Source organism: Pantherophis guttatus, chromosome 2 (assembly GCF_059756535.1).
Source record: "Pantherophis guttatus breed Tessera chromosome 2, ASM5975653v1, whole genome shotgun sequence".
NCBI classification, from domain to species: Eukaryota; Metazoa; Chordata; class Lepidosauria; order Squamata; family Colubridae; genus Pantherophis; species Pantherophis guttatus.
Genome location: NC_142064.1, coordinates 222,076,177 through 222,334,673, shown reverse-complemented (window position 1 = coordinate 222,334,673; position 258,497 = coordinate 222,076,177). Strand labels below are relative to the sequence as shown.

The 258,497-nt window shown below is 40.6% G+C and overlaps 2 protein-coding genes across 5 annotated transcripts; both read right to left on the bottom strand.

Moving 5' to 3' along the window:
• Positions 1–15,269: 15,269 nt before the first annotated feature.
• Positions 15,270–140,008, bottom strand: NCKIPSD (NCK interacting protein with SH3 domain). Of its 2 annotated transcripts, none has more exons than XM_060688316.2 (13): positions 139,700–140,008; positions 76,227–76,339; positions 74,495–74,690; positions 67,955–68,042; positions 62,320–62,918; positions 41,212–41,382; positions 40,465–40,551; positions 37,721–37,859; positions 29,470–29,550; positions 27,496–27,624; positions 23,062–23,154; positions 19,644–19,816; positions 15,270–17,040 (listed from the first exon to the last, which is right to left on the bottom strand). In XM_060688316.2, the coding sequence occupies exons 1-13, from the start codon at positions 139,868–139,870 to the stop codon at positions 16,837–16,839; spliced, it is 2,244 nt and encodes a 747-aa protein (XP_060544299.2). In that variant the 5' UTR covers positions 139,871–140,008; the 3' UTR covers positions 15,270–16,836. The 2 variants fall into 2 exon arrangements, with proteins under 2 accessions (XP_060544299.2, XP_087739850.1); XM_087883724.1 differs by lacking the exon at positions 139,700–140,008 and adding an exon at positions 114,805–114,851.
• An 83,888-nt stretch (positions 140,009–223,896) lies between these two features.
• On the bottom strand, positions 223,897–243,396 carry IP6K2 (inositol hexakisphosphate kinase 2). Of its 3 annotated transcripts, none has more exons than XM_034436302.3 (6): positions 243,252–243,371; positions 230,103–230,400; positions 227,771–227,993; positions 226,981–227,156; positions 226,102–226,277; positions 223,897–224,690 (listed from the first exon to the last, which is right to left on the bottom strand). In XM_034436302.3, the coding sequence occupies exons 2-6, from the start codon at positions 230,302–230,304 to the stop codon at positions 224,193–224,195; spliced, it is 1,275 nt and encodes a 424-aa protein (XP_034292193.1). In that variant the 5' UTR covers positions 230,305–230,400; positions 243,252–243,371; the 3' UTR covers positions 223,897–224,192. The 3 variants fall into 3 exon arrangements, with proteins under 3 accessions (XP_034292193.1, XP_087739849.1, XP_034292231.1); XM_087883723.1 differs by lacking the exon at positions 243,252–243,371 and adding an exon at positions 240,068–240,127; XM_034436340.3 differs by lacking the exon at positions 230,103–230,400 and having other exon boundaries at positions 243,252–243,396.
• Between the last annotated feature and the right edge of the window lie 15,101 nt (positions 243,397–258,497).

The following is a 258,497-nucleotide window of genomic DNA, read 5'->3' as shown; positions in this document are numbered from 1 at the left end:
TAGAAAAAACTTCAGTTACAAAACAGAAATGGGATATCAACCAAGGGAATTATATTGGTCTATAGTCATCTAAGATCCTCCTATCCATACCGGCAACTGAATCTTCCTTTAGTTTTTATAATACCTTCATTGCTTTGGTGGGCATCAGATAACCAAGAAAACAAGAGGGAAACTAGATGTTTCTGTCCGGTATTTTGGAACTTCTTTTTGTCCTTAGCAAAGATCACCTCTTTCTGTTTCCCCACATCTGACAACTCCCTGATATAGGATCATTTTTTAAAAAATATCAATAACAATTATGGGGGAGCTCTATCTTGGTCAAGACGTGGTGAAGGGGGAAAAAGTTAACTGTTTGGAATCTCAGTACTAATAAACCTCCAGCTACTTTTGACTCTCTCTCTCTCTCTCTCTCCCTCCCTCTCTCTCTCTCTCTCTCTCTCTCTCACACACACACACACACACACACACACAAAGACTATGAAGATCACTGGTAACTGCTGTCTCATTCAGCTACAATAGCATTACTCTCATTCTCATGTGCATTTTTGTTAGGCATAAAAAAATTAGTCATAAATGCATGCATGCATTTATAAATGCATGCATGTATTTATAAATAATAAATGATTTTTATTACCCATTGTATTTGCAGATCTAGGGGAGATGGGTGACATACAAGTCTAATAAAGAAACAAACAAATAAATAAAAGCTGGAATCACATCTATATCTTATTAGCTACAACACCAACCTAGGTTCTTTCATATCCGTATCGCACTATGAAGAGCTCTCTTCCTTTTAATTTTCAAGGAGCACTATTCGCTTGTTACAAGAATTAAATTTCAACTTTAAAAATTGGGAGCTTGTTCTGGAAGAATTGCCAACTCCCTCAAGGCCAGTGGAGACCAGTTTCATTTACTTTCACCCATCTTCTCCCCTTGCTCCGAACAGGAGCTGATCTTGGTTAATCACTACATCTGCTGACTCCTGCACAAGGGGGCTAATTTATGTATTATTCTGAGCTCAGGATTCAGTGACATCAGATATTTCTTGGAAAAGGCCTGCTTTTATTTTCCAGACAAATTGCAGCATGAACACACCTCCTTCTTTCACTCTTGTTCCTAATACGGAATTTCACTGCTCTTTTGCAACAGCGCTAACAGCTCATTTGCTAGGTGCCAGCAACAAAACTACAACAAAAAAAAGCACTGAAGAAAAATTCAATTGAATAAAAGACACTACATTTCCTGAACCATTGTTAAATGAATCAAGTGTTTGGGAAATCTCTTTCATTTATGAAATGTTTCACTTCTGAACAGTGATTCTGGTTTCATGAGACCTGTGCAGCATTTTTAAATTACTAGTTTAAATTACTAGGGGATTCTGTTTTCGAAGATAGTTGGGTACTTCAAATTTAAGAATCCTCAAATATCTACTCAACATAAAACAGGTTTTGAAGAGACCTCTTCAAAAACATTCCTGGTGATGTGACTGACAAAATCTTTGAGTTTTAGATTTCCCATTCAGATCCTTGTGGGGAGGTTGTTGGGTTGGGGCAATCCAGAGAGAAACCAGAAGGTGTTCTTCACCGTATATGCTCATCCAATCGTTAGAAACAATGTATAATATTGCTGTAAATGCCTCCAACCTGCAGTTGAGTTGCAGAACTGCACAACTTGGATTTTTAATCAATTTAATTAAGAGAAAAAAGTGATCATTAGAAACCAAGAGATTTTTCCTTCCCTTCTGACTTAACAGAATTGAACTTCATTCAATTAAATAGACTATTTGGAAATATATTAAGAATAGGTATAACTGATTCACTTTTTTCTCCCCCAATGTTTTGTCACAAGTGCAAGATGTGTCTACCCATTCTCACCCACAGATCAACAGAGTGTTGACCCATTGGTTGAAACAGGAATTGGCTGACCAGTTTGTTGCTGAGTGTTGTGGGTTGAGAGAGAGAAATTGACTGGCCCAAAGTCACCCAGTCAGCTTTCATGTCTAAGGAGGGACTAGAACTTACAGTCTCCTAGTTTCTAGCCTGGTGCCTTAAAAACTAGGCCACATTAGCTCTCCTCTCACTGCATATTTTTTTAAAAAAACTTATTTGCGTATAGGCTTCAAACATTGATCTCCTCCAAGTCTGTATTCAATGGAACATGGTTTAGATCAGGGATGTCGAACTTGCGGTGTCACACTGTCATCATATGACGTATCACGACTTCCCCCCCTTTGCTAAAATGGGGGTGGGGATGGCCAACATGTGACACATCTGGCCCGTGGGCTGCAAGTTTGACACCCCTGGTTTAGATGGTCACAGAATCACCATCTTATATACAGTAAGGAATCTAAGGCTTAGAAGAACATAAAACTGTAGATCAAAGAATGATTTCTTCCTTTTGACTAAGAAGTCTCCCTTATTTGAACAGAACCAGTCAAAATTTTCCTTTCCTATCTGGCCCCTCCAGATATGCTAAGTTACAAATCTGATCATCTTTCTTGTTGATGGTGAGGAAAGCTACAACTATTTAAAGGGCACCAGAATGGGAAACACTACACCTGCAGCTGAATCACAGAAAATCAGAAGAGAGTTTAGACATTCTAAGTCTTAGGCACTGATTCCTGGATCTTTTTATAACCTCAACGTTCCTGTCCCTTCCCGGCTAAGGCAGCTGATGAAATTGGATTCTGCTGCACATGAGAGGGTTAATATTCCATTGCCAGTTCCAATGATGGCTTCCAGTGGTACAGCCCTGACCACCCCTGGTTATGGCATGTGGATGGCATGAGCCAGTGCTCAGCTGGCTAATCAGATGCTGCTACAATGATTTAATAGAAGCTGAGCTTATAAGAGAATTCCAAGCAAAGGTTTATTGTCCCCATTACGACTGTGGAAGGGCAACTCTGAGATGCTCATTGTCTGCAAAACCGGGATTGTTCAGTTTAAGGCTGGCTATTATTGCAGACACCCAATCTTGTGAAAAGTTAATTCTCTATCATGGTCACAGACGGGGAGAAAACAAGCCTTCTTCTGAGTGGCATGTGAACACTACAAAACCAGGCAAGCTTTCAACTTTGCCGCAGTGGCAGTAAAACCTAATTATTTGCTCAAGTGAGATAATATTTAACAGGTCTCCAGCCTATTTAATCCTAGTTGTCACTATTACTTTGCATTTAGATTCCCATGTTTGAATAATGGGGCGATCTTGCCAACTTACGAAAATCCAATTATAGGACCCCGATAGAGATTGCTCTGCCAAAGGCCAGCCAATTAACACCACACAAAGTTTAGCACCTGTTTAAACAGCGGGTCATTCAGAAGAGCAGAAGTCTACTGGAACTTTTCAAATGAGGGACAGGAGCTGCTTTCATTATTTCAAACAAGAGGAGAGAAAAACTAATCCGCAGAAGCGACTTCCCAAGTAGAACGTGATGGAAATACGTTTTGGCACCAGTCTGACTGAATGGAAATAAGGTTAAAGATGTCCAAAAATTACCCCTAACCTCAGCAGCTGATAATAAAACAAATGTTAACTAGTTTATTTAGCTTGCAGTGCCTTGTGCCTTGCTTACGGCTAGCTGCTTGCAGAAGTGAAGCAATTACATGATGATAGACAAGGAACAGACCTTACTGCTAAGTGATGATCAGAAAAGCAGGACAGAATAGATAATTAGGAGTTGGGAAGAATTAGCTAGGAAAAACCTGAAATGGGAATTCAGAAACTATGCCATAGGCTGCTACTAAGGAAGAGCTAACCCAAATAGAAGGCAGACTGGTGCTCATATATGTGAGAGAGGAGAAATGGTGAACGTAGGAAATGAAGATCAAAATCATCTGGGATGGGATTGGAGAGTGGACATATAGGGTGAGGGAGCTGTGGCTTTCCAGAACTTCAACTTTCATTCCTTTCAGCCCATGTACCCAATAATGAGAAATAGCAGGCACTTACAAAACCATACCAGATGGCTTTGTAATCCAATAGCAGAAGGTTACAGTTTCCCCATCTCAATCATTACTCTCACTAGTCATTTCAATGACAAAATGTTGCTGTTGAAACCACCCAGTCACTTAGATGAGATGGGCAGTGTAGAACAAACAAACAAAGAAACAAAAATAGCAAGCAGTAGTTGAATTAATGCAATAGTTTTATCTACATGTATGGAGAATCAGTTTGGTTAGAATCAGAAGTGGTTAAGGCATCAAGCTAGAAACTGGGAGACCTAGTCTTGCCTTAGGCACAAAGGCCATCTAGATTAGCGGTCACCAACTGGTGGTCTGTGGACCACTGGTTGTCCGTGAGAAAATTTTGATGGTCCGCAGAAAAATTATTTGCATTTTTTATATTGCACTAAATCAGAGGTCCTCAAACTACGGCCCCTGGCCCGGATACATACAATGAACATTTGTGTTGCTGCAGAGAGTCTCCCCCTTCTGGGTCTTTTGTGCGGGTTGGAGGGGGGGCAGAAATTCTGACTTAGGGTCTGCTTCAGCCTCCTGGTGCGGGGCTTTGGGCGAAGGCTGGTGGCGAAGAGCCGGAGGGCCTTGTTCCAGTGGGATTGCATCATGGCCTGGAACTGGCTGACCATCTCAGCCCGCTGAGCCTCCAGGCACCAATACTTGGCCTTGCACTCCTGCAGGTCTTCCCTCTGCTTGGAAAGCCTATGCTCGTAGTCCTCAGTGAGGTGCTTCTACTGAGCCTCCTTCTTGGTCAGATCCAATTTGAACTGAGCCAGCTGTTTTGCCAACTCTTTCTCATGGTGGCTGCTTAGCTCCAGCAACTGCTTCCTATTGGGGCCCTAAGGAGCCCAGGCGGGCAGGCGATGAGTAACGAGTAGAGGCTGGTAAGGCACCTGTTGATGTGAGTGACATTGAGTTGGCCATGCCTACCCAGTCACATGACCACCTTGCCACACCCACCCAGCCGGTCATTAGGCAGAGCATATTAGTAGTGGGCGGGAATTAAAATTATGATGTCAGGTTTCGAGCACTTCAAGCTGCATTTACCCTAGTGCTGACATATTTATTTATTTAATTAATTAATTAATTAATTTTTATATGCCGCCCTTCTCCGGAGACTCAGGGCGGCTTACAATGCGTTAAGCAATAGCCTTCATACTTTTGTATATTTATACAAAGTCAGCTTATTGCCCCCACAAACCGGGTCCTCATTTTACCCACTTTAGAAAGGATGGAAGGCTGAGTCGACCTTGAGCCTGGTGAGAATTGAACTCGCAGTAATTGGATGTTAAATGCTGCCTTAGTAGGAGGCATTAGCCTCCTACACCACTCAGGCTCCTAATATGAATTTAGTTGTCCCTGAGATCTGAAAGGTTGGTGACCCCTGATCTAGGTGACCTTGGACTAGTCACTCTCTCAGTCCTGAGGAGGCGGCATGGTAAACCACTTCTGAAATCTTTCCAAGAAAAATGCAGGGTTAGGGTTAGGTCCAGATAGTTGCCAGATGTCAACATTGGCTTCAAAGCGCTAATTAACCAACTAAAAATCTCTACATTTAAAAGTCAGTTGTTTTCAATATGAGATATTCTTCATCACCACCTGCTTGAAACAATTATTTAACATATAGTTCTCTACTCTTGAAAGGTATAGATATTTCTTAAATTTCGTAAAATTTCAAGTTTCAACTAGGTCTTGGCTATTACTTTAAAACTAAATGTAACTTTCAACTTCTTGGCGGTAGCATGGCATCAACAATACTATGGTCTACTTATATAGGGAACATTTTGATTTGCAGATTGAGTTTTATGCTATTAGACAGCTGATGGTAAAGACAAGAATATCTGTTTGCTGTCAGTCACATGTAGCAACGTATGATCAGCAGAAGCCTTGTTCTCTTGAGAAAGGAAAAAGATGCCAAATCTCAAGGATCTGTCAACCTTCTCTGCCACTGGCAATTGTTGTTCCGTTTTAAACAGTGAGATGGGTATGTGCACATTCATATAATTGGCTTTAGAACTTTACAAATTTGATGGAACATCAATTGTAGAAGCACTTAATAGCATATCTCTTTAGGTTTATCCATGTTTTCTTTTAGATGGATTTTATCTCACTTGTAATTGCTGCTCTAGCCATTTTTGTAGCAGGTTATATTTGCAGATAATAGTTGTGTTTGTGCTATTACTTACATTTCTTAATTGTGCTTTTTCAATTAATGAAATATTCTAGTTTCACATAACCTAACTACATGAACTAAATATGGCAAGAAGACTGGAGTAAAATGTCATTGCCTGGTATAGTGTGATCAGAGCCAAAATATTAAAAACTGTAGATATATAAAGTCCCCGGAATATCAGTCTCTCTCAAAAGCTCATGGAAAGAATAAAACATTCAAAATACAACTAAATTGGTACAGACATGGATTGAATACTATGTACTTGTTTCTTCTCCTACCATTTATTTTCTGTTTTATCATGCCTGGTGAATACTTCTTGGAAGTTCAGTAAAAAAAAAAAAAGAATCTGCTTTCAGGTGGCTACAAAAGATACTGCCTTAATTTGAATTCTGGAAAGGATGTAATGCAGCATTTCTTAAGATGACAAAAATTACCAATTTGCATCATTTAGTTTAAAAAAGCAAGCCAGCTGACAGCCTTATATGAAGATTTTTTCCCACTGTCCAGCAAACTTTTGTCATTAGAGATATATTATTTGGCTTCCCATTATATCAGGTTAGAGTGTTAGAGAAAATGACTGCTTTTTATGGAACAAATGGGACTGTGAAGTTATGCATGATCAACCCCAGCCTATCAAACCACTTGAATGGGAAAAAAATGAATTTAAATTTAAATTAAAAAATTCAAATATTTATATTAAGATGCATGTTCAGTCCACTAGTGTCCTTTTGTTCAACTCTATTTGTCCTCTGAACTGTAAACATCAGCAATTATGACAAAAATGTTTCTATTTTTTAAAAAAATGCTAGAATATTATGGTGATGTTGTAGAAAAGAAGAAACCATTTGATTAATCACACAGTTTTATAAATAATGCTGCTGTTTGCACATGGATAACGTGTGTGTTTGTGTGTGTGTAGGTATGTGTGTGTCTCATTTAAGACACACATTAACCAGGCTCACATTACAATATTTTGGCCTTATTTCCATGATGATGGAAAAAGTGAGAGCAAAAGAAGATGACAACCAGCAGCAAGGTGAATGGCCTAAATTGGAGAAGCACTGGCTCTCCCATTGGAAGAATCAAAGGACTAGGTTGGGGTCAAAGAAAATGTATCTATGTGGTTGCTAAGAGCTGACACTGATTTGATGGCACCTAATAGCAATAGCACTTAGACTTATATATCGCTTCACTGTGCTTTACAGCCCTCTGTAAAGCATATTGCCCCCAACAGTCTGGGTCCTCATTTTACCGACTTCAGAAGAATGGAAGGCTGAGTCAACCTGGTAAGGATCGAACTGCTGGCAGTCGGCAGAATTAGCCTGCAATACTACATTCTACCTAAGCGCTGCGCCATGGCTCCAGTCAATCAATCAATCCATCAATCAATCAAGGCTAGAGGAAGCAATTTTTGTTTTGTTTGTTTGTTTGTTTCTGTTGTGAGCAGAAACCATTAAAACCCAGAATGGCTTTTCAATGTTCAAAGGGTCCCTTTACAACGTATTCCTGTTATCCATTCTGTTGGCCAACTAGCAGCATTTCATTCTGCTTCATCTATCTATATCCGGGGTCCCCAACCTTCAGTCTGTGGACCAGCAGAGGTCCGTGGCCAGTCAGAAACCGGTATGCGCAAACAGGTGAAGCCCCATCCGCAGGATGCAGGCAGGACACGAAACCAGGCTCTCTCCGTTCCGCAGAAAAACCTCTCTCCACAGAACCAGTATCTGATGCCCCAAAAGTTGGGGGCCGCTGATCTATACCCTTGACCACTTTGACATTACCCAGTGAAAATGAGAAAAGGGCCCTTGCTGTTCGAGTAAACAGATGGCATTTCATCAAGGTAAAACACTCGGGATAGCACACTAGCTCCAAACTTCATTCTCAAGGAGGGATTATATAGCTGTATTCAGCTCTCTGAAGTTGAATGGTGCGCTAGTGCAAAATCTTTACATTTCCCTTACATTCATATGACTTTAAAGAAAACACTCCACTTGGATTCAAATCAATGCACATCTCTGCATTGTGGTCCCTACAGTGTCAGGGCATGTTGGCTGAGACTAGGGGGAATCGTAGATCCATTCTATTTGAAAGGTATAGATTCTTTATACTTTTCCAAGAACTATGGATTTGGGGATATTTTCTATAAACCTGCTTCCTGACTGCAGTTTTGAAAGACAACCACATGATTTCTACAAGCCTTAAAACTGTAGGGACTAGATACAGAAGCTCACAGATTATAAATACAGTATAAATACAGGAAGAGTGATGGAAAATGATTATGTGTTTGGTTGTGCTGTATCCTTAGGGACAAGTGTGGGTAAAACTTTTTTTTAATGAACCGACATGTTTGGCAATAGTCTCTACTGGCCTATTCCAATTTACTTCTCTTCCCTGTATTTCCCCCTACCTCCCCCCAAGTTCTGGACAGATCAATAACTTTCCATTGTAGTTGCTTCAGTTTAATTCTATTTTAGGATTAAGTTGGATACATCCTAGAAAGATGCAGGAATATTTACTTCCAGCAGCTCAGAGTCTATACTTGCAAGGTAATTATAAGTTCTGCATCGTATCAGCTGCCTTGAAACTGATGTTTATTGCCATCAGGAGCTGGTGTTGGGCAAAACTTGTGCATTGTCTCTTCTTCCAGCTGTTGTGAAGAAGCACCTGGTATTTAGCAGCCTAATCTCAGGAGAATACTTCTTTAAAAAGATAAGTTGGTTCTTGCTGCTCTCACCTCCACACCATTCAGAATATTTCCATGTGAAGAAATGCGGATCCAAAGTCCTTCTCTGATAAATCCAAAACAAGATTAACTGAAGAAGAGGAATGCTAATACAGACTCTTGGTGTCCTTGCCATGCATGGGTTGGCTTATATGAATGCAGAGCCTTGATTTTTAATTTGATTTATCCTCTCCAGGGAAAATAACAGCCACATACAGTATATTACAACAGTATCTTCAACTATCCTAGATCTTAGGGAAGAGTGAAATAGCACAAATGTTTCCAATTCTTAATTTGCGGGTTGGAAAGGAGACAGCAATATTTTTCAGTAGTTGAGGTGAATGACAGTGTTCTCATGACATAAAGCTAGTTCAGTATCTTTCTACAATAGGGTTAAGAAAAACAGGAGCTTACAGCCTTATCAAGATTTATCCAAGTCCTTAATAAAATTAATAATAAGAACAGGACAATTGGCTAATCTGTGAAGCAATACTGACAGAAAATCTAGGAAAAGCTATGAGGTGAGAAACATGGAGGAAAGCTAACTATGTAGGAACGGGAAGGTATCACAAAGAAAGCATTTTGTCGTTGTAGCACTGTGAAACAAAGGCATGTTAGAGGAAAGTAACCAAGCTGGTGTGAGGCTTTTAAGTGGATGGGAGTCTAAGTTCCTGGTTGCTTCTTGCTTTCCTTTCTAAAAGGCAGGACATTTGGAACTGCCAGCTGGGATAATAGCGATAGCTCTGATTACCCCTTCTATTCCCATCTTTTTGCAGTCAGCACTCGCTTTTTCCTAATAACAGGCAAGCTTTGCCTTTGTCTGAAATGCTGGGCGATGGGTGAGCTTCAGCAAAAAAAACCCACCAGTTTCAAAATATGCAGCAATTTCAGTGAGAAAAAAGAACCACCAAGGGATTGTGACCAACTTTTTTTTTCTCCCAGAGCCTGATTGTATCGTATGGTCTATTAATTAGTTTAACGATTTTCAGACTCAGAGGGAAGATGGATATATAGTAGAAGATCTTCTAGCAGAAATAGTTCTTGAAAACAAGATATTTTGGGGGGGGGGGAAATCAGATTTGATATATTACATTAAAAAGGTAAGCTGCTACAAAGATGAAAATGTAAATATATTATGTTAAAAACAATTATTTAAAATTCTGCCATGTAGCGTCGTAGAAATCAAAGGCCCTTCATTAAAGAATATTAATGAATCTGAACACAGTTCTGCATTGAAGAGATTTTACAAATGTAACAGAGAAAAATGCACTAGTTACTAATTCTACCTCAGAAGCAATTTGGATCCTGATAATTGCTTTTTTTTTAAAAAAAGGCCACTATACAATTTGGGGAGGAAAAATACAAATTGGTGTCAATGATTTACACTGGAACCAGGACTAGAGATGATGATAGTACAGCAATTGGGTTCAGAATTCCCATCACTAAGTGATGAGGTTGTTATCCAAGGACCCACATCTATCCAAGCCATTCTATACTCGGTTCCCCCCAGCCCCGAGCTTCAGTTCTTCCAAAGTAAGGAATTGCCTCCCCTCAATTCCCCTCAACTGCCTATTCTCCCTCCTCCATCTCCATCCATTTGGCCACCCAGGACCATGCCTTGTGGGATGGCAAGCAGCCCCACAACTGGGGCTCTGGGACTGCTTGCCACACTGTAGCTCAGGGGCTTTTTGGTGCACTGTAGCTCAGGGGCTACAAGAAGCTCCTAAGCCACAGCACAAATCTATGGCTGCTCTTGGAAGCCTCAGCTGCCCCAGGCTGGCCTAGAAACATGGTGCAAAGGAGCTTCTTGGAATACCATGGCTTTGGGCTTCAGAAGCTCCTAAATTGCAGCACAAAGCCCTTCACAGTATAAAATGCAGTGTAGCGCAAAGCCACAGCTGCCCCACTTCAGTTTCAGTCAAAGTTGCCATCAAACATCATACTCCGAGGCCCCTGCCACCCTGTGCTCTGCTGCCCCAGCTGACCTTTACTGTCTTTTGCTCCTGAGGTATACCTGGCTTGGCACTTTATGAGGCAGCTGCTGGCTTTGGGTGGCCATTTTTCTCAGGTCTCAGGAGGAAACCACCATGCGTGATCTGGGGAAGAAAGCCTCATGTGACCAGCAACTGCCTCACAAAGAGGCAGGCATACCAGCAAAAGGAGCAAGAAGGCAAAGGGCAGATAGGGCAGAAGGCGCTGGAGAGTGCAGGGGGCTAAAAAGGCAGAGATGAGGGGAGGGGAGGGAAGTTGAAATGCCCATGTGATTGTTAAGTGCCAAGCACCCAAACTCTGAATACAAACTGTGAGAACCGCAATGGCTGTAACACTGGGGAGTAGTTGTAAGTCCCTTCATTCAGTACTGTCATAATTTTGAATGATTGCCGAAACAAATGATTGTAAGTTGAGGACTACCCATATACAGGACATCCTTGAGAAAAGGTATCCAACTCATCTATAAATGTCAATCCAAGTACAAATTGTTCTGGAGACATAGAGCCGACTTCGTCCGTTTACTACTAATGTATTAAAAGCTTCACCGTGATAAATTCCTTTCAGACAAAATCCCTTCATTTTGTACCTTTCAACAAATGTTGTCCGTGCTCGTTTAGCACTTCAAGAAATACCCAACGTATAAAAGGTACAAATTTTGCAATGACAAAAAGGAAATCCAGGTGTAATGGTATGTGTGTGAATGACCTTGGGAGACAGGAGGAAGAGCTGCAGACTGGACAACCAGCACGTAAAAGGTATCTCTGTCCACAGGAGGGAAGGTGTAGGAAGCATTTCAGAAGGGCCTTCCCGTAGTTTCCCAGAAAGGAAAAGGGGAGAGAAATGCTTCAATCTCGCATTGCTATTGTTGATTTTGTTAATATAATCTTACAATAGAGGTAGAGTTGGTACTCATTGTTCTGCTTGTTTGAACATCCCCAAAGAGCAAATATCAAATGACATAAAATGGCTAAATTGCACATTTGTAGGCTCAATGGTAGCTGAAAAACACTCAATCTATGTATACAGAAATATATAAAGCCCCTTTATGTGGAGAGCATTTAGGTTTCCTGTAGGAAATTCATTGATCCAGTTCAAGAGTTAACAGCATCTCATGAAATGCTGGGCCTGCTCTATTCCGATCAAATTGTTTGGCAAGTTGTCACCTTTGCTTTCTAACAGTTACAAAGCATTTATCAATATATAAGCACTTGCTAAACCTTTTTGTTCTCCAGTACAATATCCTGGAGGAGCCTTATCAGGCACTTCTACAATATTAGTTCTTTCTCAACTTGTTGAAAATATTTCGCAGACATAGAGGAACCATAGTCGGCAGACAAGCACTGCAGGACTTAGCCAATTTTAAGTGCTAAAAGAGAATAAAGGTAGAGAAAGGAAAGATAGTAGTTGCTAGCTATTCAGTATTTTATTTATTCAACAAATGTATACTGTCGCCAAACACATACAGTGATTCTGGGTGGCATAGACCAATGAAAAGTTTAAAACCCCAATGCCTCATCTTCTCCCCTTCCCATGATGTCAAACACAATCAAACAAGCCATTTGATTGGCTCTGTTTCAGTCCAGGGTCCCCAAGCCCACTGACACAACATATCTTCGGGACCATTTGAAAAAGTAACAAAGTAGGGACCAATCTTATGTCTGGGAGAATGTTTCATAGGGAGAGAACTACTAGAGAAGCCTTTCTTCTTGGACTCAGAAATGTATTTCATTAATAGATGGGATCCACAACATGTCCTGTACTCTGGTGGGCTGGGCAGATGCAACTGGGGAAAGGCTGTCCTTCAAATAACCTGGTCCCAAGACATGCAGGGCTTTAAAGATGATAACCAGCAGCTTGAATTGCACCCAGAAGCAAAATGGCAATCAGCGCAGCTCCTGCAAGAGGCCACACATGCACAGATTTGGGCTTTTGGCAAAACTATATGAGCCACTGCATTTTAAGCCAAAATTTGAGCCATCTGGATACTCTTCAAAGGCAGTCCCATGTAGCCACAGTGTGAGTGACTGTGGGAAGAAATGTGCACACTACACAGTTGTGCAAAAGCCCTCCTGGCCATGACTGTCACCTGCTCCTCGAACACGAGTTGAAGTCCAGGAGAACCCCGATGATGCACATCTGTCTGAGGCAGTGCAACCCCATCCATGACCAAAGATAATTCTCCATGAGCCAAAGAGCCTCAGCACTAAAGCCACTCTGTCTTGCTAGGTTGAGTTTTAACCTTTGCTCCCCATCCATACCTCAACAGCCTTCAGGCACAGAGAGAGGGCTACTGTAGTATTGCTTAACTTACCATGGATAGAGATGTACAATTGAGTATCGTCAGTGATATATATATAAAATGATGTATCTCACCCCAGGATGATGGAAGATCTCAACCAGCGGTTTCATGTAGGAGTAGATAAAGCACTGATCCCTGTGAGTCTTTTGCTTCTGATCAATACCTACTGGAAACAGCCTTGGAGGAAGGAACTCAACTGGGAAAAGACTATGCCTTCACACTCTGGGCCCCTGAAGCTGAAGTTGTTCCAGAACGATACCATAGTTGACAGTATCAAAAACCGGTGAGCAGTCAAGTAGACCAATGACGGATGCACTACTCCCATCTTGCTCCCACCAGAGATCATCATACTCAGTAGTAGCTGCTAACATTGTGAACCAATTTCTTAAATGGAAGAACTGGTACAACAGCAATGGAAGAATTGGCCTGGAAGGCAAATGCCTGAAATATTATCTTTTGAGCAACCAAAATTCAAAGGCAACAGGTGTACTTATAGCTTTATTTCAGCAGGTTGAGATTGATTGTTGTCTGTCTAAATAAATTTGGGAGGAAAGGCAAGGAATGGAGTACTTCATTAGTATAGTAACCTCTTGCAGATCTAAGCAGTTCCACAAGGATCTAGATTAATTTCTGCCAGGCAAAACACTGGATAGGTCATTAGTTTGATTCATGGCCATTCCTTCCTTGCACACATTAAATCTGTGCAAAGGAAATGAGGAATTCTTTGGACTGGAACAAAATAGTATTCAGGATACATTATGCTATTCATACAATATTGGTATTATGCTGTCCTAAAAATGTAAAAGTGAACAAGTTCATTCATTTTTTCACTTGAAGAACCACTTAACAAGTGGTTAAGGCATTAGGATAGACACTGGGAAACTGTGAGAAAGCACAAAGCCAGTTGGATGACTTTAGGCCAGTTACTCTCTTTCAGCCCAAGGAAGCAGGCAATGGCAAACTGCTTACAAAAATCTTGTCATAAAATTGCAAGGACTAGTCGAGGCTGTTGCCAGGAGTCAATAACTTGACTCAATGATACACAAACTCACATTCAGTAACTGATCTTTTCTGAATTGATTGCTATACACCGTCCAAAATCAGTTTGGATGGCCTAGAAATCTATTATATAAATAAATAAGCTGTCATCTTTAGCTATATATGATGTATCAAATATAACTCATCAATTTCGAAGAGTGGGTGGTTTTCTTGCTGCATTCCCACATTTTATACCTGCCAAACTGCTCGGTGTTTTCAAGAGTAAATTTAGAAAGATGGAAAACCACATGGAAATCAGCCTTATCTTCCAGACTCAAAAATTATTCCTTTCCTTTCACCAATTACATAGCCACACAACACGAGGCAAATCTATTTCACCTTCTACACTGATAATATGTTTTGAAGTGCAAATTCAAAACACATCACATTTTTGCCTGGATATGCAATGTTTAAAAAAACCCCACACAACATTTTCATGAGTTTTTGCATTCGGTTTTCTAACCAGGTTGGATGGTCCGGTAGGGCATTGCTATTCCACACTCATTTTTGCCCAGGCCATGCTGAATGAATCTTCATATTGTTATTTCTGGATCGGAAGAATTCTAACCGAATTAACAAACTGGCCCTTCGCTATTTCGCTCCTCTTTGTACAAACATTGCTGGGGATGGGAAGAAGAGAACAAAGAGTGGATTTACCACAAGAGTGCTTCTTTTCCTAGGATGAAATAAGTCTAGGCTGCAGTCTCCATTCACAAAGACAGCTGCCCTGTGCTTGTGTGAAACTTGTTACAAGGCCGGCTCTTCTTAAATTTTGCCATCCCACATTTCTGTTTAAAAAGAATTCTATGTCATGAACTCCCATTTTTAGGTGGCTTAAAAATATAGCTAACATACTTTTAAACAGGATAGACATGAAAGGGAGAGTAAGGGGATGGCATGCCTCTAAATAAGTAGCACTTCTGTTTTTCTCTTGCTACCTGAAGGTTCAGATAAAAGTCTAAATCCACAATGCTGATGCATTTAGGCTAGCCAGACGGTAGCATTGTAGTGGAATGTAGCCATTCATAATGCACTCACAACACTCTGCAACACAGAAACGCTCTTGAATGAGACAAGAACGAGAAAATGTTTTTCTCCATGGACTACATTTATTTGATTCTATGAAAATACAAGTCCCTTTCAACATTCACAAGGAATTTGATTCTATGAAAATACAAGTCCCTTTCAACATTCACAAGGGAGATATATATATATATATATATATATATATATATATATATATATATATATATATATATATACAGCCTATATATAGATATATATATAGGCTGTTAGTTTATTTTGGATGGCACATGTACGATTCTCTACTTGAAAGACAGAAAATGGCAGAAGCTCCCTAGATGGACATTGTTGTCAAATAGATGCCCTGTCCTAAGAAACTGTTGCAAATTTCTTTCTGCATCCATTAGATTTATAGAGGTTATCCAAATGTTTCCAGTTTAAATTCAGGCTACTGTTACAGCAACGGTTGCAAAGCTCTTATTTACCCACTACGAAGAGCTGTGGCAGCATGCATGTTTATTGAGATATTACAGCCCCAGTCCATCAAAGGCTCTCAATGGGAAAGGGAGCAAATAATCCACTTTGCAGCAGATCTGGAGGAATTAGATAAAGAGGACTTCTCCCAACTTGTGCATATTAAAGAGCAGCAGTAGCAGACATCAGGCTCAGGTAGCTTTTCGAACATAAAACAAGGTAAAGCTAGGCAGAACCAATCACTACTAAGCTCAAGGCAAAAAACACCCGCAGGCTGATCGCGCACTGTGCGTTGCCACTTACACACAGTGCTCATACGTGCAGTGCCACAGGCAAAAATAGTAGCACATACCAGGAAAGAAGCAGTGTTTTTCGAAGAGGGTACGCCTTAACGGGGAGTCTAAGTAGCAGGCTGTTTGAAGGATCTCTTGTTGCAGTGCCTGGACAATCAGTCTTCTTGTCCTTGTTTGGCGTGCCAGAAACTCAAACGTAAACACAACTGCATTAAGCATTTAAGACGAGCGGGTGCTTGCTCGGATCGGGGTCATGAATGGAGCTTGGCATGTTGAACCCACATAGGTACACATGGATCAGAAAACTCACTGGGCATGTTAGGAGAAGCAAGTAATTTCCCCCTCACTAGCACTGTAGCAACTTTGCACTAGATGTTGTGGACACAAAACTACAGAAGCATGTTGTTCAGATCATTGGCCTGCTGCATTTTGTAGCTAGCTGCAGGACAACAAATGTGAGGAGAGACAAGTAATTATGATGGAGACTTCTTGCTTTGCGATCCTAAGGACAGCATAAAGTTATTTAGATCACCCTTGGCCTTTTTTTTTAGTGCAAAGATCACCGGGGAGATAATAATAATAATAGTATTCTCCTGCTTTCAGTCAAATCATGCCGATGGCGCTAAAAGCCAAATCTCCCTCTAATCTGTGAGGTCTCCCCCAACCCCAGTCACAGAGCTAGAAAGGCCATTTTTAATGCACTTCACACTGGTGGGCATCTATGTGGAAACTTCCTTTTAATACTCCCTTGAAACTCCAGGGCTCATCTGCAGGTCTAATAAGGCAGGAGCTCTAGTGGAAAGGGTGAGAAAGACATAGCCACAAGAGGTATTTTTTATTCCACACTATTTCTTTCCTTCGATCAATTAGCTGGCTCCGGGAGCTATCTCTGGAAACTCTTTATAAATCTCTTGGATTATCATTTTGTCCATTTGGCACTGCTGACTGTCCTCTGCTTCCACCATGATGCGTTGCAAGGTCCCCTGCAGGTCAGTTAAACGGTGCTTATGCTGTAGGTATGGGGTAGTCCGCATGATGGCGTGCATCAGAGACAGGTACTCCATCCGCAGCTGTAAGAGCAGAAGACAGTGAGGAAAAAATTGAGAAAGAATAGAAACCGAGGTGGAGGGAGGGGGGCAGCCTTTTGGAAAGAAAAATACTTTGGAAAGAGTCAATCCTTGTGAAGTGCAGGAACTCCCTCAGAAGCCATTAGAATAGACTTGAAAGAGTTATTGAGCTGTTCTTGTTTTCCTGTTCTTCTAGATAAGTGGATTTTTCCCTCAAAGTTCCGTATTTTTTGGACTATAAAACACACCGGAGTATAAGACGCACCAAGATTTTGAAGAGGAAAACAAAATTAAAGTTTTTGCCCTCCCTGGCCCCCAGGAGCATTCTGCAGGCCTCCCAAACCCTCTGCGCGTCCTGTTTTTGTGAAAAACGGGCCCATTTTTTGCAAAAATGGGATGTGCAGAGGATTTGGGAGGCCTGCAGAGTGGTCCTGGGGACTGGGGAGGGCAAAAACGCGATGCATGGGGGGGGGGGGGTTGGGAGGCCAAAAATGCCTGTATTCAGTGTATAAGACACACCAACATCTCCACCTTCTTTTGGGGAGGGGGAGTGGATCTTATACTCTGAAAAGTACGGTAGTTTATCCAGCTGTTTGGCTGGATAGTTTTTCATAATACTTACTTAAGCTGTATGTAAAAAAGGAATCTAAAAGTTATATTAAGATTTCCCTTTCAAGTCCTTCTCTCTCTTTGAAGGAAAAATACGTGGGCTCAAAGTCAATTCCCCACTCCCACCCAAGTCCAGTTTTTGGGGCCAGCTGCAATCCTCATGATTCTCCTGTCATCATTGCAGCGTGAACTCGCAAAACATAGCAATTAGTTGCTTGCATGTATTAGATTAGAAATGTAGACTTTAAAACATTTGAGCTGAATCTGTCAGTTAGAATGTACATTCTTCAAACACATTTTTTTTTAAAAAAATTCCAAATAATTTTATGTATGATGCACTCTCTACCATGGAGAGACTGTACACCAAACACATCTGTACCTGTTCAAGATTTGTTTTGCATGTGCTATGAAAATTTTGGGTGATTTCAAATGCAGCATTCTGAGCTTTAATCCATCTTTAAATCCATCATGACTTCATATTTCAGTGGTGACATCTTGAATTGGCTTTTGGAGGCAATGCAGAATTTATTGTATTAACATAATGTGCTTCTACATGCCATTTCTACCAGAAAAGGTATTTCTGATACCCAGAAAATGGAACCTTAGAGTAAAATTGTTTGTAGGCAGCAATTTCAAGATATAAATAAAAAAATGTTACTGGTTATTTCATGTAAGTTAAACATGGCATTGCAATCGTCCTTGATTTTTACTCTGAAGTAAGAACTGAGTACAACAGTGTTCAGAGGTATTTCACGAGAAGAGTACTCCACTCTACTACTCACAATAGATTTCCCTATGCCACCAGGCTTAAAATTTTGGCTTGGACAATCTGGAATTGCCCCCCTGTGGTCCGATTTAAGCATAGTACACAAAATTGTCTGCTACAATGTCTTGCCTGTCAACGATTTCTTCAGTTACAACCACAATAGTACACGGGCAAACAATCGATACAAACTCAAGGTAAACCGCTTCAAACTCGATTGCAGGAAATACGATTTCAGCAAGAGTGGTCGATGCCTGAATGCAATGACTCCATTGTTACAGCTTCAAATCCTCACAGCTTCAATCTCAAACTGTTTACCGTGGACCTCACACCCTTCTTAAGAGGTCCGTAAAGGGGGCGTGCATAAGCGCACCAGCATGCCTACCGTCCCTGTCTTACTACCTCCACTTATTTGTATTTACTTCCTTTGTTTATGTTTATGTTCATACCTATACTTGTTATCTTGTACATGTTTGACAAACAAATAAACAAACAAACAAATAAATAAACGATATATAAGCATTGGCTAAATTCCCTTAAAGTTGCTTTACTATATAAATTTGCATTTTCTTTAAATAATGTTTTGAAAAGGGAAGAAAAAAAAGAAAGAACAATTTCCTTATAAGTATGACTTGTATCCCAACAATGCTTTCATTGAGAAAAGAAAAATCTTCTACTGGCAATGAAGGAAGTCTCCCCTCCTTGTTCTTTTTAATTCCTCTATCTTGGCTGCGTGGGAAAAGTTCAAGAACGGGAGCAAGCAATTTAAACTTCCTCTCCATGTGCAAAGTGGTCTTAATTTGAATCAAAATCCTGTGCATGTCACTTTAGGTAATTAGGTACATAATTAATGCAATTTGTAGCTTGACTATTACCTACCATAGACACCTAATTTAATTTAAATCTAAATGAGATCTTATTAATCTACTCAACTCTGTAAATATGAGACTATTGTACATGCTTTAGAAGAGCCTCTGGCTCTCCAGATGTTCCTAAACCACAATCCCCCTCTCTTTTCTTCATCACTGATTGTGTTGACAAGGGGACCTGGAGTTGTCGTTTAGTGATATGGGAGACCATTGATTCCTTTCCTCGTTCTATAGCAATAAGACCAGAGAAGAGAGAGAAGCTTCTTCTACCGTTCTAGTTCATATATGCCTCAAATATTCATCTCGTAATGTTTCCCCTCTTGAGGAGTAAAATCTAGAACTATCTTTCCTCCTGTAGCTTTTACCTTTTCTCCAGGGGAGAGATCCGAAATCTGTCGCACAATTATGTCGATCATTACCATCATGTCTGTGTGGTAGAAGATGCTCGCAGTGTCCTTGCAAGCAAAGATGTCTTGAAGAAATTTCAACACAGAATGTGGAGGCTGGGGCTGATGTTTAAAGATGCACACAGGATCATCTGGTAAAAAAAAAAGATAGAAAGGGGGATATTTTGTCATGCACTGCCATTTCTCATTTAGGTAAAAGGCAGTCATTTACTCCATATAACACGGTACAGGCATTACGGTAGCGTTTGTTCAGACCAAACCAGCAAGGATTTTGGAAGGAAGTGTGTGCATGAATGAGCAATGCAGGCAGATCAAATACTTCCAAGCCACAGCTTACGTTCCTTTATTAAAGAAAATTATTCCAGAGAGGAAACATTAGATAGAGTGAACTGACTCCAGCTACAATGACAGCAGATGTATCAATAAAGCATAAAATTTTGTGTGCTTTTTAATTATCCAGGTTAATTGTCTGAAAGAGAATATTTCGGCTCATGAAACTCTTCTGATATTAAAATATTCTGGTGGAAGAAGCTACGTTTACTCAAGTTTTTTCTTGTGCAACATCTCCTTTTCCCATCAGAATCTCTTTGAGATCTTTGACAATTTCTGGGGTCTTTACTGATAGCCAAATGGTGGCCTGAAAAGGGAGGGTTTTGTTGTTTGTAGGGCTAAGTTTTGGAGCAACTAAAGAAAATGTATTTGGTGTTCTCTTTGCTGCTTGTATTAAGCTATAATATGAACAATAAATAAATTTAATACATATTTAATAAGTAAAGTAAATAAACTATCGTTTGATGTGGTTGGAGAATCAAATTTTGGGCTATGAAACCTGCCTTTGCTTCCTATACTTCCTAGCACATAGATCAGGGGCAGAATACAAGTGCAGTGAGAATAAGCCCAGGGTTTTCATTTTTCCTGGTTTTGTTTTCATAGGGTTTTGTTTTCATAGGCAGACATGGAAATCCTTTTATAATTTGTATTTTCTTTTTCTTCAAAATTAAACCATAATCCAATTAATTCAAGATTGTCTCTAAAGGATCTACCGGTTTTGTGTCACTATCAAAGCCTTTCTTGATTTCAAAATTATTTGGCTTTCTTCTCTTATTTCTTTATATAGGTCTTTGGTAACATGACTTGGTGAGATGTGGAGAAGGTACAGAACAGCACGAATGCTTTGTATACACTTAGGCGAAGAATTGAAGAGCCAGTTTAGTGCTTAAGCCATCAGGATAGAAAACTGGGAGACTGTGAATTCTAGACCCATGATAGGCATGAAGTCACCTTGGGCCAGTCACTCTCTCTCAGCCCTAAGAAGGTGGCAATGGCAAATCATCTTTGAAATCTTGCCAAGGCCTTGTCCAGGGAGTCACCAGGAATCAACCCTGATTCTAAAGTATACACACTTGAAATAATTTCTTTTAAATAATTTTAAATAGGTCATGGGATCCCTTAATTCAAACTTATAGTAATACGACGTATTTATAGGCTGTCAATCCTTGCCTTCCCTGTCACTAAAACTATATTCATTAATATAGTTAATATTAATTTATTAAGAGAGTTACTATTAACTCTCTCTGATACATAATTTTCTACAGCCAGGGCCCTGAGCTTCCCCTCAAACCTGTCCTTTAATTCACACTTCTGAAACACTTTTCTCCTCGGTTCCCTTTTCCATTTGAAGTATAAACCGGAGATGCCCTGAGTTTTCAATGTCAGTTCTAGAGTATGATAATCATGTAGGGTGCTTGGGTGTTTCACAGAACCTGCTTTAGAACTATGGTATCTTTTTTTTCCCTACCTAAAATGATGGAAATCCACAGTACTGGTTTGGTGTAATTTTGGCCACTGAAATCTAATGTCAAAATTTCATTGAACAATATATTTTTTTTTATTTAATTTATATGCTGCCCTTCTCCGGAGACTCAGGGTGGCTTACAATGCGTTAAGCAATAGCCTTCATACTTTTGTATATTTTTATACAAAGTCAGCTTATTACCCCCACAATCTGGGTCCTCATTTTACCTACCTTAGAAAGGATGGAAGGTTGAGTCAACCTTGAGCCTGGTGAGATTTGAACTTGTAGACTGGTGCAAGTGGACTACTAAGATGTGTAAATGGGCAAAAACTGGCTACCTGGCCCTTGACTGCAGTAAACCAGTGTATGTTTTAATATATGAACAGCTGTAACATTTTATTTGACTAGGAATTGTTTTTCAAAAATAGTTTTTTTGCTTTCTATATGAAGAAATACGGTATGAAACCAATGTATATATTCCATGATGTTAAAAAACACGAATTCTTTTCTACTGGGGAAGCAGCACATATCTCTAAAGAGGCTTCTATAGAAAATTTTAATTTGCTACTCAATATTCAGTGGATTCTTCAAAGAATGGACATTTTGGCAATGGAATAAGTTAAAACTCTATTGAGTAATATAAAACTAAAACCAGCTCCTGGCTGGCAATATGAAAAGAACACAATTTTAATATGGGGGGGAAAAAAAACTTAAACCAGAAATAAAAGAACCTATTAATCTTCAAACAAAATAATTTTTCTTTTGTTTCAAAACGAATACACACTTATCTCTTCGCACACAAACAAATATAACCTTTCTGCTCCTAAAGGCATTAAACTGCACAAAGCTTTGTGAGGAACGCATGGATACAATGGTATTAGGCTGTCTAGAAATAAGGCTTTCCAGATTTTAAACAAAGTGCTTTTCTATAGGCTCTGTAGATTCAGGAGATTTAACACAGGGGCTCACTGCTGGAAAAAGTAATCCATGGTTAAACTAATTGAAAGATGGAAGAGGAAGATTTTTTGGGGTGGGGGGAGAAAAGGATTCTCTAAGACTGTAGCCTTCTTGTGGCATACAAAGCAGATATAGGGAAATAAATTAAGCTATCCTCCTGCTCATATCCTGGACTGGGAAATTTCACTGGGTGTGGAGCATTATCTTCATTGGAAGTCAATGACCAAACTTGTCTGATAAAACTTATGAAGGAAGAAAGCAGAATGTGGCTGATTTTCACAACTATTAGGGATGGATGTTCATGAAGACAAGATGGTCCTCTTTTTGGTTATATTAGGAACCATGATCCCAGTGTTGCTGGGTTGGACTCTACACGGACAAACGATTTAGGAAGCCGTTTAATAGCAGGCCATTTGAATGGAAACCAAGCCAGCATTTCAGCAGGTCAATGTCTCGAATGCAGATGCTGGACACGTTTTCCTAACCCAGACCTTTTAAAAAGCAGAAACCTCCTGGAATTGAGAAGCTGTTTACCAATCTTTCTCTGCTTCTGGTTTCCTAGATCAACTCTCCCATTAGTTCTGTCTCAAATTGGATAAATAATAAAACAGCAAGAGACCTCACCTCCACGATTCAGAAGCAGTAGCAGCTTCTCTGTAAATATTTTGATGTTAGAGTGCTTCTTCACAGTAACCATGATCACATTATGCTCTGGAACTAAGAAACAAGAAGAGGGTTTATTAGAGATATCTACCCGTATGTCTTCATTACTTCAGATCCCATCTGTTGACTGAAGCACATCCTGGGCTGAGTTTGAGCCTAAGGTTGTTATTCTGAAGGAAGTGGACAGGTTTCTTGGGTCATCTCAATATCAGATCCTTATCACTCCAGGATAGCCAAGGTGGCCTGGTGCCTGATAAGACCTGTGATTTGGTTTAGTTGGCGGTCTTTGAGATCTACCAACTAATCTTTGAAAAGGATCAGTTTTGCTATCCCTTAAGGAGTCAGCAGTCTGCTCTGTCCTCAAGAGGCCATTCCTAGAGTCAACCATTTTGGACAATTTGCACCCTGTTTATAACCATTCCTTTTTAGAAAAGGTGATTGATTGCCTTGTAGCTTCAGAAGGCTCTGTTTCAAATTACCCGGACTCTTTCCAGTAAGGTAGAACTGAAACTCATTATTTGTACTTGTAGATGACGTCTGAAGGGAGCAGAATGGGAGTAGTGGCCTTGGTCAGGTCAGCTTCAGTGTTGACACATTCATTCTTGCTCTCTTTGATCTCCTATCATGATTTCCCATCATGAACCATGGTATAATTGTGGACTGACTCAGGATGGGGGGGGTAGGATTTGGGAACACGGAATTATGCTAGTTCTCCTCTTTCCTCCAAGATCTGCCCCTAAAAATCATCTTGTGTGCGATGCTTCATGACTTGATGTTCTCCTCATTCTTATTTAATGTCTACATGAAGTCACCAGGTGAAGTCATTCAACAACATTGAGTGAAATATCACCAATAGGCCAATGATACTCAGCTATGTATGTCCATCCCTGGCCAGCCAAGAGATGCTGCTGAGTGTCTGTTTCAGAGCTTGGAAGTTGTGAATGAGAAGAACAGGCTTCATTTCAACCCTAACAGGAAGGTGAAGTGTTTTGGGGGTTAGGGTCTCCTGGATCAATGATTTTCCATCTTTAGTTCTGGATGGGGTTGCATTATTCCAAACAGAACTGTTACACATTTTGGAGTTCCTTCTTGACTCCTGTTTGAAGAGCAGATGGCAGCCATGGCCAGGGGTCCTTTATAGTACTTTGTGTTGTGTACCAATTGCACTCTTTCTTGGATCAGTTGGTTGTTCATGCTTCGGTCACCTCCCAAGTGGACTGTACTGTATATGGTTCTTTAAAAAACAACCAACATAATTATGACTATGTTTGCAGATATCTCTTTATGGAACTTCCTCCTGAATCTTTTATCAGCCTGGAACACATAACTGCACCTACTCTTTATTTGTACAATAATCAGCGCTACTTTTAAAATGTGCATTTTTGTCATTATTGATTCCATACTGATTTTGTTTATTGATACATAGAACCTGAGCATTATTCATTCTCAAAAAAAACAGAAGTAGGTAAAGTTGGAAATGAGATGAAATATAATATTATAAAATAAATTTTATAATAAATAAATAAAAAATAAACCCTAACTCTCATTTTAAGAGTCATAGAACAAAGCACAGAAATCTAAACTACAGAAGCTTTGATAAATTAATGCAAAGTACTTGGGTTTCATTACTGTTTTAATTTCAGAACAGGCTGGTTGTACAATGTTGATCAGGACTTACTCCACACTTGTCCAATCTGAATATGCTACAGTCTATTTAGAAATTATGGGAATTTTGCACTAATATATCCTTTAAAAATGCTGTTTTGGCAAAGATTGGCTTATGTTATGGAATTGTACTCGAAGACTTAACACATATTATGACAAATAAGCTGAACTTTCTCAAACTTTCCAATCAGCAAATGGCATCTAATTAATGAAAGAGTCAAAGTTATTCCCACAAATATTTTTAAAAACTAAGCTCACCTACTCTTTTTTATTGCAGCTGGTATGAAGTAGTATCTAGTACGAGCTCAACCAATGCCCCACAGTGGTGACCAACTGGTATTGCTTTTCTCTCTGGAATCTATGTTATTATGTCATACATCTTGGTTTTCTACTGTATCCCAAACAGAAAAGAATATTTCCCAAAGCTGGGTAGTCCTGCAGATGTGATTGGCTAATTTCTAATTAAGGCACATAATGAAGGTAGGCAAAGAAAGTGGACTTGAGCAGGTCACATGATTAATTCTGTGTCTCAGGAAAAAAAAAAACCTACATCACTATCCAAATACTAATGAATGTTTTTCCTTATCTATATGACAAGCTGCTGATTATAATAAGTGTTCTTTTTTATTCCTTCCTCCATCAAAATGATGCAATGTGGGATGGCATCATTTATAAATGCATTAAGCAATTAAGACATGACAGCTACCATGTTACAGTATAAGAACTTGCCAAATTGCTTGGGATTAAGAGGCAAGACGACATCACAGCGTATTGTGTGTCTTGCTTTATTTTGTTTTTTTTAAAGCTTGCAATCACTACCAGCCAGGATAAATTAAGCTGCCTCCCAAAAGATTTTCAGCCTGGCCAGAATATGAAAGAGCAGGCATTCCAGTAGAAAGTACTATCCAATAGAGTATCTTTGTAAAAGAGACTCCAATGCTTCTACAGTTAATGAGATTCACAGGGCACAGCAAGGGATAAGCAGAAAATCTGCCACTCGCTAAAAGGAGGAAGATGCCTGGTTAACTGCAGAATTACACTGACAAGAGTCCTGTGAAGTGCTCTCTCCTTTAAAGCAGAGGGTTACTGAAGTTTTAACCCATGCAACCCAGGCTTTTTACACACCAGCAGGACTGTGAAGTGGTATTATAAAATGGAAGGCGGTCCCGTTATAAGCAAAGCTGAAATCTTATCTCGCTATTACAACTCTTGAATTTCTAGCTGCAAAATGAATGATTATGGGACCCACACTCTTCCACGCGTGCTTTAGTCACAGGGGAAAGCAGCAGAAGCAAGGAGACATCTGATTCAAGATGAATCATTCCTACGGGTTGAGAATGAAATGAATGCACTGTAATACATTAATGAGGTTACAGTAGTACACGATAGCCTGTCAAAAGGCTAATTAAGAGGTGACATGAGGCTTATAAATAATCATGTGTGCAATTAAAATAGAAAATGCTTCTTCACCCTGCCCTCAAAATATTAGAATATAAATTTATTTCATGAGTGTTGGAGAGATTCAAACTAAAGATATGGTTCTTAATTTACAATATAGTTAACTGTAGGATGCGGTGGCTGCCATAGACTTTTAACAGATGCAGGAGAAGTCATGAGGAATGCAGCTCCCTAGTTATGAGAGTTATGTAATCAAATGCCAGGATTAAAGGCAGTGTGCTTCTTGGGCTCCTTTTACTCCATAAATTTTGTTTTAATTCTGAAGCCTGAGGTAAGCTATATATGTACATCCTTTGCATGAGGAGAAAATTTTAATGAGAAATTCCCTTAAGAAACAATTTTATGTCTCTGGATAAAAATATTTATCTTTGGTAGAAAAGAGATATTTGGGAATAGGAGAGGATGGCAACAATACTGTGTGGACTTTGTTTGAGTCTGAGTTGGGGGAAGGAACAGACTCGGGCTCAATCCTGTCAAGACTGAGTACTGTGGCTGTTTGGACCCCTTGGATCTGGGATTTTTTCACTTTTTGTCTTGGATGGTGTGGGGATTCCCCCAGGAATGGGATTCAGCCGGTTCAGGCGTACCAGTGGCTCCGACGATCAGCTGAGAGAGAACCAGTTTTTTCCGACAGAAGCAGAGCCCGCCCATCCGCCCCTGTGCTATAACCTTCCTATATTTCTTTTGTTTTAAGCCCAGCTGATAGGCGCGGCAGAGCGGATTGCCATGCTTCATGTGTTTTACTCACTCTGAATTCAGTAGAAGGTAATTTTTTATTGTATTGAGCATGTGCGGAAGCGTGCGCACACAGCGAACCAATTGTTACAACCGGTGAATCCCACCACTGGATTCCCCCTTCAAGTCTAGCATGCAACTTGAGGGTCTTCCTGAAGTCACAGCTATTGTTTCAATAGCATTACAGAGGTGCAGTTTTACCTTTGTAGAAATAGGATTACATGGGAGGGGGTCTTTTAGGAAACAATCACAACCTTGCTCAACATTGGAACAATTTATCAGATGTTCTTGGGGCACTGTGCTGCCATATCAAAGTTAGCTGTTTAAGGATTGGCTGGTAAATTCAGGAGAAAATATTAGCCTTCCTTAAGAATATTTGCCCTCTTACTTTCAGAATTCTGAGGCATAGAATATACTTTATTCTACAACATGTGCAAATTGAGGCTGTTTTCAAGTTAGCATAAGAAAATGAAAAGAAGTTCTACATTAATTGAAACCCCAATATAATCTCAGTTGGGAAAAACCTCCAGCACTGACCTGGAATATGAAGATTAAAAGCCAGAAGAACATTAATGAACAGATCAGGCAGCTGGTCTGTACTATCTGAGGGCAATCCATCTTCAATCACATGTAATAGGAACTGAATAAATTGGGAATTGAGATGCTCTGTGGAAAAAAAATAAAGGACAGAGACATTGCATTTTTACACGGAAAGGATTAACTCTAACATGACATGGGTTACTGGTTAAAACCAGCCAAACTTGAAGCTAGTTGGCACTTGATTAAGGTGGTGAGATATGTAGGAGAGAAATTCCACTTTATTTGTAGACCTATACCATGAACTCAGGAAGATTTCTAAAGTAGCGGGTGGGGAGAGCATAGTTTGGAGTGGAGAATGATATGCTCTAGAGCAGGGGTCCTCAACCTGTGGGCCAGGGTCCACTACAGGTCATGGTCTATTCACAACTGGGCCGAGTGAGTGATGGGCTGGCTTATGTGCGTAACCCCACTTGTACAAGCGGTAGACCGCCATGCGTGCGCAACCCCAGTCATGCAAGTGGCAGGCACCAGCACTCACAGCCCCACTTGCACAAGCAGCAGGCATGCATACTCACCACTCACACAAATGAAGCTGTGTGTGTGCCTGCCCCTCACACAAAACCATCCTCCCCCCCTCCCCAGGCCGCCATCCCGGAAAGGTTGGGGAATGCTGCTCTAGAGAGAAGATTAAACAGATACCACTATTGCTTTTCTTGTATCCCCCATGCACAGTTGCAATTCCCAGTATCTGGTTTTTCAGTTTGAGAGGAAAAGGATTTGGGGAGATTGAAGGCTAAGTGAGTTTTCCCACTGGTCTGCCTGAAGGCCATATTCTAATCTTGTTACTGAAGATTCAGCTAAGACCCCCACTCCAAAAACAAACCCTTCACCACCAAGGAACAGACTTCTTGAAAGCTATCTCTATGCCAGGGATAACTCCCTTTACCTACGACATCACAAACACATTTGGACTTATTTACCTGTCCCACAATAGTTTGTCTAGTTACAATTAAGCCTAAACATTAGCGACCCATCTTTGTTTGCTATATCTATTATGAAAGCTCTATAGTTTATGGGAATAAGCTGATCTTTACAAAAACAATTGTAGGATCACACCAAGATGATGCAGCAAAGTCAATAAAATCAGAGGTCTTTGTTTGCTCTCTTATATTGTCCAGCTTGGCACATGTTGCTCCCAAAATTCCAAGGCAACTGAGATCTTCTTTAATACTTTCCTGTTGCCCTAAACCTGGTATCTATTCTCCTAGACAAACAATAGTTTGAAGAAACAGGGTTATCTGAATCAGTGCTTGGAAGATAAATTGGTGATTTATTGCTTTTTACTTGTTGGATGAAAAAACAAAAAGAAATGCAATCCAGATATTGCATCAGTTTCTAGTTTGGCCTTTAAAAAAAACCAAAACCCTCTTATTTCTTTTAGCAAGTTGCCCTACTACACTATAAGCTACCCTTTGCTCTTTCTAAAGTCTCCCCCAAATCTACCAGGGTCTTTTTATATCTATTCAATACAGTAAAAAAAAAAAACCTTTTAGTTCTAATAGAACATTAGACATTTATTTTGTTTAAAGTTCTTCTGCGCTGCTTGATAGCCTAGATTTTCTTGATGTTGTAAATCAATATGTTTATTATGTTGATAGATTAAAAATAACATATATTTGACATCCAATGCAAAAAGTTTGAAGAACATTGGGATCTAGTCTATGGCTTGTTCTAGAATCCCTGAAGCCTACCAGTTAACTAATTGCTATCACAAATTTGCATGCTTTCTGTTAAGGACAGATTCTGTTAATTAGTAATTAGTAAAAAGTACTTTGGGTACTTTCCCAATTAGTTAAGAGATCTGGAAATACAAGAGAATTAAGAGTAAGAGGGATCTAGAAGTACATAAATTCAGTCCTATTAAGTGGCTGCTTGCCATCTAGTTCTCCCTATGTTCAAAATCATTCTCACCATAGTGATGGTATGGTAGAGGTTCTCCCATACAAAATATCATCGTCAGCACCAGTGCAGAGTAACACATCTTCTGATGGTCTAGGGGGGAAAAAATCATTAGCTCTAACAATATTGCCATGGCAGAGTATCATGCATTTATAGTCTCAGAATTCACCATATTTTTCTGTACAGAATTATCTTCTCTGCTGGACATCTGTACAGCCACAACTGAAAAGTATATGTAACAAACCCATTAAAAAACCAAACCACATACGGACATTTTAGATTAGTACATATCTTAGTATGAGGAGATAGTGTATACTAGCCCTCAACAACCACAAAGAAGCCTTGAGTGTAAATGTTCTACAACAAGTATCATTTTAAAGTTAGTGTACATCATCTTTTCCTAATTTGGTTGAAGCTCCTAATTTGGTTGAAGCTTCAAAGACATTTACTCTGCTTGTTGAACCACAGGTGTAGCTCACTTCTGATATATTAGGAAACACTACTCATTCTAGGAACTAGCAACGTTTCTGAGGGCTTGACACTAGCTTATGCTATAATAAAACCAATTATTGTGTGTCTTTTTCTGACACTCATTCAGATGGCATATTTCTGTTTTCAGAAAATCTGAAAATCCAAAAACTGACAAGGTTGGTTAATCTGTAAAATAAGTAGACAGATTTATGACATGACTAAGCAACTAGGTCATATTCTGCAAATACAGAATAATTAACTTCTTAGCTACTTGTTGGCTGGGCAGAAATTATGTTTCCAGGTATATCTTAAAGCTTAAACCCTTATGAATTGATGCACAATCCCATTATAAAATAAGATAGGATAGGTGGGGGAAGTTAATGCTCTAGACTGCACTCCTGGGGAGAGTATGTTTTATGGCACCAGGTGAACACCTGGCCCTTTAAGAGGCGATTCTGAGCATAGGTTATGGGGTTTTATTTCACTCCTTCTGACAACCCCCCCCCCATGTTAGTGCCCACTAACATGGACTGTTGTTGTAGGACATGGACTGTTGTTGCCTATTTTCAAACTTAACTTCCAACAGGAAGAAAAGCACAATATTTAAAAATAAATAAAAGTTTAAAATAGATCTCCATATAAAGTACATTTAATATAATACAAACGTATCCTCTAGCTGTAACTTAAATGCCTTCCCTAAAACAAGGGAAAGATTTTCTCTAGGAAAGACCAGTCTAAGCAAATGTGAGTGGAAACCTTCTGAGATTCAGTAACATTCCAGGTGTGCAGTTTTGCTTCCCTTCCAAAGCACATACGGATCTCATGCATCAACCTGTCCCAGAGTCTCCTACTGCAGCATAATTTTCACTTGCAGCGTCTATACATGAATGCTCCACAGAATCCCAGCCGCTGCCTTTCCTGAATCTTAATTAGTTGGCATGTTCCAACAGGGGTTTATGTGAGAAATGCTGCATAAGAGGCACATGGCCAGCACGAAACACACTTTGTCCTATTTATAATAGATCATCAAGCCATGCAGAAATGTACAAAGTTGTGGTATTATATGCAATAATAAATAATCCAATGGAAGTCATTTAAAAGAGGACTGATGCTTAGGTTATCCAATCTGCAAGACGGCTAGCATAAATTTATTTGGTACTAGAATAAATTTGTTCCTTTCCTATCCACTGTGTGGATTTTATTTCACTCTGAGATGGCATGACTATCACTCTCCATCAGTTGGCACTACCAGTCACACAAGCATATATTAATTGGAAATTAATTGGACTTTGGGAAAAATGCAAAGAAGAACAACTGAGATAATTAAAGGACACAAAAACGTATCAAGAACGGCTGCATGAATTGGTCTAGACAAAGGAAGGACTAGGGGTGACATGATAGCAGTATTCCAGACAAGGCAAGACAAGGAACAATGGATGGAAATAAATCAAGGAGAGAAGCAACCGGAAATTAAGGAGAAACTTCCTAACAGTGAGAACAATTAACCAGTGGAACAGCTGTTGTCAGAAGTTATAGGTGTTTCTTCATTGGAAGTTTTAAAGAAAAGACTGGACAGTCACCTGTCTGAAATGGTATAGGGCAGTGATGATGAACTTTTCGGCACCAAGTGCCCAAACCGGAACACACGTGCATGCCTGTGCATGGGTGTGCGCTGGAGTACCAGAAACCTGAAGACCAGCTGGCTGGCACGTGCATGCCTGTTTTTTGGCTGGTTTTGGCCATTTTTTGGACCGTTTTCAGGCCATTTTTGGCCAGAAAAATGCCCCCCAAAATGGCCTGAAAATGGTTCAAAAAACAGTCCGGAAAACAGCCTGGAAAATGGTTTTTTGGGCATTTTTGGGGCATTTTCAGGCCGTTTTCCAGCACTCTGGTGCCCGCGAAGATTAAGAGCAGGTGGCAATGGCACACATGCCCACAGAGAGGGCTCTGCGTGCCACCTCTGGCTCATGTGCCATAGGTTTGCCATCACGGGTATAGGGTCTCCTGCTTGAGCAGGAGGTTCTAGCAGGTTGGACTAGAAGACCTCCAAGCTCCATTCCAGCTTGATTCTGATAGATTGAATCAGGATTTGCAGGATTGACTTACGTTTCTTGAAAATGTGAAAAGAGGGCAAAGAGGTCCATGCTTTGGATGCGTTCCCTGTGCTTTTATATAAAGCAGAATAAGGAAACATGTTCTATAGCAGCATTTTTCAAGCTAGACAATTTTAGGATGTGTGGACCAATTCCCAGAACACCCCAGCCAGCATGTTGCCTTGGGAACTCTGGATGTTGAAGTCCACACATTTTGAAGTTGCCAAGCTTGAAAATCACTGCATATCATTCACCCACTCAGCACAAGGTATGCAAACCGTTTTTTAATTGTGACTCACAGGCTGAGAGAAGGATTGGCCCAAAGTCACCCCGCCTGCTTTTAAGCCTAAAGTTGGACTAGAACTCACTGCCTCCTGGTTTCTAGCCTGGTGCCTTAACCACTAGATGAAACTGGCAACCAACTTTCTGGAAGACTGCATCATTCTCCCCCCCCCCTTTGTGCTGAATTTGTTTTCCAGCTTTAGACCTACAGACGTATCACTGTAGCAGCTGTAACTGTTTTTCAAAGAGAATGGATGACAACTGGCAGCTGACAGACCACATCTGGTTCTTCCTGACATCTTCTTTGAGTCCTTCACCTTATGTTCATCTCTACAGGCAAATTACCTGTAGAGATGAAAAACCAGGAGTAACTTTGAATTCTACTCAATTACTCTCCTGGCAGAGGAATGAATGTAGGAGCCTTTGGGCAGTTAACAAAACACTGCCAGGATTTTTAACCTATGGAGTTCATGCTTTGTTTGGAACAAGCCAGGCCTCTATGAACAAATATCCCATGCTAGAAAAAGGCTAATCTTCTCCAATGTAGAGCTTCAAGCTTACTGCTTCCAGTGTAAGGCAATTCAAGTATAAAATATATCATTATATTTTGCTACTATTTTACAAAGGCCAGTAGCTGTTACTTGCTGAAGAGGGAAAGACCAGGAATAATTAAAGATCTGCAAGAATTACAGCAAATCACTAGAACTTCAAAAGATAAAGACAGCAGATAAATCAAGCAGATATGAAATTACAAGATTTGTTTTAGTTACTTCAACTAAAGGAAATAGAGTGTCCCAAGCAAACCATTCTACAAAAAAGGCCATTGTTGCACCACAGGTGTATTAAAAAAAAAAAAGAGTGGGTTACAAACAATTTTAGGGAGAAAACAACAATCAACTGTATTCCCCTCTGAAGTTATAATATTGCAAATCACCACGGGACTCTGCAGCCGATGGCAACACATACATAGTAAGCCAGTTTTCAGAAGTGTCTGAAAAAATGCTTTCCCTACAGTTTTGGGTCAACATCAACATTTTCTGAAGTTGACATTAAGGTACATCTTATTTTACTTTAAATACTGCAAAAGAAAGCCGCAAAGAGGGGGAAAGGTGATGTTCAACAAAGCAAGATTAACCTTAAAGCTCTGTGTGTAACTTGGGCCTGTTGATGTAGAGACCAGATTACAACTGTTCTAGTTAACTGGGCCTTGCTGTATCTTATAGAAAGCTTTCCAGAAGGATACTTAAAGCACTACAGCCAGATGTGTGACAGCAAAGAAACACTGTGGGACAAATTAACTCACAAAGAAAAACCGGGCAGCAGCCATAATGCCAGTGTCAGCGGTGGTGTTGTATTATTTCATCAAACTTATTTAGAATCTAGTGTTTTAGCATCCTATGTTTCTCTTTAAAATTGGGAAGCTAAAATTGGGACGCTATGGAAGAGCTACTGCAGGCTTGGCACCAATCTGAGTTGCTTGAGAGTCAGCAAGGATTACCCTGATCTCTGCCAGCCACAAAAAAGGATTAGATACTCTGCAATCTATCAGAAGATGGATCAGCCTCAATTCCCAAGTTGCTAGCCCCAAAATAAGCTTCCATCACTATACCATGCAAAGTCATTTTTCATGAGAAATCCTGTTTACAGTTCTTTGACAGCAACAGGGAAAAAATATCATCCAAGCGCTGAGTTACAAAATAGCGCTCAGAAAGGAATGAAAGCAGTGCAAAGTGCACACCATCTTTTGCTGCTTATTCATTACTTTAGTGTCCTCCTTTGCCAATTGTTATTTTAAATAAACTGCCATTTGAACATCAATGAAAAAGGCATGATAGTTTGGCCAACAAAGAGTATATGTCAATCAATGAAGAGTCTCTAACACATTAGCAGTGACATGCATGCAAGATAGATGTAACTCTTAGCCATGAAAAAGACAAGCTTTGGTTAGAAAACATGGCAAGGAGCAAGCAGATAAGACACATTTTTCTGAAATTGATACCTCATTAGCTGGACATGTACACGGTTCCTATTCTAACCTCAAGTGCCCCTCTGGTGATAGACTTGACTTGTTGGATATTGAAAAGTGGAATTAAGTGTAAGAGTAGTAGCAATAGTAAGAAGGTGGAGGTGCTTACAGTGCTGCTCTAAGTTCATGCCATTTAGGAAAGAAATACCAACCACAAAGCCAGAGTCTGACACCAAATAGATGGAAAGTCCTACCAACAAGGAAGTATCAAGAGACAACACAAATGGAAAAAACAACACAACATGCATATTTTTGTGTGAGTTTAACTGGATATGCAAGTGGACTTGGAAAGAGCGGTAAAGGGTGAAGATAAAGACACAATGAGACTCCCTACTCATCTGGCTGGCAACAAATACAATGATAAAAGAATATGAACACTGAATGAATGACAGCAGGAATTTCTTAGAGGAAATGACTGAATATAGCAGAATGTAACAGACTGACATTAGTGAGGAACGGAACTGAATCCTGCTGTTTAGATGGCAGCATGCCAACACCCCTCTTATAGCAGAGGCAAACATCCTGCTAACATAAAGTGTCAGCATCATTTTTAATCTCCACTACCAAGCTGCAGAGAGAAATAGCCTCCCAAAAGTTCTACAAACAAATGTAGAAATATTTTGGTCTTCTGACATGGCAGGCAATCAATAAACTCCTATGATAAAAAGAAAGCTAGCGAGTGAGTATGTGTACACAGCCAAATCTCAAAAGAACAGGCATAAAAAGTTTCATATCCAGTACTTGGATCAGAATGTATCCTACAGCAATTGCATAGTTATGTGTAAAGGTGGTTATTACAGCTGCATAGAATTTCGTATTCAAAGGATGCATCACATTTGGCTGAGAATTCTTCAACCAAACAAATCTTCCCACAGAGGAAGGTATGGCTATTTTAAACAATTGTAGGAAGGTCCTACATTCGTATCTATACCCCAAAAGCACCTGTATGTCTTTGAGCAGGATGCACTGCATATCCCTACTAATGATTTCCAACATGACTTTGACACTTATTCAGGATTTCCCTTTTCATTTTGTTAAGGTTGCCCGCTGGTTGTAGGGAAGAACAGTTTTGATGGTCAGATTCAGACCCAGATAGACTGACTGACAGCAGGGTATTGATCAAATGTAAAATGTTCTTTAGCTCAGCCTCCGTTTCTATCTTATTTTTTCTGATTGCAATGGAGAAAGACCATTTTAGTGTCTTATGAACTCTCTCTGATATTTAGGGCAAATGCACTCTAACATATTCTCTTAGAAATTTTTCATCTTAAAGCTTTTTCTTAAAAGGAAAATATACTAAAGCAGTTGATCATGTTTGTTGATCTATTTAAATCCTAGATAGAAGTGTTGTTCCTACTAAATCAGATTTTTTTTAGTTATATGTCATTTAAAATAAAGGTAACATACTGTATCTAATTATAAGGTTGAGTGCTTTTTTTTTTGTCCTGACAATAAGACAATGTTGGCAACTCCATGCATAAAGTTTTCTTGGCAATCCTATGAAGTGGCTTGTCCCTGTCTTCTTCCAACCTTGTCATGTATCCACCAACCGTTGAGTTCCAAGGGCTTTCCTATTTAAGTACTATGTAGAGTGGAGCATGCTTAGCTTCTGCTGATACCTGTTGATGCTGGAGCCAATGTATTAACAAAACAAATTTTCCATGTTTTTTGTTAACAGCCAATAAATGTTCACCAATGTTATATGAAAGTTTCTTCAAGTGCTGGTTAGCTATGATCTCTCTATCAAGTGCCAATGATGGTTCTTGCTTTCAAAGCTGAAGTCCAACATAAAACTTATTCAAGAGTATCAGAATCCCAACTTAAAACAACTCTTATGGCAGACTTCCAGGGGAAGCAATGGCAGACTAAGATGATTTCACTTTTAGTGGGAGAGAGAGAGAGAGGGAGGGAGGGAGGGAGAGAGAGAATTGTGTTCTTGCCACATCCATGCCTTCATCTTCATTTCTCCATAATAGTACATAATTGTCATATACCATGAGGAAAATAGAGATTCCCTTTGAAAATTGCTGCTAAAACTGATTACTACCAAAAAATTCATAGAACCATAGAGTTGGAAAGAGTCATTTAAGGGATCAAGTCAAATCTGCTGTCTAGCATTTCCAACAGATGTCTCTTGAACAAATTCAGCGAGTCTGGGTCATTGGTTTCATTGTCAAGTTGCTCTTAATATTAAGATTTTTTTTTCTAACATTCTACCAGAATCTATGTTCTTTTAATGTAACTTAATTCAGTCTCCTGCACCCTCAAATGTTAGATCTTGACTTTCTATGAGATATATTTCAAGATATTTGGACAGTGACTTCATTTCCTTCCTCTCTCTCTCTCTTTTAAAATATTAAACATATTATCAATAGATCTGCTCTTTGAGAGAGATAGGCAGTTTAGAAATATGAAATATAAATAAATAGTCTTAGTTTGTAGTTGCCAGTTATCCTCATTGCTTTTTTCCAAATCTATGCAAGTTTTTCTGTATCATGGTATCCAAAATGAGACATGGTCTTCAAGGTAGGATCTGACCAAAGCAGAATAAAGTGGAAACATTACTTCTTATAATTTTTATAAGTTTTATAAGTTATAATAATCTTATAACTTTTGCCATGTAATAGTACTCTTAGGTATTCCCAATCCTATATCTATACATTTGGTTTTTATTTCTTAAGTGAACTCTGCATTTGTCTTCGTTAAATTTTGTTGTTATTTTCTGTTCATTTCTCTAACTCATCAATATTATTTTGATTTTATTACTGTCTTCTAGGATACTAGCCCGTTTGCTCAAATTTATATAATCCACAAATCCAATATATATTCCACCCACTTCTTTACCAATTCATTAACGGAACCTTGAAGAATAGAAGACCCAGAACTGAACCTTAGGATACCCCAGTCAATACTTCTCCCCAAATTGATGAGAAACCATTGAGTAAATAGCCTTGTCTTTGGGAATGAATTTCAAACCAGCTGTATATCTTTTACATTTTCATTCTCCAGTTTAACCTTTACACAGTTTGCCATCAACATGTTATGGGGTAACTTGTCAAATACTTCAAGGTATATTATGTCTACAGCATTATATTAAAGAAGTTACCATTGTAGTCTTTAATGTAATTTTTCCCCTTACTACCTGTATCAGGGATTCTCAATGAAAAGGAAGATGTTATGATCCGTAACTTTATTACTACATATTAATTAAATCTATATTCAGATTTTCCACAACATCATGTTCAACACAGATCATCACTTCAATTACTGCAATACAGCTTTGGAATATATTCCTTAAGAGCCTCATAAGGTAGTGACATATCATCAGGAGAAGAAAAATTTGTATTCAGTCTGAGCTATAGGAAGATTTACTGTATAAAATATTCCTCACCTTGGGTATGAGTTTGCATATCTCGGGCTAGCTCCATTGGCAGAACAGAATTAACCAGAGCAGAAATAATAGCAGCATCCAAATTGCACATTGCTCCAAAACATTTCAGAAGCAGCAGGCGTAATGGAACTCTGTGCTCCTTAAGAAGAAAATTGTTTTTAATTAACAAAATACCCAACTATAAATAATGCATACTTCTTTTACTTGCTATTCAGAAAGTGAAGTATTCCAGGTACACCTCAGAAAATCATTATTCTACGCTGACCGCAATAATTTCAGTAAGCAAATTATTTTATTTATTTAAAACATTTATACTGTATGGCCGCTCATCTTATACCAGATGACTTCCAATCAACAATTAAAACAACATAAAAATCATATTAAACGATTAAAACTGCAAACATAATAACTGCTGTCATTAAGTCAGGCTCCTAACAGTCTCCTGATGCTATCCCAGTGCTTTGGGGATAAAGTCAGATCTTTGATACTTTTCAGAAGGCTAGAAGGAGAGAGGCCTACCAACTTCAGGGGGAATAATGTTCTGTAGGACTGTGGCTGCCACCAGAAAAGGCCTGCTTCCTTGCTCTGGTTAAGGGAAGGGATTAGGGGCGTGCCCACCCTATCTAACCTGGTAGGATGGGGAGATGTCTTTAGGGCACGGGTGTCAAACTCACCGCGTCACATTGCTGTCATGTGACACATTGCGACATTTTTTCCCTTCGTGGAACTGGGGTGGACATGGCCTGCGAGTGACACATCTGGCCCGCAGGACGCCAGTTTGATGTCCCTGCCTTAGGGAAATGCACTCCTGCAGATAACCTACCAATATAGGGCTTTAAAAGTGATAACACTTTGAACTGGACTCTGAAGTAAATTGTAAGCCAGTGCATCACACACAATAGAGGTATTACATGGGTAAACCTAGGGACACTCATCACTATGCATGCTGCCTCATTCTGGACCGGATGAAGATTCTGGATGGTCTTCAAAGGCAGCCCCACGTAGAACCCTCTGCAGTAATCTACATGGGAGATGATCAAGCCTTGAGTGACCCTGAGTCAAGTCTCCCAGTCCAGGAAAGGGTGCAACTGGCATGCTAGACAAATCTGTACAAATCCATATGGGGTGGCTATTCAGAACATCAGAAATTGTAAAGATGCCATCATTTTATTACTGCATGTTTGATCCTATTTTTTGTGCTCCCTAGATAAAGATTCTAAGCTTCTAAGAATCATGTCACAGTTAACCTGCCTTACACTGGTTTTCATGAGTATTCTAGTATTACTCTAATATTCCTTCTAGTATTACTCTAGTATTCCTTCTAGTATTACTCTAGTATTCCTTACAGTTACAGCTTAGTCTATATTCCAGTCTGTTACCCAAAACAGCCCAAGTCACAATTGTCAATCATTCCTAAATGTTGCTCTTTCTTATGCAAACTCAGTGGAGAAGCCAGGAGGGAAGATTGCAAGCAGAGGGGATGAAGGATTTGATGGGCTTGGTGGGCTTCAGGAACAAACCTCAAACCTTCTGGATTTCTGAAGGCAAGGAAGATTTTCTAGACTAGGAAGCTGGAGAACGGCATCATTTTCACGATCGCTTGGAAGGGCTCTTCTCCAAATTGTGTGATTTTTGAGAAGGACCCTTCCAGTGATTGTGAGAATAGGCCAGCTTGCAGAAGGATGTGAAGTGGCCTTGATAGAAAGCTGCAGAAAAAGGGCAAAGACAAGTGGACCTAGGTGTGATGGAGTGAGGAGACAGAGCCCTCTCTCCAGTGCTCTGCTAAATGACCTGCACAATCACTTAACTACCCCAACTGGTTTATGATTGATGAGCAAAGCGGTCATATCGCCATCTCACTTAATGATGGCTTCCCTCAATGACCAAGATTCCAGCCCCAATTGTAGTTGCAAGCTGAGGACTACCTGTAGCCTAATTTCCAACTTAATACACAGATGTATCTCAATTAACCAAGAAATGGTTAATTGAGATACATGTTTCAAGGCACCCGTGGAAATCCTTCCAATGACAGTAAGGCTGCTACTTCTCTTCCTTAATGCTGCTTTTTAAAAGTAGGAAAGGGAAAACTACATTTGGCTTTCAAATTGCTAGGAAGGACTCTGGTAGTCATTATTTCTACTTTTTTGGGGAAAACAAAGCTGTCAAGCATAGGAAAATCAGGAGGTCCAGGCAGTTTAAAATGAATATAAAGGCTTATTGCAAACTCATGCTCTCTACAAGAATCTGAACTGCTAAAAGTCAAAGCAAACTGGTAGAATTCAAGGTGGGCTGGACTTGGATCTCTTGTGGGCATGAAGGGACGTAAGTCCGATGATGTGTTTGACCCCTCCCTCGGGCTCAGCCTGGTCATCTCCTACAAAAATGAATATTACCCCAAATGTTATTGTTATTTCCATACACTCTTTTCCCAATATAGAGAATCCAAAGCAAACTTTGAGAATATTCTATTGTTTTAGTGTGCTGACATCAGACTTCCTAATTCAGCCACTGCTCTTATACTTGGCCCACTGGTTGATAGTTTAGCGTAGGGCTGCCTTGCCTGCTATTTTTACTAATCAGTCTGATTGGAGATATACCTAAAATAAGGGAACCTAGAGATTGAGGGTGGAGGTGGAAGAAGAGCATCATTATAGCAATGCTGAGTTACTGCTATGTTTAAATTTATTAATATACAAGGAAGAATTAAATTATTCAAGAGTTATGCCCTAAATGCAATGTCATACCATCTGATAATATGTCACAAGAGATAATACTGATTCAAACTCATTCCTCCTGCACATCTTCTTGCATACTTCTGGATCTGCATCTGTCTGTAAAATGAATGGGAAAAAAAAATCAACGTTCAGAATAGAGCAACAAAGGCATAGTCTATGGCAAAATCTAGTCTATTTTCAATGTTGGTAGTACTAAAACTGTATGTACATTAAAACAGACTTTGCCCACAAGAATGTTTCTTTCCCTCCCTCTGTTTGTCTCTTGGGTAACACTTCTATTTTATATACATTCTTACAGGAAGAAATACCTAAGAGCCTTTGCAATAAACTCATAAACAACTTACTTGAAAAAGAACCAAACCCAGATGAAAGATGAATGTTATTATTCACTTGGAGAGGATTAAAAATTATCTAATGAGCTCGACAATTACTGGAACATTTACTCTGACTACACCTGAGATGAGTTAGCCCAAGAGGCAAGCACATAATATGTAAGATCTCATCTAACTTGACTATAGCATTAGGAATGTTATTATTATCTTAGCTAGAAGGTAACATTTATTGTTCCATTTGAGAATTTTAATCACTTGGTCGGCACCAAAAATTTGAGCTTCTCTTGATTCCAAGGGCCTCTATTTTGTGAACTGCCCATCCAGGCATTAAGCTATCTTATCACTCACTTTCCATTTATAATAATCAAAATGCTGAGCAAATAAACTTTATAAAGAGCCTGTCTCTGCCAAAGCAACGGATTACCAGAATCTGAAGCAGTTCTTCCAAATAACAACAAATGACATTTTCATCTTCATAGAGGGCCCAACTGCGCTGTTGGGCATCATCTTTGTGCCGAGCCAGGTCTGTAAATATCACCTTCAGTCTCTCTTCATCATGGCAAATCTGTCCAGAAGGCAAACCTGAACAGAGATCCTGCAAGAAAAAGAAATAATGCACCATCTTAACAGGAAGTACTACTGCAGATGCGCCAGTTTTCAAATACTTTTCAAATAGTTGTTAATATCTGACGTATGATCTATCTATACTATCTTGCAATAAGGTACATCATTTTTTTTCTTTATGGAAGCAAATTTCTTTCAAGTAATATGTAGATTTCTACACTTACAGATTTTCTGAAATACTTAGGTGAATAACTTTATATGGAAACCCTAAATTTGCCTCTTTGAAATAAGGCCCATTTCTACAGTTGCTAGGAGAAACAACAGTTTATGAATTTCTATCCCTGCAATACAGGTAGTCTTCGTGTTATGACCATTTGTTCAGTGATTGTTTAAAGTTACAATGGTACTGAATGGACTTACGACTGGTCCTTGAAGTTCTGGCATTTACAGCACCTCCCACCTTCCCCCTTTGCTCACTCTCAGCCAAAAGCATCCTCCTTCCCTGGGGCCTCTGTGTGATCATATGCACGCACCCCGAACCTTCTTTTCTTGGCCACACCATGCCCTCTTTCCCAGCCCCTTCTCTTTCCCTGGCCTCCCCAATCTTGCATTCGTGCACCCCGCATTCTTTCCCCAGCCTTCCTGTTCACATGCTTCTAAAACAATTATCTATGATATTTGTTAGGGTATAGGACAATCTATGAGAATTGTGAGAATAGACTGCTGGATCTGAAGGGCCAGGGGTTCAATGCAGCACGACACTGCTTTTTTTCTTATGGCCTTAATCACCAGGAGAGATTAATGTATCTTTTAACAGAAGTTTGCTAGCTCCTTAAGCAAAGGAAGATATTTTTAAAACATAATTTCATTTCATTTTTCATTTCATTTTATTAAATTTGTATACCGCCCTACTCCCGAAGGACTCAGGGCGGTGAACAGCCATAAAATAAAACATATAAATACAAAATTTAAAATAGAGATAAAACAAATTAAATAAATTTGGCTGAACCATTTTAAAACCCCAATAATTTAAAACCAAATTTAAAATTCCCATTTAAAAGAGGAAAAGTTTAGGTCAGACCGGCTTGCTGGAATAGGAACGTCTTAAGCGTGCGACGGAAGGTACGTAGATCCGGAATCCTCCGTATCTCGGGGGGGAGCTCGTTCCAGATAGTAGGTGCCCCCACAGAGAAGGCTCTCCCCCTGGGGGCCGCCAGTCGACATTGTTTGGCCGACGGCACCCGGAGGAGCCCCTCTCTATGGGAGCGTACTGGTCGGTGGGAGGCTATTGGTGGTAGCAGGCGGTCCCGTAGATAACCAGGTCCTAAGCCATGGAGCGCTCTGAAGGTGATGACCAAAACCTTGAAGCGCACTTGGAAGACCACCGGGAGCCAGTGCAGCTCGCGCAGGAGAGGCGTTACATGGGAGCGCCATGGCGCTCCCATCACCACCCGCACGGCTGCACTCTGTGCCAGTTGGAGCCTCCAAGTGCTCCTCAAGGAGAGCCCCATGTAGAGAGCGTTACAATAGTCCAGACGGGAGGTGACGAGGGCATGAGTGACCGTGCGTAACGAGTCCCGATCCAGAAAGGGACGCAACTGGCGGATCAGGCGAACCTGATGAAAAATCCTCCCGGTCACGGCCGTCAAGTGCTCTTCTAAAGACAGCCGTGAATCCAGGAGGACACCCAAGTTGCGAGCCCTCTCCGTGGGGGCCAATGCTTCGCCCCCAATAGTCAGCGATGGCACCAGCTGACTATATCGGGATGTCGGAAACCACAGCCACTCGGTCTTGGATGGGTTGAGTCTGAGCCTGTTTCTCCCCATCCAGATCCGTACGGCCTCCAGGCACCAGGACATCACTTCAAGGGCATCGTTGGGGTGGTCTGGGGTGGAGATGTACAGCTGGGTGTCGTCAGCGTACTGATGGTACTCCACCCCGAAACCACGGATGATCTCGCCCAACGGCTTCACATAAATGTTGAACAAAAGGGGCGAGAGGACCGATCCTTGTGGCACCCCACATATAAGGGGCCTCGGGGTCGACCTCTGCCCCCCTGTCAACACAGACTGCGACCGGTCGGAGAGAAAGGAGGAGAACCACCGTAATACGGTGCCTCCCATCCCCAACCCTTCCAACCGGTGCAGCATGATACCATGGTCGATGGTATCAAAAGCCACTGAGAGGTCTAATAGGACCAGGATAGAGAAACAACCTCTGTCCCGAGCCCTGCAGAGATCATCCACCAACGCAACCAATGCCGTTTCCGTGCTGTACCCAGGCCTGAAACCCGACTGGAACGGATCTAGATACGTCGTTTCATCCAGGTACTGGGGAAACTGTCGTGCCACCACACTCTCAACAACCTTCACCACAAAGCGAAGATTGGAGACTGGACAATAATTAGCCAATATTGCCGGGTCCAGGGAAGGCTTCTTGAGGAGAGGTCTCACCACCGCCTCTTTCAAGGCGGCGGGAAAGACACCCTCACTCAATGAAGCATTTATAATCCCCTGGAGCCAGCCTCGCGTCACCTCCCAGGAAGCCAGCACTAACCAGGAGGGGCACGGGTCCAACAAACATGTGGTCGCATTCAGTCTACCCAGAATCCTGTCTACGTCCTCAAGGGTCACAGAATCAAACTCATCCCAGATAACATTCTCAGCACCTGCCTCCGTCATCCCCGCTGGATCTACCCAGTCGGAGTCCAGATCTTCCCGAATCTGAGTGATTTTGTCATACAGATACTGAACAAAATCCTCGGCTCTTCCCTCCAAGGGGTCCTCCCTCGCTTCCTGATGGAGCAGGAAGCGGGTCACCCTAAACAGGGCGGCCGGGCAGTTCTCTGATGACGCAATAAGAGCAGCAAGATGAGTGCATTTCGCTGCTTTTATCGCCACTAGGTAATTCTTAATATGAGATCTTACCAGTGTCCAGTCAGATTCAGTGCGACTGGCCCTCCAACTACTCTCTAGGCGTCTTTTCCGGCGCTTCATCTCCCTCAGCTCCTCAGTAAACCAAGGAGCCAGGTGAGATCGGCGCCGGGTCAGAGGCCGCAAAGTCACGACTCGATCCAGAGCTCCAGCGGCCGCCCTGTCCCAGGCGGCCACTAAGTCTCCAGTCGAGGCGTGAGCCAGGACCTCAGGCATTGGCCCAAGCTCCGTCTGGAACCTATCAGGTTCCATCAGGCGCCTGGGGCGGTACCATCTTATCGGTTCTGCCTCTCTGCGGCGGGGTGCAGCGGTTCGAAGGTCAAGGCGAAGGAGAGAGTGATCCGACCATGACAAGAGCTCGATGACTATGTCCCCTATCTCGAGATCACTCAGCCACTGTCCAGAGACAAAAATCAAGTCCAGTGTGTTTCCCCCCATGTGCATAGGGATATGAATTAGCTGGGTCAGATCCATAGCCGTCATGGAAGCCATGAACTCCCGAGCCACCTCAGACGTCTCACCCATGGACGGCAGGTTGAAATCCCCCATGACCATAAGTCTGGGGGTATCAACCGCCACTGCGGTGATAACGTTGAGTAGCTCGGGCAGGGCTGCTGCCATGTGGCAGGGAGCCAGGTACATGATCAGCAAACCCATCTGAACCCCATGACCCCACTTCACAAGGAGGGTCTCACAACCGGCCATCTGAGGAACAGTGGCCTCCCTCGGCCTAAAACCTTCTCTAATAATAACCGCTACTCCCCCGCCCCTCCCCTGAGACCTTAGTTGATGGAATGCGTGGAAGCCTGGTGGGCACATTTCTACCAGAGGGACCCCTCCCTCCAGGCCCAACCAGGTCTCCGTAATACTTGCCAGGTCCACTCCCCCCTCCTGAACAAGATTACAAATGAGGGGGGCTTTATTTACTATGGACCTGGCATTGCACAGCATCAGCCGAAGGCCCGGGCCCTGAGGGTCTGTGCAACCTGGAGAACGAGTGGAGCCTTGGGGGCCGAAGCATGCTACCGCTTGAAGACAGCGGATGCGTGCTCCCTTAACATGATATGGCCCCCTGCTCCCGCCATATCTACCCCTCCCCCTCACAGTTTTTACACAGATTGTAAAAACACAATCTGGACAAGCTCGACCCCCCCCATTTCCTCCGGAACTCCCGCCCCCCCGCTGCGTATAGTGGCCAGGCCTGACCTTCCCCTTGGTGGGTTATCCCCCGAACCCACTACCCTAGTTCCAATTTTACCTCCCCCCCCCGGGACCCCTTAAAAATTTTTCCAAAAATTTACATAAAAAACCCCTCAACCCCCTCTTCGCCGCATGCCACCTCTCTGGGTTCCAAGACCCGTCACTGAGGTAGGACCTCGATAACGTGGAGGGCCAGGCTTGCGAGAGGGGGGAGTCTCGCAATGCAAGAAGCTGTGCCTTTAAGTACATCTAAGTTCTGAGGTAGTGATAAGGTATGGCCCAGGGCTCCATGATAGTCCAAATTGTCCTGAAAAAAGGCAGGTTAACCATAAACGGGAGAGTCTCCACTGTCCTCTCACGGCAGTGGGGGAGTCCAATGTTCCAACCAATTCGAGGGTAATTGTCCAACCAGCCTCTCACGATGGTTGGCCAACTAGCCATGGGCGAGATGGTACATCCCATCGATGGTGAAACAATGATAGAAACCGGCTCCGTTCGTCCTCCCGTAAGCTGCCTTTTTCCATACAGCCAGCGTGCTAGATAACAAACAGAGCCAGGTCCAAAGTCTCCAGAAGAAAGTAAGCTGTCCACAATATTCATACAGGTAGCGTATAGATGGGATAGTACAGGCAAGCGGATAGAGGAAAATAAGTGGGAGCCACCTCCATCGAGCAGAAACCGGCAGGGCAAGCAATGTTAATCATAGGGCCTGATAATGGCCCAACTAGGACGGGGGGGGGGGGAAGAGAGTTAACCAGGGCTGCGCAGTAACTCCAACAGCCCCTCCACCCTCATTAACCCCCCCCCTCGAGTCTTCCAGATCTTCCAACCATCCTATATGCCCAGTCCTAGCCCCCCGAGATGGTTATAAAGGAGGCCTCGCCATGGGAGCTAAAATTAGGGAATTTGATTTTATTATTCCGTAGAAATTCAGCAAAGCAATAATAATTATACAATTATGAATTCAACAGATCGCAAATTCCTTCTGAACTGCATGTGATTTCTAGAACTAGAGAAGAAAAAAAGGCAATTCTCTACCACAGAGCACATTTGGTAGCATCAATTGTGCCACTGAGAAGCTTTTTGCCATAGTCATTACCTCTGACAGAAAAAGACAGAGGCAGGCTTTTAGAGAAGAACCTAACAGATACATAGCAAGATTTATGAATAAACGTGCAGGGAATTAAAGATTTTGTACTTTTAATTTTCAGGTGCAATTATAATCTCTATCTTGATTTGTCTTGCCAGTAATTTACCAGCGAGGGAAATTACTGAGGGAAACCTGTGACTTTTCCATCTTTGGCAACTCTTAGGTTTTATCAGTCTCAAAAATAGGGAAAGCCAAGAAAAATGATCCTAACAATTAACTTTAATTTTAAATTTGTTTTAAAATAATAGGGGTGTTTTAATTTGTTTGGGCCAAATTATTTAATATGTTTTTATATTGTTTTTAAAGTTTGCATTATGTGTATTTTATCTTTTGGCTGTTCACCGCCCTGAGTCCTTCGGGAGTAGGGTGGTATATAAATCCAATTATAAAATAAAATAAAATAAAAAATAAACTAAGCCTTCCTTGGTATTAACTATAGTTTTTTTCATTTGCATGACACCACTGAAATTAATTTAGAAGATCTTGCAAAATAGTCTTCAAGCAGTTTGTTTGCGCAGAAGCTCATTTAGTGACTGCTTCACTTAGCAACCATTCACAGTTATGAGTGATGAAAAAGTAACTTTATGTCCAATTCTCACGTTCATGACCTTCACAGGTTTGTAAAACAAAGGAAACCTGAAGCAAGATTATATGGAAAGTCACAGTTTCACTTAGTGACTGCTTTGTTGAACAACTGAGTTGTCAGTCACAATTGTGGTTGCTAAATTGTCACGTGTAAAAGATCAAGCACACATGAAGATTCAATTAAATTGATTTATTGCTAAAGCCTATAGACAGGAATCTCCTCATCTAATGCAGAGGTGGGTTGCCCCCGGTTCTATAGAACTGGTAGTAAAAACGGCGGGAGGCTCCGCCCACCGACCCCGACATCACCAAAGCGCACATGTGGCCCCACTGTGAACCGGTAGTAAAGGTAAGTAGAACCCACCCCTGATCTAATGATAAGCACCTGGTTAGAGTTACCATAGATAAGGGACAATGGCACTTAAGAGGGGTTGGACTTAATTCGTTTGTGGCTACGCAAGGATTCTAGGCTGATCCCTCTTTTCACTCCATCCTCAGGTTCTGCCATTCTTTCTCCTACATAAACAAATATTATCTCTACTGTAATCAGTGTTCTGCTTTGGAGTTTCTTCATATGAAAGTTATTACTGTATTAGAGAAGCAATAACCTTATATTGTGATTTGGCATTATATTTCGCACAGCAGCTATTATCTTTTTCTCCTTATGTTTGGTTTTCAATAAGTTTAATATTTGGAGGTGCGGGGGGGGGAATAACGTTTTGCATTCCAATTAATTCACCTTGCGAAAATACTTGCATTTGCCTTCTGAGAATGCTTATGATCAACTAAATCTTTTCTGGAATTACCTGTAGTTGGTATGATATTTCAGGCAGAACCAACTCAAATGAAAAAAATAAATGTCTGCTTCACAATACCTGCTTTACAAACATACCCCCCTCTCCCTCTCCCTCCTAGCCACCCCTTTCCTATTTTTTTTCTTATTTGTATCCCACATTTATTATTTTTACAACTAGGTGGCAAACATATCCAACCATCTTTCTCCTACTATTTTTTTGTTTTACAAAGATTTCAAATAGTTTCTTTAAATATATATATATATCTGCAAATATGCTAATTTAGAACACAGGAGATCAGAACTGCATCTTGAGCTGTAAAAAGCTGTGCCAAATCCACTTGGATTACTGTATGATGATGATGATTACCACTGTATGTACCTTGCCTTTCTGCACAATATAACTATCAAAGTAGTTGATCTTTTTTCTCATCGCTCACAGTTATCACTGGAGGCTGAATGAGGTTAATATCACTTACATAAATACAACAAGAAATATCATTTACGTATCCTGAAAACAAAAATGCCTATTCTATTCAGATTCCTGGAAACAAAAGGCAAATAGGTTTAACAATTAGTTATTACAGGGGTGTCAAACTCAAGGCCAGGGGGCCGGATCCGGCATGCAGGGTGCTTAGATCTGGCCCGCGGGGCTGCCTTGGAAACAGTGAAGGACCAGCTCGCGATGCCTTTGCCAGCAAAAATGGAGCTTGTGAGGACTGCCCACAGCCCTCCTGAGCTCCATTTTCGCTGGCAGAGGGTTGCAGTCACAGCCAAAAACGGAGCTTGGGAGCCCGTTTTCACTGGCAGAGCTCTCGGGCCACCACAGGCACCCCCAACACGAGTGAGGTCAAACTGGCCACACCTACCCTGGCCACACACACCCCAGCCCCCCAAGGTCAAACACAACCCTGGTGTGGCCCTCAATAAAATGGAGTTTGACACCCCTGAGTTATTAAATACAAAAGCACTTTCCTTGAAAATCTGTACACCCAAAGTAGTGAAAATATCAGCATAAAATACCTTTTGGCACAGTAATTCCTGTAAGAAAGATGGCAATTCAAAAACCTTAAAACTGATAGGGTTTTGCACTTACAGCTATATTTATAACATGACTGATTGAATGAATTCACAATTACAGAAGAATTGTGAACCCATTGTTAAATTCTTGTGATTAGGTCACCCTGGAATCTCTTTTTCCCAAGTTTGGATACTTCCTGTTTTCCCATAAAGCTTTAAACACCATACTGATTTTTCTCAGCTTACACAATGTGATAACAAAGTGCCTGAAAATCTAACTAGAAAAAGGTACAAACATTTTGCTAGGTTTTTTTTTTTTTAAGGTTTAAAGATAATAAGAACCCTTTCCTCCCATTACTCCAGTTATTTTAATATGCAAAGTAAACAAGACACTGTTATCTCTATATTTTCTTCCTACCTCTTCCATTTGTTAGGAAAGAGACATTATACTTGAGATGCTGAACTGGAACAGCACTGACATTACTTAAGAGAAGATAATAGTTTTGCTTCTTGATGACAAATAATGCCTCCTATTTGGGGTGTGTGGGAGAGGGGGAAGGAAGTGCTATGTGTGCCACCTTGAGTTCCTTATAGAAATCTGGGATAAAAACAGATAAATAGCTATCTACTATGCATAAAAGCATAGTAGATAGCAGAAAGAGGAACACATTCTTGCTGTTTTCCATAAATGTCTTGGAAACCATCACCTGAGAATGAACCCTGTACTCTAATAAGGAACAAGTCATCGGTTATGGTTCTTAATGGCTCTGTTTACGATGGGCAGAAGGAACCGTATTTTTCGGAGTATAAAATGCACCTTAGTTTTTGGGGAGGAAAATAAGAAAAAGCTGATTGGCGGGTGGATCGGCCTCCCGGAATACCCCCAATCAGTTGTTCCCAGAGGTGAATTTTAGCAACAGGTTTGTTGGTTGTGAGCTCTGTGCCTTGTTTTTTTTTTTTCCAGCCTCTGAAAGCTTCCGAAACAGAGCTTCAGAGCTTTTTTTTCTGAAGCTGTTTCGGAGGCTTTTTTACTGAAGCTTTCTTTCAGAGGCTTTTTTTTTTTTCCCCTGAAGCTCTGTTTGAAGGCTTTTTTTTCTGAAGCTTCATTTCTGAGGCTCTTTTCAGCCTCTGAAACCTCCATTTGAGTATAAGACGTACCCAGATTTTCACCCTCTTTTCTTGGGGGGAAAATCTCTCAAAAATATGGTATATCTCTGATGACTTGTAGTCAATCCTGCTAGCCTTTTTGACTCTCTTTTTTGAGAATCAGAATAATAAAGGTGAGTTTGACTTCTGGTGATTTCATGGAAGCATCCTGGTAACTTTCTTGAAAATAACATGGAGGTTGTCACCTTCTGAGGTGTTTCCCAATCTCGCACACAGATCTGGGATTTGCTGTTGTTCTGCGATTTGCTGTTAGTTCTGCCATCCTATTAAGTCCAAGCCTGGTTAGTTTTTACGCATCTGTTAACATTACAGTATTCCGATAGCAGCAATGGAAGGAGTCAGCCCATTATCCTAAACTATATTGCTGAAATGGGAAAAAAAATTGTATTCAATATAACCAATTTAGGGATGTTTTTGCACAGAAAGGCAGTGAGTTCCATTTACTTCCAATCCTCAAATATTGCTGGCTTAATAATTATTTTCTAAAAATCAGAATTTTCTGCCAATTGTCACACTATACTTTGAATAATGGATTCCAAAACACAAGATATTCTGCAACCTTGAAATCAGCCTACTTTTGATTTACTAGGAAAAAACCCTGCTGCTTTCAGTCTTTATAATAATATTGGCTTATTTCCTTTAACATTCCCTTCCTCATTTGCTATTATTCCAAGTATTAAATTAAACCTAATTTATAAATAAAAATATATGCCAAGTACTTGGACTTTGTCAAAACCTTGATTTTTATAATCAACCTTCATGGCTTGCTGAAAGAGACTGAAATAGAATTTTACAACATGAAGATTCAATCTGATAGCATTTAAAGTATCCATATTCATTTTTTAACCTAGGATGATGTTTTATTTATACATTCATCTATATAAAACACTTACATATAGCTGAGGAGTGATGGCCAGATGTTAGTTTTACAAACTGCCATGTAGCAATTTTTCAGCCAAAGCAATTTACCATACTTTTAAATAACAGTCGATCACTGACATATTTGCTACAGGAATTGAATTTATTTCTCCAGCTCCATCAATTTATATGCATTAGGAAAAATGAATGATAAGCTAACTGCAGGATTCATTGTGAAGGACTGCTAGATGAGTCTGCTTCTCCATTTCTTCAAATGTTTGGAATGAATGATTATTTGGGCACTGCCACCAAATAATAATAATGTGTCAATTTGTTTATAACCTCATTAACACTATCACAAAAAGTTTTGATTTCATGTAAGGGAAGTTTTGTGGAAGAGAGTGCTCAGGATTATCTTCATGGCCAATTTCTGATGATTTGCTGTGACAGGTTTTCAAAATAATTATGTGCCATATAAAATACATTTGATTCAATCCCAACTCATCGTCCCAGAGTTGTTTTGGGATTTTTTAAAAAAAAGATTTTCAGGAGCTCTCTTAATAGAGAGCTGGCCGCCTCTTTTGCCATCTCTCACCTCAATGACTATCTTTAAATATCGCTGATATCCAAGGTTCCCCTTTTCCATCTCATCATACTTGTATGGCTTATACCTCGGCAGATTTGCTCGCGCTGCGAGATGCCCCCCTCTCGCGGTGATGGCCTTCCACTCTATCGAAGGCCTACCTTAAGGACGGGCTTTGGAGCCCCGAGAGGTGGCATGTTTTAAAGCGGGGATTGAGGGGTTTTTTAATTAGGGTTTTTAATAATCTTTTAAGGGGAACTGGGAGGGCGACCAAAGGGGATGGGGGGGGTAATCCACCTAGGTCAGGGCCCAGCCCGGCACAGGGTAACGGTTTGGAGGGCACAGGACGAGGGATTGGGGATATCATCAGCACGGTGGATGGGAGGGGCAGATATGGCGGGAGCAGAGGACCTTATCTTGTGCCGGGGGTGCGCACTCGCTACTTGAAAGCGATTGCGCGCCCCGGTCCTCAAGGCTCCCCTCGGATACTAGGCGGCTCAGATACTCAGGACCTGGGCCTCCGGCTGATGCTGTGCAACGCCAGGTCCGTGGTAAATAAGGCCCCCCTCATTTACGATCTTATTCAAGAGGGGGGAGCGGACCTGGCGGGTATTACGGAGACCTGGTTGGGCCTGGAGGGAGGGGTCCCTCTGGTTGAGATGTGCCCACCAGAGCATTCCATCAGCCGAGGGCCCAGGGGAGGGGCGGGGGGGTGGCGGTTATTATTAACGAAGGTCTGGGTCCGAGGGAGACCACTGTGCCACAGATTGCCGGATGTGAGTCCCTCTTTGTGAGATGGGGTCATGGGGTTCAGATGGGCTTGCTGCTTACGTACCTGGCTCCCTGCCGCGTGGCAACAGCCCTGCCCGAGCTACTCAACGTGATAGCCACGGTGGCAGTTGATACACCCAGGCTTATGGTCATGGGTGATTTCAATCTGCCGTCCGTTGGTGAAACGTCGGAGATGGCTCGGGAGTTCATGGCTTCCATGACGGCCATGGACCTGACCCAGTTAGTTCATGGCCCCACTCACAGGGGGGGGGACACACGCTGGACCTGATTTTTGTCTCTGGCCATTGGTTGAGTGGTCTTATTATAGGGGATATAGACATGAAACCCTTGTCATGGTCAGATCACTCACTGATCACTCACTGATCGTCTGGACCTTCGAACCGCTACACCCCGCCGCAGGGAGGCGGACCCAATTAGATGGATCCGCCCCAGGCGCCTGATGGATCCTGATAGGTTCCAGACGGAGCTTGGGCCAATTCCTGAAGATCTGGCACACGACTCGGCTGAGGACCTCGTAGCTGCCTGGGATCGGGCGGCTGGTGGGGCCTTGGATCGAGTCGTGCCTTTGCGGCCTCTGACCCAGTGTCGATCCCTCGCGGCTCCTTAGTTCACCAAGGAGCTGAGGGAGATGAAACGCCGGAAAAGATGCCTAGAGAGTGGTTGGAGGCCAGTCTCGCTGAATCTGACCGAACACTGGTAAGGTCGCATATTAAGACCTACCTAGTGGCGATAAAGACGGCAAAGTTTAACTACTTTTCCGCCTCTATTGTGTCATCAGGGAATCGTCCGGCTGCCCTGTTCAGGGTAACCCGCTCCCTGCTCCATCCGGGAGTGCGGGAGGATCCCTTGGAAGGCAGGGCGGAGGATTTCGGACAATACCTCTATGACAAAATCGCTCAGATCCGGGGGGATTTGGACTCTGACTGGGTAGATCAGGGCAGGGTGACGAGGAATAGTCTTGAGAATGTTACCTGGGAGGAGTTTGATGCTGTGACTCCGGATGATGTGGACAGGATTTTGGGGAGACTTAGTGCGGCCACATGTTTACTGGACCCGTGTCCCTCCTGGTTGGTACTGGCTTCCCGGGAGGTTACACGAGGCTGGCTCCAGGGTGTTATCAATGCTTCATTGAGTGAGGGTCACCTCCCCGCCGCCTTGAAAGAAGCGGTGGTGAGGCCTCTCCTCAAGAAGCCGTCCCTGGATCCGGCAATATTGGCCAACTATCGTCCTGTCTCCAACCTTCGCTTCCTGGCGAAGGTTGTTGAGAGTGTGGTTGCGCGACAGTTTCCACAATTCTTGGAGGAAACATCCTATCTAGATCCGTTCCAGTCGGGTTTCAGGCCTGGACACAGCACGGAAACGGCATTGGTTGCGTTGGTTGATGATCTCTGGAGGGCTCGGGACAGGGGTTGCTCCTCTATTCTGGTCCTGTTAGACCTCTCAGCGGCTTTTGATACCATCGACCATGGTATCATGCTGCACCGGTTGGAAGAGTTGGGGATGGGGGGCACCGTATTACGGTGGTTCTCCTCCTTTCTCTCCGACCGGTCGCAGTTAGTGTTGGCAGGGGGGCAGAGGTCGACCTCAAGGCCTCTTATATGTGGAGTGCCTCAGGGGTCGGTCCTCTCGCCCCTCCTGTTCAACATTTATGTGAAGCCGTTGGGCGAGATCATCCGTGGCTTTGGGGTGAGATACCACCAGTACACTGATGACACCCAGCTGTACATCTCCACCCCAGGCCACCCCAACGATGCCCTTGAAGTGATGTCCCAGTGCCTGGAGGCTGTGGGGATCTGGATGGGGAGGAACAGGCTCAGGCTCAACCCTTCCAAGACTGAGTGGCTGTGGCTCCCGGCATCCCAATATAGTCAGTTGACTCCATCACTGACTATTGGGGGCGAGTCGTTGGCCCCCACTGAGAGGGCTCGCAATCTGGGAGTCCTCCTGGATACGCAGCTGTCCTTGGAGGAACATCTGACGGCTGTAACCAGGGGGACCTTTTGTCAGGTCCGCCTGATCTGCCAGTTGCGGCCCTTTCTTGATCGGGATTCCCTGTGCACAGTCACTCATGCCCTCGTCACCTCTCGCCTTGACTACTGCAACGCTCTCTACATGGGGCTCCCCTTGAGGAGCACCCGGAGGCTCCAACTGGTCCAGAACGCAGCAGCGCGGGTAGTGACAGGAGCAGCATGGCGCTCCCATGTAACACCGCTCCTGCGTGAGCTGCACTGGCTCCCAGTGGTCTTCCGGGTGCGCTTCAAGATGTTGGTTATCACCTTTAAAGTGGTCCATGGCATAGAGCCTAGCTATCTTCGAGACCGCCTGCTGCCACCGACGACCTCCCATCGACCCGTGCGCTCCCACAGAGAGGGCCTCCTCGGGGTGCCATCAGCCAAACAGTGCAGGCTGGTGACCCCCAGGGGGAGGGCCTTCTCTGTGGGGGCACCCACCCTCTGGAATCAGCTGCCCCCAGAGATAAGGAGAATCCAAGACCTTAGTGCCTTCCGTCGTGCCCTTAAAACCTTCCTTTTCCAGCAAGCCGGGCTGGCCTAATTTTTTAAGTGTTTTTAAGTGTTTTGTTTATTATTTTTAATTAATGGAGCCAAATTTATATATATATATATTTTAACTGTATTTTAATATTTGTACTTGATGTTTTTACTTGGCTGTTCACCGCCCTGAGTCCTCAGGGAGAAGGGCAGTACACAAATTCAAAATAAAATAAAATAAAAAATAAAAATAAATAGAAGAGTTTTATATATTACCAGAGAGATTCTTTCGCTTTTAGCCTTATATATTAATAGCTTCCCACAAGATCTGGAGGGCTCTTCCCTCAGGCATTGGGTCAGGATGAGAATTGAGACATGCCCACTTACAGTAGTACTCTTAAAGCGCCTTGCACAGGGGTGGGTTCTCCTTACCTTTACTACCGTTTCGCAACAGGATTGTGCACGCGTGCTCACTTTGCTTTCACGTGCAGATTGCCAATGATGTCATCTGGGGCAGTGGGCGGGGCCTCCTGCTGGTTTTACTACCAGTTCTTGCGAAGCAGTCCGTACCAGGGGCAACCCACCACTGGCCTTGCAGTAGGGTTTTTTTTTTGTTTGGTTTTTTTTTTTTTTTTTTTTTTGCATTTTTGCCTGTTGGTATTATGAGTTTATGCTAAGGTTATGTTATATAATGGGTCAGCCATACAAATCTTTAATTTAACTTCTATCCTGCTACAATGTAAGCAGATTCCCAGTGATCATGTGATAAAATAGCAACCATCAAAAGTACAGAAACTTCCAATCAAACACAAAACCTGATATCCCAGGTAGCATTTAGCATCAGATCCCAAATGTCCTCCAGAAAAGCTCCATTTTCATCTCCTTCTGTAAGGAGACTAAAATTGGAGCCCAAAGTGCTTTCCACAGGGGGCAATTGCAGAGTCTGCCTGACCACAGAGAAACAATACTTGCGAGTTTCAGCCCCTGGACCTCCCCCAAATGGGTCACGACCATCATTCTTCACATACTTTTTAGCTTTTCAAGACATCCTGTGGTATTTAATATAAGAACCTTGTGTTGTGTTTGCAGATATTCCTCCCATTTTAAATTAAGCAAATATCTACCACTTTTAAACCCCAATCATAAAAATGAAAGAGTCAGTTGTGGACTCACATAGTAGATTATGTAATTGGAATGTTTTAATTTCTCACTATCAGTTAGCTTCAGAGGTGAAATCCAATTTTTTTCCCTACCGGTTCTGTGGGCGTGGCTTGGTGGGCGTGGCAGGGGAAGGATATTGCAAAATCTCCATTCCCACCCCACACCAGGGGAAGGATACTGCAAAATCTCCATTCCCTCCCCTCCTGGGGAAGGATATTGCAAAATCTCCATTCGCACCCCATTCTGGGGCCAGCCAGAGGAGGTATTTGCCGGTTCTGCGAACTACTCAAAATTTCCGATACCGGTTCTCCAGAACCTGTTAGAACCTGCTGGATTTCATTCCTGGTTAGCTTCCTTTGATGACATTTCTAGGGGGGAAAATTATAGTATCTTTCTGTGCCACTTCTACATTGCTGGAATTCCTGGGGAACAGAATACATATGCCAGAACAGGAAAAACATAAAATATGGTTTAAAGATGCACTGAAAATGCTTTGTTTCTATATTGAAGCCCAAGAGATTATATAAGCCAATATTCTCCAGGAGTATGGCAGAAAGTACAATCTTACACATCCCTGCAAGTAATTTTAGGAATCTAAGAAAGGATATTTGAAAACTGTCTGCCAGCAGCAATAGTTAAAAAGTAGGAAAACTAGGATATTTTAAAAGAAACATGTTGGGCTTTTAAAATCAACCTTAAATCTTTTATTAATATGTATGAACCTTAAGTGGTCATCAAACATTCAGCATCAAAATTAGTTAGCATACGGTTCTGATGATAATTATTTAGAGGGAATTAAAGACGAATTTGAATGTAATAACTGCATTTATAATTAATTAATTAATTAATAAATTTGTTAGTTTTGGGATGACCATTCTCATTCAAATCTATTTTCTTGTTATCCCTCATCCACCAGTTTTCTAAAACAAACTCACCCAGAAACAGTCTTAAACAATATCATTCTATTGGCAAGCTTTCTTTTCTGTCTAACTGCTGGCATATTATGCCTTAGAGGAGTGGTTCTCAATCTGTGGTCTGTGGACCCCTGGGGGGGGACACACGATGTCATCACAGGGGGTCCGTAAAGGCTTGAAAAAAGAAGAAGGTACTTGGCTGATACCTAGGACACTGGCAGCAACTTGTATCAACCATTAGCACCAATCAATGGTATTTGTGATGCATTTTTGAATATTCAGTTGACTGAGTTTCATGTTTAATGAATAAAGTAAATACTAATAACAACAACAGTAACAACAACAACAACTTGAATGTAGCATGAATTGATTACAGGAAGGCATTTTACTGTTCCCATATGATTGGATAATCACGTGCCTAGAAGAAACAGAAATCAGTAGATATGGAGTCAGAACTCAGAATCAACACCTGGGCAATTCCAGTCATTCAATACACAGCTGGAATAGTGGGCTGGATTCAAGCTGAACTGAAGGCCATGGATAGGAAGACCAGAAAAATAATGACAATGAATCATGCCCTTCATCCACACAGCAAGGTTGACAGGCTCTACTTACCCAGGAAAATGGGTGCATGTGGAATGTTGCAAGTATATCAGATGGTTGAAGAAGAAAAAAAGGGTATTGGAAAAATATCTGAAGGATAGTGAAGAAGATGTACTGAAACTAGTATACCAGGAAAGCCTCCTGAGTATTGGAAAGACCACACTGGCCTACAACAAAGACCAAATGAAGAACAGAAAGAAAGCATGGGAAGACAAAGCATTATATGGCTAATATATTAAAAAAAAAAATAGCAGGAGAAGCAAATGATAACAAGACTAAGTAATGGCTAATAGCAGGAAAGTTGAAGAAAGAGACAGCAGGGCTAATTCTGGCTGCACAAGACCAAGCCATAAGAACAAATGCATACAAAGCCAGAATTGAGAAGTCAGCAACAGATGGCAACTGCTGCCTACACCAAGATTGCACAGACTTACAAACAACTGCAGGACAAAGTAGCAACAATGGTGCATTGAAAGATCTGCAAGAATCACCATTTGCATGCAAGCAAGAACTGGTGGGACCATACAATAGATAAAAGTAATAGAAAAGGAAAAGCTAAATTGCTCTGGGACTTTAGACTTCAAACAAACACACACCTGCCACACAAGACTTAACAACTGTCTATAAGAATGACCAAAAAAAAGTCTGGATAGAGGACTGGAGAAGATAACAAAATACAACAACGTGCAAACAGAAATAGAACAACCGTGGCAAAACAAAGCAAAGGTAGTACCAATAGTAATAGGTAGATTGCCTTGGGTGCAATCCCAAAACAACTTGAACACCACTGGCATTGACAAATTCACCATCAATCAATTACAAAAGGTAGCTTTACTGGAAACAGTTTACATTCTGTGATGATGCCTCTAACACCATCAAACATTCACATCTGCCTGTCCCATGTGCTTGGGAAGGACACAATAGGTGGACAAAAATGCCAAATCCAGTGTGAACATCTGGCTGACTGTGTGACAAACATAATAACAGGTAAAACCAAGATCTGTCTTCAGCAATTTTGACTATGACATTTTTCATTTGGAAGGGAACACAATATGCTGGAAACAATCCATCTTATTTCCCCCGCCCTGAAAACATGATTATTTAGGGAACATTCTCTCTTTTCATTTTCAGTACTAACAGATGGAATGCTTCTTCCATTGTGCCAAGTTGGCTGTATTCCTGCAGAAGTTTTTCTACATGGTTTTCTCGATCTTCTTCCTCATTACTCCAGAAGGCAAAGGACCATTTTAAACACGAGCATCCTTTTACAACTCTTTAGGAAGGTACGTACAACAACTGGAGTCACTTCCAACCAGAGGAATTAAGAATGGGCAGCATATGATTTCCTTCTTTCTCCCTCTCTGCTGACACCCACATCACCAATGTGTATGATTAAAGTAAGAAAAAGTGTCTTCATCTCATTCCAACCTCAAGCCTGTAGCACAGTTTAACAGTGCCAAGACAGACACTGAATTCAATTTACTGAGCTTCTCTCTAAGGTCATTTCTTTGAAAATTTTATGCAAACAGGATGGAGTAATTACAGGATGTTTTTCTCTTCTACTCTGGAATTATAACTATTACTGAGTATCAGACATGCTATACAGAACAATGCCGCAAATGCTTACAGAAAACAGCAGAATTTGAAAAGAATGAGACCCTCCTTGCCTGCCACTATTTTGCTACCTTACTATGCTTTCTTGATTTTCAAGCATTTCTACCATCTTTGGGGATAGCAATCAAACTTTTCCCCAGGTTTATTGGGCAATAATCACTCTTGGTTTATTGCAATCCTATATCAATGATTTACAAATACATGCAGTTTTTTTTCCTTTCCTTGAATGACAAAGTATCTGCAGGTAAGAGAAGTTCAATTGGGTATTAATGATTACTAAGCCCAAATGTTTATTGCTTCTGTTTCAAATGTGGCAGCCCTGACAACCATCCTTATTTAGAGTGGCAACCTGTAACAGGTACTTCTTAACATGTTACTTGTTCAGTTCCAGGTCTGTTTGTTTTCCTTCCATGCAAGCAGTGATGCTCAAAAGCATTCTAGCAGGAATATTTCATATGCACAGAATAGTGCATGAGCTATAATAAGGAAGGTCTGCCACACTGTATTATTATGACTTTCCATTCAGCTCCACACAGAACTCATAAATCTAAATATTGCATAGAAATAGAACATTAAAGACTTTCTCAAAAGAAAGTTTTGATGCAACTTCTGCATAATTTATTCCCCAACTGAGATCATAGCAAGTGAATTCCAAATTTTAAAGGAAAGCAAAGTCTACTGGGTTTAAGACAAATCTTGGCTCTGCCTTCCATGTCAGTCTGGATAGAAACCAATTTTTCTGAGATGAAGAAGGCAACAGACATTGCAACCAAAGGGACTGTTGGAATTATACAGAGGAACAATGACCAAACTTAGAAAATAGGAAAGAGGAGGCAAAAGGATTAACATGAAATTGGAGAGGTGAACATTTCAAACTCCATTCAAACATTCAATAAATACTAGTTTCTGTAGATATATTTCCATCCTACTTCCATATATATATATTAGATACAGTATACACCAAATGCTAAGCATTGCATGCAGCTGTAAAAGGGATTAATTAAAAGTGTATTGATTAAATGAGGGATGGATGCACGCCTAGCATGTTTAGCTATTGGTTAATGGGAGATGCCTGCTTACCTATCTGCCACATTTCTATGTTAATATGAAATGTTAACATGTTTATGTTAACATGCACACAATGAAACCTGTTCCATGGCTTTACGATTCCAAGAATTTATTCCATGTTTATTAGGGCTTTAGCTCCTGGTCATAATGTGGAGTGCTATTCTCCTTACATCGGCCACTTGAACTAAAATGTTACTGTAAAAATCAATGAAGGAGATAAATAGAAGCCCAAAACACTGGGGAAAGCTGGTGTGCTGGAATTTTGTTCCTATATTCTTGCCGTACATTAAGAATGATCCCGAACTATCTTGGCTAGTTCATTTCCATCCCTGCTGCATTTAAAGCGATGTATGTAAATTAGAGAAGGAGAAGTAATAATTCCACTACAGAATGTATGTTAGGGTACTCTAGCAGGCTACACACAGCATTAGAGATTGGAATGTATTTTGTCCCCTTTTATCTTTCTAATGCATGCACAGAACCTTACCAGGCAAATCTCAAGCAATTCATCCTTCAAAAGAGCACACTGGGAATTAAGTCTGTAGTAATGGATTTTAAAATTGATTTCGTAAAGTAGTGCTTTGACTTTTAATTTAAAGTAGGAGGACAGAATAAAGGGATACAAGTAATTAAAGAATATAATATGATTCTCCAACATAAGGTGAGAGATTTAGTTCAGAGCAGAGAAAAGCTTTAATCAATGATGATCTCTTATTTCACTTGGAAAAAAAAGAGATTAGATACATTTTGGCTTCCATTCTGCCCAGGGGCAGATTTAACTTACCTGTAAGGAAAAAGTATTCCAGGATGACTATCCACACGTTGCATGAATTTGTAAATATATATATATATAAAAATCATCTGGCCAATCTCAGAAATTTGCTTCATTCAAATTTGCTATTTAAAAATCGGAGGATCTTCATGACAACAAACTGGCACCACTGTAGCCTTTGTGATCATACAACACTGCTAAGCCCTGATCAATGATGCAATTCTGAGAGATATCTCATAGTATGGTAACTACTGTGCTTCTATAGGTAACCTAGGAACAGCACCATATACCATATTCGCCACTATTGCAAACCATGTACATAATCCAGGATTGAGCCTGAATTAAATGTAAAGTAGAGCAACATTTTTCTCCCAAATGAAAACCATAACAACTAAAGGCATGAAGGCCCTGCCGTTATTATTGAGTTGATCAGATCGGAGGCAGAGTGTTGGCTAAAGAAAGGAGTGTCTCCATTTTTGATACAGACTTGACATATAAAGCTTCACAGAGATTATAGGCACTATATAATGTCTTACACTGAATTAACAGCCTCCACAATCCCCTTAAGCACTGAAGAGTTTATTCTATTATCACTTCCTTTTCCTCTTCCTGCAAAACAAAAACCAGAGCACCCCAAACCATTAAGTGACAATCTTTTTCAGCTCATTTCATATCAGTTGAGGAAAGCAAAATAAAACAGAAACTTTCTCCAGACTATAATGTGGAATTACATATTAAGGTCACTCAAATATTCCTTATGCTAGGAAAAATGTCTCTTTTCTTTCTTTAGGATAATAGTAAGCATACAAAAAAAGCAGAAAACAACATATTAGGAGCCATATTTTCTAGGTCAACAATATCATATATTCCAGTTTTTTTCCTAAGCAACACATTTGTTTCTCTTTCCAAGTTGCAGAGCAATTCCTAAACCATCCAAAATGGTACTGCTTTATTTATTTATACATTTATACATACATACATTCATTCATTCATTCATACATTCATTCATTCATTCATTCATTTTCTATAGCCACCCATCTTAGTTACTGACTTGGCTTACAATTCAAAATTGTAATTGGGCCGTGGAAGCGGCAGGTGAGCACACGCACATGCACAGCTCCATTTGTGTGAGTGGTATGTATGTTGTGCATGTGCACACACTCACCCGCTGCTCACTTGGAACCATCTCCTCTATCCCCCTGGAAAGGTTGGGCAACATTGCTTTAACATATATTCTATGGAGGCAAAAAGAAGCATGTCCCCTACCTTGCTTTCCACCAGTGAGATGAGAATCTGCTCCATGATGCTATTAAGGGCTGGAACAGAAGTCTGGATATGCCCAATTACTACTCCTATGGCAACTCTGGAGAGCTCATAGCTGAGATTTGTGTTCCTGCGGATCAACTCAATCAACTCAGCTCCTATCGTTGTTGGCACGGTGGTTACTAGGCCAGATGATTCTTGCTCCACCTCCTTTGTATTGGCTGCCTTCTCATCTTCCAGGCAAAGAGAATCAAAGTTTTCTATCCCTGTAGATGTGGCTGGTGTGGTCTTCTTTGCTTCTAAGAGCTTTTCACCACCTGCATCTGAAACCTCCATTTGGGCAGGAGGTTGTGGAGCAGCCCTTTTGGTCTGGGGGGATCTGCTGGCACTCCCATGCTTTCTTTGCACTACAGGACTAATCTCTAAACTGGAGGATGCCATGGTGAGGGCACCTCTGCTAGGAACAGGGGGAGGAGTGTTGTTTGGGCTGGGTGTAGCAGTAGGGAGACCTGACTCTGTTGAACCTGTGTACAAGGTATCCAGTGAAGTTGTGCTTTCAGTAGAAGCGCTAGAAACTGATCCAGAAGTGAGTCCAACTGCATCTGAAAGGAAACAATTGACATATCTTAGCAACAAAAACAAAGGAAAAGAGAGTGGTAAAAAAAAAAAATACAACTGCAAGAGAAGAGTTCATTAAGAATCTTATTGCGGCAGCTTTCAGAGTAGTTAAACTATTTTTCTTGGTTCATTTATCTCAAAGCAAAATTGTATTAACTGTCTCTTTAGTATTCCTGATCGCCAATCTTTTTGTAGCAAGGGAGAAGTCTGTTCTACTGAAAGGTGTTTTCGTGTTTTTATAGGAAAGTATCCATGCAGGAATGGAGTTTTTTAGGCAATACTTTTTATTCTATGCATACAGATGTTGTTTTTGAATAATGCATCATTTATTTGACACTAAAAGAGAGAAAAGAAGCCTATTGCTAAAAAAAAAATAACTTGATTCTTTATGCAACTGCTTTCATGGAGCACAGAAGAAAATAGTACGCAGCTTGCCTAAAAGCAGAGGTTCCCATCTGGCTGAAAACAATTGGCTCCTCTTCCTCACTCACATGTCCTTAAGACTTGAAATCCACATATTCCCTGACAACTGTGGCTCAGATGTTGATGGCCCATTTACTCCCAGGAGAGAGAAATAGTAACTCCAAATTCTTCAGCATTAGGGGATCAAGTACAGATGAGATGTCTTGTGAATATAACTGAAATATAAACTCATGTTGACTTGCTGCATTGTTTTAATTACATAGTCCAGTTAGCCAACCAATGCATTTTCAACAAGTTCTGCAGAAAAGTGAACTTTGGCTACAGCAATGACTGCTGCAAAGACTAACCACAGAATACATCTGGGAAGAGCTTCGTTGAAATCTGGTTGTCCAGATGAGGTAGACCAGACAGGAAACACAGCCGGACAAGCTAACTCTACTGTATCATAAAATTACATTATCAGAATCTTGCAGGTGTGACCTTTCCTTGGCTGGGAAGAGGAGTCAGTCTCCTAAGGCCATTTCTCCTCACCATTAAATAGGAGGGAATGATATTTTCCAGGCTTCCCAGATCCTTCTCCATTATTACCGAGCCACAACTGCCAATACTACACCGAATCCATTCTTTTCTTTCCTTGAGCTCTAAATGTTTACATTTACATGGCCAGCATTGTTAAGGGATGGAAATAATCAGTGAGGACTTTTGCAGTGCATGGACAGTGTGCCTAATAAATCAAATTTATTTAGTTTAATGAATTAAACTTGTACAATCTAATTCTCTCAGCCAACCTGAAGAATATAGTTTTCTTATTTAATTTTGTAATAATAAATTGCCATACTTGCCAAACTCTAAGTAAGCAATGCTTATTTGTGAAAACAATCTAAATGCTGAACTGCCTTATTTAAGATTCTGTGTGTGTTTCCTGTGTTTTATTCCTTATCTTCCCATCCCACCAAATACTCAGTTCATCTCAGCCAGTCTTTCATAGTTATGACAAGGGAGATTATTTGAGGCAGCAAAAAAGATAGTTTGTTTATCTGCAGGGGGAAAAAAACCCTCTGCATTCAAATGTCAACAATACTGATTCTAACCCTGGACTCATTCTCACGTCCTCCTGCCTGCAACATAAATGTCCCCCTGTACAATAACTGTTTACATGACATATCCTGAAGATTGAATCTCATCCTAAACCAAAGGCTGCTTATATTAAACTGATCCAACATTAGTTTTCTCCATCTTCCCCCAATTCAGTTTTTATTGTGAATGTGATGCAGGACAGCTTGTCAATAAGGTGGATGATGTGGACAAGAACTGCTCAGTTTCTATGGTCTACTTTTGGCAGATGCAGGAATATCCCCTGCTTGCCAGATGTAGGCACTATACTCTATTCTATGGCCTTTGTAGCCGGGCTATAGGAGAGACCTAACATCTGGCTTCTGCAGAAGAATCTGTTCAAAAACAAATTTACTAGTCTGTTCTGAAGCACATGCCAGATTTTACAGTTATCTAATATACATGGATTTAGCAAGCTTTTGAAAAAGCACTCAACGTGTTTTTTTTAAAAAAGGAATAGAACTCTGAGCATGTATTATTCCTGAGCTTCACAGATCAATTTAAGATGAAAACAGAGAAAGATTCTCCCACCAGTGAGTGTATTCCAAGTGTGCCATTGCTTCTGTCAAAAATGGGTTTCACATGACAATCTACTATTTTGCCAACTGTGTCATTGAGAGAGAACAAGTCTTGGTAATCAGGGCAGCATAACTTATATACCAGCATCCTTTTCTGCCAGTTCATGGACCGAAGGGAAGCATTTTAACATATGCAGTGAGGCCTTTAGGGCACAAATGAATAGCAATCCCTGGAGATTTTCCTTGTCTCTTTCCTGGGCTCCCTGTCCACATAATTTTTATTTTTAATAAGAACGAAAAATTAAATGGGAAATTGGCTTCTGCAAATCAAAATACCAGCCCCTAGCATCATCTTTATTTATTCAAATTACCCCAGGATCTTAATAGTCCAAAATAAACCCCCTCACCACCAGTCCAAAACTTAGCTGGATATAGATTATGAGGAAGGAAAGATCTTACAGGGAAAGAGGTGGCTGGAAGCATTTTACCTATTGGTAAAAAGATGTTTCATTTTCCCATCTATTTTAAAGGGAGCACTGGAAATCTCTACTTGTAATCTGGGTTTCTGCATGGAAGGACTAAAGAAATAAATAGTATTATGGAACCTTCTTTTCCTACTTTGTTCAGCCCCAAAATACAGTGGTTAAACAGACAATTTTGAATGCTCTCTACCCAGAACAAAATATTGTATTTTTCAGACTATAAGATGCACTGGTGTATAAGACGCACTAAGATTTCGAAGAGGTAAGTAAAAAAAAAAAGTTTTTGCCCTCCCTGGCCCTCAGGAGCACTCTGCAGGCCTCCCAAACCCTCTGTGCACTGTTTTTTTGCAAAAATGGGGGTGTTTTTGCCCTCCCCCAGCCCCAGGAGCACTCTGCAGGCCTCCCAAACCCTCTGTGCACTGTTTTTTTGCAAAAATGGGGGTGTTTTTGCCCTCCCCCAGCCCCAGGAGCACTCTGCAGGCCTCCCAAACCCTCTGTACACTGTTTTTTGCAAAAATGGGGGTGTTTTTGCCCTCCCCCAGCCCCAGGAGCACTCTGCAGGCCTCCCAAACCCTCTGTGCGCCCCTTTTTTGCAAAAACGGGTGAAAATGGGCCATTTTTTGCCCATTTTTGTGAAAAACAAGGCATGTAGAGGGTTCGGGAGGCCTGCAGAGTGCTCCTGGGGGCTGGGGGAGGGCAAAAACGCCCCCATTTTTGCAAAAAATGGGCAAAAAAAGAGCCTGTTTTTCATAAAAATGGAACGAGTGGGGCGGGCCTTCGGGAGGCCAAAAATGGCTGTATTCGGTGTATAAGATGCACCAATATTTCCATGCTCTTCTGGGGTGGGGGGGAAAGGTGCATCTTATACTCCAAAAAATACGGTAGATGTGGTTTTTCCAGACATGGACCAAACCATGTATATTTGGCAGAGATGTCCTATGGAGTGGAACATAAGGGAAGATTAGCAGAAAGAATGCCCAGGGAAAAACTGGGTGGGTAGGGGGATTTGGGTATACAAGTAGTCCTCGACTTATGACCACAATTGAGCCCCAAAATTTGGTTGCTTAGCAAGACAGTTGTTAAGTTAATTTTGCCCCGTTTTATGACTTTTCTTGCCATAGTTGTTAAGTGAATCACTGCAGTTAAGTTAGTAACATGATTGTTAAGTAAATCTGGCTTCCCCATTGACTTTCTTGTCAGAAGGTGACAAAAAGTGATCACATGACCCCTGGATACTTCAACTGTCATAAATATGAGTCAGTTACTAAGTGTTCGAATTTTGATCACATAACAGCGGTCATAAGTGTGAAAAACGATCATAAGTCGCTTTTTTCAGTGAAGCTGCAACTTTGAACAGTCACTAAATGAGTGGTTGCAAGAATTCAGGTGTGACAAAGGAGAGGCAAGAGGAAGAAAGATGGTGGGCATGTGACTGCATAGGAGCTGGGAGAGAGTGTATTAAGATCTGTCACCTTTGTCTCACTGTCCCTGCAAGATTGTTCTGGACTCTCCTTGACGGAAATCCAGAATAATCAAAAAGTTCTGAGTTTCAGTCCAGTTGAACCATGACCTGCCTGCAATGGTTTGGCCAAATTTGCAAGCTATTGTGTGTTCCTAATCCTGTACTTTTTATTTCATACAAGAATATGGATGTTTCACCTCAGATGAAACCATACAAGCATCTGTATCAAGTTCCTCAACTGTGGTAGTTTGATGCTGTGGGCTTTTTTTTCTATTTGCTTTCTCCTGTGTGCCAGAAGGCCACATTAATTGAAAAGTTGGAACAGCAGCAGTTTCTTCTATCATTTATCTTTAAAGAGGAAATAGAAAAATGTGTTTTTTAATGACATTTTCTCTCAGAAACTTGCTCCTAGATATGCTGTGACCAGTTTTAGATCATGAAAACAAATTTCAGGAGTGCATTATCAGGTTGTGCATGTAAAGAGGAATTTCTATTTCCAGAAGAAAAGTTTCACCATCAGATGTTTCATCTGATGAGCAAATGTGCAAAAAGCTTCAGCCTGACAGCCTGAGTTTATTTGGAAACAAGCTGGACTAAATTCAAGAAAATATATATATATGCCTAAATACATATTACTGATCAGACTGCAATTAATTTAATTTTAAAAATTGTAATTCCAAAAAACTCCACTCTGCATGTGCTATTTTTGAAATGAACAAATTTTATGAATTGTGAATTGAGTTCAGTAACCTCTGCAAGACCACAGAAGGCCAATCTTTGGTGAAGTTCCATTTCCTGTCAATTCACTAGTATTTTCTTTTTCGTACTCAAGAGCAGCGGTCTCCAACCTTGGCAACTTTAAGACTTGTGGACTTCAACTCCCAGAATTCCTCAGCCAGTAAAGGAATCCGCTAAGGTTGGAGACCCCTGCTCAAGAGGAACCATTTACTGCCAAGCCAGTAAAGCTGATATTTAGCATTCTTTCATCCTCAATAGCACCAACTTGCAGGACAATTTCTTACTTTTAATGGGCGCAGTTGTCTGAACATTCTTGCGTTTCTCTGGTGGTGGAGGAATAAGAGGAGTGGCACGGCATGGCTGTGCAGAAATCTAGAAGAAAGCATTTTAGAAACAATCCATGTCATCAGCGAGAGCAATGGTAATCTGTCAAAAACATTTCTTTTCTAGGCAACAGCAAACGTGTCCTAATAGTGCTCTTTTCATTTCTTAAAAGATGCCTCTAGAGGACAGCGTTAATAATCAGCCTCCTGTATGAGCCTAGCAGAACCTCGGAATGTGTGCTGCCTCCCTCCCTCCTTTAAGACAGAAAAAGCTGCATATTTAATTGCTATGTTCAGCAAAGCGCCAGACTCCTGTTGCACCGACCTGTCAAACACATACACTCTCTATCGCTCTCAGCCCCTTTGCAGAGGCAGCAAGCCGTGTGCACATTAGAGGCATTGGGAGTGATCCATGCAACAAATTATCCTTGTGAAAGGATAAAGACAAAAGCTTAAGCCATGCAGGCTTCCTTTATTTTAATACAGCCAGAGCTATTTTTTTTTACTTAAGACTAGGAAAAGCATCTCAGGGTAGGAAAGGGCCATTTACGATGGCATCATTCCTCGCAGAGGCTCGTGACAAGAAAAGCATCGAGTGGTGTGCAGGGCTTCCTCTAGTAACTCCACTTCTCAAATCTTGCACTTTTTTCTGGAAGCAAAGAGGGTTGGGAATACTGACGGTAAGGCTTTCTCTCTTATTTGGAGGGATGGGCTAGATCAGGGCTGTCAAACTCGCGGCCCGTGTGCGTCACACACTGGCCGCGCCCACGCCCGGTTTAGCGAAGGGGAAAGAAGTTGTGATATGTCATGTGATGACGCCGTGACAACACAAGTTTGACACCCCTGGGCTAGATGTTTCCCTTTGGCACTACACCAACATCTTAACACTTGATTTCCTTTGTCTCAGCAGCACTGAATCAACACAATACTGACCCTAACCCTATAGTGATATAAGTTCTTGTCTGTTTCTCAGACAACATATTGGGATGCATTTAAAATCTCAGTCTGCTAAGCTTACTAAGAGTGCTCTAAATGAGGTGAACTTACAACTGGTCCTCAGTGTTCCAAGTGTTGCAGCACTTCCCCCATGGTCACATAATTGGAACCCAGGCTCCCAGCACTGCGGCAAGCTGGGGGTCACATGATTGCGATTTCTGACATTCCCTGCCTGTTTCCCACAAGCGAAGTCGATGGGGAAAGCCAGCAGGAAGTCGGAAGTCACGGTCATGCAAGTTTCCTGCTTAAGAATCCATGCAGTTCTCACTTAACGACTACAACCAGGATTGCTGGAACTGTTGTTGCTAAATGGCATGGTCAAGTGATGCAGGGGTGAAATGCTCCTGGTTCGGTAGCGATGGAGGCGGGTGGTTCAGAGAACCGGTAGCCAAAATCCCTGCCCCCCACCCCCATTGCCCAGCTGAGCCGTGCAATCATCAGAGGCTTTTTTTTTTATTTTAAAAAAGCATTTTTCTACCTCTTTGGCCAAAAAAATGCTTTTAAAAATAAAAATAAAAAAGCCTCTGATGATCACGCGGCTCAGCTGGGATCATTAGAGGCTTTTAAAAGCATTTTTTCTACAACCTCTTCAGCCGACACTGATAGTATTTGACACTGATAGCATTTTGCTATAAACCTCTGCTGGGATACAGGAGTAATTAAGATAATCTAACCCAAGTGGGTTGATGGATCTAGATGCTTTTCTGAATGTAACTTCACAAATTTCCAGCCTAGTTTGTCATCAGTACTGATAAATCTAGCCAATTTGTGACCCATGAAGCTCACCCAGATGGTTCCTAAATGCCCTCTTCTCTTCAACAGACATCAGATGACATCTTGGAGCCACCAGACTGTTGAAAGGGAGGAAGCAGACTAATAGTAGACTGGAGTACTGTTGCAGAAAATCTGGGTACAATTTGATTTTAACATGAATTTGAGTTCTCAAGGCCTGCTTGCAATCCTATTTTGTGGCAGTGGATGTAGCAGAGAGGGTTTATTTCTCCTCTACCTCTGTTGCATTTGCATCAAAGAGTTCTGCAAAAGCTTTTCAATGCTGCACAATATTTCTTCCATTAGGATATTGAAGGAACGGGATCAGAACATCCCGTGGAGCCTGGATAGCTCAGCAGACTAATGTATTGTAATTTAACTCCAGCTGTCTGCAATTAATAAGTTTGAATCTCACCAGGCTCAAGGTTGACTCAGCCTTCCATCCTTTCTAAGGTAGGTAAATTGAGGACCCAGTTTGTAGGGGCAATAAGCTGACTTTGTATAAAATATACAAAAGGATGAAGGCTATTGCTTAACGCATTGTAAGCCGCCCTGAGTCTCCGGAGAAGGGCGGCATATAAATCAAAAAAAAAAAAAAAGAACAGCTGGAAGCTGGCTGAGAGCAATTTTCTATCATTTGCCGCATATTCTAGTATTGGGGCAGATTATAGTTCCTGTTCATATGGATTTTTTAAAATTGCATATACATATTGAGGATGTGGAAAAGTTAAGGCCCACCATCTGTTTGCTCAACTCTTTCCCCACCTGGCTAACTAATTAGTCACACTGGAATCACACATGGTTACCAGAAATGATTAATGACTTCTTCAGCAAGGAAAGTCTTGCCACTTACTTTAAAAAGAAAGTTATGTGACCTTTATCGAAAACTCCTCTTTGCACCTCAAAGAGTTTTGTAATTATAAGCCGAGATCTAATATTCCATTTCTGAGTAAGATGGTTAACAAAACTATAACCTCGCTGTTCAAGGTGGATAATGAAAATGATTATCCAGCAAATGAGGTACACTGGTAATCAGGTGAGGAGAAATACAACACTGGTATGGAGGAATATAGCGAGAGCCCTGAGGAAGATATGCAGCTGCCATTAGGAAAAAATGAGCTTGGCCAAAAAAACAGGACGTGATGAACACTCAAAATTACCCACTTTGAATCTCTTGGGTATAAGAGAGAATGAAATCAAAATTCTATCAGGCTTTCTGTCACCTTATATAAAAATAAAGCAGACTTCCAATAGTTCCTATTTCCTGACCTGGCTTATTTTGAAGGGCTGCTATTTGCTATCCCTCCTGCATTTCTTGGCACCTTTCAAAACCAGTGATGGAGTTGGACATCTGGAGAATTTGGGCCTTAGGAAAATTGTTTTGCAGAGATTCCAAATCTTTCTTGCCAGAACTCACTAAAATGGTTGTGCTATTGTGTCCCATAAAGCTGACGGGGTGTCAAACTCAATTTCATTGAGGGCCACATCAGGGTTGTGTTTGACCTTTGCGGGGCGGGATGGGTGTGGTCAAGGTGGGTTTGGCCAGCATCACATCATGATGTGATACTGTGAATTTATGTTGGGGGGCACTTGTGGTGGCCCAAGTGCTCTGCTAGCGAAAATGGGCTCCCGAGCTCCATTTTCGGCTGCGACGGCCTCCTGCAACCCTCTGCCAGCGAAAACGGATCTCAAGGAAGCCACGTGCAGCCCTCACGAGCTCTGTTTTTGCTGGCAGAGGCACCAAGGGCTGCTCCTTCGCTATTTCCAGGGTGGCCCCACGGGCCAGATCCGGTCCCTGGGCCTTGAGTTTGACACCCCTGCTCTATCATATCCTTTTGTTCATCTACTGGAAACCATTGGGGAGATTATTTGGAATTTATTTAGAACTTTGGAATGGAGTGCCATCACTATGCTTGTGCTACCCAGTTCTATTACTTCTTTTATTTAATTCCACAGGAGAAATCAGCACCCTTCAACACCTGAGCTTGATAATGGGCAAGATGAAGGAGAACAAAATAAAATTAAATTCAGATTAAGAGTGGTGCTTTTGGTAAGGAGAAAACTGGATTCAGGGATGGATGTGAGGCTTACTTTGGGTGGAACAGCATATCCCCCATAAGAGATCCATATGGTTGTCACCCTGCTGATATTCTGAATGTCCTTGAAAACCTGGCTGTTCTCCTAGTTCTTGAGGTAAAATGGTTCAACTGGGTCCATGTTGGTTATTTTTTGCTTGCTTTTATGTTTTTTTTCCTGATTCTTATTTTTTCTACATTTTTTTTTTTTTTTGCTTTTTTGAAAGTTTAAGTTGTCCATAAACATCTGGAGTCTAAATTTAAATTTAATAGAATAAATTAATAAAAAGAGGAGCACTAGAATAGGACAGTGTTTCCTCCTGTCCATTTTCCTCTCTTTTTATCAACTCAGTCTAAAATCCTTCATCTATGAGACCAGATCAGCAGCCATATTCTCAAATGGTTGCAATCCTAAGAATGTTTTAGAAAGCCAGAAAGATCTTTTGGGGAGAAAGTGTGTGTGTGTGTGGGGGGGGGAAATGCTCAAACACACCCAGATATCCAAATTGTATTTTGCTGAAGCCTGAATGCATACTGGTCAAAAGTATATGCATTTTAAGCCTAGTTCCACGGCAGCTCTCTCTTACCTAAGAAAGTGTTATCAAAACGTCTGGAAACAAGCATTTGCTTCAAAGGCTACACATTCTCTAAGCATACAAAATTCTTCAAATCCCACTACCCTGTCTCAATGATTTGAACAGAAAGAGGGGATTTGTTGTCCTTCATATTCTTTTCCCAGAAGCAAACAGCACTTAATCAATTTAATCAGAAACAGGCTATTTAGACAACAAAGATTAAACCTAAAGCTAGGAAATCACTTTTCAAATTAGAAGGAAGAGATTGAAGTTTAAAAATTATATCATCAACAAACACACCACCCACCCACACCAAATACAAATACAGGTATATTTCATCCTGATTCTGAGTACATCATCTATTTATCAAAGTGCAAAGCACATTCTATTTGGAATACACTGAAAAGAGATTGGCCATAAATCCTTCACAAACTGGATTATAGGAAATTGTCTTCCCATTATTTGTCAATGCACTTATGCTTTGCTAGAGCTTCACTGATACAAAAGGATCATGACAGGGAATAGAAATGGGCAGAGGCGTTCTGCCTTTCATTTTTCTCCCTATGAAGAAAATCTATCTAGCTTTTATCTTCTTTTCCCAAAAAAAATGCCCAAAGGCTAAAGGAGTTTATTTCTCTTGGGTGCAGATGTCAACACTCAAAAAGAAGTTATTTTGGAAGGCGACAGGTCCTGTTCTATCAATTTCCATCAACATTAATTTCCCCATTCTCCTGTGCCTCCAATCATAAGGCCTTGCCTTCATTTAACTAAGACATAAGCTTGTCCCTTGGAGAGATTTATTTCCCTGCTATATCATTAACTTCAGAACTAACAAATACATGTATGGAAAATAATGTTCACATAAAGTTCTGTCACTTATTTATCAATCAAATTTATACAACCACCCATCTTATCAAAGGCAACTGGACGGGACACAACAATACATAAAACAACCAATGTAAACAGATAAAAATCTTTAAAAAAAATCATAGTTGTAAATAATAATAAAAACAAAAATAGTAACCCTGAGTAAAGGGAGGATAGAAATGGCCCCCTCAGTAGTGGAGCTGACAAGACAAACCTCTCGTTCCCTGGGAACCCCAGGCCTCGCAGCGTAACCAGGTCTTGAGGGCCTTTTGAAAAATCAAAAGAGATGGGGCCAATCTAATTTCAGTGGGAAGGATGTTTCATGAGACAGGAGCTACAGCAGAGAAAGCACGTCTCCTGGAATCTATCAGGAACAGATCCCTAGCCAATGGTACTCTCACCATGCCTTCTCTTGAGATCTAATGGGACCAGCTGATGTAACTGGGGAGAGATGGTCTCTGTCTCACCTTTTTTGCATTTAGTTTTTAGTTTAAGTTTAGCTTACTTTAACATTAGTAACAAAATGTATGTAAAGACAGCCTTTCCCAATCAGGTGCTCTCAGATGGGTTGAAATTATTGCATTCAGAATTCCCACTCAGTCAGCTATACAGTTATCCCAATGAAGATTTGATAATCAGTTAAATTTTTCACATTTAACTAAGGCTCGGAGAGTACTGGCAGAAGAGAATGAGATAATAAGCAGTAGCACATTAAAATATTTATTCCTGCAACACAGTCAGCTCTTTAAAAGTGTGTTGTGATACTGCTGGATATCTTGACAAATTCCACTCCTAGACATATTTAAAAAGCAGTAAACAAAATTCTAGATCACCCCAGCCTAATTTAACATAAAACAGACATTTTGCAAAGCTCATCTTCTTCAATAATCAAAACATAAGAAGACATCATTGCTGCCATTCATTTTTGACTGGTCTATTAGACTGCAAGACTAATGAAAACATTGTTCTCCATTAACTCGCAAAACAGGTAGTCAGCAGGTGAACTTGTATACCCCAAAAGAATCCAATGGAGTTCAAGATATACAAAATGTATTAACAGATGTTAACTCTAGTAGGTAAAATGCAGCTTTTTACTCATTCCTTTTCCCTATTCAGGAGTCAACAAGAAAAGAATACATCTTAACACCAGCCAAGTCATTGGTTCTGCATGCCTAGAGCATGTTGGAGAAGACTTACTAATATGGCAAAGGCCCTACCTGGTAAAGGTCACCTTCTTCCTCTTGGATGTCTTTGTTAGGCAAACTGTGGTGTCGTTCATATCCAGTTCTGCAGACACCATTGGGTTGCCTGGCTAGGTCCAGATGGTGATCACTGGTGGATGGGGTCATTCCTTGAGAGGACGGTGAATGTCCTTTGCGGGAAACTGTTTCCTTTCGATGATGGATCAATTTTCTGATAACATAGCAAAGAATCACACTGAGAAGGTAGGTTTCAAGAATGTCCAACATATCAGCAATACAACGAACTGAAATCTGTATATATAACGAGCATCTTTTTAAAAAAATCAAGGAATAAATCAAGATTTTTCCTTTACCTATATGAAGTAAGGTATAGGAAACTAAGAAGCTCCTTATTACGCCTATGAGGAAATTCAACTACAAAAGATTCCTGCTACAGGGATGGAGACAATCTGATCATTTTTCAAATGTTACTGGATTCAGTCTCAATCAGCATGGCTAATGGTGAGGATTGATGGAAACTGGACTTTAAAAGCATTTATGGATCAAGATTCTTTTAGCTTTTAGAGTACCACTTTTAGTTTAGATTACAGAGCATCTAGCTCCACTGTAAGTATCTGTTGTCAGTTAAGAGGATTTTTGAATTAGTGATATCATAATTTGAAGTCATCAGAGAAATCTGTTTACATCAAATGTGATTCTCAAAAAGCTTCACATTCTTCCGCTCTATTAATACATCCTTTAACTTGACTTTTCCTGCAGTACATTTTTCTTTTCTTCTATACCAGGGGTCAGCAACCTGTGGCTCCGGAGCCACATGCAGCTTTTTGGGTCCTCTGCTGTGGCTCCCTGTCAGATGATCCCACCACTGGCTGGCCCCGCCTCTTGCCCTCCCCTCCCAGTCACTCCTCGCTTGGCCTGAGAAGGTAAAGGCGACGGCAGGGGATGAAGAAGCAGCCAGGGCAGAGACAGAGAGGTAGAGAGAGAGGGGGAGAGAGAGAGACATAGACAGATACAGAGAGATGGGGGGGAGAGGGAGGGTGGGAGGGTGGGAAGAGAGAGATATGTCAAAAGGATTTTGTGGTTCCCAGTGCCTTTTACAACTGGTTCTCTGCCATAATGGGTAGAGAATGCTGGGTAGGCATGGCTAGGGGGTCATGTGATTTGTGGAAGTGAGTGACATCGAGTTGGCCATGCCCACCCAGGTTTTGTGGCTCCCTGTGTTTTCTTTTCTCTGGGAAACGGGTCCAAATGGCAAGTATTTAAGGTTCCAGACCCCTGTTCTATACCTAGCCTTTAATCTCATTTATCTGTAACTTTCTCTGGTTTATTTCCAGTGTACTACTGTTTTCTCTCTTAGATTCATTCATTCATTCATTCATTCATTCATTCATTCATTCATTCATTCATCTTGATGTTCAATCATTCTCTTCTGCTTTCAAATGACTCTTTCAAATGATGCTATGCCTTCAGAAACTTTGATACTAGTCTGCAAATCAATATTCAATTCTTTGGAAACAAAGACACTCCAAGGGGGAAACCAGATGTTAAAAAATAGAGACATCACCATACCACGTGGCTTAAATAAAGTGCTACATGGAGAAAAGATGAATAAAAGAAAGAGAGAGCCATCTTAGTAGTTCTTATATTACCTATCATTCTAATTATGACAATGTAAGGTTTAATTGTGTTTTCTTTCAGATAACCATATTTTCATACTGTGCTGAGTGTTCTTGTTTGTTTTACTTACTGAAGGACATCCCTTTGCTCCAAATTGTATTTTCCTCCATTCTTCATTGCCTCATTATGAATGGCTTCAATAGCTCTATCAATAGATTGCAGAACCACATCTTGTTCTAGCACCTAAGAAACACAACATATGCCACATTAAGCATATTCATCTTCCCATTAAGTTTTATAAATAACAATATGGAATTGACAAATGTAGCCATCTTTAAATCTGTCGCACAGGTAGCCTCTGAAATATGCTCAATCCTTTTGTAGTTATAACCCACACTATTCATTTATAACAAAATCCATTTCCATTTACTATTGATGAAGGTATTTATTAGAAATTCTTTTGAAATAAACCGAATGAACCAGGTGGGTTTTTTTCCCTGGTATACAAAATGGCTTTTCTCTGTGTAAGATTTATTGGTAGAATAGAAAAAACATTTGTTCTGACAGCAGTGGAATATACATCACAGTACTACTCACACATCCTTGGCCCTGGAGTTCCTGCAATTCATTACATGAAGATCAATACCAACACTTCAGAGGTACAAAGCAGCTCTTCAGATCAATTTCACATTCAAATTGCCATAGTGACTCTTCTACATTCATTGTAAGATAGGTGATAATTTTATATTTATCTCTTTTTGCTATCACTGCTCATTTTTGAAAAAACCAAAGGGCTAGATTCCATCCATATCCTAGCAATGAAAAAAAATCTAGCAGCTAGAATTGTACATACTGTATTTACTTTCAGGCACTGGAGAGTGTAATAACTATTCTCCAAAGTAAACCATTCAGTTTATGCAACACATGTTGTATAAAATTATTATTTACACTCCAAATTTATATTGAAATAATGAACAGTAATTATTCTTTGTATTGTCTTCAAGTAATATTGCAAATCTTAATCGCTGAACTTCCTGAGGTCACTCAGCCATGCCTATCATCAGCCATCCCTAGTTTGGTTTCACCTAGATAGGTTCAATCCCCACAATTTCTAGACAGTAGGTTTTATGAGAGTTACAGTTCAGTAAATCTTGAACTGAATTAATGTCAGTCCTGTATACTCTTTCTTAGGCTAACTATAAATGTTACTGCTTTGAATTTGAAGATAAGGTTGAAAGGAAACAATGTACAGAAAGCAATATTTGGAATATTTGAAAGAAATGATCTAAAACAACTTTCATGGAAAATATACAAATAAAATATTATTGATATATCATTTTACCTTAAAAAAACCTTCTCACACTGCTTATAAATCATCTTTCAACACTATAATGAGAGACCCTAATTGTTCCGTGAAGACCAAGATCATTTTATATGCATCATTCTCCAGAACAATATGTATATCAGCTAAAATAAACAATTAATATTCAAAATATCTGTGTTAGTGATCGCTTCATCTAGGTTTCCCTTGTTCTCCTACAATCTCACCTGTATTTAATTCATTCATTAAATACTTCAACTGAAATTTCCTTGAGCTGTGTTTCTGTGACACATTGCAAAACAATATGCACACAAAATACTTCCAAAGCTACTATTATCAGATTAACACAGTGCATCTTTTTAAAAAGATATTATCCTTTCTCTTAAAATTTAATTAACATTAGACAACCCTGCAACCTGTTGGGTTATCCTTTGACAGAAAAGTAGTACAGTCTGATATGACCAGAATCTTCTATCTCTATATTATTAAATTCTCATTGTGTTTATTAGTTTGTACCCTCACGTTAATCCAAATGGTGCATTATATGGCAATAATTTTTGAATCAAGATACCTAAAATCCATTAACTTAAAGAATGTATAAACATGTGGTAGCCGTCACTCCATTGGCATTGAAATTTTTATAATGTTCTGGCAAGTTGTATTTGCAAAATTGTGGCAAATGCAATGTCTCTGTAGTCCCATATCAAGATTTCCAATGCTCCCTGCAGCTTCCTACAAGCAAAGTCAATAAGGAAGCCAGCAGGAAGTCAGAAGTCACTCCCACTCCCACTGCTTTTTTGCCTGCCCCTGGTCGTTCAGTTGATCTGCTTAGGTAAGTAAATATTGTCCTATTATTAAAGTTTGCCACTACAATTATTTTTTTTATTTATGATAGATAGTCTTCTTAGATGATCACAGGATCATCCAGCTTTGGGGTAAAAACAGTATGGTCACTCTAAAATTTAATGTTTATTCTGGTCACATCAGATTGTACTATGTTTCTCTCAAATGATGATCCAACAGGTCACAGGGTTATCTAGTACAACTTAATACTGGAATATTGGAAATTGCGAAGGTGGTCAGCAGTTGATAATATGAGTTGACATGACTTTCACTGAATTCAGAAATATCTTCACGTGTACTTATCATCAGTTAATGGTAAATATATTCACGTGTACTTATCATCAGTTAATGGTTTTTTACAGGCCAGCATAGATGAAATTGCAGAAATTAATCAATTTTGAACTTCCCTGACAAAACATAATAAGAGCAAACAAAATTATTTTGTCCCTAAATCTCCACATTTAGACTTTTGCTTTAGACTATCAGTAAGAAGATGAGGTTCATTTTCTGCCACCCAGTTTGTCTTTATAATATTGATACCTTTTCAATAAAATCCACAGAAAGGTGCTCCTCAATGTTTCTGAACAAGCTACCGTATCTTCATCCTTTCTAAATAAAACCCTCCTTCCTCTTGCAGTCATTGCTCACAGTCTTCAGACTACAGATGATTCAGATTTTGACACCATTCAGGAAAATACTGTATTTTCTTGAAGGGAAGATTCCCCCCCTCCCCATTATCTTTTAAATGGGAAAAAATTGTCCCAGATTTTCTGACAATATAGTAAGGAATGCAGGAGCAACTCAACCTAAATTAGGGCTGTCTTGCTTCAACACACATATGCTATTTATCAATAGCAAAATCTTTTCTACAACCCAGCCCCCAACCATTTTTCTTTTTTATTCCCGCCCTCCTGTCAATACACATTTAAAAAAAAATCACTCCTGCAGAGTACTTCTCTAAATGTCATTCTTCAAAACACCATGGTTTTTTAAATGCCAATCAGATCAAAGAATTTGTTCAGCAGTCTAGAATAATCATATCTTTCAGAAAAGCATTCTTCTAGACAAATGGGATCTTATGGGCTGTGCTGACAGAACCAAAGATGGATGCAGGCATGCGCTCTGCATGTAATTTACATATTTAAAGCAATGGGCCTATTACAGATATGAGAAATCCCTGAAAAAATTTACCTTTCAAACCAAGCTTTTCCTTTCCTTTGGGAAGGCCAGATACAATACAATAATATTCCACTTCTTCCTTGTCTCTCCCAATTTAGAGGAAATAGCCCAGACCCAAAACCATTTCATTTCAAAGGTCACGTAATGAATTAAAAGCAAGATGCTTCTTATATTGAGGAAAAAGCTTTGCAATAATGTGCCACACATGTCAAGAACAATTTGAATGTTTTCCCTGGCTAGCTAAGAAACAAAAACAGCAAGCAAATATCTGGATGGGGTTTTTTTACCATGTCATCCTGTGCAGACATAATATTTAACCATTATCTGCTCTAAACTTGCTTTGCTGTCTTAACCCCAATTAAAATTTAAATCAAAGTGGCAACTGTTAAATGAAACATCCCATTTATTGCACATCACCACAAAAAATAGTGCTTTATCCTATTAAATGCCACTTCCTCCAGTGCTTCCAGTTAAAAGGTTCCAGGATTAGGTCATCACCACAGCAGATCAAAAGACGAGAACTTTGCCAAAATCACATTGGCCTGATGGAAGTTTCACCCTTTTTATTTTTAATGCAAAATATGGTCCCTTGAACTCATGATTTCATATCCTTTTTGTTTTGATGTGCAACATTGAAGAGTACTATGGCCCAGTACTCTTCAATATCTTCATAAACGACTTTAGATGAGGGAATAGAAGGGGAACTCATCAAATTTGGGCCTGGTGGCTCAGTAGACTAAAAGCATTGTGATTAACATCAGCTGTCTGCAATTACTGTAAGTTCGAATCTCACCAGGCTCAAGGTTGACTCAGCCTTCCATCCTTTCTAAGGTAGGTAAAATGAGGACCCAGTTTGTGGGGGCAATAAGCTGACTTTGTATAAATATACAAAAGTATGAAGGCTATTGCTTAACGCATTGTAAGCCGCCCTGAGTCTCCAGAGAAGGGCGGCATATAAATCAAATTAAAAAGAAAAAAAATTGCAAATGATACTAAGCTGGCAGGAATAGCTAACACTCTGGAAGATAGATTCAAGATCCAGATGGATCTTGACAGACTTGAACACTGGGCCCTATCTAACAAAATGAAATTCAATGTAGAGAAAAGTAAAGTCCTACACTTAGGTAAGAAAAACCAAAAGCACACATATAAACTGGGGGAAACCAGGCTTAATAGCAGTGACAATGAGAGGGATCTCGGTGGAGTCTTAGTGGACAATCAGCTAAATATGAGCCAGCAGTGTGCAGCAGCAGCTAAAAAAGCCAATGCAATCCTAAATTGCATTAACAGAGGATACAATCAAGATCAAGTGAGGTACTAATACCACTCTATAAAGCCCTAGTAAGACCACACCTAGAGTACTGCATCCAGTTTTGGTCACCACACTAAAAAAAAGATGTTGAGACTCTAGAAAAAGTGCAGAGGAGAGCAACCAGGATGATTAGGGGACTGGAGACTAAAACATATGAAGAACGGTTACATGAACAAGGCATGGCTAGTGAAGAGAAGGACCAGGGGAGACATGATAGCAGTGTTCCAATATTTGAGGGGCTGCCACAGAAAAGAGGGAGTCAAGCTGTTTTCCAAAGCACCTGAAGGCCAGACAAGGAATAATGGATGGAAACTGACCAAGGAGAGATTCAACCTAGAAATGAGAAACTTTCTGACAGTGAGAACAATCAACCAATGGAACAGCTTACCTTCGGAAGTGGTGAGAGCTTCATCATTTGAGACTTTCACGAAAAGATTGGGCTGCCATTTGTCAAAAATGGTATAGACAGGGGTGAAATGTTACCGGATCAGACCAGATCGGCCGATCCGGTAGCGATGATGGCCGGTAGTTCGGAGAACCGATAGCAATGGCAGCTGGAGGCTCCGCCCACCCGCCCCATTCCACAGAGTCCTTGCCGCGGAGCTGCTGCCTGCTCGCCCTTCGCCACGCGGTGTATCCTACTGCTCACCTTTCTCCCGTGGCTGGCTGTCAGGGAAGGCAAGTGCCCGAAAGTTACCGTAGTCGCTCACTCTCCTTCTTGAATGAGCCGCCAGCATCGCTGCTCTAGTCCATGCGCCAGCTGCGCAAGCACACACCGTTTATTTAATTCACTCATCAGTGGCAGGTTGGGTGTGCGCTTGCACAGCCGGTGCATGAACCAGGGCAGTGATGGTGGCAGCTCATTCAAGAAGGAGAGTGAGCGACTCCAGTAACTTTCGGGCACTTGCCTTCCCTGACAGCCAGCCACGGGAAAAAGGTAAGGACACGCCGCTTGGTGATGAGAGAGCGGGCAGCAGCTCCGGGGCAAGGCTGGTATCGGGGAATGGTGCATTCCCCAACCTGGTTGAGGCAGGCAGCGAGCAGGCGGCGGCTCCAGGGCCCCAGGGAATGGCGCATCCCTGGGCCCTGGCCCCCGACCCAAAGCGAAGAGAGAGCAGGTGGTGAGTTGGTGGTAGAATAGAAATTTAAAAAGTTTTCCTATCGGATTTTGTGGGCGTGGCTTGGTGGGAGGGGGTCTTGTGACTGAGTGGGCATGGCTGTGAGTGACATCAAGTTGGCCACGCCCACTCAGTCACAGGACACTCTCCTACCAAGCCACGTCCACAGAACCGGTAGGGAAAAATTTTAGATTTCACCTCTGGGTATAGGGTCTCCTGCTTGAGCAGGGGTGGGTGGGTTGGGGTTTGGACTAGTTGACCTATAAGGTCCCTTCCAACTCTGTTAATCTGTTAAATTTGTTAAACATTAAAATGAGAAAGATAGTATATAGTAATAGTCAAACAAGCAAATAGAATCCTTTTTTTAATGGCTAATTCTTAAGCATGTTACCGGTATTCAGAGACAACATTTAAAACTAAGAAAAACTAAGGAAAGTTAAAATATCACGATTTGTTTACCGAAACAAAAAGGATTTCCATTCTCCTAACTTGTCTGAGAAAAAAGTTGATAGGAAATTAGTAGTACACAGAGGGAGCCAGCACTTATCTTCATGCATGAAATTCTACTTTTTTCCTGTAGCCATCACCTCAACAGACAGGGCAGTCAATTCACGTTGGCCAATGTGAATGTGTATTCAAAGAGAGAGTAAGAGTAATACACTCAAGCGTCTTCTCTTGTGGGGAAATAGATCATTGCAGTGAACAATTATTAAACATTAATTAAAATTAATCGGAATATGTTAGATTAAAATACCAAGTTGTCCCTACTCACTGTTATGATAAACTGGAGGCAGAAAGCGCACTGTGCTAACTTACAAAAGACAACAGAACTTTTCCAATAAACTGGATTAAATATATTTTACTTTTCCTTTGATAGGTTGATGGTTCATTTATGTAGTTTACATTATTGGGTCTTATGAGAGCCATACACAGCATAACCTCTCAGTTATGGTAGTGAGGTCAGGTAGATATTTTACCCTGCTAATCCTGACTGATAGTAAACATTTTTTAAAAAAACTCTGCCTTGAAATAAATATAAATAAATGGTAACATTCTGCCTTAGTGAGCTTTTTTTTTTCTGTGACCATCTGGGTAAAACCAGGTAGAACCATATTGTCAATAGCAAGGATGACATTTTAGTTGAAAATTCACTTTTCAACTGATTATACATAAACAGAAGCTGAAAGAAATGAGTAATACGACCTCCATTCAAACACAGAAATGCTTTTAAATCAAGATGGTATAAATCAAAATCCCAACATGATTTCCATCAGCCCTTCTAAAAAAATGGATGCCCTAGATACTTCTCAAACAGCATATTTAACCAGGGTACAGAAAAGCAATTTAAATATTATTTCAACACACACACCCCAACTCCCGGAAGAATTAATCTTAATAAATGGTAAATAGTAATAGCAAACCTGTTATTTAACTAAAACATCTATATTGTCTTCTACTCATGTTAATTAAAAGAGAAAATTATTCATTTGTTAGATTTACATTCCTCCTTTCCTTCAGGACAACTTCAATGCAGTTTACCATTTCATATAATGGAACAGCTTCTATGAAACACCCCAACTATGAAACCTATTAAAAACTAGTAGTCTGCACTGAGATTAAATCAGATGATTTATATAAAGCCTCTTACAGCTTCCTTATAAAGCCACACCTTCTTTTTCTACTCCATCATTGCATGCAAATTAAGACTATGGATGGATACACAGTAAGCAGAAGCGTATATTATTTTTCATTTTTAGCAGAAAGAGGAAGGATGCAAAAGGCCATACTTGCAGAAAAGATTTCTTTGCAGAACTGTGGTATTTGCCCTAGATACATGCATGGACTTGACAGGAAAGGAAATGAGAGGAAGAATAAAATGACCTCACTCCCAAGCTGAAACTTGGTTCATTGCTTGATCGATAGCCAACATCAACACATAGTTATGAAAGAAAAGCTGTCTGCCATCACACAATCCCCTGTCAGCAACCAAAATGACCAGCTGCAAAGAGGCAGGCATTGGAGAGAAAGGGATCAATGAAACCAGCAGCGAGGCTGGGAATTTATGAAGACTCCCACATGAAGAAAGCAGCAAAATATCATTTGCAAGTTATGAGGTACATAGGTAAATCTATGTGTATTTTAATAAAGCACTAATGATGGAAAGGCACTTCTCTGTCACTCAGGGGACAAACACAAAAGAAAGCGCCACTAGTAAAAATTTTCTTCTTAGCTAGATGTGAGAAAAATGTACAAAGAGAATGGTAAACTAGAGATCCAAATCCCAAGGATTCTCTTAGCAGCAAGCGGAAGAGAATTGAAAGGCTCAACAGAGCAGTCTGCACGTCTCCCTACAAAGCTGTCATTGTAAAACGCAAAGATATCAGCACAAACTTTAAAGAAACCTTGAGATGTTCTCTGAATGCATTTCATTCTGATCTAAAGGGCACGGCTTTGCCTTCTCCTATAAGACATGACTATGTTAACTACAGAAATTTGTGGGGTTATTCCCTAAAATGGATATTATTCCGGGACTATCGCTTTCTGATCAAAATGGATGCAAACGAATTATTCTTGAAAGTAATTTCAAAATGCATTTAGAAGTAAATCTTAAATCACAATCACCATGGGTCTGTAGCAAGAGATTTGGGGTATCCTTTTTTTTTTTTTTTGCCCTAAGTGTGCACAGAAACAGAAAAGCTATTTGGGGGGGGGAGAGAGGGGTATTTGCAAAAAATATGCATATTGGGGATGTTTTATACCAGACATAAGCCAAAATGGACTGTTTTATTTCAGGTGCAGATGGAAAAATAGTTGTTCTGCATAATTCAAAATGTTCTTGTGTAGTTGTTTTGATCAGAAATTGTCTTTTATTACAGGAGGAATTTTATCTTTTGAATCTTCCTATTTGCTTGTCTGACTGTCTGTTAACCTATCTACCTATCTATCTCTTCTGAATATCAACAGATCAGCTCCAAAATTTTGACAGTTTGCAATAACATTTATAAATAAAACACCCATCATATTGCAGTCATAACACAGAAGGTGATCTCCAGGATATTAATAAGTGGCATTGCGTAAAAAAAATATATTTTCTCCCCTAATAAACCAATCCTATGCATTTATTTATCTTTCTCTCAATACTGCATATGCACATGGGTATAAGCCTATATTAGAGAACTAGAGATAAAATGGTTACAGTGCAGAGATGGTATTCAGCAGGTTCTGACCAATTCTGGAGAACTGGTAGCGGAAATTTTGAGTAGTTCAGAGAACCGGTAAATACCACCTCTGACTGGCCCCGCCCCCATCTATTCTCTGTCTCCCGAGTCCTAGTTGATTGGGAAAGAATGGAGAGTTTACAGTATCCTTCCCCTGCCTCGCCCAAACCACGCCCACCAAGCCTCGCCCACAGAACCGGTAGTAAAAATTTTTGAATCCCACCACTGTTACAGTGATATGGCATAACTGCTCATTTTAAATGTCTTTATCTCTGAAGCACATGAATTAACCTCAAAAAGAAGATATGTCCTTTTACAGAAAAATAAGACACAGAAGCCACTTCCATAACTCAGCATAAGACAGAAGCACTTCTTTTTATTAAATACCAAGCTAGCATATTTCTGTGTTTTTTTTTTAAAGCTTGAAAAGTAATTTTCTACTCATCCATTTTCCCATCCCATTTATTACATTATTGATTTCTTTAATCTATTCTCCTGAGCCCCATATTTCTCAAACAGGTTACTTATTCTTCTTTTGCAGTTAGTCCCTATTTGAAAATACATATGATTTGACTTCCGGAGAAGAAAAGCGAAATTGAAGAAGCGTAGCTGATGACCGTGCTGAATGAAGAACCAGAGATTAGGTTGGCTCTTCATAATTCTTCTCCAGACAAGAATTCAGAAATTGCCCACAAGGCAGTGGTGTAATCTGAACCAGTTTGCTACCAGTTTGCTGGCTGTGCATGCGCGCTGTACATCAAATAAGCGATGTATGCGCATATGCAGTGCACACCAAATGTGCACTGCACATGCACGTGTGCAGTACGCACCAAAAGGAGGCTTGGGAAGGTAAGCAGAACAGCAAGGGAGGGGATCAGCTGTGCTGCGTAATTTAGCTTTGCTAGAAAGCAGGAAATCTTGCTTTCTAGCAAAGTTAAACTGCGCAGCACAGCTGATCGTTGGAAATACCAGTTCGGAAGAACCGGTAACTATTTTTAACTACTGGGTCACCTGAACCGGTAGCTAATTTCCGGTTCGCCCTAACCAGTAGGTTTTTAAACTGCCAGTTCAACTGAACTCGTAGCTCACTACTGGTTCGCCCGAACCAGCAGTTTTTAACACTACAGGTTCGCCTGAACCTGAGCGAACTGGTAGCATTTCACCACTGCCACAAGGGATTTATACAATTTGCTCCTGGCAAGGAACAACAATGCAAAACAACATGCTCTGCACTCTCCCTTTTCCAATCACGTTTAGATATTGCTTGTTAATGACTTTTCAACTATGAGGAAACTTTGGATCCAGAGGTTTTACAACATGGGGGTGCAGATCTTTCAATTCTTAGCAAAAAAAAACCAAAAAAAACCCCCCGCACCTTTTAAATACTGTATAAGTTTAAAGACTTTTTAAAAATTGGAATAAATAACAAAAGGATGATTAGAATGCTGATTCTGGAAAGGTACAAGTAGACTAAGGGTCCAGATGGATTTGAAGTAAGAGTTTGGAATTTGTAAGAATTCTTCCTATGGGAAAATGCTTTTATTTTGAAATGACAGGATGAGACTTGGAAGATTGGGCACTAGAACTAGAAAGTGTTTTTACCCAACTCCCCAAACATGACAAACCCTCTGATGTGAACTCAAAAGATTCCTTTATTAGGAATGCCGGCAGCCCCAGAAGAAAGTTTCTCTCACAGGCTAACAAGTCTGGCCGGCCAGAAGATGAATAGTTGTCACATCTATTCATCTCCACCCCCTGCCTTTTATCCCCAGAGCTAGGGCGGGGCCTTGATAGCAGCAGTGGCTCTTCCTTCCCTAGGATCACTTTCCACTGCTCTCCTTTTCTCTGCCTTCTGAGCAGCCGTGCATCAGGCACTGGACCCAGCTGTTCCTCCTCTTCTTCATCAACCACCTCCAGACCTGGGAGCTGTTGACTCTCCATCTGAGGGCTGACAGATGACCCAGGCTCCACCTCTCTCTCTCTCTCTGCCATCTCTATTCCCTCTTCTGCCTCGGAGCTCCCAGGTTGCCCTGATGCTGACCCTGACTCCCACACCGCTGCCTCCTCTGAGTTGGCTGCTGGAGGGGACAGCAGCCAACAGGCCACAACAGAAAGAACTACAGATTACAATTAAAGATTTAGTAAATTAAAAGACTTTAACTTACTATAGGCAGTCCTCCACTTATGGCCACAATTGGGGCAAGAATCTCAGTTGTTGGAAGTCGTTAAGTGCGATATTGTATGGCTGCTTCTTTCTATGACTGTAATCCTATGGTAGCTCTCCCAATTGTGGTCATTAACTAACTGTGCAGGTTGTTAAACTGTGCACTGGGAGAGGGTCCAGGCCTCCCAGGCATGATGGGGTGAGGGAAGCACCTGAACCTCCCACCAGAGGCCCAGGACCTCTCCCCACCTCATTTACACCCAGATCCACTTACCTTTGTATTGTTCTACAGCTGCTGATTGCAAAAGACCACCTGGTCCACCCTGCAGGTGGCCCAATTCTCATGATGGCTCGGAAAGTTCCTTCTTCAAATCATGCAATTTGGGGAAGGGGCCTTCCAAACGATTGCAAGAACAATTGGAGTTCGCTAGCATTTTCACCAAATTTGAGGTCCTTTCCTTCAGCACAAGGGATTTCCCCTCTGGAGAAATTTGAAAAATCTAAGCTTTTCACAAGGCTGGCATTTGCCTTCATTCTCTAGCTTTTGGGGAGGGAAAAACAGTAGTGAATGCCAAACTTATGAAAGAGTCAGAAGGCTGGCATTTGCTAGCATTTTCACCAGATTTGAGATCTGTTCCTCCAGCGCGTGGAAGGATTTCTCCTCCCTGCACAGAGAGAAGGGGAAACCTTATAGCACTGGGGGAATAGATCTCAAATCCTCCATCTCCTCCACTTGCAACCTTCCCTGCCATTGACTTTCCAGGGAAGGTGGCAGAGAAGACTGCAAGTATTGATTGCATGATTGCAAAGCATGTGGTAACTGGTCATAAATGTGAATAGTTTGCCAAGAGCCCAAAATACAATCACAAAATTGTAGGGGGCAAATATGTGCAGCCATTTACATATATCATTAAGCTATTTCTCAATGTCTACTAGCATGTAAGGCAAAAATTGATACCCCTATGGCTGAAATGCTATAGAGCTCTAGAATTCCACATATGGGAATTAAATTGCGCTTGCATTACTCTGAAAGCAATCAAAGAAAGATCTACAGTAACACACATGCAAACTATTGTATGGGCTATCTGTTGAATAGCTTATAGATCTTCACAGTACTAACACAGATTTTGGGATACTGTAGATTAATATAATATAGGATTCCTCCTGTAAATGTCTTTGGGTGATTTAATTTTCTCAAGTTTACAACTGCCATTTAAAGTTGAGGTGACATTGACTTCCTTCATAGCTAAGGACCCAGATAAAGTCAGGGTGGACTCTACAGATCTGTTGAATAGTACATATTTCTTTGGGATCCTAATTTATTCTGGATCTGTTTTATGAAATGCTCCTTTTTCCCCTAACAAGTGCTGTGTGTTAATTTTTCTGTCTATTCCCAGTAAATGTGATATATTTCTACTAATTTTTAAACCATATTGTTAATCTTGATAATGATTCAACTCTTCCATCTCATTTCTCATCAAACAATATAAAGACATGTGACGTATTGGAAGGAAAAAGTGAGACTGGGATAGAAATTACAAAATGCAGTGATTACCACTGAGCTGATCTACTTGAGAAGGGGCAGGTACTACATCTATTCTGCTTCCAAACTGTTAATGAGCTTTCTGTAGCCTTCCCTCCCAGGTGACCAACAAATGTGTAAAGATTCAATCAGGCCCTGTGATTTCCGGCTAGCACAGCCTTTGGTATTAGTTTAGGGAAGGTCAGTTTAGAGAAGATAAAAGATACTTGCTTCATTTGAAACTTGACAGCAATTATTATTGCTGTTCTTTGTACTGTTGATTAAGCTGCCTCACCAGATATATGTTGAATGGAAGGACGCAAGTCCTACAATTGTAAAGCTACAGTCCTCTTTATAATTATTCCAAACTCCTATATTTCTTTTCCTTTTAGTGGTAAAAGACCTTTGCCTTATACAAAGGGTTGCAGTAATAGAAATAAACATGGAAGAAAAACTTGAGATGAGTAATATATGAGAAATTATTATGTGTCATATGTATTAAATGGCTTTCCCACGTGGAATGATTCACAGTGAATTTATTCATAAAACGTGTGAGAAGTTATGTATGAACAACCAAAATATAATTGTGCAACCTCACAATTAAATCCACCAAATTCAATGGAGGAAATGCCTTTTAAAATTCTTGTTTTAGGCTTATAAAATCAGCAATAGAGTGACTATCACCTAGCAATTAATTAGAGGAATTATTTAAATGTACATAAATGTTTCTTCATTTATGATCTCAACTCATAATTGTGATTAACTTAATGATTATGTTCTACTGATAGCAATATATAGCAAGCAGTAACTTCAAAACTTTTGAAGTATTAACTTCAAAATATTAACTTCAGTAATATTCAAAACATAGATGTTTGACCAACCGAAACATTGCATCAGTCTTTTACAGCATCTAGGCACATTTGTTTATGCAAATATTTCACAAAAACTAAACATCTGCAGTTCAATTGTATAGCATACTTTAGGTTCTATACCTGCAGACTTTGGCTCTAAAGAAATAAAATAAGCAATCAGATACATATTCACAATAAATTAATACAAATCCTCAGACCACTGAGCCATTATTCCAGCCCCTCTTATTTTTAGCAATCCACATTTGTGTGAAGACTGCATCCTAACATGTCCTATCTGCTCTGGCAGAGAAGGAGACAGAAAAAGGCAAGGATACAGGTAATTGAGAGAAGAGATAAATGTAGTCTAGCCAACCACATCTAATTTCTCTGTGATAATCTCCATAAAAGCCACATAATAGAGAGAGAGCAAAGACTGTTTACTTCAATGACAGATAAAGAAAAATGTATGGGGGAAAAAGAAACTTTTCACAAAGAACACAGCCAAAAGGATAAATGTAATATGTTCCAGTCACTGAAAAGAGGTATCAAACATAACATTGCTCTTGTCTCTTCCCTGATAATCATTTCACACCATTTGTTTAAAACAGGGAGGAAAAAGGAATGTCTGCATCATGAACAATGCCACCTTCCATTCTCTCAGAAACCTGTTGACCTCACCCCATTCCTAAGAAGTCTGTAAGGGGCGTGCATAAGTGCACCAGCGTGTCTACCATCCCTGTCCTAATATTCCTTTTTATTCTTACTCTTTTCATGTATTTAAATTATGTTTATACTTTTACCTGTTATCTTATATATGCTAGACAAACAAACAAACAAACAAATAAACAAATAAATAAATAAATAAACAAATAAACAAATAAATAAATAAATCTACAGTTCCACCTTCAACACAAACAAAAGGGGAGGGGGGGAAGAAACATAAAGAAATTGTAACTATTTAGGCAAAAGAAAAAGAAAACCCAACATTTCTTAACCATGCTCAAGTCTTCCTCAATGCTACATGAAATACTCGATTTTACTTAATTGATTTTGCTTCCTCGCAAATCAACTTTCCCGCTTAAACAATGCAAAGGACTTTCTTGCACCTATTTGGCTGCAGAGCCCATTAAAACATAGAAGCAAGTCAAAAGATGTTTAGCACATTGTTATATAAAAGGAAGCCCTCTTTCACAGCTGTATAATAAGTGGTAGTAGCAAGTCTGGTGTGAACATAATTCACCAATATAATCTGATGATGCCTGAAAAGAAAAAGGGAGTCACATGGACTCAGAAAGTAAGAATATGTGTCAAGGGCGATTTAATTAAACTATGTCAGATACAGAAGGGAACAAGAGATGAGTGAACATATTGGGTAAGTTTGAGAAATAGGAGATGATTAGAGTTGAAAGATATACGACTTGACATTTTGGGTGGCTATTTATGGTATGATAAAGTAAAGATTAATGTAAATTTTAATAATCACTTCTTTAGGCAGCAATACTGAGTTTGAAATAGGTCTAAAACAAGATTGACTCCCTAGATTCCTTTATGGTTGTCACCCTAAAAAGCTTTTTTAGAAAATAAATGATAGTTATAGAAACTTGGTTGACCTATGCTGACTTACAGTATTGACCATTTTTGAAGGAAAACCTAAATTAAAATCAATAAAAATCAAGAGAACAAGTGGAAATGGAAGGAAATGGACTTGTCAATGATTTGGTCATGTTCAGGTGACAGAAAAGTTTAAATTGGACAAGAATTGTGATTTTACAAATGAGAAAACTGACTTTGAATTTGATTTGTGTACTAATTATAAACATGTTATTGATAATATGCAGCAGCCACCTGTTGTTAGTGAGATGGGTGGAATATAAATGTAATAAATAAAAAGATTATATACTTTTATTGAAAATGAATACAGAAGACAAACAAATTAAAAACAGCATGGTCAAATGGGCCCAAATTTTGGGATACAATATAGTGCTAGTGCTAGTGCTTTATCGATGGGAGATATAATCCTCAACCAACCTTTAATGGAGGGATAGGCAATTAATTTTTCTAAGGAGTCACATGAGAAACAGGGACTGTGGTGGAAGGTCAAACCAACAGGCTGTGAAGGCACGTAGGCAGGCATGCACACAAATACATAAATTGAAAAAAAAAAATAGCAGTCACCTTCAAAATAAAAGCTATGCAGCGGTATGGCATACACTTATTTATGTTTGATTTCTAATTTCTGATTGACTTCATGAGGGCTGGAAAGGGCTGGATGTGGCCCAGGGGCCTTAAAATGCTTTAATGGAATTTGCTTTTTCAAGTGCCATATTTTTAAATAAAATATTGACAGTGTAGTTTTATTTTCATTTTACTCTTATATCGTAGGATGTCCTTGAGACATGACCGTAATGGAGCCTGCCCATCAGTAGTGGGTTTCAATTTCAGCCACTACCGTTTTGCTCGTGGGCGTGCACGTGCTCATGCACGTGATGCTTCTGCGCATGCGCAGAGACATCTGGGCGGATGGGCAAAGCCTCCCGCCGCCACCGCTACCGGTTCGCCCAATCCGGGGCAAACCGATAGCAACCCACCACTGCCATTATGGTTATGTTGTGATGGTTGTTACGGGATTCATCTGACCTAATGACTCCCCCCATCCTTGGTCTCCTGAATCAATTGTTAAACAAATTCTCGGATCATTAAGTGGAGTAGAGGGAGCCTCGGGATGGAGGAAGCCCTTGAAGGCCTAGTACAGGCCCAGGCCCACCTGCTCTGGCCCTCCCACCCCACCCTGAGATACCCTAATCTCTGCTTTCTGCCACTTGGGTCTCCCCCACAAGCCTTTTACCATTTCCACCAGGTCCCAACAGGCTTTTTCCAACATCCACCAGGCCTAAGGTCCGATTCCCAACCACCATGTCAAATACAGCCTCCTCCTCACATTTTGAAGAGCTCCAAGGCCTTTCAGAGCACTGGAATGGATTACTTTTTTGTGCGCTCACATGGTGCGGTTCTGGAAGTGGCTACCATTTTGTCCTACCCACAAAATGGTGCCTGCATTGGGGTTGGAATGAAATGGCAGCTCCCAGACAAACTACTGTCTTAACAGGGCCTACACAGCACTGTAAAAGTTTTCTGCAGCATTCAGAAGCTTCTGCAGCACTTGCAGACCTCATTAAGGCAGTAAAATGAAGCAGTTTGTCTGGAGGATGCCATTTTGTCCCTGCCCACAAGGAGGTGGGACAAAATGGCAGCTGCATTTGGGTTGCCTCTGCTCAGCCCAGGGACACATGGCCTGTCCTCCTTCCCCAATATGAAGTCCAGAGAGCTCCAAAAGATAAGTGCAATGGGTGATGCACATGGCATGTGGGGCATGTGGGAAGAAGGACCAAGTACTACGGGTCCCAAGGAGTGGGATGGGGGATAGACGCAGTATCCCTGTGGTTGGTCATAAGGGAAAAGACTACAGGGTGCTGCATATATCGTAATTTTGAAACAGAGTCATATGCAATTTTGGTGTGTCTGTTGTAACTTTGAACATTTGTTAAGTGACCTTTTGTATCTCGAAAGCTAGCTGCAATTACATCTGCAATACCAAGCACGGTGCCCACAATTTGGCAACACCTGTGTCTCAAAAGTAGTGTTTAAAACACAAATTGCTATGAAGCCCCTCTAAACACATATGCCACATTTTTAGCTTTAAACCAAAGGAAAGATATATACATGTATTTCCCTTATGGAATCGTTGCTAAATATGCTTGTTCACTGCTACAATGTTTTTGGAGACACTGCTGTGCAATGTAATGGCTGGATCTGATGACCCATAGGAGCATCCTTCTTGCAAAGAGCATTCAAGGTTGTGATTGGGCCAAATTGACAGCAGCAGCTGCTCTATGACTTAATTTAGGTTTTAAGAGATTATGGTGGGAACCAGCACCCAGCACTTTCTCCTAAGAAGAACAGGGCAGGTAAACACAAGCTCCATCTGCTGTCTTCAGGAAGGCTGGTGCCTCAAGATACTGGATAACAGCTTTTCTTACTACTCTTTGTATGAAAATTGTGCATAGATCCTGTGCCGGGGTAGGGAAAATACGTATCAGCATCAACCCTCATTCTGACAATGTAGGAACCTCCCTCCAGAACAGCTTTATTACTTCTCCTGGAAGACCACATTTCAATAAATGCTAACCATTTCAACAATCTGAGGCAATCACATTCCTTTGAATGCCTTTTGTTTCAACTGAGCACAGGGAAGTTTTGCAATTCCCAATGTCATGCTAGAATTGAAACATTTGTAAAGTTTTTGTAAAACAATGAAACTGAGATACAAGTATTTAACTAACTTGCAAATCTTCATTCAAAAAATTTTAGGACAGGACCCAAGGGAGCCAGAATTTAACTTAGATGTATTAAACTTCATGAATATTAGTCAAGTTTACAGTAATTCAGGCAGATGAAAAGTACTCAAGTTCTGAATGATCTGCACTGTCTTTGCAATATGAAATAAATTATTCTGACATTGGCTCTTCCCCAGGCTGCATTAACGAGCTCTTCTTTCTATCTTTGAATCAGGAGGAAAATAAAACAACATTAATAAAACAACCACCACCATCACAGCCTACATTTAATACACCTCAGCATTAAGGTTGGACACTGTTGCTGTCCTCACAAAATTTACTGTAAGGCAGGAGTGTCCTTCCTGAGTAATACTGGGAGTTGAAGTCCACATGTCTTAAAGTTGCCAAGGTTGGACATGCCTGCTGTAAGATATGTATGCATTTGAATTTTATCTCACCTTTATTATTTTTAATAAATAACTCAAGATGGCAAACATATATAATAATCCTTCTTTCTCCTATTGTCTTAAACAATAGGAGAGGCTGGTGGCTCAGCAGACTGATAGCATTGTGATTAACACCAGCTGTCTGCAATTACTGTAAGTTCGAATCTCACCAGGCTCAAGGTTGACTCAGCCTTCCATCCTTTCTAAGGTAGGTAAATTGAGGACCCGGTTTGTGGAGGCAATAAGCTGACTTTGTATAAATATACAAAAGTATGAAGGCTATTGCTTAATGCATTGTAAGCCGCCCTGAGTCTCTGGAGAAGGGCAGCATATAAATCAAATTAAAAAAACAAAACAAAACACAACAATCCTGTGAGGTGGGATGGTCTCAGATCACCCAACTGTCTTTCATGCCTAAGGCAAGAGTATCACTCACAGTACAGGTAGTCCTCGACCACAATTGAGCCCAAAATTTCTATTGTTAAGTGAGACATTTTTTAAGTGAATTCTACCTCATTTTGCAACTTTTCTTGCCTCAGTTGTTAAGTGAATCACTGTAGTTTCTAAGTTAGTAATACGGTTGCTAAGTGAATCTGGCTTCCCCATTGACTTTGCTTGTCAGAAAGTCACAAAGCATGATCACATGATCTTGGGACATAGCAACAGTCATAAATATGAACCAGTTGCCTAGCATCTGAATTTTGTTCACATGATCATGGGGATGCTGCAAAGGTTGTAACTGTGAAAAACGGTCACTTTTTTCAGTTCTGTTGTAACTTTGAACGGTCACTAAATGAACTGTTGTAAGTAGAGGACTACCTGTAGTCTTCTGGTTTCCAGGCTAACACCTTAATCACTACACCAAATTAGCTATCAAGGCAACAGTTGGTTGATTCCCTGTCTTTCTTTTCCTTCCCATCTAGAGTTACTTTCTGTGATGGGATATCTACTGTTTCCTAAGAAAATGGAAGAGGAAACAGAACTGTGGCAAAAGAGGCACATCTGCTCTAGGAAAGGGGAAAGTGTGAGAAAGAGACTCAGAGCAACTCTGCCTTAACTATGCCAAGTATAAGTATAGTGGGGAAATTTCATTGACAAACTTTCAAGATGCTGTAGCATTACCCTACTACTGTAGCAAGGGAGAACTTTCCAGAAATCCAAGTGGTTCTTGTTTTCCGAATCTGAGAACCTTAAAATCTGCCTAAGTGATTGGCAGAATTGATCTGAATACAAAGCAGAGAAGGCCAGACAAGAAGCTCTCAGAATCCTTGTGCTGAGGTATCTTTTTTTTCTCTTTTTCCTCTTGCAGCCAGCACACATTCACATTAAACAGCAGAACTCCTGCCTGACAACTCCTTTGAGTTCAATATTCCAGGATAAAGAGAAAAACAGCAGGTGTCCAGTCGACAGCCGAAGCCAAAATAGCCACAGAAATGATGGTCCAAGTAGGTCTCAGCAGATTATTGCTCTTCACGGCCTTACCATGGTTCATTCCTCCACTGATCATAACGGAAGTCTCAGTTCCAAATTAGAATGTCTAAATATGACTCTAGATTGGGGGATGAGAAGGAAGCAACATCCTGAGGATTTGTCATTCAAAAACTACTACTACATTGTTTAGAAGCTATAGTAAACAAAATATAAATCCGCCAGTTGCTTTATTAACATAATCAAGACGAGAGTCAGAGTTATCCCATGTTTCTTGTACCAAAATTAAAGTGTATGAATATTTATAAAGTCTAAGTCATAAAATGAATAACAAATAAAGAAAAATCGTAAGTACTTAAGAGTTACCCTACACCATTTCAGTACAACACTGTTTTTACAGTAGTTAAAGAGCAGCAACCCTGGAATTAAGGAGAAATTCCCTAACAGTGAGAACAATTAACCCAGTGGAACAGTTTGCCCAATAGCGGAAATTTTGAGCAGTTCAGAGAACCGGTAGCGGAAATTTTGAGTAGTTCAGAGAACCAGCAAATACCACCTCTGGCTGGCCCCAGAGTGGGGTAGGAATGGAGATTTTGCAATATCCTTCCCCCAGGAGTAGAGAAGGAATGAGGATTTTGCAGTATCTTTCCCCTGGAGTGGGGTGGAAATGGAGATTTTGCAGTATCCTTCCCCTGCCACGCCCACCAAGCCACACCACGCTCACCAAGCCACGCCCACAGAACCGGTAGTAAAAAAAAATTGGATTTCACTACTGGCTATGACCATAATAGTACTTTCTTAGTAATACTCTCCAAACTAATATTTAGAAACATATTACTTTTGATAACAGCTGAAATACAACCATCAAGATTAAATTAATCCAGGCCTCATTTATAACTGTCCAAATTGATGGTTATCATTACATTCTAGTAGCAAATGCAATTGCCTATAGCCCGCAGCTGCAAAAAATGGTGGCACGTGCAACCACTAGCTGCCCCATAAACTTTCTAAAGCTCAGTTGGCTAGCAGGGAACACATCACTCATCCGTCTGCTAACAGCAGGAAGAAGTCAGTAATACTCGGCAAGGTCAGGGAAGGGAAGAAAAGTCTCATTTCTCTCCCTCTTAGCAATTTCCTTTGATTCTTGCAGTGTGGTTTCCCCTACTGATGTATTTATTGACATAGATTTTAAGAACATCCAATAACTGAGTGCTTTACATTTCAGAAAGTTAATAAAATAAAGGCAAGAGGGAGGAAGGGAGAGAAAAAGAAATGGATATGCATTAAAAAGAACCATGTAAAAAAAGCAAACCAAATCTTACAGGGGCTCACCATCACTCTGGTCCAAACCTGGGAAAATAATCAGATTTCCAATGCCTATCAGAGTAGGAACCATACAGATCATTTTGTTTGCAGCTATGTGTAACTTATAGGCGCCAATATCTAGCAATTTTTCTTTACTTTAGGACACAATAACCGGTTCAGTCTTTGAGATTGGAGAGTTCATCTACTCCTGAGTTGAAAAGTTGGAGATTTTCACAATTTCTTCCCTGGGTTTTATTCCAGTACTTGAACATTATAATTTCCATTTTCTACCAAAGGCACAATATAATTTCTGCAATACAATGGGTTAAATTCCAAGCATGGTTGCAACCCAGATTTCTGAAACTATTTTCTAAATCAGGATATATACAATGGGTTTCCTTACTGCAGTAATCTACTGCCTTCAGCTGATGCTTGAAACTACTGCTTGGATCTTCTTGCAATAATTAAGAATCAAGCATCTGCCCCCACCCTCCCCATCTGTAATTGGATGATAACATTTGCAGGTATCAATTTCACGCTCACTCACAAACACACACACATAAATAAATTTTATAAATAATTCAAGCTACTGCTACTAATTATGGCATTTCAAAATGCACAAGCATGTTTATATTACTCTGGTTGAAAAAGACATTAAAAAGGCCATGTCTTATTCTATTCAATGAGTACAACAGAGAGAGAGAGAGAGAGAGAGAGAGAGAGAGAGAGGGAGGGAGGGAGGGAGGGAGGGAAGGAGAGAGGGAGGGAGGGAAGGAGAGGGAGAGAAGAGGGGGAGAGAGAGAATAAATCAGGGGTGAAATGCTCCTGGTTCGGACCAGATCACTTGATCCGGTAGCGATGGAGGCGGATGGTTCGGAGAACCGGTAGCAAAAATCCTTGCCCTCCCCCCCATGCCCAGCTGAGCCGCACAATCATCAGAGGCTTTTTTTTACTTTTAAAAGCATTTTTTCTACAACCTCTTTGGCAGAAAAAATGCTTTTAAAAGTAAAAAAAAGCCTCTGATGATCACGCGGCTCAGCTGGGATCATCAAAGGCTTTTAAAAGAAAAAAACCCTTTCTTTCTTTTAAATGCCTCTGACAATTGTATGTCAGCTGAGTTGCCTGATCATCAGAGGCATTTAAAAGAAAAAAAAGTCTCTGCCGATCAGGCAACTCAGCTGGGATCGTCAGAGCCTTTTGAAAGCATTTTTTTACAACCTCTTCGCCAAAGAGGTTGTAGAAAAAATGGTTTTAAAAGTTAAAAAAATAGTTAAATTGGCCACACCCACCCAGTCACATTACCCCCCCACCAAGCCACGCCCACAGAACTGGTAATAACAAATTTTAGATTTCACCCCTGGAATAAACATTATATATAAATAGAAGTTGCATTTTTTTACCCTTTTCCTTTTTTATATATTTATATAAAATATATTTTATATAATATAATATATAATATAAAAATATATAAAATAACTACTACCGTAAGTATAGATGAAATATACATAAAAATACTATGGAACACATTCTCCCCTTTTGTTTATTTCCCCAACTGCTAACTGCAACCTAAATATTTATACTTTACAGTAGTCCTTGACTTATGATCACAATAAAGCCCACAATTTCCACTGCTAAGTGAGACAGTTGTTAAATGAGTTTTTCCACATTTTACGACCTTTCTTGCCACAGTTGTTAAGTGAATCACTGCAGTTGTTAAGTAACTAACACAGTCGTTAAGTGAATCTGGCTTTCCCATTGATTTTGCTTGTCAGAAGGCTGCAAAAGGTGATCACATGACCCTCGGATACTGCAACCATCATAAATATAGGCCAGTTGCCAAGCATCCAAATACTGATTATGCGACCATGGGAATGCTGCAACAGTTGTACATTAAGTGTGAAAAACAGTCATAAGTCATAACCCTTGAAAAGTGTTCAGAGACTACAGTTGGTCCAAAACGCAGCCGCGCGAGCTGTCGTGGGTGCACCTAGGTACACCACCATTATACCAATTCTCCGCGAGCTGCACTGGCTCCCTGTTGGTCTCCGGTCACAATTCAAGATATTGGTTATTACCTTTAAAGCCCTACATGGCTCAGGGCCAGGTTATCTTCGAGACCGCCTTCTACTGCATAGCTCCCAGCAACTAGTAAGATCCCACAGAGTTGGTCTCCTCCGGGTCCCGTCAGCTAAACAATGCCGGCTGGCGGGCCCACGGGGGAGGGCCTTTTCTGTGGCTGCCCCAGCTCTCTGGAACCACTTACCTCCTGAGGTCCAGACCATCCCCACCCTATTGGCCTTCCGAAAAGCAGTGAAGACCTGGCTTTTCTGGCAGGCCTGGGGCCGTTGATCTCGCTTTGCGATCTGATGAGATCCGGCCATGAATGGTGGGAATGGGTTTTAATGTCTTTAATGTTTTTAATTTTTAAGTGTTTTTATAGTAATTTTTTGAGTGTATTGTGAGCCGCCCTGGGTCTTCGGAGAGGGGCAGCAGATAAATTGAATGAATGAATGAATGAATGAATGAATGAATGAATGAATGAATAAATAAATAAGTCACTTTTTTCAGTGCCGTTGCAACTTTGAACGGTCACTAAATGAATGTGTCAAGTTTCGAGGTCTCTCATTCTAGGGTAGGCTGTGGTACTGTGGTTTCTCGTCTAATGGGTGGCCCCTGGTCCGGTTGGTCTCTCTGCTTGCCATCCGGTTGCTTTGACATGTCGTTGGCCCGCAACCCTCTGTCGACTTTTATCGCTACTCGGAACCATTTGGAGAGTCGGTTCAGGATGTTCCGATAAGCGGTCACTTGGGCGATTTGCTTGTCTAGGCTTGTTCTAAAGAAATACACCAGTAGTCGCTCAGGTAAGGGAGGTAAGGTCCCAATGACTCTTCTGAATTCACGGATATGCTCTCTGATGGGCCTCCCCTTCTGCATTAGGTTCCTGAGCTCGTCCTCCACATAGGGGTCCTCCTCTGCCTCCTCGAATCGGGCTCGTAGTAGTTGTAAGAATCCATCTGTGTCTTGCAGTTGGGGGGCCCTGTTCTTGTAGAGGGCTGCTGACCACCTCCTTGCTTCTCCCTCCAACCCTTCTGAAATGGCACTCACTAGGGCTCTGGGAAATGGGTAGAGGTGTCCATAGCGCTCAATGTAGATCTCAGCTGTGTCGAGGAATTGCGCTAGCTGGTTTGGATCATCATCGAACTTCCCTCTGAACCGGGGTGGGTCCTCCCTTGCTGCCCTCTCCTCCCACTGCGGGACTCTGTAAGCCTGCCCTCGGTGCCGCTGATCCTCTTCCTCATCTTTCATTCTAGGGTAGGGAGGTGATGTCCTATCCAGGCTGCCCTGCTTGCTGTGTAAGGGAGGAACCCATGGATGCATCTCTGGGTTCCTTCTCCTTCTGCTGGGGGGGAGGGGCTGTGCTTCAGTCTACGGCCTCTCGGTTCAGCGGCCCAAACTGGCTCCCTCTTCTCCTTTGGCCTCCTCCTCTGCAGGAGGAGTAAATGCAGGTTGAAGTGCTGACAGAATGGTTATAAGTCATGGACTACCTGTATAAAGAACTATAAAAATATTGCTAGTACCTATTAAATCCTTATCTATAAATTATAATTGGTCTCATCACTTTCTTTCAAAAAAACTATACTTCAAATATATAATTTTTTTCTACTATGTAACATTTTATATCTACAATACCTATACGTATTTACAAGATAGGCTTACTTTTAGGCATACATTTTTGAAGCAAAGAGAATGAAGAAGAATGAAATATTCTAAATTCCATGGTGCTCTACAGTAATCAGAAAAACACTGAACAAGTTGGATCATGCCAACCTATATTTAGGATTGCTTGGTAACTGCTTATCAACTTTAATTTCATGAATTATGAAACACTACAATTTATAGTTAAGCTATGTTCATTTAGTACTGCAGTTATGGAGAGTTAATTATACCAACTGAACAATGCATGCCCCATTGGTTTTATTTTTTTAGATACTTTTAATTTAAAAAAAAATGAGACATGAGCATGCTGCAAAAGAAAGCAACAGCCTCAAGTACAATCTTTATTTCTAAGGATGCTTCCTGATTCTCTACATGCCCCAAAGATACGTTTAGGAATTAAAATGCTTTCTTTGTCAGAGATCCAATAGGTAAATTGAAGTTTTGGGACAGGTCAAATTTACTAGGGCAGCCATTTTGTGAACATTCCCACAACAACATGTCAACATCCTATTTGTATCCATTTGGCCCCAAAATGATCTTTGCTTCATTAAATGATGTCTATGGAAATTTTCAATCATCCAGGTCATGGCTGTCAAACTCGATTGCGTCACATGATGTATCAAGACATATTGTGACTTTTTTTTTTGCAGAGCAGGGGTGGGCATGGGCTGTGCATGACGTATCTGGTCTGTGAGCCATCAGTTTGACAGCCCTGATCCAGGTCATAGTTTTCCCAAAGGGGCTTTTTCCAAAAGGCAACTGGACTTTCTTGGTATTGTAAAATTAATCTGTTTTACTCTTTCGTTGCTTTTTATAAAAAGCCCCTTTGGGTTTACTAAATGATACATTCTTCTAATATAACAGATCTCTCATCTTCTTATTTAGCACAATTTCTTTATGTTTACCCCTATATTTTTCTCACGACTGCACATCCCTGCAACTTTCTCTTGCTTGATTCTACTTTCCATCATTCTGCCATTCTCTTAGATGATTCTTTCCTTGCTGTCTGGCATGATTAAAGAGGAAAACTCTGAAGGACTAACAGCACAATTTTTAAAAATTACCCAATTCACATCTACATATCTCACACTACGCTAAAATATTGCTTTAATTATGGTTTATTGAACAAACCATAATCAGTTTGTAAATGAACAGAAGAATCATGATTTGTCTGGTTAATTCCTGGTTTGTTTACTTCTTAACAAGTCAATATCTAGGGAAGAAAATTTTCCTAATTTTCAACAAAGAAAGCACTCTGGAAATTACAAATATTTCAAGCTTAATGTGTATATATGAGTAAAGTCCAAGTCCTTGAGTTCATTGTTGAACAACTCGTTTGTCACCCACAAGTAAAACCAGACTAACCTTTACTTCATTTTTTCAGAGTTTACTCAGTTTAATAGATTGGGGAAATAATATGGCAATGGTATACATTAACTTCAGCAAAGCACTTGACAAAGTCTGTCATAATATTAATAAAACACTAGCATATTAGCTCAATGATACCATTTGTCAAAGGGTTTAATAACTGGCTGAATGGCTGCACCCAGGGAATACTAAATGTTTCTACATCAATTTGTAGAATAGTATCAAGTAGAGTACCATACAGCTCTGAACTGGGCCCTGTGATGTTAATCATGAAGGAAAAGGGGATGATAAAGTGATTTATCTATTTGCAGATAACACAATATTCTGAAATTCTCTTTTAGAAGAGAAGCATGAGATTTTTAAAGATCTAGAAAAAGACAACTGAAAAAGTTCTCCATGTGAGTAGGAAAAACCAAAGTATAGGATAGGGGAGACTTGGTTTGATAGCATTACAAGTGAAAAGGATCTAGGCATTCTAGTAGATCACAAATTGAACATGAGCCAAAAATGTGATACAGCTGCTAAAAAGGCAAATGTTGCTTTGTAACCTATTAATAGAAGCATAAAATCCAGATCATGATAAATAATTCTCCCATTCTATTCTGTCTTGGGCATGCCCCACTTATGGTATTCCAAATATTGTGCTGGCATTGCAATCTAAAAGGGGACTCAAAAACTAAAGCAAATTCTAGGTGGGATTCTAGGTGAGGTGACTGGAAACCAAGTCCTATGAGTTAAAGGAACTGGGAATGTTTAGCTTGAAAAGACTGAGGAGAAATATATTAACAGTCTTCAAAGATCAAAAGTCTAGAGTTATTCTCTGTTGTTCCAAAAATCAAGATTAGAACCAGTAGGTTGAAACTATGAAAAGTAGATTTAGGTTAGATAGTAATGACAAATTCCCAGACAGCTGTCAAGCAGTGGAAGTGATATGCTTCCACTGGAGGTCTTCAAACAGGGATAGAATCCTACTATTGTATGTTCAAGCATAATCATCATCACAAATGGGGTTTAGTAGGTTTCGTAAGAGGCAACTGATGGAACACAGAACTACAACAAATGGTGATATCCAGTTTTAATGAGTTTCAGAATCATAGAGATGGAAAGGGCCATTTAGACTAGTACAGGGGTGTCAAACTGGATTTCTTCGAAGGCTGGATTAGCATTTTAGTTCTCCTCTGCAGGCTGGCAGCAGCAGGGGTGCGTGTGTGGAGGGGAGATGGGACGGACACCTCCTGCAGCACTCTGCAGCACCCGCCTCAGCTTGCTTACCTTACTTAGCTGCTGATTGCAACGCTGAAATACCTGCAATCTATTGCATCAGCAAACAACTGAATCTCCCTGCCTGCAATCAAGCTCATCGGTGAGCAGCTCTATCTGCAACTTTAAGACTTGTGGACGTCAACTCCCAGCAAAGGTGGCTGAGGAATTCTGGGAGTTGAAGTCCACAAGTCTTAAAGTTGCCAAGGTTGGAGACCCCTGTTCTATTGGGTAAGTTTTTTTCCCCTTTGGGAGCTTTAAAAAAAATAGTTAATTGGGGTTTTTTTTAATTGTTCTTTTTTTAGACCTAGCCATTTAAAGTTTAGGAAGTTTTAAATTTAGCTGCTTTTATATAAAAATAAAAATAAATAAAAATAAAATAATATTTGTGCAGCTTTCTGAGATTTAGTGTGTTTCTGTAGTGTTTCACTCTAACTACACAAACACACAAAATCTCACAAAGCTGTATGTGGAATTTTGTGTGTGTAAAGTGTGAAAGTTGGTTTTTTGGCTTTTTGTGGCTGTGTGAGGTTCCTGCTTGTTGCAGGGGCCATTTTGGGTCTAGCACAGCTGCTTTTACATTGTGGGTGAGCCAGTTGTGTTGTGTTGTGTTTTGTAGGTTAAAAAAGGGCAAAGAAGTGACATTGACTTGGCCATGCCCACCCAGTCACCTTACCAAGCCCCACCCACTAATTAAGCCACGCCCACAGAACCGGTAGCAAAAAAATTTAGATTTCACTCCTGGTGCCAACTACATATCTACCAAAATATCTCGTCTACAACAGTCCTTTCTACAGTTCCAAGAAGGCTCTACACCCATTTGCACCACTCAGGTGACCCTGATGACACAGATAAATCTCCAGGTGGCCTTAATGACTCACTAAAAGAATGGTCGTTGCTTACCTGAACGACCCTTTTGTACTCGACGTTCAGCCACTCCTCAGTCTGGGTTACGATCACTCCTATTTGCACAGCTGAGTGTCAATCAAATCCCTCTGGAGCTGCATCCTCCTCTCTTCCTGCTTCCTCCTCAGACTTTTCACGAAGACAACTTGGCTCAATAGCAGCAGGATCGACCATTAGAAACTCCATCCGGTAGACACACAGGAAGCAGACAGCTACAGAGGGAGAAAAAGCAGACCTCCACCAAAGCCAGGCACGGCCAAGAAAGGGAGGGACGGAGTGGCTGAACGTCGAGTACAAAAGGGTCGTTCAGGTAAGCAACGACCATTTTCCTACTCGACGTTCAGCCACTCCTCAGTCTGGGACATACCCAAGTTAGAAAGAAAAGGGAGGGAATTAAGCCGTAGACTGGCCCTGTGGAGAGATTACAGCTTGTAATACCCTTCTGCCAACGGCAGCATCTGCAGAAGCAAACTTATCCAGCCTATAGTGACTTACAAAGGATGAAAGGGAAGACCATGTGGCCGCCCGGCAAATATCATCTACCGAAGCCTGGGTAGCCCAAGCCGCAGAGGTTGCGGCGCTACGGGTAGAATGGGGCAATATACCACCCGGGACAGGGGCCTCTCTTAAGTCATATGCCTTAGAAATACAGGCTTTGAGCCACCTCCCCACTGTGGTTGAAGAAACCTTCTGGCCCAGGGAAGAGGGAAGGAAGGACACCAACAGAGCCTCAGTCTTTCGAAAAGGGGCAATCCTTTTAAGATATGTTCTCAATGCCCGTCTCACATCTAGAGTATGCCACCGCTTCTCAGCAGGATGACGCGGGTTCGGGCAAAGGTTAGGCAAGACGAGTTCTTGGGCTCGATGAAAACGAGTATTCACTTTGGGAACGAAAGCCGGGTCGAGGCGTAGAACAACCCGGGCAGGATAGAAGATGCAGAGATCACTTCTCATGGACAAGGCAGCAATTTCGGATACTCTGCGCGCCGAAGTTATTGCTAACAAAAAGGCCATTTTTAAAGACAAGTAGCGTAGACTGGACGAAGCGATGGGTTCGAACGGTGGACCCGTTAAGGCCTGTAACACCAAGGTAAGGTCCCAAGTGGGGTAGCGATGAATCGGTGGAGGCCGCAAGTTTGAGACCCCTTGGAGGAAGGAACGGATCCTGGGGTCCTGAGACAAAGGAACACGAGATTCTCCTGACAGGACAGTGGCTAGAGCCGCCACCTGTTGGCGTAGAGTCGCGGGGGCCAAGCCCTTGGAGAAACCCGCATGCAGAAAACACAGAATGTCCGGAACAGAAGCAGTTGTGGGGTCTACGTGATGATCCCCGCACCATCTCGTGAAGGCAGTCCATGAGGCGTTATAAATACGAATCGTTGATGGCCTTCGAGCTGCCTGAATGATGGAGATAACATCGTCAGACAAATTGTCCTTGATGAGCGTTATGCGCTCAAATGCCACACGGCTAATCGAAGCCATTCTGGTTCCGGATGACGGATGGCTCCTTGAGTCAGTATTATCTTGTCTGGTGGAATCCTCCACGGTGGTTCGACTCATAAGTTCTTGAGGTCGGCGAACCACTCTCGACGGGGCCAATACGGTGCTACTAGTAGAAGGTTCGCCCGTTCGTGAATGACCTTCCGCACTACCTTGAAGATGACAGGAAGGGGAGGGAAGGCATAAGGAAGGCCCCGGGGCCACTGACTCCGAAGAGCATCCAGCCCCTCCGCTGCTGGACATGGATAGCGGGAGAAGAATCTCGGCAATTGGGTGTTCTGAGCCGTCGCAAACAGGTCCACTAGGGGTAGGCCGAACCCCCTGGACAGGTCCTGGAACAAGCTGGGGTCTAACGTCCACTCGGCGTGATCTATTTGGTCTCTGCTGAGCCAATCTGCTTCTTGATTGAGAGTCCCCGAGATGTGTTCGGCTTTTATCGACGAGAGGTGGAGCTCCGCCCATGACAGAAGACGCTCCGTCTCCTGCATCAGTGTCCAGGAGCGGGTCCCCCCTTGTTTGTTGATATGGGCCTTGGTGGCCACATTGTCCGTTAGAATCAGAAGGTCCTGGCGATATACAAGGCGTTTGAAGTGTATCAGGGCGAGACGGACCGCTCTGAGCTCTAGCCAATTTATATTGTGCAGCTTTTCCGCCGATGACCAGGCACCTTGGGCTAGCTGACGGTCGAGGTGAGCCCCCCAGCCTCGCAGACTTGCGTCCGTGGTCAACACCATCCGAGCTGGTTCGAGAAAGGGAGAACCCTTGTTGAGGGCCGGAGACAGCCACCACCTCAGGGAAAGGCGAACTGGAGCTGGAACCTTTACCTTGAGAAGAGACTCCGCTCGACCTTGTCTCTGGTAAGGGAGCAGGAACCATTGGAGGCGACGAAGATGGAAACGCGCCCTCGGAACAATGTCTATGCAAGATATCAACTTCCCCAGAAGCTGGGAGAGAGACAGTAAGGTCACAGTCCGGTGTAGTAAGACTAGAGATGTCAGTTCCCGAATGCTGGCTTGTCTGTCGGGAGATAGGGAGACCACACACAGTGCTGAATCTATTGTAGCTCCGAGATGTAGGATACTCGATGTGGGAATAAGATGGCTTTTGGCAAGATTCAAAGTGAACCCGTGGTTTTGGAGGGACTGAAGTACTAGCTCCCGGTCCTGGGTCACCTGTTCGGGAGAAGACGAGAGGATCAAAATGTCGTCGAGGTAGCATGCCAGACGAACAGGAACCTTTCTGAGCGACGCCGCTACTGCCGCTAGCAACTTTGTAAACGTCCTCGGAGCGGACGAAAGGCCGAAAGGCATCGCCCGATATTGAAAATGGTGGTCTCCAAACGCAAACCGGAGGAACTTCCTGTGCGACTGATGAATAGGGACGTGCAGGTACGCTTCCTTTAGATCTACAGATTGCATCAGATCTCCCCGACGAATGCCGCCCAGCAGAGACTTGAGGGAATGCATTTTGAACCGACGGTACAAAATGTGTTGATTGAGACGTCGAAGGTTCAAAATACCTCTCCAATCGCCCGAGGATTTCGGTACCAGGAATAGTGTTGAATAAAAGCCGGTTTTGAGTTGATCCAATGGAACCTGTTCTATGGCCTGGATTTGCAACAGATGGTGAATTTCGAGTAATAGAAGAGATCGCTTCTCCGGCTGAAGTGGCCAAGGGCATTGAAGGTAAAAGTCCTGTGGCATGTTGGTGAATTCCAAACGGAACCCTTCGGTGACAGTTTGGACAATCCAGGCATCCGAGGTGATAGATGACCACAGGTGAGAGAATGCCTGGAGCCTGCCCCCGATTGGGACCAGAGGCGGTGAGTCACGTACCGCGCCTGGAAAAGCGGCCCGCCGACTGTCTGAAAGGCCGCCTGAAGTTGGATTGTCGGCGACCGCGGCTACAAAAGGGCGCCCTGTCCGAAGTTGACTGGTACTGAGACTGCGAAGATCTGTAGTAAGAGGCGCCCCCGGCGCCTTGGTCTTGTCGAAAGGACTGTCGATTATAAGGTACATAGCGCCTGTCCTGACGTCGGAAGACGTGGGTAACACCTTCTTCTTATCCCTATTCTCTACCAACACAGAGTCCAGGGATAAGCCAAATAAGGCAGAGCCCTTGTAAGGGCAGCAGTCAAGCGCCATTTGGACTTGGCGTCAGCTCTCCAGTTACGGAGCCACAAGAGACGTCTCGAAGATACTGTCGAAGCTAATGCCCTGGAAGCGAACTTGGCTGCGTCCAAGGACGCATCGGCCGAATATTCCGCAGCTGCGACCCGTTTGGCCAGGTCCTGCTGTAATCGTGCATCCTCCGGGGGAAGTCTTTCCTTCAATTGACGCAACCACACCAGTGATGGCCGATTAAAGAATGATGAGGAGGTTGCAGCACGAATGGCCCAAGCTGCCGCTTGATGTGTTTTACGAAATCCCATTTCGGCTCGTTTGTCCTCAAACTTGAGGCCATCCCCAGCCTCACCTACCAGGACTGAAGACGATGTGAGACTCGCCACCGGATCATCAATTGTAGGAAACTGCAGTAGGGCATCCAACACAGGAGCCGAAGCATAGAGCTTTCGATCAAATGAATTCGGACCCGACCACGAGGCGGGGCGGTCCCAAGGCTTTGAACAACCTGGCAGAAAAGATCCGGACAGGGAACAAAGTCCTCATCAGGTTGAGGAAGATTGAACAAATTACTATTGGGGCCAGATGGAATAGATGAAGAGGAACCCTGAAGAGGCGAGGAATCCATATTAGTGGCAGCTTTTGCCTTGCGTAGGAGAGAGCGAAACAAAGAAGGCTTAAATAGACCTGGAAAGGCCGGCTTGTCTTGAATCTCTTCCTCATCCTCTGACATCTCAAAGTCATCTAGGAAATCGTCCTCCCGGGCTGATTTAGGCACAAGACTACAGGCAACAGATTGCTGTTGAAGTTGTGCACCAGGGGGATGCATGGAAAAGGCAGAAGTAGTAGGGCACGTAGGAGCAGGAAAGGCCCCAGTGGCTTGTTGCAATCCCATGTGATACATATGGGACATGGCCTGAGAAAAAAGGGACTGAAAATCCACAGGCTGAGGGACCCCTGGGCCCGCTTCAGGACGGAGGCCGGCTGCAGTGGGTGTAAAGGTAGCTTCAGGGCCTGACCTAGAAGCTTGAGAAAAATGGCTTGCAAAACTCGAAGAGCGGGACCTGACACTAGCCCTTGACTGATTAGTCGCCGAAACTGGAACCTCCTGAGAGGTCGATGGTCCATCCTCCCTGAGACCACTGGCCAACAAATCTACAGTATGAGAGGCCGAGGGCTCACAGGTCACCTCGTGGCTCAAGCCTTCAGGAATTGGTCCTTGACCAGGGTCCTGGGCCCGTTGCCTAGCCTTAGCAAACTGCTTTTCCAAAGCCTTATGCCTCCTTTGGGCATCTTTATCTGCTGTGGCAGATTTGGAGGCCTTCACCTGCCTGGAAGCCTTAGATTTCTGCCCCCTGAGCTGTTTAGGGGAAGGTACTAGGGAGGGAGAGGGACTCCTGTCCATATCAGAAGAAAGAGCAACTTCCTCCTTGTCAGCCATAATCAATCACCCCAATGAATTAATATTTATTGATTAATTAATTGTAAATAGAAACTTATCAATTCTATATATATAATTAAATATTAGTAATATGAATTTTAATATATGTATATCTGATATTGGTTTTTTTTTTTTTTTTTTTTATAAATTCAAATAACTATTCACAAGAAAAAACAGGGCTATCAAATATAACAAGGCAACGGCCTTTTCTTTTTTTCTTTTTTCTTTTTTTTAAATAATAATAAATGTAAATAAAATTAAGCAATATGTACTTCCCTGGATACTTTCAGGCACCCTTCTGCAGATAGTTGTAAATTGCAGGTACGATCAGGACAGCGTCCCCGCCTGCCGGCAATCTAGCGACCCTGGAAACCAAAGCCCAGGTCGCTATGCCCTCGGAGCAGCCAAAAACAGCGGCGATGGTCAGGGCCCAAAATGGCGGCCCGCGAGGCGAATTTCCACGAGTCCTAAGCCAGGCGAAACACAGCGCCTACGGCCGGACTGAGGCTGCAGCTGAACGGAGCAGTCACAATCTCCCAAAACGGCTAATGAGTATGCCAGCCGGCAGGGACTCAAGCCGATATATTCGATGGCCGCTAAATCAATCCACAGCCTCGCACAGTGACTGTTAACAAAATGGCTGCAAATGGCGGCAAATGGCGGTAACAATGAATTAGAAATAAACCGCCAGTCAAACCAAGCCGCTAGCGGCGGCTGGAGCCCCGAACCGCCGATATGCGCTTTAAACCTCACCAGGTGAAGGCAGTCGAAGCGCAGCACTTTCCAGTAATAAATGAAGGATATTAAACCAAATTACTAAAGGGAAAAGTAAAATAAAGAATAAATTTAAACTGAAAGACAGACACTCGATGCTATTGCAATGGCTGAGTGAAAAAGTCTGAGGAGGAAGCAGGAAGAGAGGAGGATGCAGCTCCAGAGGGATTTGATTGACACTCAGCTGTGCAAATAGGAGTGATCGTAACCCAGACTGAGGAGTGGCTGAACGTCGAGTAGGAAAATGCAAATGACTAGTTGTCTGCAAGGGGTATAAATCCTTCCATTCCCCACCATCCAGTCAGAGTTGAAGAAGCTTCTTGGATGAGAAGTGAATGTCTTCAAAGAAAAACCAGAAAATCCAGTTGCCTCTTGAAAAAGCACCTTTCGGACAACCATGGCTTGGATGACTGAGAATCTCCATAGACATATTTCTATGAAAAGGCCCTTTAAAACTTAAAAGGCTTCCTATAAATTCATGATCTCATGATTAGTGAACAAAATCTCCAGACTAAAAGCTCCAAAATACCAATTACTGAAAGCGACGGTGCTCCTTATAAACCTCCAAAGCAACACAGGGGTGGATTATTTTTATGAACCAGTTTAGATGAATCCTTGGCCTGATCCAGCAAGGTGTTTGGGAACATATAGGGATGCACATATTTAAATGTGCATCTTCCTGAGATTGTGCTGCAGCTGGGAAGGCAGAGCTGCTGTAAGGAGTGGCAGAGAATATTATGCGAGTACTATGTATTCCAAAGCAGCCTTTCGCAGTTGAATACAAAGCACTGCAAGCCCTATCCAGATGATGATCGTTCTATTTTTGGTTAAGATGTGTCCAATAACAGCAAAATAGTGGCATTTTAGAGTAGCTCCATTTTAAAGAAAAGTTGCAACAGGCACACAAGCCGAAAATGATCACTTTATCTTCGCAATCTCACTGGAACAAGAGTTATTCCTATATATATCCACAACAGTATGCTGTGGGTGTGAATTTCACAGATTGCTTGTTGGCAGACTATTTACTCTCAATTCATTGCATGCCAGGTTATTCTTATGTGAACAAGCAGGCTGGGAAAGAGAGCTTCAGCTATTCTGGCATAGAATATTTTAGCTCCTCCGTTCAGATCTCCTTCCCTGCTATGCCTTCCCAACTGTTCAAATTTATGTCAACATCTTTTCTACATCTGTGCCTTCATTTTTATGTTACTACTCTTACTAATCAGCCAGGTCATCACATTTTCAGCTATGATTCTCCAGGTCTTCGGGCTGCCTTAGGAACTATTTATCCAAGATAAAATAGGATATATTGGGTTACTTTGAGGAATGCCCCCTCCTCGTCTTCAACCCCCTAAACTCCTATTTTAGTAATAGGAGACTTATGCTACGAATAACGATATTTCATCTATATATAATACGGCATGAACATTAAGACATTAATGTTCATTACTAAATTAATAATAAATTTAAAAATAAATTAATAAAACGTTAAGGCAAGGAGGAGTGGGCTCTTGGGGGCAACAACTCTGCAGAGCTACAAGAAGGGAAATGGCAACTTTGTACTTTAAACACAAAGTCAGGTCCAAAGTAGGTGAGATAAACTGATTCACAACTGAACTTCCCTTCTGCTACACATTTTGGCAAATAGCAGCCATTTTGGGGCATTTATTCTGGGTTTTGGCCATGACAAATAATCAGAGGAAGAAAATAAAAACTCAGCAACAACAAAAAGTGCTTCTCATCAATGCCAGTTGTTAAGTCGCCACAATATTGTTTTGTATTATATTGCATTGTACTGTATTGCATTGCATTCAAAGCTAAAAGATTTGGGAGATGACATTTGGCAACATTTTGGAAAATTGCACATTACCCTATTCCTGACCTAGAAATCATTATTCCTTTGAAATTAAGGCAAGAACTTTAATTTATCCCTGACATCCTTTTGTATGTGTATCTACAACTGACTGTAAAAGCCCTCTGCTAAACTCAAGTGCTTACTTTAATCCTAGAATTTATTTTCTGAAGATACACTCAAATAAGCCTTTTTGGGTAGTACTACTTATCTTAATCTCTATTGATAATTACCATTTCTATATTGCACTTTCATGTATTGAAATTTCTTTATACCAGTCCTGTAAAAGCTAGATTATTTTTATTAGCTCAATACTAACTCTTTTTTTATTATCTCCTTAGATTGTCAATAGTTCAAGAAGTGTATTAGCCAGTAATGCAATGCTGCCAATTATCCCCACAAAAGGAGAAAGGGACTTATCTGCAAAACAGTTTTTTTTTTTTAGAACAGTCTTAAAATGCAACCCACTTTTATCACAGACTGCATATCACGTGAAATCATGGGAAAGGGTAGAGTTGGTATAATGGCTTAGGACATGGCTTAGGACCTGGGTACTTGCGGGACCGCCTACTACCACCAATAGCCTCCCACCAGCCGGTACGCTCCCATAGAGAGGGGCTCCTCCGGGTGCCATCAGCCAAAAAATGCCGACTGGCGGCCCCCAGGGGGAGAGCCTTCTCTGTGGGGGCACCTACTATCTGGAACGAGCTCCCCCCAGAGATACGGAGGATCCTGGATCTGCGCACCTTCCGCCGTGCCTTAAAGACCTTACTATTTCACCAGGCCGGCCTGTCCTAATTTTCCCCCTCTTTTATAAGAGATTTTTAAAATTTTAAATATCTTTTAGTATTTTATATATTCAATTTTAAATTGGTTTTAAAAGTTTGGGGTTTTAAATTTGTCGGGGCCAAAATTATTTAATTTGATTTTATTCTATTTTAAATTTTGTATGTATGTGTTTTTTATTGTTTGGCTGTGCACCGCCCTGAGTCCTTCGGGAGTAGGGCGGTATAGAAATCTAATAAAATAAATAAAAAAATAAAAATAATAATGAATCGAGGTGATAGCAGGTCACAATACAGTTTTTTTAATAAAAATAAACCAAAAACACATGGAAAATACTATGGAGATTCTCAGCCATCCAGGTCATGGTTGTCCCAAATGTGCTTTTTCAAGAGGCAACTGGACTTTCTGAAGATGCTTCTTGGATGAGAAGCGAAACACCTTCAAAGAAAAACCAGAAAGTCCAGTTGCCTCTTGAAAAAAATATCTTTGTGACATGGAAAATATGTTTATGAATGAGGGAGGAAGTTTACTGACCCACAGTGGGAATATTCCCATATCCATAGAGGGTACACAGAAGCAGCAGCAGCAAATACCCCCCTCACTTGCCCCACCATATACATCAAAGTGATAGCATAGCACTCACATAATCTCATCTCCCATGATCCCTTCTACACCCATCTACAACTATACCAGAAGGTGCCTCCAAAAAAATGGGGAGAAAAGTTCCCACACTCTCTTGACATTTTACATGGCAGATAGAAAAACTCTGCACTGCTGCTGCAGATTCAACTTGAGCTGTTCTCTGTGAGTGTACATTTTGGGGGTGGTTTTTCCTTGCTTTTCTTTTTGTGTGCCCCTTATATCTGTCACAATTCTTGGCAGTCTCTAATCCCTGCAGTTTTCTTGGCAACATTTTTGGAAGTGGTTTGCCCTTGCTTTCTTTCTAGGGTTGAGAAAGTGACTAACCCAAAGTCACCCAGCTGGATTCATGCCTAAGGCAGGATTAGACCTTACAGTTTCCCAGTTTCTAATCCAATGCCTTTAATTACAACACCAATCTGGCTCTTCTTTTTTCTTATGAGGATTCTTCTTTTAAGATTTTCTGTTTTACTCTGTTGTATTGTTGGAAGAAATGTCCATCTGGGTTCAGTTCCAAGTGGGGAGAAAGGCACTGGAAACATGGAGACTGCTTGGAAAGATGGTTTTTAATGGTGGACAGGACCACATGGTTTGAGGTCCTGGGCAAAAAAGGCACATGGGTGAGAGACATACCCTCTGTTGGGCTTTGAATTTGAACTTGTATTCTGATTGGTGGTCAGACTCCCATGGGGCCATGCAGGGGTAACTTTGTAGGTTGTCTGTGTCCCAGGCTTGGTTGAACCTTGCTGGGTGATGATGTAATGAAAGGGCTTTGGGCAATTTCTACTATGGCTCTGCCTGAAGGAGGTAGATCTTTGTTATGTAGAATAGACTAGCCCAGGCCTTAATGGCCCATTGACAAAGGTGGGGGGGGAGTTTGAATTTGTGCCTCCCTTTTAGGAGAAATATTCTGTCCTTTTAATATTTCCTAAAATATCTCATTTTCCTAGAGAGGGGTGGGTGCTAACTTCCTAGTATACTATCCAGAGTTGCAAAATCCAGAGTTACAAAAACAAGCTGCGACTACTTCCTGGTGATTAAAGAAAAAATCCATACTGCAATATGGAAGCAGCATGCCCCTACCTTCTTCTGGGATACAACATGACAAGGCACACAAAATAGCTTAACAATAAAGAACATTTTATAGCTTTGTAATTTAAAAAAAGCAAAACAACGAGCAAAACCTTGTGCTGATATTCAATAATCAAGTTATACAATCTAAAAAGTTAGGACCATGACCAGAAACTAATAATGATGGTAAGAAAATCTTCAGTTTTTACAGAAAATGGACGTTGGCTTACGTGAACGTCCTTTTTCAGGGCGCTGCGACTACATTCCATGGCAGGGATTTCACTTCCTTGTAGCTGATTACTGGGTGTTAGATATTCAAATTTTTTACTCTGGTCTCCGCCCCCTTTATGCTGATTACTTCAGTCTTTCACGAAGGAGCTGGAAACCAGGAATCTATAAGAAAGGAAACAAACAACAAAACACAAACATCGCCAACAACAAGCCGGCCAGAGCAAGAAGCCGGAACAAGGGCGGGAAATGGAATGTAGTCGCAGCGCCCTGAAAAAGGACGTTCACGTAAGCCAACGTCCATTTTCCAGTGCGCTGCTTCCTACATTCCATGGCTGGGATATACCCAAGCTCAACTATAGGGTGGGAGGCTGACTGCTCTCGGCCACCCCGGCAGAATGGACTTGTTGAAGCACCCGTCTGCCAAATGAAGCCTCAGCCGAGGCAAAAGAGTCAATCTTGTAATGACGGATGAACTGTGAAGCTGAAGACCAGGTAGCAGCACGACAGATGTCAGTAATGGAAGCCTGAGTAGCCCACGCAGCCGTTGTCACTGCACTGCGAGTAGAATGAGCAAAAATTCTGCCTGGAACCGGTCTGGCTTGGCGTTCATATGCCATTGAAATACACGCCTTGATCCAACGACCCACAGTTGAAGACGACACCTTACGACCCATGGAAGCAGGATGGAAGGACACCAAGAGGGCCTCAGTCTGTCGAAAGGAAGCCGTTCGTTTAAGGTATCTCCGCAGAGCCCTGCGTACATCCAACGTATGCCAGCGCTTCTCGTGGGGATGGTGAGGGTCCGGGCAGAAATCAGGCAAGACCAACTCCTGGGCTCGATGAAACCATGAGTTCACCTTTGGAACAAAGGAAGGGTCTAATCTCAGTACAACTCTGTCCGCGTGGAAGATGCAAAGATCCTTGCGGGCAGATAACGCTGCAATCTCAGAAATCCTCCTTGCAGACGTAATGGCCAATAAAAACGCCAACTTGAACGACAGGAACTTTAAACTGATGGAGGCTAAAGGTTCAAACGGATCGGAAGTGAGAGCCTGAAGAACTAAAGGCAGGTCCCAGGAAGGATAACGATGTACAATAGGCGGTGAGATGACAGTCGCCCCCCGAAGAAAACCTCGAATCCTGGAATCATGAGACAAAGGCCGACGAGGGTCGCGAGACAAGACTGTGGCCAGAGCCGCGACCTGTCTCCGCAGCGTTGCCGGAGCCAGTCCTTTATCCAAACCGGCTTGAAGAAATTGCAGGACCTCCAGAACATCGGCCGATGTGGGGTCAACATGATGCTTGGAACACCAGACCGTAAAGGCTTTCCAAGAAGCCTCATAAATACGCACCGTCGATGGCCGCCTGGACGATTGAATGGTGTGTATCACATCATCTGGAAGGCCATCCTTCTTTAGGAACACCCGCTCAAGCGCCACACGGTTAACCGGAGCCACTGGGGGTCTGGGTGGGCGATGACTCCCTGGGAGAGCGACACCTTGTGCAGAGGAAGAATCCAATGGGGAGCTGTGGAAAGATTCACCAAGTCTGCGTACCAAGCCCTGCGCGGCCAACAAGGGGCGATGAGAAGGAGTTCGGCCCGTTCCCTCAGGACCTTCCTGATGACCTTCGGGATCAAAGGCAGTGGAGGGAATGCGTAAAGCAGGCCCGGGGGCCACCGACAACAAAGGGCGTCGTGTCCTTCCGCACCTTGGCAGGGAAACCGGGAGAAGAACCTGGGAAGCTGTGCGTTCTGAGGCGTGGCGAAGAGATCCACCAGGGGTGTCCCGAACCTCTGGGTTATGTCCCGAAATGTCTCCGGATGAAGGCGCCACTCTGCCGGATCTAGATGTTCTCTGCTGAGCCAATCTGCCCGAACGTTGTCTTCTCCAGAAATGTGGTCCGCCCGAAGAGACTTCGTGTGGCGCTCTGCCCAAGACAACAGTTTCTCCGCCTCTAACATCAAGGGTTTGGACCGAGTTCCCCCTTCTCGGTTCACATGGGCTTTCGTTGTCATGTTGTCCGTGAGGAGCAAAACATGTTGACCCTCTAGGAGAGGACGAAACCGCCGGAGGGCCAGGCGCGCCGCTCGCAGTTCCAACCAATTGATGTTGTGCATCTTCTCCTCCGGAGACCAAAGACCTTGCACCACTTCGTTTAGCAGGTGAGCACCCCACCCTTGCAAACTCGCGTCTGATGTCACCACGAGCCGGTCTGGTTCCAGAAACGTGCATCCCTTTGACAGCGCCGGTGACAGCCACCAGATGAGTGATGTCTGGACTAGAGGTGGGAGAAACACAGGTGTCTTGGACGTGCCTCTCCCCGACTTCTGGAATCGTAGCAGGAACCACTGCAACTGACGGGAGTGTTTGCGTGCCCAAGGAACGATAGCTATGCATGACACCATCTTCCCCAGAAGTTGGGACAGCAGTAGAGGAGACACCGCCCTGAGAGATCTCACCTGAGACACCAGATCTCTGAGGCTGCGGATCCGGTCTGGTGAGAGAAACACCTGACCTTTGCTGGAGTCTATGATCGCCCCCAGATGAAAAATGCGAGTGGTGGGCGTGAGATGACTCTTCAGAAAGTTGATGGTGAAGCCGAATTGTTGGAACACGGTGATCACAGCTGTAATGTCTCGGACTGCCTGCTGTGGGTGAGAGGACGAGAATGTCGTCGAGGTAACAGAGGATTCTCACTGGTATCAGGCGGAGCTGAGCTGCAACAACTGCTACCAATTTTGTAAATGTTCGTGGAGCAGAAGAGAGACCGAAGGGCATCACGCAGTATTGGAAATGACGGCCATTGTACTCGAAGCGCAGGAATCTGCGATGTGCTGGGTGGATAGGCACATGCAAGTATGCCTCCTTGAGATCCACAGATTGCAAAAGGTCGCCTTGTCTGACGCATGCCAGAATTGACTTCAAAGACTGCATCTTGAACCGTCGATACAGGATGAATTGATTGAGAAGTTTTAAGTTCAAAATGCCCCTGACCCCTCCCGAGGACTTGGGCACCAGGAACACGGTCGAATAAAAGCCTGTCCCTTGCTGGGGCACGGGAACTGATTCGATGGCATTGATGGAGAGGAGATGATGGAGTTCTGCCTCCATTAGTTTTCTTTGTTCCGGAAGCGGTGACACCTGACAACGGATGAAACGACTTGGAGGGGTGGAGAGAAATTCTAGACACAGACCGAAAGTCACGGTGCGAAGGATCCATTGTTCGCACCTGGAAGACTCCCACTGATGATGAAAACCTTGGAGACGACCACCAATGGGAGCCGACGGCCTTGAGTCACTTGCCTCGTCTGAACGGCCTGAAACCGGATCCCCGGAATGGGTGCTTGGACTGGAGATGCTGCCTGCCTCTGTCTCGAAAGGACTGTCTGTCTGAAGGTCGATCTGAACCTTGTGAATAAGGTCTTTGATGATAGGACATCCCTGATCCAGTGAAGGGACGAAAGGAATGTCGCTGCCCGAATGGAGCATACCTGCGTTCCTGTCTCCTGTAGGATGACGGAAGGATCTTGCGCTTATCTTTGTCCTCTATCAGTAAAGGGTCCAGTGCCGCTCCAAACAACTTCGAAGACGAGTAAGGTGCAGACGCCAGCTTCCATTTGCTCTTAGCATCAGCTCTCCAATTACGCAGCCAAAACAACCTACGAGAGGTCACCGCAGAGGACAATGCACGAGAGGCAAACTTAGCAGCATTCAGAGAAGCATCTGCTGAATATTCAGCGGCAGCCACTAGTTTGTTAACATCATGGTGCAATCTGATGTCATCAGGAGGCAACCTCTCTTGTAATTGGCGTAGCCAGAGCAATGAAGCTCTAGTGAAGAAGGATGTGGAGGTGGCTGCCTTGACCGCCCAGGCAACCGCCTGATGCGTCTTTCTAAAGGCCAACTCTGCCTTCCGATCCTCTGCTTTAAGTCCATCAACAATGTCTGTAGTAATGACAGAGGATGAAGTTAGAGCTGCAACAGGAGCGTCAACCGAAGGCAAAGCCAAAATGTTCTCCAATTCGGGAGCAGAACAGTAAAGTTTCTTATCAAGAGCACTAGGAGCAGTCAAAGAGCCAGGTTGAGCCCAGCCACTTTGAACCACTTCAGCAAACAGAGGTGGACAAGGAATAACATCCTTATCTGGCTTGGACACTTGGAATAAAGGATCATGTATGGAAGCCTCTTTGGAGGCATCAGCAGAAGAAACAGAAGACAAGCCAAACTTAGTGGTCACTTTGGCCTTGTGAAGGAGAGATCGGAAAAACGATGGTCTGAACAGGCCTGTAAAAACTGGTTGCTCAGGAACGAAGTCCTCATCTTCTGACAATTCCATCTCCTCAGGAATTTCTTCCTCCACCTCAGACTCATCACTGGAATCATAGCCATGATGCGCAGATGTAGAAGGCCTTTCAGACAAATGACCCCTTCGCAGAGGTGGTGGAACAGAATGTTGACCAGGCTGCACACCTTGCTGCAACCCTGTGGACAGAATTCTTGCCAAAACATCTGACAACATAGTCTGAACATTCAATTGTGGCTCAGTCACAGTAGAAGGTCCTGCAGACACAGCTGGTGAAGGCTCAGTATGCGAAGCAACGGATACAGCTTCCCCTTCAGGTTCAGCCTCCTGAGCTTGATGAACCATAACAGGGACTTCCATGGTACAAGGTCTGGTCACTTCTTGTTGACTATCACCAGCTTCCTGGATCACACTAGACATCTCTGGAGGAAGATGATGAGGTAAATTCCCAAAGACAGGGAGAGAAGAAATTACAGGATCAGCAGGAAATTCAGGAGAAGATCTCACTTGAGAAGACTGCCTAGCCCTGTTATATTGGCGTTCTAAAGCATTATGCCTTCTAAGAGCATATCTATCTTTGGCAGGAGCCTTTTTCTTAGAGGGTCTGCGAGATCTGGCCCCCTTAGTCTTGTCTTTGGCCTTAGAGCTCCTGAGGGGGGGATGCTGGCAATTCTCTAGGTGGACTGCCTTCTTCTTCCAATTCAGAAGAAATGACAGGATCAGCCATGTCAGCAGAACAAAAGATTCTGTAAAATAGTGAGGCAAAACAATCATTAATATATATAAGGACCCCTGCACCGTTAATAAGTCCTGGAATAAAGCCCATCCTGCAATAGGCCTACATTTAAATATGCAGGAGCAGGTGGCAAGGCAGTGTAAAAAATAATAAGGACCATTCCATTCTCATATACAGCTCAAAGAGCCAGGGAAATTCCACAATTTCAAATTTAACTTTAAAGTTGCCATTTTTACTAGTAAACAAAATGGCGGCCGCCACAAGGGCCAGACAAAATGGCGGCCGTCACTAGTGCCAATCCAAGATGGCGGCCGCCACGAGGGTGAAACAAAATGGCAGCCGCCAGGAAAACAAGAGCAAATATCTCTCCAAGGGCACTCCCGCAGCTCAGCGGCTCTCCCCAATCAATAAATAAACGTTCCAGTCCCCTCAGGGAAGGTCAGACCTCATTTCAGTAAAATTAGTCTGCTGCTTGCAAACCGCCCCAAACCTCTCCAAAATGGCGGCCGCCCGATTTTGAACACATCAGAGTATGCCTGGAGCCTAGGCATGGACTCCGGAGCCGCTCTGAAGGTCTCTTTAACGAAACCCTGCTGGGACTGAGGCGGGAGCGGATGAACTGGCTCACCAGTTGCCCAGCAGCACCGCCTGCGGCAAATTACATACACATAGCAGCCCAACAGGACTGACTTCAAATGGCTGCTGAATTAAAGGCATTCAAAGAATTCCAAGGTTTGTGGACATATAAAGGATCCAAACCTATAAGTAGCAGCAGTAATTGTCCAATGCAAGAATAAATACAGTCCCAGCATAACTAGAAATGAATTATTAAATCAACTTAAATGAATTAAAACAATCAAATAATTAATCAAGTGAATAAATTAACTTAAATGAACTTAAATAAATTAAATAGATTGCATAAATTAAATAAATAACACAATAACTCACGAATAAGAACAGATAGAAACCAAAACACCACAGTATTCAGCTACTGAGTGAAAAGACTGAAGTAATCAGCATAAAGGGGGCGGAGACCAGAGTAAAAAATTTGAGTATCTAACACCCAGTAATCAGCTACAAGGAAGTGAAGTCCCTGCCATGGAATGTAGGAAGCAGCGCACTGGAAAATTGACATCACAGTTTGATGATTGATTTTTAGAACCTTACATATGATTGTCCTGGAGGAGACCAGCCAATTTTTCTGGTATCTCTTAGAGCAGGGGTGTCAAACTCAAGGCCCAGGGGCCAGATCTGGCCTGCGGGGTGCTTAGATCTGGCCTGCAAGACCACCCTAGAAATAACAAAAGACTGGCCCATGGTACCTTTGCCAGCAAAAACAGAGCACGCAGCCCTCCCAGGCTCCGTTTTCAGCTGCGAAGGCCTCCTGCCGCCCTCTGCCAGCGAAAATGGGGGGGGGGGGCTGCATGGGCCTCCCTGAGCTTTGGAGCCCATTTTCGCTGGCAGAGCTCTTGGGCCACCACAAACGCCCCCGACACGAGTGATGCAAGCTGGCCACACCCACTCTGGCCATGCCCATCCTGGTCCCTGAGGTCAAACAGAACCCTGATGCAGCCATCAATGAAATCAAGTTTGACACCCCTGTCTTCGAGTCTTCATAGGATCAATGAGAAAGGGAAAGTTTCCTGATGAGAAAAGGATATTATTCATTTTATCTGAAAGAAGAATGTTAACTGTCTTACTATCCAATCTTAATTCAGATGTTTTAGTCCCTATTTTGTATTGAAAAGCTATGTATGTATGTATGTACGTATTGTTGTTGTTGTTATTATTATTATTATTATTATTATTGTAACATCTAATACAAACTAAACTTAGGGAAAGAGAATAGAAAGAAAAATACATAGTGCAGAAATATGATTAAGAATTTATATGTGTGTGTGTCCTCCAACCTTCATCACAACACATATAAACGAATTTAACAACTCCACCTACATTTCAACTGCCAATAATAGAGCTGTAAGAGCCAAACTGGATCCTCAGAGGCTTTGATGAAGATAGGAAGACAGAAGTAGGGGACAGAAGCCTTGAAATTAGATTAATAAACTATAGGGAACACCATTTCACTGCACACACTCTTTTATCATAAAAACCCTTCCCTTCTGAGGGAACACTAGAGTCTGGAGTATAATAAGGCAGAAGGTACACAGTTTAAATTTAATCCCACAAGAGTATGAACTAAACTAATTAAAAACCAAATCTTCAGTCTGAAAATCCAATCAAAAGCCACCAAGCCGATCTCTTCCTTCAAAAAATATTGTCACTTGCAAGTTCATGTCTGATTAAGATATTGGAAACAAGCCTCATAACTCTGTCTTCACCACTAAACACACTTCTCTTTCATTGCTTAACTTGCATTTCTGCGTATTTGTTCATAAATCAGTTCTGTGACTTTATTTATTTATTATTTATTTGTTAAATTTATTAGCTGCCCATCTTGTCATGGAGCTACTCTGGTTGGCTTATAGCAATAAAATTGGGGGGGGGGAGGCGTGTGACAAAAAAATGTAAACAGAACAACAAAGGAATAAAACAATAAAAATAAACAATGGAAATAGAACAATATGAAATTAAAATGATGGGCGGAAGAGGAGCAGGAAGTACAGTGTGGAGGTGAGGTCAGCTAATTAGTCCAGTAGCCACCTCCAGTGATGTACTCCCTTATTATGTCTCCAGGTCAACTGGCAGAGCAAGTCTTCAGGTCCTTGCGGAAGGATAGGAGGATGGGGCCAAACCTCACCCCAGAGGGGCAGGATGTTCCAGAGGGGTGGCATTATAGCAGAGAAGGCTTTGTTAGAAATCAACCACAGGTAAAGCATAGGTAATGCATTTCTCTTTAAAAAAAAACACTCCTTCAAATCAGGCAACTAACTGCAAGAGCTCATCATCAAAATTTACTTAGCCCTAACAGGCTACTGTGCAATATTGCCTTCTTTTAGAATCTTTTTCAACTTCCCTGACTAAACACTTAGTCTTGGTTTCTATCTGAGCATTAATAATTGGGCTCAAACAGAATTTATATTAGAGGAAAAATTACAATCCTGCTTGCATAACAGTATGTGCTTCTGGGACATCAATACATTCATTCTTCTGTTTGGAAAGGGAAAAAAATCATTATCTCTCTGAAAGAAAGTTACAATCAAAACAGATGGCATATTTTGTAGAACTCTAAGCTTCCTTTCATGGCATTCAAAATTGAGCGCTTTTGGCCAGATCCTGTATGTCCAGAAAAGCAAAGACACATTGACTTAAATACCTTGATTTAATCAACACTGAGATGAATGTGCCTAGTTTTTCAACTAGTTTGACAATACTGGAGCATCTATTCTGCTTAAATGAGAATACACGAGCATAAAAGAGAATGCGCACTAAAACAAAAGGAAAAATTTTCTGATAGTAAGAGTAATTAATCAATTCAACATGATTCTTACCACTTGTGACACCTTCCTGAAATAACTAGTGAAAAGTGTTGGGTCCTGCCAGTAATAACAGTCCAGAAATATCCTTTAATTGATTGTTGACTCATGTTTTTCCTCATATTATTTGATGATGTTTATGTTTGTGAAAGAATGAGAATGCTGAGGACAAATTGCACCCAACAGTGAACCACTGTAAGCAAATACAAAATATGTTGGGAGAGAGAACTGAGAAAGCTCAGCTCATAAAGCCTTGAAGGTTAGAAACTATCAGATGTGGGAATCTCCAGCAGGGAGAATAAGGGGTGGAGCAGAATGATGCAAGCCTGGCCAGAGGGGAAATCTAAAATTTGTTACTACCGGTTCTGTGGGCGTGGCTTAGTGGGGAGGGGTAATGTGACTGGCTGGGTGTGGCCAATTTTTTTTTACTTTTAAAACCATTTTTTACATGTAAAACCATGTAAAAAAATGCTTTCAAAAGACTGACGATCCCAGCCGAGTTGCCTGATTGTCGGAGGGTTTTTAAAAAACCCACTGCCAATCAGGCAACTCAGCTGGGATCGTCAGAGCTTGGCTCGTCAGAGGCATTTAGGAGCCTGAGTGGCGCAGCAGACTAATGCTACTGTTAAAGGTAGTATTTAGCTTCCAGCTGCCTGCAATTACCGCGAGTTCAATTCTCACCAGGCTCAAAGTTGACTCAGCCTTCCATCCTTTCTAAGGTAGGTAAAATGAGGACCCGGATTGTGGGGGCAATAAACTGACTTTGTATAAAATATACAAAAATATGAAGGCTATTGCTTAACGCATTGTAAGCCGCCCTGAGTCTCCGGAGAAGGGCGGCATATAAATCAAAATTTAAAAATTTAAAAAAATTAAAAGAAAAAAAGCCTCTGATGATCATCCGGCTCAGCTGGGCATGTGGGGCGGGGGCAGGGATTTTTGCTACCGGTTCTCCGAACTGCCCGCTGCCATCGCTACCTACTCGCCCGAGCCAGTCCAAACCGGGAGCATTTCACCCCTGAGCCAGGGGTGAAATGCAAATATAAAAGGGGCAAATATAAAAGGGGCGGAGCTTGCCATACAATGCATGCTCTTGTCACTTGATGAAAGGAGTATGATCCGGCTGTCAACCAATCCCACCCTCATTTTATAATAGGAGTTTTCTCTTGCACTGAAACCATAAACTTTGTTTTGGCTACTTCCATACAGCACTTCAATCTTATTTAAAATTCTGCCCTACTTTTAAAACACAGCATTCCTTTAATCCAAACCTTGTTTGCAATCAAAAGGTTTTTTCTTTATTCCTTAATCTCTGAAACCAAACTACATAGAGTATCTGAAAATAATCATCTTTCAAAGACTCTTTCTACGCCAGATGCAACACCAGTTGCAAACCAGTTGAAAGCATGGAATGAAATAAATGTCTGAAACTGCTACAAAAAAAAATTAGAACTGCTCAGGACACAGAGACCCAACAGCTATTATAACTAATAGATCTTGACCAATAGATCTTGATTTCAAAAAGAGCTGCAATGACAGAGTCACCTGTAATGAGCCACCTGACAGCCAAGTCTCCACAGAGTAGGCAAGCATGAATGATAACTTTCATTTTCCCATAATGCAGTGAAAAAAAATATAGAATCAATTGCTTTCATGTGAATTTTCTTCCATATAAAGTTGGCCCATATAATTCTGTCACTGTTTCTACATACGTGATGTACTGTAGATTTTCAAGGCAAATGAACATTCCCCTCTCCATTTCTTCTGACTGAACAAGGGAGACTTCTTGGCTATATCAACTCATCTTCATTTAATTATTGAGGACAACAGTCATGGCAGGCAAAAGTACAATTTCTTATCTTCCTCTAACTATCAGAAAGAATGTATTAGTAGTCTATAAATAGGGCAGCATTTTCACAATATCGTCTTGCAAACAGATTCTATATGGTGACGATAAAATAAATAAATAAAAATAAAATAAATCTTCATATAATACTCTGCCCAAACCAGGCACTTTCCAGTTCAGTTGTACATGAGCTCGGGAGGGAGGGAGGGAGGGAGGGAGAGAGGGAGGGAAGGACGGAAGGAAGGAAGGAAGGAAGGAAGGAAGGAAGGAAGGAAGGAAGGAAGGAAGGAAGGAAGGGGCACATACATGAATAATGGAAACAAAACCAAAATAACCAGCATGCTGGAATCTATGATACTTTCAAAGGGTATAAAATTGTCAAATATTAACTTAAAATATGAAATTTGGAACAGATCCAATTTTCCATTTAGTAATTACATGTTTTATTATTAAGATAACGTATGAGCTGTTTAACCTAACCGTAAGACCCTCATTTGTTACACTGGATTTTCTTTTGCATTCAGCAACTATTCCCTTTCTTGACATAAAGAATAAATCCGTTTCTCCCAAGGAAGCTTTTAAATTGATTTTGTTATTACTTCATATATAACTTTTAGTCTCCTATAATAAATTATTCTGTCTCAGATAAAAGCTTCTATTGTAGTTGGCTTCCAGAGGAGGTACGGTGAACAGAAGATAGTTCTGTGGAGCCGATTACTGCAGCAAAGACAAAGGAAACAGTCTAGTCACTTGGAACCAGGGGTGAAATTCAGCAGGTTCTGACAGGGTCTGGAGAACCGGTAGCGGAAATTTTGAGTAGTTCGGAGAACCGGCAAATACCACTTCTCGCTGCACGCAGAGTGGGGTGGGAATGGAGATTTTGCAATAACCTTCCCCCGGGAGTGGGGTGGGAATGGAGATTTTGCAGTATCCTTCCCCTGTCACGCCCACTAAGCCACACCCACCAAGCCACACCACGCCTACCATGCCACACCCACCGAACTGGTAGTAAAAAAATTTGGATTTCACCACTGCTTGGAACCCTTGTGGATAAGGAGAGGGCAGGAGATTGCCTACATGGGCTCTGGATGGAGACTGGAGGACAGCAATTTTCCATAGGTTTGAGTGCTGGGAGATAACAGAATTCACAAACTGTGGTGGAGAATTTTCTTTTGGCTGTTCTCAATCTATTTGAGTCGCACTGTCACACACTGAGAACTGCTAGCAATTGGCATGCTTCCATTTATTCAGAACTTGTGAAGTTTTTAGGCTACCACAACATTTGCATTGCACTAAAGGGACTAGAAGCATGTTCAATGACTCCAGGCAATTAACTAGATGCTACAGCCAAGGTTATACTTCAAAGTCTCAGCAATAGCACCTGTTAGCTCCATTGTTCCTTCCAATATCAGTTACAACAAATCCTGTTTACAAAATATTGGCTAACACTTCAGGCACAAAAAATTGGCTTTAAACATTAAATATTGGCAATTTTGCTACAGCTGGAGAAATGTAATTCATTTTATGGTATTTGTACAACTCTTTCACCTCAACTATTATATTGAAGGAAATAAAAATAAAGGTGCATCTCTATTTTTATCTATTTCTAAAGATATATATCACAATGGGTGGGAAGGTGCTCTTGACTAAATCAGCAGTGTTGGAAGAAAAGCAGTATTTGAAGAAAAGCATTCCCTCCCTAAACTATAGAAAGGATGAAAACAGACCCACTGAAGCTGGCATCTGCCCCATGGGGAAAGTTCTTTCTTGAAAGGAATAGCAGTTTAAGGGAAAGCAATCATCCTAGGGTACTGAATCCCTTTATTCGGCTAATTTTAATTCACAGTATTTAACGAGATAATGCTACAATTTCTTAAGATGCTAGTGCAACCATGTCAACAGCAAAATATAAGTGTGCCCAATTTTGGCCTGAAAAACAAATATATAGATCTCAAAGGCCTAATGGAATACAATATCTATCCCATGCTATATCATAATACTGTGGTTCAATCATCACACTAAACCACAGCCAATTATAAAAGGCATGAGCAAGAACAAGTTATAACAAGCTCACTCTCCTTCTTACTAAGGAAGGAGACATTCAGATTTTTTGCACTCTTATAAACCACGTATTACTGTTTCATCTGGGCTTGGAAATGCAGTGAAGATAACCTATAGTTATTTTAAAATAAGATAGATTTAATTACTAATGTGGCTTTTCGAAACAAAACATAACTAGCCCTAATTATAGTTGCAGAGTGCAGAAAACAAACAAATGCAAAAGGGAAGAAGGTGAAACGAGAGTCCAAAGTTTACTGTGCTCGTTCCTGCTTGCATACATCGCGACGTATAGATGCGCTGTGTAGTTGCATATATTGGCAAAAGATGGTCCACCTTTTTTTACTTGAAGCTAAGAGTGGAAGAGGAACTAGGAAACTACAGACCAGCAGGTATATTAGAAATCCCTGTTTAAATGCACATGGCACCAGCAGGCAATGGCAGATAGTACTCGAAATGCCTACTGGCCTGTTGTGGTCTAAGTACATCACTCCAACCAGGACATTCAGCTTTTGATTGCTTCTCTTACATGTGGCTTTTACTTGGAATCTGACTCCATTGTTAGTTGCACATTTAATGTTCTTTATCCTGTGATGGAAACTCTATCTCCCATGACACTGTCACTGATATTAGATGCAAAGTACTGTGTTCTCACTGGGAGCACATCAATTTCAACTATCTTTCAGTGTTTTGCCACTGGCTAATATTGAATTATTGAATATGATGCATTCATATTTACTGAATATGATATTTTGAGCAATGCAACAGCACAGGCTATCTAAAATATCTGGTTAGCTTCAACATGAAGTGACTCAGAGTTATGTTACTCATAACGCAAACCAGTCTTTCCAATCCAATGGTCTCCAAAGTGTTGGGCCAACAGTACCCAGAATTTCCCCCTAACATGCAATTGCAAATTGTTCTAGAAGTTGTAGTTGAGGAACTCCAGATTGGGAAGGCAAACTCAAACAATTCTTTCAGTCTTGTCTTTACGAGCTAGGGTGGTACAGTGGTTAGAATTCAGTATTGCAAGTTAACTCAGTCCACTGCCAGGAGTTCCCTACTGGCTCAAGGTTATGCTGACTCTGTAAACCACTTAAGAGAGTGCTGCAAAATACTATAAAGCAGTATATAAGTCTAAATGTTATTGCTATGTGCCCACTGACTGACCCATTTTCTTAAGTGTCAGAAAGTCCTCTTCTTCCTTCTTTGCCATAAACAAAATCAAGCCAGACACTGGCTTCAGAAACATCATTTCAGTATGGTTCAAAATTAAAAACCCAAAATATTATAAGGACAAGAGACAATCCTAAGAAGCAGATATGAATAAACACATTTTTCACATTCTAAGATGCTCCGGACTATAAGACGCACATTAGCTTTAGAGGAGGAAAACAAGGGGGAAAAAATCTGCCTCTGCCTCCCAGCATCCACCCAGTATTCATTTGGCTAGCATCCTTGCAGCAAACAGCAAACAGCCTACCTCCTCTGTGTCTGCTGCCTCCACCGGGGAACGCTGGAGTATTCGCTATCGAGCAGCTGATTGGCGGTTGGATCGGCCTCCCAGAATACCACCGATCAGCTGTTCTAGGTGGCGGGGATTGCCCATTCGGTGCCATCTGTTCGCCTCCACCTATTGATCCCCGCCACCTAGAACAGCTGATCGGCGGTATTCCAGGAGGCTGCAAAGGTTCCAGTGTTCTCCAGTGCCATATTCCCCCCCCCCACTGCAATATTCATTCTATAAGACGCACAGACATTTCCACCCACTTTTTTGGGGGGGAGGGAGTGCGTCTTATAGTGCAAAAAATATGGTAATTAAAAGCCAAGTGAAAGGAAGTCTCTTGCCTCGTGCTAAAAAAGAACACTTTTTGTCCCTACCTCTTTCATTTCAGACTGGGAAGGCTCATGGAAAAATAGCAATAGCACTTAGACTTGTATACTGCTCCATAGTGCTTTATAGTACTCTCTGGGTGGTTTACAATGTCAGCATATTGCCCCCCTCCCTCCAATAATCTGGGATCTCATTTTACTGACTGTGGAAGGATGGAAGGCTTAGTCAATGCCGAGCCCCATTAGGGTCGAACTCCTGGCTGTGGGCAGAAGAATGTGCTCCTTTTCAGTACTAACAGCGATGTTAGTTTAATTCTAGCCTACTCCCCTTCTGCAATTCACAGCTGTTTCCAAATTATAATTTTGATTTTGACATATCAACTGTCTGTCCCCAGGCTTTTTCATTTTCCAAAAACAGGCCCTACAATCAAACTTGATGCACCAACAAAAACACATTTAAGAGGCTTGTCTTAATGTGCAGTATATTTATTTACTATAATTAACATAACATTACAGCAGCTGGAGTTTTAAAAGTTGAAGGGAATGCAAACATCCATTCAAGAAAACAATGTCAAATTTCAGCTGATTACAAATTTCAGAACTGTTAGGTTTTTTTTTTTAATAAATGCATCCTGTATTGATTTAAAGTTAATAGATGGATAATTTCACATGTCCTTGAAGACAATTTTCATACAACAAAGAATGTGATGATTAACATTGCACTGAAAGTACTTATTGAAATATATTCTTTGAAATATTTTCTGGATGGTAGGGTACATAGCCATGACTAAATTAACCAAGTACATCCACTAGCTCTTGTTAATTGCTACAGGATTAAACCATATGTTAATATAAAATAAATCAGAATGATTGCATTTCTGGAGCTTGAACTTCACATCATTAGGTTCCCTTCTATACTGAAGATCAATTACAGTATATTAATTTCTTCAAATTAGAGGGGATCTAGTCATAGAAGCACAACTAATTACTAACTAAAATGCATTACGGTAGTTTCCATGTGAGCTCTCCCTTTAAAACACAATACTAGATATTTCATTCACAAAGAAAAGCATTATGGATGAAGTTTTAAAAAGATATGTCAAGATGGGATGAAATATAATTGCCATTGCTGGGGAGAATTTCTGTGATTAAGATGAATGTTTTACCCAGAATGTTATTTTTGTTTCAGATAATTCCTGTTTTAACAGCTGATGTACCATTTAAACAATGGCAGAAGGATGTATCTAAATGTATATGGCAAGGGAAGATATGAAGAAATAAAGAGGATTGGATTTACCAATATATTTTGTTGCATGTTGGATAGTTTAGATGATGAATGAGTAATGTTAAGAAGTAGAAGAGGTTATTGGATATAGACATTAATGACTTGAGATTTGGATGGTATAGATGTCTATGGTATGATAAAGTTAAAATGAATGTAGACTCTAAAAATCATTGTTAGACAGGCTGTTCTTAGAACATGAAACAAATATAAACTCAGGGTTTGCCACCCACAACACAACCTTTATGGCTTTCAGTACAAGAAGCATTTTATAGACGAGAAATAAGTAAATCTAAATAGTCTATCAAGAGATACTAGAATTTTCTCAAGTGATTGTAAAATGAAACCAAGAAAGGGTTTGATAACAGAAAGTTATCCTGGTTAAAAGTTTTCTTATTAACAGAAAGATCTAACGTGGATAAAATATTTCATGATTTTGAAAGAAACACGATTGAATTTGAAGTATGTATAATGATGAACATATTATTGCTAAAAAGTACAAACTTTTGTTAAAATATGAGACAGAAGAAGAACTGAAAGAATGCATAATAAAATGGGCTAAAAATTTTGCTACCCATATACAAAAGGACCAATGAGGAAATATGTGGCTGAAAGGATTGAAATTTACATTATGTTGTAGCCTTCAAAGAAATTTTATAAGATGAAGTATCATGCGTACTTATCATCAGAGAAATTGTCTACAATGTATAAAGGTACTTTGAATCTTTGCTAGGAAAGGACATTTTATCATTTTTGGTGGGCATGCAAAAGCCAAAACATTTTGAATACAATATATGCATTAATTCAAAAGATTTTAAAGGGTTAAAGTGCAACTGAAACCAGAGACTTTTCTTTTGGGTCTAATGGACAAGCAACTAAAAAAAAGTCACGGAACTTTGTTTTTATAAATGACAAATGCGGCAAGACCATTGCATGCAAAAAAGTGGAAAGATTCAACACTATCTGGAAACAGAATGGTGATTGAAGATATTTATTTATTTATTAAGTTTATATGCCACCCTTCTAACTATTGAAATTAACCTCTGATTAGGGGGAAATAATAGTTGGCTAGAAAATCCTTATACGCTTTTTTCATAAAACAGAAAAAGTGCACTGATTTGTGGTTTTTATGATTAGAAAAAAATGGGATAATAAAAATGTAAGGGGGATTTTTGTAATCATAGTATAATAGAGAATTTTGTAAAGGTACTGATAACTACAAAGGAAATTGGAAGTTTCTATTTTTTTCCCATTCTTTCTTTTTGCACTTTTGCTTTTCTTTATTGCTTTTGCTTTTTATTTCTTTGTGTTAGTTTTATTTGTTTAATAACAAATTTATTTTAAAAAATAAAAAATAGAAAGAAAACTGTTTAGAGACTAATCTTCTGGAAGGTCATCTGTCTGCAGGAAAATAGATAAGAAATGCATTCAAGCTTGATAGGAAAAGAAAGCTAAAAACAAATATGATGTTACATCAAAATCTAGACTAATTTTAAGATACACTTTTCTTTTTTACTTGGAACATAAAAATAAATGATGCCTTTGAAACTGTTTACTTAGCACATCCTTTTTCCTATGCACTATTTCCAAAATTATGATCCCTATGATCCTATCTAAAGTACCCCAGAATAACATTGGACTGGACTCTCTCTTACAAGATACACCTAGAGAATAAGGCAACATACTAGAAACAACATACTCCAGAAATTATGGAACTAAATGGGAAGCTTCATCTGCAACCCTCAGGTCATCAGCACTAGGGTTGGTCTACCCTGCAGCAGCAGAATACTGCCATACTAGTAAATTAGACGCCAGACTCAACGACACCATGAGGATTATAAGTGTATGTATTAAAACCACTCCAACTAGCTGGCTTCCTGTTCTGAGACATATAGCACCACCAGCTTTACGAAGGCAAGACGCACTAGTATGAGATTACAGAAAAATTATGAACCACTCACTCCTACTGGTGCATGCCAACCTTCCTCATTTATCAGCTGGAAGACTTAAATCCAAGAAACCCCCACTGGCACTTGCATGTCTGCCCAACAACTTTAACATCGATTCCCAATGGGAAGCCAAACGGGTTACTGAATGCCCAGACATAGGAAGACATATAAATGACCCCACAAAAACGGTGCCAGGCTTTGAACTACCACATCAGCAATGGACAATTTTGAATAGGATTCGCACCTCATACGGTATCTGCTGTGACTCTCTGTATAAATGGGGCATAGTATCCTCCTCTCAGTGTGACTGCGGAGTGCCACGTCCAACTATCGATCACGTCCTGACTAGCTGTAAATTGAGGTCCTGTATCTGTTTTTTTAAAAAATATATAAATGATGTTGTGCTTTAATGGTTAGATTGCCTAGACACTGGTATTTGAACATAGATCTTTTTAACATGCATATTTTATTGTTTTACCAATCTAGATGAAATGTTAACATATATTGCTAGTCCATGTATGATATGCCAAATAAGTCTAAAATTATAAAACTATTCACCAGATGTCATGCTCATCAAAATAAGTTCCTAATAACTAGAGCATGTTAGGATAAAACTTTATAAAGGTCAAAAAGCAAAAGCTTAGTTTTAAATTGTGGCCTACCAGATGTTTTGAACTTCAAGTTCCATAATTTCTGCCTATACTGACTGTAACTTATATCATTAGATTACCTTTTTAAAAAACCAGAACATTTGATTTTTAATAAATTTTCAAAGAGAGGAGCTTTAGTCTGGAAGGGTATGGGGAAAGGAATCAAAATATCCTTATTCTGTATGGTTATTGGATAAATTCCAACCAACTCTTTGATTATAGGTCAGTGATGGCTAACCTTTTTGCCATTGTGTGCCAAAAGTGGGGGGAGCGTGGTGGGGTCACACACACACGTGCCCACATCCATAATTCTATGCGCCCCGCCTTCCCGCCCCCCCCCCCGTGCTCTCCCTGCTTTTGGCACATGATAGCCCGGTGGGCCTGGTAGGCTAGAGCTTTTCTAGGAGCCTGGGGAGGGCAAAAACTGCCTTCCCCACCACCCCCGGAGGCCCTCCGGAGGCCAGAAACAGTGTGTTTCCTGACTTCTGGTGGGCCCAGAAGGCCCGAAAATCAGCTGGCCAGCGCACACATGCATGCCGGAGCTGAGGTCGCATGTCCACCGATATGGCTCCATGTGCCACCTGTGGCACCCGTGCCATAGGTTCACCATCACGGTTATAGGTAATCTTCCTTTGTTGAGTTTAGCACAAATGCTGTCAAGGATAGTAAAGCAGAATTTTTTAAAATTACTCTCCTCACCAGAAGACTATTATTTTTCTATTTTTTATCAATTAAATACAGTGACAAAAGTGTTCATCATCACTTACAGTAATTCTAAAAAGTCTCCAGGAGTATCTAAGATGCTCTTCTCCCATAAGGAAGCACCAATTGTGCAATTTTCACAAGGGCCTTAAATCTATAGAATCAGAGGTGGGTTTCAGCAGATTTTGACCAGTTCTGGAGAACTGGTAGCGGAAATTTTGAGTAGTTCGGAGAACCGGTAGTAAAAATTCTGACTGACGCCGTCTCCATCTATTCTCTGCCTCCCAAGTCCCAGCTGATCGGGAGGAAATGGGGATTTTGCAGTAACCTTCCCCTGGAGTGGGGTGGGAATGGAGATTTTACAGTATCCTTTCCCTGCCACGCCCACAGAACCGGTAGTAAAAAAAAATTGAACCCCACCACTGTATAGAATCTATATATTTTTAAATTTACCTCTGTATGACTAGATTTGGTGTCAATACAAAATTCCATGCTTACATAACTTTATCTTTTGTTTCTCTGAGTTGATGATAAATGAGCTCTAAACATGCACATACAATATACAGTAATGGCCTTTTTTTCAGTGTCCATATTTCATTTATTTTTCTATTTTAAAATTATCATGTTTTTGCCTGTTTTACGGAAATGTAAAACCACACAATCTGTTCTGGAAGAGCTCCACATTCAAAAGGCCTCCACTTCAAATGTGAAAAAAAAGGAATGTGTTCTGAGATTACCACAGGATCAGGACACTTCCTATGAAGTCAAAGCAGCGATTTTTAGTTCGAAACAGGAAATTTCTAACCCCAAATGCTTTGCATTCAAAACATTTTGCACATCTCTGCAGAAGCAACAATAATTACAAGTAAATGTGGAGAAAAAAAGAAAGCATGTAATAAGTAACACAAAGCCAATAAAAACCAGAAATGAAAGTATAATGAAAGAGAACATTCTTCAAGCAACTACCATGATGCCAGTAGAGAAAATAGAAACCTAAAAGTTAAAATAAACCTAAGGTAGATCCGGCCAGGAAATAATCTCCACTAGAAATACCAGAATTCTATTAATATAGACGATAATCAACGAATCTTGAATGTCTAACAGAATTTCTCATTCCTTCCTCATATGGCAAAGAAAATCAAGGTCAGACAATGTTGAGCTTCTTTCTCATGTTTTTCTGTTTTCCCAGGACAAGCTGTGTTCTAATGGTTGCCGTATATTTTCATCAAGGCCATCTCTGAACTCCTTACATCAAGTTTGGGGGACAGGAATGTTTATATTGAGATTATAACGACAAAAGAAGTATTCGCCTACATTTCCATCAATCACTGTTTTGAAAACCTTGAAATGTTAGCAGCAAATCTTGAGGAGCACTCAAATTTACAGAGAGCGAGACAAATTTAGAATTATCTTTAGAACTATCACTATGTCTTGAATTACACCCCAAAATTAATGACATCCAGTGTAATTAAAAGCATTAAAAGGGGAACCTAATAATAGCTGATGCATATTGTGGCAATTGAAGTTTTAAATTGGACATGATAATATACAGTAGCTTAATAATTATATATCTAATATATGTGGAATCATAACCAGACTGAACTATATTAAGCAAGATGTAATTCTAAGACTAGTTAAACCTCCTGTGGTCATAGCTGCCTTCTAGACATCTAATTGCATGGCTTAGACCAAAAGAATTCTTAAATGTGATGCATTACTATTTACAATATTTAAATGAAAGCAGGTTGGTGAGATACCTAAGTCCAACTTTACAAGATGGTCAATAAGTGATTAAAGCCAGTATATTTAAATTATTTATTTAAATATAAATAAACTCTAAAGATATGCATAGGTTTGGAGATGGTACCTCCATCATATGCAACAGCTGTCAACTATGGCAGATGGTATTAAAATTGGGATGGGAAAATACTAAGAATATACCTGAAGTCTAGAATTCAATACTTGAAGATAATGGAGTGAAGAAAATTGCCAACTTTTAGGAATAAATTTTCTGAGGAAAAGCTACACAAGCTCATTTCTAGGATAAATTGTCATTCAAAATGGAGTAAGTATAGACTAAGAAATTTCCAGATTAGTATAGTTCTAGGCAGAAAGAGATGTTCTGTATATATTCACCAAAACTTTAGATTTATTTCTTGTTTTTTGCACTGGTGAAGGGCTTAGGATTTTAAGGGGCAAACCCATTTTTTAAAGCTTCATACTGGTTAAAACTGCTGAAATACCAAAATGGGCCAAGGGCTACCCACCAAGTATGGCTTTTGAGTTGATTTAAGTTGCTCAGTCCTTGCTTTGGATCAGTTTTCTGATTATTCCAGCTTCAAAATTGCAGGAAACTAATATTGGCCTCAGCAATAAATTTAGAAGGGCTCAAGGAATAACCCCCCAAAAAGGGGGGGGAGGGGGGACTTGGGGGCAAAGGCTATTTTTTCTTTCAGAACACAAGCAAATATGTATGTCACATTTTCTTTCTAGGCAAAATATGTAGATGCTCTATTGTACAATTTAACCAGCAGGACAGTGGATAGCTCTCTTTGCTCTTCAGTTTTTCAAACTAATACTCTACAATTATTGAATTAGGACTCTTAAAAATCAGAGAATACTGGGGGGCATAATGCACAATCTTACCTTGCTTTCTCTTCTCATTCATATTCATTTACATGAATGCCAAAGCAAGAACAGTTGTTTACATAACTTAAGTCTCCCTTTATTTCTTTGTCGGTAAATATAAATTCAACACACAACTTAAGGCTAAACTGACAGTGATGCTCGTCATGTAGTTTGTCCATGCATGAATGATTTTCCTTTCTCAAACATCTGCTATGTGGGAGGCAGTGAACTGGATCAGCACTAGAGCAGAGAGAAGAGTTGGTCCTGGTTGTAGCTTGACACTGAAACTGCCACTTGTTTGTGAGAAAGGACCACTTTCATAAAGGCTCTTTATGTGCTGTTCCATTAAGACCCCTCAAACCCAGAAGAAGTGCATCCAATTTCCAGCAATAGGACAAAACACTTTAGGCCAAAGGATGCCTGACGCAAAGGAGAAGCTCATTTCCATGTTTATGCTCTCCTTAGGACTTCCTTTACTAAATACACCCTCACATTAGCAAAGGGGGTGTTATCACTCATCACTCTGATTCCTATTTGGGCTGAAGCAATCTGTTCTTTCACTTTCCATAATTGCAAACTTGTCTGACTTGGCTATAATTACTGCCACTATTGTTACAACATTTGTTCATGCTTAGCCGACTGGCCCCCTCATCAGCAGTTGAGCAGGCCTGTTATTAGCCTCTTTCTATTATATTTTACATTGGAGAAATAGACTTGTTACAGCCAAAGCGTCTCTCCTATGCATTTATTACGTTGCACTATTTCCACAGATGCAAAACGGCTGCTTCAAAAATCTTCCCCAGACAAATGCCAAATTATTGGTACACATGGACACACATGTATATGTAGGCATGTACATACAGAAACATAATCAGGTAATGAAGACAACATTCAAGTTCTCCCTTTGTGGGGGCTATCGATCAAGATAGTATCTGAGAATAATTGCAAGATAGATCCTTCTCTTACCGCACAACTCACAATGTGCCCCCGCCCCCATTTTACCCGTGACAATATACCTTCTGCTTCAGTGTGCTACATGAATTCTCCTCATGGCAAACAGTTGTGTAAGATTTACAGTGGAGTTATAATATGCTGTAAACTAGTGATGGGAAACCATTACAAGCTTTAAATTTTTGAATATATCAGGAGTAAATGAGAAGTTCTGCCATCTTTCATTTTTTTGTAGATCACCAAGACATTTTGGTAGTAAGTGGCATAAATAAATAATATTTGGTTTGGTTTCACCCATATGTAAGTTCAACTTTATAACATTAAAATTAATATCTCTTTGACTCCCTTTGTGCAGTGAAATGTTGGAGTAAGACCTATATCCTTAATTTCACATGCCAGCAAAATAATTCTTAGGATCATCCACTGCAGATTAGAGCCCTCCATGGAAAAAGAGATACCAGATGTACAAGCTGGCTTTAGAAAAGGCAGAGGAACACTGCTGATATATACGCTGGATAACTGAGAAAGCCAAAGAACACCAAAAAGAAGCCAGTGTGTGCTTCATTGATTATAGAAAAGCCTTTAATTATATCAATCACTTCAAGCTGCGGAAAGTGCTCAGAAAAACTAGAATCCCAAAGATCTCATTGTCCTCATGAGAAACTTATGTACAGCTCAGAAAGCCACAGTGTGGTAGGAACATGGCAAAAAAAAATTGACTCCAGAGTGGTGAGGAAATTCGACACCACTACATGATTTCTCCTTCTTTATTCAATATTCTAAAATTCAAAGAACACAGTAAAAATATGGGGTTAAATTAAATATAATGAAAGGAAGGACAATAGGTAGAAAACACAGCCTTAGAACTGACAATGAAGATATCAAAGTAGTGGATAACTTTTGCCTTTTAGGATCAACCATCTACAGTAAAGGAACAAGCAGTCAAGAAATACTCTACAGACTAGCACTTGGAACAGCAGCCATGAAGGCCTTGGAAGAGATATTCAAATGCCAAATGATGCATCTATACCTACAAAAATCAGAATCATGCAAGCCACAGTATTCCCTGCAACACTCTACTAGCCCAAAAGTTAGACTTTAAAAATGAAGGATTGGAAGAACGTCGACGCATGTCAACTATGGTGTTGGAGAATACTATGGACAGGAAAGAAAACAAACAAATGGATCATTGAACAAACCAATCCAGAATTCTCACCTGAGGCAGGCACAAATAATCAGGCTTGAATTATCCTATTTTGGACATATTATGCAAAGACCTGACTCTCTAAAGCTGAGTAAGGCAGAAGGAAAGAGAAGAAAGATGAGCAAGAAGATGGATGGACTCAAAATAGCAATTGGTGCACAATTAGGAGAGCTGAAATACCAGGTTAGGGATAGATCATTGTGGAGGAAATCTATTTGTGTAGTCGCTAGGAGTCGAAAATAACTTGGTAGCACATAATCAAAATCAATCTGTTCTCTATTACATTCACTTTTTTTTCCTTATATGCCCAGCACTATCACAAAAATTTCATCAAGTTTTACCTCTCATGAAAGTTATAGAAAGGACTAGATGTTCCCATCTCCCTCTACTTCTTTTGGATACCAATGCAGTTATCAAAACAAGGTTGTGCAACATCTTCTACAAAATATTTGTTACTGTTTAAAGTATTTGCTTAACCCACAAAGAAGCTCATTGTTCCAGGAAAACATATATGGGAAAAGTGCATCCCAAGAACAATAATACAACTTCAGAAAATCTGTAACAGTCAGAGCACCAGTAGCAAAGAATCATTGCAGATTTTCCATCCTAGCCAAATGGAATATAAAGCAGTCTCTCTCTCTCCCTCTCAAAATCACCTTTGCGCCTCCTTGTTCCTTGAGCCTCCATAGAGTGCCAATAGGTAATAATACAAGTAATTTATCTCCCCTGAAAAAGGCCTGTTCCTGTTCAAAACACCTCCAAACAGTGCACACACATTGTGTGGCTTCATATGGAGGTGAACAATTTTCTATCTTAGCATGTCTGACTTTCGGAAGATGCACCTGTAAGATGGGCAAGTGCCTACGTTCCTTGTATTTCTGGTGAAAAGTTCCACAAGACCTTCCCACTGATCATCATCTGTGTCAGCCACACCAATAGAGTAACCTACCTATGCCATTGCCTAGCTGTACCTTACATGGATAAGGAAATGTGCAATGATGATTGATGACCAGGCTTAGTTCCGTTTTCCATACACAGAACCGTTCTCTCGGAACAGGAATTTTTTTTTTTTAAATTAAAAACAAAAAACCCCCATGGCTGAAGCAAACCCCTCCAGCCTGGCTGATCTTCAGGCAGGTCCCAGCAGGGCACCGAGCCTTGGCCTCGGACCTGCGGGCACTTAACCCCGCGCTTCTCAGAGGGGCGCGCGTTGCCACCTCCAGAAAAGCAGCAGAAACCTCCAAGTCTGTCCTCGGCCACGCCGGTGACCACCGACCCCGCTGCTGCCCTCGCCCGTCCTTTGCCCCCTGCCTGACCTGTAGGCGCTGCAGGTAAGAGGCCGGCACGTAGCCCGTCTCCCCGGAGCCCGCCCGGGTCACCAGCCACCAGTGCTGGTTGCTCCGCTCCAGCAGCAGGAAGGTCTCGCCAACGGCGAAGGCCAGAGAGTTAGGCTCGGCCGACCGGAAGCCGTACAGGGCCCGGTACATGGCGCTGGAAAGGGGACGGAGGCGGGCCGGCGAAGAAGAAACTAGCCGGCAAAACTCAGGTCGGAGACCCCTCCAACCAAGTGGCGGCGCCGGCGGCTCCTGCTGTAAACGCCGCTCTAAGCGCTCCGCCCCTATCCCGGGCCTGCGTCAGCCTCCCGTGGCGCCAGGACGCAGCCTCGCCCCCTTCCCCACAGCGGAGCTGTGGCGCCATCTGCCGCGGCGCCGTTTCGCAAGAAGCGCGGCCGGTTGAAACTTTCCGTCCCGGCGGGAACGAATCTGAGGCCCGTGGAAATCCCGCATGCAACTCGGGTTTGGCCAGGCTGCATTCCCCACGCGTGCAAATTGTCTTTGGTTCGCGAGATCTTTAGTTTAGGGAAGGTTCTGGGTTCGAGCATGTAAAGCTAGGAGCGTGTAAGCGGCAGTACCAATTACAATTGTACAAAGTACAATTCACAAGGGGGGGATACAGATTAACAGAGTTGGAAGGGACCTTTTAGGTCATCTAGTCCACCCCCCCCCCAAGCAGGAGACCCTACACCATTTCTGACAAATGGCAGCCCAATCTTTTCTTGAAAGTCTCAAGTGATGAAGCTCCCCACCACTTCCGAAGGCAAGCTGTTCCATTGGTTGATTGTTCTCACTGTCAGAAAGTTCCTCCTCATTTCTAGGTTGAATCTCTCCTTGGTCATGTTTCCCTCCATTATTCCTGTCTGGCCGTCAGGTGCTTTGGAAAATAGCTTGACCCCCTCCTTCTCTGTGGCAGCCCCTCAAATTGTATCCCTTGCATAAATGTATACAATGCTATCAGCTGACGGTGGCTCCTTACTTGACCTTTGTCTTGGTTATAAATAAAACCCTTTTTGTCATTGGTGAGTTGTTCCTCTGAATCTTTTTTTTTTTTTGTTCCCTCTGTCTATTTATTTCCAAGCACTCTATTTTTAATTCTGAAACTGATGATAGATTAAGAAAAGGCACTCCCGCCCCACTTTTACCACAAATGCTTGCTTTAGGAATCTTTGGTGATGGACTGTATCCAAAACCTTGTAAATGACAAAGGAAACAACGTCTCTTAAACATTCCTATCCCTTTAGAGTTGACACTGTCCTCGATCATATAATCAGTCATATAATGGTGACAGTAGGTCAAAAAACAGCATTGGGTATACAAATTCAAGTTCAAGTACATGCAAGTTCAAGGGTCTTCATTGAAGCTGTTCCTCTGTCTCCCAGAAAGCATTTCTCCTTGATAGGTCAAAACCAGCACTTTAAATCATATCCAGGAATTACACGGTAGCCACTGCAAGGCCTGTAACACAGGTAATACACTCCCATCATTAGCAAGGAGGCGGCTGCATTCTAGATAAACTATAGTTTCCAAGTAGTCTTTAAAGGCAGCCCCGTGTACAATGGATTGCACTAGTCTAATTCTAATTGAGGTGAGAGTTATTGTAGCCAGATCCTCTTGCCCCAAGTAAGGTTGCCATTGGAGCATCAGCCAAAGCTGCACAAAGATCATTCAAGCCTCAATTTGCACCTACTTCTTGAGTGGAAGCTGTGAGTCCAGAAGGATCCCCAATTGTGAACCTGTTCTTGGAGATAGTGCTTCCCTATTTAGAGATAATATTGGTGTTGATACAGAGTCCCAATGTACAAACAAGACTTCCATCTTGCTTGGGTTCAGCCTGGGGATGTATGTATGCTCTGAACAGAGATGATAACAAAGGAAGTAGCCTCCAGGCACCTCTATCATGAATAAGGTGCCGGCATTGAGTTTTGTAAAAATATAAAAGTTCTTTATATTCTTTTATTTATTAATCAAATTTACATGGCTACCCACCTCACAGAAAGTGACTGGGCAGCATTTTGCTGTTGGTAGTTGCGAAGTTGTGTCTGACCCATCGTGACTCCATGGACAACGTTCCTCCAGGCCTTCCTGTCCTCTACCATCCCCTGAGAACCATTTAAGCTCACGCCGACTGCTTCAGTGACTCCATCCAGCCACCTCATTCTCTGTCATCCCCTTCTTCTTTTGCCCTCAATCTTTCCCAGCATTAGTCTCTTCTCCAGTGAGTCCTTCCTTCTCATTAGGTGGCCAAAGTATCTGAGTTTCATCTTCAGGATCTGGCCTTCTAAAGAGCAGTCAGGGTTGATCTCCTCTAGGACTGACCTGTTTGATCACCTTGCAGTCCAAGGGATTCGCAGGAGTCTTCTCCAGCACCATAGTTCAAAGGCCTCAATTCTTTGGCACTCAGCCTTTCTTATAGTCCAACTTTCACAGCCATATATTGCAACTGGGAAAACTATAGCCTTGACTATATACCAATAAAAGAATAAATACATAACAATTGTCACCTACTATCATTATAAATTAATAAGAAACATTAAAAACTATAAAAGCAGAACTAAACAAGACATAATAGATAGAAGGATGTGAATAATGAGTCATCTCACAGGGTCACTTGTCCCCTGGGATTCCCAGGCATGCTTGCATGAGCTATCCTGAGAGACCTTCATAAACTCAGGGGTGATGAGACCAACCTCATCTCTGGTAGGGAGAAGATTCCATAATGTGAACGTGACAGCAAAAATTATTCTTTCTATTATTCTTGAGAAAAACTGTCTGCTTCACAGCTGCACAAAGGGTACCCTGGTTAATCATGATCCATCATACTGCATTTCCTTTTAATTTATTTTTTTAGGTGTTAACATGTCAGTAATAAGGAAAAACTATAGGAAAAATAAAGGGGTAAGAAAAAGGAACAAATGGAATAAAATAAAGTTTGGGAGCAGTAAAATACATGTCAGTGTATAAATTTACAGAGAACAAAAAGATTTGAAGCATCTATTTTAAATAAATCTATGACAGAATACATAGCATAAGTTAAAAGTTAAGATAACGCATTAGGACATAGCAAAAATAGCTCAAAAATGAAGGTCAAAGTGACACAGTTCCTAATTGAAAGGATTTTGTTCCCAACTTTTTAAAAGTCATGTTGCTTTTTTAGCCGGTGTGACTTCCCATACACAAACATGCCATTCTTCTTCTTCTCTTTCTGTTTTGTTTTATTCGTTTGCATAAACATAAATCAAGATGTTTATGCAACAAAATGCCAAAAGATTTTAAATATACTTTCCTCAATGTCATTTGCAGCATGACATTGCTTGGGATATTAGGGAAGAACTTTTCAGAAAATTTTGAATTTAGGCAAGGTGAGTTACAATTAAAAACAATCTGGTCCTAATTGCTGAATAAGGGGTTAATAGCAATAATTATTGCTGTCCCTATTAGATTAATAAAGATATCTACAGCACTATGAGATTTATTCACAAATAGTAGTTATCATTCTGTCCGCTTTTCCCAACCCAATATAAACTAGCTTCAGTGGTGGGTTCCTCCCGGTTCCACGGAGCCGGTAGCGGTGACGATATGACTTCACCGAACTGGTTCTGCCCCCCCGTCTCCCCACCCCCGCGTTATTCTTACTTTTATTTGGCCCCACCCCCAATCTATTGCTGCCTCCCGAGTCCCAGCTGATGGGCTATAAGGAAAAACTGTTTAAACTCTTGCCGTGGGGCTTCAAAGGGCCGCCCTACAGCTGAACAGTGGTAAAAGGCAGTTTGGTAGTAGACCGGTGCCTGCAAAAATAAATGGGTAGACTGGTACAGCTCTGCAAGCAGTTAAAAGCCTGGTAGACCAGTACCTCTGCTAAATCCTAAATAATTGTCACATGACCATCAAGCCACGCCCACAAAATAAACCACGCCCGCAGAACCGGTAGTAAAAAATTTTAGAACCCACCCCTGACTAGTTTCCTTCTTCATGCAAGTCTCACTTGCATTCTTCCTTTGGCCTTGGGTTGGGAAAGTGCTGAGTAATCTCTACTAATCAACTGCCTATTGGTCTTCTTCGATCACTGAAGTTCCATCACAATTTGTCAAGTCTTTGGAGGCACAATTTTTAGTTCTCTGCTATTAAAGGATAAGAATAAACCCATGAGAGATTATTGAGATTAATCCCCTCAATCATTTAATAATTATTATTGAAATATTGATTCATCATCTATTGATTATTATCAATTATCTATTGATAATAGGACTAGAAGACCTCCAAGATGTCTTCCAACTCATTCTATGTTCTATTCTATCTTTTTCTGTAGTATAAACAAGACACATTCTGTTGCTGCGCTTCATCAGTATAGCAAATAGATGTACTATTCTAGCAAGAAATACATGACTTGGTGTTACTGTAAATGACTAACGTGACGTTTTGCTCATGAGATATCACAACTCAAACTTGGTTTCACAATGTTCCCAGTATTTCAGCAATATAGAATGATTCATAACCAAAAGAGGGGAAAAAAAAAACCCTGAATTGTCGTAAGTCGTTCTCTGGTTTCATTAATGATCAGCAGAGGGCGATCCTTACACATAAAATAGAACTTTATATATCAGTAAAATACCTTTACATAAAGCAGCTTACTTTTCATTCTGTGCTTTGGGTTTAACAGGAATTTAGGGGGAGAAGTTGTATTATTTCATCTTAAAACAAAAAATTGGAAATGGATATCTAGTACTGTGGCATGAACTCCTGTAGAGAATAAGTTGTAAAATTACAGTGACTTTTTCATAAAACAAAAATGGGCTGTAGGTAATATAGCAGTGGTAGGTTTCAAAAATTTTTACTACCGATTCTGTGGGTGTGGCTTGGTGGATGTGGCATGGCTTGGTGGGCGTGGCTTGGTGGGTGTGGCAGGGGAAGGATACTGTAAAATCTCCATTCCCACCCCACTCCAGGGGAAGGTTACTGCAAAATCCCCATTTCCTCCTGATCAGCTGGGACTTGGGAGGCAGAGAATAGATGGGTGTGGGGCCAGTCAGAATTTTTACTACCGGTTCTCCGAACTATTTAAAATTTCCGCTACCGGTTCTCCAGAACTGGTCAGAACCTGCTGAAACCCACCTCTGTAATATAGTCTACCTGAACTGAAACAAAGACCAGTTAAGGGTAATTTAGGGCAGTAAGTATATGCTTGAAGCCACATGGATAGCCCAGTTCTTTGGGATCTCTTTGGATAAGAAGAAGTCAGGAGATCACCAACATATGCTCCAGAAAGATGCTACAGATAGTCCTTGACTTATAACAATTCATTTAGTGACTGTTCAAAGTTAGAATGGCACTGAAAAAAGTGACTTATGACAAGTTTTCACCTGACCATTGCAGCACGGTCACATGATCAAAATTCAGATGCTTGGCAACTGACTCATATTTATGACAGTTGCAGTGTCCTGGGGATCATGGGGACCTTTTGTGATCTTCTGATAAGAAACTCAATGGGGAAGCCAGATTCACTTAACAACCGTGTTACTAATTTAACAACTGCAGTGAGTCACTTAACAACTGTGGCAAGAAAGGTCATAAAATGGGGGGGGGAGTAAACTAACTTAATAAATGTCTCACTTAGCAACAGAAAGTTGGGCTCCAGTTGTGGTCATAAGTCCAGGACTACCTGTACTTGCAAGGAGATTGCAGGACAATGAGTCAGAGAGCCAGGAAACGAAAGGATGAATCAAGGGATGAATCATCAAGTACACAACTGCAGCCAGCACCTTACATTAGGTTTGTTAACCTAGCTTCTAATCACTTTTGAAAATTGCTTATTTAAATATCTTAAGGCTATTAGGGATCTTTGGAATGACAAGCCTGAAGGTTTACTTGATGAGTGTGTCTTTACTTCTGAACAAAAGAAAAGTTAAATATATTGTTAAATATACTATATAACATTTAGACTGGAAATATGAACAAAAGTAAAAAGTGTGGATTTACAAGGTAGAGAAGACCCAAAAGAACAATCCTGATATGGACTTTCTACTGGATACACAAAAGAAGTTGATTAAGGCTTTGAAAATCAAAGGAGAAATATAAAAGATAAACCCATACAATAATCTGGATAATGATTTTCTACTGGATTTATAAAAGAAGTTTGTTAAAGCCTTGAAGAAGTCTTTGCAATGAGCAAGACTGCATATGAATGAATTAAAGATGAAGATTGTTAGAAGTAAAAGAAATAAAGTTGGTTTGTTTGATCAAGGGTAAAACAAGACATGTTTTTATAAAATTCTTTTAACCCTTTACAGAATTTTTGCTGACAGCAGGACTGAGAAGTTGATAATTTTATCGTTATGGCATATAGAGGGGTGGGTTATGATGGGAAGAAAAAATATTTGTAACTTTGTAGGGGGTGATGAATTATTTTGTTTTCACTTATTGTGCTGAACAGTGGAAGTCACTTCTTTACATATTTCTTTTTTTCCTTTATTCTACTTATTTCTGTTTCCTATTTTTTTCTTTTTGTTTCTTTGTTCTTTTTATTCTCTTTTTTGTTCTCTATTCTCTCCATCTTTTTTTCTGAGTTTGCATCTGCTTTTATTATTGAGTTTTAAATGTTTAATAAAATTACATATGTATATATTTTAAAGGCAATTAGGTGGCTTACAGGACTTGTTTCACTCTTATAATCAACCTGTGAAATATATATAAGCTAAGAAATAGAGACTGGCCTGTGATAACAGCTTTCTTTATCTTTATCTAAGTAGAAATCTATATCAGGATGTTCTCTGTTTTGCTCTGCTGTTTCCTGTTAGTGCTACCTCCTGAAGAGGCCATATCCAAGAGAAAACTCCATGAAATATTTTAGTTTTGATCCAACATGAGGAGTGTATATAGACAGCTGCTATTTTATTTGCTTGTTTTTTGTTTGTTTGTTTTTTTAATTTGATTTATATGCCGCCCTTCCCCGAAGACTCAGGGCGGCTTACAATGTGCTCAGCAATAGCCTTCATCCTTTTGTATATTTATACAAAGTCAGCTTATTGCCCCCACAAACTGGGTCCTCATTTCACCTACCTTAGAAAGGATGGAAGGCTGAGTCAACCTTGAGCCTTGGCGAGATTCGAACCCTGCAGTAATTGCAGGCAGCTGGTCTTAATAAGCTTAATAACAGGGTGCCTTAAACCCCTGTACTACCAAGGCTCTTTTGTGTGTGTGTGTGTGTGTGTGTGTGTGTGTGTGTGTGTTCTTTATAGTCCTATAATGGAACACAGGTATCACTTAGAAGGGTTTTCTGCTTTTTTGAGCCCATTTTCTGTAGAAGACAACCATTCTAAAAGGTGCTATAAAAAAAAATCAGTGAGTTCGCAAACCAGATTTGTTTCACAAATTTGAAGTTGAAGGACACTGAATGAGAAACAACAGCCTTTGGCAAAATCAAATGCTCCTCTCTTACTGTCCCCCCCCCCTTTACCATTCTGTGAAGTTGTCAATGCCACAGAGGACATTGTCCCCACCCAACATCATATGTAACAGAGTGAATTTCGGCAGCATTATTTCTCCTCCTGGCAGTTCCACATTCTACCAAAAAGAAAAAAGAAAAAGAAAACCCCCCCCACACACATAGCAAATGACCCTAATCAGAGAGGAAGAAATGTGCTGGATCACTCAAGGTTACTCTATTGGCAGAGAGAAATTGTCATCATCAGACAGCAGTCCAAATGAAAGTGTCCCTAAAAACTGAATTCATCAAGTGACATTGTTTTGTAAAGCAAATCCCATTAAAGCTGTTGCCAGATCACAATCTAAACACTTCCTCTGTGTGGTGGGAATAGATCATCAGGTCACTAGAGATTCTCCCTTAGATCCACCCTTTGCATATCCTTTTCTTGGCTTTTGTGCTGCAGACCTGGAATCCTTGCTAAGCCAGGCGAACAAGAAAAGCACACAGTGGCTAGGACTAAATAAATAGCAAACAAACAAACTAGAGGCTTAAAGTCTATTGAACATATTGTGTTCGGTAGAGGAACGGAAATTTAGTGCAGACTACCTGACAAGTTCTTTCCATCTTTCCATGATTAAATCTGAAGTCTAATTATCTTTCATTTTAAAAGTAAATTATACCGTGCATGAAGATTATGTACAGAATCTATGCCAGGTGTGTAATATTCCATATATGATCTCTGTTGGTATCCTGTGGAGAAAGCTGGTTTATGATTTTTTGGACTTTGCAGCTCTATAAATATAAAATATACTTTGGGATATGGAAGGGTATGATTGTAATTTGCAATAACATCCATAACACAATTTGGCTGAGCCCAACGTAACATATATAAAGAGAAAAATAACCCCAAACTATAAAATGCCTAATTGTTTTTTTTAAATGACTTGTCACCCAAGTAACTGACACAGGAACAGTCAAAAAGTTACAATAAATATATGCAATTCAGATGAATAATGCACTATTTTCTTAGAACACTGTATGTTTTTTATTTCCTCTGAGTTGTCATAGCACTTTCCAGATTATATCCAAGTTTTAATGATGCAATTTATTTCTTAGAAAACTCAGAAAGTTTTCAAAAACAGATCTTATAGCAAGGACACACATCAGTAGTATTATTTCTTATGCTTAGATAATACTCTTGGTGCAAACATTTGACTACCTGCAGTTACTGAATTGCTCAGTGATTCTCAAACTAACACAGGCAACAATTTACTGCATTTTTGATCTAGGGTGCAAGTTGTGGAAATGTTAATGGAAAATTACTGAATGATGGCCATAAGGATATCGCAGGATACAACACAAGAACTTCCCGTTTTCTCTTGTTTTGGAGATCCTCCTATGACTACCTGGCTGGCAAAAATGACAAAAATATCCTCATTTTTTAGCCAGGTGCTCTGAGATTGTTGGAGTCCAAACCTGGAAGTGAGGGTCTAATGGGCAGCTGAAGTCAGTGTCAACAGTTCATCTGATGACGGACACATCATATGTAAAATTGTGACTTGGAATATGAGAGCAATAAGTGATAAAAGAAAGAATGAAAAAATTAGAAAAAGAGGGGAAATATCTTATATGTTTGTGAAACTAGAAAAAGGTGGAAGATCTAAGGTGTCAGCATGAAGCTGGTCTGATCTTGTTGAATGGACTTACATGCAAGGAACTGAAAATGTACGTTTAATAGCAATAGCACTTAGACATATATACCACTCCATAGTGCTTTACAGCACTCCCTGAGTAGTTTACAAATGTTAGAATATAGCCCCAAAAACTTGGTTCCTCATTTTATTGACCTTAGAAGGATAGAAGGCTGAGTTAACCTTGAGCCAGTCAGGATCAAACTCCTGGCTATGGGCAGAGTTAGCCTGCAATACTGCATTCGATGATGATGATGATGATGATGATGATGATGATGATGAAAGAACCAGGAATGAGTTTGGGGAAGAATTGTGCAACTCTCTGAATGAATAAGATCCAGAAGAAAATTATTCTGTTAGGTGATGTGAATGGAGAAATAGAAATGAAATTAGGTAATAAAGAAAAAGTAGACCAATTCTAGTAAGGTAGTCCTCAACTTACAACCACAATTGAGCTCCAAATTTCTGTTGTTAAGTGAGACATTTGTTAAGTTAATTTGACCCCATTTTATGACCTCTCTTGCCTCGGTTGTTAAGTGACTCATGCAGTTGATATGTTAGTAAGCCAGTTATTAAGTGAATCTGGCTTCCCCATTGACTTTGCTTATCAGAAGGTCACAAAAGGTGATCACATGACCCTGGAACACAGCAACCGTCATAAGTATGAACCAGTTGCCAAGCACCTGAATTTTGTTCACATGACCATGGGGATGCTAGAAAGGTTTTAACTATGAAAAAGGGTATACATCACTTTTTTCAGTGCCTTTGTAACTTTGAATGGTCACTAAACTAACTGTTGTATGTCAAAGACTACCTATACAGAAGGCAATTACTGGGGTTTTTTAAAATTAATTTTAGAACTTCTACTAAGGAACCACATCGCTTTTTAGATTGACCAAATTTCAATGATTATATCTCAGTTTAATAAACTGGGATATGAAGAATGTTCTGGCTGCCCATGTAATTCTTCCCTTCACATGAAAAAAACCTGAAGTTATTCCATTAAGGGTAGCTCTTCTTTTAAGTCTGAAATGGAAATTATGATTAACAGGTCCAGAGCAAGCCAGGTTGTCAGCAATGGCTTCAAAGCAAGGCCTCATTGCCAAACTCTCTTAATGAGCATGTTTCCATATCCTCAGAAGACCGAAGATACCTTCTGACTCCCCAGCAGCTCTTCCTGTGGGACTCTTAACTCCTCCCATGAGACTCTGGTTTGTGTAGTGCAGTGACTCAGCTTTTTCCAGAGTTTAGCACAAGGACATACACTTAATTTGACCACTTTTGTTGGAGTTTGTCCCCCATCCCAAGTATAGGGACAAAATATTTGCCTTCGATTTTGGGTTTTATTCTATTTATTTTTTTCATTTTGGGGTCTGCATAGAAATAATTAAAATGGGTGACTTAAGTCTAGCAGAACCTAAAAGAATAATTTCATCCCTTGACCACCAGCTTGTTCCACTCAGTGAAGCAAAATATGGATTCCCCCCCCCCGTCTTGTTTTAAGAGGAATAATCTAGATTCCTTTGTTCACCCAGCAAATTTAACAAACCATATATCCATGTCTGGTCACAGGAAAAAGCTGTTGTGCTGAGGGAGTCTATAATCAGGTTCTTGTAATGGTGAACAAACTCAGGATGACTTTGAGCATCAGATTTAACCATGGTAAATATTCTCAGCAAGACACATAAACAACTGCCAGTAGCAAAATGTTATTTTAAACTTGTTCCATATTTTTCTCCTACCATTTCTTGAAAGAGTTAAATAAAGTTATGATAAAATAATAGCCTGAGGGGCACTTCATATCGGCTCTTCTTTGCCTCCAAAGGGAAATGAAATATTGTAAAGAACAGGTATCCCATTTATCAGGTAGAAATAAAAAGAGGATTCCCTGAAGATCTCTCTGTGTTTGCTTTTCTTTTTCAATTCCTGATAAAAATTGCCTTAACTCAGCTAAGACCCAGATGAGAGGAATATTAGAAATGAAGATTTCAAGGACATACTGATTATGTGTGTACAATTCAAACCATAAAGGAGGTGTCTAACTTTTACCAATATTTTCTTAAAGCAGCTTTACAGCAGCCCCTTTCTTATTGTTTAAAGCCTTAAGGCTTTGAGTAGAGACTGAAACACATCTGTTAGACTTCTAGAGCTTTTTGACTCTGCAATCGTGTTCTATTGGAGCCTTTATGTAGATGCCTCCATCATTCAGAGTAAGGAGCATATAGATTGCCAGACACAAATGAACCAGGTGTTCACCTATTGTATTTTTCCACACTATGCAAAAAATGCACTTCAATCACTATTTTATAGTGATCTAAAGCTATGTTCCAGCCTCAAATCAACTGGGATTAAATGTAGACCATTTCAGCACAGAAAGCAGAGTGGTTCAGTTGATATGTAACATGTTGTTGTCATAACTCCAGCAAAAGAGGTCAACATTAATTGAAGGAGACTGAAAGTTGGAAATAAGATAGCTTCTAGAATAACTGAAATATTTGGCTTAGTAGTACAAAATAAAATAAAACAAAATAAAGAGATAAGCCTAATAGAGCTCTGCCAAGAACATTTAATATTTATAACAAATACTTTTTATAACAAATATTTTCTCTAGTAAATATTCTTTCAATAATTAAAAAAATATTTTATAATTGATAACACCAGATGTGCAACAACATCAATTTGACTATAAACTTCACAAGCAAAGATGGAGAAATTCTATTCAGACAGTAAAAATTAGAGAAGAACTGAAAAACTCTACTGTCTACAGTAAAAACCGAAACCTGAAATAGTCTAGTATTCTCGACTGGCTAAACAGAACAGAATGCCTACAAGCAGGATTAGAGTGCAATTACACGCTCTTGCCCATGTTCTCTGCAGCTGGGATTTGAGGATTCATTGCTTTTATAGTCTGATACAGAAGCAGAATTCCTCAAGTTAGGCATACTATCTAGAATTCTGGAAGTTGTAGTTTCTAATTATGTAGAGCCACTGAGTTGAGAAACTTTACACAATCTTATCATAAAAAAATAGCCTTTATCTCATCCAAAAAGTGACCAGACAATTTAAAACATGATTTTATCTGATTTTTCCAATATGTGTTCTGTTTTCTAAAAGGCAGCACACAACTATTTGACTGTCAACCTTGAGAGCTGCTCAGTGTTTGTGCTCCATGTGGCACCAATACATATGTCACATCCCAAAAGACTTCAACATATATTGATAAAAGGTTCAAGTAGGCTGGCTGTTCCCCAGTAGAGGTAAACTAACCCGGAGCAGTGGTGGAATTAATTTTTTTTTACTACTGGTTCTATGGCTTGGTGGGCGTGGCTTGGTGGGCATGGCAGGGGAAGGATCAGGAGTGGGTTCTACTTACCTTTACTACCGATGTGTAATGGGGCCGCGCGCGCGCACTCTTCTGCACAAGCATTTTGATGATGTCGGGGTTGGTGGATAAAGCCTCCCGCCGGTATTACTACCGGTTATATAGAACTGGTGCAAACCGGGGGCAACCCACCACTGGGAAGGATACTGCAAAATTCCCATTCCCTCCCCACTCCTGGGGGAAGGATATTGCAAAATCTGCATTCCCACCCCACTCTTGGGCCAGCCAGAGGTGGTATTTGCCAGTTCTCAAAATTTCCACTACCGGTTCTTCAGAACCTGTCAGAACCTGCTGGATTTCACCCCTGCCCCAAAGGTTATATTCCTGAAGTGAACTGAAACCTCACCTTGGAATCCAAAGGATCACTTGACATTTCAACAAGTGAAAGAAAGCCTTCTCTCTAAATGAAAAATGGAATAAAATGCATGACCATGATGTAAATAAAGGAAGGAGTGTGGTTCAAATACCTAAGCTACTGCCAAATCATGTTCAAACCGTTTAAGCAATTTTTTTTAAGCCTTAAAAAGCTATTCGAGAAACTTAATAGAAAATGTTCCTGACAGGTATCAGATCAGTTTTTCCACTAATTTCCTAAACTTTGTTTTTACAACACATCTCTTCGGCTACAGGATATGTATGTGCAGAAAGAAAAGGTGTTGGGTGCTGTAGATAGTGTTCAGACATGCTTTGCCTCCCCAAATACTTTTCTTCTTCTAGGCCTAAGTTTGCAGCAGCTAGTATTCTTTAAATCAATGGTGCCCAAAAGGTTGAGGACCCAGTTCTGTGGAGAGAGGTTTCTCCGTGGATCGGAGGGGGCGTGGTTTCGTGTGCTGCCTTGCATTCCATGGATGGGGCTTCACTTCTTTGTGTGGCATGCTGCAAATTGGTTCCAGTCTATGGACCATGGGTTGGGGACCCCTGCTTTAAATGAACTGCATCACAGTGCCTGTCATTCACAGCCCTGCCATATTGTCATCTGTCTACAGTGCTTGTTCTTGTCTGATTCATTCCAAGTATAAAACTGGTCTTCCGCCCATTTATTTCCAATCTCTGGGCTGGGGTTCAGGATTAACACCAATCTACCCAGAATTCTTTGACTGTGACACCCTCTTTCTTCCTTAAACTGACAAAGTTGTATTTCCTATCTAGCCAAGTCTTCCAGATATCTGGATTGTTCTATCAGGCATGTTTGGTTTTTCTGGTCTGCAGGAAATTGGGTATTACCGATCCAATGGTGGGTTTCAAAATTTTTTACTACCGGTTCTGTGAGTGTGGCTTGGTGGGTGTGGCATGGGAAAGATACTGTAAAATCTCCATTCCCACCCACTCCAGGGGAAGGTTACTGCAAAATCTCCATTTCCTCCCGATCAGCTGGGACTCAGGAGGCAGAGAATAGATGAGGGTGGAGCCAGTCAGAATATTTACTTCCGGTTCTCCGAACTACTCAAAATGTCCACTACCGGTTCTCCAGAACTGGTCAGAACCTGCTGAAACCCACCTCTGTACCCATCTCAAAATTGCAGAAAATTTGTCCTGTGCATTTTTCCACCAATTCTCACAGAATTTTATGAGGCAAAATTTTTCAGGTTGTGTATAAATCTCATGCCTTTCATTGAATAGTTATCTCTGGCAATCTGAAACTTCCCTGGCTTCTCACAATACCATTCCCATACCAAGGGAAGACCTCAGAAGGCAATTCCTTCTAAGAGGCTTTTCCCATGACACTATGACAGCCACTGCTATTGGAGATTCCTGGGAGAAGTCTTTGTCAAATGTCTCCTTCCTTTGGGAGGAAAAAAAGTCCATCCAATTACATTGGCAGAAATATTGAAAAACCTATTCTTGGATCTACTTCAATAAAGCACTAGTTCAGAGAAGTCTAGTTTCAGCTGATATGGCCAGCCCTGCTTTTGACTCCAACAGGATCACTATTAATGACTTATAGCATCTTCTCAAATTATACAGCCATCATTGTGCTGAGCTAACTGTAATGCAGACAGCTTTGTATCACTTCAGTGATGGTCAGGGGATATGAGAAGGGGTCACTAGAGGGAAAATGCCCCCCTATAGAAAGGACACAGGTATCTCTATGTGCTTCAGACTAAGTCTGTTAAAGAACTTAGCAGACCAGCAAATTTTCTGTTCCTTCCAGGTTCCTCTTCATTCTGCAATCACTGTGCCAATTTCCTTGGCTGTTTCGCATCTAGTTTGGCCTCTATTCAATATTTCCAGAACTAAGCAACAGGAGGCCATGGCTGCCAGGTGTGCCTGGAACTTCTTTTGTTCTCTGGACTATGTTCAGCTGCTGTTTACACTTCAAGCCATTCAGCCATATTTCCATGAAGTCAGCAGCGCAAAAAAGGCCACCAGGGAAACACAATACACTTTTCTTGCTACCTGCAGGGCCACAGATGTGACCCAGGTTTCTCTATCCTTTGTTTGGCCTAGAGCCGAAGGGTTTGTTTTGTGAAGAAGGCAAAGCAGGTGCTGCCATGCAATCCCCTTTGTTCCAGTGCTTTCGAGAATCATCTCTGCACCAATATTGCAAAGCCAGTAAATGAGAAAATCTTCACTGTCTTCTTCCAATTGAACAGCTGGGCAAACATTAGGCATAACTGCATGGTGAAGTCAGCATAGCCACAGCAAACAAAAAGCATACACAAAGAGTTGGTCTGTCAGTGTGACCACTTTAATTAACAAGCCAGTCCAAGCCAGTTAATTATAAGACAAAAAAGAAACTCCTCAGGCCCAAATCCCTTCTTGAAATCTGGAGAAACTACTGCACTGTAGAATAAATAATAATGACTGAGGGGCTAGGTTATATTGTCCTTTGCTTGGTTTTAGTGTTTTACATGAAATATGGTTTGTAAGCCATGGTTTATGACTTAGCAACTGTTTGACCCAATAAATTGTGATATATTCAAGAAGTGATAACTAGTCCATCTGAAATGATGCACCACTTCCCTTTGGATCTATTATGGTCAATGAACCAACTATATACAGTAATTGAGAAATATATTCTCAATTACATTCATTACTGGGTGGTACCCAATTATTCCTGAAATTCTGTACATATTTCATCGTGGATTTCCAAATTCTCTTCTATATAATCCTTAAAGTGATTTTAATACAGGTAAAATAATATACATAAATCAATCAGTCTTCAATATTATGTAAATAGAAATTTCATCTGCTTCCTTGTGCCACTGAGAAAATCGTGCATAAAGACTTGGTAGGATTTAGTTTACTAGGGCTAAGGTTTGAAAATGCTGACAAAATGTTTTCTGATTTCTAATGAATCTGAATTCTGTATCACGGCTGACTTAAATGAGCATGAAGAAACTGGGCATAGCTGGGCATCACTGCCTCATAGCAAATGGGTGGATTTGTTCAGTCTTTTTGTATTATCCCATGTTGCAATATTTTCAGGATCAGACTCAATAAGATCAACAAGAGTTAAAGATTTAACTATATATTCTTTTATTTACATTAGGCATTCTATATTCACTGAATATTCACAGATAGAAGCAAGGGAAATGGTGTAGGTAGCTCCTTATATATACAATGGGTGGAGCTATATGTGGGAGTGGTGAATTATGAATACATTAAGAAGTGAAGAATAAGTTAACCCCTGATACCCTGTCTGTACACTATTTACACATTGGAGAATAAGGCATTTACATCTGACAAATCCCCCTCTAAATGCCGATTCGTTATACAACACCAGTTACATTCAGATTCAGGACAATACAAAACATACAACTTAGAGGTTAAGTATTTATGCTGTTTAGAAGGTAAAGGCTTCGTTAATATATCAGCTAATTGTTCTGAAGTGTCGCAATGCACTGCTTTAATAAATCCATCCTGAGATAATTGTCTTACATGTTTAAATTTTATATCTATATGTCTGGACCTTTGTCCAATGGCATCAGATCTAGATATTTCAATGGCTGCTTTATTGTCTTCATGCATAACAAAAGGCAGAGCAGGTTTTTTCCAGACATCTGAAATTAAATCATTAAACCATACAAGATTATTTGCGGCCTTGGATAAACAAACATATTCCGCTTCTGTTGTTGAAGTAGCCACTAGTTCTTGTTTACCAGTGTACCAGTAAACTGGACAGTCATTTAAGAGAAATACATAACCAGATGTGCTTTTTCTGCATGAGGTGTCTCCAGCCCAATCTGCATCTGCATAACACGTAAGCTTTGGTTCTTTAATATCATTAGGTTCTAACATTAAACAAAAGTCTAGTGTGCTTTTTAAATATCTTAAAATTCTTTTAACAGCTTCCCAGTGGTACATCGTTGGTTTGCTGACATGCCTGGATAATAAATTGAGTGGTAAAGCGATGTCCGGTCTAGTCCAATTAGATATGTAAAGGAGTGAACCTATGATTGATCTATAGAATGTATTGTCCTTGAACTCGGGAGAAGATTCATCAGAATTCCTTAGAAAGTCAGTTTGCATAGGGGTATCACAAGGTTTGGCATTGTTTAAGTTGCATTTATTTAAAAGATCTATGATCTTATCTCTCTGGGTAAGTTTGAATCCCCTTTTTGTTTTATTAATTTGGACACCAAGGTATTTGTTTACCTTGCCTAAAGATTTCAATGAGAAGTGTTCATTTAGTTTAGTTACAAAAGTTTCTCTTCTTTCTTTATGTTTTCCTATGTATAAAATGTCATCCACATAAATCAATACAAATTCAATATAATCATCACCCCTCTTGATAAAGAAACAATTATCAGCAGTGGTAGCATTGAAGTCCATGGTCTTAAGTACTTTTACTAAACAATCATACCACCGTTTACCAGATTGTTTTAGCCCGTATAAACTCTTGTTTAACAACCAAGTCTCATTTCTGTTTGTGTATGGACTATGAGGTGCTCTCACGTATATTTCTTTATCTAATTTTGCGTGTAGGTACGCAGTCTGTATGTCATATTGGAATACATCTAGATTGAGTGCTGAAGCTACCACTAGAGCTGTTTTGACACTCTCTGTTCTTACAGTGGGGGAATACGTGTCAGTATAGTCCTCTGGATATTTCTGTGCATAACCCTGTGCAACCAATCTAGCTTTGTATAGAGTATTTCCTCCCTCTAAATTCTTAATTTTATATATCCATCTGGTACCAATAATTGTCTTATCTTTAGGCGCAGATGTAGGTGTAAATACATTTAGTCCTTGTAAACTTTCCATCTCTTTCTTCATTGCTAATTCCCATTTTTCTTTTTCTTCGTGAGGAAGTTTTAACACTTCCTCGTATGTATTGGGTGTTGTTAGTTCACCATTCATGTGCATTACATAATCCTTGTATTTATTTGGCATTTGATTTCTGGTGTTTCTAATGATTTTCTCGGGTTTACTATCGTTATCATGCAAATATCTTGCTTCCTTTTTTGTTAGTGTATCTGTCTTTATTTTGAGTTGGCTATTTGTCCAAGTTTTGGTTTTGTTTTTATATTTGTTGATATTTTGTTTTTCTATAGTCCCTTTCTCATGAGATTTTGTATCTTCATGTTTATTTGGGAATATCTCATTAAGATGTAATTTAGACCAGTTAGCTTGTTCATGGAACACAGCTGTTCTGGAGACTATAAATTTGTTGTTACTATCAATGAATCTGTATCCTTTAGTGCCAGTCTCATATCCCATAAATCTGAGTCTCCTGGACACATTTTCTCCCTTTCTTCTTAATTGTTTAGGTATGTGTACGTCTGCTGTGACTCCAAATATATGCATGTGTGCTAATTTTGGTTTTCTATTATACATCACTTCATATGGTGTCTTATTTATAATGCTGGACCATGTTCTATTTTGTGTGTAATTTGAATAATGTAAGGCTTCTGACCAGAATTGTTTGCTTAAGCCAGCATCTTCCAATGTGCATCTAATCATGGTTTGTAATGTGGAATTTTTTCTCTCTGCAATCCCGTTTTGGAACGGAGAAAATGGACTAGATGTGTAATGTAACATTCCTTTGTCTTTTAACCATTGTGAGAATTCTTTAGACATGAATTCGCACCCTCTGTCTGTCATAATTTGTTTTATTTTGATGTTGTGTTGTGTTTCTATGCGTTTGTAAAATTCTTTAAATTTTTGAAATGTTTCATCTTTGTGTTTTAGTGTGTAAACAAATCCATAGCGGCTATAATCGTCCACTATTGTCAGGAAGTAACGTTTCCTATAAGTGATTGATGGAGTTAATGGACCAACTAAGTCCATGTGTACTAAATCAAAAATTTTGTTAGTTGATCTGGTAGATTTTCTTGGCCTGGGACTAGTTTTTAGTTTTGTAGATTTACATACTGAGCATTCCAGATAATTTTCACAATTCTTTATTTTAACACCTTCTGCGTGTTCAGTCATTTTTTGCACTACAGGAAAACTGGCATGTCCTAACTTCCTATGCAATATGTGAGCACACTCATCATGAATTGGTTTACCTATCTTTGGCTTCTTATCGTTGTGTGCATCTGTGTGATCATGAGATATTTTACATTCATCATTGTCACTGTTGCTAACATTCTCATCATCTATTTCAATACAATCTTCCATATTTGAATCAATGTTATGTAACCATTTTTCTTTTGTTATTAGGTAAGGTAGTCCTCCTTTAGTCACCACAGTGCCTACATTTATTTTATTCTTTTCCAAAGTTGCCTTTCCTTTTGAAAAGACAATGTTAATGTCAGAATCTCTGCTTAGTTTTATGGCACTTAATATGTTATGAGGTATTTCAGGTATTAGTAATACCCCCTCTATTTTTCCTAAACCAGGCAAGGTTACATTTCCTCTACCTAATACTTGAACCTTTTCTTGGTTAGCAACCTTAATTACAAATTTATCTTCTGCAAATGAAGACAATATACTTTTGTTATTAGTGGTGTGATTAGTTGCTCCAGAATCAATAAGCCAATTATTGTTCTCACTTTGTTGTGTGTTAGTGTTGTCTTGTTTATTTAATCCATTCAGTGAACCAGACTTTCTATCCTTTGAATTGTCTCTGCCCCCTCTATTCTCTCTGTGATTTGGTGGGCTCCTATATCTATGCCTTTCTATGGAAGGCTGTCTATAATCGTATTTGTTTCTGTATTCTGATCTATATCTTTCTTTTAAGAATTTTGGGCAATCTCTTCTATTGTGTTCCCTGGATCCACAATTATGACATTTAAATGTTCCACTATATTTTTCTTGGAAAGCTACTTTCCTATATGGTTTATGTTCTGTGTGATTGTTAGAACGATTCCTTCTAGAATTATCTTCTGTTATCAATTTGTTAGATAGACTTTCTATGGATAAATACCCTAGATTGATTGTGTCTAAATGTGACATAAAATTGTCCCATGATGGGTCAAGTGAGTTGATAATGACACTTTTCATTGTTTGGTCTGAAATCACTTCCCCCCTCAAATGCAGTTCAGCTCTTATTTTGTTCAAAGATATTAAATGTTCACTTATGGAAACCCCTGGTTTTATCCTAGATGAAAAGAAGTCTTTAGATATCCTTGTGGTGGTGGCTACACTGTCACTGTGAAACAAATTAAACATGCATTGAATAATTTCTGAAACAGTCAAATTTGGCTTAATGCTGTGATACATTGCAGGAGACACACTAGATATTATTAAGAAAAAAGCTCTATGGTGTAAGCAATCTATTTTTAGTGTCCAAGGTCTTTTTGGGGGACTAGTGATAAAAAACAGTAAGTTTTCCTTCATAAAGACAACCTGGAGCTGTTGATACCATTCTTGTAAATTAATGCCATCAACCCTTAGTTTTGGGAAGTCACTGGGTAAATTTCCGACATTATTGGGTCCATTACTTACAACCTGAGGTAGTCCGTGGTCTCGTAAATGCAGAAAATTGCAAAACGGCATGGGGATGCTCGCTACGAGTCTGCATGATCTTCTCTCCTGTTCATGTCTTCCCGGATCGTCAGCGTAGTTTCGCGCATGCGCATTGTCCATTTCTTCTTCGGCGTCGTCGTGGAAGGTTCTCCTCATTGCGGCCCGCTCGCTCTGCTCCTCTTCAGATGAGTCGGTCTCTGGTTCGACTTTGGGGGTTCTGGCGACGGTGGCTGTTCTTCCTCTTCTATTGAAAGCGTTGGTGCTTGCTTCGGTCTGCGGCGTAGGGCGGTATCGGCAGGGCTCTCTGGGTTCCGGCGTCAGCGTTCTAGTAGTCAGGATGGGAGCGGGCAGGTCTTGAGGCATTGGCTTGCTCGTTCGCTTTTTTAGTGTCTTTTTAGTAATTTTCAGTTTTGGCCCAAATGCAGCAAAGAGCGTTTTCATCGCTGATTTTATTTGGTGTTTTGTTGGATCTTCCTCGCTTTCTGGTTCTGATTCTTCTGAGGTGTTTGAATCTTCCTTTTCGTTTTCGTTGTCCGATAATATTTTTCGCGCCAGAAATTTTGAATTGAGATTGCTGATTGGCTCTTCTTCGTTCATCTTGGAGGCCGGTTGAAACCAAGATGGCCGCCATTCAAATTTTTGCGCGGGATCATCGTTTTTCTTCTTTGTAATGATTTTCTCCGCAGTCATATTACTCACTATTTTTGGATCTTTGGGTTTTTCATTGGTGATGTTTTTCTCTCTCGCTGCTCCGCTGTTCTTTAGCATATCTTGGAGGTTCGCGATGAGGCTTTCATCATTCTTCTGGCTTTTTAATAGTTTTAATATCTCTGACCTGAGTTCGTTATTTTCTATTTCGATTTCCTCCTGGTCATCAATTATTTCTTCGTCTTCAGTGGTGTATTCTTCGGATTCTCTCGAAATTGCATTCGTGGATTCGTTGATTATTTCTTGTTCCGTTTCCATTTCTTTGCTGTAGGCCCTGGTGTTGGGCCTATCTTTCTTAGACATTTTAAAGCTTTTTATTGAGTCAATTAACCATCCTCTGCTACCAGTTTGTTGCAATATTTTCAGGATCAGACTCAATAAGATCAACAAGAGTTAAAGATTTAACTATATATTCTTTTATTTACATTAGGCATTCTATATTCACTGAATATTCACAGATAGAAGCAAGGGAAATGGTGTAGGTAGCTCCTTATATATACAATGGGTGGAGCTATATGTGGGAGTGGTGAATTATGAATACATTAAGAAGTGAAGAATAAGTTAACCCCTGATACCCTGTCTGTACACTATTTACACATTGGAGAATAAGGCATTTACATCTGACATCCCAGTTGTCCCTAACCTAGGAATTGGCTAGGGATTGTTGAAGTCCAACAGAACTGAGTCTGTTGGTTGGGGAAAAATCCGGCTCTTGAGCCTAGCAGATTCTCTCTCCCTGATCCTTTCAAAAGGAATCCCCAGGGACCGAGGCTGGGATCTTCTACATGCCAGGCAGGTGTCTTTGTCACTAAGTTATAAAGACTCCCTCCATCACTCCATTTCATTCCAACAACTGCACAGGCTGAGAATGTAGCATTCTTTTTTTAGAAACTACCCAATATAAATCACCTAATGTAAACAAGGCAGTTGCAAGAGAAAGGAGATTTTACTTTGCATTTCCCCCAGAGGCCTCTCCTCTCCCTTTCTCATCTTACAGTTCGAGCCTGTTTCCTGGTGCTCAGCCTGGGCCTTTTGCTTCCTTTCCCCTCTTGGAATGCAGTTGGCACAAGCCGATGCCTTTAGAGCCACCGCACAAAAAAAAACCAAACTCCCAAGCCAACAGCCGGGAAAGACAATCCTCGCCCAGTGAAAATAAATCATCTCCCTTCCCTCTGACTGAGGACACCAGGCTCTGTTTAGCAAGGCGCTGTTAAGGCAAGCCCGACCGGCTGCCAAGAAGGAGAGCCCGCAAACAGAAAACAGCCCGGGCCGTTTCTACCCAGCGAGTGAGAAGTAAACAAAACCCAAGGCAAAGGGCAGTCTGCATCTGGGTGGCTTGCTGGAATTGTTGATCTTTGCAGATACAATGGGGCGTTGTTGCTGCTGCTTGCTTGCTTGCTTCCCCTTTTTCAAAAGAGCCGGTTACATAACCTGTTGTGCAGAGAATTCATTCTATAGCCTCCTGGCTAGGCCCCAGAGCCTCTCCCTTGAGGTTCCAAAGAAAGAACATTTTGCCGCTGTCAACAGCTGGAATTCCTAGAAGTGAAGGGGGGGAGAAGACAAAAAGGTCACAAGGACCAGGAACAAGAAAAAGCAACAACATTAAAAAAAATAATGATAATTAAAGGAGCTAGGTTCTTAAAAGTTACCCCGGGGAGGGGAGGGGAGTAGGAAACATAAAAGGACCCTTGGGGGCTTTGAGGGTAATTGTTGCCAACCATGAATTTATCCTGTCTTGATTTTTTCTTCTTCTCAAGAGAAGAAGGACTCTGTGACTGCTGTGGCTTGCTGACTAAGCATATACCATTTGTTATTTTCTTTCCTAAAGGAATTCTTCTTCCCCCAATGTTTTGCTTCTCTCCCTCTCTTTTTCTCTTTCCTCCCTTCCCCCTTACCTTGTTATTCTTAAAGCAGAGGTGGTAATTTCAGGGCTGAAAGGAAGAGTTCTTCCCTTTTGAGTGTACGGTTCAGGAGAAAAGAGGTACCTTTCTCTTCAAAGGCAATACTGCTGAATCAGTTAAAACAGGGGTCTCCAAGTTTGGCAACTTTAAGACTTGTGGACTTCAACTCCCAGAATTCCTCTCACAACAACTCTGGAAGTTGAAGTCCACAAGTCTTAAAGTTGCCACAGTTGGAGACCCCTGAATTAGAACATTCATTAATATTCAAGAGTAGCAATACAGGTAGTCCTTGGCTTACAACTTACTACTTACAACTGAGCTCAAAATTTCCACTGCTAAGCTAGAAAGTTGTTGAGTGAGTTTTGCCCCACTTTACATCTTTCTTGCTACAATTGTTAGGTGAATCACTGCAGTTGTTAAGTTAGTAAGAGAGGTTGTTAAGTGAATCTGACTTCCCCCTGGACTTTGCTTGTCAGAAGGTCACAAAAGATGATTACATGACCCTGGGACACTGCAACTGTCATAAATACATGCCAGTTGCCAAGTGTCCAAAATTCTGATCACATGACCACAGAGATGCTGCAGCAGTCACAAGTGTGAAAAGTGTCATAAGTTACTCATTAATGAAATGCTTGTAAGTTGAGGACTACCTCTATATTGAAATATTAAGAGCAATGGCGGCTGGGGGAATTCTGGGAGTTGAAGTCCACAGCATGTAAAGTTGCCGAGGTTGAGAAACACTGCTCTACAGAATTCCCTTGATTGCTAGTCATGACTTCTTTTTAAGTTAATGAACGACAGAGCCTAAAACATTTTACACACCTTGAAATTGTTGGACATGTTGCAATATGGTGGAAAATGTTTTATAACATTCAGCTAACATTGATTTTAAAATATCATAGTGCCTTTTTCCAGTAGCATCTAAGTACAACATAGATGCCATATCTTTTTTCTATGGTATTCCCATGATGTTGTTTTTGTCTTTTCCCCAGCCCATGAATGAGATACAATCTTAACTGCATTAATGTTAAAAGTTCATTTCCCTTTCAGTCAATAGCATGCAACAGCCCTTACAAAGGATGTACATCAGTTGTTCTCTGCCTGCCACCATTACTGAAAGCACAATCAAGTGACCCAGTACTGGATGGATCAGAGTGTGGCTTATTGGACATTTTGGTTCATATAAAGGCATGGTTCCTCCTCTTTAGACCCTGCTCAGCTCCTTGCTCTAAAGAAATAGATAAAAGCAAATCTGTGCAGCTGGTCTATCAAAACTGTATAACACAGGAACTGTTCAGCAAGCAGTACCGCAAGTGCATCAATCCTGGGATCCTTACCAGTCTAGCAAAAGATTTAAATAGCGTAAGAGTGAAATGATGGGATTAATTTTTCTTCCTGACTGCCTCCAAAACAGAGCATGAAGAAATGTAGATAGCAGCATAGGAAGGAAGGAAGGGAGGGAGGGAGGGAGGGAGGGAGGGAGGAAGGGAGGAGGGGGGAGGGAGGGAGGGACGGAGGAAGGAAGGAAGGAAGGAAGGAAGGAAGGAAGGAAGGAAGGAAGGAACTAAGGAAGGAAGGAAGGAAGGAAGGAAGGAAGGAAGGAAGGAAGGACGGCAGGAAGGAAGGAAGGAAGGAAGGAAGGAAAATCCTAAAGACAGATACTACTTGTGACTGAGCTCCTCCTCCTCCTCCTTATCTTCTTATATCAGGATGGAGGCAGACAGCAAAGATGTGATGGAAAAATCCTGATGCATTCCTATCCCAATTCTCCCACAATGCTGTGATGGATGTGGATGTTTTCCCCCACCACTGGTGATGTGCAGAAGAAAACAGGCAGCAAAGCAAGAGGGCAACAAACAATCTTATTGCTTATTATATGCTGCACACATAAAAAAAAACACCTGTTCAGTCAAAACAAATAGAGGATAGTGATCAGCAATGTGGGCAGTAAATTTCATGCCGGCATTATTTTTTGCCAACTCAACATTAGGTAGTTAGCACTTAACTCAGCAAAAGGCCCTTATTCATGGGCTAGTGATGAGTTAAGGGCAATGCCATGGGGTCAAGGCGGCAAAATATGTGCTCTCAGGATAGTGTTGCCTGAGATTATGTGGAAATACTGCAAGCACTTTCACAATCTCCCTGAAGATAGTTTGAATGGTTGACTCCAGGCAGGGGTGGGTTCTAAAATTTTTTACTACCAGTTCTGTGGGCGTGGCTTGATGGTCATATGACAATTATTTAGGATTTAGCAGAGGTACTGGTCTACCAGGTTTTTAACTGCTTGCAGAGCTGTACCAATCTGCCCATTTATTTTTTGCAGGCACTGGTCTACCCATTTATTTTTGCAGGCACTGATCTACTCATGTATTTTTGCAGGCACCGGTCTACTCATTTGTTTTCTTTTAACACTGATCAGCTGTAGGGCGGCCCTTTGAAGCCCCGCAGCAAGAGTTTAAACAGTTTTTTTCCCTCTAGCCATCAGCTGGGACTCAGGAGGCAGCAATAGATTGGGGGTGGGGCCAAATAAAAGGTAAGAATAACGTGGGGGGGCGGGGGGGAGGCGCGGGGGTGGTGGAACCGGTTCGGTGATGTCATATCGTCACTACTACCGGCTCGGGAGAACCAGGCCGAACCGGGAGGAACCCACCACTGACTCCAGGTCGTAACCTTGCAAGACACGGAGAAAAACTCTTTCCACATTTTCCACACCATGTATGATTTTATGTATCTCTGTTATGTCCTCCTACCACTCTGCATCCTCTGCTTGTAAAGATGAGATAGTTAAGACTAGTAGAGGTGCTTAGGGTTGGTTTGTGGTTCAGAAAATTTTGATGTTAATTTCTTTGTTTTGGTTTGTTCTTCTGTTGCCAACAAGAAGATCACAAAGAAAGAATTGCAATGTGATCCTATACAGAAATTAATCCCATTAGATTCTATAGAACAAACTGGCATTTTAAATAAAAATTGATCCACTGTAGCACAAGCTTTTAAAGGCAAAGTGTGCTTATACCATAGAAGATTGAACAGTACTTTTAAGAGCAGTATATCTGTTTTAAAAATAAAAGTAATAAATATACCTAGTAAATTCTGGAATATACAATAGATACAGTGATCATATTTTCTGGGGGAAAATAAAGGACGAATCTGAAAAAGGTTTATACAGATACACAATTTTAATTGTTTATAACTTTCCTTTACAAAGGAAAATTCAAAAGCAAAACCAAGAAAAACAGTAAAAAAACACATATTCTAATAAAAGTATCAAAAATCAAATTGTATACCTAATCTGTTTTAAAAAGACAATTCAATGTTCATAATGTGAAAGTTTGTGCATTAAATGGTTCCATTTATACGGTAAAAACTAAATGACCAAATAAAGGACAAAAAGGCATTTTTGAAAAGTAAATAGATCTAAAGGACAGTTTTCTGAAATAAAGGATTACCTTTATAATAAAAAATGTAGGGTCCAGTTCATTCCTGTATAAGGAATTGCTTCTGCCACTCAACTCACAGCTATATTGTGATATGCCAAAAGAATGGCACTTTTATGGGGGGTGTTAAAAGGTTGAGTTAATAAAAAGGCAACGCAAGCTTATCAGGTACTCTTTATCAGAAACGCTGCTAACAATTTATTAAGGGCTCAGATCTCAGTTTTAGGGACTTGTAGGTAATAAGCCTTTGGGACAGTTCATTCTGTTGTAGCTCAGATTAAAATCCCATTTGATTTCATCCCATCTAACCAATGATTTAACTCCTCTAATACCTTAATCTTTGTTTTAAGTTTCATTTACTAGCCATGGCAGAACTGGGAGAGTGTCCTTGGATGCAGAAAGGAACCAGATCTCAGCTTTTTCCTTTTTCTGACATTAGCGTAAAATGTTCCAAAGGCTTTCAGAAATGTTGCTTTCTAAATTATCAGGTAGCTGGTTTAAGTGAAGACTTCATTCTCCTCTATCAATCCTACACCTCTGTCAACCCTTCTCTCTTTTCTTTCTCCTTCAGTAGTTGCTTCAGCCAGAAAAGTATGTGCCAAGTTGCCCAAGAACATAAAAGTACTTTGAAAATTGAAAACCCTAGTTACCTATTGCCCTGTAAGAATATCACTCTCTCCCAGGCAAAGTGTTCTTCCCAGTTTTTACAAGGGATTCTTCTCTGACCACCAGATACCTTAAGGGGCTAGGTCACTGATTCAAAAATTAAGCTAAATACAAAAACGATGATCCCAGACTTTTCAGACTCTTCTAAGGGTTCTCTAATGATATCTCCTGGGCCCCAAGAGGGTAATTTTAAGCCTTTGCCCTCATAGCTCACAAGACCTGACGTTCCACTTCAAAAACTTTCACTGCAGGAGTATAAATTATACATCATCATAAGAGAGAGATGGGGCAACTAATTGGAGGGTGCTGAAGAAGATTGTATAAACACAGGCCCATGGAGGTGGTATTTTTATCCTTCAAATAATACATAAAGTTATTTTTACTGTGCTAGAGCTAAAAAAAAAAAAAAGGTCAAACAACTTTTTTTTTTTTTTTTTTTTTTTGCTGTTCTGTGCATGGAATAAACCCCAGAGCATTTCTATTACCATCCAGTTTTCCCTGTGTGCTTCACCCTCATTCCACTGGCATTAAGAAGCAAAGACAGGCAAAGTTTCTAACTCTGTGGCGTCCTTCAGAATGCCAGGCTGTCCATAAACATCTGAGAGTGAAAGAAGGCTGGAATGTCCCAAGAGCTTTATAAAATGTTCTTTGCATAAGTATGTTGAAAGGCTGAGGCCAGGAGGAGGAGGAGGAGGAGGCAGAGAAGAAGGCAACTTGCACTTCCTTGTTTGTAAAAAAATAAAGTAGGGAGTGGCTGAGGGCCAGTGTGCTGGAAACAGCAGCATATGACACAACAGCATCTCCTAAATCAGAAAGATTTAGTAAACAGAAGGATTTAATAAACTTCAGATGAAAAACAAGAGACTCAGCCAAGATTAACCCAGCAATATTCATAGAATGACATCAGAAACTTGCTCTGGAGAAACTGCATGCAGAAGATACATGTCTCCCTTCAAAATATGGGGTGTTCTTCAGGCTACCACAGGCATAATTGCCATCAGAGAGTGGGATTCATCTCTGTGCTGCAAGCAAGTTAACCCAATCCTTCTGCAAGTCTGCTTTCCCTTTAGAAAACATAATTGGGCGAACTGATCCAATATTTGCTGCCATAGTAACAGAAATATAATAAATATTATTTGGGCAGTTTGTTTTTACTTAGTTTTTGTTCGTTTGTTCATTTAGCATATTGTTATAGCCTCCTTTCTCATGAAAAAGTGACTGGGCGATTTAGAAATAAGCAACAGTTAAAACTACATGACAAGCTAACATAAATAAAATAAAAAAACGTAGAATCTAAAAACATGGGAGAACAACGCTCATCTTATTCAGCCATCCTGTAGGCTCTCCACGTTTCTCCAAGGTTGATGGAAAAACATGTTTTAATGACTTTCCAGAAGACGAGCAAATGCAAAGCTCACCTCACCTCAGGAGGAATGTTGTTTCAGTAGGTGTGGGGGGGGGATGTCACAGCAAAAAAGGCATGCAGCCAGATGGAGTATCTTTGGAGATGACACCCACAGCATATTGGTAGAATGGGTAGATATAATTGCAAAAAAAAGTGGTTGCTCAAATTATTACTGTATAGGGCTTCAGAAGTCAAACCAGCACCTTGAATTGCTCCTTAAAGCAAATTGGCAGCCAATTGGAACAGAACTGTAACGGTGGTCTCCTTGAGACATACATAACTGTCCACTCCGAGACACTCTGCACCAGGTGAAGTTTCAGGTAACTTTTAAAGGGTAGCTTTATGTAGACATCAGAAAGGAACGTGGTGGCTCAATGGCTAAGACACTGAGCTTGTCAATCGTAAGGTCGGCAGTTCAGCGGTTCGAATCCCTAGTGCTGTGTAATGGGGTGAGCTCCTGTTACTTGTCCCAGCTTCTGCCAACCTAGCAGTTTGAAAGTATGTAAAAAATTCAAGTAGAAAAATAGGGACCACCTTTGGTGGGAAGGTAACAGCATTCCGTGCGCCTTTGGCATTTAGTCATGCCAGCCGCATGACCACGGAGACATCTTTGGACAGTGCTGGCTCTTCGGCTTTGAAACGGAGATGAGCACCGCCCCCTAGAGTCGGGAATGACTAGCACATATGTGTGAGGGGAACCTTTACCTATGTAGACATCATCATAGTAATCCATTCAGGGTGTGACTAAGGTGAAAGTGACTGTGAGTAGAGCCTCATTGTTGAAGAAAGGGCACAAGTGGTGCAAAATACAAAGCTGTGCAAAGACTCTCCTAGCAAGAACTTGACAGCTGTTGCTCAAGCAACGATTGTGAGTTTAGAAGATTCCCCCAGATTATGCATTAGGTCTGTCTGAGTTAATATCATCCCATCCAGTACCAAAGATGTTAAATTCTCAGAATCAAAAGGCCCCCAAACCCAGAGCCACTCAATCTTGGTTGTCAGAGTCTCTTCAGTTCTGTTGAAGCCTGTGGTTCCCCATCCAGGCATTGGGTCAAGACATCAATTGCATCATTTAGTTCACCAGGGGTTGAGATATACACGAGCATCATCAGCATACTGATCATATCTCATCCCAGGGTGATGAATGATCTCACCCAGATTTTAAATAGGAGTGGAGAGAACCAAGCCCTATAGATCCCACAAAACAAGAATCAAGAGCGGAACTTCTCACTCTCAGTTAACAGCAACTGGTACTGACCTTGAAGAAAGGAAGTGAACCAGTGCAATACTCACTCCCTGCCCATGGTGCCAATTCAGAAGGATACCATGGTCAATGATATCAAAGACTGATGAGAGGCCAAGGAGAGGCAACGACAGACACAATACCCCTGTCCCTCCAGAGTTGCTATCATCCCATGCCCAGGCTTGAATCCTAACTAGTCCAGATAATCCACTTCCTATAGGTCCTGCTCAGTAATGGGTTTCAAATTTTGTCACTACCAGTTCGCTTATGGGTGTGCGCATGCACAGAGACGTCCGGGTGGGTGGGTGGAGCCTCCCGCCACCACTGCTACCAGTTCGCCCAATCCTGAACTGGTAGCAACCCACCATTGGTCATACTGAAGCTGCTCCATAATCACCTTCTCTATAACTTTCCCTAAAAAAGGGGAGATTTGACAGCTGGATGAAAATTGTCCAGCATGGTGGGATCCAGTGATGTCTTATTGTGGAGGGGACAAAATAATGCCTCTCAAGGAAGAATTAACTTCTGCTAGGATGTCCAACCACACAACACCTCTCAGGCAGCCTTAACTAGCCAGGATGGCCATGGATCCCAGCAGGTGACTGAGCCCCCAGCCATAAGACCCTGGCCACTTCCTTAAGCTCAACAAGATCAAACTGCTGCCAGATAATTAAGAAAGACTGTACCTCAGTCATATCCCCTGCTCCTGCACCAAATGTAGCATCCAACTCAGAATGAATTTGAGTGATTTTTGTCTGACAGATGTTCTGCAAATTCTTCCAATGGCCTTGTAGGTAAACCTACGAGTTCCCCTTCCTCAGGAGGGCTTGGATCACCTTAAACAAGGTTGCCAGTTGGCTTCAACAAGGGCAGAAAATGACAGCTCTTAATGACACAAGATAGGCCTTAATAGCAGGACTCATTTGTGTTTTGATTCCCTCCGATGTGTCCTAGACATCTCTCCTCCCATTTCTCTGCCCTCAACTCTTCTATAAACCATAGAGATGCATTTCACAAGAAGGGAGAGGTTGCATGGGCACAATCCAATCCAAGGCCTCAGCTGTCCTCTCATTCCAAGTGATGGTCAAAGCTTTATTTGGATAATGCAGCCATCAGGAATAACCCCCAATTCTCTCTGGACCCGATCATAGTACATCAGTCAGCGGGGCTGGACCAATCAAATAGGTCCTTCCTCCCTGAGACACAGACAGTGCCAGAGTGGTTATTACTAGGGTAACTACTACCTTAATCTGACCATTATAGGGTAGATATCAAGGGTTTCCCCAATTCCAGATTGTGTTGCTACAGTTCTGACAAGAAAACTCTTGCATCGTAGATGTTTAAAACATTCTTAAGGTTTTGGTGACTTTGCACTACAAAAAATAAACAAAAAAGAGCATCAACAAAGCCCAAATTTTGGGTAAAGTGGACTCAAATTACAACCCTCTAAATGTCATTGAATTGCCACTGTAATCAGACTTAGACAGCATGGACAATGGTGGGAGATCTCTCAACTCCAGGAAGTTTAGCAATATTTAGAAGGCCATAGGTTCATGATTCCTAGATTACAGAAGGTGGCATCCAGATGCTTTGCAGATTGCAAAAAGATTACCACTTTCTATTTGTCATCTTCATTAAGACAGGTGATGACCTACAATCACTAACTGATGCTGCAATATTTGGGAGTTCAGAATGCATGTAATCTTTTAAAGTGAATGTATACAAAGTCAGGACCATAAACATTAGGACTACTTATACTAGGATCCAAATAGTTCTGCTTGTTCTCACATCTCACTGACAAAACCTATAAAGTGTACCCTTTATAGGTCAATAAAAGTTACTTTTAATTGTTTAGTCTATGAATGACTCTAGCTTACGTCAACAGCTCTTGGGGATAAGGGGAATCCATAAATGGTTAATCATTAATGCAGGGATTGCTGAAGATTTCCATGCCAAACATTTGAAAGAGCCACCTTCACTCAAACACAAGTTTTTTAAAAAGTGCATTTGTGCTGCCTGGTGACGGTGAAATTCTTGCTTAATCTTTATCAATATTTTAACAATGTATGCTTTGATTCTGTATAGTGTATTTTTTCATCATTCTGATGCCTTTCCAGGAAGCTGGGGTTGTAACTTCTAGAATGTGGGTTACAAATAGATATTCATGGAGCTATAGTCCAAGAAAATTAAATTGGGGAAGACTGGTCCAGTGTGAACCTAGTCAAGAAAGCATCAGAATCCAGTGAAAGGTTGAATAGGGATCACTTCTCTTTAAGTGATCCCTGTTCACTGCAAGATTCCATCTATAAATAGTTTTACTTCCATACTTTTCTCCCATGGGAACTCTAGAAATGGCTCTATACTGGAGTTAGAATTCTATAGTTCCAGGGAACTCTTAACATCCCTTAAATAAAATCATATGGAGAAACTATGCTATTGCTATCAAAACCAAACTGACTTCAGTGTAATATTCACAATGTAAATGTTACGAAATAACTTTTCTACTTTCTAGTAAATATTATCACTACTCATCACTGAATGGATAGTGCCTTGTTTGTTCCCTGAAAATACAAACTGTTTTTGACATCAAAAAAACATGCAGAATATGAAGTGTAGGGTCACATTTTAAGCCCCCCCCCATCTAAACAAAATCCTACATGTTAGCCTTCTGCATATTTTACTTATTGATTATTATTCTTTTTGAGATGCTGTTTTTATTTCTTTGCTTACAAGCATCAGAATAGGTAGGAAGGAATCCATGATTTCATAAAACAAAGTTTCCAAAAGAATAGTTATATATGATGACTGCAACAAAAACAAAGTCTCATGATCCATTAAAATTAAGTTTATTATGGTTTAAGCTTTTGTGGACTATATCCATCAGACGCACCCTAAATGCAGCCATTATTGCCATTACTCAGGGCACAAAACAAATACAAAACGTACTCCCACTCTACTCCCCAGAAAAGTCTAATGCTTTTAATGAGTATTATTGATTGTTTGCTAAAATCCCCTTCCTTTTGACTCTGCATTCTTCTGGATGCTTGATTTATGTTTGTATCCAAATAGCAGCTGTCTGGATTTAGTCTTAGAAGCAGAATGCCAGTACATTTTCTTTCTTTCTTTCTTTCTTTCTTTCTTTCTTTCTTTCTTTCTTTCTTTCTTTCTTTCTTTCTTTCTCTTTCCAGAACACTTGTGAGTTTAGTTTGAAGTTACTGGTATGAGCCAGAAATGGTAAGCTGCTTCTTAAGGTCCATTGGTTGATTAATTGTATACTTATAATTATTTTTTTAAAGTCTCATCATAAATTTACAAGTCTGAAACCTCAATTGTAAACATTTTGATTTTTTTATTTTCAAATCACTGGGATATATCATGTCCTTTTGCATCAATTCTCAAAAATTTACTCTATTCCTTGGCTGCTCTTTGGCACAAAAAGCCTAGAATGATCTATGAAGTGAAGCATAATAAGTCTGGTTAAAACCCTCGGGTCATATTAGTTTACCACATTTTCATTAATGGAGACCCAGGAATCTTCTATGGTAGGTTTGCAATTTTATGAGAACAGCCAGCTTAGACATGGTAATAGCTTTCCTGAGATGGTTCCCCAGAAATGTAATGACATCACCAACCCAGAGACTATGATGGAGAGAGGTCCACTTAGTCTCAAATACAACGTCAGACCAAAGGAAAATAAAGACTAGCTCATCAGTTTGCTCCCAGACATAGCAAAACAAATTACTAAAACAGCAAAGCTTACATCAAACACAAGAAGTAAACAAAAATTATAATTCTAGAAATGGCAACCTGTCAAATCAGTTTTAAGGATATTTTCAGGAAGCCGGCCCACAAACCATTCAATGTTGGAAAAATGTCCTAAGACATTTTCAAATCATCTCGTTTTAGAAGTCTAGATGACTCTTTATTTCCTGATTTATCTTTGCAAATGGCCACTTGCATTTTTCAAGTGAAAGTGCTAGCATTCTCTCTCCCCCACCCCTCACCCCCTTTTAGGAACATTTCTTTCTTTCTGACTTTAAACAAACATAACATTCAAAAACACAATTTTACTCTAAGATCATGTATTACCACACAATATACAATGATATTATGATAAGAAGATGTGAGATTAAATTCCCTAAATTATAATGTGATATTTTCTTTAGATTGTCTATGTGGCCTGACTTTTGATATACCATATAAAGAATAACTTTCACAGCCCCATGGTTGGTATGCATATTTCTCAATCTCAGGGCCTCTATCAGAGGCCTGGGAGTCTGAAGGTTCTGTGCAATGTCTTAGCTGTTCCTAGCATTTACTCTTCTGGACAGAGGGCTCGGATATTGATCCTGGGATCTATTGGAGTCACTTTCCCAAGTGCTCCTATCACTAATGGGGTCCCGTTGGCTTTTACTTTCCACATCTTCTCCAGTTCCTCTTTTAGGCCCTGTTATTTCTCCAGCTTCTCATACTCCTTCTTCCGGATGTTGCTGTCACTTGACACCAGCACATCTATTACTACTGCTGACTTCTGATCCTTGTCCTCTACCACAATGTCTGATTAAGTAGCCATTACCTGCCTTCCTGTCTGGATCTGGATCTTAGCCCTGTTATTCACCATAACTTTCTGTGGAATCTTCTATCTGGACTTGGAAGGATCTAGCCCATGCACTTGTACACAATACTAGTCATTTGATTGTGGCATTCAGTGTATGCTATTCCTCCCTTCATCTTAAACCCGGTCACTGGACTGTCTCTGAAGCCCTTCTGCAAAGTCAGCACCTCCAGTACTGTCTAGTGTGGTACACTCCTACTTCTATAGATCTGATCCTTAGTGTTCTTGTGCTGCTATGATCAGTGCCTCAGTGATACCTTTTACTCCAGCCCTTTCCAGCCAGTGGTAGGATTTTCCAGTGTCTGCCAACTCATCTATCTGTCAATGGTACAACCCATATAGGCTTTTGCCTTGCCATGGCATTGCCTCTGCTTGATCTTTCTCCCTCAGGCATTCTCTTAGCAGTTCATCGTTGGGTGTCCTCTTACTGATGTACTCCTGGATACTCTGGGTTTCATCCAGGATTGTGACTTTGACACACACCAGATGCTGCTTACCCTCTTTCTGACTGGTGTACAGTCTCTGGACATTAGGCTTATGGTGGAAGCCTCTGTATATTGTGAAGAGCTTCCAGGTGTTCACATCATCCATTCCCATATCATACTTTGGCCAGTTCACTCTACCAGCAGAATATCTGATGACTAGCCTGGAATACATGTTGATGGCATGGACCTTGTTCTTCCCATTAAGTTGACTCTTCAGGATCTGTCTTATCCTTTAGTGGTAAAGGATAGGAACCTTTAGTGGTAAAGGGACCTTAGTGGTACTTTGATGTTGCTGTCTTCCTTGTGTCCTGATTGCGGTATCCCATGTGATTGTGGGATATTAAGGTACTTGTAAGATGGACTGTTTTTCTGGTATGTGGCCTGCTAGTAGTTCTACACCATCAGTTTTTACCACCTTCTCTATCTTGATAAGCATCTGGGCACACTTCTCTAGTATGAATGGCATCCCAGTGTTCTTACTGTAAACCATTGTGGTTCAGTGAGTTGATATCTCATTCACTGTTTATATACAGCTTGATGTCATCCATGTAGAATAGCTCCACTCTTGAATTTGTATCCATATTCAGTTCTTGTGATTATCTGGCTGAGGGAGTTCACATATGTTGTACACACACGCATATACACACAAATGTTGTGCTACCTCATTATTTGGGCAGAGGGTAAGTGGAAATGAGGGCAGAATGCCAGAAGTATATGCTCCAAGCAGGACCATAATTTAATTTTTCAGATGCTGCCTAATTCCAGATGACTCCAGGCAGCTCAAAATATAACAATAAAATACAATTACAAATAATAAAAAAAAACAAGAGCAAGATGGCAGTCTAGCCAAACATGCGCACACACACTCACACACACACACACAATCCCACAACAGGCTTCATCCACCCTATCCCAAGGCCTGAAAGAACAGCCAGATTTTTAAGGCCTTCTCGAATGCCATTAGAGTGGGAGCCACATTGATTTCAAGGGAAATCTCATTCAAAAAAGCAGATGCCATGACAGAGAAAACATGTTTCCCTAGGTCACAAAACGTAACAGTATATAATCAAGGGACCTAAAGCATACTAGCTTTTTTAGATACCATTGAAGATAAGCAGTCCCTCAAATAAGCAGCAGTCCCTGAGTCATGTAAGATTTTATAGATTATAACCAGCACATTGAATTGCATTCAAAAGCAAACTGACAACCAGTGCTGCTTGGAGACCAAAAATATCATCTGACTGTCGCATACCCAGCACTGCCCAGCAAGCAACAGAAGGAAAAACAGTAAAGGTTTTAATCAAGTGATGACAGAAAACGTGGATTATGGTCCTGTATGGCCATCAGATTAGAAGAGCCCAATCAACATGCCAATTACAACAACAATAAAGACCAACTATCATACAATATGCCTAATTTCATATGCTTGCAAAATAATGCAGATTAGAGAGACTTACATGGAAAGGGAGATGCCAGATGTTCAAGCTGGCTTTTATGAAGGCCAAGGAAGATGAGGCATTATTGCTGAAGCATGCTGGATAATTGAGAAAGCCCCCCCCCAAAAAACCCACCAAAAAAGTAAATATATGTTTTATTGAGTATAGAAAGACCTTCAATTGTGTTGACTGTGTCAAGCAACCGAGTCTGCTTAGAAAAAAAAAGCCTCTCTGACGATCCCAGCTGAGTTTCCTGATCGGCAGAGAGGTATTTTTTAAAATGCCTCTCTGAAGATCCCAGCTGAGTTTCCTGATCGGCAGAGGCTTTTCAAAGCATTAGAAAAAATGCTTTGAAAAGTTAAAAAAAAAAAGTTGGCCACACCCACCCAGTCACATTACCACCACCACCACCCATCAAGCCATGCCCACAGAACCAGTAGTAACAAATTTTACATTTCACCCCCGGGCTAAAATGAAATATAAAGAAAACCAAACTAATCGATTACAACAGGTAGGGTAACAAACCTTGGAATTGCTTATGAAGATATTGAAGTGATGGATAGCTTCTGCTCTTTAGGATCAAATATCAACAATAAAGGAACCAGCAGTCAGGCAATACACTACAGATTAGCCCTTAGAGCGGTAGGTTTTAGAAAAGATATTCAAATGCCGTGATGTTTCTATAACTACAAAGATTGAAATTGTGCAAGGAATGGAAACAGAGGTTGAAGTTTGAAAAAGCAAAGCAAAAAAGAATATTATTGCTTTTGAACTTTGTGTAGGAGAAGTTTCCTGAGAATATCATGAAAGCTGAGAAATCAAACAAATGGATCATTGAACAAGTCAATCCTGAGTTCTCATTTGAGATGCCAATGACCAGACTCAGACTTATCATACACAGGACACATTATGTGAAGACCTAGCTCTCTGGAGAAGGTTGTGATGCTGTGAAAGGTGGAATAGAAGAGGATAACTAGCAACAAGGTCAATGAACTCAATTACAGCGCTGATGAATGTACCATTGGAAAACCTGAGGGATTAGATTGGAAACAGACCCTCTTGGGAAAAAAATCTATCTGTGTGGTTGCTAGAATCCATACCAAATTGATGGCATATCATCCATGGACCAACATATATGCTCAGATTAGGATCACTGTTAATAAAATTGAAATTCCAGTTATGTCTAATTGTGTATCTTACATTAGCATCTAGAAATACTATGCCAATTTTTATCCCTTTATAGTAGTGGCTAAAATTGTGGAAACCTTTTGGGGAAAGTGTATTTTTGAAGTTTGATGGTCAATAACACCACTTTTTGGGGGAGTTTCAAGATAATCATATTCCACTGCTGGAATGGCCTGGGAATAGCCCAGACCTTAACCCAATTGAAAATCTATGGAGCTTGTTAGTCAGAAGCGACCCAACAATAAAACTCAGTTAATAGAAGCAATCATTCAATCTTGGTTTCACATTATAACAGCTGCAAAACTAAAAGGCTTGCTTCACTCCATGGGAAAACATTGTAAGGCCATAATTCATGCTAAAGGTTACCCAACTAAGTATTAACTGACGTGATAATTTTTGTATATCTCATTTTTTCTACATGTTTCACTTTTCTTCTTTATACTGTAACTGCTATTCTAATAGCAAATCCTTCATAAAAATTATTGCATTACATTCTTGATTAAATTATCTTTCCATTGATATATAATTTTATGGTACTACTGCTCCAAAAAAAAAAAGTTAGCTAGTTTTAGAAAATACACTTTTCCCAAAAGGTTTCCACAATTTTGGCCACTACTGTAAGTCCCCTTTCTTGAGAGCCAGTTTGGTGTAGTGGTTTATGCACTGGACTAGAAACTAGAAATTCATGAGTGAGGTTGATTTAAGTCATCCATCTTGTGTTAAGGTAGTATTTCTCCCTCCATCCCAAGAATAGATGGAGAATATTTTAACCTAGTAAAAGAAAAGGGACCAGTTTGGTGGAGTGCTTAATGCATCAGGCTAATAACTGGGAGACTGTGACTTCTAGCCCCACCTTAGGCACAAAATTAACTGGGTGATCTTTGGCCAGTGACTTTCTCTCAGCCTTAGAAACGCACTCATCTGAAAAGTAGGCTGCCCACGTGGCAGTCCATGAATTTAAGATACTAAGATTTTAAGATTGAGGAGAACTGTGATGACAGAAGTGCTGAAGTTCATGGTTTTCAGGCAAGAGCCTGAGCCTTCAAAAGGACTAAGAAATGCACAAGCTACATGATATGAATTAAACTAATAGGTAACACTCTATCCCGGTCCCAGTATTATCCCTTGATCCTCTGGCTTGTTTAACAAGCAAAATCTCTGTCCAGGGCTTTCTCTAAGCCTTTCCCAACTGCTGAGTTGCAAAAATTATCCTCCACCCATCCTTCCAAGTCAACAGAAATCTATCTTGGTATAAAACTTGCCACCATCTTCCCACTTCAAATCCCGATCCTTCCATTGCTGCCTCTGTGCCCAGTCACTACATAATGTATACTTGATTTCCTTCCAAGGCAATAAGTGTCTTAACAGATTTTTGACGCGCTGAGGTTGTTCTCGGAGACTGTCAGAATAAGGTGAAAGACTTACTTGAACACCGGTACAGGATGATCTAACACTGTCTCACTCTTGAGCTAGAGATGAGATAAAGGCAATATCATGGAGACAAAGGACAAAAATGATGTAACGTTTGTGTCATGATCAGATGTAAGTGGGGATATAGCTTCTGTCATCTGGCTGGACAAAAGATTCTGCTTGATTTCTTCAAGACACTTAAAGGTTTTCTAGATTTGCTCCCTGAGCTTCACAAACTGTCCAAGACAAAATCCTCTGAGAAGTAGATTATAGAAACACAGTTACATAAAGCTCTTTACTACTCATTTGGGGCTGCCAACTTTAATACCAGGCTAGCTTATTACTGGTTACTGACCCAGATCTCACCTTTGCTCTGCCCACTCATACTTTCCATTCTGTTCTAAAGAAAGGCTGTTCCCAGCCTGGCTCCCTTCTTTCCTCCCTAAAGTTTAGGGATTTCAGCTTTCAAAATTTCCGGACAGATCAAACACATTCAGAGGATGCTTAAAAGTTTCTCCTGTGGGCAACCTCATTGTATTTCTGTTGTGTGAAGAATCCAAATTCTTCTTGCTTTTCCCAGTATCTGTTTGCAGTTAACACTCCTTGAGGAAAGAACTGTAAGGACAAATTTGTCAACCCCCATAGGGAGATCCTTTGTGAATTGGCATGCTCAGCTGAGGCTTAATGTATCTATCTATTTGTCCACTGAGCATAGCCCAAAATGTTATGATGGTGGCTATGATGACATGATTCCTCCCAGCAGGAAGTTGGAACCAATCTATGTGCACACCTCTGCATCAGTGGTGAAATCCAATTTATTTTACCGGTTCTGTGGGCATGGCTTGGTGGGCGGGGTGTTGTGTGGCTTGGTGGGCGTGGCTTGGTGGGCATGGCAGGGGAAGGTTACTGCAAAATCCCCATTCCCTCCCTACTGTGGGACCAGCCAGAGGTTGTATTTGCTGGTTCTCTGAACTACTCAAAATTTCTGCTACCGGTTCTCCGAACTACTCAAAATTTCCGCTACCGGTTCTCTGAACTACTCAAAATTTCCGCTACCGGTTCTCCAGAACCTGCTGGATTTCAGCCCTGCTCTGCATAACACAAAGTTGGGATTCTGGAAGTATGCACGCTAGCCTCTCTGTAGCCCTCTGCAACCTCCACTTACCCATCAACCCTGTCACAACATATGTATGCAGCAACATCTATTGGCTGTTGCAGGCAACCCTAAATCAGCCTTTCAGAAGCCATTTAACAAGAGACTATTATGGCTACCAATATATCTACAAAAACATGAGCCGTGAGACTATATTAGAATATTTCCCAACCAACTGGTTTTAAAAGATTGTCTCCTAGAGCTGAATTGTGAGATTTCTTGAGTAAGTCATCCATCTTAGCAACAAGAAAAGGGAGAAACATTTCCTCACAGTGTTCCCTCATAAAATTTCACAAGGCAGCTTTAGTTTTCTTGTGGGTTGTGTGATACCATTCTTCTCCTCCGGCTTTATCTTTACATCATGATTAACTCAGCCCAGAGCCGTTGAAAGTATCCAAGAGAACTCAATGCATCTTTTGTCATGGCTGCATTTAAGCACCAAGCAGATAGAATATGTGGTACAAGACGAAAAAGGTCAGCCTGTCAGGGTAGGACTGTGGAGTCAAAAGAACAAAGGATCCCACAATGTAACTGGTTAGCTTTCCACATATTGAAGGAAGCAAATAAGATTTTTTTTAATTTCAAAAACACCAGCATCATCTTAATCTACCAGAGTAAATAAATATATAAATAAATCGCTAACTGCATTGTAGCTTCTAAATCCACCTTCTGCTTTCTCCTTGTGGAAGGAGAATTCAGGAATTGGCTACCTTAATCTAAATCTGGCAAACTTGGAATGTATCGGAACTATAATTCCCAGAACTGCAGGTGGGGTTTCCTTCAACTGTGAGGATAGAGAATTCTGGGAGTTGTGGTTCTGACCAGAGGGGGGTTTCAACTAGTTCTGACCAGTTTTGGAAAACTGGTAGCGGAAATTTTGAGTAGTTCGGAGAACTGGTAGTAAAAATTCTGACTGGCCCCGCCCCCATCTATTGTCTGCCTCCCAAGTCCCAGCTGATTGGGAGGAAATGGGGATTTTGCAGTAACCCTCCCCTGCATTGGGGAGGGAATGGAGATTTTACAGTATCCTTCCCCTGCCACGCCCACCAAGCCATGCCCACCAAGCCATGCCCACCAAGCCACGCCCACAGAACCAGTAGTAAAAAATTTTGAAACCCACCACTGGTTCTGACATTTCTGAAGATCATTGTGATGGAAAAGCTGCTGAAAGGATAATTTGGCCACTGAGTCTCAAAAAACTAGCATGAGTTTTGCTGTCTCTGGCAGAAATAAGGTCTGGAGAAAAGAAATTGTTCAGAACAGTGAAAGGACATCCACTAAAAAACAAACACAAAGAGAGCTAGGGATTTATTTCCTGCTTGCCGTACTCCTTCACAAAATAGCATTGTATTCCTGAAACAAAAGCTCAGGCTTGTTTAATGATGATATATTGTTGTTGTTGTTCAGTCACTAAGTTGTGTCTGACTCTTTGCAACTCCATGGACCATAGCATGCCAGGCTCCCCTGTTCTCCCCTGTCTCCTGCAGTTTGCCCAAATTCATGTTGATTGCGACAATGACATTATCTAACCATCTCATCCTCTGCCCTCCCCTTCTCCTTTTAGCTTCAATCTTTCTGAACATTAAGGTCTTTTCCAATGAGTCCTCTCTTCTCATTAGTGGGCCAAAGTATTTAAGATGATGAAATGTATGTCACTAAGTACAGTAGTTAGGATATCCATAAGACAACTATGTCAATACAATGCAGTGACCCTGATAGTAAACCAGGCATTCTCTATTAGTGGCTTGGCCTATAAAATAAGTAGATTCTATTTCAACATCCCATGTTATCCTGCAGAGAAGAAAGGCATGTGTCCTACTACATAATGTTGCAGGATAGAAAACACTTGCTCAGTATTCCACCAGCCAGTCAGGTATCCTCACCTTTCTGAGGATGTTCCATTTTACTCTATTCTCACTATTGGGTGGGAATAAAAATACTGTATTTCTATTCCCACCCAATAGTTATTCCGAATTTTGTAGCATTGGGCCGTTTACTCATATTAGGCTTTGCACATGCACACACATCAGAGGTGGTATTCAGCAGGTTCTGACCAGTTCTGGAGAACTGGTAGCGGAAATTTTGAGTAGTTCAGAGAACCGGTAAATATCACCTCTGACTAGCCCCGCCCCGATCTATTCTCTGCCTCCCGAGTCCCAGCTGATCGGGAGGAAATAGGGATTTTGCATAAACTTTCACCCTCGAGTAGGGAGGGAATAGAGATTTTACAGTATCCTTTCCCTGCCACGCCCACCAAGCCACGCCCACCAAGTCCTGCCACGCCCACCAAGCCACGCCCACAGAACTGGTGGTAAAAAAAATTGAATCCTACCACTGACACACATGCACCCCCTTCTGTACCCCCTTCCAATCTGGAGATGTCTCCGTTTTGTGGGTACTATTTTGGCTATTACATTGTCTGGAGTCATTTGGCAGCGCCAAATTGAATAAAATAAATAATTTATAAAGATACGATATCAAAAGGTTGAATACAAAGTTAGTGTACCTAATACATCTGCCAGTGAGCCTGGGAAACCCAGAGCAGGATGGAGCCCATTAAATGGCTGGTATGAGTGTGTGTTGCTGCCGAGGTGGGCAGGTGGGGGATTATTATTTTATTATTTATTATTTTTTATTATTTTTATTTCTTTTATGTTGTGTTTTTATTTCCTGTAAACTGCCTAGTCGCCATGAGCGAGTAGGCAGCAATATAAATTTTTCAAATAAATAATAAATATCACTTGTTTTCTGAATATAAAGTACAGTTTCAGTCTTCAACAGTAAGTCTGGAAAAACTCTTGGTTTTATATAAAGTTTGATGAGACTAAGTTGCCAGATATCTTGACAGGATTGGAAAGGAGGACCATTAAGGGAAAAGAAGAAGATACACAGAAAGTTTAATTTTCTTTGTCATCCACAACAAAAATTACAATTAAAAAATCAGGAAATATAATTAAGAGTATATGTTTATGAAATTACTTTTTCTAGCATCAGAAAGATTGGTTTCTGAACTGCAATATTTTTCCAGCAAATTTTTATTTTCAAGAACGGATGCTGTAGTGAATTAATGATGATGCACTTTTCAAATTTCTCCATAGAAACATATTACAAGTCATGTGATTTACAGTGACCATAGACTGGAAGGGGCTGGATTGAAGCTGATTGCTTCAATCTGGAATCAGGAAATAACTTAAATACCCTGTTTCCCCAAAAATAAGACATCCCCTGATAAAAAGCCCAATCAGGCTTTTAAGCGCATGGCAATAAGGCCAAGCGCTTATTTTAGGGTTCAAAAAATATAAAACAGGGTCTTATTTTTGGGAAAACATGGTAAATTGCTGCTGAGAGAAAGAAAGAAGCAGACAATTTACAAAATCACAATACATGAACGTTTGAATGACTATTGTTGTGAAAACATTAAAAAAAATCCAAGATACTCAAGACGCCAGACAATATTTTATTTGAAAGCTATTTATTTATCTATTACATTTCGATGCAGCCAATCTCACCAAGGCGACTCTAGGCATAAAGTTAGGCCTACCGGACAGACATGCAGACCAAAAGACATTTAGTGTCTCTCAGCCCAAATTACTGTATCTAATGCTCCTATTTTGGGGGACAATGTTAAGAGAGAGTCTCATGGATACCAGCTGAGGTCCTGGAGGAAAGATATTCTATATTCTATAACGGGGCAAAAAGAGGATGTGTGGTCCTTTTGCCAGATGTCTTGGACTATAAATGAGATGGGTTTCAGTCTAAGCAAATTATTCACACTATACCTTAAACACTGGCTGTTCCAATGCATGAATTGGCTCCCCTTCTTTCTGATCTGCTGAGAAATTTTGCTGAGCCCTATGATATCGATAAACTGACCAAGATGGTGGAAGCTCTTGATTTCATGATCACTGTGTATGTAACTTATTTAACCCTCTGTGTTCTTCTAGAACTTCTACATCAAACTGAGAAGGGTAAAAGGCATCCAATACAATAATACCTCTTCCAAATCAGCTTCACCAAATCTGCTCAGCCACCACAAACTTTACGCTGCATTGTGCTACTAATAAGGCTAACTCGGGACCATCTATGAATTCTCTGCAGCAGCTTTCTGAGAAAAAAAGGGGGATGGGATCTTTCCCATCCCCACGAGCTACAAGTAATCTCTTTTGCCCTGCTCTACTTCTTTTAGCTCTGATTTCCAAATTAAGCCCCTACCTAATCAACAGTAGAGAGCTATAATTAGTATTTTTTAACATTCCAAGGAAAGGTTTTACAGGAAGATTTTACAATGATTCTACTTTCACATTTTTTTTCATTTTAGTATTAAAATAACAGTTAAAAATACAGGACTATCAAGCAAGACGACAGTACTGATATAAGGAAGTTCACCTTTCTGTTTTTGCCTTAAAAGCCCCAAAAAAATACTGTTGTTGTTTTTTTTTTAATTTGATTTATATGCCGTCCTTCTCCGGAGACTCAGGGCGGCTTACAATGCGCTAAGCAATACACTAGGCAATAGCCTTCATTCTTTTGTATATTTATACAAAGTCAGCTTATTGCCCCCACAACTGGGTCCTCAATTTACCCACCTTAGAAAGGATAGAAGGCTGAGACAACCTTGAGCCTTGGCGAGATTCGAACCTGCAGTAATTGCAGGCAGCTGGTCTTAATAACCAGTTTAATAACAGGGTGCCTTAGACCACTGTACTACCAAGGCTCTGTTTGCCCCATTATAGAATATAAAATATCTTTCCTCCAGGACCTCAGCTGGTATCCATGGGACTCTCTCTTAACATTGTCCTCCAGAACAAGAGCATTAGGTAATTTGGGCTGAGAGACAATAAATGGTTAGCCTAAAGTTATCCAGAGAATTTCAATGGATGATAAAAACAGCAAGATTCTGCAGATCTGATTGGTCTTCCCCAATCTGGTGACATCTAGATTGCGTGACGTGCAGCATCCATAATCTTTAGTTGTCATCTCTATTGAGATTTTATGAGGAGCTCTCAAGAAGAGAGTTCCCACACAAAAGAGCTAATGAATCAAGATTTTCTGAGACCAGAAAAACAGGATTCAAAAAGCTACTGGAGAACAAAATACTTTTCATCTTCTGTATGATCATTTTTGATCCAAAGAATTTCTAAACAATGGATGTGCCTCCAAACAGATCTTCCACAATGAATGAAAAAGTTTGACTGCACTGATGTAACTTTAGGATATTTTGTCTTTATCATTTTAAATAATCAAATACGTTAATGTAGAAGGAGAGTTGTGTTAATCTATGATATCAAAAGATGAGGAGTCTGATAGTATCTTTTCTGATTAACACCCTTAATTAAAAATGTTATTAAAGATTAATAAAATTTGTTTGCTGGGGGGGGGAAGGTGCTACCAGACTCATTTTGATATTTTAGTAAACTCACTGGTGCTATGATTTTCAGGTAGTCATCTAACGTTCACAATAACTGCGTTGTGAAACCCATCCATCACCTGGGTTTTCACCTTCTGATTTCACTGCATATTAACTTACCTTTCTTCCAACTAGTTATATATAATTAAGAGCTGAAACTCAGAAAAGTACATCATGCATATGTGAAAATTGCTGTCATAATAAATGAACTATTGTTTAAGGTGATGCAAGCCTCTTGGTAATGCAGAGACTGAATGGGAAAACAGAGCAATGATTCTCCTGGTCTCCTTCAATGACTTTGTCCCAGTTCGGCTTGTTCCATAGAAGCCTTCTTGCCTTTGGCTGCATATTCACCCTATTATGTGGATTACAAATCCAAGCATTGTAGCTCAGCTCAGTTTGCGTCATTAGTGTGGGCACTCAGTAAGAAGTGACCTGGAGGAGCTGTACCGTCTTGGCAGATGGGTGAGCACAGTCTCCCACCCATCCACCCAATTCAAAGGAATGCTGCTGTTTTCTTCCTCTTTGCCTGCAGCGAAAAGAAGTCTAATGAGCAATTCTGCTGACCCAGCAAAAGGGAGCACAGCAGCCAGGAAGCTGGGGAGAAGGGTTCCTGGCCAAGATGAAGTGGAGAGAGGAAAAGAGACAAAACAAGCTGAGTCTTTGCTTGGGAAATCTATCATATTGGAAGGAACTGAACTTCAGGAAAGATGCCAAGATTTCTTTCTGCCCTGGGATATTATGGTTTAGCAGTTCGAATAAACAAACAAACAAAACAGCAGCCAATGTAATGTGGCGATGAGCACACACTTTGCTTAGTGTTGCAAAGTGCAAAGGAGTAAAACAGATTTCAAATGTACTCTGATACTTAATTAGAAAGTTGTTTACCAAAGCATACTGACGTGCTCTCTCCTTCCACTTGAAGGAATGTTGAAAGGTTGACATTGAGAAGGACACGTGATTCAGAACTGCTTTCCTGACTGATTTTTCTCTGCAGCACAATGTTGCGAGCATTATCGTAGGACAGTCTTCCATAATCAGGTATCCCTTGCACGCATTGGGGTTTTAATGACAGTTGGTGTAAGATGTCATTTAAAATAATCCCACTTTGCAACAGTGTCAATCATTAGAGAGATCTGAACTTCTGATCAAGATTTGATGCAAGTACTCTATGGTGTCATAAACAGAATGTTGCTTCTTTCATAGAGCAGGGCCTATGCAAAGCAAGTTATGTAATACAAGGACATCATGGTAATTGCATGAGTAGAGCAACTTTATGAATACGTATCTTCTCTTAGCAGCAAAAACAGTTCAAGTTAGGACATGAAACATACACCCCACCCAGAACTTTTACAAAACCTATTGTGTTTCTTGTTATACAACATTTCTGATTGAAATATTGCAAAGAGAGCACACCCTTGCGGGGGGGGGGGGGGCAGACAGAAATATTGGCCCTGAACCAAACTTTTTATCTTGATAGAAAGCAAAAGACCATAAACAAATGGCTCATCAGAGCAAAACAATGTGACAATTACCAGAATTCTGCATGGATTTGTCAGGAACAAATCATGCTAGAATAACTTTGTCTCATTTTTCGATCATATAATTTTTAGTAGATGGTGGGAATTTTGAAGATATAGAATATTTTTACTTCAAACAAGTAAGTTAAGTATGGGCTTCATCTAGCCCATACTTAACTTACTTGATCAAAATGTTTAGCAAGTAAGTTAAGTATGGACTAGATGAAGTACACATACATACATAACTGTCTTAAAAATTATACTTGAAGAATGTGCATTAATCATTCCTCTGAAAGAGTTCGCAATCTTGGCATCCTCCTTGATTCCCGGCTGTCCTTGGTAGATCATCTGACGGCCATAACAAGGGGGGCTTTTGCACAGGTTCGCCTGGTGTGCCAATTGTGCCCTTTCCTAGACAGGGATGCCCTCCGTACAGTCACTCAAGCTCTCATTATCTCTCGTTTGGATTAATGTAATGCCCTCTACATGGGGCTGCCCTTGGGGTGCATTCAGAGGCTCCAGCTGGTCCAGAATGCGGCCACACGGGTTGTTATGGGAGCTTCTCGTTACTCCTGTGTAACACCTCTCCTGCGTGAGCTGCACTGGCTGCCAGTGGCCTTTCGGATCCGCTTCAAGGTGCTGGCTCTCGCCTATATAGCCCTACATGGCACGGGCACGGGGTACTTGTGGGACCACCTCCTACTGGTGGCCTCCCACCGCCCAGTGCGGTCATATAGGGCTGCCCTCCTCCGGGTGCCATCGGCCAGACAATGTCGGCTGGTGGCCCCCCAGATTGAGGGCATTCTCGGTGGCCGCGCCGACCCTCTGGAATGAATTACCCACCAAGCTCCGGACAGCCCCTGATCTCCGTTCCTTATGCAAAGATCTTAAGACCTGGCTTTTTACTCAAATCACCTGATCTTGTTGGGTTTTTTAGTTAACTGTGGGATTTTAAATTGGATTTTTAATGCTATTTAGTGATATTGTTTTTATTGTCATTTTGTACTTGTGAGCCGCCCCGAGTCCTTCGGGAGAAGGGAGGCATATAAATTTTAATAAAATAAATAAATTAGATTGGAGCAATATATCAAGTGGGGTGCCACAAAGTTCACTTCTAGGTTTCTACAATGCTTTCATTAATGACTTGGATGGGAATGCCTTATCAGATTTACAGGTTATACAGAACTGTCTGTTCTAGAATATGAAATAAAATCCAAGCTTACCTTGAAACATTAGAGTGATTCTTTGAAAGTAATAGAAACTAAAAGGCAAATACAAAAATCTTAATGTAGAAACAAAATCCAAGGAATAAATACAGCATGGGGAGAAATGTGGCTAAGAAATGGTATTTGTGAAAACTATATTGAAATAATAATTCTATTATTTCTATTTCTATAGTTCTATTGCTACAAAAAAGGCAGTCCAATTTTAGGCTGCATCAACAAAAGTACAATTTTCAAAGCATGGGGAGTCACCCTTTATTCTAGTTTGGACAGACAGACAGATTTATTTATTTATTTATTTTATTAAATTTGTATACCGCCCTTCTCCTACTGGACTCAGGGTGGTGCACAGCCAAAATAAAAACATCCCAATACAAAATTTAAAATTTGTTAAAAGAATTACACAACTTTGACCTAAATTTAAAATCCCGACTAAAACCCATAGACAATTAAAAATCTAACACCTCAAAAAGGTGGGGGGGTTACGCCAGCCCTGCTTGGTGAAAAAGAAAGGTTTTTAGGGCACAGCAAAAAGCCCGGAGATCTGGTATCATACGTATCTCCGGAGGCAGGTCGTTCCAGAGGGCAGGTGCTGCCACAGAGAAGGTCCTCCCCCTGGGGGTCGCCAGCCGACACTGCCTGGCTGATGGCACCCTGAGGAGTCCCTCTCTGTGGGAGCATACTGGCCGGTGGGAGGCTATCGGTGGCAGAAGGCAGTCCCTCAAATACCCAGGTCCAATGCCATGGAGCGCTTTAAAGCTGGTAACCAATACCTTGAAGCGCACCCGGAAGACCACCGGAAGCCAATGCAGCTCATGCAGGAGAAGCATCACATGGGAGATCCCACTGAATCCAGTTCTGAGCACCATAATTTAAGAAGGATTCAGAGAAACTGGAACAAGTTCAGAAAAGGAGAGTAAGGATGAACAAGGGAGACAAACAAATTCCTGTGAAGGTAGAGTAGAGAACCTTTTTTTTAAAAATGCCTGGGAAGGGGAAATATTGCATTCTTCACATTTCTGAAAGGATGTCAAGATATTTTCTCTCTCCAGGATGTCAGATAATGGATTTAAGTTACAGCAAGGCAGATTTCAAAGAAAAGTGGAATCCATTAATCAGGAAAATGGTGGGCTTCTTCTTGTTGGAATCATTCAAGCAGAGGATAGACAGCCATCTGTCTGAGATGCTTTAATCTGAATGTTGCACTAAGCAGGGGGCTGGATTTGATGGCCTAAATTGCCCAGAGATATTTTCTAGACAGCTCAGTCTGGTTTCCATGAAGCAGTTGTCAATTTGTTCCTACTCAACTCGGCAATGTTTGATCAGGCTTAGCAGCCGCCATCAGCAACTGCACCAAAGCTGCATGGGCTATCAGCCATATTTTGTATCCAAGGCCCATCTCCTATCAGAGAAGCAGCATAGGCAGCCATAGAGGTGGCCCATTTCTGCCACCTGCAACCCTCAACTCTGTTCTCCTGATTGGCAAGCTGCTTGACATGGGCTCGGTTAAAGGAAAACAAATATTCAACCAACAGTAAAACAATCTGCCACAATGCTTTCATCAGTTTGACACTCCCCCCTCCCCCATTGCCCCTTTCCACCATTGTCCCAGGATTCTGAACCTAATTTTGGGCCTTTTTTTCCTGAGCAAACAAAAGACAAGAGAGACAAGAGAGGATATTTTTGTAATCCTTTAAAAGAATTAACTCCAATGACTGATTGACTAATTATGTGCCTTCAAGTCAGTGTCATCTCTAAGTGCCCAGGAAAATAGCAATAACACTTTATTTATTTATTTATTTATTTATTTATTTATTTATTTATTTATTTATTCATTCAATTTGTATGCCGCCTCTCTCCGAAGACTCAGGGCGGCTCATAATGCATTTAAAATCATTATAAAAAACATTTTAAAATTAAAAACATTAAAACTCATTCACATCATTCATGGCCGGATCTCGCCAGATTGCAAGAGCGAGATCAATGGCCCCAGGCCTGTCGGAAAAGCCAGGTCTTCACCGCTTTTCGGAAGGCCAATAGGGTGGGGATGGTCCGGACCTCAGGAGGTAACTGGTTCCAGAGAGCTGGGACAGCCACAGAGAAGGCCCTTCCTCGCGGGCCCGCCAGCCAGTATTGTTTAGCTGACGGGACCCAGAGGAGACCAACTCTGTGGGATCTTACCGGTCGTTGGGAGTTACTTAGACCTGTATACTGCTTTATAGTGCTTTACAGCCCTCTCTGAGCGGTTTAGAGAGAGTCAGCCTATTGCCCCCAACAATCTGGATCTTTATTTTACCGACTTTGGAAGGATGGAAGGCTGAGTCAACCCTGAGCAAGTGGAATTGAACTGCTGGCAGTCAGCAGAATTAGCCTGCAATATTGCATTCTAACCACTGCGCCACCACAGCTCTTGATTTTCTCTATGATAATCTGGCCCTAACATGGTCTTTCAGGTCTTGCAGCAGTGTACCATTGCCACTGTAACTGAGTCTGGTTGCTGCTGGTCATACTCTTCTTCTCTTTCCTTCCACCTTTCCCAGCATCAGCGCTTTTTCCAAAGAGCAAGGATGTTGTAGAATGTGTCCAGAGTAGAATAATACGAGCCTGTGTATTGGTGAACCAGCAGAATTGTACAGTAGCATTGGACTGCTCAGCATTATTTTAAGGCTATTAACTCTATAATTTTTTACTCATTTAATGCAAGGCTAAAAAAACAGAAATCAGTAGAATGAAGGAAATTCTGCCCTCCCCCAAACAAACAAGGAATCTGAATGTCAGCATCTGTTGTCTATATAATGAAAGGAAAACAACGGGAGGAAACTTCTAAATAACAGCTCTACTTGTGACTCAGCTCATTATATGACTCCAATTTGTCTTCTGTTTTAGAAAAAAAAACCTTATTCTTAGAAGAAGAGCCCAGGAAGGAGCTTAGAGATGATGGACAGAATTCATCAATCAGTTCTGCCCAATTTTTCCTTTAGCATTGAAGCTGGTGGAGAAATCAACTTGCTTATTGTGTGTTGCACATGCAAAATTAAGACAGCATCAGTTACTATATGAGCTTATGATTATTTGTGATCTGTATCTCTTTTCTCTTAATTTTATTTGGGGTGTCCTTCCGCTGATTTATGATGTTGTTGATTTTCAAAACATCTGTCCTAAATTCAGCGGTGGGTTTCAAAAAATTTTACTACCGGTTCTGTGGGTGTAGCTTGGTGGGCATGGCTTGGAGGGCGTGGCAGGGGAAGGTTACTGCAAAATCTCCATTTCCTCCCGATCAGCTGGGACTTGGGAGGCAGAGAATAGATGGGGGTGGAGCCAGGGGTGAAATCCAGCAGGTTCTTACAGGTTCTGGAGAACTGGCAGTGGAAATTTTGAGTAGTTCAGAGAACCGGCAATACCACCTCTGGCTGGCCCCAGAGTGGGGAGGGAATGGAGATTTTGCAGTATCTTTCCCCTGCCACACCCACCAAGCCACACCATGCCCACCAAGCCACGCCCACAGAACCGGTAGTAAATTTTTTGGGATTTCACCACTGGGTGGGGCCAATCAGAATTTTTACTACCAGTTCTTCAAACTACTCAAAATTTCCACTACCAGTTCTCCAGAACTGGTCAGAACCTGCTGAAACCCATCTCTGTCTAAATTGCTGGGAATGTTAAACATGCCTCCTCCTATAATGTCCCCATTTAGTGAAAGAACTTTTTTTTAATTCAATATGTTTGCTTTGTTTTTCCCATTGCCCCTAAGACCAAATGTGGTGGGTCAACCTCTCCCAGACTGTTTGTCCCTAGCTATATTAGGCTAACTATCTTCAGAGCAGGGGTGAAATGCTCCCGGTTCAGACCGGCTCGGATGAGTAGGTAGCGATGGCGGCGGGCAGTTCAGAGAACCGGTAGCAAAAATCCCTGCCCCCGCCCCCCATGCCCAGCTGAGCCCCGCGATCATCAGAGCCTTTTTTTTTCCTTTTAAATGGCTCTGACCAGCCAAGCTCTGACAGCCCAGCTGAGTTGCCTGCTAATCAGGCAACTCAGCTTGGATCGCCAGAGCCATGTAAAAGAAAAAAAGTTTCTTTTTTTCTCCCCTCCCCCCCTCCAGCCTCCAGCCTCCAGCTTGCTTACCTTAGCTGCTGATCCCATGACGATGGCTGTGTGAGGTTCCTGCTTGTTGCAGGGGCCATTTTGGGTCTAGCACAGCTGCTTTTACATTGTGGGTGAGCCAGTTGTGTTGTGTTGTGTGTGTATGAAGTGTGAAAGTTGGTTTTTTGGGGGCTTTTTGTGGCTGTGTGAGGTTCCTGCTTGTTGCTGGGCCATTTTGAGTCTAGCACAGCTGCTTTTACATTGTGGGTGAGCCAGTTGTGTTGTGTTGTGTTGTGTTGTGTAGGTTAAAAAAGGGCAAAGAAGTGACATTGACTTGGCCACGCCCACCCAGTCACCTTACCACCAAGCCCCGCCCACTAATTAAGCCACGCCCACAGAACCTGTAGCAAAAAAAATTTAGATTTCACCCCTGCTTCAGAGGCCAAGTAGCTGGAAGGGAAGGGAATTGTATCCAATGCATCTAAAGGACTGGGGGAAATTGCTGAAACTCTTCTGTCATCTGTGTTGTGGATATGGAACAATGACCTTTTGACAGTGGCTGCATGGGATCCAATATATTAGCAGATCCAGAGCTGTTCATGTAAAAATGCCTGGTCTGCTTTTATTATTTCTGCCTTGCGGTTTAGAAAAAAGAAGAAAGGGAGGAAAACAGGGGCAATTTCTTGTCTTTTGTCCCTGCTCCTTCATGTTACCCAAAGAGCTTCATTTCCATCTATTCTCCACTGTGATTTCAGCCAAGAATAAAGCAGAAGGTAAGGAGCTGTATTGTGAGAGAGAGATTACTGTAAGCACTCAGTGAAAGCATGTATTAAGAAAACAAGATTGAAATTCCAGGCCCCTGATATAAATACCGGTAGTTTTGTGTATAAATGAACACTATGTTCTGTATATAGAGCATTTCTATCCTATTGCTTAGTTATTTAAGAAAGTGTAATGTTTTCCTAACTGACGTTGAACTCTTACCATATGGATCTATAGGTAGATCCTTTTTTTTTCTCCCATGGAGATTATCTGCTTTGATAGCCCCCTTTGGAATAAGAATGTAAAACTGGACAGATGTACTTTAACAAATATCTCTGTCCAAAATTCAGAAGAGATAGTAATTTGCTACTTCGCCTTCTAATATAGTAATGTGTGCACAAATCCGACCAACTAAAAATTAAACATTTAAATATTAAAATGGCACATGATGTCACTGCGTGCATGAAACTGAAATAAAAGCATTTGATAATATGTGTAAATGTGGGTGTGTTTGTATACATATATAAAATGAAAGCTAGATAGTATTCAACTTAGATTTTACAAACATCATTCCATAGTGATCATTACCACTATGAATTTTTTCTTTTTAAATTCCCAGCACTCAATTGTTTAATCTCCAAAACCAATTCAAAATCAGAAATAGGGAAAATGCAGTCCAGGTTCCTCCCGTGTTAAATTGGATTATTTGGTGGGTCGATTTTGGCCCATTAAGCTGTAAATTTCCCATCTAAAGAAGTGGCACCTTATTCAGCTGTTTTATATACATTCATATCCGAGTAGCAAGAACAAGACACATGTTGGATTTTCCTGGGTACAGAGATATTGTTACCAGTTTTCCAAATGGTTTTTAAAAGAGAGCAAAAAACACTTTTGATGGTTGTGCTATAAATACACTATAAATACACAGAAACGCTATAAATAACAGCTGGCATCTTGCTCTGATTCTCTTTTTACTGTCATTCCTGTTCAAAAGTAAGCATGACCTGGGCAAAGTCTGAGAAGAAGTGACTTGGCCAGGCAGAGGCCAGGCAGAGGCACCACATGGTCCCTCACTGTTTCCAGGGCAACCCTGCAGATCTAAGTAACCTACGGGCCAGATGCAGCCCTGGGCCTTGAGTTTGACACCACTGGTCTATAGTCACTGGCCTGCAGGTTATCACCAAAGTAAACTCTGTTCATGAGAAAGAATGCATGAGAAAAGTGTTTTATGTTTTACCAGCTTTTGAAGGGCGCTTTCTATTGGTTTACCAGAGGTCTTCATTCCTGTTTCAGATTCATTGGGAAATGACCAATTTACAGGACATATGAGGGAGAAGACAGCATATCTAAGACACAATGAAAGAAGAGTGAAGAAAGAAATAATGAGTTTTTGGCCACAATCCCAACTGATAGCTCCTGACATAAGTAACCTAGAGAAGAAAGTGTTTGAAAGCCAAACAAATGTTAGGTAACTTTTCCCTCCTACTCCAATAATGTTGTTGACCAACCCTTCATTCCACAATATCAGGCTATTTGTTCTACTCATAAACATCCTTACAACTGTACCAACCATCCATACTTATCTATTCTTCAGCAGCTACAGCTTACTTGATTTGGGGCCAAAATCTTCTGTCCTAGAGTAGTCCTCTTACTGGAGTCATCTCTAGTTTCAGAAGGCATATAATCCAACTTTCTCTGGTGCAACAAAGGAAAATACTGTAAAAAGTGTTTCTTAAATTGTTTTGAGATTGGTTCTAACCTTCATCTTTAGATTAATTTAAAATGAATACTAGCCTAGCGACTAAAGAATTTGGGGGGTGGGTCTTAAAATGGCCAAGGTTGAGAAACACTGCTGTAGAGGAAGTGGGTCTCTATAGCTACCTATGCATTTATTTGACTTTAGATGAACTTAATGGTATAAACAAAGACTTTCTGAAGCTTAATTGTGAGCCTGCTAAATGTAGATACCTTCTGCTTGATTAGAATGCCACTCCTATTGATCTGCTGTATGGTCTAAACTTTGACGAAAGCCCAGGTGGATAATATTGAATATATGTATCTATTTACACATACTGTATAAATATTTCAGAGGAGGGAAATTATGTAAATATTAATACACTCAAAATGCATTCTATGAAGATTTAAAAACGTGAAGATTCACAGTCACTTTTTACGAACATATGTCCCAGATGTAATTGTCAGATAGAGTGAATTGTGAAGAGATGGTAATAAGAAGGATTTCGGGCAATGGGAAATATTTCATTTTGATTTGAAAACCAAACAAGGTTAAAAAGGGAGTAAAAGTTTCTTTCTCTGTAAACTAGAACAAAGAAAATATGATTAGTGCTTGTTGAGATGCCTAATGCCATGCAACCATTGCATTTGGTTTGAAAACTGAACAAATACACTGGTTTTGTTCACCATAAATGGGACTTCATTTTTTTAAATCAGGCTGAGAGTAATACATTATTGAACTCTTTGTAATGCTCATTGCATGTCTTGTTGTAATGAACTTTTGTCCCCTGATAAAGTTGACTGATTTTTTTCAGCAGGGTTGCACTTTCAAGGGACCTCAATCCACAGTACACAAGCAACTTGAAATCATCCTCATATTTTTAATTATGGTACAATACCATTACTTCAATCCAACAGTCAGAGACATAGTGAGAAGAACACTTAACTTTGATGTAATAATACAGACTGGAACAAAATATTTTAACATTCAACATACTGAAGGATATTTTTGAACAATGGACTCAGAAATTAATTTTAAGACTTGTTAAAGCTTTGAACACTTTTGTACGAATGAACAAGGAAATAATGAAAAGAAGTCAAGTTCTAGGATATTATATGAAAAGACTAAAGATCAAAGTTGTTAAATGTAAAAAGAAGGAATGTAAAGTTGGTTTATTTGATCAAGGCTAAAATAAACACTGTATGTTATCTTTGGTAACCCTTAATGGGCATTAGCTGATCAGGACTGAACTGATGAAGTTTTCAAGGATTTGTTCATAAATAAGAGTTGGGATATGAAAAGAAGAGGTGATTTGTTTTATTTTAAGAGACGGTGATAATTTACTAAAATTATTTATACCTGTGATGAAGGTGAAAGTAATTTCACTATATTTTTGTTTTCTTTTCCTTTATTGTACTTCTTTTCCTTTTTTTCCCCCTCCCCTTCTATTTTTTCTTTTTGTCATTTAGTTTGTTTTTTTATCATTTTTCAGTAAAATTATTATTAGAAAACGAGCTTCAGTCATTTCAGGAGGGAGAAGGAGGGAGGGAAGTGGCATTCCCCTTTGCTCACCATGGATGCCAAGCAGTGATGAAATCTGAACCGGTTTGTTACCAGTTTGCTGGCTGCGCATGCACACTGCACGCATGGATGCGCAGTTTGCAGCAAAAGGAGGCTTGGGAAGGTAAGTAGAACAGCGAGGGGGGGAATCAGCTGTGGCGTGTGATCTTGGGAACCTTTTAAAAAACTTTTTAAAAGCATTTTTTACTACTGGTTCGGGCGAATAGGTAGTAAAAATGCTTTTAAAAAGTAAAAAAAAAAAGAAAGATTCTGACAATCACATCTGTGCTGCGTGATTGTCAGAACCTTTTTAAAAACATTTTTAAAGCATTTTTTTACTACCTATTCACCCGAACCGGTAGTAAAAAATGCTTAAAAAGTTTTTTTTAAAAAAAGTTCCAAGTGTTGAGAGTAACCTTCCCTCTGCATAGTAGGCAACGGACCAGACAGCAAAGAGATACGTTGCTGGTTAAACACACAGATACTCACAGACTCTGAACGGTGAAAGAAATATTCTTTACTCTTAGTGAAAAAACAAACTTGGTTTCTCAAAACAATGATAACACATCTTCGAATAATCAATCTCCAACACAAAACATAGTTTGCTTACAGTTCTCTTCAGTCACACACAGTCCCTCATCAGGAGATCAACCATCAAATAGCAGGAGCAGGAGCTCCTGGGCTTCCTGTTTCCTTTTATGGCTGCCTGAGCATAGAACAGCCAATCATTCTTCTTATATCATTTAAAATCACAAACATAGTTTTTCTATATATTAACTACCCAACCGTAGGATAAATATCCAGCACCAATGATCGTGCGTTGCTCAGCTGATCATCGGAACTTTTTTAAATTATTCTTTTACTACCGGTTCAACGAAACGGCCCGAACCGGTAGCATTTCACCCCGGGTGCCAAGCCCAAACAGAAAGCCTAAACGGTGTAATGCCCTTGCCTCAAGAAGGGCTGGGAAGAGGAAAAGACAAAGAGAACAAAATTAAGCCAGTGTAAATATTTGATTCCTAAAGGCTAAGAGATGTGGCACATTCTCTAGAAATTATGCAGTAATAAGCAGTCTTAGAATACCAATCAAGTTGTTTTCCATGTGGTGAGCTCCTTTTTAAAAAACAAACAAACAAACTTTGGCATTGGGCACTGATCACAAAGCATTTACTTCAAAATAACAGAGCAGACCCTCTTGTGTGTCCTTCAGAGGTTTTTCAAAATAGTTTGGAAATGTTGCTGGGGTGGCTTGTAGGTGTTCTGTCTACTTCGGTGTAAGTCAAAGTGCAGCTAGTTTTACACGGGCAAAAAAATGTACTGGGGTTTGAAAGCAAACGTCTTCATTGAAATGAACTTTGTAAACAATATGAAGCAAAACTGCATTCCAGGTCAGCATTGCTAAACCTGAACTCACACAAAAAGATGTTGTTATATAGCAATCTGCCCTTCTGCACTTCCCTGGGGCTCTGGTAGGCCTACGACATAAAATAATCTGCTTTGCTTGGCTGGTTACACTCCTGAGATACCTGGATTTTTTATTTGTTTTTTGACACCCTTGACTAGCTCTGGGTCAGGTTCTCACCACCTTGTCTTATCACCTATTCACAAAACAAGCATATATTAACTGCCCTTTATGATTCTACCACCTAGATCAGGGGTCTCCAACCTTGGCAACTTTAAGACTTGTGGACTCCCAGAGTTTCTCAGCCAGCTTTGCCACAAGACTTAAAGTTGCCAAGGTTGGAGACCCCTGACCTAGGTTACATAAGTGTCTTCTCTGCTCCTATTTGAGTAAAATATCCTTGATCCCAAGGGGGGGGAACCCCCCCAAAAAAATTTTTTAAAAAAAACCTAGTACCTAACCAATTTCTCTCAGTTTATATAATTGGTATATCCTGTATAATCCTTGAATGTTCCAGAATATTAAGTGCGGTCCACGTTCATCCCCACCTTCAATATCTCAGAAGGTAGTCTAGCCTTGTGGAGAAGATGGGGATTATTATCTTTCAATGGCAGCTGTTTGTGCTTCCTTCTGATTCCAAAAGGAGAGAATGAAAAGTTTTGGGGATTCATGACCAACATGCTTCAGCCTGATGGATTTCAGCCTGGGCATTCAGTTGACACCTGTTAGGAAACACCCAGCCAGGTGGGGCGGAGGAGGGGGGCCCCTCCAGCATGGAATTAGCCTCGAATTCTTGTGCAGCTGCAAGAGGTCCAACACACACACACACACACACACACACACACACCTGAGCTCCAGAGAACTTACTTATTCCCAGGCTATGACTGGCAGTCTGGGGAAATTCTTGTGTAATAGACAATATAATAGTGAGCTTGACCCTTACATGTGTAGGTCTGATTACTTGTGCCTGACAACACCCAGATTCAAATATTGGTTATCTTCTTTGAATTAAAAAAATGATTTTTAAAAAGGTGTTAGTTAGCACACCAAAAGGAAAATGTTTCCTTCCTCAGTATTCAGCCACAACTATCTATTTGGACATCAAGCTTTACGGGAACTTAGATTTCTTCTTGTTCCTTCATAGGTAAATACAGAACCAAAACAAACCAGTTTGAAGTTTATTTTTAACAGTTATAGGTACATCCAAAACATTGCTTCATGTTTCATTCGTCTCACTTCCTTGAGCAGCAGAGAAAGTGTGTGTTTATGTAAGAGAGAGAAAGAGAGATGGAGAATCTGAAATTTACCTGGTTTCTGAAATACTCATGACCAGGGGTGGGTTCTACTTACTTTTACTACCGGTTCTCAATGGGACTGCGCATGTGCACACTTGCTTCGCTCGCTTCTGCGCATGCGCAGATCACCCATGATGACGTCGTGGCAGGTGGGCGGAGCCTCCTGCCAGTTTTACTACCGGTTCTATAGAACCGGACCGAACCAAGAGCAACCCACCACTGCTCATGACACAGAATAGATGGGAGAAGTACAGACAGCTGGACCTCAAAATCTCAATTATTTTCAGACAGCTTTCTCAAACTTCATTCCACCAGTCAGCATCTACTTTGTACTGTGCTCTCCTGCTCTTCCTGCCCACCTAGCTAGTTAAAACCGTTCCCAGTGGTGGGATTCAAATTTTTTTACTACTGGTTCTGTGGGTGTGGCTTGGTGGGCGTGGCATGGCTTAGTGGGCATGGCAGGGGAAGGATAATGTAAAATCTCCATTCCCTCCCCACTCCAGGGGAAGGTTACTGCAAAATCCCCATTTCCTCCCAATCAGCTGGGACTCGGGAGGCAGAGAATAGATGGGGGCAGGGCCAGACAGAGGTGGTATTTACCGGTTCTCCGAACTACTCAAACGTTCTGCTACCGGTTCTCCAGAACTGGTCAGAACCTGCTGAATACCACCTCTGCTTTTGACCCAGATCAGGGTACATGGTATGTGACATAAATTCCAACAGCTTGGAAGAACCTACTGGCATCCATATTCTATTAATGGAACGTGTTGGCCACCTGCCAGTTTGCTATAGGTCTATTTTTACTACTTGCTTCTCTTAGAATAGATAAGCAAGCTATAATTGAATTCTATGCATACTCAGCACCACTCAGTGTGATGGGAAGACTTTCCAGATAACAGTGCCAATCTGCCATCCCCAAATTGCTCCCTTCCATATAATTGGAATTCAGCTGACAAAATTCCCAGTCAATCACACCAGTGGTCCCTGCCCACTCTGGTGGTGACATGGTATTTTTAGAGATTCTGTCAAAGAAGAAGGAGATAGATTTAGAGGAAGAGTTGGTTACTTTCGAATGCAAAACATTTGTACAAACATTTCTACAATGTCTGAAAAGCATCAAGAAATACTTGATCATAAATAGTACAGCTGAATCGCATGAGAAAATAAATCCAAGTTCAAGTGTCCAGATACAGTTACAAAACTGTTGTTTAAACCCCTGGATAGCTACTATAAGTCAGAGAGGGTGCTAACCCTAATAATACTAATAAACCAGGAAATTTAAAGCAATGTTCCATATGCCTATGAACTATGAATTTTGCAGCCAAAATGGAACTAAGGGTTGGAATCAGCAAGTTTGAGTTTCTGCCAGCATCTCAGGGGTGAAATCCAGCAGGTTCTGACAGGTTCTGGAGAACCGGTAGTGGAAATTTTGAGCAGTTCAGAGAACCGGTAGCAGAAATTTTGAGTAGTTCAAAGAACCGGCAAATACCACCTCTGGCTGGCCCCAGAGTGGGGTGGGAATGAAGCTTTTGCAATATCCTTCCCCCAGGAGTGGGGAGGGAAGGGATTTTGCAGTAGCCTTCCCCTGGAGTGGGGTGAGGATGGAGATTTTGCAGTATCCTTCCCCTGCCATGCCCACCAAGCCACGCCCACCAAGCCACACCCACAGAACCGGTAGTAAAAAAATTTGGCTTTCACCACTGCAACATCTGCATGAATAATAACAATGCATTTATGGGATGGTGATGATAACCATACAAGAGCGGGGGGGGGGGTTTCAAAACAAAGCCTATTGTGAATTAAATATGCTTCTTGGCGTATTTAGGAGAAGCAAGATGAAATGGATAAAAATGATACATAGCCATACGAGGCGTTCCAAGTGTCTTCAACAGGTAAAATATAATGGGCACCTGTAAGGACCTCACTTGTGGAAAAATCTCTCCCAATGAAATAGACATGGCACTCACAGGGATGATCTTTCAGGATTAGGCTCCCTATTCCTAAGCATTGTTATAGGTTTGGCATCACCGTTTAATTTTAAGACAATCTGGGATACAGAATTATTGTATGATTTCTACAACTTCTGTAGTGTTTACTATTGGTGTTTTAGTGTTCTGCTATCCTATTGTAGGAAGAAATATCCTTCTGGGTTCAGCTCCAAGTGGGGAAAAAGACACTGGAAACATGGAGACTGCTTGGAAAGATGGTTTAATGGTGGACAGGATCACATGGCTTGAGTTCCTGAACAGAAAAGGGCAGATACAGTAAATCCTCGGGTTTTTATGCTCTCTCTGGCTTTGCATTTCCTGGGGCCCCGAAAGAGTCCTTATTGGTTGTCAGACTCCCAGGGGGTGGGGGTTTTAGCTAGCCTTGCTGGCTGATGGTCACATGTGCTTCCCAGGTCACATGCTTCCCAGGTCACATGTGGTGAGTTTCGGTTGCTAGATGGGGCCCCATTGTTTTGCAGATTATGGTCCTTTGACAAAGGATTGAGTTTCTGCCTCTGGCCCATTAACAAAGGTGTGGGGGGGTGGGGGAGGCAGGAAGCTGCTTTGTCTTTAAAACATGTTTCTTCATTTCTCATCCAGGGACATATAATATTCTGCCTTTTTAATATTTCCTAAAATATTTCATTCTTCCAGGAGAGGGGTGGGTTCTAACTTCCTACACTATTGACTTTTGAAAATGTTTTCACTTACTTTATGATCTGCCCTTAGAAGTTTGGGTTTTGGATGGATTTAGAGTACAAGAAATATTGTTTCTGCAGTACAAGAAATGTTGTTTGTCAGCCTGACCTAGACAGTCCATGCTAGGATGTTTATTGCCAGTTCCCCTTGACCTGTTTCAGATATGTAAATTTTGAGACACTACACAGTACACAGACTACCATTTCCTACACTCCAAACTTTGAAGCTCCTCCTGAAATAGGAGACAACGATGGTGTTTTCTTTGTACATCTTTAATCCAAAGAACAAACATTCTCTTGTCTTACAAATCTGCAAAGATAACCTGTTACTTATTATATGAATACATTCTTTCACTTAGGTGCAATTATATGGGTTGGGCAAGGACAGAGAACAATGAACAATGATCCTTATGAATAAGAATCCTACCTGGGGGCTCCCAATTTCACTTGCGATACCTTGGCCAGTCCGTAACATAAATAAACTGAATGCATTTCATTAGAATAACCACTTCAATATTCTGCTCCAACTTGGTCCCTTCCGTATGACTATAACTCCCACAACCTGCATCCTAGACTTGTTGGGAATTCTGGAAATACTAGTCTAGAATGCCCAACAGGCCTGAGCAAAGCTGACTTTAAAATATCTTGATGGTTGTAACTTGTTGAAAATGCCAGCCATTTTTATAGCTGTTCACTCCATGTACGCATTTGTTGTTCCCCTGTTTTTAATATTCAAGCTGCAATCCTAAACACATACTAGTCATGTTCACACAGCACACTGACCCTCTAGAGCAGTGATGGCTAACCTTTTTCAGACCAAGTGTCCAAAGGGCGCCCGAACCCCCAAAATGCAATGCACATGCGCCCCCTGCACATGCGCCTCCCTATGCATTCATGTGCACCCCCTCATGCACCCTGCCCCCCGCACATGTGTGTGCGGGGGCCCCTGCATGTGCCACCTCCCACATGTGCCACCCACCCTGCATGCACGGCACAGACTGAAAGACTAGCTGGCCAGCAGCATGCACATGCGCAGTGGAGCTGAACTGGGGCAACGGCTTGCGTGCTATCAGAGAGGGCGCTGCATCCACCTCTGGCACACATGCCATAGGTTCACCATCACGGCTCTAGAGCTAAAGACCTGTATCTGCATTCATGCAACATGTTAACTTAAATTTGGCTACTGTTAACCATTGTTTGGTTTCTGGCGGTTCATTAAGTCCTGAAAAAGATCTTTTTGGTTACCTTATAGTTCAGTACATTGGTCAATCCAGAACATGGATTCATTAATTTGTTCAGTAACTGGCCTAAGATGTGAAATGAATGCAAGCATTATTTTGAGTTAAGATAGCTAGGACTGCTCTGAATGATCTAGCCAAAGAGAAAAAGAGAGCATGAAGTTTTCAGTGTCCGGCCAAGTAGGATCAATCATCTCTGGTCATGATGGGTCCTCTCTTACTTGGAGGAGTGGGAGAGTGGGGATGTTGGTCTTTGCAGTTTCTAGCCCAGGAGAGTGGTCAAGGGCAAGGACTCACTTTCATCCCATTGCAATCTTGCTGCAAGAAATCTTGCCTATCACTCACTGGTTCAAGAAGGAATCTTCCCCCCTCCGGGTGCTGACCCTGCTTCATTTTGTTTTACAATACAGCAGCAGGGAACAAGCCATCAGTTACCTTAACTTCCCTTAAAGGACCTGCCTAGACAAACATGTTTTTTGCTCCTGGTGCTTTGTACCAGACAAACAGGTTAATATTTCACTCGTGCTTGAGCTAATGAGAGAAAGCCTCTAATTCTAAGACAATACAGTCCACAGGTTCCTGCTGAATCCAGCAGTTTCCACAGGCCAAATATCACAGGGTAGATACCAAACAGGCACCTGTAGTGGGGAACTCCAAAAACACTGTTTGCTACCTTGACAAGCCATGTCTTCATGTACCTGTTTTTTTTTTAAATGCTATTCCTGTGAAACTCGACTTCCGGAGCATCCTAAAGGGAAAGAAAATAGCTAGGCACAGTCAGCATATTCAGACTTTCTGAAAGAAAGAGCTGGAGTTTAATCACTGGATGAAAAGATTTGGCTTCTAGTTTGGCTTTGAGCAGTGCCCCCCCCCCCCCCGGGTGAGAATTGTCCTGACCTCCATCACCTATCCGGAGTTATGTTCTCTTAGAAAGAGGTTGCTGGAGATTAATGGCACGTTGGTGATTACAGTTTGGAGTTTCATAGTATTAACATCCTGGGGGTTCCTGCTGTTCATCAGGTTTCTTGATGCCACCCATAATGCCCGTGCCCATGAATTATTTGCAAATAGCAGAGCAAGTTCTTATAAAGGTCTGTATAAACAGAGGGATAGAATCAAGATCACATGAAGTGTTAATACCACTTTATAATGCCTTGAAAAGGCCACACTTGGAATATTGCATTCAGTTTTGGTCATCACAATGTAAAAAAGATATTGAGACTCTAGAAAGAGTGCAGAGAAGAGCAACAAAGATGATTAGGGGACTGGAGGCTAAAACAGATGAAGAACGGTTGCAGGAACTGGGTATGTCTCGTTTAATGAAAAGAAGGACTAGGGGTGACGTGATAGCAGGGTTCCAATATCTCAGGGGCTGCCACAAAGAAGAGGGAGTCAAGCTATTCTCCAAAGCACCTGAGGGCAGAACAAGAAGCAATGGGTGGAACCTAATCAAGGAGAGAAGCAACCTAGAAATAAGAAGAAATTTCCTGACAGAACAATTAATCAGTGGAACAACTTGCCTCCAGAAGTTGTGAATGCTCCAACACTGGAAGCATTCCACTTCTTTTTAAAGAAGATGTTGGATAACTATTTGTCTGAAGTGGTGTACGGTTTCCTGCCTAAGCAGGGGGTTGGACTAGAAGGCTGCCAAGGTCCCTTCCAACTTTGTTATTCTAGTCTATTCTATTTTGTTCTGTTCTGTTCTGTATTATACACACAGCTTCAAAGTATATATGATAGAAATACATATGAAGGGGGAGAGGAGTGATGCAGGATGTTCAAGAAGTTGCAGTGAAGGGTCCTTGGTGCTCTCTTGCAGATGTTTCATGAGTGCACTGATGAGGTTACATAGTTTGGTAATAAACATCTGCAAGAAAATAAGCTCAGAGAACACCAAGGACCCTGCAGTTCAAACCTGCGCTACAAATTTTCTCTTCTATCAGAATTTGCAGGGCTGAGAAAATACCCCAAATCCAAATACAATTGCTAGATACTATGCAGGAGATCCAGTTCAATGGCTTTCAAAAGAAAAATAAACAACAAATGCTCTGTTCTAGTTCTGAATTGTTAAGTTGATTTTAGCAACTTTTTGTTATGCATCAAGAGTTTATAGTTTAATAGCTACAAATCTGTCCAGGTGATGATGGGGAAAGGCTTCCATAAAATATTTAGACATCCAAATGTCACCGATGATCTTCTCCCTTTTTATTTTTGTTTCAGTGATCGCTGGTGATGAAGCAACATTTTCTTGTAAGCTAATAGCCCAAAATAAAAAACAAAAACAATAGGGTTTGTTTTGCTTTTAGAGCTTGCCAAGAAACCACATGGACGTAAGTTATGGGGAACAGAATAGTAATGCCTTGTGTTTACAGCAGGCAATAGCTAAAATAATTGCGCGGACACATTTAAAAAGCATGCGTACATCATCAGTAGGGGATTGCTGTGGTTTGAGGATAACATTTCTGTAAAGGGAAAACTTGGTGTAATGTTCAAGCAAATCTAATTACAAATGAAGTTCAGGTCTATGCAGCTGCAAATACATTTCGCCTTCACTCCTACCCTCTTCCCTCCCCCCACTTCTTCCGAGTTATTGACTGCAGCTTGCAGGAGTAGGAATATTTAGAACATGATAAGATCAGATCCTGTATTGCTATTATTTACTCTTACCAGGAAGAGCTCCAGGCAGGGCAGGGGAGGAAGATTACTAACAGCCATAAATGTCCTTTAAAATGAGAAAACAAAGTAAACATGCTGTGGAGACTGTGAGTCTGTAATGTTATTCAAAGGCATGGCTGCTTCTACTTGGATTGCAATGATTCTCAGCCCACCTTTTGGTTCCCCTTCCTTAAATAGTCCCATTGTTTCTTTCCCCCCAAATATTAAAGCGCTTCTCAGCCTCACCCAGCTGTTTGTCACTCAGATTAACAGATTAACAGAGTTGGAAGGGATCTTGGAGGTCATCTAGTCCAACCCCCCACCCAAGCAGGAGACCATTTCTGACAGATGGCAGTCCAGTCTCTTCTTGAAAACCTCCATGATGGAGCTCCCACAACTTCCATTGGTTGATTGTTCTCACTGTCAGAAAATTTCTCCTTATTTCTAGGTTGAATCTCTCCTTGATCAGTTTCCATCCATTATTTGTCTGGCCTTGGAAAATAGCTTGACCCCTTCCTCTCTGTGGCAGCCCCTCAAATATTGGAACACTGCTATCATGTCTCCCCCAGTCCTTCTCTTCACTAGACTAGCCATGCCCAGTTCCTGCAACCGTTCTTCATATGTTTTAGTCTCCAGTCCCCTCATCATCCTGATTGCTCTTCTCTACACTTTTTCTAGACTCTCACAAATGCTCTCAATATCCATATGGAGAGATGTTGTACTTTCTGTAGTTTCAGGGGAATGAAACTTTGAAGGTATTCACTCCTGCAGAATTAGATTAGCACAAGGTTGGCAGAGGTACAGGTATTAGAAATGGGGACAACATCATCCCTCCCAGTGGCGAAATCCAATTTTTTTTACTACCAGTCCTGTGGGCGTGGCTTGGTGGGCGTGGTGTGGTTTGGTGGGCATGGCTTGGTGGGCGTGGCAGGGCAGGATACTGCAAAATCCCCATTCCCACCCCACTCCAGGGGGAAGGATATTGCAAAATCTCCCACCCCACTCTGGGGCCAGCCAGAGGTGGCATTTGCTGGTTCTCCAAACTACTCAAAATTTCCGCTACCGGTTCTCCGAACTACTCAAAATTTCTGCTACCAGTTCTCCAGAACCTGTCAGAACCTGCTGGATTTCACCCCTGATCCCTCCCCAGAAGAGCAAGAGAACAAATCATTATGGTTATGGCACAGTCTTGCGGTTCTGTCTTTGCTCCCTCACTTTAGAAAGTAGATATCAAATTATTCCCGAGGCAAGGGGTAATGGCTGGATTGGCATCACTGTCCATTCTAGAGAAAGTGTACTGGAACCATTCTGGTTTCTCTAAGAAAGGGAGGGGGATGCCTTTGGCCTTAATGGAGGCAGTGGTGTACTCATTCCTCAAGATACCATCCTTGGATCTTGGACAATTATCAGAAAGGTCCCCAACTTTTCCTTTTTTAAGGAAGATCAGTGAGAAGGTGGTGGAACTGCAGTTGCAGAGAACTTGGGAAGAAATTTATTATTGTTATGGTTGATCCCACAATCAGCCAGATATTTAGACTGGATTTGACATTTCCAAATCCAAGTCCTTCCCAAAGACCAGGGATATGCAGATGTTGTTACTTAATAAAGTAAAAAATATCACCACAGGATGGAAGTTTTTCTAAGTAAAATCACCTTTTTCAATTGATTGATGTTAATGCCACTAATGTTCAAGAAGTGCTGCAGATATTTGGAATTGCACCCAAGGCATTTATTACTATTGGTGCTATCTTTGTTTTCCTTTGCCACCGTTCTACTTTTATTTGCTTTGTATTTTGTAATTTTTCTCAAGTTCTTTTTCTTATTGACTATTGTTAAATCTGATGGGTTGTGTGGCAGATGCTTATCTGTTTGAATTCTAAAGTCCCAGATCACTTTGGCAACTTTATTTTCTATTGATTGTCTATTTTGTGGTGCTAGCCATTCTTGCTTGCATTATTTTTTGCAGGCAATGATCATGATTATGGTCCTATTTGATGGGGTTTATAACAATGTTTTCCAAATCAGTGATGAGTATGCTGTTCTGAGCACAGTATGAAATCAATTCAGGAATTCCAAACTTGAAAGGAAAAAAAATCTGATTTTTCCCACTTCTGCAGTGGGGAAATGGCTCAAAATTTAGACTTTATATGCTGCTTCCAAAAGATTCGAATTTTAAGGATCAAACAAGGCAGAGAAATGCATGTCTATTCAATCAACTCCCTCCACAAATCAAACAACACTAGAGAAGACAGTCGTATTTTAACCCAAGTCCAAGAAACAGTTTGAGAAAAATTCTCCAGAAAAAATATAAATTAATGACCTGGAAAGCTCATGTAATAGATGGAGATGTCAGTCATAGTAACAAATGAGAGTCTAGGGTGCACAGAAGAATGTTGGTGCAAATACCTACACAGCAATCACACCTGGTGTGCTAAGCACTGAGCCACAGGTGTGCAAAATCTCATTTTGTATCCTGAATTTTGATGAGAAATGCCATTTGATTCCTAAGGCAGCTGAGCCTTATAAACTTGATAAAACTGTTCTCTGAACTGAGTGATTATACTGATTTTCAGTATGTTGTCATATTACATGGTGTTCACTTTATTCCTAGATTTAGAATTCAGGAAAGATCTCTTTTGGGCGCAAAACTTTTTTTTTTTTTATCATTGGGACAAATCAATAACTTGTTTATGTATTAATTAGCATCTTCATGTATTAATTCACTATCCACTCTATTCGCCCTTTGGCCAATCACTCATTTTGTTGGGTATCTATCCCTCATACTCCTTGACTCTTTTTCCAATCATTCTTACCATCCTCTTGAGCTCCTTGATATTTCCTAAAGTGATGCAGTGTGCAGTTTTTCTACAACTAACCTAATTTTATTTCTTGTATCCAAACTACACTTGTATGCCAACATTTTTGTGATTAATCCTTTCCCTCCAGAAAAAGAATGTGGGTGAACATTCTATAACATCACAGAAACTTTGGCAGGAACCAAGCAAAAAAGTATCTGTATATACATAAACCCATGTGTGTATGTATGGAAAGTACTAGAACTCCTGCCTCACAAACATGTCTCCCATTATTTAGCCCTGAATTACAGTAATAGGAAATTAGCATTGGTCAGAGCAAGCCTAACTTACTGGCACCTAAAAAGTTTACATCCTTGAAATACTAACAAATATGCTTTTAAAAGAAAACGGCTTTAAAAGCTTCATTAATCAATAGCATAAATATGCAAACATGTTTATATTATAAGAGAAATATTGGAAATCTTTTGAAATAACTAATGAAGTTATGATAAATTACATGCAGTGACTTACTTCAGAAACATTAGGCAAAGACCCAGCTTTCTGGAAAAAGCTCTAATGCTGAGAAGGATGAAAGGAATTTGAAGAAGAGGACCAAGCAAGGTGGAAGGACTCGCTTACAGTGAAGATAAGTGCACTGTAGGAAGATTTGAAAGAATAGTTAAGGATTAGATTATCACGAAAAAGATAGAGTATATCTATGTGGTCACTCAGTCAAAAACAACTTGAGGGCACATACTCAGTCAATCACAGAGGTTATTATGAACTCTGATACGCTGATATTTTATAACAAACTTAGTTTCTCAGATGGTAAATTTGCCTTATTGTATTTCCATAGTGCGGGAGCTTGATCCAAAACACTGGTACTCCAGTGTGAACATGCCCATCCAATAACTGGTGGCCCATGGGCCAGATGCATCACACACAGGCCACGCCCACCCCAGCTCTATGAAGTGAAAAAAGTCATGAAACATCACATGACGGCAACATGACATGGTGAATTTGACACCGTCCAATAGAGGATTCTTGCTGACTTCATTGAATTTCAGTGGTTCTCTTTGCTGAAATTAACAGAACAAGCTTTGCCTGGGTCAAGATGTATGTAGGGCTTGTATGTCTACATGCAAATACAATACAATACAATACAAAATATTTTAAAAGGGACTCACAAGTTGTGGTGGCAGGTCCCCAGAGCCACTCCAAAACTGTTGACAGGAGAATATTAATTACAGAAACAGTTCATTTCAACTAAAATGAAATATATTAAAATAAAATACCTAATATTTTAGACAAATATCTTCCTCTTATCTCTTCCATGAGATGAAGGCAACATGGGAAGGATAAGTGGGGAAAGATCCTTCGTCAAAGCACTTACATATTGTTTTTTAGATATTGTTCTTGTTGCTTCCAGACTTAAATAGTACAATCTCAGATGTCTCTCTTGTAATAGAACATTCTGTGAAATAAATATCAACCATCTATTCTGCTAACTTTTTTTTTTAAAAAAGATTTCACAGGTTCATATTCTATGTCTCCCTCCCTGAGCACTTGCAGCCACTCATATTTTCCAAATTTTGACATTTAGTTCCTATTAGAGAAGCTGAAAATTGTAAAGTCCATTACCAAGGAGCCTTGGTGGTGCAGCGGACTAAAGTGCTGTTAAGTAGCACTTAGCTGCCAGCTGCCTGCAATTACTGCGAGTTCAAATCTCACAAGGCTCAAGGTTGACTCAGCCTTCCATCCTTCCGAGGTAGGTAAAATGAGGACCCGGATTGTGGGGGCAATATATACTTTGTATAAAAAATATATACTTTGTATAAAAAAGAACACCGCTTGGGGGGGTGGGAAAGCCCTACTAAGCAGGTATCTACAAAAGTATGAAGGCTATTGCTTAACGCATTGTAAGCTGCCCTGAGTCTCCGGAGAAGGGCGGCATATAAATCGAACCAATAAATAAATAAATAAATAAATAAATAAATAAATAAATAAATAAATAAATAAATAAATAAATATTGAAAATTTTACATTCCATTGCCAATATTAAATTATGTTAGTTTACATTCATGTTCCCTAAACTTGGCAGCTCCCAGAGGTCTGGATCTCAGCTCCTAGAATTCTCCAGCCAATAAGGCCATTGATTGGGAAACGCAGATCTACATTAACCCATCTGCTTTCAGTGCTTAAACCACATCGAGTTCAGTGATGAGAAGAAGTGACAATGACGTGAAGAAGTAACTTTAAAGGAAATAAGGTTCACAAACATCCTCCTTTCTCAGTCATGAAATATTAGAAGATGTGGGCATGAAACTTGGGAATGTGGGTTTATCCACAAATAGGTCATTTCCTAGGGAAATCAGTCTTGGCTGTCACATATTAATCAAGTTCTTAAAGATGGTGTGGAGTGAATATGCAGGCTGCAAATCCATACTTCACATTTCTGAAGTTTCAATTGCTGCGAGGAGGAGAGTTGTTCTTTCTGTCACGTACCCAAAGACAGAGTCCACATTGGTGTTATTGCTTCTAGTTTGTATTTTTCCTGTACAAGTAGAGCATATTTTGTAATATTTGGCTGTGGACAAGATTTATTTTAATTATTTATCACTTACTGAGCTGAAGTCTATTATAAATGCAGAGATCCTGCCCTAACAATTATAACAAACTATCACCATTTTGCAATCTGTTGAGAACATTGTATGTGTTTTGTAAATCAAGTTTCTTTATTATATATCTTTATTAATATATATTATTTTTATTTAAATAATGTTTCATTTTGTTTATTTCTTATTAGAGTGGTCTACCTTCCCAATGTCAGGAAGAAGTTCTGATTCTTCTAATCACATATATTTATACTATAAGGTCAAGAGGCTGTACTGTTAGAGACTATTTATTTCCTTTTTTGGTGTTACTCTTACATACCCTAGAAGACCATTACAGGTTGTTGGAGCCTTATATCTTTCAGGCAAGGTTGGGAAAGGATAGAAGATAGTAATTATTGCTAAACAGCTACAGCAGGACAGAAGTTGGAGGACAGAAAGTCTAGACCAGGTGTGTCAAACTTGCGGCCCGCAGGATGCATCACATGCCCCGCCCCCGCTCAGTTTTGCGAAGGGGGAAAAGTCCCAGTATGTCATGTGACACCACCCGTGATGACGCACATTTGACACCCCTGGTCTAGACCCAATTAGTTTCTGGGAAAGAGGTTTGGAACCTCCAGCTTTTCAGCCTCCGGGCTCAAACCTGCTGCTGCTCATTCCAATAATTTAGATTAAGTTAGAGTATAGTAACAATTTAACATAGTTTAACTGGATAGACTTTCCAAGCTCAATTTTGTGCCAAATTTATTAGCATCTAATTTGTTTCTAGATGCAGGGTAATAGGCAAAATGGATAATGCTGTTCCTCAAGTTCACCTCTGTATCCTCTGCTTGAAAAAGTCCCATTGATAGGAATGTAGAGCTTACTCACTACTGTACATCTCTTCTAATTATACAAGTGTTACATCAAAGATAAGAAGAAGAATGTTTAGACATGGTTGAACTACAGTTCCCAGCAGTCCAAAATAGGAAGGCCAAATACTGAACATCTTGAGCAACAGAGCTTCTCCATTCCCTCTGCCTTAGGATTTACAAGAATAAAACTTTCAATTTAATAGATTTATGACAAGGGCTTTTTAAGACTTAGCAAAGGGGCAGCTGCATTAATGGTATTGTTATTGCGCGTGCACACACACACACACACACACACACACACACAAATATACACATTGTAGAGAAAAGAGGTGGGAAGATCTCTGACTAAAAAGAAGCAATTTTTTCCCCTACAATTGGTCCTGAGAAAGAAACCAATTTGGTTCTGCAAAAGATCTAGGGATTTTTCTTAGAAATTATGATGTGGGGTAGTAATATGAATCCTCATTTTATAACACTGATATTAATCCCTCTGACTTCTGCCCAGGAACTGGTACTAACGTCTCACTATTACTTAGAAATACAGTAGGTGAACATCACACCAAATAGCCGAAGTAGCTCCTTCTTCCTGTATGTGTATCTGTGCTGAGCAGTGTAGCACCAGGCTAGCTAGTCTGAGCTTGTGTATATCAGCTCTCAGTTATTATCTCATGATGAAAATACAACCCATCCATTTTTCAAGCTTTGGATGCGACACTTCCTGTAAGTCCACTTTGGAGATTGATGACTCATTATGGCAGCTGATGACCTCCAAGCAAAAGCCGAATTTAGAATTTAATTTTTTGATTGCCAGAGTTTGAAATACTGGGTGCAGCAGCTTCTTCTGCTGTTTCAAAGCTACCCAAGGGATTGGCAAACTGAAATGAACATCTGTGCTTGCAGCTAGCCCTGACCTTTGTGGGTCTTTTTGTCTCTCTGCTTTTAGTTTATGTTAGCTCTGCCTGAATTCTTTCCCAAGGGGAATAGATGTTCCTTACTTAAAGGCCCTTCCAACAACTGGGCAAATTAAACTACATCAAATTCATGCATCTCATCTGCCACATCAAGGAACAGCAGTGGGGGGAAATGTTCCTTAAGCAGGCCAGCCCTTGTTACGGCTATGAAACAAATACGCAAATAAATGGGATAGCCTTTGAAGACAATATACAAACCATTCACATCTTTTACCGCCATGTGCTTGACTTTGGTCAGAAGAAAAACCATGGGGGGGAGGGGGGAGGGAGGAGAGAACAGGTATTCCAATTATATTCTGATCTGTGGAAGCTCTTAGCAGACTTTCCCAGATGATACAAAACTCTGTGTATATCAGCATCCATAGGACAGGGACTCGCACAATCTCTCCACCTCACCCACACACCCCCAGCACAATTGAATGGTACTTTCCTGCATACATTTTATTTTTGGACCTATTCCATTATATGCATCACACTTGCCCTGCAGTAATTTCATGTCCTCTGCAGTGCTTCCAGTGAGCAATTGGACAGATCAGAAGCAAAATATTTCCTTTATCTTCCTGTGCAAAGCATACATACAGGTAGAATGCCCTTCACAAGGATTTTGATAAGGTCAAAAAAAGTTTTAAAAGTTATTTCATTTTTTTAAAAATTAAGCATCCATTAGATAAGGAGACAGGATGTCCCACAGATTGGGAAATGGCCAAAGAAGAAGAAATGAAAAGTAGAGATTCATCCAATATGCTGATAACCATGGCATAGTAACTATTTTTAAAGTAATTTTATTTATTTGAAATATTTGTAGACCTACCAATCTTAAACCAAAATCTGGGTGACCCATAATCAAAAATAAAACCATATGTACAAAATGAAGCCCAATAAATTAAACCAATAACCCAAAAAACAGAAAAACCTGGTCCACAGCCACACTCTCCTGAGGCAACCCACATGTTCTCTCCACCACGTGTCCGTAGGCCATTCCCACGAACAGGAAGATGATATTTATATAAAGTAGTATTTTCCACCTTATCCTGATACAAATCTCAGATGGACCCAATTTATTGTGTTTCATTGATGATATTGGAGATGACACTTCCAGAGGCCCTTCTAAGCTCCTATTGGCCACTTTCAGCCACCGTAGGCATGTCTCCTTCCCTTCAATTGCTGCGCGCTGTGCCTCGTGGTTATTTTGGCTTGGCCTGCAGATATTAGAGAAAGATGGAAAGCAATGAATCAGGAAGGGAATAGACAGCTTTGTAAACAAACCACAGGTGGAAGGTCTGCAAGCAATCCATTCCTCCTCCTCCCCCCCACATCTAAAAAAACCCCCAGAATAAGAGACACAGTATATGAATATTGGGGAACACGACACATGTAAATGTAATCAGATTCATCCTTCTTAAAAGCGTCTATTCAATTTTCTGCAATTGCTTGATTCTGCAATAAATATCTTGTCTAAGTTACCTCTCCGCTGAGACTCATTTCCTATAGGGGAGCTGAGTTCCAAAACCAGGATTATATGCAAAGGGCAACTATCTGAAAGCAGGAGAGATTGAATACCAGGCATTCAGAAAGGGGTCTACCTGAGTCATGCTTCAGAAATTAATGGTCAGGCAATATGCAGGCTCTTTATATACACGTTTGTAGCCCTTTTTTTTTTTTGAAGAACACTAGAAATGTATCTAGAAAACAGAACTAGCCTTCCCTCGGGAGATTTCTAGTCTTGTGTTACATAGGAGATCTGGTTAAACGAGTAAAGAGTTGCATTCAGTTAGCTGTATGCTTCTGATTTGGTACTAAATAAATATAGATGTTCTGCTTCTGACAAGGAGCTTGTTGTGGCCTGCCAGCGGCCTGCACGGATCATGGCTGATCCCGACGACGAGGAGGCTGGTGTGGGGTCGCGCCAGCAGCCTGCACAGCCGGTGTTCGCATTGGACAGCGAGAAGGCTGAAGAGGATGTGGTGCCAGAGGCAGAGACTCAGCCAGGGCCTTCAGAACCTCCAGAGGCTCCTTCAAGTGGAGAGAGCGAAGTGGAGGAGCCTCTTCTCAATGCTCGAGCACGCAGGGCTGCCAAAAGGCAGGAGTGGCTACTCAGGAGGAGGAGGTCTCCTCGAGAGTAAGGTTTGAGGATAATTGGCCACTCCCTTAGCCTATTCAAGTCACACACAGTTAGTAATTTCTTGCTGGAAACAACATGTAATTATTACAGAGCATTTTGGAGAGTGAGTGTCTTATCGTATCTTGTTTTCTGGGCTGGTTGCCAACCTTTGCCGGACTTTGTTTATTCTTGGTACATTATAACTTTGATAAGGACCGTTGGTGTGTGTCACAATCCTTGGGAATCCGGAGCTGGGGCAGAACAGAACTCTAACTGAGCACACTCACAACTGTTAAGGACTTTTGCCTTGAGCTAGATGGATGGCAAGCCTCTGACTGGAATACGTATATTAGTTGCATGCTTGATTGTTCTCTCCGAACCTGAGTGTTCTTTTTTTCTTTCCTACACACACCCACACACTGTTTTAGTGTAATATGCTGCCCATAGCAGCTGTGGAGCTAGGCCATATTATAAATTTGATCTATGCTATGCTATGCTATGCTGATAGTCTTCCATTTACAACCACACCAATCGAGCCCCAAATTTCTGTTGCTAAGCAAAACAGAAGTTAAGTGAATTTTTCCCCATTTTACAACCTTAAGTGAATCACTGCAGTTGTTAAATTAGTAATCCGGTTGTTAAGTGAATTTGGTTTCCCCATTGACTTTGCTTGTCCGAAGGTCAAAAAAAGTGAGCATATGACCCCAGGATACTGCAACCGTCACAAATATGAGTCAGTTGTCAAGTATCTGAATTTTGATCACGTGACCATACAGATGCTGCAATGGTCATAAGTGTGAAAAATGGTTGTAAATCACTTTTTTCAGTGCCGTTGTAACTTCAAATGGTCACAATTGTTGTAGGTTGAAGACTATCTGTGCTATGCTATGCTATGCTATGTTATGCTATGCTATGCTAATTTCCATGGAAATAATAGAATTAATTTTCCTTATGCTGCCCCAGTAAATTTAGGTTCCAGATGAAATAGTCTTTGGACCGGATCCAGGTAGCTAATTTTTATTTTCTTATGATGGAGTATCCTGAGGAGAATTACCTATTTTCTTTTCATTGTTCTTGAAAATTAACCCATTTTCACAAAAAGCCGATCTTAGATTCGAGTTTTAGCAATATCAGCCATGATAAAGTTGCTTCAACAGGGGAGAAGGAAAGACTGCCAATTTTTAAAAGATTGGCAAAGATGGGTGGGGAGCTAAGTGGAACTTTCCACTCTGCTGTCCCTTCAGAAGGTTAAATACCATGAAGGCATGAGAGATTGGGGCTTTTAGCCAGAGCCAAACGTTCTCAGGAGCTTAGCACTAACAGCATTTGCCAACCAGGAGTTCAGATTACCACTCATAGCTTTTTGCAGATATTAATATTTTTCCTCTTTCCGTTCTATTCCCACCAGGTGGTTGATAAGCCAGTTTTTTTCCAGACAAATTGAAAAAAAGTGAGCTTTGCCTTGTTTTAGCTACGACTGTATCATATTTCATCCAAGAGGGACCCAAATGAGCTTGTCACCAATAGAAAAACTGGTAGACCAGCAGGAAAAATTTACATAAAGGCCAATGCTTATAGTTACAAAGTTAGTGGATGGTATCCAAAATTCTACCTACGAAATAAGACATACCTCTTTCAAGGCCATCGGTAGACTAAGGCAGGGGTCTCCAACCTTGGCAACTTTAAGACTTGTGGACCTCAGCTGGCTGAGGAATTCTGGGTGTTGAAGTCCACAAGTCTTAAAGTTGCCAAGGTTGGAGACCCCTGCCTTAGTCTACCGATGGACTTGAAAGGGGTATGTCTTATTTCGTAGGTAGAATTTTGGATATCATCCACTAACTTTGTAACTTTGTAGCAAAGCTGGCTGAGGAATTCTGGGAGTTGAAGTCCACAATTCTTAAAGTTGACTTCAATGCTTTGCTGGCTCAGGAATTCTGGGAGTTGAAGTCCACAAGCCTTAAAGTTGCCAAGGTTGGAGACCCCTGGATTAAGGCATGCTGACTGAAGAATTCTGGGAGTTGAAATCCATACATCTTAAAGTTGCTGAGTTTGATAAACACTGGTCTAGAACACAGAATTTGGCTGCAGTGGTCATAGAATACTTCTGAAAGTAAATCTATATTACTTTGATTTTCTTTTTGCCTTATATATGCCTACGAAACACACACATGCTTCTACATATAATTTGCTGTGGTACCTAACATTCAGAGGTGGCTATCTATAAATTGATCCCTGGCATGGAGCCTAATTGACTATTCCTCATGGAACAGCAATGGAGTTCTGATTTATGATCTGGAACAACTTTTGTTAAAAGGTTTCCATAGCCACAGAACTAAGTCGTGGAGCAAACCTTTCTGTTTCTCGGGAGTTAAAGAACCAGGTATGTGATGGAGGGCAGTTGATTGTGAAAATGAAATGTTTGTGAGTTAGTAAATTGACAACCACATTCTTTCTCCAATAATTGTCACCCAGGGCTACCCCTTGCTACAGCAGCTAGTTAGCGCAGGGGGAGGCGGAGCTATATTTTAACAATTGCATTCAGTACGGGAAAAGACATCATGCTCTATGGGGAAAGAGAGCAGAAGAGACAGAATTACGTCCACTTTGAATTTAAGAGACAGGAAATGGAGTGTGGGAAGAGTTCTCAGTAATGCAAAAACGGGCTACTCACAAAGTTTGCAAACCAATAAAAATAATAATTCAAAAAAAATAAATGCCAGTTTTATTGTGGCTGCCAGTAAACTGACTCAGCTCATAAAGCAGGCACTTCATGGTCCGTTTAGATCACATTCTGAAGCAATGCAAATTATGGATGTGGAAGTGATAAGAACTAAAGCAGAAGCTATAGTTTCAGTTTACTTCCCGAAAACTATGATTTAGGATTGCAAACTATGACGTCCATTCATTGCAAAGAAAGTTTGAGTTCATCCACTTTTTCTCTTCAAACATCTCACCACTCACCTGAGTTATCTGAGCATTACTGCCCCAGTTCCTGTTTAAATCCTGTTTCCAACTTTTTAGTTCAGGGATATAACTTAAATCCCAAATTGTTACCCCTTGGGGACAAATATGACTATTCTTCATCTTTGGCAGTGAACCTTTTTCTGTTTCTCTTTAAAAAATGGACAACCGTGAATCATGATCCATCCGATAACAAATGATTTAGTTATTTGACAAAGTACAGTTTGGAAAAGCAGATTTGGCTGTGGGACATATCCAATCAAATCTGAACACATTTAATAAACCTCCAACGTGCCACCCCCCCAAAAAAAGACATCCACCAAAACTGTGACACCCCATTTTTGAAGGATTCAGATTTCCAGACTACCAAATTGATTTCTGTTGGGTCAAAGTATGGGAGATAGAAATCAAAGGGAACCAAACCCTAAACTCCAAAGGTACACAGTCCAGCTTTCCTGCCTCTCAGCATGTCAAAGTCCCATGTAGGACTTTCAGTCTCCCAGACAGCATTATCGATGGGCTGTAATGCAAGTGGCTGGGGCTGTGGCCTGACTTCACCTCTGCAGGCCGAAAGATAAGCCTTCCCTTTTCCTTTGCAACCGACGGGCACCTGACACAGCAGTTTTTCTCTTCTTCCTCTTCCCAGGCTAGGAGGTTGTTTTCACTAGCAAAACAGGCCCTTGGCACAGCATTAAAATGAACCTTACAAAAAATGGTCTCGGCTTTCTTTGCTCTCTTTTGTGTTTTGCAGCACAGTATGGAAAACTGTGGTATAAGGCTGTGGAACTATGGGCGTGGAGCTGAGACAACCCTGCATCGTGCAGGATTGGAGGATAAAATTGAGGTGGCTAGGTCTTTCCAGTTATGCCACCAAACCTAAATATGAGTTTATAGGGGGAGTGGAGCTGAATCAGAGGTGGGTTTCAGCAGGTTCTGACCAGTTCTGGAGAATTGGTAGCAGAAATTTTGAGTAGTTCGGAGACTGGCCCCACCCCCCATCTATTCTCTGCTTCCCAAGTCCCAGCTGATTGGGAGGAAATGGGGATTTTGCAGTAACCTTCCCAAGCCACCAAGCCATGCCCACCAAGCCACACCCACAGAACCAGTAGTAAAAAAAATTGAAACCCACCACTGAGCTAAATGAATGTCAGAAATGCATAGCCTTCAATAGAATAGAATAACAGAGTTGGAAGGGACCTTGGAGGTCTTCTAGTCCAACTCCCTGTTTAGGCAGGAAACCCTACACCACTTAAGATAAATGGTTATCCAACATCTTCTTAAAAACTTCCAGTATTGGAGCGTTCACAACTTCTGGAGGCAAGTTGTTCCACTGATTAATTGTTCTAACTGTCAGGAAATTTCTCCTTAGTTCTAAGTTGCTTCTCTCCTTGATTAATTTCCACCCATTGCTTCTTGTCCTGCCCTCAGGTGCTTTGGAGAATAGCTTGACTCCCTCTTCTTTGTGGCAGCCCCTGAGATATTGGAATACTGCTATCATGTCTCCCCTAGTCCTTCTTTTCATTAAACTAGACATACCCAGTTCCTGAAACCATTCTTCATATGTTTTAGCCTCCAGTCCCCTAATCATCTTTGTTGCTCTTCTCTGCACGGAATGATCAAGTTGTAGTCTTAAGACATTGTGAATATGACAAGTTGGAGAAGGCTGAATTTCCTGCACAGTTTTGTAATATTCAAAGCTTTCTCCTATTTTGGTACTGTTTACAGATCTGCTTTGTTGCAAACAGATCCTTGAAATGGAATTTTCCCATTCTGTCTCCAAAGTTGCCTCCAGGCTGCTGACAACTGATACTCATTTGCTTCGAACTCAGTACCCCATGAATTATCAACTAGCGGCTAGGAATGTAACCTGCAATTTATGGTGACATGCAGCAGAGAGGCTGGGGTCGGAAATAGGATTAGAGAGCTGTCATCCAGAAAGATGCAAGGCCTAGAATACAGATTATATATTCCTCTGACATTCTCCCTCCAGCTCCACGTAGTCTCTTGACACAAGGCATGGGCAGTGGTGTGGTTGCAGCTGCATGAGCTGAAATGAGCTCCTTCTCAAATACGCAATAGGAATCGTTGGTGCCAAACATGCCTGAAGTTGTCCACAGGAGAGGTGGTAGCCCTTCATCCTTTCTCCTGAGATACTGAACTAAAGATGGTAATAAATTCTGGCGCTGTTTCATCCATTCCTACCATCCTTAGCCAAACATTAATGCTGAAGTACTTCATGAAATCGTAAAGCAAATGAAATTCAAAAGCTTTCTCTTCTCCTGCTCACTTCCCAGTTTTGGAAACTCTTGAGGGCACGGTCCTTTTCAGCTCCGGAATTGTTTCCCAAAGTCCAGAGCAATTGTCCCACAGTCTCTGCTCTCAGTCAGAACCCAGGACAACCATCCCTGGTGCTGGTGGGATGCGGATTCCATGATTCATGCCATTCCCTGTCCCTCTTTTCTAACAGCTTGTGTCAGTCCTAGAGACAATTTGTGCCACCCGGATTCTTGTGTGATAAAAGTAGACATTATTTAAGCAATCACATTCTGTACTCCCACCCACAGACTCATGGTGCTTCTCTGAAAACTAAGATGCAGTTGTTATATAATAGGCATTCTGAATACATGGGAGCTCAGACAAAAAAAAAAAATCTCAGTAGAAGAAACAAGAAAGAACAGCAATCTTGTATTTGCAAGAATCCCCCATGATGTCCTTTGCCACTCTCCAAGTCCTACTTGGATGGAAATGAATTTGATTTTCCACTTATCCCTTCTGTTTTAACATATACACTTCTGTACTTTATATAATTTCATCTGGGAGCCATTGTCCTGGACTGACATGCAATGTCTAATTTTCATGACAAGCAACCAAAAAAAGTTGGCAAGTTGCAGCCTTTGGACACTGTACTCTGTGAAATCTGACATGACGAACTGAGTTATTCATGAGGAAGAAATCAGGGCCTAGACTTTCAGATGAAGGATATTTCAAAATGGCATGTGAGTAGACTTGAGTTAGTCCCTTGCTTCCAGCAAAACTCACATCATCCACAATTTCCAAATGAAGAGGAAGGGTTAGTTGTGCAATTGTTATCAAAACACAAAAAAACTAAAAGGGGATGTACCTTCCGGAAAAATACTACATCTTTTGCACTGATAAACTTCACAGGCATAACACAAAATAGATTGGCTGTAAAGACACAGAATTTTATGTGGCTATTGCTGTTGCAAAACCACCAAATAACTCTAGTAAACTCTCCCAGAGTCCATTGCAGAATTCATTGGACAGGGTCCAGGCTAAAATAATTGCACTTGATGCCAATGAAATCTATGGAACTTAACAAACTTTAGCAAATCAATATTCCATTAACATGAGTAAAATTAAATGAAGGTTTTCCATTGATGAAACTGTTTCCCATCATTGGAATTGGGAGTAGATTAATTCCTTGCATTGTGGCTCTCCCACCTACCAGCAAAAATATGAAGGAAGAAAACCTTACTCGTGGATATGCTTTTACTTGTACACCCTAAGTTTGTACATTTGATCTAGTTACAATCATTATATCTAGGACCATGTTAGAACTATTCATGTAATCATAAAGAACTAATTTATGAAATTCTCTATGGCAAGATGCTACAATGCCTATTTGTTATGGGCTTGTTATGCTTGTTTTTTTTTTTAAAGATGGAAACTTATGCTAAGATAACATAACTTAGTGATTTCTACCCCAAAGAATGAGAAAATATGTTGCCTATGGCACTTAAGCATCTCCTAGACCTATAACATTCTCAGATTTTTGCACCTAATCAAAAACAGAATGAGAAACAGCAGAGGTGTTAATAAAGTCAGCTAGAGAGCCAAATACATACAAGATGTTCAGAATGAGATATTTCGGGTATTTTCCTCTACTGATTTTTTTTTTTTAAAGCAAATTTGATAGTAATGAATGGAACAGCATTGGAAAAACTTCAATATATAAATCAACAGAAAACTAGTCACACAATATCCTTTGCAGCAAGGTGATTTTCAATTAGATCCTATTATTTGCAGCAATTCCCCAACATTTCCACTTTGTGGACCAGCAGGGGGTGGGGGACGAGGGGATGGTTTCACGCAAGTGGTCACACAAATACAGCATATGTGCACACGCTCACCCACTCTTTGCACAAACAGGGATGCACGCTCATGCTCGTCTGCTGCTTCTACAGCCTGGTTTCAAACAGCTCATGGCTCATTAGCGGGCCACAGCCAAGGGGTTGGGGGACCCCTGATTTACAGTATCAACATTGCAAGGTATTTTTTGCCTGTATGAAGTTGGCTAAGACTTATCTCACCTAAAATCCTGCCCTTTTCAATGAAAGCAGTTCCACCCATACTGAGTCATAACATTTTAAGCAACGAAGTGTTGGGATTGCAATCAAAGGAGAGCAATGGATGTATGAAATGGGTTTGTCTAACCTGTATTTATTTGCATGATGTTCATGGCTCTTGCAGGCCCGAGTGGGAAGGTTTTATTGTAATAAACAGAGAAATAATGAGAGGCAAAATAATATTTTGTTCTGAGGTGTCATCAGGCCGTTTTGCATTTATCATCCACTCGGCCTAATCCTACTTCTTGGATTTTATAGATGCTGCCAGAGAACAGATAAGAATTCTCCGTCCATCCACATCAGAAGCTAATATTACATAATTAATTAAGCCATTGAAGATAATGCCAGTGAAATGTATGGGCCCACCACAAACTTATGGCTACATTCTATTCTGTATTTTTTCATTATGAGGCACTTATTGAAAAATATGTATTTCTCTTCCATCATGACCTCTTTTTAATAAGATTTCATAAGGTAGCTAAAAACAAAACCCCTCAATAACTGAAATTATATTAAAGGTCATAAATGTCAACATATCTTTCCACCAAATTATTTCTACTACCAGTAAAATATTAATTATATATCAATAAACTACGAGAAAAATGTAAAAAATAGTACAGATCTGGCTGTATTGGAGGGATCTGTTCTGAGATGTTCTTTCTCTGCAACCCCGAGTTTGATATGGCAGATTTTCAAACTCACTCTTTCTTTTACCAGTTTCTCCCTGCACATCAGATTTGGTTCCAGAGTCCCAAGACACTTTACACAATTGCTTTCTAACATTCCATTGCACTGAACAGGTAAAAAGAGCCATAATTACACCTTATAGATTTTCACTATTCACAGCAGATTCACAGCTATTGACCTATATTATTTCTCACAATAGGCAAGCAGTAGTTAAAACTGGAAAATGCTGAGTACCATACAGCCATTCTCTGAGATACCTTCCAGAGCTTTGAAGGCAATGGGAGTTACAATCCATATATCAAGAATGAAAACTGAGCTGTTTATATTTATATGGTATATTTAAAACAATATAAATGGTTCATATGATTTTTAAATCATATAAACCATACTTACATGGTTCAAAAATATTTTTTAGTCAGTAAGTGGTTTGACAGCCTCTACATGGCTGCTCACCTTCTAAGACTGGCAAGCTGAGGATGCTGCTTTACAATGATTCAGTTTGATCTGTGAAGACACTTTTAAAAGGGGTGATGTGAGCCCTGTTGTACCCAGTGAAAGGAATCCTGTGGAGCAATTGTGAAATTTTCACTTTTAAAAATCAATGTGGATGCTTTGGTTCAAAAAAATCAGCATATCCTTAATTTTTCACCAAATAATAAAGCAATAGTACCTCGAGCTAATGGATGCCATTATGGGCAATTTCATAAATCAAATTCAGATGAGACAGGATGACTAGTTTTGGAGAATTGCATGGTGAGGATAGTAAATTTCTTATACATGCAGAAGTCTATTGCAAACAGGTAGTGTTAAGTTTCCAATAGACCTACTCAAAGTTCCAAAGTGAGGACTAAGAGTGTCACTTAGCTGAGCAAAGCAAACTTCAAAAATATTAACCAAGAAGAAAAAGCATACAACAGAACTATTAGCAAGATCAAGACTATGGGCATAGGCGGAAAGATTGAGACTACAGAAACACAGATAAAAGCGACACCAAGTTCTAACATCTACCCGCACAACACAAAGCTCCAATGCTTGGTATTTTAACAAGAACGTGAGACATCCCACTTCCTGGGGAAGTGGGGAGAAATGTCAATTTGTTTTACTATATTTTTTGTTACCATGTAGAAGACCACGTACTAAGAATACATTAGCATTGTGTTTTGAAAATAACTGTTTATTTTATGAGGACCTCAATTTAAAGCTAGAATGTGTAACGTAATAGTAACATTTAGGATATTTTAATAAATGACTGACAAATTAGAAAGAGGACATCATTATTTACAATGAACAAAAATATTTTATTGATACATATACACAGAGGAATAACGGAGGTATCTGGATAATCGAATATGGAATGTTTACGAGAGTTAAAATAAATAATAAAGATACCCAGATGTGTCAGTGCTAAATCTAGCACCGCTAAATGGAAATGCCCTCTTTCGAACAGCTCCGACTCTGATGGGGCTATCCCAACACAGACTGTACAGGCTGCTACCACAAGAAAGTGGTCAGTATTTCTGGTATACAAAGAGTCTTTATAGTGCTTTCTACAGTTTTGCATTCTAAATGTTTATTCACTACTTTCGTCCCTTATTTCTTTAATAATAAGTATTAAGTTTTGAAGTCCAAAAACATAACCCGTATCTTGGCCCTCATGCACCACGCTATCTTCTCCGTAATACCGGCATGTAGTGTGGGCAAAGTCTATCATTCGAACATCAACGGAACTGATTGTAGGCTTGTAGGCATATGCACGTGCTGATTCATCTGACGATTCTTCTGAAAGACCTTCAATGTCTTCTGGGTCCGAATCTACCACCACATCTTGTAATTCCTTCCCATCATAAATAATCAGCAAAGAGCTGGAGTAAAAGCGGTAGGATTCCTGCTTCTCTAAGACTGATTTTAATTCAGTTAGTTTCTTTAGAACAGATTCAAAGAGTTCTCGTCGCAGATATTTGCCATTATGAAAAAACTGGTAAAGTGCTTCTTTAAATCCTTGGACTGAAAGTTTTCTCCCATGATATTTATTCATAAACATTAAGTGGCCAGAATCTGGCTGATAAACCTGTAGAAAGGGGAAAAAACGGATCTGTTAGCACCATACAGTGGTGGCACTGAAATAAAACGGTACAATATTAACTGGTTTATTACTCTGCCACAGCTGAAAATGGAGATTATCCCACTTGCTACCAATTCTCCAATGCATTTTTTCCCCTGCCAAGTAATTTTCTCAGATCTACACAGTTTAAAAATAAATAACTAAATAATTTAAGTAGGATTATAAATATGTTTGCCCACTGTTTTGAAAATCATGTCCTAGCATGCATAATGTCACTCCATAACTTGGCCCATAAATAGAAGTATCACGCCTGTGCTTGTTAACTCTATTGGCAAAGTTACTGGCACTTAAGTACTACTGCTTAGCATACTCAGTGGCCTATCCATGAAGGAGAAAAATAGTATTTAAAATTATAATCACATGGTGGTCTATATCACACCTAAAATAATACACAGGAGAAATCTATAGTTTGAAAGAATTGACCAGAATGCAACGATTTCTACTATTTTATTACAGTGAAGGCAGACTAGCCAGCCCATATAGATCAAAAGTAACTCATGTCTTGACCTCACGCATCATACTATCTATTCACTGTAATTTCATACAATAGGGCAAGGTGTGTTTTGCAACACAGCTAGCTGAAGGATCCTGCATCTGCTTAGGAAAGAAGACGAAATAGTTCTATCATCTCTCTATGCAGGAAAATATATCAAAGAAAACAACAATCTCTTTACAATCACAAAAATTAATTGAAAAGTATACTATTTCACAAAAATGTTCTTTGAAATTCTAGTTCAATTATACATGCAAACGTATATACATGGGCTAAGTGCCTATCCAGATGATTACAGTCATGGCCATCTTCTGGAGCTTTCTTGAGAAAGATGAAGAAACTATCAACTAGAAAATTATGAAAAGGAGGGATTATAAAATTGTGTAGAAAAAATATAACTGAATTACTGTGCAGTTAGGATTCAAGGCAAAATTATTTTTAGATTGCCCAGAAATATTAATTCATACTCCCCTTCATTCAACTATTTCATGCCAGCTGTAGCTCATGTTTCTCAAACAAAACATGTAGTGAACTAAGGGTGAGGGTCCTTCGTGCTGGTCCGATGACGTTATCTAGTTTGGGTAATGAAATATCTGCAAGAAAACAGTCAAGCTCAGAGAGCACCAAGGACCTCTCATTTCTACCTTGAGCTACAAATATTCTCCTTTACTGAACTAATAGTACTATAAAATTGAAGTTAGTTTATTTTTATTTATTTTTCACATTTCAAAACTGCCCATCTCTCTCACAGAGGAACCCTGGGCAATATACAAATACAAATAAGTAGATATTTGTTTCACACAGTCACTTTTAATTGCAAGTTGTTCATATCGAGTATGAGTTATTCCTCTGTTTAAAACTTACCTGCATACCACACACGCGAACTCCTATAACTGCTGAAGTACTTTGCTGGCATTTCCGGATCTGATTAGCTTTCTTTTCTTCAGATGCATCATCTCCATGCTGCCGAGTTCCCATCTTGAGATCCAACACACAAGGCACCTCATATCGTGAGGTTAGGTTTTCCAGTAAAATAAATTCTATTTAGTTAAGGAAAAATGATATAACTAGTAACTTGTTTACACTTGAAATAAAAATAAATCCTGTAAACCATCAGTTCTCCTCTTCTTACTCCCTCAAAATCAGTTTCGAAAGTTTGAGTGACCATCACTGCCAGGGGAGAGATGGGATCGTCTCTCTGTGTAATTTGTCTTTAGAACTAATCCACAGGGTTTGACTGAAATGATTTACTGTTGTGTCCCACACAGAGTGGAGCCCCTTGATGAGATGGGTGGCTAGCTGTAATTGATTAATAAATAAATAAACAACTGAAATATCTTTCTTCAACTTAAGTTAAGCATGTTTATTACATTACATTACATTACAGGACTACCATTTTAAACTCAACTGGCTGCACATAAGCCATTTACAGCCTAATGTCTTGATTGCTAAATTGTACAAAAATGTCCAGTGAAATGAAAAATGTTATAAGAGAGCACAGAATCTTGTTCAACAATTGTTCTCAAATCTTTTAAAAAAATAAGAGAGGACACAAGCTAATCACAAGTAGCAGCAAAGACAGCTGACTTGCAAGGGTCTGCTAGCGGATACCTCCTAAGAAATATTACAGCAGCCAGAATGCTCAATACCAGAGTTTGAATTGTATGTCTGCTTTAAGTAATTTAATATTTCCTAGTTTTTTGCAGTCTTTGTACAAAATAATATAAAACACACAAAGGATACTATATTGATTTCGATGTTTTGCGTTTTCCTTCATTTGCTGGAGTTGCTGCTGATGGCACTTCATACTCCAAGGATTATAGGGCTTAAATTGTGAACTGACATTCCCCTTTTTTTCAACACTATAATACAATACTTCCGATTTCTTAAGCAATTCAAATTCTTCTTCTAGCTTGTGACTGAAACATAAAAACAAATGTTTGTGGTCAAATGCAAGTATCAAATACTTTCAAATATAAACTGAATTGTGAATTGAATAAGGTGCCAACCTTAATTTTTTTCATAATATATTTATAACTGAGTGATAACTATCAGTGGTATTATCTTAACAGTTTGCTCCAATTTTCTCTCAATCAAGATTTCACAATTTTTTTCGAAGAGCACTTGCATCTTATCAAGGGTGGATAGGCCACAAAAGTTATACCGTAAAATATATTTTATAGCTTTTAAGTGAGAAAATGCTCCTTTTTGAGCATCAGATTGATGTGATAGAACCCACAAATTTAACCCTGTATATAGTAATCTGATATTACAAAAATTGTTACAGCATTTTGTTTATATTATAAAGCATATTTTATGACATAAATCAATTGTCACAGAATTCCACTAGTTTCACTGGGCTTATTCCAAGTAAGTACTTAATATGCTCTCATCCTGCACAAAATTCCTAGATATAAAACATAGGTTTATGCTCCAAATTAATTGCAGGTGAATCTGCTGCACGACTTTTATAATCAAGGAGTATTAAGTATATATTTTCAAAAATGAGGAAACAGAACATTCAGTCAATTACCTTTTCATTTTTTCTTCTTTTCTATGCTGCCTGACCCATTCTTTAGTTAACTTTTCATTTTCTAGCAAAACAGTCTTTTTATTACTCCACCGCAGCAATTTATTTTTGGGTTCACAATCAGAATTATCTATACTTTCCAAGTTATCATGATCTCCATTTAATGGATAGGCTATTAGACACAAGTTTCCATCTTCATCCTCTTCAAAGCTTACAGATACCACACCTTAAGAAGAAACATGAGATAATTAAGAATAGGAGAAGTAAAAATAAAAACATCACAACACAACATAATTTTACACTAAGAATATAGCAACTTTGGTTTTTCTCTTACCCCAAATCCTTAGTTTTTTATCTTGCCACAGGCCAAAACTCATCTGTCAACCTAACAAATATCAAAACATCTAGACAAAGTGACACCTCACAGAGAAGACAATTTATCATGAAGACAACACATCAATGATACAGAAGGTTCTTCTCTTTCTTGTGAGCACAGTAAGACTCAAATAATAACAGGAGACATTTTCAATTATTGAAAATTTTTATTATGTTTTAAAAATCTGGCTTATCTGACCCTAGGAGAGATGTAAAACATTGCATATTTACATCTTGCAGGGGGATATGCCCTGCAGAGAAACACCAAAAGCTTTAAGTTTTGCTCCATAGCAAATCTAAAAGCATTCATCCAAAACACAGGCTTTTGGGAATATTCTTAATAGATTCCAGAGAAAAGGAAAAGCTTGCAAGAGTAGAGCAAAACAAGAACAACATCACACATTACAACAGACAACTAATTCAAAGGCTTCCACTCAGAATCACCACGTTTAATTTACAATGATTTATTTTTCCTCTGGGGAATATATTTTATTGGTTTCAGTTATGTAGCATCTCATAAATGAAATAACAAAATGAAGTACAAAACAAATTTAACTCAAGATACATCAAAACATGGTGAACCTTGAAAGCATTTTTGCCTCCTCATCTCAAAGTCTCTAGAGCACTGCGTTAGGTTTTGAGAGGACAGTTCTGACAGAAATGTAGCCCCATGCCATATAGGAAAGTTACGGCAGAAGTTGTAACAACTGGCTGAATGGGGTATTTTTTTTCCTCAGTTCTCTCTCTTTATCCTGAAATCAATCAATCTGCACATTCTTGCCGCTCATCACTAGAGTTCGTGGCGAGAGGCTGGCACTTCTGAGCAGGGCAGGCAGCTGTGGGGCCTACAGGAGCAAGGGTAGGGAGTGCAGAAGCTCTGACTGACAGTCCTGCTGCCCATACGAGAAAGAGCTACAGGAAAAGGGGGAAAACCAGCTACAAAATGGCCTTTGGCTTTATCCTGGAAAAAACAACAGAAACGGACCAAATAAGGCTCCCCCCCTTAATCCCTCCCATACATCTCCACAAGAGAAAAACCACATCTGCTAGTACAATTTATTACATTTAGTCAATATCATAAAGCACACATTCATCTATTAATTCTGAAAGTTCATAATAAAAAACATTCAAATGTTCAGTAAGTATGAATGCCATTACAGAAATACAGCTAAAAAGCATTTTATCTTAGTCTTTGGTCCAAATAATATAGAACAATTGGGAAAAAGGTGGTTTATTAAATGAAGAAATAGAATACAGTATCAAAACTTCAGAATTTCAAATTCAAGTTATTGTTAATTAAATTCCTGCACCATGAAAAATTAAATGTCTTGGTCAACTAATACAATGGTAAAAAGAACTGGAATATCCACTTCCACATACCATCATCTTTTACAGCCTCATCAACAGTACTTCACCTTTTGCCTACCTATTGGCCACAGATTTTTTTTTCCATTTCTTTAAGGTTAAAAACAAGTTTAACAGTGATTTTTAGTTTTCATTATTATGACAACTTGTTTATATAGCATGATCATAATGTAAGCAATAGAGATCATCTGAAAATCCTAGTTAAGCTTCCACTAGGCAGCATGCCTTATGCAGTTTATTTAATACCAGTTTTTTTAAAAAACATATGGTTTAAAAATCAGAAAGAAAGAAAAAAAAAGATTATTACTGAAAACACTTACAAGCTGTTATCAATATACTTACCTACCTGTGCCTAAGGGCGATTTATAGGCTATCATCAGCAGTGTTGTTCTACTCTAATGCTGTTAGTCAGCCCAAAGACCCACTGGCAAGCATCTCCACCCTGCATCTCCACAGCCTGGCTCAGACAACATCAAAATATATGAAAAGAAATCCCCTAAAATCTCTTATGCAAAAGAGATTTTAAGGACAAAAAAGAACATTGGACTTTACTAAATGGAATAAACCCAGCCCCCTTCTAAAGGTGGCAACATACCTTCATACTGAGGAGTGAATTTATGCATTTCAGCAGGAAGAGTCTCATAGAACTGATGTTCTCTCTGAATAAGGGGCTTACAGATGGTCTTGTCATTAAACCGGAGGACACAGGAGTGACCCCCAACCTGATGAACAAAAGGCTCCAGGAGGACGCCTTTGGAATAATGCTCCACTTCCATAGCTCCAAATGCCGGACTCATCCTTGTAGGACATTAGATAGACCAATGGGACGGTGGTGAAAGCAACTCACACAGAACTGTTCCTCCAGAAAGTATTTATTCCAGGTTAGTAAGTCTCTAGAAAGAAAAAAGAAAAAAATCCCCGTGTCTTTATTCTATTTTGTCTGGAACACCACAGCTAAAGATTCTTTCGTTGCATCCAGAAAAGAAGCAGAAGTGAAACTCTCGGCACAAAAGCTGAAACTGAAAACAGACAACCGGATCTGAGCACTGAGACAAACAGGAGTGAGGTCATGCAAAAGTCTGCATACCACGCCCCACATGGTATTAGCCAATGAGCATTAGCAGAAAGCTACTAGGTGTGTCTCTTGCAAAGCAGGGAGAACGTCAGCAGAAAGAGGGGAGAAAGAGTGTTACTCACACTTCTTTCAGTGTTCATATTTGCTTTCAGCCAAGTTTCTTATCACACAAAGGCACAGGGCAAAAGGAGATTTCTACGTTTTTCTCTGTATCACAATACAGATAACAAGCTAAAAGCATTGTAGCCTAAAGTTTCCATTTATTTTTTCCCTTTATCATCTAATACGTGCACATAGACATTCACATACTATTTAAAATAAAATTATTGACTATAGTCTTTCTAAAGCAACTCTTACAAAGAACCAAAGTTATTGCTTAAATAATTGTTTTCCTTTAATTCCTTAATTTTTCAAAGTGGACATCAGACAAAAATACAGCACAAGACAACAGTAACAGATGGAAACTTATCAAAGAGAGATCCAACCTAGAACTAAAAAGAAATTTCCTGAGCGTGAGAGCAATTAATCAGTGGAATGGAAGTCATGGGTGCTCTATCACTGGAGATTTTAAAGAAGAGAGTGAGCAGCCATTTGTCCAGAATAGTATAAGGTCTTCTGCTTGGACTGGGGATGGGACTGGAAGACCTCAAGGTCCCTTCCAACTCCGTTATTTTGTTATTCTTGCTAAAACCTCTTGAGTCAAGCTATCAACTTCAAAAGTAAATTGAAAAACAACCTGAACTTTTCCAAAGAAACTCTATGAAAGCAGCCTTGGGGAGAAAGTCATGCATCGAGGTCACATTTTAAAAAAGAAATACAGATTTCCTCATTTTTTATGACTTCTGAAAACCTTCATGTAGTTTCACAAATATTTTTACCAATAACAAAGATGTCCAAAAAGCATAAAAGACAATTTTAAGTTTAACCTAGCAAGAATTTATGTGCATGCAAGCAAATGTTTAAAATTTTAAATAGTACAGTTAAAAATTCAAAGACGCATTGTATTATTCAATATATTATATTTGAAAAAATAGAAGATAATGTCTCTTAGCAGTAAATATAAGGGGCTGTATACAAATTAAGCTACTGTTTTATCTTTTAATTTATCTATCTAAAAACAACTTGGTGCTTAATTGCAGAGTACTAAAGAGCATTACATGAATAATAATTCACTTAATTCTAAGAGACCACAAAGTGTTCTAGGTCACAAACCTATTTTTAGACCTACTTAAATATAAGATCACAATGTAAAACAGTACAGAGCATATTAAGTCAGAAACAAATCTCACAGAATTAAGTTATGTTTATTTCCCAAAAAGTCCACACAGGATTGCAACTATCCTGTAACTAATGCCAAGTGATTACAAAAGCCATTCATTATTTTGTTTATCAATAAGTACATTTATAAAAGCATAGAGAGGAGGGTGAGGAAGGGAGGCTTTCAATATTGCATAACCCAATCTGCGTATGTCAATTTAGCAGATCATCATGATACCAAACACTAGAAATTCTACTATGCAAAAATACATTATTTAAATTTATTGAAATAAATTAAATGGAAGAATGCTTACTGTAGCATAACATTCATCTAAAAGGTAAGCAGTAAGCATATTTAATATTTATTCTTCTAGCTGGTTACTAGAGCCAAAAGTTCTCAATTACTGCATCAAGTTCATTTCTGTAACAAAGAGGTGTCCAGAAGGTGGCACTGTTATTATTTTTCTGTCAAGGCAAAGAACTTATTCTTAAAATGCAAGAGCTATGTGGTAAATCAAACACAGCCTGGTAGAAGGTAATGAGAAACCATTTCCATATTAATGCCAAGAAAAAAGCACTTATCCATTAGGTCTCTAGGACTTAAGTTTAAAATGAAGAAGACTTGACTTTATTTATCAGCTGGAGCATAAACTCCTGATGGGTCTTATTTTCAAATAAGCAAAGATCTGGTGGTTTTTTTAAAAAAAAACCTATTTACATTTAAAAGTTACCAAATTATTGTTCAAACAATTTTGCCATAACATCATGAAACACATGAGAGAAAGGGAGAGCACAACATGTTATCCAATAAAAATACCAAAATTATATACAGAACTCATGTTCTTCAGAGAAAAGCATACAAGCATAAAAAAGCATACTATTCTCATCTCACAATTATCCCTTGTGAGCTCATTATAACTTGTTTTCTTTCAGCATACCAAACAACGACCACAGGGAATTTTGATATCTGTGAATTTACAAACCTGAAGTCTCTTATGTATTAGCCAGGGCATGATTCAACAGATCTGCATCTAAACACACATAATAATTAAAGTTCTATCTTATGCCTGGGTAAGAAAAATTATCCATTTTTCTCAGAACATTTGTAACAAAATATTTTGTAATACTCTAGTTAATGTTAAGATTGCCCTTGAAAATGTTACATCTCCTTCATGACCGAAAAATGTTCATAAGGACAATATGACTTAAAGAGCATAAAACAGACTTGTTGGGATGACTCTTCGGAACTGGAATATAGGAATTGAAGGATATAATTTGTTCAAAAAATACAGAAACAATAGGAAGAGAGCTGTTGCACTAATGTTAAATTGTCTAGCACTGCTCAAGAATCCAAGTAAATCAATGTAGCAATATTGCAAAGAAAATCTGGGATAAAATAAGTGGAGAGCAAATAAAAATATTGTTGTTGAGATCTATTCTCATCTGCCTAATGGAAGAAAGTATATGGAGTATGTTTTGAAAAAGCAAAATGCACTTCTTTTAAAGAGGCATGAAATATACCTTTTTTTTTTTTTTACTACAATTGGAAGACACTCTGCCAATTATGATTCTCCAGGACAGGGGTCTGCAACCTTAAACACTCAAAGAGCCATTTGGACCCGTTTCCCACAGAAAACACCAGGAGCCACAAAATCCTTCCCGTGCCTGCCTATTTCTTGAGCGGCCACAAAACTAGCATATGTAGTTGAATTAAACGTTCTGTTTTCTTCTGAAACTTTTCTTTTCTTGGATTTATCCATGGTTGGCCTATCAGGGGTTGAAAAGCTCAATAAATCGCGTGCTGGCGGGTGTCAACATTGGTGGTTGTGACACATATTTTGAGTGACAGGGAGCCACAACGGAGGGGTGAAAGAGCCACATGCGGCTCCAGAGCCATAGGTTGCTGACCCCTGCTCCAGGAAATCCCTGACTTGTTTTCCTAACTATTCTGACTAGTCCCAACACTGTTACTTTAAGAAGGCTTTAAAAACCTGAATGTTACTTTGGGTGTTGGGGCCAGGATATTGATAAGCTCACCCTGTGAAGGTATGATTTATTTTTTATTTATTTTATTTTATATTGGATTTCTATACCGCCCTTCTCCCTAAGGACTCAGGGCGGTGTACAGCCAGATTAAAAAAAACATGCAGAACAAATATTAAAAACAATTAAAAGATATATAAATTTGGCCCAATTAAAACTCATTTACCAATTAAAAACGTTTAAAACATTTAAAAACAGTTAAAAATTTCATCTTAAGCCAGCCCGGCTTGTTTAAATAAATGGGTTTTAAGGGCGCGACGGAAGGCACTGAGGTCTTGGATTCTCCTTATCTCTGGGGGGAGCTGATTCCAGAGGGTGGGTGCCCCCACAGAGAAGGCCCTCCCCCTGGGGGTCACCAGCCTGCATTGTTTGGCTGATGGCACCCCGAGGAGGCCCTCTCTGTGGGAGCGCACGGGTCGCTGGGAGGTCGTCGGTAGCAGCAGGCGGTCTCGCAGATAGCTAGGCCCTATGCCATGGAGCGCTTTAAAGGTGATAACCAACACCTTGAAGCGCACCCGGAAGACAACTGGGAGCCAGTGCAGCTCGCGCAGGAGCGGTGTTACATGGGAGCGCCATGCTGCTCCCGTCACTACCCGCGCTGCTGCGTTCTGGACCAGCTGGAGCCTCCGGGTGCTCCTCAAGGGGAGCCCCATGTAGAGAGCGTTGCAGTAGTCAAGGCGAGAGGTGACGAGGGCATGAGTGACTGTGCACAGGGAATCCCGATCAAGAAAGGGCCGCAACTGGCGAATCAGGCGAACCTGACAAAAGGTCCCCCTGGTTACAGCCGTCAGATGTTCCTCCAAGGACAGCTGCATATCCAGGAGGGCATTATGCATATGATGATAGGGCATTGCAATTGGTCCATTGTTGTGGCTTTTTTGGTTATTCTTATAGATTTTATTATGTCTGTTTTTATTGCTATAAGCCAGCCAGAGTTGCATTTTTGTGAGTTTGGCAGTCATGTAAATCCTGCAACTAAATAAATAACTTTTGTATTATTCTTTCTTTTTTAGACAATGAAAGAAGGTACAAGAGGATCAGCTTGACCTGATATTAACCTTCGTCTATGAGGGAAAGAACAAATATGTGATTGTGTAATACTCTTCAGATTTCAAGGAAAATTAGAGTTAAGAATGGTCAAACATGTATTTTAGATTTTAATAAATTCAGAACAATTGAATTATTGAAAAAGGAAATACATCTCAAATTCTAGATCAATGGCCTCCAACCTTTTGGGCACCAGGGACCAGTTCCGTGGAGAGGGGTTTTTTCGTGGACTGGAGGGGGTGTGGTTTCGCATACTACTGCATCCCACAGATGGGGCTTCACTTGCTTGCATGGCCAGGTTTCTGGCATGCCACAGACCAGGGGTTGGGGACCCCTATTCTAGATAACGACAATATATATTTAATTCCAAATAAGACTTTTTATTTTATCAACAGATTTAACTCTAAGGGGAATAATTTTAATTCCAATGTCTTTTTTTATATGAAATTTCTCCTATACCCACCTCTCAAGAATTAGAGCAATCAAAGCGATTAAAGGGAAAAGCTCTAAGTCTCTAACATAGGAAGCATCTGTAACTACCCATAACAAGATCAATTACTCGAAAACATCTTGTGTTTATTCTTAACCTCCCCAATGGAATAATAGAGAAGCTTTGGCTATAAAGAATTGCCATGACTTAGATCTAGGTTGATTCAGCATGTTTGTTAAAACTAAATCCAAACAAGTAAATCTGCCCAGAATTACCCTGAGAGAAGATGGATGGCCTGTAATATTATCATATTTATTTATTTATAGGCCATTCATCTTATGTATGTATGTATGTATACATGTGTGTGTGTTTGTGTATAAAAATGTGCAGAAGATTTTTAATACATTCTTTAAAAAAGAACACTCACTGCATTCTTCTACAAAATTTTATCCTGGAGATAAATATGCAAATTACTTCAAATTTTAAAAAGTTATTGTTAAACATATATGAAAGTAAGTGCCAAGACTTTATCAAATAAATTGTATGGGAACATGATTATATATCTGAAATTAACAAAAGCACTAGTCTGGTCTACCATCTCAGATAGCTCTCTTAGCAACTACATTTATGTTTTTTGTGGCCTGCAGTCCACCCACCTATTTAATATATAAGAATACCTCTATGGTCTATGTAAAACCTAGATACGTAAGGTTGGTATTTTGTCTTCAGCATGGCAACTTTCCATTTTTTATCATTATAAGGATGTCAATAAAAATAATAGGTGATGCAAGAAGTCTGGCAGGCCCCAAGTAAAGTGTCAGTGGACACTATAGACTCTTCACTGAGGAATCAGAAATCATTCGTTGAGATTATTTTTAAATTCTTTCTACGAGTTTTAAAATCTTTACTTCATCCATTTACTTCAGGAAAACTGCAATAAATTATGTGTTACTAAGACTGCAGCAAAACAGATCCACTTGATATATTTGTGCAATATTCATCTGTGCTTCAGCTGCATCCTTTTCTGGATTTTAAGGCCCTGCACTTAGTCACTCATGCCTTGCTCTTCTCTCATCTGGATTAGTGCAATGAACTCTACATGTCAGCTACCCTTGAAGAATATTTGGAAGCTACAATTGGACCAGAATGCAGTGGCATGAATAGTTCTGTAGGTCCCTAGAGTGGCATATAGTAACACCACTGTTATATGAGCTGTTATGCCAATGGGTCCAATTCAAGGTGTTGGTTATCACCTTTAAAGCAGTGGCGAAACCCGAACCATTTTGCTACCGGTTCACTGGCTGTGCAAACCGGTAGCATTTCACCCCTGCTTTAAAGCCCTTTATGGTATAGTCTGAGGAGTCATTTTGACCTATGGGACTGGCCTATCCCACTCATTCTGGCAAAAGGGGCCTACAGAAGACCCCCATCACCCAAAGATGTTTGGCTGGAGGAGTCTAGAAGAAAAATATTTTCTGCCACATGTTTGGAGCATCTTGCCCTGGAGGTGAGATCCACTCCTATCCTTTCTGGCCTCAAGAAAGGGCCTTAAAACCTGGCTCTGCCAGTTAATGTGGGGACCCAATGGAAAAGCTGTAAGCTGGAGGAAGTTGCAGGGGCGGGTTTCAAAACCCGTCGCTACCGGTTCGCTCGCATGATGCTTCTGCCAAGCGGGTGGGCGGAGCCTCCCGCCGCCGCCAATACTGGTTCGCCTGATCCGGTAGCAACCTATCACTGAGTAATTGGTGCAGTGACAGAAAACGCACCAACCTGTTCTGCTCTGAGGACATGATTTTTTTTTAGTTTGTATTTTATCCTTTTCAATTTCACTTTTCATATTTCTAATTTTCATATTTCTATTTTTATTACATTGTAAGCAACTCAGAGTCATTTGGAAAGCGAGATGGGCAGCATATAGATTTAATTACAAATAATTAGTATTAGTAGATATACACACAATGCTACATATACAATGTTATTGTAGATATATATTAAGTTTAGGCAACAATGATGCTATTGTGGTAGGCTTCTGTCCTTCTCAAGATAATAATACCTCATTAACCACAAGCCTTTTTTATATTTGCAAATCTATACATCTTATCAGCAGTCTATTCAGTTGCTGCTACATGCAAGGATAGCCAACATTATATTAATGCTAATCTTTTGAATTACAGTAAAAGGAAGAAAGTAAATCAGACTTCAATATTTAAAATAAGTTATAAATGTCAATAATGACAGTATTAAATTGATATTCAGCAGGTGTACAGAATCCTGATGTAAGAAAAGCACAGTGTGAAGAACCCTGGATAAGGGCCATTTCCAGCAATTTAGATTTCAGCATATAAGCAGTGCTTGTCAGATCAACATTAAGTTTATCAGGTAAGTTGAATTAGTAAAGTGAAGATACTGATATCATTAACTAAAGCTATCCCATCATACATTTTAGTTACTTTCTTCTAATGGTTTTCATTTACCAAAGTATCTGAACTTCAGTTAAGAAGGTGAAACACATATACAATGCATATTTTTAAATATGTGGAATTGATCATCCATTCTTTTTCTTACAGTCCTTGATACAATCTATTACAGCATCTAGCAGATTCTAAGAGCTCATCTTCATATCCTTCTAAGTGCAATATAAAGATGCCTTGCTATTTTAGAAATCATGTCCTTGTGATTTCACCTTCAAATGACACCTGGCCCAGCATGGAGGCTGCTTAAATGTGTATCTAACTTCAAAGGATCATGTGAAAATCTTCCTTCGGAGGAAACAGAAGTGATACCCATTTGTCCCACTTCTGTTAGCACTTCATCACAAAAAATAATAATCACCACTTTGCAGTAAATTTCTAGAATAGAACCAGTTGAAAATAGGCTCCTTGTGGATGGCTGAAAATGGCCGGGATTGGCCAATAAGAATAATATCAATTTTCCTATTGCATAATTGTTAACTGCTTGCATTTAATGTTAATCTAAGACTTACTTTCTGAAACAGATGATATATAGGAAAGACTTTCACTTGCAGACTTTATTTGTGGAAATGGCATAAAGAATATAACCCAGGGTTACTAAATTGACTCATATACAAGATACTGACTATAAATAGAACAAATGGACTGGATTTGCACAATGCATTAGACTAAAATTTCATGGTCAAGTTTGTAGTTCAATATGCATGAAATCATAAAATATGCCAATTTGTAGAGGTTTCTATAAAGCAGAAAAATTGTTGTTTTTAACTCAGAACCAACCAGGAAATTCTGGAAGTCAGCAACAATTTAGTAGAAGCTTTCCCTCCTCTCCCAAATTAACATAATCCCCATACCAACCATGGTGGCGCAGTGGTTAGAATGCAGTATTGCAGGCTAATTCTGCTGACTGCCAGCAGTTCTATTCTCACCGACTCAAGGTTGACTCAGCCTTCCATCCTTTTGAGGTCAGTAAAATGAGGACTCAGATTGTTGGGGGCAATATGCTGAGATTGTAAACCACTCAGAGTGTGCTGTAAAGCACTATGGAGCAGTATATAAATCTAAGTGCTATTGCTATTGCTATAGTCATGCCTATGATCCAGACAGCACCATTCATTTCTTCAAATTCTTAATGTGCATCACACATATGCTAAAAGTACATTCTAGAGCAGTGGTTCTCAACCTTTTCTTCACCACTGACCCCCTTTAAGTACCTTTTGCAGCCATGGACCATGGCCATAGACCAAGACTTGACTGAAGATTTAAATCATAACATTTCTTCAAGTCTTCACAGATACCCTGTAACGACATTGTGACCTCAGGGCCCGTGGACCACAGGTTGAGAACCACTGTTCAGAGCACAGTACCCTGCAATCTGATACCCTCCAGATGTTTTGAACTACTACTCCCATAATTCCAAGATAGCACGCTTAGCCATGAAAAACTGTGTCATGATATAATGGTGAATTGTGCTCACTCCCATAAAATAACATGATGAATAATGCAGGATATAAAATTTCTCCTTAGAAACGGGTTATTTCTTGCCTCCAATTATTTTGAGAGATCTATGTGCACAGATTAGCATCATCTGTGGATCTATGATGCAAATAAAAATGTTTGATTCAAAGGTAATTTATTGCATATCCAAATATATTCTCATCACTTTCTTTATTTCTCAGAATTGAACAGATCCACTGAGATTGTTTACAATTAAAGCTTGCTACCACAGCTTTATCTTGTTTGAACAAAATCTTGACACATCTCTCTATCAATACCAGTTATTTCTGTGATTCTGGCTCTAAGTATGTATCAGCTGCAATACTTTCTAAGCTTATCTAAAAATGGCTATCTTAAGATATTCATGTTTTTTCTGTCCACTGTATAGATCAAATCAATAAAGCACATTATCTCAACATTGTGGAACGGTCAGTTGTTTTTCAGTTCTATTAATTCTTTGCAACTGATAAATGCAATAATACTGTACCTGCTTATTACATCACCATCTTAACCACCTGCTCTTTGCAAGAATTCAGATTAAACCAACAGATGATTGTGCAGTCTCTATTTGATACCTCTAGTAAAAGGGTATTAACTCTTTTATTAAACTACATGGAATGTTTTGCATTTCTCAATATTTTAGCCTAGCATACCGTACAATCACTGTGTTTATTTTATGGTGCACAGTGATCTAATAAAGCTAAACAGTATCTATATATATAAAAGCGAAAACCACTCACGCATTAATCATGAAATCTCCAGAACCGTAAAGCCTACAAACTTGAAATTTGCCACGTATGTTCCTCTTGGCTTCTAGGTGCTAAGAAAGGATTTTTCGAAATGACCATCACAGCATTAGTATTTCTTATATTATAACACGCTCTGATGCTAATTAGTTAAGACGTTCTACTCCCTCTCCCAACTTGAAAATAACTGTGGAGAGAATGGGATAGCATAGGAGACGTTTCTGTGGGGCAAACCTCATGGAGAAGGGGCTAGAAAGCTTGAGTGATAGAAGGGGATAGGAGACATTTCTGAGGGAGAGAAGGGGATAGGAGAGGATCTATGTGGCCAAGCCTGAGGGATAGAAGGGGATAGGAGAGGATCTATGGGGCCAAGCCTAAGGGAGAGAAGGGGATAGGAGAGGATCTATGGAGCCAGGCCTGAGGGAGAGAAAGGGATAGGATCTATGGGGCCAAGCCTGAAGGAGAGAAGGGGATAGGAGAGGATCTATGGAGCCAGGCCTGAGGGAGAAAGGGATAGGATCTATGGGGCCAAGCCTGAAGGAGAGAAGGGGATAGGAGAGGATCTATGGAGCCAGGCCTGAGGGAGAGAAGGGGATAGGATCTATGGGTCTGGCCTGAGGGAGAGAAGGGGATAGGACAGATCTATGGGGCAAGCCTGAGGGAGAGAAGGGGAGAGGAGAGGACCTATGGGGCAAGGCTGAGGGAGAGAAGGGGAGAGGAGAGAACAGGAGAGGCTTCTGTGGGGCTAGCCTGAGGCCAGCCTGAGGGAGAGAAGGGGAGAGGAGAGGACCTATGGGGCAAGGCTGAGGGAGAGATGGGGAGAGGAGAGAACAGGAGAGGCTTCTGTGGGGCTAGTCTGAGGCCAGCCTGAGGGAGAGAAGGGGAGAGGAGAAGATCCATGGGGCCAGCCAGGAAAAGACAATGGAAAACCATTTCTGAATTGTTGCCAAGAAAATGACATGGTTTTGTCCAAGGAATTGAGCTCAAATCAAGAGAGTTTTTACTTTTATATCATGTAAACATAGCCAATACTAGAATAAGACAAGAAATTAAGTTGTCATGTTTCTACCCTGATCACTTCTTTGATTCCTGAATAAACTGCAGTTCCCATACATTATTTTTACTTATTCAACCTGTAATTAAATTCGTGTAATTTTATTATTTGTTAGCTAGATTTATATCCTATCTTTCCACCAGGATTCAAAGTAGCATACAATCCAATTTTTCTTAAAGCAACATCCATGAAAGGCAGCATATTTGACATATATTAATTGAGAGATAACTACCTGCCTGTAAGTCACATAGTGAATTTCTGTGCCCAAGAGTGTTCCTGAATCTAGGTTCCCTGGTTCTACTCCACCTAAACTATACATGATAGTTGCTTTTGCACTACTAGTTACCGCACTGAATCACACAAGTACTGAGTTGACAAAACCAATTTAGTGGTTGAAGTAATAATAATAATAATAATAATAATAATAATAATAATAATAATAATAATAATAATAATAATATATTAATCTTGTATGGCACTCAACTTTCAATTATTCTGAAATGTACTGGTATTTGGTGAACCCTAAAAGTTTAGAAAGAGTATGTATTGCTTTGAGCTCCTTGTTCTGAAAAAAGGAGCACATATGCACTGTTATTAAATGAATGTCAATAATCCAGCATTTAGTCTGGGCATCAAACTATGAATTCAAAAAGCATGTAGAAACAGGCAAAACGACTATTCTGTGGAATGGATCTTTTTTTTAGCAAGGTGTCTTCTAGAACACATTTTTAATACTTTATTAAGTTCAAACTTTATTGAGCTGATCCCAAATACATGGCTGAAGGGGATTCTATTATTTATAACATGTTTATATTACTTAATATGTTATGCACCCCAGTATATAGTTCAGAAGAACCTATAAAAAGCAAAGTCAGTTTTAAAAAGATCAGAGTAGAAACACAGAACATCATTAATGTCAGCAGTGTATCACAAACAATCTAATACCAAAAAAAAAAAAAAGAAGAAAGGCAGATATCTGTTTTTATTTAAATGCAAAGTAGTACATTTCCAGCATTTTATTTTAGGAGTCCATCAATGGAGAAGTCAATAACGCATTGTAAGCCGCCCTGAGTCTCCGGAGAAGGGCGGCATATAAATCAAATTAAAAAATAATAATAATAAAGTTACACGCATGGTGGGGTGGTGGTGGGGAAGCTTTGCACTAAACACTTTCAAAGTGTTTCAAAACAGGGAGCGCAAAATGTAAACACAATAGGAGAAGTGAACAATGTGAAGAGAGAATGGCATATGTGCATCTTTTAAAAATTCCCCAAGTTAACAATGAGTCATCTCTTTCCTATTACAATAGAAGCTTTGAAATTCATCCTGCGCATACAAGTTTTAATTAACCCATCATCTTCTGACCTGCTGCTCCAGAGCAGAGATGTTGTCCTCCCGGCTGGACCGGGAGGCTGAATACACCAAAAGGCTAACTTTCAAAAACTAGGAAAGGAGGCTACTTTTTTTTTTCTTTTTTTGGGGGGCTGGCCATTATTTTGAACACCCCAGCATAAACCCCGCCACCACCACCACCTCTTCCGTTTGCTAAATGCCTTCGGTGCCCTTTGCATCATCCCGCTCCTGAGCCGCCGTATTTGAACGGAGTTGTAAAGCCAATTCCTACCGGCTGGCCACGTTCAAGAAGCCGGCCTTCCAGTCCCAAAGGCACTCGGGCAGCCCGGGGGAGGACGCAGGCAAATGGCTTTCTTCATTGCAACATCCCACGCTCACACTTTAAACTTCCGCTTGAGAAGGGTTAGCCTTTTGTACGCCTGGAATATTGTTGGGATTTCACCAACCTCGGGATCAAAAGCGGATTATCTCAAATGGGCTGCTTCCCCCCCCCCACACACACACACACGTACACCTTGAAGTAGGACGTGGGTGACAAGAAGGAGCCACTTTCGACTCAGTAAAAAAAGGGGGTGAAAATGGTGCCCCAAACCGCTGCCAAGTTACAGTATTTTAAGATGTACGAAAGGCAGTTGCTCTATTACGGCTCTGGCGCCCATTGCGGGAATCAAGGGCACCGGATACGATGAGGCTCTTTCGGATCTGCCCCCTCGCCGAGCGCATCCAGAGAGAGAGAGAAAAAAACAAACAAAAATAAAACCTCCTCATTACCTTCCAATCCGCTCCAAACCAACAGCCGCCTCTCAACTCTTTTGTTCCTCACAGGCCAAAATGGCGGTGCGGAGCGGGACGGCCCTTCCCCCGCGGATAGAGGGGTAAGCCCCGCCCCGCCGGTCGCCATTGGCTCAGCGGGAGTCAGCCTCTGCTGATTGGAGGAGAAGGAACCAGACTCTGTTACTAGGGGAGCCGAGGCGGGCGGCCAGACATCGTGTGCCGCGTGATGATGGGGAAGGGTGGGGGGAGGTTAGAAGAGGAGTGATGAGGACTTGGGGAGACCGGCAGAGTGGGGGAGGGAGGGGTCGCGCAAGAGTGGAGGGCTCCTGGTAGCAATTGCAAGCGGAGGGGAGAGCGGGAGGATGTAGCCCCCTGGAAACCGGGAGGGGAGGGGGGCTAGGCTTGCATTGAGACCTTCAGCTGTTTCCGATGCTTTTGATCATCAACATATGTCACCCCCGGCAATGTCTCATCTCTGTTTTCGTGCCTGGGTTGAAACAAATTTGACGTCGGTTTCCTGTTCTTTTCCTGGAATAAAAGTACCGGAAGCAATAAAAATGCAATTTTCTATATATATGTTAAGAGCCCAGAATTCATTGAAGTGGTTAACAGGAAGAAATTTCTAGGCCCAATCTACACTTTGGAGCATCCCAATACAGGTGCCAGATGGAGAAGGTGGTTGATCTCTATTTGCCTGCTCTATTTGTCCCTTGATTGGGAGCTCAGAAAGCCAGTGCATTTTTCTTATCCAGATTGCAGCACTGTGTCAGGGTATCTGATTGGTTGTTAAATTTCCATTCCCCTCAAACATCACAGGTCCCAGGTAAAGCTACCCCCAACTGGAATGAAGACCAATTATCCTTATCATACAATCAACCCCATGGCCATAGCTAAGTCCCATTGTCAGTTGCAATGGTGCAAACCTACCCATTCTTGACAATAGTGCCGAACATTGCCCTTTTGTACAGAACTTCCTCTGCAGATACACAGTTTCCTGATGGGACCATATCTGCAGGTTGTAATAGTCATTCTTGCTAAACAGAGATACATTCCTATTAGCTCCTGAAGTCCCTCAGTGCTTTGAATTCCAAACGGAACGAGGCTTCCCCACTGCAATGTGTTGCCAACCCAGAGAAAGTATGATTTTATGAGTCTAAGATGAGGTCATGGTACAGCTTCAACACCATGCTGCCCAACATTCTCTTTTCCTCCTCTTCAGTCCATAGGTTTCTTACCTGATAGAGAGTGCTATCATTGCATCAGCCTGCAGTAACAGTAATTCAAGGGGGACTTCAATTGACTCTTTTGCAAACACCATGGCAACCACTCCTTGCCCATTATCCCCCAAGGTTCCCAACCAGAAGAAAGTTGTGAGTGACTGTGACCAGCCAAGCTATGGGTATTGACACATGTGCCCAGTACTGATCCTCGTGGCATGATATCCTCCTGCTGCTGTATGCCACAGGCTGCTCCAGTTTTCCTTCAACTCCTACTCCAATTTAAATTCCCCAGAGGTGGTTTCTGTGTGTGGAGATAATGTATGTGTTATGCTGCACAGCACAACTATTCATTGGCATGTACTCAAATTGCCCCTCGGCCCTCATGATAATGAGTTTGCCTCCTCCAAAAGGTCAAGATGGCAAGGCAAAAGACTGTGAAGCCTCAGGTGCTGGACGGGCTGAGCAAGCAGATCTATATGGCAGGATGAAATAGGTGGCAGTTCTCCTCATGTCTGTGCGTTCTCACCACTTCCTTTCCTTTTAAAAGGCATCTGGAAGGTGTTGAGCCACAAGAAAGAAAAGTGGGCTGTTCAGCAGACAGCACATTTGTATGGGGGTGGGGGTGGGGAGTCCTTCTTCACCTATCCATTGGTTCTCAATCATGTCTGGCTTGATATCATACAACCATTTCTTGCCTGGGTTGGACCACTGTGCAAAAATGCAGGATTGGCTTCTCTACCTGCCCAGAGTGATCCTTCATAAGAGACAATAGAAGCCCAGCTATGGATTGCCAGGAGACAGTCATCAGCAAAGGCAAACAGCCAACTATAATCCATAACTGCCTGTTATTGAACCTCCATTTTATTTAGTTAGCGGTCATGTGCGATACATTAGGAAAACGTGCATGTTATATTATCAAATGTACAAATTGTCCTTTGCTGTTTTTAAATAAATGTTAGGGGACTAATATGAACATTATGCAGGAACTGAAACCATTCCAAGTGTTGTGGTCCATGTATGTGAAACTGCCAAGGAACTAGAAGCAGCAGAAATTACAGAAGCAGTCAAGAATCCAAAAACAAAGTGCTCCCACTAGACTCATTATACTCCAACACACTGAAGATAAACTACATAAAGCTTTCAGTTCCAAGCAGACAAGGGCTGAAGAGACACTGAAAAAAAGAACATATCATGAATTACGATGTTTTAGGTGGAAGCAGAAATTCTTACATAGATCCTTTTTAGAAAGTGAAGTTTTCCATGTATTTGGATCTTCTTAAAGGACATAATGGACTTCTTGAACTATTTTGTAAAATAATCAAATTGAGGCACTGGTGTAGACCTATATACTTGGTGCTTAGGTATTCAGATATTTTAGATTTCAGTGCAAAGCATGGAGTCTTCCCTGTTTATGTCTATGTCCTATGATAAATTCTTCTAATTCGTAAATTAGTATTGTTGCATTTCTAAAATGCAGTCACATCTTATTGGAATCAATGAGTCATACAAGTACACGTGCTAGGGACTGCACCAGCTGACATATGGCATTTGGAAATACATAGAATGTTTAAAACATGAATTATGAAAGAGTTGATCATTTTTCAGATTAGATTTTAGAAGCAAGGTTGCCTTCTTGCAAGCCAGGTTTTGAGCTGTAAGGGACAGCGGGACCCAAAGCTGCATTCCTGAGGCAATCATCACCCCACCTTACGCAGATGTAATTAGCAAAGTGTCTTCTGCCTGTCATGCTTGAGTAAGCACGCAAGAGAACTGTACAGTGCACAGAGGAATGTTTCAGTCCTGGCCATCATGTGACACCACCCACCCTGACAGATTGCAGCAAGAGTAAGGTGGATGGGAACCCTGGCTTGAGGGAAAGAAAGGACATGATGTTGCTCCCTTCCATGAGTGTCTAGTCTTGCATTGGCAGGAAGTGTATAGGGAGAATGCCACAGTTTGCATGTCTTCAGGCTGAGTGCTCCACCTCCCTGGCACCTGTTTACCCAGTAGCCAGTGAATAGAATCCAGATTTAAGCAGAGTAGTAGCAATAGCAATAGCACTTAGACTTATAATCACTTCACAGTGCTTTACAGCCGTCTCTAAGTGGTTTACAGAGTGGCCGGCCGGCAGCAGGAGGCTCATCTTTACATCTCTTGGCTTGCCTTGTGGCCCATGTGGCGCATCCGGATTGCCTGCCTTCTCCCCTGCGCCTCTACCTCTGTCTGCTGCCAGTGCCACCTCACAAAGATGAGCCTCCTGTGGCCAACCACCCACTCCGGATCACCAACTCTTGGCTTTCCAATTCAATTCAAACCTTTATTGTCAACATGTATACAACATGTGTACCATGAGATTGGCTGAGCCTCCCTTTGTGCACCCCTCCCCAACACAATACAATTCACAGTGAAAGACCAAAAAAAAATCCCTATCCCAGTGAATCCTGCTAACAAACACCCAATCCTATTCCCACGGCCTGTGAGGCGTATCCGAGTCGCATGTCTCCCCCCTGCGCCTCTGTCTCTGTCTGCTGGTTGGACAGGTAATCAACTCACTTGCACTACGCAGGTTGCATAGCCCCAGAGTGCGCAGACCAAGAGGCTGGCAGGAGTTGCAGCTGCTGCCAGACATCATTGGCCGCACACTCTTGCCACGTCTTGTGCGCACACGGGGGAGCAGGGTGCCCAGCCAGGATGATCACCCTGATAATCATATTTCCCCAAAAATAAACCCTAATGCTTATTTTGGAGCCCCCCAAAAATATAAGACCGGGTTTTATTTTCAGGGAAAAATGGTAGTTACAAACCTCCCTATGAATTGTTTTCAGGTACAAAGCCTTCTACTGCATATATCCCACAGATGTTCACAAAGCACTCAACAGGATGGATAGATAAATGATATTAACTGGATGAGGGGGAAGTCTCATTTTACCAGGCCACAGAATAGCTGTGGGATATGAGTTGCTAGTATTGATGAAATGATGGAAATGATGAAGATATGTGCCTATACGGTTGTTCCTTATTACTGAGAGGGGTGTTACCCATGTTTCCCCGAAAATAAGATCATGTCTTATATTTTTTTGAACCCCAAAATAAGCATTTGGACTTATTTTTGGGGAGGTCTTATTATTTTGGGGTGTGTGGAGCAAGATGGGGCTCCTCTTGCTGTCTTACCTGATTTCCAGCTCTGCATTTAAATATTTTTGGGGAGGGCTTATTTTCGGGGGGAGGCTTATTTTAGCGCATGGGCTCAAAAGCCGATTGGGCTTATTATCAGTGGATGTCTTATTTTTGGTGAAAGAGGATAGTAAGTCGAGCATACCTCAAGATGGAACGTTCCTACCCATTACTAATTAAAAAGCTTGGTAAATTACTTCAATCTTTTTTCTTTTGGGGGGGACTAATGTTTTTAATTTTTAATTTTAAATTGGTGATTGGCTTCCAAATGAATACTGGAGAATTCTAGTGAAAACTGCATGAATACAAAATAGAAGCCTTATCTGAAAGCCTCCTGAACAGAAAAAGATGCAGGAATATCTTTTGCCTCCAGTTTTTTTGTCTGTAGCTTATTTCCAGTTTCTGCAGGACTACCGAATCTTGTTTCTGATGTGCTTAAATTTAGCATTCGCATGAACAGAATTATGTTCACACTGGAGAAAAGGAACAGGAAGCTATTTTTTACCAATTACTCCTAATTTTACCCCCTAGAACCATGTGAGAAACAACAAAAATTGCTTCCAGATGGAACCCTTGTTAAATTGCAGTATTTTCTGTTAACAGACAATATCCTTGTATCCATGGCTGAGTTCATGAGCATCTGAAGAGGACAACAGCAGGAGTGGAGAAGAATGTGCATCATGATGTCATGATGATATCATCACAAAATTTAATATGTGATTGCATCATTCGCTGAATTTGTTCATGATGTGCTTCATCGCTTGATGTTATCCTGGCTTTTATGGACACCACTATAAATCAGAGTTTGCAGGCTACAATAGTTGCAGCCATACAGCATTCTAAGCCAGAAACAACAGCATTACCTCAGTGTACATTCAGGCAATATGTTCCCTACGCCCTGATTTTTTAAATTATTTGCAACTCTTTTTTAAAAACCTTGTCAAATTCAGCTGCGACTCAGTGGCTGAAAGAAAGATTTCAAAATCGACATTTTTATAGTCGCTATATTAATATAGAGTAATTATACTCTCTATATACTAATAACATCCTTAACTCTTGTATAATTATCCCTGCCATTTAATTCAATGCAGCATTAATTAATTTTTCATTACCCTGGATTTTTGTATTGATTATACAGGCTCATCTGCCAATCCTTTCTACCTCTAAGGTCCTTATTGGTTTAAGGAAGATGCTCATTTTGATACAGGCAAACCTGGATGAATCTAAAGGTCATCACTTCTTTACTTTTTAGTTTTACATTTCTCGTGTTAACAATAGCAGGTGTTAATATATGATTGGGTTTAGCAACAGCTATTATTTGGGGATAGTCAGAGAATCCACAGTAACGGGAGGGTATCAAAAAAATACATGAAAGATGATGGCTATAACCATGCCATCAAACATTTAAAAAATGTGTTTATGAGGAATATCTTTTATCCTGTAGTACCATTTGATTTTTTTCACTTCTCAGGGATGCTTGTTGGGGCAGTCATATAATATGCTGCCCAACCATTGTCAATTTATATTTTCCCTACTTTTCTTAAAATGCATAATTCCCTTTCTCCTAGCCCTAAAAGACTGGAAGAGCAATTCATCCTCCACACGTTTCAATTCCTTCATGCTAGTCTTTACGTCTTTTTTTAAAGGGCAGGTTTTGAAATGGCCAGTGACCAATCTCTGTTTATGTTGGGCCTGTATTGTTAGTCCTGTATTGTAGGGGGACTTCAAAGCGCAGCTTTTAAATATACAGTCTTCATGTCTCCTTGGTGTAATTGTGCAGAAGAGTATGTCCAAGTGATGTCATTTTTTCCAATTTTCTCTCTCTCTCTTCTGTTTTCCATCTATTTATTTATTTATTTTTGTCTTTCCTTTGAAAAGCACTTGTGAAGGAATAGCAAGGTTAAAACTCTGTCAAATGTTGATAAGAAAAAAATGAAAACCTTTTCTGATGCTTTTCTGACTTGGAAAGCACTGGAAACTCAGCCTGGAATCCGGCCACTTTCTCTCCCCATCCAACATACACTCAAGGACAAAGGGATGGATGGGTGGATTGCACATGGGATATCAGCAATAAACCAAAGTAATGAAATGATCAAAGCAACCACCTTTTTTATTCCAGACTGTGTTATTTATTTAATTAATTCTCTTTTTCTTAACTTTTGGCTGTTGATGTTTGCACGATCTCCGGAATAAAAGTGAATTTATATCCTTTTGTTAAAATGCATTGGGTTTGTTTCTTTCAAAGTTCTTTTAATGCTCTATTATTCAAGTCTTCTTGTGCACTTTTTTTTCTCACCCATCACTGTTCTCTATAACCATTGTCACTTTGGGCAATGGGTGTTGTATATGAAGGTGTTAAATATGCTATCCTTCCTGAAACCATCTGACTACGTGCCAGGTCAATGGAGCTGTCATGAACAGCAGCTGCAAATATTACCGATCCACTTGCCAAGTGGCAAGAATTTTGACAATTAACGTAATTACCCTATTCCACCCAATTAATCATATTCATGGAATTACTAGCTTTGTGGGCTAATATTGAACATCTCCAAAGTCAGCAGGCTAAAATGGGCTGAAGCAAAGAAATTTCCCTTCTCCCTTGTGGCACATTTAAAAATTCCATCTGATCAGCAACAATATTCAGACATCTTGAAGCATTTGCAAAGAACTGCTGTATGAATCAAACAGGAAATGGTGCTATGTAGCATGTTTCCAAATTTTAGAATAGAATTAGAACTGGAAGGGACCTTGGAGGTCTTCTGGTCCAGCCCTCTGCTCTGGCAGGAGACCCTACAGTACCATTTCAGGTAAGTGGCTGTCCATTCTTTTCTTAAAAACCTCCAGTGATGAAGCACCCATGATGGCAAGCTGGTTAATTGTTCTCACTGTTAGGAAATTTCTCCTTAACTCCATGTTGCTTCTCTCTTTGATTAATTTCCAATCATTGTTTCTTCTCCTGCCCTCTTGTTCTTTGGAGAATAATTTGACCCCCTCTTCTTTGCGGCAGCCCCTCAAAATATTGGAATACTGCTATCATGTCACTCCTAATTCTTCTTTTCTCTAGCCTAGCCAAACTCAAATCCTGTAACTGCTCTTCATATGTTTTAGTCTCCAGGCCTTTGATCATCTTAATTGCTCTTCTCTGAACTTTTTCCAAAGTCTCATCATCTTTTTTGTAGTGTGGTGACCAAAATTGGTCGCACTATTCCAGGTACTGTATGGTCTTACTAGGGCTTTATAAAGCTGTACTAATACTTCACAAAATTTTGATTCTATTTTAATACAAGATGGCCAGGGGGAAACAATTTTTTAAAAAAAAAATAATCAAGATGGCAGTCACGGATGCAAGTTGAAGCTCTGCCATTTTTTTTCTATGTGGTACAAATAAGAGACTGCAAAGTGGGGCAGGGCTTCAGTTATATGGCCATGGCCATCATCTTGACCTGGGGAAACTGCAAATGTTTTTCCCAGTGAAAATTAAAAATAAGATGACTTAGATGGCTGACTTTTCAACAATAAATAAGATGTCAAAAGAAAGAATACTTTGTCACCCCCTAAATAAAAGACAAAAGGGTGTAACAAAGGCTGCTTTCTCTTTAGAAATTCAACAAAAGGACTCAGATTGTTTCAGATGTCAAGTAGGAGATGGAAGATGGGCTGCTTAACAGTCCCCAGAGTCAGAATATTTGGGTAGTTTATTAATCAACAAAAGATCTTCTGACTTCATAAGATCTGAAATCTGGAATCTCACTACTCAGACATTAATCCAGGTCATCCCATAATGTTTTGTGATTGTCCAAATAATGTATTCTTTATAGTTCAATCTGAAGACTTTCAACTTGCAGATATATTATGAATGCTGATGAAGGTCCATCACTTGTAGTAGAGATGAGCTGACATGATGCAATGATTGGTAGATTCCCAGAAAATATATAGCATAAAGCAGTTAAATGTGTGGTAGTTTAGCTGATAGAATGTTGTTAGTTCCATGATCACATCTTAAGAAATGGAGGGTTTCCAGGCTGTCTGGTATAAGCAGAGCATTCTGGTACATGAAAAAATCAAATTGCTTGACTAATTTAAGCTCTAAAAGGTAGTGGATGGATTGGTCACGGCCACATTGTACTACACTTGGAATGATTACACTATATGAGGCAGATTAAATCAGCGTTTCTCAACCTGGATTAAAGGGTTTAAATAAGGTGCAATCAGGGAGGCAATGGGGCAAAATGAAAAGGATACATTATTGGTGTAAAAAGGTAAAGGCTCCCCTTGCACATATATGCTAGTCATTCCCAACTCTAGGGGAAAGTGCTCATCTCCGTTTCAAAGCCAAAGAGCCAGCGCTGTCTGAAGACGTCTCTGTGGTCATGTGGCTGGCATGACTAAAGGCCAAAGGCGCATGGAATGCTGTTATCTTCCCACCAAAGGTGGTCGCTATTTTTTCTACTTGCATTTTTTACGTGCTTTCTGTTAAGGATATTGTTGTGTCACCACCAGAGTCATGGTTCATAAAACAGAGCCATATAAAGTGCAATACAAGATCAATCCAGGGATATAAAATCTTCTTACCAGTTTTAGGAAATACAAGGAACATTCAGGAACAATATAAAAACAGTTCAATAAATATCAGGAAACATTAATAAATAACCCATGATCAAACAATGACCATTTAGAGAGATCAAAAATAGTTACAGCATAGTAGCAGGTAAAAATATGGTGTAGTGTTCTACTAACCTTCTCCTTTGGGAGAAGGGCGGTATAAAAATTTAATAAATAATAATAAATAATAATAACCACACTTAAGCGCTCCTTAAATACATTGGCTACAGAGTTTATCCAATCAGGATGCAGAATGACTCAGCAATGTTCTAAAAGCAACATAATACATTGACACAATACAAACATACAATGTTGGATTATATATTGCCTGGCCAACTAGTTAGGCAACGACCATTTCCTAACACTTTCAAACTGCTAGGTTGGCAGAAGCTGGGACAAGTAATGGGAGCTTACCCCATTATGTAGCACTAGGGATTCGAACTGCTGAACTGCCGACCTTTCGATCGACAAGCTCAGCGTCTTAGCCACTGAGCCATCGCGTCCCTCTATTATTGGTGTAGCCTTTATCTAGTGTAACTTCTATTGTGTAAATCAAAGAACCTGAGACAAATTTTTGTAGTATCTCCCCATCCTCTCAAGTGCTTCGGTTTCATGGGTCACCCACATCAAGATACTAACAATGGTGCACTGAAATAGACCATATTCGATAAATAATATCACAGCTACTGCTTGGGTTTGTTTTCTTTTTCCCTTTCTTTTCTATTCACTTTCTGCATTCCATGCCTTTTAGAGGTCAGTGAGAGAATTCAGGGTTTTGTTTTGTTTTTATTTGAAAAAAATAACAACTTTTGGAAGAAGAGAGTGCTGTTTTTGTTTTTATTTGGAAACATTTTGTACTATGGCATGCCTCGGTATTCATTCAGCCACATGACTGTGCTATTTACAGAAATAATGATTGCAGCTATGACTATGGTCCAGAGGCTACTTGAGAAAATAGCTCTGAGATTGAAGCATGCAGGCATTCCTGACAGATGAAATTCTTTGCTCTTCCCATTTGGCATTTCAAAAAAAAAAAAAAATTACCCTAACTACAAAACATTTAAATGAATCTGTCTGTAGATCTGATTATTTCCAGCAAGAACCTCTGATATTCACAGCCACTACCTCCACCTCTCATCTGTCACGGACCAATATGTTATAGTTTAAAGACTATTTTAAGACCTTCCTATTCTATTAGACTATTTTTGTAGAAAAGAGGTGAACACAGGGAGATGAAGCTGATTATTGATCCTTGTTGACTGTATGACTTTGGTTTGCTTTGTGCACATTTCCTTTTTCTTCCTTATTTTGTATTTAAAAATAACCATTTGGTATAGTACTTATTTATTGTGTGGTATTCAGTTAGTTTCTTTTTGTCCATAACTTTTTTTGCAACTATTCGTGCATGTGTTGAAAAAATTATGTCTTTTAAAACAAATAATTTTTTAGAAGCAATCAGAGCTATGTTGGTCCATGAGGAAAATATCCAAAATCTATTGTTAGGTGATACTTTTATTAGCAAAAACCAAAATAACAAAAAAAAAAACCCAAAACCCATCATATCCTCTAGCAGGAGCAACTATGAGAGGGGAGGAGTTATCAAAACTAAATGCAGGATGGAGATACCAAAAAAAAAAAAAAAAAAGATATAGGAAGAAGGAAGAAATTTCAAAAAAAAATTGAACGTTTAAACCATATAATCTATAATTTGAAGAAGGAATAGCAGCAGATTGCTGGTAATCAAACAAAATATTTGAGAATGGTCTATTAGAAATCTCAGAATGAGATGAAATGCAGCCAGTTTCAATCACTGTATTAAGTGTTGAAATTGTCATCCAAAACAAATAATAACATACGGTAGTAACATTGGCCATTGCTGAATACAGTATCCCCTGTAATAGTAATCGTGTAATAGAAATATTCCTAGATTCTTGATCTAGGAATGGGTACAAGTGGCACACAACACAAAGCTGTGCAAAGCCCCTCCTAGACACAACTGCCACCTGCTCTTCAGCAGGAGTTGTGAATCCAGGAAGCCCACCATATTTGTGTACCAGGCCTATCTCAGGCAACAGAACTCCATCAAGGACCAAAGATGGCATAGTCTTTGGTAAGTCCCCAAACTCAAAGCCACTTGGTTTTGCCATGGTTCAGCTGAAGCCTGTTGTTCCTCATACAGCAGATCCTCATAGCATCTGGGCATTAGGATAAGATATTCCCAGCACTGCTTAATTCATCCGGGGGGGGGATGCATAATTAAGTATCATTACTGTACTTATGATACTTCATCTCATGGTGATTGATAAAGTCACCCAGCAGCCTCTTGTAGATGTTAAATAGGAGAGAAGAGGGCAACAAACTGTGCATCCAACATATTAAGGGCAGGCGCTCTCTTCCTCAATCACCACCAATTAGTGTATTGCCCATGGAAAAAAAAGACAAATCAGCACAATGCTGCCCCATTCATCCTCAATCCCTTTAGCTGATCCAGAAGGATGCCATGATCAATGGTATTGAAAGCTGATGAGAGGTCAAATAGATAAGGATAGGTGTACAATCCCCAGCCCATCATTGCCAGAGGTCATTGAAAAGTGCAACAATGCCATTTTTCTCTCATAAAAGGTAACGGTAAAGGTTCCCCTTGCACAATCGTGCTAGTCGTTCCTGACTCTAGGGGGTGGTGCTCATCTCCGTTTCAAAGCCGAAGAACAAGTGCTGTCCGAAGACGTCTCTGTGGTCATGTGGCTGGCATGACTAAACGCCAAAGGTGCATGGAACGCTGTTACCTTTGCACCAAAGTGGTCCCTATTTTTCTACTTGCATTTTTTACGTGCTTTCGAACTGCTAGGTTGGCAGAAGCTGGGACAAGTAATGGGAGCTCACACCATTACATGGCACTAGGGATTCGAACCGCTGAACTGCCAACATTTCAATCAACATGCTCAGCATCTTAGCCACTGAGCCACTGCATCCCTTTGCATTTTCTCTCATACATAGGCTTAAATCCCAATTGAAAGGGATCCAGATAATTCAATTTCAATCTCAATTTAATTCAATTTATATTACTTTATCATCTACTTCTTCCAAGGCCCTCTAAAGCTGCTGTGTGCAACCACCTGCTCAACCAACGTCTCCCAAGATAGGAGGGTAGATACTGGCCAAAAATTATGGAGCCCAGCAAAGGCTTCTTTTGTGGAAGAGGTGAATGAATGTTCAATAAATTCACTTTGAAAAGTATCAGATCTTATCCCATAGACATCTGCTGTGACCTTTTTTGAAGACTCTCTTTTCTGCTTCAGATTTTGCATAACAATGTGTGCTATAAATATTCTGTTACTATCTTTGAACCTGAAGATCTTACTTTACTGAGCCAAAACTGAAATGAAGTGAGGGCATGCATTCACTCACATTCTGCATAAGCTCTTAGTCCCAGTTTATAATGCTGTCTTTACAAAACTATAAATTAAGTAATCATCCCAAAGTGTTCATTTTGTTGTCTTCAACAATTAGTGGAAGGTGAGCACTAAGTTACTTAAGTTACTTTGAAGCCATTATTGGAAGATAGGTTATTATCTTACTCTCCCATATGGCTTAGGATAATGATCACATTATTATAGTCATATTACATTTCTTCAGACCTTACTGCTTTTTATTTCTCCTGCTCATCTTAATTAGCAAGGTGAGATTCAGTTCCAGCTTTTGCGGGTCATTTGCTTTGATCTCCCATGCTTAGTTTATCTACTGCTGTAGCTGGAACAAAGAAGATGAGTCAGCCCTTGGTCCAGAGATGCCATGCTTTCCAGTTTGCCCACCATCCTCTTGTGCTTTGCGTTCTTTTCCCAACAGCTATCCTCTTTCTCCTAGGACAGTTGGGCTAATTTGTCAAGACTTAGCCATTCCAGGTTTGATCACACAGGGTAAGTATAACATGATACTGCATTAATATAATAATCTTTCAGCATCATAACTTTGAACCCTATCTCTTCCTTGGGGCTTATCAGTATATGAAGTATGTTACTTCTCCTGGAATGCTAGAACTGGTTTATGGTTATGGTTAGCAGAATGTAATGGTGTCAAAATGTTGGTCTGTCTGTATGTCTATCTAAGGAGTATATTATATTCACACTTACTCACTCTTGGGCCTTTCCATCCATCCTTAAGGTCACAGAAGACTACTCTGGCAAGACATTAGCCTCCTACCTTTATTGCCTCTGCAATATTCTGTAATATTATTGTATTCTGACATATTGATATGTGAAGCACCTACAAGTCACAACACAAATGGTGGCCAGATTCTGTTACCTCTAGGCTCCTATGGCCCTGCTTCTGTTGTACCCCATTCTGTTGTAATCTAAGATTAAATATCTTATTGTTTACAATTTATGATTTATACCTTTGTTGCTTGTATGTATACTGAGAGTTTGTTTTTATGTACACTGTATGTTTGTATCTTGTATGTACACAATATGTTTGTATGTACACTGAGAGCTTATGGACTCGAGACAAATTCCTTGTGTATCCAATCACACTTGGCCAATAAAGAATTCTATTCTATTCTATTTTCTATTCTATTCAAAAATGGCATTCTTCTTTAGGATTTCTTTCTCCTTCCTTTTTTTTTCTTTACAGAGGCAACAAATGTCGACTTGCTAGTCCTGCTGCTCCATTCTGAAGATCACTGCTGAATCCAGGTCTTTAGGAAGATAATAGAATAATATTAGACTAAACTGACTGGGAACCAGAGCAGAGTCCAAAACAGCCTATAACTACCAGTGATCCCACATACTATCTATCACCTGTCTTCACTTCACTTCATAATAGGTGGCAAAACGTAACCAATCATACACACTGTTGAAAGAAATGTCCATCTGGGTTCAATTCCAAATGGGGAGAAAGACACTGGAAACATGGAAACTGCTTGGAAGGATGGTTTTAATGTTGAACAGGACCACATGGTTTGAGGTTGAGGTTGAGGTTGAGGTTGAGGTTGAGGTTGAGGTTGAGGGAGAGAGAGAGAGAGAGAGAGAGAGAGATTTGTACTCTCTCTTGGACCCCACCTTGGAGCTTCCTGTTCCTGTGAAAGAAATGTATTCTGATTGGTTGTCAGACTCCCATGGGGCCATGCAGGAGTAACTCTGTAGGCTGTCTTGAGTTCCAGGCTTGGTTGAATCTTGCTGGGTGATGTAGTCTTCCCAGGTGCCATGTGCCATGTGCCATGTGGTGAGATGGGTAGAGGGCTAATTCTATTATGTTCTGAGGGCCATGTCTTAATCCCATCACCCTGGAGCTGAAGGGTGAGCAGGGAGCTGCAAGGAACTGCTTTGTCTTTAAAATATGTTTCTCCCTTTCTCATCCAGGGTAATATGATATTCTGCCTTTCCAACATTTCCTAAAATATTTCATTCTTCTAGGAGGGGGGTGGGTGCTAACTTTCTTCAACACCCTGCTACCATCAGTAGGGGGGAACATTATTATAATATCACTGCAGTTAAGGATGACTTGAGGCTGTCTCCCACACGGGCTGTGAAGATGATGGCAGCAGCACCATGGGGGACTCAGCAGAAAAAAAAGTGACTTGTGCTACGGTTCAATGCAAATATAGAAAGGCCTTAAGTGTCTTTAGCAAGAATAATCCGCAAACCAATTGAACTACAACTTCTAGCACCTTTACTCTTCAGCTGTTGGCTAGGGGTGATTAGAGTTGCACTTCATAACACCTGGCGAATGATCCTTCCTCAGCCTCACATTTGCAATGTGGGACAGGTAATATTTATTGGCTTCTCAGAGTTTTTGTAAGGATGACTATAAAGTAAAGCACATTAAGTTCTTGAATCATTGAAAGGATTATAATAACAATGCTTTGTATTTGTAAATGCTTGACTGCTTCCCTTTGTATAATTGTGTTGCTGATTTAAAGTACTCCTAAGGCATTTCTTCAAGGCATTTTTTATTCAGCAAGATTAATGCTTAATGAACTCCCATTTAAGGGTTGCTTTGCTAATGGATATGCCACTTTTGTGCTTATATTATTTGTGTTGTTTTATGCTTTTAAATTGTTTTTATGTGTGTTTTAGTAAGCCACTTTGGATATAAATAAATGTGTTAATGTCCTATGGATTTACAATTGGCAATCTACACTACAAAATACTTTTTTTTTTTTCTCGATGCTTAGCTATTTTGAGGGCTTGCAGAAACTTTTCTGATTGCTCTGGATCATTTCATTTTGCTAAATTGTTGCTTCAAAGAG

Coding starts and splice junctions, on each gene's coding strand:
- NCKIPSD (XM_060688316.2), bottom strand. CDS start 139,870: ATGTACCGGGCCCTGTACGGCTTCCGGTCGGCCGAGCCTAACTCTCTG. Junction 62,919..67,954: donor GACAACTGCGCCCATTAAAA/GTAAGAAATTGT, acceptor GTTTCCTTTCAG/ATGCAGTTGGACTCACTTCT. Junction 19,817..23,061: donor ACTGCTTCTGAATCGTGGAG/GTGAGGTCTCTT, acceptor TTTTTTTACCAG/ATGATCCTGTGTGCATCTTT.
- IP6K2 (XM_034436302.3), bottom strand. CDS start 230,304: ATGAGTCCGGCATTTGGAGCTATGGAAGTGGAGCATTATTCCAAAGGC. Junction 227,157..227,770: donor AAAGAAGAAAAAATGAAAAG/GTAATTGACTGA, acceptor TTTATGTTTCAG/TCACAAGCTAGAAGAAGAAT. Junction 224,691..226,101: donor TTCGCGTGTGTGGTATGCAG/GTAAGTTTTAAA, acceptor CCCTTTCTACAG/GTTTATCAGCCAGATTCTGG.